Source organism: Microcaecilia unicolor, chromosome 11 (genome assembly GCF_901765095.1).
Source record: "Microcaecilia unicolor chromosome 11, aMicUni1.1, whole genome shotgun sequence".
In the NCBI taxonomy this organism is placed as follows: Eukaryota; Metazoa; Chordata; class Amphibia; order Gymnophiona; family Siphonopidae; genus Microcaecilia; species Microcaecilia unicolor.
Genome location: NC_044041.1, coordinates 8,541,142 through 8,829,499, shown reverse-complemented (window position 1 = coordinate 8,829,499; position 288,358 = coordinate 8,541,142).

The following is a 288,358-nucleotide window of genomic DNA, read 5'->3' as shown; positions in this document are numbered from 1 at the left end:
TACTGCCCTGGTGGTCTAGTGACCTCTTCCGCCTTCGGGGCAGGAAAGAGCCCCCTCTTTCCTGCCCGGAGCGCTGCCCTGCATGCATCCTTCCTGTTGGTGATCTCAGCACCGATTCAAAATGGCCACCGAGAGTTGAAGTGACCTCACGAGACGTGAACTCTCGGCAGTGCTCCGGGCAGGAAAGAGGGGGCTCTTTCCTGCCCCAAAGAGGTCACTAGACCACCAGGGCAGTAGTAAGGTAAGGGGAGGGAGTGACGGAGAGAGGGGGTGACGGTCTGTGTGACAGGGGGGAGGGGAAAATGTGACAGGGGCGGAGCGAGGGCGTGAAAGGGGCGGGTGGGGCGGGCATGTGTCCTCCTTTTTGGGGGACAAAATATGGTAACCCTACGCATAGATTCCATTGCAATAATCTGCATGGCTTAGAACCATTGACAAAATAATACAATTCCAATGCACCTCCCCCCCCCCCCCCCCCAGTAACATCTAAGATCAAAGAGGATGTCCATGTGGGAAGCAGGTTTTGAATGGAATGGAGGAGTAGCCTAGTGGTTAGTACAGTTAGTTCGATTCCCACTGCAGCTCCTTCTGACTCTGGGCAAGTCAGTTAACCCTCCATTGCCCCTGGTACAAAATAAGTACCTGAATATATGTAAACCACCTTTGAATGTAGTTGCAAAAACCTCAGAAAGGCAGTATATCAAGTCCCATTTCCCTCTCCTCCTTATGACATCACAATATCAGAAGTGAGCCAAGTATCGGGCAATCAAGCCATTGTGACATCACTGATGACATTGGCTCTTATTGGTGGAATGAGTGGAGGAGTAGCCTAGTGGTTAGTGCAGCGGACTCTGATTCTGGGGAACTGGGTTCAATTCCCACTGCAGCTCCTTGTGACTCTGGGCAAGTCACTTAACCCTCCATTGCCCCAGGTACAAAATAAGTACCTGTATATAATATGTAAACCGCTTTGCTCGTAACCACAGAAAGGTATATCAAATCCCTTTCCCTTTCGCTGATTCTCAGTTTGCTGCTCCAACCACTAGGCTACCTCCTCACTCTGAATGCAGAGTGTCTATTCTCTCTAGAACATTTACTGTCTTTGAGGTGTTTACCCTGCTACATTGTTATTGCTTTTGAAATGTTTACTCTCTAAGAAGGCAAGTTACCTTTGCAATGTGTATTGTCTGAGACACGTTTGCAGAATGCTGAATGCCGGTAGAATGTTTACTGTCCACAGAAATACAAATTTTGAAACAATACACAATAGTTGCAAAGAATGCATGTAATTTTAACAAGCATACTGTGTACCAGTTTGCAAAAAGAAACTATCCAGATACTATACACCTTAAAGTAACTTGAGCACATTGCACCTGCCGCTTCTAAGCATAGCCAAGTAGAGGGAAAACAGAGTGCATAATTTTGAAAATGCCAAGTATCCATTCTGACTCACTCCCCTAAACAAGTCCCCATGCCTCCTTTTAACCATGCTAAAAATGTGCAACACTGTGGAAGCCGCAGCATACTTTAAGCAGCCTCAATTCCTCAGCTGTAATTTTCAGAAAAAACTAATTGACTTCTGCAAATGGCTTTGAAAATTGCCCTCACGAGGCTCCTTGCCTGAAAAATGTTTACTCTCTGTGTGGAATGTTTAACTATCGCTCTTAATAGACAATAATACCTGAATTTCAAAAGCATCCAAAGTGCATTGTGAGATCTTCAGCACCGGGGTAGTGTATTGATATCTTGTAATGTGTGCGTTAGTGTGTGTTGTAGAAACCCAGAAGCTGTTGACAGAAATGGATCATGTGTTCCCTGAGGCTGTGCACAACACAGAACCTTTTGGTTTGTTTACATTACAGCTCCATTTATATTCTGCATTTCCCTATAAGGTTCAGTGCGGATCACAATAAAATAATCCAGCTGGGAACATAGATAGTCAGAAGTACACATAACTACTTACAGTTTAAAATGTAATCATTTAAATACCACTTAAATATAAAATCTTTTAAACGTTTCTTAGATGTTTAAGTGTAAATTCATTTGGCCTTTTTATCCAATTTTCGGACTTTCTTTTTTGTTTGCTTCACACATTTATTTTAATAAACATGTTCAATCTTTTAAATATGCACTAGTCACCTTAACACACGTTAGTTCATAGCTTAATATGTGTTAGATCAATCTATTGTGCACTAAGGGGATAATTATATATCTGGGCACCCTCCATGAGGCACCCCCAGGCTGAGCAGTAAGAGCCTGCACTATAACAAGACCTGGCACCTAAGTTCCATTATAGAATACCTGTTTAAACCAGTATCAGCATGCCTAACATCTAAACACCCACACTTGTATTTATTTATTTATTTATTTGTGGCATTTATACCCCGCTCAATAGCAGGTTCAGTGCGGCTTATACCAGCCAAAGAGCTGGCATTAAATACAGACACCTAAATGTGGCAGTGAAGTGTATAACATACATTTAATTTGTTAGTGAGAACCCTGCCCAGTGGCGTACTGAGGGTGGGGCAGTGGGGGCAATCCACCCTGGGTGCACTCTACAGAGGGGCGCAGGGAGCAGCCGTGTGGCTGTCAGTTCTGCCAGTTCCCTAGCGCTACTTCCTGTTCCAGGGCAAGGAACCGATAGAGCCAACAGCCGCATGACTGCTCCCAGCGCCCCCCATGTATGCTCTGAAATATGGCCATTTTAGAAATATAACTGTTTATTTTTCTAAGACTGTCACAGAGTCCAATATCTCTGGCTATTCTGATGTAAGTGCTCACTCTTTAATGGCCACACGCTAATGAGATTCTAGAATCTTGCTACTCTATAAAGTTCTGAAATCGTGTTACTCTTCGGGGTTCTGGAATTTTCTGCTCTTTGGGTTTCTGTCAGGTGCTTGTGACATGGACTGGCCACTGTTGGAAGCAGGATACTAGGCTAGATGGGACCATTGGTCTGACCTAGTATAGAACATAGAAACATGATGGCAGATAAGGGCCAAATGGCCCATCCAGTCTGCCCTTCCACAGTAACCACTAACTTCTCCTTTACCTATTCTCATGGTCTTAAAGCAGGATGGACTAGCCACTGTTGCATTGCAAGCAGGAAGCAGGTGACTTGCCCAGAGTCACAAGGAGCTGCCTGTGCCTGAAGTGGGAATCGAACTCAGTTCCTCAGGACCAAAGTCCACCACCCTAACCACTAGGCCACTCCTCCACTGTTGCTACTATTTGAGATTCTACATGGAATGTTGCTATTCCACATTCCATGTAGAAGTCAAAGTCAGTCCTTGCAGATCACCAATGTGGCCACGCAGCTTCTGCTTCTGTGAGTCTGACGTCCTGCACATGCAGGACGTCAGACTCACAGAAACAGAAGCCTACGCAGCCTTCTTCATGGAATGTTGCTAGTGGCATAGCAACATTCCATGTAGAATCTCCAATAGTATCTATTTTATTTTTGTTACATTTGTACCCTGCACTTTCCCACTCGTGGCAGGCTCAATGCGGCTTACATGGGGCAATGGAGGGTTAAGTGACTTGCCCAGAGTCACAAGGAGTTGCCTGTGCCTGAAGTGGGAATCAAACTCAGTTCCTCAGTTCTCCAGGACCAAAGTCCACCACCCTAACCACTAGGCCACTCCTCCACTGTTGCTACTATTTGAGATTCTACATGGAATGTTGCTATTCCACTAGCGAAGTCAGCCCTTGCAGATCACCAATGTGGCTGCGCAGGCTTCTGCGAGTCTGACGTCCTGCACGTATGTGCAGGACGTCAGACTCACAGAAACAGAAGCCTGCGCAGCCTTCTACATGGAATGTTGCTAGTGGAATAGCAACATTCCATGTAGAATGTCCAATAGTAGCAACATTCCATGTAGAATCTCCAATAGTAGCAACAGAATCTCAATAGTAGCAACATTCCATGTAGAATCTCCAATAGTATCTATTTTATTTTTCTTACATTTGTACCCTGCGCGTTCCCACTCATGGCAGGCTCAATGCGGCTTACATGGGGCAATGGAGGGTTAAGTGACTTGCCCAGAGTCACAAGGAGCTGCCAGTGCCTGAAGTGGGAATTGAGCTCAGTTCTTCAGTTCCCCAGGACCAAAGTCCACCACCCTAACCACTAACCACTAGGCCACTCCTCCACTGCTTTAAGACCTATTCTTATGGTCTTAAAGCAGGATGGAGAACAGAACTAAGAATGACATTCTGCTTTCATGTAAGTCCCTTTTTTATTTAGATTTTGCTCACACCTTTTTCAGTAGGAGCTCAAGGTAAGTTGCATTCAGGTATTCTGGATATTTGAGTCCTGTGTGCAGTTCTGACTGCATGAACTACAAAAGGATAGAGTGAACTAGAAAAAGAATGCCTGCCGTACAACTGCCTTGGATTCAGAGAAGGATAGCAAAAAAAGATAGAGGAGGTGGAATACCTTCATTATGAAAAAGCCTAAACAGGTTAGGGCTCTTCAGCTTGGAGAAAATATGACTGAGAAGGGTTAAAATCATGAGTGGGGTGAAACAGGTCTAAAGGGAAAGGTGGGAAAAGTTGTTTAACAAGCCAATCAACACAAAAAAGAAGAGGTCAACAAGTCATATTATTGCAGTTTGACGTATCAGCAGCCTTCGATGCTATAAATCACTCCGTTCTTCTCTCACTCACTCAATCACTCAGTGAAATAGGTATTACTAGGAAAGTGCTGGGTTGGTTTGAATTATTTCTGAAGATTAGGTCGTATTATGTCAAAGGTAAAAGTGGTAAATCTTCTAGTTGGAGCCCTGGATGTGGAGTGCCTCAGGGCTCACCGCTTTCACCTTCTCTGTTTAATATATATTTGAGTTCTTCGGGTAATTGTTAGCTAGTGGAATTTCTCTGTTATCTTATGCAGATGGCATTATTCTTTTATGTCCGGTGTTGGAAAGTTTTGAGGACAGCTTAGATTCTGTTAGACATTATATTTCTGGTTGGGCTACAAAACATTTTTTTAAAGTTAAACAAACAAAAAAACGAAGATACTTTGGTTTGGAGATGTTAGAACAATCCCAGTAATGTTGATAGCTTTGAACACAGAAGAAACTCTAAAAACAGAGGATCATTCGAGGGTATTAGGTAGAATTCTAGACTCCGGTTAAACCTTTTGATAGGCAAATAAATGTTAGCTAGCATTTTTAGTGCATGTGTCTCTAGAATTAGCATACACTCATTTTAGTAAACAGGACCCTTAGCCAATTGAGAACAATAAGATCATATTTACGAGAATTTTAGGATTCTGGCCCAGGCAATTTTATTGCCTCAGTTAGATTACCGTAACTCATTATATTTTCAGATCTCAAGTAAACTGCATAACTGTTTACAGCTCTTGCAAAATACAGCTGTTAGGTTGGTTTGTGGACTGGGCTGTTTTGATAGTGTGTCATCTTCTGTGCGTGATCTCCATTGGTTGCCAATACATCTACGTAGAAACCTTAACGTGATGTCTTTAATTTTTAAATCAGTATTTGGATTGAATTCAGAAGGGTTAGGAGAACTATTGGTTGTTCCGACTTTTAGCAAGAACTGGGGTTTGGTAAGACAATTATTGAAAATTCTTTTCCTTTTTCTGGGACAAGATTATGGAATATGTTACCAACCGAGCTAAGACGCATATCCTCAATTCTCTTTTAGGAAGGTTTTAAAGACTTACTGGTTTGATAAATAGCTGGAATTCTGTTAGTTATTTTTGTTTATGTGGAACAGGTGGATGTGAGGCGTCTGTTCACGCTTTCCAAAAATACTAGGACTAGGGGGCATGCGATGAGACTACAGTGTAATAAATTTGGAACAGGTCGGAGGAAATTTTTCTTCACCCAACGTGTAATTAAACTCTGGAATTCATTGCCGGAAAATGTGGTGAAGGCGGTTAGCTTAGCAGAGTTTAAAAAGGGGTTGGACGGTTTCCTAAAGGACAAGTCCATAAACCGCTACTAAACGGACTTGGAAAACTCCCAAATCCCAGGAATAACCTGTATAGAATGTTTGTACATTTGGGAAGCTTGCCAGGTGCCCTTGGCCTGGATTGACCGCTGTCGTGGACAGGATGTTGGAATCGATGGACCCTTGGTCTTTTCCCAGTGTGGCATTGCTTATGTACTTATGTTTGAATTATTTTTTATTGTTATATATATAATTTTTTAGATGTTATTTCTCTCTATTGTAAACTTCTCTTGATGTGTAAACCATTGTGAATCCTTTTTGGAAGACAGGCAATACATAAGATTCCAATAAAAAAAAGAAAAGAAACACCAGGAAACTAATAACCAACAGGTGGAACGCAAATCACAGAAAGTTCTTTTTCATCAGCGGATAATAAAAAAAACTGTGGAATCTGATGCCCAGGGATGTGGTTGAGATGATTAACATGGCGGGATTACAAAGAGTATTGGACAAGTTCATGGAGGAACATTCCATAAACAAATTATGAGACAGATTGACTTTGAAGAGCCACCACTCATTCCTGGAAATGAATTATCTCAAATGGATCTGCTTTTCGGGATCCTCAGGATACTTGTAACCTGTGCTGGTCTCCTTTTCTCTACTTCTAGATAGTGTGGGCCTGATAATCAGTGGTACTTACCCAGCAGCTCCTATCTAGATAAGTCCTGCTCACTAGTTGATATCCAGATACAGCTGCTGAAAATCCAGTTAGACTGCCTCAGGCCTAAATGTACAATGTTTAATAGTAGTAGTAGTAGTAGTAGTAGTCAACTGGAGTACAAGAATGACAAGTCTGTGGAAGAACTTATCTAATGCAAGATAACGTTTAGAAAGTGACACGTCCTTTATGTATCCTCGTATCATTCCGTTTGTTTATGTAATTTGTTCTATCTTGCTGCACAGGGATGAAACAACTGTAATATTTATAACAGAATATGTAATGCAAAAAAATAAATAATTTAAGTGAGAGGGGGAGCTTCTCAGAGATGTAACTCATCCATTCAGGGACTAATGTATCAGCCTGCCTATCTGATATCACTGCCTGGATGTCTCAACCTCATCTGAAACTTAACATGGCCAAAACCGAGCTTCTCATATTTTCCCCTAAACCCACCTCTTCTCTCCCCCCCTTTCTCTATTTCTGTGGATGGCACTCTCATTCTCCCTGTCTCTTCAGCTCCTAACCTTGGGGTCATCTTCGACTCCTCTCTCTCCTTCTCTGCTCACATTCAGCAGATTGCCAAAACCTGTTGTTTCTTTCTCTATAACATCAGCAAAATCCGTCCCTTCCTCTCTGAGCACTCTACCAGAACCCTTATCCACACTCTTATCACCTCTCGCCTGGATTATTGCAACCTGCTTCTCACTGGCTTCCCACTTAGCCATCTCTCTCCTCTTCAATCAGTCCAAAACTCTGCTGCGCGACTCATTTTCCGCCAGAGTCGCTATGCTCACATTAGCCCCCTCCTGAAGTCACTTCACTGGCTCCCTATCCATTTCCGTATTCAATTCAAACTTCTCTTACTGACCTATAAGTGTATTCACTCTACCGCTCCCCAGTACCTCTCCACCCTTGTCTCTCCCTATGCCCCCCCTCGGGTACTCCGTTCTGTGGATAAATCTCTCTTGTCCGTCCCCTTCTCCTCTACTGCTAATTCCAGACTCCATTCCTTTTATCTCGCTGCACCTCATGCCTGGAATAGACTTCCCGAGCCTGTATGTCTAGCCTCGCCCTTAGCCGTCTTCAAATCCAGGCTAAAAGCCCACCTCTTTAACGCTGCTTTTGACTCCTGACTTCTCACTTGCTTTTGACTCCCAACCACTACTCGCTTGCCCTGTACCTTTTATTCCCACCTCTTTAATTCCCTTACCTCTTAGTTGTTCTGTCTGTGTGCTTGTATTTCGATTGTGAGCTCTTTGAGCAGGGACTGTCTTTTTGTGTATGGTGTACAGCGCTGCGTATGCCTTGTAGCGCTATAGAAGTGATAAGCAGTAGTAGTAATGTAGAAGCCTGCCCTTGCAGATTAGCAACGCGGCCGCGCAGGCTTCTGTTTCTGTGAGTCTGACGTCCTGCACGAATGTGCAGGACGTCAGACTCACAGAAACAGAAGCCTGTGCGACTGCGTTGCTGATCTGCAAGGGCAGGCTTCTACATGGTATGTTGCTAGTGGAGGAGTAGCCTAGTGGTTAGTGCAGTGGAACATGGAATGTTGTTACTATTTGAGATTCTGGAATGTTGCTATTACTTGAGATTCTACATGGAATGTTGCTACTATTGGAGATTCTACATGGAATGTTGCTATTCCACTAGCAACATTCCATATTTAGATTGTGAGCTCTTTGAGCAGGGACTGTCTTTTTTGTGTATGGTGTACAGCGCTGTGTATGCCTTGTAGCGCTTTAGAAGTGATAAGTAGTAGTAATAGGGATATTTATTTATGACATTTATACCCCACATTAGCCAGAAATAGACTCAAGTTCAGTGTGGCTTACAAATTATAAAGGTGTGGTGAAAAATGGCCTGCAGCAGTGTAGACGTGTTTCGGGCATGTGCAGAATCATTTTTCAGCACACCTTTAAAAGTGCCTTTTTTTATTTTTGCTGAAAATGCATGTGCGGCAAAATGAAAATTGCCGCATGTCCATTTTGGGTCCGAGACCTTACCGCCAGCCATTGACCTAGCGGTAAAGTCTCACACGGTAACCAGGCGTTAATGATCTATGTGCATCAAATGCCACTAGGGGCGCATCCAAAAATAAAAATTATTTTTCGGACGCGCGGATTGGACGCTTGCCAAAAATGAAATTACCGCAAGAGTCACGTGGTAGCCGGGTGGTAACTCCATTCTGGCACACGTTGGGCACACGTACACACTTATGCAGCTTAGTAAAAGAGGCCCAAAGTGAATAAAACATAATAATGTACAGAATATAACACAAATTACAGTAAGTTCAAAAAGCAAATTAATACATGCCCACTGTCAACGTAGATTAACACCCTAGAGGATGGACAAGCTTCTCAATCATTGAACATCCCCACTAATTTTAAATTTTGTAATTTTTTAAGCACACCCTGTGCCTCTAAGAATTTTTCTCAATGTGTTTTCCATCCAACAATGCAACAATATAGGACAAAAAAAATTTCAGCCTAATACACGCAGGCAGGGGGGCGGGGAAATGGGCATTTCATAGGTGTTCCGAAATGTACTTGCGTAGTTATGGAATATGGCCAGGATTTTCATTTTCGTTGGTGTAAATGGATCCACATAGTTTTAGGCGATGAGACATCAACTAAGCATATTCTATAATCAGCACCTAAAGTCAGTCGGGTCCCACCAGAAAGGAAATGATGAAAGCGAGGGCGGGACCCGGCCCATGGAAGCCTGCAGGGCCAGCCAGGCAGCAGTAATTGAATCACTGCAGTCCCTGGAGACACCTGTAATGTACACCAGAGAGGAACGGGGTTCAGCAACGGGCGGACAGATACCAGGACGCCACGGAGGAGAGATGTTGATGTGGGGTGCTGCCGCTGGGTGGGCCTGAGCCAAGAATGGGTAGCCTGTGCCCACCCAGGCCCACCCGTAGCTACGCCACTGGTGTTTTGCAGAATACAGGAGAAAATTACATTTCTATTTTTCTTTTATCAGTATTTGCACTGCTTATAGAGTCTGGCGTTCTTGGGGGTCTCCATTTCAGTTTTTATCTGCATGTTTTTTGTGGTTCCCTATTTTGTATCAGGCGGGGAGGGGGTCTGTCCATGTTCTGCATGTGCGACTGAGGTGAAGGATTCTGCTAACATGTGGGGTCTGTGTAGGGATGTGTAACAGTCCAGTTTGTTCTAGTTTCCCAGTAGCAGGTATATCAGTGCTCAAGGACCCAGTGTAATATTTACTGCGCTGTTTTTTCATAAGTGGGTTAGGCTGTTATAGTAGATAAGATTTCTGTATAGGTTTTGAGCGTCGGGGTTTTGTGTTATTTCATAAAGTGTCTGGCCCTATTTGAAAGCAAGCTCTGGGGCAAGGGCCCTCCTTCGGTGGCCCTTGTCAACCAAAATTAAAATGTTCAACACCAGTGGTCTAAACATCTTGCATAGTCATCACGCAAACAAAAACCCATCTGCTTTATATAAAGTGTCTGGCAGTGGAAAGAGCATGTGTGTTCCTGAGGTGATGATCACAATTTGAGTATTTTTGTATGGTGAGTTGTACGAGGGATAAAGCACTTAACCAGCTATGTTTTATCTAGCTGCATATTCACAGATATTCAGTTCCAGCGTGGATGTGATCCAGCATTGAAAATCTGGGAATAAAACCGGCAGAATAGCTCCAGTTCAGCTCTGCACCCATCGTTGCATAAGGAAGACTCCTGCAAATCCAAATTATACGCCTGCATTTTTAACACTGTGACAATGTAGAGTCAGGGGTCAGTATTTTTTATATATTTATTTATTTATTTATTTAGATTTTGCTCACACCTTTTTCAGTAGTAACTCAAGGTGAGTTACAGTCAGGTACACTGGATATTTCTCTGTCCCAGGAGGGCTCACAATCTAAGTTATATATATATTAGAGTTCCAAGAAACATAAATTAACTGAAATAATCTTTATTGGGTATAACTAACGTTATGGGTAGGCTCTCCACCGAAGCGTATGAACACAAAATCCCACGGGGTAAAGATGCAAATGAACCAATGATTCCAGGATGCTGAGACTGTGATAGTGTATAAAAGAGCAAACTTTATTGTAGAATCGACACAGTACTGTGTTTCGGCCACAGGCCTGCCTCAGGAGCCTAAAAAATTATCAAGAAAAAAAACTACAAATTAAAATGCGTAAAACTAAAAGATAAAATAAACAAATTTAAAATTAATGGAGACAAACATGTATATGATTATCCAACACAGAAATCATACAGTCATATACGAATGCATCAAATCATAAAATCTCAGAAAACCATGATTCATACAAAGTTATCTTAAAGATACAGCCAAATATTAATTAAAATATAAAATCTAAAGACCCATGATTCATATACAGTGATATATAAGTGACTTATGTCAAAATACATTATAGAACAAATATATCTGATAGTACAAAATCCACCTTATAATTGAAAGAGAAAAACGCCTAGATTTCGACCCAAATCGGGAGATAGACATTTATCTCACAAAAACGAATAAATCGGTATAAGCCAAAGCCGATTTTGGACGTTTTCAACTGCACTCCATCGCGGAAGCATACAAAGTTGACGGGGGCGTGTCGGAGGTGTGGCGAAGGTGGAACTGGGGCGTGGTTATCGGCCGAGGAGAGATGGGCGCCTTTCGCCGATAATGGAAAAAAAGTATGCGTTTGTAGCTAGAATTTAGGGCACTTTTCCTGGACCCTGTTTTTTCACGAATAAGGCCCCAAAAAGTGCCCTAAATGACCAGATTACCACCAGAGGGAATCGGGGATGACCTCCCCTGACTCCCCCAGTGGTCACTAACCCCCTCCCACCACAAAACATGATGTTTCACAACTTTTTATTTTCACCCTCAAATGTCATACCCACCTCCCTGGCAGCAGTATGCAGGTCCCTGGAGCAGTTGTTAGGGGGTGCAGTGGACTTCAGGCAGGTGGACCCAGGCCCATCCCCCCCTACTTGTTACAATTGTGCTGCTTAATGCTTAGTCGTCCAACCCCCCCCAACCCACTGTACCCACATGTAGGTGCCCCCCTTCACCCCTTAGGGCTATAGTAATGGTGTAGACTTGTGGGCAGTGGGTTTTGAGGGGGATTTGGGGGACTCAACACACAAGGGAAGGGTGCTATGCACCTGGGAGCTCTTTTACCTTTTTTTTGTTTTTGTAAAAGTGCCCCCTAGGGTGCCCGGTTAGTGTCCTGGCATGTGAGGGGGACCAGTGCACTACGATTCCTGGCCCCTCCCACGAATAAATGCCTTGGATTTATTCGTTTTTGAGCTGGGCGCTTTCATTTTCCATTATCACTGAAAAACAAAAATGCCCAGCTCACAAATTGTCGAATAAAACATGGACGTCTATTTTTTTTCGAAAATACGGTTGGGTCCGCCCCTTCACGGACCCGTTCTCAGAGATAAACGCCCATGGAGATAGACGTTTTCGTTCGATTATGCCCCTCAATATGTATTAACATCTTGGGGCAATGTATTGTTTTTATGTAATTTTATCAGCCATATGTAAAATAAACAATGCAGTCTTGAAAATAGATTTATGGTCAAAGTATTATTTATAATGGAAAGAGTCAAAACATAAATGAAAACAAGCATAAAAAATATGAAACTGACATTGATATATATATATATATATATATATATATATATGAACTTATATTTAAAATGGAAAATATATGTATAAAATTAACATTTGAAAATTTATATTTGAAAAGGACAATTCATGCAATTAAGTGGAGACCCAAGAAATATGAATGTATATATATATACGTAATTATACAATAGAGGTAAAAATAATTACTGAAAAAATTGGGATCAATTTCAAGAGGACATATAATATTCAAAGAGTTTGAAACAATTATAAGACAAAATATAATATTTATGTTGTTCAAAGAAAACAAAAAAAATGAAAAATGAAAAAAGTGGATTAAAAAAAAGAAAATTAAAGAAAAGGAAAAAATTACTGAAAGTAACAAATAAAAGAAAAAATAAAAATTATCAATAATAAAGACTATCAATAAACTGATATATGAAAAATAAATGATTGTAATACACCAAATCTAGTTAAATGAAGCAATATGTAAACTACATTGTGTGTCTCAAAATGTATATCATTGTGAGCTAAATTGAATAGATAAAGTTCAAACCTTTGACGACGCGAAAAAATATTTGCAATACTGGTTGGTCTAGAAATGAAAGAAGGAGGTGATTATCGCCGGATCCTACTTCAGCAGGAACAGAGATGGATCCATAAACTCCATTCTCTTGAACCAGCAGGTCTTAACGCGTATTGAATGGAGCCAATTTTTTTGAATTTCAGTTGTCGTGTACTGTGATTGGTGAAAATTGAGTGTAGCGTCTGACGTCACTGTGAGTATTTAAAGGTCAGTGTGACCAGGCAAGAGCTGTCGCAAACGACGCCGTACAGCACTTGTCTACAAGGACGTAGCCAGACAACAGATTTTGGGTGGGCCTAGACAAGAAGTGGGTGGGCACCAAGTGTTCTCCCCTCACCACCACCACCAAAAAATGTCTCAGCTGGCGGGAAAATGCTTCTTTTCACCTTAGAACTCTCCAGCAGGCATGTGCTGAAAACTGAGAATGCGCAGGTGCCGGTATCGTGGAGAGTAGTGTTTTTGTTACCATCAGGGGAAAGACTTCAGCTGTTGGAGCTTGGAATCCCCACCAGCTACTGCTAAAAGTGTGTTACTGTTGGGTGGGCTTGAGCCCTAAGTGAGTGGGCCCTGGCCCACCCAGGCCCACCTGTGGCTACGCCACTGCTTGTCTATGGTCGCCATCTGACAGAGCAGAGGTACATACAATGTGAGTAATACATTGCATTTATACCGTAACGTTTCATCTGTTTGCAGCAGTATCCTTAACCTCCAAGACTCTGATGCAGCAAAAACGAAACGCTGGCCACCGTCGGCTTGGGGTCAGATGATTTAAACTGCCGACAGTGCTCTTGTTGCACACAGACTCGTTCAGCAGACACAGGCACAGGACAAGCCTGGTGGCACTAACTATCTATGTTAAGTGCCGTTTTTGTACTTAAGCACATTCTACCAACTGCTTAGCCTGAAGTGTGTAGCTCAGCTAATTCTGGAGTTTATTCAAGGTCGCATAATTAATGTATACTTAGCCGCATTTTTTTCTGTGGTTTACACTCCATCTATGAAGGGTTTTTTCACCTGCCGATGATGAAGAGGGGATCTGTGTGATCCGATTCAGCTCTGTAGATATATCATATCAGTGAGCTCTTTGAGGCCATTTTTCCTTCTGAGAAATAGTCAGTTCAGGCAGCTTTTGGTCTATTTACACTTCCTATTGAGACAGACATGGGGAAGCTACCGCTTGCCCTGGGATTGGTAGCATGGAATGTTGCCACTATTTGGGTTTCTGCCACGTACTTGTGACCTGTCTTGGCCACTGTTGGAAACAGGATACTGGGCTAGATGGATCATTGGTCTGACTTAGTATGGCTATTTTTATGTTCTTATGCTGCCTATTTAGGGAGGGTGGGGGGGGCTATTTTTTTTTTCAGTTCATGTGGCACGGTGGGGGAAGTACTGATAAGGAGGAAAGAAGGGAGAAAGATCTGGGATTTGGAGGACAGAATGGTGTCAAGCCTAAGGAAGGGGGAGAAGGAAACTCTGCATTCTCCCCTTGCTAATTCACGGGGGTGTAATGAGAGAAATTTCTCATGGTGCTGGCTCATTTAAGTTAAAAAGAAAAAAACAAAGATCTCCATTGTTTTAATATGCTGGCTTCATATTCAGTGTTTTAGTCAGGTGTGCAGGGCCGTGCCGACACGGTAAGCGAGGTAAGCATGGCAGGAGGGCGCCATCCTCTGGGGGGCGCCCGCTGCACCATGCTTACCTCGCCCTCTTCTCCTCAGATCCTTGTCCTTTCTTTTTTTGTTTAAATTTACCTCTCCGGCGCGTGGCAGCGTAGCGTTAGTGAGGAGGCGGCGCTCCCCCGCCTCGACGTGTCAGTCTCTTCCCTTCGCTCGGTTCCGCCTTCTTCTGACATCAGAAATGACATCAGAAGAAGGCGGGACACTGAGCGAAGGGAAGAAGACACGTCGGGGCGGGGGAGCGCCACCTCCTTCTCACTAACGCTACGCTGCCGCGCGCCGGAGAGGTAAATTTAAACAAAAAGGAAAAGGATCTGGGGAGAAGAGGGCGGGTAGTGTAGCGATCATTTTCGGGGGGGGGGGGGGCGTGCCGGCGGGGCCAACTGCAGGGGGGCGCCGGAGACCCTAGGCACGGCCCTGCAGGTGTGTATGTGTGTTTTTGAATAACCATAATGAATATGTATGAGATGTATGTATGAAAAGTGGAGGAGTGGCCTAGTGGTTAGGGTGGTGGATTTGGGGCCTGAGGAACTGAGTTCAATTCTCACTTCAGGCACAGGCAGCTCCTTGTGATTCTGGGCAAGTCACTTAACCCTCTATTGCCTGCCGCATTGAGCCTGCCATGAGTGGGAAAGCACTGGGTACAAATGTAATAAAAAAAATTAATATGGTAATGTGCCACGCCCCATCCTTTCTCCCTCTCCACAAATGAAACAAACCACGTCCCTGGGCAGCATGTTCACTTGCCTTTTGCCTTTGCTTTATGGGAGCAGACACAGGATTTCTTTCCCGTTGTTTTTTTCAGTTCTATTTGTTTCTAGCTTGCTTTGGGATTTTATTTCAGTTTCTTTTGAAATAGAAAAAAAAACAACAACCCATGCCTGCACTGTTGCATTTTTCATTTTATTTCAGAAGGAACTCACAACCCTATCCCTATTGACCTCTCCTCTTCTTGAGCAAGAATATTATTGATATGGACTGTTCTCTTCCGATTGTCCTCTTCTAATCCTGTGCTCCCTTTTAATTATTTGCATTCCCCTCTCCATCTTCCTGGCTTCACTGAAATAGAAAGTTTTATCCCTTGCTTTTATGAAGGACTGTGGAATGTGCTCCTCTGTTTGTGTGCCTTTGTCTGTCTAATTGCATTCCTGCTTCCCTTTACATTTTCTCCCGCTAATTTTAATTTTTCTCCTCTTCCTTCTCTGTGTGTTTGTACTGTCTGAATGCTTTCTTTTTTTTTTTTTTACTTTTCTCTGCTGAACCATGGAGGTCTATTCATTCTTTTCCTCTTGCTAACATGAGTGATATAATAATATGCTGGCCATTTTGGAGGCGTAGTTATTAAGATGCAGTAAAAGTTGGATTCCAATGCCACAAGTTAATCACTTCCATGGGGCAAAAATAACATGGCTTAAAAAAGAGACAGCTGAGGGAGGATATGATTTGAGGTCTACAAAATCCTGACTGATGTAGAATGGGTAAAAGTAAATCATTTTTTTTACTAAAAGTACAAAGATCAGGGGACACTCAATTAAAACTCTCAAGACAAATCCCTCCTTTCAGTACCCTTCTCCACCACCGCCAACTCCAGGTTCCGCCCTTTCTGCCTCGCCTCACCCCATGCATAGAACAAACTCCCTGAGCCCATACGCCAGGCCCCCTCCCTGCCCATCTTCAAATCCTTGCTCAAAGCCCACCTCTTCAATGTCGCCTTCGGCACCTAATCACAACACCTCTACTCAGGAAATCTAGACTGCCCCAACTTGACATTTCGTCTTTTAGATTGTAAGCTCCTTCGAGCAGGGACTATCCTTATTTGTTGATTTGTACAGCGCTGCGTAACCCTAGTAGCGCTCTAGAAATGTTAAGTAGTAGTAGTAGTAAATTACATGGCAATTTTTTTTTTTTAAACAGGAGGAAATATTTTTTTACACAGGGGGTCTTTACAAAAGCGCAATAGCATTTTGAGCGTACACTAAATGCTAGAGGCGCCCATAGGAATATATGGGTGTCTCTACTATTTAGCACACACCTATTTTTTAGTATGTGCTAAAAACACTACAGCACCTTGGTAAAAGGTCCGTGCAAATAGTTAAGCTCTGGAACTCGTTGCCAGAGGATGTGGCAACAGTAGTTAGCATATCTGGGTTTAAAAAAGATTTGGACAGGTTCCTGGAGGAAAGGTCCATAGTCTGTTATTGAGATGGACATAGGGAAGCCACTGCTTGCCCTGGGTTTGGTAGGATGGAATGTTGCTATTCTTTGGGATTTTGTATGGAATCTTGTTACTCTTTAGGATTCCGGAATCTTGCTACTCTTTGGGGTTCCGGAATCTTGCTACTCTTTGGGGTTCTACATGGAATCTTGTTACTCTTTAGGATTCCGGAATCTTGCTACTCTTTAGGGTTCTACATGGAATGTTGCTACTGTTTGGGTTTCTGCCAGGTACTTGTGACCTGGATTGGCCACTGTTGGAAGCAAGATACTGAGCTGGATGGACCATTGGTATGACCCAGTATGGCTATTCTTATTGTTCTTATTCATACTGCCTGGGAGCATCGGGCTGCTAATCTGGTGCAAGAAGCTCCCAGGATGCATCGTAAAGGGGCTGCATAATCAAAGGTAAATCTCTCACTTTTTTCTGAAAGCCTCTCATCATAACCACCCTTCATGAAGCCCCCCTCATTACAATCCCCTTCTCCAGGAGCCCCAGATGGCCTACAAGATGATATCCCTGATGTATAGGAATTATGGGGCAGAAGCGATTCCCAGTCACTCCTGCCCCTGACAGCACTGAGTTCAAAATGGTGCTGGTGACCCCTAGCAGTGGTCTTGAGGTACTACTACTACTACTTATCATTTCTAAAGCGTTACTAGACGTACACAGCACTGTCTAGTTGAACATGAAGAGACAGTCCCTGCTCGACAGAGCTTACAATCTAATTAGGACAGACAAACAGGACAAACAAGAGATAAGGGAATATTAAAGGGAGGATGATAAAATAAGGGTTCTGAACAAGTGAGTAAGGGTTAGGAGTTAAAAGCAGCATCAAAAAGGTGGGCTTTTAGGTTAGATTTGAAGACGGCCAGAGATGGAGCTTGACGTACCAGCTCAGGAAGTCTATTCGAGGCAAATGGTGCAGCAAGATAAAAGGAATGGAGTCTGGTGTTAGCGGTGGAGGAGAAGGGTGCAGATAAGAGAGATTTACCCAATGAACAGAGTTCCCGAGGAGGAATGTAGGGAGAGATGAGAGTGGAGAGGTACTGAGGAGCTGCAGAGTGAATGCACTTATAGGTCAATAAGAGGAGTTTGAACTGTATGCGGAAACGGATAGGGAGCCAGTGAAGTGACTTGAGGAGAGGGCTAATATGAGCGTAACGACCCTGGTGGAATATTAGTCGTGCAGCAGAATTTTGAACAGATTGAAGAAGAGAGAGATGGCTAAGTGGGAGACCTGTGAGAAGCAAGTTGCAATAGTCTAAGCGAGAGGTGATCAAGAGTGTGGATGCAGTCTTTGCCCACTCTGAGAAGAGGCATTCCAGAGCGTAGTGTAGGGGAGGACTTTGCATTAATGTGCATTACTTTTAAAAATATACCACATATATATACAAGATAATCCAGGAAATATGTATGACCCCAAGAGAAGGTGTAAATGTAAATGCACAAATTTCCTCTTTTCTGGAAATCTTTAAACCAGATGTACATGCTAACTTTGTGAACATTTGCCAGTATCGGGAGAGAGAGAGAGACGTTTGTGTGTCGTAATTGCTTATGTACTCAGTTTTAAACCAACCGTGTAAGAAGAAGACTTTCTTGTTTCATTGATTATGATGAAGGCAGCTGTCGAGGGGAGATATGATAGAGGTCTATAAAATAATGAGTGGAGTGGAACGAGTACATGTTAATCAATTGTTTACTCCTTCCAAAAATACTAGGACTTGGGGCACACAGTGAATCTACAAAGTAGTAAATTTAAAACAAATCGTAGAAAATATTTCTCCACTCAACGAGTTGATGGCCGGCGCCGCAAAAGGTGGTCCCGAACCGTATTATCGAAAAAGATGGCCGGCCATCTTTCGTTTCGATAATACGGTTGGGGCCGGCCAAATCTCAGAGATGGCCGGCATCGGTTTTCGCCGATAATGGAAACCAAGGCCGGCCATCTCAACCCGGCCAAATCCAAGGCATTTGGTCATGGGAGGAGCCAGCATTTGTAGTGCACTGGTCCCCCTCACATGCCAGGACACCAACCGGGGCACCCTAGGGGGCACTTAAAAAAATTAAAAAATAAATAAAAATAGCTCCCAGGTGCATAGCTCCCTTACCTTGGGTGCTGAGCCCCCCAAATCCCCCCCCCCAAAACCCACTCCCCACAACTCTACACCATTACCATGGCCCTTATGGGTGAAGGGGGGCACCTACATGTGGGTACAGTTGGTTTTTTTTTGGGGGGGGGGGGTTGGAGGGCTCCCACCACAAGTGTAAGTGTAGATTGTTCTCTTGTCTTTTAGATTGTAAGCTCTTTGAGCAGGGACTGTCCTTCTATGTTTAAATTGTACAGCGCTGCGTAACCCTAGTAGCGCTTTAGAAATGCTAGTTAGTAGTAGTAGTTAATAGTAGTAAGTGTAACAAGTAGGGGGGGATGGGCCTGGGTCTGCCTGCCTGAAGTGCACTGCACCCACTAAAACTGCTCCAGGGACCTGCATAGTGCTGTCAGGGAGCTGGGTATGACATTTCAGGCTAGCAAAAAAGTTTCTTTTTTTCGGGTGGGAAGGGGTTGGTGACCACTGGGGGAGTATGGGGAGGTGATCCCCAATTCCCTCTGGTGGTCATCTAGTCAATTGGGGCACTTTATTGAGACTTGGTCCTAAAACAAAATGGACCAAGTGAAGCCGGTGAAATGCTCCTCAGAGCTGGCCTTCTTTTTTCCATTATCAACGCCCCCGTCCTGCCTCACATACCCTTCCGAAACGCCCTCTTTAACTTTGGCCGGCTCTGCAACAGAAAGTAGTTGGAGCCGGCCAAAATCGGCTTTCCATTATACCGATTTCGCCGGCTTCAGGAGATGGACGGCCATCTCCCGATTTGTGTCGGAAGATGGCTGGCAATCTCCTTCGAAAATAAGCTGGCTAGTTACTAATAACTGTGGTTAACAGTAAAATTACAAATCTTAACAGCAGTTCACGTCAAAAACTTCTCCTCCTTCTTACGAACTGCCACAGCTCTATCCGGATAGTGCCAGGATGACGCAAGAGCAAGTTATCCTGAGAGAGATCCCATTTAGATCCCTCTCTGGATAACTACCCAGATAAATTTAGGGCATCAGCCCCTCTCAATAGGGATCTGTGATCGTTTGAAACATGGGAAATGTCAAGTCTTCATGTTATTTTTAACACAAAATGACAGGAAAAAAATCATAAGTTTCAGGTTTTTTCCTGTGTAGTAAATAGTGAGTGGAGTGTGCACTATTTGTGAAGTAACTAGTGAGTGGAGTGTGCACTGTTTGTGAAATAAATAGTGGAGTGTGCACTATTTGTAAAGTAATAGTGTGTGAAGTGTATGCTATTTGTGAACTAAATAGCGAGTGGAGTGTGTAGTATTTGTGGAATAAATAGTGAGTAGAGTGTGCACTATTTGTGAAGTAACTAGTGAGTGGAGTGTGCACTGTTTATGAAATAAATAGTGGACTGTGCACTATATGTAAAGTAATAGTCAGTGGTGTAAGCTATTTGTGAACTAAATAGTGAGTGGAGTGTGCAGTATTTGTGGAATAGTGAGTGGAGTGTGCACTATTTGTGAAGAGTGCATGCTACTGAAAAAAAGTGTCCAAATAGTGTGCACTTTTCAAAACATTACCCCCTAGCCTAGAACATATTAAAAAAAAAAAAAACAGAACAAAGCAAAAATTTGTATAAATGAAATGGGGAAACTGAACAGATTGACCATTTTCGGTCATGCACCTTTCACTGACGATCCAGATTATGGCGCTGAATATTTCTGATTTATTTAAACACCGTAGCCGGCATTTTAAAAAAGAATGTTGTCCACAGAGTTTAAGTATCAGAATGTTTATATTTTCACACTGCACTAGATCAGCTTCTTAAGCACTTCAGTCAGCAGTTCACCCTCTTTGTTTTCAGCTTCTATAAAACAGAAGATTTTCAGAGCACTTTAGAAAAAGGCTTAGCCATTGTACAGTAAAATACGGTAGGTTTTTTTTCTTTTCTTTTCTTAGGTTTCCCAGCTTAGGCCCTCTGTCTGTCAGTATTTGTTAGATTTTCTTAGGAGGAAAAAATGACTTCCTAAAATGTTCAAAAGCCTTTCCTCAGTTTGTTATTAAAGCAATTATCTAGCATAACACAGTGAGACAGCGCAAAGTATCCTAATGGGAACCAAATGTGCTAAAGAAACGGCCAAACTTGGGAATCTTTATTGAAAAAATGACGGGAAAGTGATTAGTGACCGATGCAGTGGAAAGACGTCCCACCTGGCCCCGGGCAACACATCAAACAGACATTTTAAAGGATACTATTTATAATTATCTGCGTCTGGCTCTGGCGGAATTTGGAATCCCCCGGCTCACTGTCTCTATCTCTGTCCTTTGTGTCTCCCCTTCTGTCTTTCTTGCTGCTTGGCCTTCCATCTGTCTTGGAATTATTCTTGCTCAGCAGATCAGCAGTATAAAGTGTTATAAATGGGAGGGAGGGGGAAGGGGGGGGGGTTCATCACACATTTCTCTAATTCCCGCTGGTTTGATTTCACTGCCAACTTCTGGCCGCATCTATGGAAGCATGAAGTCATTCCAAGCTGTGTCTGAACACACCCCACTAAGTAAGGTGCTATTTCTGACTATGTTCCACAATTTCCATTAGAAACTGGTGGATAAAATGATGCTTTTCATTGGCTGCTGGGATTCTCTCTCAGTAGTTCTCAATACAGTACCAGTCACATATTTCAATTAACACCTGTCTCCTCACACTCAGACCTCCAATTCCTTCTATCTTATGCCCCTCCCCCTCTCTCTGTGTTCCCCCTTCCCCAAATTTCAGGGGCACAGTCTGTGAGCACAGAATGACTTATAGTCTGATAGCACCATCATTGGAGCGGAATCCCCAAGGTCCTTGGGGGAAGAAAGAGATTGTAAACCTGGGACAAGGTGTGTGATCCCTAGGAAGAAGGAAAGGGGCAGACCCATTGCCACTCCATCCTCCAAGTGACGCTGTCCTTGGCACAAGTGTTTCCCGGCACCCAGTCATAAAAGCCCTGACAAAAAAAGCCCTAGAATTCGTTGTCAGAGAATGTGATTAAGGCGGTTAGCTTAACGGAGTTTAAAAAAAGGTTTGGCCGGCTTCCTAAAGGAAAAGTCCATAGACCGTTATTAAATGGACTTGGGGAAAATCCACTTTTTCTGGGATAAGCAGTATAAAATGTTTTGTACATTTTTGGGATCTTGCCGGGTATTTGTGACCTGGATTGGCCACTGTTGGAAACAGGATGCTGGGCTCGATGGACCTTTGGTCTTTCCCAGTATGGCAATACTTATGTACTTACGTAACCCTGACAAAAAAGCCCTTACAAAACAGCCTTGTAACAAAATAACCTTGACAAAATAGCCCCTACACAAAACAGCCCCCTCAGAAAAAAATAACACATCACAAAAAAATATAATAAACTCCAACTGAAATCTTCATTGATGTGGACTCCTACCAGTATTCAATTGCATAAAGCAAATACAAATAAAGAAAATCCTCTAGCTTCAAACTGGTTCATGATCTGTTCTGCTATTTAAAGAAACTATTCTTCCATCAACACGTTAATTTAAAAAATAAAACCCAATATTTTCATAGTCTTACCAACCTTATCCTGTTTGGCAAGGTAATATTAGGAAAAAATGCAATGCCATATTCAGGGCAGCCTGATCGGGCCCTTTTGTCAGGGGGGGGGGGGCTAACTTGTCAAGGGTTATATTGTGGGCAGGCCATTTTGACAGTGGCTGTTATGTCAGGGACTATTATGTCGGGAGCTTTGTTTGTTTGGAGCTTTTTTGTCGGGGTTATTTTTACCGTGTTTCCCTAGTAGGCCTAAAAACTAAGATAAACAGTCCCAAAACCCTAAATATCTTCTCTATCATACACTGCAATATATCAATTTTTTTTTAGCTGAACATCTTAACTAGTATTCTTAGAAACTAATGATCTTTTGAAAAAAAAAAGAAAAGACATTTTTAGGGCCATTGGCGGTGGCAAACCAGACATAACTGTTCATGGCTCACCACAGATCATCGCAGGTCCAGTTCGTTTAAGTTTTTCTTTGTCTTCCATTTAAAATGTATCAAAAAAAATCTTTATAAAAAACTCTGTAATACACTCATTATAGCATTATGGAACACAGAGCACTTATCTTAATAGTCCAGCTGGGACCAAGTACCAACATGATCCAGACTCAGGAAAGATGTCAGGAAGTATTTCTTCACGGAGAGGGTGGTGAACGCTTGGAATGCCCTCCCGCGGGAGGTGGTGGACATGAAAACGGTAACGGAATTCAAACATGCGTGGGATAGGCATAAAGGAATCCTGTGCAGAAGGAATGGATCCACAGAAGCTTAGCTGAAATTGGGTGGCGGGGGGAAGAGGGGTTGGTGGTTGAGAGGCTAGGATAGGGGAGGGCAGACTTATACGGGGTCTGTGCCGGAGCCGGTGATGGGAGGCGGGACTGGTGGTTGGGAGGCGGGAAATACTGCTGGACAGACTTATACGGTCTGTGCCCTGAAAAAGACAGGTACAAATCAAGGTAAGGATTACACATATGAATTTATCGTGGGCAGACTAGATGGACCGTTGAGGTCTTTTTCTGCCGTCATCTACTATGTTACTATGTTTCGCCAAACTGCATCGGGGAGATTGGTCCATAGCTTTAGTGTCCCTTATTATATTACTAATTTAAAGGTTCATAATCTGCCTATCACTAAACTTCTTACATAATCTCAAGGCATAAATCCAGGCCTACTCAGTACTCATGACCAACCTATCCTGTCTTGTTTTCAAACAATATATAAGGGAAATGCATAAGACATGTTTGCTAATAGTGAGTCTAAGAATGAAGTTGATCTATGCAAATATAGCTAATGCATATTCATTATCACCATCCTGAAACCTGGGTCAGTTAGAATGAGGAAATGCTGCTTTATTTATTTATTTATTTTATTGCATTTGTATCCCACATTTTCCCACCTATTTGCAGGCTCAATGTGGCTTACAGAGTCTTGCTATGGCATTAACATTACAGGTTATCAGATACAATTAGTGATGTATTAAGATTAAGTGGGGGTATAGAAAAGAGTTAGATGGGTGAGTATAGAAGGTAGATGGTCTTACCTGGTTGGGTTGGCGAAATAGTTAAGTGGGTTATGGGTTTTCTTTGTAAGCCTTGTTGAAGAGATATGTCTTCAGAGATTTACGAAAGTTGGTTATTTCGTCAATTGTTTTCAAATCGTTAGGTAATTTTGAAACTGTGCATATTTGAATAAAGAGACCTAAGTACTTTTTACCCACATGGTCAGGGGCGGCCCAAGATAACCTACTACCTGAGGCGAGAGGATGGTCTTTCACCTCGTATCTGCTCTGCCCCCTCCCCCTCTTCCCCGGCTTCCTTCTCAGAATTTACCTTCTTTTCTGGCTTTCCAAAAGTTGAGGCGATAAGTTGCCCTGCTGCTTAGGAGGAATCTAAGAAAGTATTCATTTACGAAAGGGTGGTGGAAGCGTGGAATGGCCTCGCGGTGGAAGTTGTGGAGACGAGGACTGTGTCAGAGTTTAAGAAAGCATGGGACAAGCACGTGGGATCCCTTAGGAAAAGGAGGAGTTAAGGGTTACGAGGATGGGCAGACTGGATGGGTCATTTGGCCTTTATCTGCCGTCATATTTCTCTGCTTCTATGTTTCGTGTGATGACACAAAGAGGAGAACTCTCAAACAAAACAAACATTCCCCTAAATGACATGGGAAATGACACAAAACAAAAATGTTCTCCACCCCTCCCAATCCCTAATGTGAGGTGAAATAATAAGGGTTAAAGCTTATTTTTTTTATGAACTCCAGTACATAAGTATTGCCATACTGGGAAAGACCAAAGGTCCATCGAGCCCAGCATCCTGTTTCCAACACTGGCCAATCCAGGTCACAAATACCTGGCAAGATCCCAAAAAAGTACAAAACATTTTATACTGCTTATCCTAGAAATAGGGGATTTTCCCCAAGTCCATTTAATAACAGTCTATGGACTTTTCATTTAGGAAGCCATGCAACTCCGCCATGCTAACTGCCTTTACCGCGTTCTCTGGCAACGAATTCCAGAGTTTAATTACACGTTGAGTGAAGAAAACGTTTCTCATATTCGTATTAAATTTACTACTTTGTAGCTTCATTCCATGCCCCCTAGTCCTAGTATTTTTGGAAAGAGTAAACAGACGCTTCACTTCTTCCGTTCCACTCCACTCATTATTGTATATACCTCTATCATATCTCCCCTCAACTGTCTTTTCTCCAAGCTGAAGAGCCCTAACCTTCTCAGCCTTTCCTCATAGGGAAGTCATCCCATCCCCTTTATCATTTTTGTCGCCCTTCTCTGCACCTTTTCTAATTCCACTATATCTTTTTTGAGATGCGGTGACCAGAATTGAACACATTATTCGAGGTGCAGTCGCACCGTGGAGTGATACAATGCCATTATAACGTCCTCATTTTTGTTTTCCATTCCTTTCCTAACAATACCTAACATTCTATTTGCTTTCTTAGCTGCTGCAGCACATTGGGCAGAAGGTTTCAACGTATCATCAACGATGATACCTAGATCCCTTTCTTGGTCGGTGACTCCTAACGTGGAACCTTGCATTCGAATTCCGCTTTCCCACATTTTCTTGATAACAGGTAATTTACCTGCTTCTGCCTCTACACGTTTCTGTGAAGTTGTTTTTAAGTGATTGGTGGTGGGTTAAAAAGCCCTCTCCCCTGTTTACAAAGCCGCGCTAGTGACTGCCAGTACGCTAATGCTGACACAGCCCATTCATTAGATAAACCGCTCTTCCTTTAGGAAATAACAGAGCAGTGTACAGCGGTTAAAATCATATTTTTTTGTACCCCACACTTTCCCCACTCATGGCAGGCTCAATGTGGCTTACATGGGGCAATGGAGGGGTAAGTGACTTGCCCAGAGTCACAAGGAGCTGCCTGTGCCTGAAGTGGGAATCCAACTCAGTTCCTCAGTTCCCCAGCACCAGAGTCCACCACCCTAACCACTAGGCCACTCCTCCACTGTTGCTACTATTGGAGATTCTACATGGAATGTTGCTATTCCACTAGCAACATTCCATGTAGAAGTCGGCCCTTACAGATCACCAATGTGGCCGAGCAGGCTTCTGCTTCTGTGAGTCTGACGTATGTGCAGGACGTCAGACTCACAGAAACAGAAGCCTGCGCAGCCTTCTACATGGAATGTTGCTAGTGGAATAGCAACATTCCATGTAGAATCTCCAATAGTAGCAACATTCCATGTAGAATCTCCAATAGTATCTATTTTATTTTTGTTACATTTGTACCCTGCGCTTTCCCACTCATGGCAGGCTCAATGCAGCTTACATGGGGCAATGGAGGGTTAAGTGACTTGCCCAGAGTCACAAGGAGCTGCCTGTGCCTGAAGTGGGAATACAACTCAGTTCCCCATTTAAAAAGAAAAGAAAGGAACAGTGCGCCATGATAGGAAAGCCAGACACGGAAGAGAGGAAAAATGTTGCGTATTTCTTTTTGTGGCAGTGTTTTATTCCATCATTAGATTTGTTCTTGAATGTTTATTTTCAAATTCTATAAAGAGAAAGTTAAAAAATAAAAAAAAATTGCCTCTAACTGATACACTACTTCATATCCAGTGCGTTTTCAAGTTAGGTATCAGCATGGCTGCTTTCAGAACTTGTGGTTAATAATCCATCAAGAAAGTTGTGTTTACAAAATGTGCCAACTAGCCAATAAAATCCTCACCAAGTTCAGCAAAATACCTTGCTGGGAAGAGGTCCAGACCACAGGTTCTCAGCTAAATTTCTGACTCAGCAATTTCATCTCTTTATTAGATAACAGAAGGGCCGACGCCAAAATCCTCAAGAAGCAAGAAATGCCCCCAGAGAGCAAGACAAGGTGGCAGAAAGATAGATACATATTGGCCATCATTTTGGCACCATAGGCTTCACTAAAAGCAACTTCCAAGCGATAGGCTGCCTCTACGTATCGCATCCTACAAACTCCAGAGCTCATTGGCATAATGCAAGTACTATGGTGAGCATTAGCACTAAATCTGACAGACTGGTTCGGGAGTGAGATTCATTACTGTCATGGCGTCTCTGACAGAAACCTCTACAAAGCTACTCCGTTCAGTCTGCACAATAGCCAGTGGCTGAATACTTTATCGCTGACCTTTGATATCCCATCATAAGCACGAAAGAATTGCCATACACTGTTCACTTATCCTGTTTACATCAGTGACCAATCCAGGCCAGGGGCGTAGCTAGGTAGGGCCAAGGGGGCATGGGCCCCCACAGATTTAGCCCTGGCCCCCCCTATTTTTGACACCCCCCCCCCTCCCCGCCGCCTGGTACCTTTGCTGGTGAGGGTCCCCAAACCCTGCCAACCAAAGTATTCTTGCTGAAGGATACTTAGACTGGCAGGGATTGGGAACCCCCGCCAGCAAAGGTGGGCAGGTCCTCTGTACTACCCCTGACCTGCCCATTGAATATGGGCAGTAGGGCAGCCTCAGGTGATTTAAGTAGATATGAGTCTCTCCTGCCAGCTGAAATCAATTTGAACATCAGCCAGAGAGGCTGTAGGTAGGGGAGTGGGAAGGCAGTGTGTGGGGGGCGGGGGGGGGGGGGGGGAACAGTAGAAGGCAGCTCTAGTCACACAGAGACTGTGGGTAGGTGCCACGTTTCAAGGCAGAAACAGCTGTGAAAAAGGCAATGAACGCCTGGGCAGCTTCTCAGCTGTTAAAGTCTGCTAGTGGTTTGTATCCATGTAACAGATAAAGTGAGCCAGACTCAGCCCAGTCCCAGGAGAGGGCGTCTACACCCCAAAAGTCAATATTCTGTCAGTCAGTAATTAGAAGTTGTCTTGGTAGTTTCAGTGTGGAAATGAAGGAGGGACAGGCCTGCAGTGATCACTCTTCTGGCCCATCTCCGCACCCCCAGCAAAGAACGGGGGGGTGGGGGGGGGGGCAAGTTGGTGGAGAAGCACTGGGGAAGTTCTGCGGTGCTCATGACTCTCAATCAGGCATTTTTGTTATTATTACATTGAAAAATATACTATTAATTGAGTTTCTGCCAGGTTCTTGTGACCTGGATTGGCCAACTGTTAGATGGACCATTGGTCTGACCCAGTATGGCTATTCTTATGTTCTTAAAATACGACGGATAAAATAGTCGACTATATGGGGTATATTGTCACAAGATCAAATTTTTCCAGCAAAATGATTGGGCTGCCACACTCTTATCAGTGCAAATTACCCCTTCCAGACACAGTGCAGGAATTAACACGCCCGCAGAATCATGAACACGGGCGCGGGAAAAAGCTACAGTTGGTGTCCCGGTCCTTAGTTTACCTCTGCGAACCGCAGCCCCCTTGTGAACACAACACCTCTTTCCTGCACATAATCGGCACATGCGCTGCTATCATGTCGTGTTCGCTCTGTCAAAACAAGTTTTCTTTGCCCCCGCAGGGTCAACCTATCTTTTGAAACCCAAGCCCTGGTCTCCAGGCGTCAGCTCTGGCAGTAGCGAGATCACAGGCTCAGCTCGGCAGAGTTCACATTCCACACTGATGATGGCTGGTGATGAATGAAGCAGCTCAGAGACAGACAGCACCTTCCATTGCTCTGGATGGAAGAAACATGTTTGCTTGAGTAGGAAGTGCAGCAAACATGTCACTAAATAAAAAATGTGGTTAGTTTTTAGTGCTTCAGAGTGAAGAACTAATGTTACTATTTACTGTCAGCTATCACAAAGAAAGGCAGTATATAATTTACTCCATGTAGCTGTCAGTGCCCCTAATTCTTTCCTGTATACCTATCTTACCCCCCCCCCCCCCCCCACTCAGACCCATATGCAGTAAAGCTAGAAAGTAGTACATTTAAAATGAATTGGAGGAAATATTTCTTCACTCAATGTGTAATTAAAGTGTGGAATTCATTGTCAGAGAATGTGGTAAAAGCTGTTAGCTTAGCGGGGTTTAAAAAAGGTTTGGCTGGCTTTCTAAATGAAAAGTCCATAGACCATTATTAAAATGGACGGAGGAAAATCCACTTCTTATTTTTAGAATAAGCAGCATAAAAGAAAACTTGGATGTTGTTGCTATTACGGAGACGTGGTTCAACGATCCCCATGAATGGGATGTGACCGTACCGGGCTATAATCTCTTCAGGAAGGATAGAGGGGGCCAAAGAGGTGGAGGAGTGGCTCTGTATGTGAGAGACAATATCAGAGCGGCTGAAGACGGAACCTGTATCCACACGGGGGTTATCTACAGACCTCCTGCGCAAACGGAGAAGTTAGACAAGGATCTGATAGAAGATATTCAAAAGATTGGTATGAAAGGAGAGGTGCTACTGTTGGGAGATTTCAATTTGTCTGACGTGGATTGGAACGTCCCGTCTGCGGAATTGGAAAGAAGTAGGGAGATTGTGGATGCCTGTCAAAGTGCCTTGCTCAGACAAATGGTGACAGAACCCACGAGGGAGGGGTCAATGCTGAATCTAGTGCTCACTAATGGAGGTAGTGTTTCCAATATCCGGGTGGGTGCCCACCTATGTAATAGTGATTGATCATCACACTGTATGGTCTGATATAAGGGCGAAGGCAGAGTGTGGACACACAAAACTCAAAGTACTGGATTTCAGACGTACTGATTTTGATAAAATGGGGGAATACCTGAAGGAGGAGCTATTGGCATGGGAAAGCATAGGAAAAGTGGAAAAACAGTGGTCCAAGCTAAAGGCTGCTATAAGCGACTGATCGTTTTGTGAGGAAAGTAAACAAAAACAAGAGAATCAGGAAGTCTATATGGTTCTCCAAACAAGTAGCTGAAAAAATAAGAGTAAAAGTGGCTTTGTTCAAGAAATACAAAAGAACGCAACGAGAGGATCGGGGGAAAGATTATTGGATTAAACTCAAAGAAGCGAAGAGGGAAATACGGCTAGCGAAAGTGCAAGCGGAAGAAAAAATGGCTAAAGATGTAAAGAGAGGTGACAAGACCTTTTTCAGATATATTGGAGAAAGGAGAAGAGATAGGAATGGAATTGCGAGACTGAAAGATAATGAGAATGGCTATGTGGAGAGTGAAGAGTGATGAAGATAAAGCGAACGTGCTAAACAATTATTTCTCTTCGGTGTTCACAGAGGAAAATCCTGGAGAAGGACCGCGGTTGGCTGCCGAGGGAACGTCTGGGAAAGGAGTGGATACTGCACCATTTACAGAAGAAAGAGTTTATAAACAGCTGGAGAATCTGAAGGTGGACAAGGCTATGGGGCCGGATGGGATACATCCTAGGATACTGAAGGAGCTCAGACATAAAGATTTATTTAATAGATCTTTAGAGACAAGACAGGTTCCGTGAGATTGGAGACCAGCGGAAGTGGTCCCTCTTTACAAAAGTGGAGAAAGGGAAGAAGTGGGAAACTACAGACTGGTAAGTTTCACGTCAGTGGTAGGAAAAATAATGGAGTCGCTACTGAAAGAAAGGATAGTTAACTTTCTAGAAACCAACGGGTTACAGGACTCGAGGCAACATGGCTTTACCAAAGGAAAATCCTGCCAAACAAATCTTATTGACTTCTTTGACTGGGTGACCAAAGAACTGAATGAGGGATGTGTGCTAGATGTAATCTACTTGGACTTCAGCAAAGCCTTTGATACGGTCCCCCACAGAAGACTCGTGAATAAGCTGAAAGGGCTGAACTTAGGACCAAAAATGGTGAACTGGATAAGAAACTGGTTGACCGACAGGTGGCAGAGGGTGGTGGTAAATGGAATCCGCTCTGAGGAAGGAAAGTGAGCAGTGGAGTTCCTCAGAGGTCGGTGCTGGGGCCTATTCTGTTTAATATATTTGTGGGAGATATTGCTGAAGGGTTGGAAGGAAAAGTGTGCATTTTTGCAGATGACATGAAAATAGCCAATAGAATGGATACCCTGGAGGGAGTAGAAACGATGAGAAGGGACCTCCGAACGTTAGAAGAATGGTCGAGGGTCTGGCAGTTAAAATGTAATGTATATCACAATGATTTTTCTGGGGTACCTGTTCTTTCTGGTTTCACTTTTTACTTCTTGTACTTAATACAAAGAAACCGTTATGCCTATTTTTATATTTTTTATCTTGCTGTGTCTTTTGTGCTGCATCTAATATTATTTTAAACATTAATAACAGTGCTCAGTTGTTACATATTACTCCGGTCATGTTAGTAATATGTTATGACCCACATCATTGCACCATAGCCCTCCCTGCCTCCTTGTGTATTCAGACTTCTATGTCATCTTCGACTCCTCCCTCTCCTTCTCTGCGCATATCCAGCAGATAGCCAAGATCTGTCGCTTCTTTCTCTTTAACATCAGCAAAATTCGCCCTTTCCTCTCTGAGCGCACCACCCGAACTCTCATCCACTCTCTCATTACCTCTCGCCTTGACTACTGCAACCTACTCCTCACTGGCCTCCCACTTAACCATCTATCCCCCCTTCAATCCGTTCAGAATTCTGCTGTACGTCTTATATTCCGCCTGGACCGATATGCTCATATCACCCCTCTCCTCAAGACACTTCACTGGCTTCCGATCAGATACCACATACAGTTCAAGCTTCTCCTTCTTACCTACAAATGCACTCAGTCTGCCGCCCCTCATTACCTCTGTACTCTCATCTCCCCTTACGTTCCCACCCGAAACCTACGCTCACAGGACAAATCCCTCCTCTCAGTACCCTTCTCCACCACCGCCAACTCCAGGCTCCGCCCATTCTGCCTCGCCTCACCCTATGCTTGGATTAAACTTCCTGAGCCCTTACGCCAAGTCCCTCCCTACCCATCTTCAAATCCTTGCTCAAAGTCCCCCTCTTCAATGTTGCCTTCGGCACCTAACCTTTATACCTATTCAGGAAATCTAGACTGCCCCAATTTGACTGCCCCTATTTGACTGACTGTACATTTGTCCTTTAGATTGTAAGCTCCTTGAGCAGGGACTGTCCTTCTATGTTAAACTGTACAGCGCTACGTAACCCTAGTAGCGCTCTAGAAATATTAAGTAGTAGTAGTAGTCTTATTTTTGTGCATTTATATTCAATAATCTGTCCCGTTTATTTCAACGTTATAATTGATGCACTTATCTTGGGGCTGGTTTATTCTTCCGTTGATGTTGATATGGTTGTTGCTCCGGAGTAGATATGTTGAATCGTGCAATTTTTGCTTCGTGACCCTCTTCCCGTGCCGACCGTTTATCTTCAACTCCTACTTTTTTTCTCACGTGCCTTCTGTGCCACTCAGTTTTCATTCCTGCTGGGTTCTCATTCTCAACACAAGCTGTGTTTCGCTTGTCTCAAGCTTCCTCAGGAGAACTGTTCCCTACTAAGACATGAATATGCGTTACTATATCATTACTGCTTCTGATTTTATCTATTGCGCCTTAGTTATATTCTCTGTTGTTCTAATCCTTATTTTCTCTCAAGTTTCATAGTTTCTAATTATCTTTATATATATATATATATATATATATATATATATATATAAACAACATATTTGGCATACATGGTGTGGACCATCTTCCCTATTCAAGATTTTTCAACCAAAAACCGCTCACTCATGTGCGTGGACCATCATCCCTATTCAAGATTTTTCAACCAAAAACCGCTCGCTCATGCGCTCTGATTTTGTAGTCTACCTATTTGACATCACTTCCTATCACTCAACCATTCCACCTCACGATTTAGCCTACGTGGTGATACCGTGCGATCGTGGGTGCTACTGTTGCATCGTTATCCCGTGGGTTTGTATATAATGTTGATCTTCAAATCGAAAATAATTTTTTGTTACTACTCTTTCTGCCATTTGATTGAGTATCTCTGTCTTCCCCGATGACAACTCCATCTGATTCAATTGTGCGTGAATTAAAGCTAAAGCATTTTTATGAGGAATTTTTGTGTATAACGAGACAACGTCCATGGAAATCAGTTGTAGACGATCACAATGGTCTTCTATGGTTTGCAAAGTGTGAATTAAACGAGCCGAATCTCTCACATATGTTTATATCTGTTTGAAGGTGAGGTCTCCAGAGTTGAACACAATATTCTAAATGGGGTCTCACCAGAGTCTTATACAAGGGCATCATCACCTCCTTTTTCCTACTGACCATTCCTGTCCCTATGCACCCAGGCATCCTTCTAGCTTTTGCTGTTTGCCTTTTCTAGCTGTTTGGCCACCTTAAGATCATCACATACGAAGGCAAAGGATGAAGATAGATGAAAAGATAGATGAAATGGTCAAGAGGCTGATGTCGGCAAAAGCGAATCAAGAATAACAAAGACAGAAAATAAATGAGACATAACGGTGAGAAAGAGACAGCAAAATGCAGAAGAAATTTAAGAAAAGATAACGATGAAGAAGCGGACAGAATTCAAGAATCAGAAGAGAAAACACCATTTAAAAATAACAGGGAAAAAAAATAACAGCAAATAAAAAATGAAAAACGGTGGTACAGCGAGGAGGAGCAATCCAAAGAAATGCAAGAGAAAGGGCTGAATATCATCATTTAACTAGTTAAGTGCCAACTTCACCTCCGGACTGCCACTGAATAACTGGTTTCAGCTTAGGCGGTTCATGCTGATCGCTAGAGTACTTAGAGGATGGTCCACCCCAGGTGCTGGCAGTGAGGGAGAGCGTGGGCAGTTCACCCGCTAAGCAGCGCACACCCCCCTCCTCCAAGCATCTGAGGGGGCAGGGGACCGGCAGAGCTGACAGCGCAGACCCGCTCCGTGCACCTCTTTGCTTGGAAGAGAGGGTTGTGCACTGCTCGGGGACTGCACTGCCCCCACTCCGCCCGGGTGCCAAATAAGATAGGTACATCGCTGGTGCTGATATTCCGCTGCGCTGTCTGGTTAAGTGCCAGGGGAATAACAGCGGATATCCTTGCAGAGGCCATTTAAGCCCCTGGCTGCCTGGTTAAATCTCTTTGAATATAGTCCCCTATATTTTCACACATAGCTGCTGCACAAACTTTCCAAAATGAACTGCGTATTTATTTATTTATTGGGATTTATTAACCGCCTTTTATTAAGAGAATCACCCAAGGCGGTGGACAGCAGGTACAGTTTAACATAAAAAACTTACAATTTTGTTAACAGCATAACAATAGTAAAATCACCAAATATAAACAAATACAATTAGGGCCCCTTTTACAAAGGCACACTTGCGTTTTTAGTGCGCATTAAAAATTAGTATGTGCTAAACGCTAAGATGCCCATTATATTCCTACGGGCATCTTAGCATTTAGCACATGTGAGTTTTTAGCACGTGCTAAAAACACTAGCGTGCCTTTGTAAAAGACCCCCTAATTAAAATAAATGAGCAAACTGAAACCTAACAGGACTAACATGAAACAGTATCCAAAATATACGCATTTAACAGTACTGAAGTTCAAATTATTTTAGATTGTAAGCTCTATTGAGCAGGCACTGTCTCTCTGTGTCAGGTGTTCAGCGCTGCTTGCGTCTGGTAGCGCTATACAAATGCTAATAATAATACGATGTCAGCAGCACAGTGGCGTACTGAGGGCGGGGCGGTGGGGGCAGTCCGCCCCGGGTGCACGCTGCTGGGGGGGGGGGGTGCAGAAAGCAGCCGTGCAGCTGTCAGCTCCGCTGATTCCCTGCTCCCTCTGCCCAGGAACAGGTTACTTCCTGTTCCGGGGCAGAGGGAGCAGGCAACCAGCGGAACCGACAGCCACGCAGCTGCTCCCAGCAGGGTGGGGGGTTGATGCACCGAGGGGGGGTGTCATGCTGCACCTAGGGGGGACTCTGCTGCACCTGAGGGGGGGTGCGAAGCGGCGAACCGCCACCAAGGATCGCCACTGTGTCAGCATATTACTACTGAATCATCTGATAGGATTTGAACCACATAAATACTGTGTCACTGATTCCTGTTTCTGCCAGTCTTGTAAGCATGATATTACCTGTAGTTCGTGTCTCTGTGATTCTCTGCTTTCGGATTGGATTTGTTAATTTTACATACCTCTTTGTACAAAGTGTTAAAGCAGTTTACAAAAACTATCAGATAATTTCAAATTTGTGCATTTTCCCTTCCCTTCTTCCTCTGATCCTTCTACCCAGTGGCGTAGGAAGGGGGGGGGGGGGGTGGGGCGGTCCGCCCCGGGTGCACGCCGCTGGGGGGGGGAGTGTCGGCTCCGCTGGTTCCCTGCTCCCTCTGCCCCGGAACAGGTTACTTCCTGTTCCGGGGCAGAGAGAGCAGGGAACCAGCGGAGCCGACGCAGCTCCCAACGATGTGCACTCGGGGCGGTTCGGCTGTCCCTCGCCACTTTTGTATGTAAGTATGCGCTCGGGGGGGTGCACTTCAGAGGAGGGAGGGTGCGCTTCGGAGGGGGGAGGGTGCGCAGCGGCGACCCGCCCAGGGTGTCAGCTGCCCTCGCTACGGCACTGCTTCTACCCTCTCTACTGTCATTGTAATTCTTTCCTCAGTTCATTGTAAGCCGCTTTGAGGCTGCTTTAAGTGGTATAAAGCGGGGTATAAATGTTCTGAATAAATAAATAAATAAATAAATAAATTTGGGTTGGGGGGAGGGCTGTTGGGGAGGGAAGGGGGGTTTATAGTTCTGTAGATTAATGGATATTGCAATGCTTATTGATGGTTGTTGGTTGTTCAATGACTTTAGCGATGAGAGTTATATTATTGCATTGTATGTTGAAGCTTCAATAAAGATTTAATATTGAAAAAAAAACCAAATTCAATATAACGTATCAAACCTATCAACCAAAGATACAAAATCAAAGCAGTACAAATTGCTGAAACAACCACTAAGATAAGAAGCGCTGTGCAATTCATCCAGAGAAGGGCCCACGTTTGAAAATGCCAGCTTTTCTTGAGGCAGTGCAAAACTTAGATCCCTCTAGCTTTCGAGTCCCCCAGACTTTTTGCAGGTTATGGTGTCTTTTTCTCCAGACCACCTAGGTCCATTCACTCCTCCGGAAGCGAGAACTGAGGCTATTTATCTGACTTCATAATGCTTCACATTTCTAAAAGGCACAGTGCAGGAGATAGTGTGATTATATGCCTAACTCTAGACCTCAATGAAATAGTAGCCTTGGAACATCATTTTCCATTCTGGCAACTGCCCTTACCTACAGCAGAGAAACACGTTTCCTATGTTTGTAGCCTTCTGCCCCCGTCTTTTGATCCTGCTCATAATCAGGGCACACAATTCTAGTAGCATTTTCATCTGTTTATTCCTTGTCTACACACAATGAAAGAGAGCAGATGAGCTGGCAGGCGGAAAGCATTCACGTGACAGCATCTCCTGAAGACGCCTGATGACACTGCTTGAAATTACATATCATCACTTTGTGCTTTTGATCACTCATCTTCCTCTGCGTGCTTAGAAATAGCCATGCATTATCCCACACGTATGTCTTCCATAGAATTACTGTGTTTATATCATGCATGAAGACTCGATAAGTATCAGGAGAGAAACCCCGAGCCCACTTTAAATAAACTTAGGAAGCATTTAATGAACAATTCTTTCCACAGGCTTACATGGTGAGACATAAGTTTGGTTATACTTCTGTATACAGTGTACCTCTCCTGTCAGTTTCGGCAGGGAATGAATAACTATGACCTTCTTTTACTAAGCTACAGAAGACGTGGCCCCAGCGTCTTTGCCGTGCGCTAAGACCAGTGGTGTAGCTACGTGAGGCCACGGGGGCCTGGGCCCCCCCCCAAATTTCCTCTGGGCCCCTGGTTTTTTTCTGGCAGGGGTCCCCAAACCCCGCCAGCTGAAGCCTTGTCCAGTGCCGGTCTCTGGTGCCGCCGCATTGTCTGTCATGCCTTCTCTTCCCCCTCACGTCCTGCACGCTCCTTTCAGTGAAATTGAGCATGCTCAGTTTCACTTAAAGGAGCAGGCAGGATGTGAGCAGGAAGAGAGAGCAGGGCAGGCCACGTGGTGGCGCAGGAGACCGGTGCTGGGGAAGGCTTCATCTGGTGGGGGTTGGGGACCCCCCGCCAGCCAAGGTAATTTGCTGCAGCAGTGGGTGGAGAGCGGCAGGACGGCGGGGGAAGAGGCGAGGAGGGGACGGCAGTGGCAGACTAAATTGTGGCCCCCTGCCACTGCAAGGTCTGGCTACGCCCCTGGCTAAGACCACTTTTGACCACAGTTTAGTAAAAGGTTAAAACTAAAATGGATGACTTTCCTTTTTGACCATTAATGGCCATCAGGACACAGCCATTAACAAAAACTAGATCACGGCCCATCTGTGGAAAATATTTACAATTCTTTCAGCATGCAGTTTGCACACGCAGATCTCAAACTTACTGCAAGGCACCCGAGCGTGATAACCTTACGAGACTGGGAATCCAAAAGGCAGACGATTTAAATGTGAGCAAGTGCGAACTGAAGTATGTGGGAAAGAGGAACCCAAACTATATCTATGTGATGTGAGGTTCCGCTTTAGGAGTCACCAATCAGGAAAGGGTTCTAGGAGTCATCATTGACGATACTTTAAAAACCTCTGCTTGGTGTGATGCGGTGGCAAAGAAAGCAAACAAAATGTTGGGTATTATTGGGAAAGGAATGGAAAATAAAAATGAGGATGTTATAATGTCTTTGTATCACTCCGTGGTTCTACCACAACTTGAATACTCTGTGCAATTCTGGTCGCCGCATCTCAAAAAAGATATAGTGGAATTAGAAAAGGTATAGAGAAGGAAGTGAACAAAAATGATAAAAGGGATGGGACCACTTCCCTATGAGGAAAGGCTAAAGCGGCTAGGGCTCTTCAGCTTGGAGAAAAGGCGGCTGAGGGGAGATGTGATAGAGGTCTATAAAATAATGAGTGGAGTTGAACGGGTAGATGTGAAGCGTCTGTTTACTCTTTCCAAAAATACTAGGACTAGGGGGCATTCAATGAAGCTACAAAGTAGTAAATTTAAAACAAATCGGAGAAAATATTTCTTCACTCAACATCTAATTAAACTATAGAATTCGTTGCCAGAGAATGTGGTAAAAGCAGTTAGCTTAGCGGGGTTTAAAAAAGGTTTGGCTAGCTTCGTAAAAGAAAAGTACATAAGCCATTTTTAAGATGGACTTGGGAAAATCCATTGCTTATATCTGGGATAACTAGCATAAAATATATTGAACTTTTCAGAATCTTGCCAGGTATTAGTGACCTGGATTGGCCACTGTTGGGAACATGATACTAGGCTTTATGGACCTTCGGTCTGTCCCAGTATGGCAACACATGTGTTGTGGTAAGCCCTTTTAAGCTATGATAAGCGCACCCTAGCGTTTTCCACAGCTTAGTAACGGATCCCTATGTGTCCTGTGTCAGTGCAGTCTGTATACTAGATAGAATGAATAGCCCGGTCGTTACTGAGCACCACCAAAGCCACAGCTCAAAACCCACTGATACTTGATGATCTTGGGTACATCACGTTAAAAATAAAGGGCCACTTTTACTAAGCTGTGGTAAAAGGGGGTCTGCACTGGCATCAGCACAGTGGATAAAAGGCTATCATTTGTTTTCTCAGAAATGGCCATACGGTAAGTGAACCACTTGCCTTGTGGCCATTTTTTTGGGGGGGAAGCACTTACCGCCACCCACTGAGGTGGTAAGGCTCATCTTAAATTCCAGGATTGACTAAGATCCTTATTTGGGCACTATTGTATCATAAGAGTAGCCATACTGGGTCAGACCAATGGTCCATCTAGCCTAGTATCCTGCTTCCAACAGTAGACAAGCCAGGTCACAAGTACCTGACAGAAACCCAAATCGTGGCAACATTCCATGTAGAACTCCAAATAGCAGCAAGATTCTGGAATCCTAAAGAGCGACAAGATTCCATGCAGAATCTCAAAGAGTAGCAACATTCCATGTAGAACCCCAAAGAATAGCAAGATTCTGGAATCCTAAAGAGCGACAAGATTCCATGCAGAATCTCAAAGAGTAGCAACATTCCATGTAGAACCCTAAAGACTAGCAAGATTCTAGAATTCTAAAGAGTGACAAGATTCCATGCAGAATCTCAAAGAATATCAACATTCCATGTAGAACCCCAAAGAATAGCAAGGTTCTGGAATCCTAAAGTGTGACAAGATTCCATGCAGAATCTCAGAGTAGCAACATTCCATACTACAAATCCCTTGGCAAGCAGTTACTTCCCATGTCTGCCTCAAGAGCAGATATGGACTTTTCCTCCAGGAATTTGTCCAAACCTTTTTTTTTTAACCCAGACATGCTAACCGCTGTTACCACATCCTCCAACACAAAGCTTAACTATTCGTTGACTGAAAAAATATTTCCTCCTATTTGTTTTAAATGTATTTCCCATGTAACTTCCTCAAGTGTTCCCTAGTCTTTGTACTTCTGGAACGAGTAAAAAAATTGATTTACTTCTACTCGTTCTACACCACTCGGCATTTTGTAGACTCGAATCATATCTTCCCTCATCCGTCTCTTTTCCAAGCTGAAGAGCCCTAACCTCTTTAGCTTTTCCTCATACGAGAGGAGTTCCATCCCCTTTATCATTTTGCTCACTCATTTGAAAAGTATCCTTCCTACCCCATGCAGTCCAAACTACATACATAGCCTCACAACCTGCTGGAAAGGGGCAGGACCAAGGACAAGAGAAGGATGGAGAAGAGAAAGCAGGGATGGGCAGTCAGTTTTTTTTTTTTCAGAAACAAAATGTCGTTAACATTCTGGGCACTATTTTCCCCGGATTCTATATATATTGCCACAATTTGCAGGCACTCCCGAGGTGCATGTGCAAATTAATTGAATAATGAGCTCTGACCCATCAATAATTATTTATTTTATTTATTTATTACATTTGTACCCCGCGCTTTCCCACACATGGCAGGCTCAATGCGGCTTACATAGCAACAATATAAATAATTACAAAGTCGTAAGAAAAATATACAGTTTGTGGTAAACGCAAGACTAATGGGGTTAATGGAAAGTAAGTTCAACATAGAAGGAATTAGGTTCAGAAGGAAATGAGCGTTGGGAGGTAGGCGTAGAAAGATGGAAAGGAATGGATATGGGGTAGCAAAAGGCATAATGGGGAACATGGTCAGAATTAGGAACTAGCAAGCAATTATCAAGGATAATTTATTTTATTAGGATTTATTTACCGCCTTTTTGAAGGAATTCACTCAAGGCGGTGGGTGTACAGTAAGAATAAATCAAACATGAGCAATAGGTAATTACAGCAGTAAAAATAATTGGCAGCCATTAGAATTTCAAGCACATCTGGCTGCAGACTATGATATAAGGCAGGGCATCTAATTCCCATAGCACGCATCTGAACAGGGGTGTGGCCATGGGAGGGGCAGGGGTGTTCTAGAACACGGGGTCAGCATTTACACCAGGTTTCAGCAAGCATAAGTCTGGTGCACAAAGCTTGGCCGAGGGAATAGACGTTAAGCTCGATTTTATAAACTGCGCACACTTTTTACAGAATCTCACTTAACACCAGTCTTTTCTGGTGCCCATTTTTGAGTGCGATTTGTAGAACTTCCCCCTATCTCAAAAGCATACATGTTTTATAGAGTGCACACGCTTTACTGATAGCACCCCACCCTCTTTACAAATAATCAAATTAAATCCAATCAAAATGAAAACGAATCTTACATACCGCCAATCTCCCCTTTCCAGGCATCAGTGTGGTATACATGATCCATATATTAGTAAACATACAGCAATTCATAAAACAATTTACATAACATTTTAAATAATCACACATCACTTTTAGGAAACAACAAAGGTTTTTTTAGCTTCCTCGTAAAACTAATATAATCCTATATAATAATTTGCACCTCCAACGTTCCATGTCTGGCTGCCTGGGTTCGTTACATTTCCTGACGTCAACCAGCCTCCAGTGTTCCATTCCTCCTCACTGTCCCGCACTCACGTCAAGACGTAATGAGGTCAGAGGGCGGAACAGTGAGAGGGAAGGGAACGCTGGAGGCGAGGTCATATCAGGAGGGATGTTACGAACGGAACGGAAGCCAGCACCAGCCAGCCAGAGAACGTTCAGGTACAAATCGAGGGGAGGAGAGAATCGCAGGACATCGAGGGGAGGGAGGAAGGGGAGGGGAGGGCAGAGGAGAATTGATGGACATGGACTGGATGGGAGGACGGTAGAGGAGAGAATCACGGGACATGGAGGGAAGGGAAGAATCGCTGGACAAGAGGGGAGGGCAGGGGAGAGAGAAAAAAAATTCTTACATAACAACCTTCCTAGGGCTGGTTTTTTTTTGTTACATTTGTACCCTGCGCTTTCCCACTCATGGCAGGCTCAATGCGGCTTACATGGGGCAATGGAGAGTTAAATGACTTGCCCAGAGTCGCAAGGAGCTGCCTGTGCCAGGAATTGAACTCAGTTCCCCAGGACCAAAGTCCACCACCCTAACCACTAGGCCACTCCTCCACTCCACTAGTATAATTATAATCTATTCTAAAAAAAAAAAAAAAAAAGAGCTAAAGAATTCCATAGGGAAACTCCTAAAACAAAAAGTATAGAACTATTTTCCAAAACCAAGCTTTCTTATAAAAAGACGGACATAAAATCAATTGTTCTCGTAATTGAACAGAACGACCAGTTAATAATAATGCAATGTTAATCAGCAGTTTGGATGTAAATCCATGTAAGATTTCAAAAAGCAGGCACAGATAATGCAGAACACAGCAGTAAGATTGATTTTCAAATTGAATAGATATAGTAGTGTTTCTTCATACTTGGCAAATTACATTGGCTCCCTATAGTTGAGAGAATGTGGATAGGTGATCACCCACCCTTCACCTATCCACACCCATCCTGTTAGAATATCAATGATATGCTTTGATGTCCCCATGCATACCTCCGACCCACCCCCATCCTCCCACCCTGTCAGACTGTCATAGTAATGCTTGAATGTTTTTACTTATATACACTGTCAGCTAGCACATTTGCTTATTTCCGATCTGAGGAAGAAGGGCAACCTTCGAAAGCTAATCAAGAAATGTATTAAGTTATGTCCAATAAAAAAAGGTATCATCTTATTTTCTTTTCCATGTTTTATTTTGTTTGATTTCTATTGATAACCACAGGGACCAAGAAATTCCTGAGAAAGGGGCAGATTTTATGGCCCTTACCACAGCCACAGAATGGCAGAAGACCAGGAGCCCTGTTTACGAGCCAAGGCAAGGGTGAGGATCATTTCTCCAAATCTATGGGCTGCCCCTAAATAAATCACAAACTTACATCAAGCTACATCTGGTGATCTCTGACCTTGTTCAGAAACTCTCTACAGAAACCAGCAGCCTCCTGACCCGCCGAGTACAATCCATGCCACACAGTTCCTCTGCATCCCCATACAAGCCCTTTTTATTTTGCAGCAAAGTATCCGGGTGCAGCTCTTTTGCGGTAATTGTGTCAAACAAATACTGTAACTATTTTAGCTTGGCCTCTCTTCCCCCACCAGCACTCCAGTTTTCTTCCCATCTAACTCATTATGACTAATGGTTTTGACCCTTTCTCAACCTCTATCTGCAGTATCTCACTGGGCTGACACTATTTGCGTCCTGCATAGCTTCAGCCTGCTGGCTCTATGTGCTTGAGATGGGAGGTAGAAGGATACAAAGATAGTGACGAGGGGGAGAGTAAAGTGAAGCAGGCAAGAGGGAAGGAGGAAAAAAGGCATTAAAGGAACGGAGGCAAGATTAAAAGAGAGATGAGAGAGGCATGGAAATGGGGGAAGGGATTTGGGATTTAGTTCACACCTTGTTAGCTCAAGGCAAGTTACCTTCAGGTACATAGGTATTCCCCCAGTCTCCAGAGGGTAAACCTAACTGGCCGAAATTCAGCCCAGTGGGAAGAATTAGCTCTGGATATTCATATCCCACCTCAGCAGACTCTTTTCCAAGCTGAAGAGCCCTAACCTCTTTAGCCCAGTGGCGTTCCTAGGGTGGCTGCAGTGGCGTAGGAAGGGGGTGGGGCGGTCCGCCCCAGGTGCACGCGCTGGGGGGGTGTCGGCTCGCTGGTTCCCTGCTCTTTCTGCCCCGGAACAGGTTACTTCCTGTTCCGGGGCAGAGAAAGCAGGGAAGCAGCAGAGCCGACGCAGCTCCCAGTGTCGTGCACTGGGGGCGGATCGGCCCTCCCGCCTGCCCCCCGCTGAAAGGTAGGGTATGTTTCGGGGGGGGGTGCGCTCCGGGGGGGGCACCGTGCCCTGCACCCGGGCGGGGGGGGGGTGCGCAGCGGCGACCCGCCCCGGGTGTCAGACACCCTCGCTATGGCACTAGGTGGCTGACACCCGGGGCGGATCGCCGATGCGCCCCCCCGGGTGCAGTGCCCCCCCATGCAGCGTGACCCCCCACCCCTGGCGAAAGGACACTCCCCCGGTACATTTTTACCTGCTGGGGGGGGTGCCGCGCGCCTCTCGGCTCTGCTCGTTCCATGCTCCCTCTGCCCCAGAACAGGAAGTAACCTGTTCATGGGCGGAGGGAGCACGGAACGAGCGGAGCCGACAGGACCGCGACACCCCCCCCCCCCCCAGCGGCTTGCACCCGGGGCGGACCTCCCCCACCTTGGTACACCACTGCTTTAGCCTTTCGTCATCCCCTCTATCATTTTTGGTCACTCTTCTTTGAACCTTTTCTAATTCCGCTATATCTTTTTTGAGATACGGTGCATGTAATAAAGACAAAGGAAAGCTAGAGAGGCCCCTGGAGGACCAAATGAAGAGGGGAGATGAATAAAAGTTAATGGTAAGAGAACAAGGAAAAATAATGACATAATCCTAACTCTTTCTGCCTCTCTGAGTTCCCCCAATCTATTTACCATACATGAACCGTATTCTACCACAATATCACCTTGTATTTGTTCATACCGGAAACGGCAGACGCCGTTACGGTACTATCCACCTTATAATAGAAAGAGAAAAACACCTAGATTTTGACCCAAATCGGGAGATAGACGTTTATCTCACAAAAACGAATAAATCGGTATAATGGAAAGCCGATTTTAGACGTTTTCAACTGCACTCCATCGCGGAAGCGTACAAAGTTGACGGGGGCGTGTCGGAGGTGTGGCAAAGGTGGAACTGGGGCGTGGTTATTGGCCAAGGAGAGATGGGCGCCTTTCGCCGATAATGGACAAAAAGTATGCATTTGTAGCTAGAATTTAGGGCACTTTTCCTGGACCCTGTTTTTTTCACGAATAAGGCCCCAAAAAGTGCCCTAAATGACCAGATTACCACCAGAGGGAATCGGGGATGACCCCCCCTGACTCCCCCAGTGGTCACTAACCCCCTCCCACCACAAAAAATGATGTTTCACAACTTTTTATTTTCACCCTCAAATGTCATACCCACCTCCCTGGCAGCAGTATGCAGGTCCCTAGAGCAGTTGTTAGGGGGTGCAGTGGACTTCAGGCAGGTGGACCCAGGCCCATCCCCTCCTACCTGTTACAATTGTGCTGCTTAATGCTTATTAGTCGTCCAACCCCCCAAACCCACTGTACCCACATGTAGGTGCCCCCCTTCACCCCTTAGGGCTATAGTAATGGTGTAGACTTGTGGGCAGTGGGTTTTGAGGGGGATTTGGGGGGCTCAACACAGAAGGGAAGGGTGCTATGCACCTGGGAGCTCTTTTACCTTTTTTTTTTTTTGTAAAAGTGCTCCCTAGGGTGCCCGGTTGGTGTCCTGGCATATGAGGGGGACCAGTGCACTACGACTCCTGGCCCCTCCCACAAACAAATGCCTTGGAGTTATTCGTTTTTGAGCTGGGCGCTTTCATATTGCATTATCACTGAAAAACAAAAAACGCCCAGCTCACAAATTGTCGAATAAAACATGGACGTCTATTTTTTGCGAAAATACGGTTCGGTCCGCCCCTTCACGGACCCGTTCTCGGAGATAAACGCCCATGGAGATAGACGTTTTCGTTCAATTATGCCCCTCTGTAAGCCGCATTGAGCCTGCAAAAAGGTGGGAAAATGTGGGATACAAATGTAACAAATAAAATAAACAAATAAAAAAGTGATGTTCTTCCAGATTCTTGTTTTTTTTTATTTCTTCATTTTTCAAGGTGTTCTGTGGCAGCTACCAGGGTGCCCCCTAGAGGCAGTGAGTTAGCTGAAGAATGCTACAAACGCGAAAACTAAAGAGAAAAAGGTGCCACTGGATCTAGGCTTCCGTCACCGCTACATGTGACCTGCTATAGTAGTACTTGATGTACGCTTCGTAATATGCGAGACTGAAAGAGACAGGGTTTAAGCTGGACTAGAACGTTTCAGTGAAAGGGCTCCAGAAGTCTTGCCTGGTACGTGAGATAGAGGGAAGAGCGGGAGACTGGGATAGGAGAAAATGCCGAATGAAGAGAGACAGAGAGGGAGACTCTGACAGCTGCTGGGGAAGCTACAGACTTGGTGAGAACTTGCCTTGGGTGACAAGATGATTCTGCACGACTGGCAAGGTGACTTTACAGAATTTCAGGCATGACTGTGGCCTAGCTACAGGTGGGCCTAGGTGGGCACAGGCCCGCCCATTCTTGACTCAGGCCCACCCAGCGGCAGCACCCCACATCAACATCTCTCCTCTTCCGCGGCGTCCCGGCATCTGCTTCCCTATTGCTGAACCCCGTCCCTCCCTGGTGTACCTTAAATGCGTCCCCGGCGCCTGCAGTGAATCAATTATTGCGGCCTGTGTCGGCCCTGCAAGCTTCATTCGGCGGTCCTGCCCTCGCTTTCATCATTTCCTGTCTGGCGGGACCCGGCCGATGGAAGCCTGCAGGGAAGGCGCAGGCCGCGATAATTGAATCACTGCAGGCGCCGGGGACGCATTTAAGGTACACCAGGGAGGGACGGGGTTCAGCGATGGGCAGGCAGATGCTGGGATGCCACGGAGAAGGAGAGATGTTGATGTGGGGTAGGTGAAAAAAATCTATAATTTTATAAATATCTTGGGGGGGGGGGGGGGCTATGGAGTGCAATGCCATAGAAGGGCCCAGCTAAGTCAGCTCTGGGCCCATCCAAAATACTGGGTCTGGCTACGCCACTGAGGCACGAAAGAAAGATAACATGAAGAAGGGGCAACAAGGATCAAAAGACAAAAGCAGTTTTATAGGTACTATCTGTCCCAGGGAAGAAAATAGGGGATCTAAGGGGCCCTTTTACCTAGCCACGGTAGGGCTACCATGCAGGTAGGGTGTGCTAAATCGGCCCTACATCCGGAGTAGCGTAGTAGCCCAGCGATAGTTCCGAAGTCGGCACACACAGTTTCCCATGGTAGAAAACAATTTTCTACCGTGGGGAGCATTCCCGTCAGTAATCAAAAGCTCGGCCATATTGCCGTTCACTGCCCGATTATCGCACGAATAGCGCGTGAGCCCTTGCCGCTTATTAAATTGGTGGCGGTAAGCGTAACCTCCGCTCTCAAGACAAATCCCTCCTCTCAGTACCCTTCTCCACCACCGCCAACTCCAGGCTCCGCCCTTTCTGCCTCGCCTCACCCCATGCTTGGCATAAACTCCCTGAGCCCATACGCCAGGCCCCCTCCCTGCCCATCTTCAAATCCTTGCTCAAAGCCCACCTCTTCAATGTCGCCTTCGGCACCCAACCACTACACCTCTATTCAGGAAACCTAGACTGCTCCAACTTGACATTTCGACCTTTAGATTGTAAGCTCCTTCGAGCAGGGACTGTCCTTCTTTGATAAACTGTACAGCGCTGCGTAACCCTAGTAGCGCTCTAGAAATGTTAAGTAGTAGTAGTAGTAAGCGATCAGACAGCAAATAGCCGTGTGCTAATTTTAATATTAGTGCACGGCCGTTTACTGCTCCATTTTAAAAAAAGGACTTTTTCCTTCCGCAATAAAAAAGTGTCCCTAAGCGTGCCAATTTCACACGCCAAAACTAGCGCAGGCCACTTTTTACCCTGGCTTAGTCAAAGGGCCCCTAAGAAAGAAGACAATGGAAACCCCAAATTCTGTATTAGGGGCCCTATGTAGTGTGAAGAGCTAACTGAAAAATAAAAATTAAAGGGCCCACCAGCCAAAATTTGAGGCCCCCCCCAGACCTCTTCCGCCATGGGGGGAGGAGGAACCTCTGATTCTTGGTGGGTCAGTACACCTGATGCCTTTCTCCTCGGCCCCAATATTGGACTAAAATGTTGCAAACACACTCCCTGAACCACCACACCTTCAATAATTAAATCTGAGGGTCGGCCTGTCAGCCCAACCCCCTCTTCCGACCTACCCCAAGGGGTCCGGCTGCAACAGTGGTTACAGAAAACATTGTCCTGAAGTTGGCCAGATATATTTTTTTCCATTAATTTTATCCAGTTGCATTTAGCAGCGCTTTTATCTGAATAAATACAGGTGAATTTTCAGATAAAGGTCTCAGATTAATTTACCTTCCCAGCAGGTCTTTGAATATTTAGCTAAATCAGGCTGACATTCTGTCCGGTTAAATTCACATACAGATCATTTTTCTGTTGGATTTTGTTTAAATGCCCTGTTAATTTACATTGTAGTATCTTAGGACCTCATTTATCAAGCCATGCTAGCGGTTTCCATGTGGCAATGCCAACGAAGCCCATTCACCGGAGACCACTAGCGCGGTTTGATTTAAAAGGCCCATAATTTGGCCCCTTTAGCTCTCCATTGCGCCAGTTTTAACCATGATTTTGGAACCCTACGTTGTTTTGTTTTACAGCAGATTAGGCCACCGGACGAAGAGGAGAGGATAGACGCCGGATCCTTTGGCAGAAGGAACAGAAATGGATTTTTAGACTAAGGACTTTAATCCCCAATGGTCTCAACTCCAAAGTTGAATGGATCCATTTCCTATAGTATATTTACAAGTAACCAAGTGTTAACCTTCTTTACGGTGATATCCGGCCTTGTTATGTTTTTTGAGAGCTTTCAATTGGTTAGTTCAGCAACAGCGTGTGACGTCATCAAAAGCTTTATAAGGAGCCACCATTTTCCAGATAAGTTGTCTCTTAAGCCTCCGTCGGCTTTTTTGAATGGAACCGAAGTAAGCACAGTATTAACGAAATGCCGATGCAAGCAAGAAACTTTATGTGAAGCGTCTGTTCACGCTTTCCAAAAATACTAGGACTAGGGGGCATGCGATGAAACTACAATGTAGTAAATTTAAAACGAATCGTAGAAAATTTTTCTTCACTCAACGTGTAATTAAACTCTGGAATTCGTTGCCAGAGAATGTGGTAAAGGCGGTTAGCTTAGCGGAGTTTTAAAAAGGTTTGGACGGCTTCCTAAAGGAAAAGTCCATAGACCGTTATTAAATGGGCTTGGGGAAAATCCACTATTTCTGGGATAAGCAGTATGAAATGTTTTGTACATTTTGGGGATCTTGCTGGGTATCTGTGACCTGGATTAGCCACTGTTGGAAACAGGATGCTGGGCTCGATGGACTTTTCTTTCTTTAATTAAGAAGGGAAGTTATCAATATGGGCTACCATTAAAGACATGTTATTTTACTGTTAATCCCAGTTATTAGTAACTAGGTCTCACTGCATAAAATGGGACTGTGGTAAAATAGCACAAGTTGATGGTAAAATAACACATATTAACAGTAGCCCACAGTGATGTTACCTCCTTAATGTGAACAGTCTCTGGTAACCAGAGCTGATATTGTGATGTCATAATGCCTCATTCCACCAATGCCTAAGAGCCAACCTCATCAGTGATGTCACAATGGCTTGACTGTCGTATACTTGGCTCACTTTTATTACATATAGCAGTGATTTAACCAGAGCTGATATTGTGATGTCATAATGCCTCAGTCCACCAATGCCTAAGAGCCAACCTCATCAGTGATGTCACAATGGCTTGACTGTTCTATACTTGGCTCACTTTTATTACATATAGCAGTGATTTAACCAGAGCTGATATTGTGATGTCATAATGCCTCAGTCCACCAATGCCTAAGAGCCAACCTCATCAGTGATGTCACAATGGCTTGACTGTTCTATACTTGGCTCACTTTTATACATATAGCAGTGATTTAACCAGAGCTGATATTGTGATGTCATAATGCCTCAGTCCACCAATGCCTAAGAGCCAACCTCATCAGTGATGTCACAATGGCTTGACTGTTCTATACTTGGCTCACTTTTATTACATATAGCAGTGATTTAACCAGAGCTGATATTGTGATGTCATAATGCCTCAGTCCACCAATGCCTAAGAGCCAACCTCATCAGTGATGTCACAATGGCTTGACTGTTCTATACTTGGCTCACTTTTATTACATATAGCGGTGATTTCCATTTCTAGAGATACTTCTTTTTTCTTCAATTAAGTGAGGAAGTTATCAACATGGGCTACTGTGTTATTTTACTGGTAACCCCAGTTATTAGTAATTAGGTCTCACTGCATAAAATGGGACATATGTTTTAAAATAGCACAAGTTGGTGGTAAAATAACACATATTAATGGTAGCCCACAGTGATGTTACCTCCTTAGTGTGAACAGTCTCTGTAACCAGAGCTGATATTGTGATGTCATAATGCCTCAGTCCACCAATGCCTAAGAGCCAACCTCATCAGTGATGTCACAATGGCTTGACTGTCCTATACTTGGCTCACTTTTATTACATATAGCAGTGATTTAACCAGAGCTGATATTGTGATGTCATAATGCCTCAGTCCACCAATGCCTAAGAGCCAACCTCATCAGTGATGTCACAATGGCTTGACTGTTCTATACTTGGCTCACTTTTATTACATATAGCGGTGATTTCCATTTCTAGAGATACTTCTTTTTTCTTCAATTAAGTGAGGAAGTTATCAACATGGGCTACTGTGTTATTTTACTGGTAACCCCAGTTATTAGTAATTAGGTCTCACTGCATAAAATGGGACATATGTTTTAAAATAGCACAAGTTGGTGGTAAAATAACACATATTAATGGTAGCCCACAGTGATGTTACCTCCTTAGTGTGAACAGTCTCTGTAACCAGAGCTGATATTGTGATGTCATAATGCCTCAGTCCACCAATGCCTAAGAGCCAACCTCATCAGTGATGTCACAATGGCTTGACTGTCCTATACTTGTGTAATACCTTTTCTTCTGTCATTGTAGCACTGACGGTTTTGGTGCCAAGGCGTTTTTTTTCTGTTAGCGTTTTTTGGGCTTGTGTAATCCTAATTTACATGATTGGACAAGGATTTTTCCAACTCAAGCACCATTAGTTTTCAGGCTTCTGTAGCAGGTAGTGTAAACCTTGACCTTGGTGGTTCTTCCTTCCAAAACCAAGCCCCGTCTCAGGTCTTTGTTTGATGCAATAAAGGTATTTTGATAGACACTTCCTGGAACAGGAAGTAACCTGTTCCGGGGCAGAGGGTGCACAGAACGAACGGAGCAGACAGGCGCGCAGCACCCCCCCCCCCCCCAGCGGCGTGTACCCGGGGCAGACCGCCCCCACCACCCCCCCTTGGTATGCCACTGCCCACCAGCAGTAGCCTTCCTGTGGCGATACTCGGCACCACACTGCCTGCCCTGCTTTCCCGCCACGGTGTTCGTGCTCAGTTTTAGTGAAATTGACCTTGCACGAAGATAAGTACCGCATTGCCTTGTCTGTCAGTGTACCGCTAGTCACTCTGCACAGTTTCTGTATTTGTTTAAGCAACACTTTGTGCAAAGCATAAGGTTATGGACGGTGGAGAGTTTTGGTTGATGATTATATTTATCACCGAAAGTCTTGAATATTGCTCCTTAAAGTCAAATTAATGGCGAATGGACCAGGTGATTTATGAGACTTTTTCCTCCTTCTTTACCCATACGTAAAATTCCTGTAAAGTTTTTGATTGGTGACCCATTGGTCCTAAAATTGATTGATATCAACTTGTTCTATTTGGACCAGAAATATAAGCCTTTAAACTGTTTCAGTATTAAGTAGCCATACTGGGACAGACAGAAGGTCCATCAAGCCCAGCATCCTGTTTCCAGCAGTGGCCAATCCAGGCCACAAGTACCTGGCAGAATCCCAAAGTGTAGCGGAATTCTGGAACCCCAAATAGTAGCAACATTCCTGAAATCCAAAGAGTAGCAACATTCCAGAATCCCAAAGAGTAGCAACATTCCATGCTACCAATCCCAGGGCAAGCAGTGGCTTTCCTCATTTCTATCGTAAGTACAGAAGTATTGCCATACTGGGACAGAACGAAGGTCCATCAAGCCCAGCATCCTGTTTCCAGCAGTGGCCAATCCAGGTCACAAGTACCCGGCAAGATCCGAAAACAGTACATTTTATGCTGTTTATCCTAGAAATAAGCAGTGGATTTTCCCCAAGTCTATTTTAATAATGGCTTATGGACTTTTCTTTCAGGAAGCTATTCAAACCATTTTTAAACCCCACTAAGCTAACTGCTTTTACTATATTCTCTGGCAACGAATTCCAGAGTTTAATTACACATTGAATGAAGAAATATTTTCTCCGATTCTTTTTAAATTTACTACTATGTAGCTTCATTGCGTGCCCCTAGTCTTAGTATTTTTGGAAGGAGTAAACAAGCGATTCACGTCTACCCATTCCACTCCACTCATTATTTTATAGATTTCTATCATATCTTCCCTCAACTGTCTTTTCTCCAAACTGAATATCCGTAGCCGCTTTAGCCTTTCTTCGTGGGGAGCTTGTCCCCATCTTCTTTATCATTTTTATCACCCTTCTCTGTACCTTTTCTAATTCCACTCTATCTTTTTTGAGATGCGGTGACCAGAATTGAACACAATATTTGAGGTGTGGTCGCACCATGAAGCGATACAAAGGCATTATAATGTCCTCATTTTCCCATTCTTTCCCTAATAAAATCTAACATTCTATGTGCTTTCCTCGCTGCTGCCACACACTGAGCAGAGGGTTTCAACGATCACATAGATCCCTTTCTTTGTTGGTGACTCCTAATGTGGAATCTTGCATTACGTAGCTATAGTTCGGATTTCTCTTTCCCACAAGCATCACTTTGCACTTGCTCACACTAAACGTCATCTGCCATTTAGACGCCCAGTCTCCCAGGGTCTTCTTGTAAATTTTTCACAATCCTCTTGTGATTTAACGACTTTGAATAACTTTGTGTCATCAGCAAATTTAATTACCTCACCAGTTACTCCCATCTCTAGATCATTTATAAATATGTTAAAAAGCAGCAGCCCCAGCATAGACCCCTGGGGAACCCCACTAACTACCCTTCTCCATTGAGAATACTGATCATTTAACCCTACTCTCTGTTTTCTATCTTTTAACCAGTTTTTAATCCACAATAGGACTTTTCCTCCTATACCATGACCCTCCAATTTCCTCTGTAGCCTTTCATGAGGTACCTTGTCAAACGCCTTTTGAAAATCCAGATACACAATATCAACCGGCTCCCCTTTATCCACATGTTTGTTCACCCCTTCAAAGAATTGTAATAGATTGGTGAGGCGAGATTTCCCTTCACTAAATCCACGTTGTCTTTGTCTCATTAATCCATGCTTATATATATGCTCTGTAATTTTGTTCTTCATAATAGTCTCTACCATTTTGCATGGAGCGACATTAGGCTCATTGGTATATGAGTTCCCTGATCACCTGTGGAACCTTTTCTAAAAATCGCCGTTACATTGGCCACCCTTCAATCTTCCGGTACCATGCTTGATTATAAAGACCCACATTGTGGGACTAAAAATGTTATTTGTGTTATAATTTGTCCTGTAATCTATTCTATGTGGGGTTGAGTACCTACCCGTCTTGTTAGAGTCCACTTAACTGACAATAAATCACAAATAGCCACTCAAAATATCCAAGCTCCAATATTTTCCCATTGCCTGGATCACAGTGAAGAAGGGAGGGAGGGCGGTTCAGTCGAAAGTCTTTTAAATGACAAAGAGCAACAAATGATATTTAGACTCAATTCAGTAATTCCCAGCGGCTTGAATATTGACTTGGAGTGGATGTCATTGGTGTGATTCAATCTAAATCACAAAAAAGAGCTGTCTAGGATATCCAAGAAATAATCATTCGTATAGCTATAAATGATATCCCCAAGTGCTTCTGATGCATCCAAGTGATTTTAAATAGGAGGAAAAACCTCAAATTATAAGGGAGCACTCCGTCGTTGATACGACCAACATTAGGGAGGTCCCTTAAATCATCACGGGCAAAAACTTCCTTCTTTATTACAAAAGTATGGCTACTGCTCTAATACTTGGCGTATCAACGACGGAGCATTCCCTTATAATTTGAGGTTTTTCCTCCTACTTAAAATCACTTGGATGCATCAGAAGCACTTGGGGATATCATTTATAGCTATACGAATTGGTGTGATTCAGCCAGGGGGAGTGGCCGGGTGATGACGTTAGAAACAGGAAGTAATATATTAAGAATCACAAAAATATTCTTGCCATCTTAGTGGGAGGAATCCTTTGATAAATGGGCTACTCATTAAGGTATCAAGAAAATTTGGGCTGTCCATAGGATTCCATGCTCATACAGTGTATTTATTTATTTTTGTTACATTTGTACCCCACGCTTTCCCACTCATGGCAGGCTCAATGCGGCTTACATGGGGCAATAGGGGACGGTCCTTGACATAGCCTTTTTTAGATGAAACATGATCATGTCAGACACTGGGTCCCCCGTCTGACAGATATTAAATACAGTCCTAAGATGAGTATATTCAGATATCATTATAAAGATAAAGTTAAGAAAATTGAAGTTATTTGATAAAAAGATATGACCATTGAATTTTAAGATTTGTTTAGACAACTTCTGTTAGCCAATGAGGAGGTTGATGTTATTATTCTTGCAGCATTGAGACTGGGAAGCTGTCAAGTTACACCGTTGAGGTTATCAGATATAGTTATCTATAAAGATCAATTGACTTTGGGACTTCATGGTGTGTTTGATTGTTGCCATTTGCATGTGGACATGTTTCTAAAATTATAGCCCTAATGAACACTAACCTATGACTTCACATGTGGGGTTGATTAGCGCACATTGAAATGCTACGGTTCATGTGAACATAGAGCTATTAGAATTAATGTGAAAAACAAACTGGGGGGAAAAAACACTGGAAATCATGAAAAATCCAGAAAAAAACAAAAGCTTGTGCATCCCTATTAATGTATGGTGCCTCGTACAGTGAGTCACACAGTTTGTACACCCTAAAATCCAGCTTGGAATACATCCACCTCTTAAATTCCTTCTTCATCCATCTCCCCCTATCCATTCCTCTCCTACTTGTCTCCCAAGTTTTGTGCCTTTATCTGAAACTACTGTTCCTCCATAATCTATCCCTTCTCTAAATCCCCCCATGTCTCCCCCAATTCTCATCATCTTTAGCTCTGTCTTTACTTCCTCCCTTCTCATCTCCCCCTCCCCCCCAAAAAAAAATCTGTATCTGAAACACAGGTACCTTACTCGACCACAATATCACCTTGTATTTGTTTCTTTACCGGACTTGGCGCACGCCTTCACGGTATAATGTAAGACACATTGAGCCTGCAAATAGGTGGGGAAATGTGGGATACAAATGTAACAAATAAATAAATAAAATATATATAAGTGAAACGACTATACTACTACTACTACTACTTAACATTTCTAGAGCGCTACTAGGGTTACGCAGTGCTGTACAGAGCAACAAAGAAGGACAGTCCCTGCTCAAAGGAGCTTACAATCTAAAGGACGAAATGTCAAGTTGAGGTAGTCTAGATTTCCTGAGCAGAGGTGTGGTGGTTAGGTGCCGAAGGCGACATTGAAGAGGTGGGCTTTGAGTAAGGATTTGAAGATGGGCAGGGAGGGGGCCTGGTGTATGGGCTCAGGGAGTTTATTCCACGCCTGGGGTGAGGCGAGGCAGAAAGAGCGGAGCCTGGAGTTGGCGGTGGTGGAGAAGGGTACTAAGAGGAGGGACTTGACCTGTGAGCGGAGGTTTCGGGTAGGAACGTAAGGGGAGATGAGGGTAGAGAGGTAAGGAGGGGGCTGCAGATCGAGTGCATTTGTAGGTTAGTAGGAGAAGCTTGAACTGTAAGCGGTACCTGATCGGAAGCCAGTGAAGTGACTTGAGGAGAGGGGTGATATGAGCATATCGGTCGAGGCGGAAGATAAGACATGCAGCAGAGTTCTGAACGGACTGAAGGGGGGATAGATGGCTAAGTGGGAGGCCAGTGAGGAGTAGGTGTAAGACTCTATCACAGTAAAGATTTACAAGTATAGGAAATGCCCCCTTCCTGAAAGAAGAGATTTTCCTCATGCTCCTTGAGTGAGAAAAGCTTGAGGCAACACAAAAATATGGAGCTGAATTGTAAACAGGACAAACTCCATATAACTGTAAGCAGTTAAGGTGTCCATACAACTTGTAGACACAAGTTATACATATGTTCTGCCAGATTAAAGATATACATGAAATGGCTAAATATATACATTTACAGTTTTATTGGTGCAGTTTCTGAAGCCTCCTTAGGAGAGGTAGTCAACAAGAATCCTATATAACAAAACTCACCCTCAACGTTCTGCGGACACTGACGTCAGTGTCACTTCCTGCGGGCACTTCCTTCGGGTTCGAAGGGTTCGTGGTGGTGAAGCCACCGAAATCACTGTGTCTGGGCCCCGCCCTCGCGTCAAACGTGATGACGTCGAGGGCGGAGCAATGGCGTCAAAGATCGAGGGTGGAGCAATGGTGTCAGTGGATGAAGGTGGCGTGCGTTGACGAGGTGCGGAGCAATGGCGGTCAGTGGCTTCACAACGCCAAAGGGGTGGGTGGGTAGGGAGGGGGGGTTCGGGAGGAAAACCTTGCTAGCGCCCGTTTCATTTGCTCCAGAAACGGGCATGTTTTACTAGTGTCAAATAAATACATAAAGACAGAGAGCTTATCCATATAAAATTAAGCCTGCTTTGTATCCCTTTCCCATATACATTTAGGGGGTGGTTATCAAGCTGTCTTAGAGCAGTAACCCACATTAATTTCCTCTTAATGAGTGTTAAAGGGCTGTAATACTGGGTGCAGTGCAAATGTATGTAAAACAGCTCATTACTATGTAAGTACTATAACACATCACAAGACCTGTTATAGCAGGTAAAAGAAGCCCAGCTGGAAATCCGGGGTTATTTTACTGCCCAGCAGTATTGGGCCACATGTGTTCAGAGTGTCCCCCTAAGCCAACTCCCCAAATCAAGGCCCCCTCATAGCAGTGGCGTAGCTACAGGTGGGCCCCACCCAATTTGCACCCAGGCCCACCCAAAATTGTGGCTCTCTTGATGTGTGACAGCTGGTGGGAATCCTCAAACCCCACCAGCTAAAGATTTCCTCCTTGTTAGGCAGCCAGTGCTCTGCCACACACCAGCCCCTCTGCACGTGCTCAGTTTTCACCAGGCGGAAGCACTGAGCATGTACGGAGAGTACTGGCAGCGGTGTCTTGCTTCTACTGTTTGGAAGAGCACTGACTGCCCAAGGTGGAGGAAATCTTCAGCTGGTGCAGTTTGAGAATCCGCACCAGCTCGGGTATTTAATATTTTGTGTTTGAGGGTAGGGGGAGAGCAGAGTTGAGGGGGGCCAGAAGGGGCTGAATTCCGTGCCCGTCCATTTTCGGCTCAGGCCCATCCAAGATTGGCTATCTGGCTATGCCCCTGCCTCATAGTGTCCTCTCCCCCAATTAGGCCCGCTCCCAGGGCCGGTCAAACCCAGTAAGTGGGGTAAGCACCGCAGGAGGGCGCCTGCCTTCAAGGGCGCCGCTGCGGCGCTGCACCGCCATACCGCGCCACCCTTGGGGGTTTAAATCTTTTATTTACCTCCATCCCAGCAGCCGCGTCATTTCAAAGCCCTGCCCATCTCTAGCCTTTCCTCCCTTCATGAATTCGTTCCAGCAGAATCCCACCTTCTGACATCATTTCCTCGAGGGCAGGACTCTGAGGGAACGAACTCATGAAGGGAGGGAAGGCTAGAGACGAGCAGGGCTTTGAAATGACTCAGCCGCTGGGACGGAGGTAAATTAAAAAAGACTTAAACCACGCAGGGTGGCAAGAAGGAAAAGGGAGATGTTGCGGGAAGAAGAGGGCGGGCAGGTGGCCATAAATGGGAGAGGGATGGGGCGAAGGCGAATTGCTGGACAGGGGCAGGGTGGGAGAAGAGAGAAAGGAGATGCTGGGGGCAGGGGAGGCACCGATAGTCTGCAGGGGGGCGCTAGAGACCCTAGGACCGGCCTTACCCCCTCCAAACCTGAAGGGTTCTCGTAACGGCAAATCTCCCACATGGAAGCTTTCCTTCCCTACCAGAATACTCCTCTCCCAGAGGCAACCCTCAGGCCTACCTTAATCAAATCCCTAGTTGTCTGGGCAGCGGTGATCCCCAGTCACTCCTGCCTTTGCCGGAACTGTCATCCGAAATGATTTCAGTGACTCCTAGCAGGAGTCTCGCAGTAGCACTGCTCGGGATCGTGATTCCGTAAAAGGGATGCACTGGTCATGACTGCTTTTTTGAAAAAGGTCACCTGGTGAAGGCTGCATGTTGAGAAGTATGTTGAATTCTAAGCCCTGGGTCTGGTTGACCTTCAGCCATAATTATATGTTTTTTAATGAATTTATCTTCGACTTTTGGTGTGCCACACCTTTTCGTTCATTTGAATGCAAGTTGCCAGGGATGTGCATTGCTTAAAGCATTTTGCTTTGATTAGCATTTTTCTCTGATTCTCAGGTATCGTTTTGGTTCATTTCATTCCTTTGTTTCATGAACTTTTTAAAACCTGCCAGTACCAACCAGGATGTCACCTCTGTGGGGCAGCACTTTACAAAACCAGGACATTGTACCAATGATTTTATAAGACTGACTAAATGATAGCATTGTGTTTATGTAAATATCTTTGACAATGAGAACTGTTCTACTTCCCGTAGTTTAGAAACCACTATATTGACATTTGTTGCACTTAGAATGCAATATGTATTTCTTAATTTTGTTGTTTTAGGGACATGTGTTAACTGTAATGAATAATGTGAAAACAGGGGTAACATTTTTTTTGTTATACTTTTTAAGGTATGTTGTGCCAGAGCCGGTGGTGGGTGGCAGGGATAGTGCTGGGCAGACTTATACGGTCTGTGCCAGAGCTGGTGGTTGGGAGGCGGGGATAGTGCTGGGCAGACTTACACGGTCTGTGCCAGAGCTGGTGGTTGGGAGGCGGGGTTGGTGGTTGGGAGGCGGGGATAGGGCTGGCCAGACTTATACGGTCTGTGCACTGAAGAGGACAGTACAAATAAAAAGTAGCACATATGAATTTATCTTCTTGGGCAGACTGGATGGACCGTGCAGGTCTTATTCTGCCGTCATCTACTATGTTACTATGTTACTATAGTGAGAATACTAAAAGGGAACTTTAAAACAATACAGGAACGTAAGACCTTTGAAGTCAAAATGATTAAATATTTTGACACCCACCAGACAGGACTTAACAAAGATCTGGGTTTTCTAGCCCATTATAAACCATCAAATTCTACTGCCTTGTCACCCTCTTATCACCATGCATATATCCCTGCCCCTCATCCAGCCCCCCACCCCCATCCTGTTAGACTGTCACTGAAATGCTTTGATGTTTCACTTATATATACTGTTATTTATTAACATTTGCTTATTTCTGATCTGAATGAAGAAGGGCAACCTTCGAAAGCTAATCATAAAATGTATTAAGTCCAATAAAAAAGGTATCATCTTATTTTCATTTCTATGTTTTATTTTACTCTATTTCTATTGATTCCCTTTAAAACCTTAGAAATTTTTAGTGTGCTCAAATTATATGTCCATTGATTTGAAGGTTAATGCTTATTAAATCGATTTTGCATGTACTAAAACGTAACCCAAGTTAACAAACCAAATGCATGCGAAAGAATGCATGTCTCTAGTGGACACCTACTCATGGTTTCCCACAGACGGGAAGGAGACCCTCTCTGAATGGCAGAAATAGTTTGCACAGGTCACCATCGCCTGCCTAGCCAGTATTTCAGCAGCCCTTGTCTCTTCGGGTCACGCACAGTGCATCCATCACACCACTGCGAGCAGCACCATAGTTCTCAATACAAATTTCATTTGACAGGAATAATCCAATTTAGTTTATGATGTAAAGCATTCCGAACTCCAATAAGGTTACAGATATTAGCATACGGAATGTGTAGCTAATCCCCTCTGACTTCAGAACAGCTGTGGATGAGGTATCCCATGTCTTATTTTGAATTGTGAGCTGACTGACCTGGTCAGCTATGACAGAGCTTGCATTTCGTCTGACATCTGTATGACAAACGTTTTCATTTGCGCGGAATACTTATATCGTTCAGCATAAAGACAGGCTAAGAGCATCACAAGAACTGGAGCTAACTTCAAATTGAAGGCATTTTATCGCCAAAGTAATATATTTGTCTATAGCTATGTATCTATATCTGTAGATAGATAAACAGACAGATAGATATTTGACACTGCACACAAGAACACAGGTCATTTTTCTCCATTTTTAATGCTAAAACTTTTGCTGGAATTTCTATGCTCCACTGTTTAGCCACACTGTCAAAGAATAAGGGTGGGCAAACGCCCAGTAGTGTACCAAGCGTAGGACGATGGGGGCGGTCCGCCCCGGGTGCAGACAGCAAACGGCTGCGCGGAGCAGGCACGCGGCTGTCGGCTCTGCCGGTCCCCTGCCCCATCTGACGTTACTTCCAGTTCTGGGGCAGGGGACCGGCAGAGCCGACAGCTGTGCACCCCCTTGCTAGAAGGTGGGGGGGGGGTGTGATGTGCTTCGGGCGGTGTGGCACGCCGGGGAGGGTGCAGAGGTGACCTGACCCAGGTGGCCAACAAGCTAGGAACGCCACTTCAAATACCGGAATGGTTAAATACAAAGGGCCGATGTTCAGCCCACAGCGATAAGTGTCTGGCAAGCTGCTTCCAGTCATGTGATGAACTAACCCAAATATTCAACGCCAAGGCATCAGCGGCTCCCAGCACTGAATATCCAGGAATGTCTGCTGACCTGGAAATTAACCAGACACTCCTGTTAGACGTTCAGGGTAGCACTGTTAGAACAACTGTTATGTGGTTAATGGACTCATAATCGCTGCTAACTGGCTAAGTTGACACTTTGCCCTAATTTTGCCCCCAGCCCACCACTAACCTACCTGGTTATGGGATAACCAGATATATTCAGCAGCACTAACTAGTTAAATGCCGCTGGTTATCTACTACTAATCATTTCTATAGCGCTACTAGATGTACACTGAACACGTACAAAACAGTCCCTGCTCAACAGAGCTTACAATCTAATCAAGACAGACAAACAGAACAAATAAGGGAATTACCTAGGGTGAGAAAGATAAAACAGACATGGGTACTGAACAAGTGGATAGGAGGGGAGTTAAAAGCAGCCTCAAGAGGTTGGGCTTTTAGCCTAGATTTGAATATGGTCAGAGAAGGAGCTTGACATACTGACTCAGGAAGTCTCTTCCAGGTATATGGTGCAGCAAGATAAAAGGAACGGAATCTGGAGTAGGCAGTGGAGGAGAAGGATACAGATAAGAGAGATTTACCCAATGAATGGAGTTCCCGGGGAGGAGTGTAGGGAGAGATAAGAGTGGAGAGGTACTGAGGAGCTGCAGAGTGAATGCACTTATAGGTCATTAAGAGGAGTTTGAACTGTATGTGGAAATGGATAGGGAGCCAATGAAGTGACTTGAGGAGAGGGCTAATATGAGCATAGCAACACTGGTGGGATATAAGTCATGCAGCAGAATTTTGAACAGATTGAAGGGAAGAGAGATGTTTTAGTGGGAGACCTGTGAGAAGCAAGTTGCAGTAGTCTAAGCGAGAGGTGATAAAAGTGTGGACAAGGGTTTTGGTAGGTGCTCAGAAAGGAAGGGACAAAGTTTGGTGATGTTATAGAGAGAGAGGAGTCAAAGATGACCCCAAGATTGCAAGCTGATGACATGGGGAGGATGAGCATGTTATCCACAGAAACAGAGAATGGGGGAAGAGGAGAGGTGGGTTTAGGGGGAAAGATACGAAGCTCAGTCTTGGTCATGTTTAGTTTCAGATAGCGTTGAGACATCCAGGCAGCAATGTCAAACAAGCAGGCTGAGACTTTGGCCTGGATTCCTGCTAAAATTTCTAGTGTGAAGAAGTAGATCTGTGAGTCAACAGCACAAAGGTGATACTGAAAACCATTGGAGGAGATCAGAGCACCAAGGGAATAAGTATAGCTAGAGAAAATAAGAGGTCCCAAGAGGGAGTAGTAGTAGCCCTGAGGTACACCAACTGATAGTGGGATAGAAGTAGAGGAGGATTGACCAGATCATACACTAAATGTTCGATGGAAGAGAGAAGAAGACAACCAAGAAAGAATGGAGCTCTGAAATCTAAGTGAGGACAGCATATCAAGGAGTAGGTTGTAATCAACAGCATCAAAAGCAGTAGATAGATTGAGAAGAATAAGGATAGAACAGAGACCTTTGGATCTGACCAAGAACAGGTCATTGGAGACTTTAGCAAGGGCTGTTTTAGTTGATTGTAGAGTGTGAAAGCCAGATTGAAGTGGGTCAAGAATAGCTTCAGATGAAAGAAAATCAAGATAATGGTGATGAACAGCAAATTCAAGTAGCTTGGATAAGAAAGGGAGGAGGGAGTTGGGGCGATAGTTGGAAGGGCAGGTAGGGTCCAATGAAGGTTGCAGTGGAAAGTGAAAGATTGAGGCTATGACAGATAGAAGGGATGACAGTAGGAAAGATAGTGATGAGTAGATGGGTGGTAATAGGATCAGAGGAACAGGTAGTCAGTTTGGAGGAGGAAAGAAAACGTGCAGTTTCATCTACAGTGATTTCTGAAAAGGAAGAAAAGGTGGAAGAGGCTGAATAAGGGTTGACAGAATAGACTGGAGGAAGGACAGGTGGAGGTGACTTGGTTGAGAACTCAAAGTTAATCCTGTAAACCTTGTCATGGAAGTACTCAGCCATAGTCTGGTGAGAAAGTGAAGGGAAAGTTGGAGGTGAAAGCACTTTGAGGAGAGAGTTCAGTGTGACAAAGAGATGTCAAGGGTTTGAGCCAAGGGAGTTTGTCTAATGGATGTAGTAGTCTTGTTTGGCAAGTGAAAGAGCAGACTGGAAGGAGGTCAGCAAGAATCTGAAGTATATGAAGTCAGCATAGGCACGGGATTTCAGCCAAAGGCGTACAGCAGATCGGGCACAGGAATGTAGGTAGCGGATTCTAGAGGGCGACAAAAATGATAAAGGGGATGGGATAACTTCCTATGAGGAAAGGCTAAAGCAGCTAGGGCTCTTCAGCTTAGAAAAGAGATGGCTAAGGGAGAGATATGATAGAGGTCTATAAAATACTGAATGGAGTGGAGCGGGTAGACATTAATTGCTTATTTATTCTTTCCAATAATACGAGGACTAGGGGGCACACAATGAAGCTACTAAGTAGTACATTTAAAAAAACACGGAAAGAATATTTCTTCACTCAATGTGTAATTAAACGCTGGAATTTGTTGCCAGAGAATGTGGTAAAAGCAGTTAACTTAGCAGGGTTTAAAAAAGGTTTGGATAATTTCCTAAAGGAAAAGTCCATAAGCCATTATTTAGATGGGCTTGGGAAAATCCACTGCTTATTTCTAGGGTAAGCTGCATAAAACCTGTTTTACTGTTCTGGGATCTTGCCAAGTACTTGTGACCTGGATTGTCCACTGGTGGGAACAGTATACTGGCTTAAGTTCTTATTTAACTGCGCAGGAACCCTTTTTAATATCAGATCTACAGCTTACTCACCAGATTAAGCTTTGATATCATTAACCCTCTAAACAGATTTTGGTCACATGATCAGGGCATAAGGCAATAAGGTCATGTGAATATATGTCCTGGCTCTTGCAAAGTATGTTTACCTTCGGCCAAGACTTTCTAAATTTTTTCCTTTTAAAATATTATGGCTGCCATAAAATAAGGTAACACTTTTTTATTGGACTAACTCCCTCCTTCACTCCTCCCATCCACCCCTATCTCTCCCTGCAGATTGTCATTAGAATGCTTTCCATGTTCCACTATGTATATTTTAATATTACAATCCCTGTAAAGAAATGCTAAAATCTCCTTTTTTTCACATTTTGAAGTGCATCTATTTGAGCGCATTGCATTTGAAAAGGACTTAGGGAGAGACAGCCTCCAATTGCCACACCATCTGCCTGGAACGCCTGACCCAGGTCATGGCAGAGTGCCAGCACACAGAATGACACGTCCATAATATTGAGGGGATTCCCAAAAACTGCCATTTGAAGCAATCAATTGGACACGGTCTAGTGCGAAACATTTCCCAAATCCTGCATTCTGGCTGAAGGTTACCCACGTGTGAGTGGCTCTGATCTATGCGTGTTTGGGCAGCACAGTCGTTGGGGTCTAACTCTCCCCACAGGAAGGAAGCAATCGTTTAGTGAAAAACAGATAAATGCAGGAAACCAAACAAGCTGGCACAGGAAACCTGCTGTAAGAGCAGACAAGAAAAGGAACAGAAATGGAGTAACCTTCATGACCGTGAGTCTTTTGACATTGAGCAAAATGTCACTGTTTAGTACCAAACATTCCAGACCCTGAGCTTGTTCCACTGGCCTGTGACTCATAATTCATAGCTGCTCAATTTTACCATTAAAGGGGTTTAAGCAAATGTCTCCGAGTGCAGAGGAATTTTTCCACAAGACCGTGTCCAAAGTTTGGACAGCCGAACTCTTCTCTACGATAAAAAAAAGCAACTTAAGGGCTACAGCATAGATGCTTTTCTTTAACAAATATGTGCTTTTGAAAATCACAAGGGGCTCGATATTCAGACCGCGGGAGGTAGCCGCTAAGACTAGATATTCAATTCTGGACCATTTCCGGTGAACGCTCTCATCTTAGGACGCTAAGAACATAGCCGGCCAAGTTGATATTCAGTTCATAGCAGCAAAAAGTAGACCTGCTATGGACGTGGCCAGATTTGGCCGCAAAACTTAGCTGGCGATGAGCTGAAAATCGGCAGATAGCTGGTTCTATCGCATGATATCACCGGCTAACCGCTAAGCACTAACCGGCGATATTCAGTTATCTACTACTACTACTATTACTACTATTTAACATCTCTAAAGCGCTACTAGGGTTACGCAGCGCTGTACAATTCAACATAGGACAGTCCCTTCTCAAAGAGCTTACAATCTAAAGGACAAATGTACAGTTAGTCAAGTAGGAGTCATCAAATTCCCAGTGAATATCGCTGGATAGCCGGCTGAATACCATTTAACTGGCCAGGTGCCGTTTCTGGCCAGTTAAATGGCTTTGAATCAGACGGAGAGGGTTTAACTACTGAGGACTTGATATTCAGAGGATTTATGCTCCTAACCAGAGTTAAGGGGCTGATATTCAAACTGATTTTAAGCAGGCAGGAGAGGCTCCTCCCACTTAAATCGTGCTCAAGGGGCTGGCCAGAGATACGTACTTAACCAGGCAGTGATGCTGAATATTGACACTAACCGGCCAAACTGAGGGAGTCTTTTACCATATGCCAACCATACAAATTCTTTCTGGGGAAAAAAAATCCATCGCAGATCTAAGTCCGTTTTTGGTTGGTCTGTTTTGAGCATACAACAAAGTAAATGTACAAAATTGGAACATGATACGGGGATTGATGGACCTTCGGTCTGTCCCAGTATGGCAACACTTAAGTATTTATGTATGTACTTATGTACACAAGTACATAACATAAGTATTGCCATACTGGGAAGGACCAAAGGTCCATCGAGCCCAGCATCCTGTTTCCAACAGTGGCCAATCCAGGTCACAAATTCCCGGCAAGATCCCAAAAATGCACAAAACATTTTCTACTGCTTATCCCAGAAATAGTGGATTTTCCCCAAGTCCATTTAATAACGGTCTATGGACTTTTCCATCCAAACCTTTTTTAAACTCTGCTAAGCTAACCGCCTTTACCACATTCTTTGGCAACAAATTCCAGAGTTTAATTACATGATTCGTTTTAAGTTTAATACAATGTAGCTTCATCGCATGCCCCCTAGTCCTAGTATTTTTGGAAAGCGTGAACAGACTCTGCACATCTACCCGTTCAACTCCACTCATTATTTTATAGACCTCTATCATTTCTCCCCTCAGCTGCCTTTTCTCCAAGCTGAAGAGCCCTAGCCACTTTAGCCTTTCCTCATAGGGAAGTCATCCCATCCCCTTTATCATTTTCGTCGCCCTTCTCTGCACCTTTTCTAATTCCACTATATCTTTTTTGAGATGCGGCAACCAGAATTGAACACAATATTCGAGGTGCGGTCTCACCATGGAACAATACAAAGGCATTATAACATCATCATTTTTGTTTTCCATTCCTTTCCTAATAATACCTAACATTCTATTTGCTTTCTTAGCCGCAGCAGCCCATTGAGCAGAAGGTTTCAACGTATCATCAACGACGACACCTAGATCCCTTTCTTGGTCCGTGACTCCTAATGTGGAACCTTGCATGACGTAGCTATAATTCAGGTTCCTCTTTCCCACATGCATCACTTTGCACTTGCTCACATTGAACGTCATCTTCCATTTAGACGCCCAGTCTCCCAGTCTCGTAAGGTCCTCTTGTAATTTTTCACAATCCTCCCGCAATTTAACGACTTTGAATAACTTTGTGTCATCAGCAAATTTAATTACCTTACTAGTTACTCCCATCTCTAGGTCATTTATAAATATGTTAAAAAGCAGCAGTCCCAGCACAGAGCCCTGGGGAACCCTACTACAGTAACTGCCCTTCTCCATTGAGGATACTGACCATTTAACTCTACTTTCTGTTTTCTATCTTTTAACCAGTTTTTAATCCACAACAGAACATTACCTCCTATCCCATGACTCTCCAGTTTCCTCTGGAGTCTTTCATGAGGTACTTTGTCAAACGCCTTCTGAAAATCCAGATACACAATATCAACTGGCTCTCCTTTATCCACATGTTTGTTCACCCCTTCAAAGAAATGTAGTAGATTGGTGAGGCAAGATTTGCGTTCACTAAATCCATGTTGACTTGGTCTCATTAATCCTTGCTTTTGAATATGCTCTGTAATTTTGTTCTTAATAATAGTCTCTACCATTTTGTCCAGCACCGACGTCAGACTCACCGGTCTATAATTTCCCAGATCTCCTCTGGAACCTTTTTTAAAAAATCGGCGTTATATTGGCCACCCTCCAATCTTCCGGTACCATGCTTGATTTTAAGGATAAATTACATATTACTAACAATAGCTCCGCCAGATCATTTTTCAGTTCTATCAGTACTCCGGGATGAATACCATCCGGTCCAGGAGATTTGCTACTCTTCAATTTGTAGAACTGCCCCATTACATCCTCCAGGTTTATAGAGAATTCATTCAGTTTCTCCGACTCGTCAGCTTCGAATATTATTTCTCACCCAAATCTTCCTCGGTGAAGACTGAAGCAAAGAATTAATTTAATCTCTCCGCTATGGCTTTGTCTTCCCCGATCGCCCCTTTTACTCCTCGGTCATCTAGCGGTCCAACCGATTCTTTTGCCGGTTTCCTGCTTTTAATATACCTAAAAAAAAGTTTACTATGAGTTTTTGCCTTCAACGCAATCTATTTTTCAAAGTCCCTCTTAGCCTTCCTTATCAGTGCTTTGCATTTAACCTTACATTCCTTATGCTGTTTCCTATTATTTTCAGTCAGTTCCTTCTTCCATTTTCTGAAGGATTTTCGTTTAGCTCTAATAGCTTCCTTCACCTCACTTTTTAACCATGCCGGCTGTCGTTTGGTCTTCCGTCCTCCTTTTTTAATACACGGAATATATTTGACCTGGGCTTCCAGAATGGTGTTTTCAACAGCATCCACGCCTGATATAAATTTTTGACCCTCACAGCCACTCCTCTAAGCTTTTTTTTCACAGGGGTGGAAGAAGAAATTCTGGTAACCCGTGGGGGGTGGTGGGGTGGAATACAAAATACCGGTAACTGCAGGAAGTCTCAAATATAAACTATGATCCCCATTTTGGGGCTTTTTTTTGGAGGGGGGGCAAAAATCTCAGTTTGTATTTGAGTATATACAGTAAAATAGCGAGTGCGGTGCGCCGGAGACCGGCGTCGAAGAAGGCTTCAGCTGGTGGGGGTTGGGGACCCCTGCCAGCAAAACTAAGGGCCCAGACTAAATCTGTTAGTCTGGGCCCTTAGTTTTGCTGGCAGGGGTCCCCAACCCCCACCAGCTGAAGCCTTCTTCGACGCCGGTCTCCGGCGCACCGCACTCGCTGATCTGTGCTTTAAAGGGGATGGAGTCAGTCCTGACAGTGGCTACTGAAATAGTCAGTAGTTTTCATCACATGGGAATAGACTTAAAGATCTCAATAACCAGGGGTGTGCTGGTAAATTTTTAACAACAGGCTCTTTCTCCGACGTAGCCAGCTCTGCAGTTGGAAAGGCCAGGGGTGGCCGGGGTGGGGGGGGGAGAAACACTTGTCTCTCCCTCCTCCCTCCCTTAGTGTGCGCATACCTTTGCTGGCAGCCAATAAATGGACTGCCACCACTCCCAATGTCTTGCTCTGAGCAGCATGCTGGAACTTCTCTCACATGCTCGAGAAGTCCCAGCCTGCTGCCCAGCAGTAGTCTATTTACTTGGCTTGCAGGGCTCAGCATCCTCACCAGCAAAGTAAAAGATAATTCAGCAGGGGGCCCAAGCCCACATTTTGGGAGCCAGTTGTTAAAGTAGCCATGGAGGGCTCTACTTTAACAACCGGCTCCCAAAATTCTTAAAAACTTAACAACCGGCTCTTGCGAGCCTGTGAGAGCCTGCTCCAGCACACCACTGTCAATATATATACTTTGAGGGGAGATATGATGGATTCATTCAAATACTTCTGTGGTATAAATGCACAGAAGCCAAGTCTTTCAACTGAAAACAAGCTCTAGAACCAGAGAGCATAGGATGGAGGTGAAAAGGGACAGACTGAAGACCAAACCCTATCCACTGGTACTGTTACAGATCCCCAGGTCAAGAAATCTCCCGGTAAAGAGTCTAAAGACCCTACTAAAAACAATCTACACTTTAGTAATTTCGACTGAAAAATATGTGCCAACTCTGTAGTAGAAGGCCTTTCCACCTGCACATAACCCAGATAGGCACTGGTGTCAGTCAGATCATGAACCAATCTAAACTAAGCTTTCACAAGTAGTATCATCACCAACCAAACTCTCTTACTCTGCAACGCTAATTTATATTTGTGAACCGCCAACTTCATAAGTACATAAGTATTGCCATGCTGGGAAAGATCAAAGGTCCATCGAGCCCAGCATCCTGTTTCCAACAGTGGCCAATCCAGGTCACAGATACCCGGCAAGATCCCAAAAAAGTACAAAATATTTTATACTGCTTATCCCAGAAATAGTGGATTTTCCCCAACTTCATTTAATAACGGTCTATGGACTTTTCCTTTAGGAAGCCGTCCAAACCTTTTTTTAAACCCCGCTAAGCTAACCGCCTTTACCACATTCTCTGGCAACGAATTCCAGAGTTTAAATACACGTTGAGTGAAGAAAGATTTTCTCCCATTCGTTTTAAATTTACTACATTGTAGCTTCATTGCATGCTCCCTAGTCCTAGTATTTTTGGAAAGCGTAAACAGACGCTTCACGTCTACCCATTCAGCTCCACTCATTATTTTATAGACCTCTATCATATCTCCCCTCAGCCGCCTTTTCTCCAAGCTGAAGAGCCCTAGCCACTTTAGCCTTTCCTCATAGGGAAGTCATCCCATCCCCTTTATCATTTTCATTGCCCTTCTCTGCACCTTTTCTAATTCCACTATATCTTTTTTGAGATGCGGTGACCAGAATTGAACACAATATTTGAGGTGTGGTCGCACAAAGGCATTATAACATCCTCATTTTTGTTTCCCATTCCTTTCCTAATAATACCTAACATTCTATTTGCTTTCTTAGCCGCAGCAGCCCATTGAGCAGAAGGTTTCAACGTATCATCAACGACGACACCTAGATCCCTTTCTTGGTCCGTGACTCCTAACGTGGAACCTTGCATGACGTAGCTATAATTCGGGTTCCTCTTTCCCACATGCATCACTTTGCACTTGCTTCAGTCTCAATGTACTATATCAAGTCCATTCTTATGCCAAAGCCTCTCCTATCGGTGACAGCACTGTTTCAGCTCCAACAATTCTTCATCAAACCTCTTACCCGATAGTCGTAACTGCTTATATCTCCTATATACAGGAGCTATCATATCTAAAACTGCCATACTTGAGTCCTACCAGTGTGCCACAAACTCCGAACGATCAGGACAGGTCCCCAAACTAATATAATAATCAATGGAATGGGTATTACTAGAGTGATAGATTTTTTTTTCCAGAGCCTTCTAGAGGGCTGGAGTGGTAGGATCTCCCTGGGTGGGAGAAGCCCAGCCCATGGAGAGTGGTTTGAAATAGTACCCTGGTACTAAAGAGTGACGGGGGGAATTAGGAAAGAGATCAGGGGACCAGGGAGAGTTCGTCCCAGAACCAGGTGGACCCAGTGGCGTACCGGGGGGGGGGGCGGTCCGCCCCAGGTGCACGCCGCTGGGGGGGGTGCCGCGCGCCTGTTGGCCAAGTCCGCTCGTTCCCTCCCTGCTGCTCCCTCTGCGCAGAACAGGTTACTTCCTGTTCCATGGCAGAGGGAGCAGCAGGGAACGAACGGACTTGGAGCCGACAGGCGCGCGGCACCCCCCCCCCCCCAGCAGGTAAAAATGCACCCGGGGGGGGTCGCACTACACCCAGGGGGGGGGGGAATTTTGCCGGGGGGTCGCACTGCACCCAGGGGGGGTAATTTCACCAGGGTGGGGTCGCGCTGCACCCAGGGGGGGTAATTTCGCTGGGGGGTCACGCTGCACCGGGGAGGGCGCATCGGCGATCTGCCCCGGGTGTCAGCCAGCCTAGGAACGCCACTGGGTGGACCAAAGGAGGGGCCACCGCTGGAGGAGGGTCAGATCAAGGGGGGGGGGGGTCTGAGCCTGCAAAAGTGAATCAGTGTTAGGAAGAGGAGTACTGCCTTTGGGGATAAAATCTCTCTACAGGACGGGAGAAACTGTATATACGTAAATAGCCCTGAATGAAAATTCCCTGTAGATACAACTAAGGGGGATAGTGGCAAAGTTGTTCCCCCTGGGAAAAACAGAAGCTGGAGTTTACCATGTGACTGTACTGAAGTGGAGGTTAACATTAAAGTCTACTTGTTGCAGCAGTTGGTCAAATAAAAGTTAAGTTTCGTTATTAAACTTTTGGAATGCCGTGTGGTTACTGAAGAGAAGAGCTGAGTGGAACCCAGAACTGGGGAGAGAATCTGACCTCCCAAACCCCCGGATCGCTATTCTAGACCACTGACCCACTCCCAAGCTCGACTGCGTGCGTGCTGGAACTGACGAGTGAGGAGAGTTTGACCCTGAATGTGACGCTGAACCGAACTTCGCTTTGTCGCCCGGGGCTGGAGCTAGTGCACGGGTGAGACCCGGGTTACACTATCATAAGTAGACCTGTCCTCTAGTATTAGTAAGTCAGCTTAGGGTATACTGTCCGCTTCTGAATTCGTTTCCAGTTAAGATTAAAAGAATACAAAGAAATGATTATTTTATCCAAACCCAGTCCGAAAGGTAAATGTCAGAAGTGAAACTCGCAGCACTCATGAAAGCTACAACGTCCAACTGATCCCCCTGATCATGACTTGGCCTCTTTTTATTGGAAATCATTACCATGAGCTATTAGGAGGAAAATACAATATATAATCTTTAAGAGAAAATTTAAAACTTATCTGTTTCAGGAATGTATGTAGCTTTTGATCAAGTAGGTTTCATTTTATCTATGTTACACAGAGGAGGCTGTTTTCTGAATTCTAATTTACGATAGCAGTGGAAGATAAGTGTTTTTATTGAACTGTATTGCTCGTATACAGTGCAGCTCTACATTTCATCTTCACTATCCCGCACAGAAATATGAATCTCTCTGGAAGCTGCTGCCTGGGGCTAGAGCTGCAGCTGACAGTAATTCTAATAAATTCTGATTATTTGGATTGCTCATTAAACTAATAAGCCCATCTCCTAATTAGTGTGGCTACCTCATCAAATGAGAATTCAATCAAATCTGTTTCATTATTTCAGGAGGCTTCACTTACTGCAAGAGAGAGGGGTTGGAAACCATCCTCCCCTCCATATACACTCATTCCCCATCCCTATTCTCCTCCTTCCCATCTTCCCACTGCTCCCTGCTGCTCAATTATTTAAGTGTTTAATGGCCACTTAGTTCAGTGTAGTGAGTCTGAGGGTACAGTTGGATGCTGACCTGAGCTCGGACCAAACACAGTTAAGCTGCCAGTATGAAAATGATACCAATCAAGATTCACCAATCAAAGATGTATGGGAAAATAATTATCATTTAAGACTTCTCTGCATAAGAATATAAGAGTAGCCATACTGGGTCAGACCAATGGTCCATCTAGCCCAGTATCCTGTTTTCCAAACAGTGGCCAAGCCAGGTCACAAGTACCTGGCAGAAACTCAAATTGTGGCAAAATTCCATATAGAACCCCAAAGAATATCAAGATTCTGGAATCCTAAAGAGTGACAAGTTCCCATGCAGAATCTCAAAGAGCAGCAACATTCCATGTAGAACCCAAAAGAATAGCAAGATTCTGGAATCCTAAAGAGCGACAAGATTCCATGCAGAATCTCAAAGAGTAGTAACATTCCATGTAGAACCCCAAAGAATAGCAAGATTCTGGAATCCTATAGAGTGACAAGATTCCATGCAGAATCTCAGAGTAGCAACATTCCATATTACAAATCCCAGGGAAGCAGTTACTTCCCATGTCTGCCTCAATAGCAGACTATGGACTTTTCCTCCTTACGTAGTCACAATACAATATTTTGAAGAGGGACATCACCTGGTATTATAAAATACTTTTTTCCAATTGTGTCTTTTTCTCCTTTTGTCTTCAACAAACTCTTGTACATAAATGAAAAATTATCACAAAAAAATCCATGTGTAAGTCAAAATCTGTAGTACTCGAGCCCTCTCTGCTAAAATGGAGTGGAGGAATAGCCTAGTGGTTAGTGCAGCGGACTTTGATCATGGGGAACAGGGATGGATTCCCACTACAGTTTCTTGTGACTCTGAGCAAGTCACTTAACACTCCATTGCACCAGGTATAAATAAGTACCTGTAAATACTAAGTAAACCACTTCGAAAGTAGTTGCAAAAACCACAGAAAGGCAGTATATCAAGTCCCATTTCCCAAGAACAGAGGTCATATAATAGTCCAATCTTTCTTTTACCCTGAAACAGCCAGTGTTTCAAAACGTTCTGCTTCAGGGGGATATCACCTCATGCATCTTAAAAGAATTGATCATATTTGAGGAGTGAGCAGGGCATCAATTTTTTTGATAACTTCAATTACCTCGAGGAACAACAGGTCTTTAGATTACAAGCTAGTGCACCTAGGGGATTGTAATGGTCTAGTGTGCTTCACTGATATTTTAAGTGTGTGATTTTACACCAGCTGATTGGTTATTCCAACACTGATTTCTTATTGGATGTTCTATTATTGACATCATTTTTCTTTCTTCTTCAGCAGCAATGACTGAATGTTGGATGCCTGGAAAGGAAGAAAAAATTAAAACCAATAGTGACTACTCAGACAAGTGTGAATTTATTTATTCTGAATTAGTTTGGAACAATCAGTAATGGGATATATGCAGGACGTCAGACTCACAGAAACAGAACAAAGCCTTGCGCCGGAAGAAGAGAACCTCGCTGGCTGATCTGCAAGGCTTCGTTCTGTTTCTGTGAGTCTGACGTCTTATACGTTGTACGTGCAGGATGTCAGACTCACAGAAACAGAATGAACCTTGCGCCAGAAGAAGAGGACCTCGCTGGCTGATCTGCAAGGCTCCATTCTGTATCTGTGAGTCTGACGTCCTGCACGTACAACGTACAAGACGTCAAACTCACAGAAACAGAACGAAGCCTTGCGCTGGAAGAAGAGGACCTCGCTGGCTGATCTGCAAGGCTCCGTTCTGTTTCTGTGAGTCTGACGTCCTGCACGTACAACGTATAAGACGTCAGACTCACAGAAACAGAATGAAGCCTTGCGCTGGAAGAAGAGGACCTCATTGGCTGATCTGCAAGGCTTCGTTTTGTTTCTGTGAGTCTGACGTCCTGCACGTACAACGTATAAGACGTCAGACTCACAGAAACAGAACGAAGCTTTGCGCTGGAAGAAGAGGACCTCGTTGGCTGATCTGCAAGGCTTCATTTTGTTTCTGTGAGTCTGATGTCCTGCACGTACAACGTATAAGACGTCAGACTCACAGAAACAGAACAAAGCCTTGCGCTGGAAGAAGAGGACCTCGCTGGCTGATCTGCAAGGCTCCATTCTGTATGTGTGAGTCTGACGTCCTGCACGTACAATGTACAAGACGTCAAACTCACAGAAACAGAACGAAGACTTGCGCTGGAAGAAGAGGACCTCGCTGACTGATCTGCAAGGCTCCGTTCTGTATCTGTGAGTCTGACGTCCTGCATGTACAACGTACAAGACGTCAAACTCACAGAAACAGAACGAAGCCTTGCGCTGGAAGAAGAGGACCTCGCTGGCTGATCTGCAAGGCTCCGTTCTGTATCTGTGAGTCTGACGTCCTGCACGTACAACGTACAAGACGTCAAACTCACAGAAACAGAACAAAGCCTTGCGCTGGAAGAAGAGGACCTCGCTGACTGATCTGCAAGGCTCCGTTCTGTATCTGTGAGTCTGACGTCCTGCACGTACAACGTATAAGACGTCAGACTCACAGAAACAGAACGAAGCCTTGCGCTGGAAGAAGAGGACCTCGCTGGCTGATCTGCAAGGCTCTGTTCTGTATCTGTGAGTCTGACGTCCTGCACGTACAACGTATAAGACGTCAGACTCACAAAAACAGAACGAAGCCCTGCACCGGAAGAAGAGGACCTCGCTGGCTGATCTGCAAGGCTCTGTTCTGTTTCTGTGAGTCTGACGTCCTGCACATACAACGTATAAGACGTCAGACTCACAGAAACAGAACGAAGCCTTGCACCGGAAGAAGAAGACCTCACTGGCTGATCTTCAAGGCTTCGTTTTGTTTCTGTGAGTCTGACGTCCTGCACGTACAACGTATAAGACGTCAGACTCACAGAAACAGCATGAACCTTGCACCGGAAGAAGAGGACCTCGCTGGCTGATCTGCAAGGCTTCGTTCTGTTTCTGTGAGTCTGACATCTTATACGTTGTACGTGCAGGTCGTCAGACTCACAGAAACAGAACGAAACTCTGCACCGGAAGAAGAGGACCTCGCTGGCTGATCTGCAAGGCTCCATTCTGTATCTGTGAGTCTGACGTCCTGCACGTACAACGTACAAGACGTCAAACTCACAGAAACAGAACGAAGCCCTGCACCGGAAGAAGAGGACCTCGCTGGCTGATCTGCAAGGCTTCATTCTATTTCTGTGAGTCTGACGAGCAGGACGTCAGACTCAGACTCAGAAAACAAACGAAAGAAGAAGAGTTCGGCTGGCAGGGGTAGGGGTCCCCTGTCAGCAAAGGTAGGTGATGGCATTGGCAGGCGGGGCGGGCGGGCGGGGGGGGGTCAAAGTTATTGGTGGTGGTGCTGGCGGTGGCGGGGGGTGTCGGCGGCACCAGGGGGGGCTAAAATGTGCCCCCTCACCTCGGGCGCTGGACTCCCCTCCCGCCGAAGTCTGGCTACGCCCCTGGTCATAGGATTACCTTCCATGTGTTTTTCCTTCAGCAATGACTTCCTTCTTGTACAGACCCCGTTTGCGGAATAATCTTGGAATTGTTGAACAGTTAACATTTTTACTTAGTCTCAGCCAGAAACCTCTGTTGTTCTTTTACAATAATCTTACAGCTCACAGTGACCCCCCCCCCCCCACCCCCTCAACGTACTGGTTAATTGAGACAGTGTCTTAGTGGAACCAGGTTGCTTCTCCTTTTACAGTGATGGATCTGACAGCGCCCCACGGGCTATTCAAACACATTCAAATTATTGTATAGCTTCCCCTAGTCTTGACTTTCTGCTGGAGATCTTTCAGCAGCTCTGCGTTTGACATGCTTAGACCTTTGCTTTATATTCAAACAGAGCTAATTTGGGTTTACTATGACAAATGGTGTGAAGACTTGGACATTAAAGACTTTTTGGTTTCTTAGCTACATTTTGAATATTTCTATAATTGTCCTTTCATGTTGAATCCGGAGTATGTTCTACAGAGTGACACAATTTCTACTTCTAGGCATTCTGAATTGATTTTTTGAACAGCAAAATGTAACAAATGCACAGGGGTGTGAAGATGTTTATAAACATAAGTACATATGTCGCCATGCTGGGACAGACCAAGGGTCCATCGAGCCCAGCACCCTGTCACCGACAGCGGCCAAAAGAACAAGCAATTTGTCCCGCCCATCCTAGAAACAGTGTATTATTCCCTCGTCCAATTCAATAACATTCTATGGCTTTTTCCTCCAGGAAGCCGTCCAACCCTTTTTTGAAGTCCGCTAAGTTAACCGCCTTAACCACCTTTTCCGGCAGCGAATTCCAGAGTTTAACTACGCGTTGAGTGAAGAAACATTTCCTCCAATTCGTTCTAAATTTACTACACTGCAGCTTCATCGCATGCCCCCTTGTCCTAGTATTTTTGGAAAGCGTAAACAGACGCTCCACATCGACCCGTTCCATTCCACTCATTATCTTATAGACCTCTATCATATCTCCCCTCAGCCGCCTTTTCTCCAAGCTGAAGAGCCCTAGCCTCTTCAGCCTATCCTAATAGGAAAGTCGTCCCATCCCCTGTATCATCTTTGTCACCCTTCTCTGCATCTTTTCCAATTCCACTGTGTCTTTTTTGAGGTGCGGCGACCAGAATTGAACACAACCATTGTATGCATTACTCTCCTCCCTTTTCTTTCTCGGTCACCACGTAGCAGGCCACGACATCGTTGAATTGTGTCTTCTGGTCGCCTGCAACTTTTCTCACCATGGTTGCCCCGCCTTCCATTTCCTCATGGGACTGTCCTATGCTATAGATCACATGACTCTAACAGCCAATTGGAGTAATAAAGGGGATTTGGCCAATTAGAAGCTGGAGAGGACAAAGATGTCAAATATGTCCCACCTTTAAATTCATTTCAAGAGGAGAGAAAGAACTGTTGCTTGTGACTCTTCCCAGTTAGTCCTGCTGTATCCTACAGGAATTTCACGGTAAGGATCCGAGCTAGTCTGGGCCATAGGGGATAAATAGTCAGCCTGGGACTAGACTAGAGTTATGGCATCACTTCTCTGTGGAGCCTTCATTGTTGCAGCGTCCAGGCCCCTGTGATTATGAATCAAGTGCTGTTTGTTGCACGGAGAGGAGCGTAGAACGCTGATTGGGTGAGGCTCGTAGGAGCATGTGTAAACCTTCACATATGCACACAGAGAAAGAGGTCTGTGCCTAACTGTACAAAGTAATAAGTCCTCTGACTTTACATAGTAACATAGAAGATGACGGCAGAAAAAAGACCTGCACGGTCCATCAAGTCTGCCCAGCACCATCCCCGCCTCCCAACCTCCAGCCCCGCCTCCCACTACCGGCTCTGCTATCCAATCTCGGTTAAGCTCCTGAGGATCCATTCCTTCTGAACAGAATTCCTTTATGTTTATCCCACGCATGTTTGAATTCCGTTACCGTTTTCATCTCCACCACCTCCCACGGGAGGGCATTCCAAGCATCCACCACTCTCTCCGTGAAGAAATACTTCCTGACATTTTTCTTGAATCTGCCCCCTTCAATCTCATTTCATGTCCTCTCGTTCTACCACCTTCGTATCTCCGGAACGTCTGTATCATATCACCCCTGTTTCTCCTATCCCCCAGGGTATACATGTTCAGGTCCGCAAGTCTCTCCTCATACGTCTTGTAACGCAAATCCCAAACCATTCTCGTAGCTTTTCTTTGCACCGCTTCGATTCTTTTTATATCCTTAGCAAGATACGATCTCCAAAACTGAACACAATACTCCAGATGGGGCCTCACCAACGACTTATACAGGGGCATCAACACCTCCTTTCTTCTGCTGGTCACACCTCTCTCTACACAGCCTAACAACCTTCTAGATACAGCCACCATCTTGTCACACTGTTTCGTCGCCTTCAAATCCTTTATTCTAGTAAAATCTATCAACTGCATCATTCAGGAGCCTGTGGATTACCGCTAAACCCAGTTCCACCTCCATATCCCAGGAATTAAGAGGCACGTTTCCCATATATGACTTTACTGCTTCATATTGCAAGATCTTTTTGTTTTTCATATGAAGAACCCTGACGAAGGCCTGCATGCCGAAACACGGCCCATGTTGGGTTATTACCTGTATGGTGCAATTGACAAATAGGGTTATTGGTTTGCTGCAATTGAAGAATAAACCTTGTTTTTGGATTATCTATCACTAGCTGGTTTGGGACTTGCTTGTGGTGACGGTTTCTTGTGGGACCTTGTGGCGGTTTCTTGTTTTTCTGTGGAAGGTTTTTCCTTCTTGGGTTTTTTGTTTGTTTGTTTGTTTTCCATGTCTTATTATCACATGTTCCCTCAGAGGGGGTGGCAACAATCATATATGTTCATATGTTAATAAGACGGAGGATATGGTAATGGCGGTTAGCATATCTGGGTTTAAAAAAGGTTTGGACAAGTTCCTGGAGGAAAAGTCCATACTCTGTTATTGAGATGGACATGGGGGAAGCCACTGCTTGCCCTGGGATTGATAGCATAAAATGTTGCTACTAATTGGGTTTCTGCCAGGTACTTGTGACCTGGATTGGCCACTGCTAGAAGCTGGATACTGGGCTAGAAAGACCATTGCTCTGACCCAGTATGGCTGATCTTATGTTCTTATGAACCCTCGAGGGTTATAGCAAGCTCACTGAGGATTTAAAGATCTACCAGTTCTTGGTAACGGTAAATATAAGGTTACATATTATTCAAATTTTATTGTCCCGGGGCAGAATATCACTGAAAGTGGTATGCACTGTGTACAAATGTTCAGACTTGTCTATGAATTAACCCTTTAGGCTCAGCTCTGTTATTGTAACTCTGGTTCTGAAATAAGAATTGTTTCTTTTATCTTGACATGTTCATTGGTTCACAGGTAATGAGGTTGGATGTTGTACCAGAGCAAAGATTTCAGGGACAGATCCTCTTAGACATCTATTCACAGAAGGGGAATCCATCAGTATACAGCCCTCATTCAAGGGTGTGTCTACATTCACACAAAAGAGAGAACAGGCAAAAACATTTATCTGTCAATGTCTGCTCTTTTCAGAGCTACCAAATGACCCAGTTTCTGAAGGAAAATATTGGACTATTCCTGGTTTTTAAATGGAATCCCACACCCGCCCAATCTCAGCTGACAGCATGGTGGGCTCAGCACTTCTCCAGTCTACTCTTTCTCCCACAAGAACGTTCCTGGCCATGTGGTCTACAGCTCAGGTCAGCTGTTTGACTCACATGATACTCCATAGATTTCTATGGTGCACTGTGTGGTTCAAACTGCTTTAAGCAAAGTGGGAGAGGGTCTGGCAGAAGGAGAGGCAGGTTAGAGAATGTCTGAGCTACAGGAAGAAAACCTCCACACTGTACAAATGCTTGTAAACTGGGACTAAGGGTTCTGATCATAATACTCCTAAGTTTCACCATTTGTATTGGCTGCCTGTTGCAGTCATAGGAGCCAACTTCTCAAAATGATTGGGGGTGCTGAATTTTATTTTTTTTACAGGTGGTGCATTCCCCCCTTCCCCTCATCCCCCTCCCTCCCTTTGAGTTCCAGGCCCCCCTCCCTCCCCTTTCTCTCTCTCCTTTCCCTTCCCCCTCCCTCCGAGTTCCAGGGTCCCCCCTCCCTCCCTTCCAGTTCCTGGGTCCCTCCCTCCCAGTTCCAGGGTCCCCATCCCTCCGAGTTCTAGGGTTCCCTCCCTCCGAGTTCCAGGGTCCCCCCTCCCTCCCTCCAAGTTCCACAGGGTTCCCCCCTCCCCCTGAGTTCCACAGGGTCCCCCTCCCTCCCTCCCAGTTCCAAGGTCTCCCCCCTCCCAGTTCCAGGGTCCCCTCCCTCCGAGTTCCACAGGGTCCTCCTCCCTCCGAGTTCCAGGGTCGTTATCCCTCCCTCCGAGTTCCAGGGTCCCCCCTCCCTCCCTCCAAGTTCCACAGGGTTCCCCCCTCCCTCTGAGTTCAACAGGGTCCCCCCTCCCTCCCTCCTTCCCTCTGAGTTCCAGGGTCCCCCTCCCTCCCTCCCAGTTCCAAGGTCTCCCCCTCCCAGTTCCAGGGTCCTCTCCCTCCGAGTTCCACAGGGCCCCCCTCCCTCCGAGTTCCAGGGTCGTTATCCCTCCCTCCGAGCTCCAGGGTTGTCGTCCCTCCCTCCCTTCGAGTTCCAGGCCCCCTCCCTCTGAATTTTAAAAGTCATCTTGACTTACCTTGTCGGGGTTACAGCAGCCGGCAGCAGCGGTAAAAAGTGTGCAGGCTCGGCCCTTAGTTCAGTTTTCCCTTCTCTCTCTCTCAGCTGTGGTCCCACCCTCATTTCCTGTTTCCGCAAGGGCGCCATAACTCTGACGAGGTAAGTCAAGATGACTTTTAAAATTCGGAGGGAGGGGGCCTGGAACTCGAAGGGAGGGACGATGACCCTGGAACTCGGAGGTAGGGAGGGAACAAACTTCCGGTGGGTGAAATATTGGGGGTGCTCGAGCACCCACAGCACCCACGGAGTCGGTGCCTATGGTTGCAGTATGTGTTGTGTTTGGTTTATAAGTCATTTTATTTCAGACGTCCAGCTTATCTTTGCAGCAAGTTGCAGAAATATACTTCTCAGCGGGAACTTTGTTCTGCACTGAAAAATCTCTTGCAATTTGCTAGCAACTACCAGTGTTCACATTTAAATCACCTGTGAAAAGCAGGGATGTGCATTCATTTGATACCACATTGTCTATGTTGTTTTATATCATTTTTGAAACTGCAGGGGGAAAAATTGGGGGGGGGGGGGGTTCAGTGTTATTAATAGTAAGGACTGTATATCATAAGAACACAACTATTGCCATAATGGGACAGACCGATAGTCCATCAAGCCCAGTATCCTGTTTCCAACAGTGGCCAATCCAGGTCACAAGTACCTGGCAGAATCCCAAATAGTAGCAACATTCCGGAATCCCAAAGAGTAGGAACATTCCAGAATCCCAAAGAGTAGCAACATTCCATGCTACCAATCCCAGGGCAAGCAGTGGCTTTCCTCATTTCTGTCATAAGTACGTAAGTATTGCCATACTGGGACAGACTGAAGGTCCATCAAGCCCAGCTTCCTGGCAAGATCCCAAAACAGTAAAACAGATTTTATGCTCCTTATCCTAGAAATAAGCAGTGGATTTTCCCAAGTCCATCTTAATAGTGGACTTTGGACTTTTCTTTTAGGAAGTTATCCAAACCTTTTTTATTTGTTCTAATTGTTTATTTTATTATTTATTTATTTATTTGTAATTCACATAAAAATTTTTTACAAGTTAAACACTTGAACAGGAAACTCGGAAAGGAAATTCAAAATTTAAGGCATAATAAAAAGAAAGAAAAAAAAACAATCATCAATCTTCATTAGATCACTAACGTAGGGTGGTGTGTACAGAATAAGCTCAGAAGATAAACACATAAAGAATCTGTTTTTGGGCTCAAAAATTCGTATTTTTCCTGATCTCTCAAGGCCTACACAGATGAGACGGAGGACCTTTTTGGAACTCCGCCCTAGGGTGGTGGCACTGGGAGCAACTTTTATATTACGTTTTCCTTGTTATTGTAATGTAATGCTTGAGGCTAAACAGTTTCAATTTGTAGACCCAAAACAGTTAAAAGAATTTCTAGATGCTAGAGTGGAATTGAATGTTGTGTGCCCTCCCTAAATGCAGGCTGGGGTCTGAGCCAGAGGTTGCAACCATTAGTTCTTAATTATTGCTATATGTTTTATATGTATATAGGTTCCGCGTTAGGAGTTACGGATCAAGAAAGGGATCTGGGTGTCGTCGTCGATGATACGCTGAAACCTTCTGCTCAGTGTGCTGCTGCGGCTAGGAAAGCGAATAGAATGTTGGGTGTTATTAGGAAGGGTATGGAGTCCAGGTGTGCGGATGTTATAATGCCGTTGTATCGCTCCATGGTGCGACCGCACCTGGAGTATTGTGTTCAGTACTGGTCTCCGTATCTCAAAAAAGATATAGTAGAATTGGAAAAGGTACAGCGAAGGGCGACGAAAATGATAGTGGGGATGGGACGACTTTCCTATGAAGAGAGGCTGAGAAGGCTAGGGCTTTTCAGCTTGGAGAAGAGACGGCTGAGGGGAGATATGATAGAAGTGTATAAAATAATGAGTGGAATGGATCGGGTGGATGTGAAGCGACTGTTCACGCTACCCAAAAATACTAGGACTAGAGGGCATGAGTTGAAGCTACAGTGTGGTAAATTTAAAACGAATCGGAGAAAATTTTTCTTCACCCAACGTGTAATTAGACTCTGGAATTCATTGCCGGAGAACGTGGTACGGGCGGTTAGCTTGACGGAGTTTAAAAAGGGGTTAGATAGATTCCTAAAGGACAAGTCCATAGACCGCTATTAAATGGACTTGGAAAAATTCCGCATTTTTAGGTATAACTTGTCTGGAATGTTTTTACGTTTGGGGAGCGTGCCAGGTGCCCTTGACCTGGATTGGCCACTGTCGGTGACAGGATGCTGGGCTAGATGGACCTTTGGTCTTTCCCAGTATGGCACTACTTATGTACTTATGTACTTATGTACTAAACTCGAAATTCTTGGATCCCAATTTCCTAAATTTGTGGACAGAAAGGCTGTTAATGATATTTCCTTTTCTTTCTTTTTTTGCCTTTTGTATAAATGCCGATTGCATACTCACTTATTGTGATGATAATATTGAAATATATGGATAAAGATATAATTAAAAAAAAAAAAAAAAAGAATACATACAGCCAGAAAGGCTTAACACGACTAACCCCGCCAAGTTATAGAAGAATCTCAACTAAACTAGATGTTACCCGTGGCCACCTTTTTTAGATCTGTAAAGGTTCGCAGCTGTTCTGGTAAGAAAAAAACACATACTTTAATCCTAAGTACTTAATTGCACATTTACACAGGTAAGTTAATAAAAAGGATGCCCCCCCCCCCCCCCCCCCCGCACCACAGTTTCAGTTCTCTCTTGAGTTTGTTTTGTGACACCCAAACTTCCTTGCCATAAAATAAAGATCACAGCATTTAGATCTTGCTCAAGTATAAACGACACTAATAAAGTCGCCCTTTCAGAATCTTCAGATCTCTAACAACTCAGATACATCCCTGTTCACGTCTTGATTCACCACCCCTGGGTTCTCCTCCAAAACAGGTTTAGCTGGAATATAATATATCCGATTTAAAGGGGGAATAGCTTCAGAAGTATAGTTCAGAATTTCAATCAGATAGTTCTTGAAAACCTCCGTAGGATATAGTTCTCAATCTGTTCAATTTGCCTTTTATCGTTGTTGCTGACACCATCTTGCAGCTTCTTAATATCTTCTTTAACCCCCACAATCTCAGAAGTAAGTCCTGCTTTAGTGCCTTCTAAACATTTAGTTAAAAACATCCACTGTACTCACTAAAGCAGAAACTTCAGCCCTAGATTTGGCCACTGTCGCATCCAGGGGAAGAAGATGCACTAAAAAAATCGTTAAAGCCCTTCCCTTAGCGAATCGGTAAGGAACGGGCATGAATCAAGGAAAAGGAATGCAAATGATCTGCTCGTTGTAGCTCACTTGCATTCTCTATTACATCGGAAACCAGTCGGCCGGTCGAGCATGCGCAGAGCAGCTAAGCCTTATGCCAGCTGCTCTGCGCATGCCAAGGACGTCCTTTATGGACGTCCTTCACTAACTTCCCGGGAATCCCTTTGGCCGAGCAGCAAGAAGCAGGAGAGAGACACGGAGCTTAAGGTTGTTTTCAGCTTGCCCCCCCCCCCCCCAGGATCGGGACGTTTGAGGACACAAATCAAAACTTTTTGCACGTCCCTCCCTCCAGGTCTCTCTCAGCCAATCACAGTGCGTTTAGCTGTTACCAGTATCAGCTAAACGCGCTGCGATTGGCTGAGAGAGACCTGGAGGGAGGGACGTCCAAAAAGGTTTGATTTGTGCCCTCGCACGTCCCGATCCTGGGGTGGGGAGGCAAGCTGAAAACTGCTTAAGCATCCCTTGCCTTTGTGCCAGGCTGAAAGAAAATAAAAAGCAGCTTTTCTGGGCTGGAAGGTTCACGTGAGAAAGAGACAGACATGGCAGCGTCCAGCTTGTCAGGCTCCTCCGTATCGTAAGGTTAGTTTTTATTCTCTTGCCTCTGAACTGTAGATTAGCTTGTAGCCTGTAAAAAGACCGTCTTTATAGAGGGGGGGGGATTGAGTGAAGGACATCCAAAAAGGACGTCCCTGACATTTTTTTTCTTCCGATTTGCCCTAGCGAGAGGTGTAGACCTTCCGTTAGGATTTTCACGGTAAGGGGATCGGAAAACCATAGTGCATCTCATTATAATAGCCTTTGGATCATCTGCATTCCGTTTTCGTTAGCTGCTACCGTGATCAGAAAATGGCTCAGGGAAGCCTTTAGTGCATGGCACGGTTTATTACTTGCTCGTTAGTGGCTCGTTAAGTTTAGTGCATCTGGCCCCCAGTCTCTGAAAGGCAACCCACATGCTCTCCAAAGTTACTGCCTCAGGCTTCCATATTTGAGCTCAACGCTCAACTGGAACTCCCGCATCATTCAATCCTCCGTCGGGATCTGCCATCTCTGCTCCTCGAACCAGAAGCCTACTCTCAGCGCCTTCCACTTCAGGAGACCTCTGCTGAGATGTAAGTCCGTCCGGGAGAGTCGGCGGGTTGAGAACAGGGGGAGAAAGAGTGACATCTAGCCCCAAGTCTGCAGGTCTCCTTCCAGTAATTTGCACAGGTGTTCTAGCGGCAAACCTCTCAATTGATTGCTGCTGTGGCGAGGAGGTTTACCGTCCCCTTATGTTTGGTGTGTGGCATATCGAGGTAGGAAAAAGAAGCACAGAGCAACAAAAAAGTAGAGTTCTCAGCCGCAATCGGAAGCATGCTGCCATGTTGACACACCTCTCATCCAAACCTTTTTTTAAACCCCGCTAAGCTAACTTCTTTTAGCATAGCACACAATATCAATCGACAAAGTTCACCAGTGAGTAACAGATTGTGCTATTGTGCCATAGTGTACACGAACAATGAATCTGCACCTTGAAATGAAGAATTAAAAAAAAAAACCATGGGGACAATATTCAGTGGGATTTATCACAATAAAAACAGCCATTGACCGGGACCATTCCTGGATTTTCAGCAGTATTACCTGGGACAGAGTTAAGGAGGAGCTGGGAGTTACCCAGTTAAAGAATGTACACCAGCATATTAGCTTAAAGGGTGGCTTTTTGGATAATAATGTAGATCTTACAATTGTCCTTAGTCATTTTCCTGACCATCCTCTGGGTCTCCAAGGTTGAAACCCAAGGAAAGTGATTCCAAAAGCAATTTGCAAGAATAGGACTTGTAACACCAGGGGGGTGGGGGGGGGGGGGATTACTACTACTACTACTATTTAACATTTCTAGAGCGCTACAAAGTGTACGCAGCGCTGTACAAACACAGAAGAAAGACAGTCTCTGCTCAAAGAGCTTACAATCTAATAGACAAAAAGTAAAGCATTTAAATTTAAAATATTTAAGCAGTCAAGCACAAGAGAACAGTCACAGAAGGACAGAAGATGTTGAAGGGTGGTCAGTGTGATTAGGTGTAACTCTGGTTGGAGTAAGCATGTCATCTGCTCCTCTGACAGTCACCTGCAGCTTTTATTTAACCAGGTCGGAAAAACCTCAGGTAATTATCAAGGACATTAGAATCTGCACCTCTGAATCAAATATGAGCATTGCATTGAAAACAAAGGATTTTGTTCTGTTCCCTCCATACCATTATGAAAAGGGTGAAACACATTATGTGTAAATTATACAGCTCCCCAGTTCCATTCTGAGCCTCAGCTACAATGTTACTATAATAAGCTTCCTTTGTCTCATGGAACTGTTTTCTATAGCCTTTGACTTGCTTCTTCCGACAGCAATCGCCCGATTCTAACCACCGTCATTTAATACAACAGCATTTTTGCTTTTCCTCCAATAATAAATCCGTGAACTAACAGGAAGCCTTTCACTAAAGGAACAAAGTACTCCAAACAAACTATTTCATCTACCAGCCACCTCCTCAGCATGCCCTCACCTGTACATGAACAATATTCAAGGTTACCTCAGCTCATAACTGGTCCTCATCTACACAATTTATCTCTCAAACACAGCCTAAAGTGCAGAGGTTTAAAAGCATCAGCCATAAACTCAGTGGCGTCGCGAGGGCAGCAGACACCCGGGGCGGGTCGCCGCTGCGCACACACACACCCCCCCCCCCGGGTGCAGCGCAGCGCACAATCCCCCCTCCGGAGTGCAACCCCCCCCCCGAGAACATACCTGGAAGGCGGTGAGGGGCGGGCGGGAGAGCCAATCCGCCGAGTGCACGCCGCTGGGGGGTGTCGGCGCCTCACTGGTTCCCTGCTCTCTCTGCCCCAGGGCAGAGAGAGCAAGGAACCAGCGAGGCGCTGACACCCCCCAGCGGCGTGCACCCGGGGCGGACCGCCCCACCGCCCCCCCCCCCCGCTTCCTACGCCACTGCATAAACTCCATCAAATCAAACAAATTATCATACAGCACTGATAAAACTCTGGATGCCAGAAAACCGGATATAGTGGGAAAAGAGAAAAACACCAGAAAAATTACAGAAGGACCTTACCAAACTGGGAGACTGGGCGGCTAGATGGCAGATGGCATTTAATGTGAGCAAGTGCAAAGTGATGCATGTGGGAAAGATGAACCCGAATTATAGCTACGTCATGCAAGGTTCCACGTTAGGAGTTACGGACCAAGAAAGGGATCTGGGTGTCGTAGTCGATAATACACTGACACCTTCTGCTCAGTGTGCTGCTGCGGCTCGGAAAGCGAATAGAATGTTGGGTATTATTAGGAAAGGTATGGAGAACAGGTGTGAGGATGTTATAATGCCGTTGTATCGCTCCATGGTGCGACTGCACCTTGAGTATTGTGTTCAATTCTGGTCGCCGCATCTCAAGAAAGATATAGTAGAATTGGAAAAGGTGCAGCGAAGGGCGACTAAAATGATAGCGGGGATGGGACGACTTCCCTATGAAGAAAGACTAAGGAGGCTAGGGCTTTTCAGCTTGGAGAAGAGAAGGCTGAGGGGAGACATGATAGAGGTATATAAAATAATGAGTGGAGTGGAACAGGTGGATGTGAAGCGTCTGTTCATGCTTTCCAAAAATACTAGGACTAGGGGGCATGCGATGAAACTACAGTGTAGTAAATTTAAAACAAATCGGAGAAAATTTTTCTTCACCCAACGTGTAATTAAACTCTGGAATTCATTGCCGGAAAATGTGGTGAAGGCGGTTAGCTTAGCAGAGTTTAAAAAGGGGTTGGACGGTTTCCTAAAGGACAAGTGCATAAACCGCTACTAAATGGACTTAGGAAAAATCCACAATTCCGGGAATAACACGTATAGAATGTTTGTACGTTGGGAAGCTTGTCAAGTGCCCTTGGCCTGGATTGGCCACTGTCGTGGACAGGATGCTGGGCTCGATGGACCCTTGGTCTTTTCCCAGTGTGGCATTACTTATGTACTTATGGCATCGATTATAGAAGTGTCCCAAGCAATTACTTGGTGAATTCCATGGAGAGAGAGCGAGAACATCCTCAAGTACCAAGAAACGCAGTCCAAGACAAGAAAATGTAGCAGAAAGATACAGAAATATGTCTTGATCAAAAAGAACGTCCAATCACACTTGTTGCATTTTATGAACTTCAGAAAGAAGCTCTCGGCACGATGCAAGTACCACGACGAGCGTTAGCACTAAATTTGAGAGACTGAGTGGAGGAGTTGCCTAGTGGTTAGGGTGGTGGACTTTGGTCCTGAGGAACTGAGGAACTGAGTTTGATTCCCACTTCAGGCACAGGCAGCTCCTTGTGACTCTGGGCAAGTCACTTAACCCTCCATTGCCCCATGTAAGCCGCATTGAGCCTGCCATGAGTGGGAAAGTGCAGGGTACAAATGTAACAAAAAAAAATAGATACTATTGGAGATTCTACATGGAATGTTGCTACTATTGGAGATTCTACATGGAATGTTGTTATTCCACTACCAACATTCCATGTAGAAGGCTGCGCAGGCTTCTGTTTCTGTGAGTCTGACGTCCTGCACATACGTCAGACTCACAGAAGCAGAAGCCTGCTCGGCCACATTGGTGATCTGTAAGGGCCGACTTCTACATGGAATGTTGCTAGTGGAATAGCAACATTCCATGTAGAATCTCCAATAGTAGCAACAGTGGAGGAGTGGCCTAGTGGTTAGGGTGGTGGACTTTGGTCCTGAGGAACTGAGTTCAATTCCCATTTCAGGCACAGGCAGCATCTTGTGACTCTGGGCAAGTCACTTAACCCTCCATTGCCCGCCACATTGAGCCTGCCATGAGTGGGAAAGTGTGGTATACAAATATAACAAAAAAAAAGTTGCAGTGCAACTTTCCACAGTGTTATTACCACATTGATGTAGAGGAAGTGATTCTTTTTTGACCAGTGGTTAAGTTCTTTATGATTAGAAGAAGACCTAAAGAGGACTCTGAGGAAAAGAAAGACACAACAGAAGGATTTACTAAATTATCAAAATGTAAATTAATTTATCTATTTCCCCAAACTTTCTATACCTACACCTCCCTACCCATCTTCAAATCTCTGCTTAAAACTCACCTCTTCAATGCTGCTTTCGGCACCTAACCTTTCGAGAAATATAGTAAGCCCTATCAGATCGACTCTACACTTGTCTTTTAGATTGTACACTTGTCTCTAGATTGTAAGCTCCTTGAGCAGGGACTGTCCTTCCATGTTAAATTGTACAGCGCTGCGTAACCCTAGTAGCGCTTTAGAAATGTTAAGTAGTAGTAGTATACCATTCTAAGGGGCCTTTTTACTAAGGCGTGCTGAAAAATGGCCTGCGCTGGTGTAGGCGCATGCTTTGGACTCGTGCAGGTCCATTTTTCAGCGTGCCTTCAAAAAAAGACCTTTTTTTGTGTCTGAAAATGGACGTACGGCAAAATTAAAACCAGCGCGCATCGATTTTTGGCCTGAGACATTACCGCCACCCATTGACTCAGCGGTGAGGTCTCACAAGTTAACCGGGCAGTAATCGTCAGCGTGCATACACTGCCAATTACTGCCAGGTAAGCACCACATGGTAGAAAATTTCTACCGTTGTTTTGGGCGCACATCATCCGGGCATTAGTTCCAATTTGATGCACGTTGGATGCGCGTAGGCGCCCCTCACCTTAGTAAAAGGGCCCCTAACTGACCAGCAGAGCAGAGCTGTGTACAGGCTAAAATAAAGAGAGAAAAAGAACTGTATTAAGGCATAGGAAAGCATAATAATCGCACTAGGGGACGTTTCAACATGGGAAAGAACAGGGCCGCCAAGAGACTGAGCCAGGCCCGGGGCAAGGCCGCCCCATCCCTCCCCCTCCCCCCCAAGGATCGCTGCCGCCCCGCCTCCGCCTCCCCTGAATCGCTACTGCTGTCGTCTCCCTCTCCTGCTCCCAGGCCGCCGGTGTCACAGTCCCCAATCTCCCTCAGCTCCATTTTGTCTGCCATTCGACCCCCTTCATTTAAAAAAAAAAAATAAAAATCTCGAAATCGGCAGTGCAGCACCTTCCATGTGAAAGCAGCAGATTGCCTCAGGCAGGCCTTCCCTCATTGTGTCCCGCCCTCGCGGAAATAGGAAATTACATCAGAGGAGAGCAGGACACAGTGAAGAAAGGCCTGCCTGAGGCGATCTGACTGCCGCTTTCACACGGAAGGCGCTGCCGATTTCAAGATTTTTTTTTAATGCAGGGGACCGGGTGGCAGACAGAAGGGAGCTGACGGTAGGCAGGTGGAGACTGGGGACTGCGACGCCGGCAGCCTGGGAGCAGGAGAGAGCGAGAGACCCTGGCGCAGGGCCCTCTTGGAGTCCCGGGCCCGGGAAATTTTGCGACCCCCCCCCCCCCCTCTCTCGGCAGCCCTGGTAAAGAATAACAATCACACAAAAATCAACCAAGAGAGAAAGGTAAAGTTGGACAGAGAAGGATCAAACAAGGGTAAAATAAATAAATTCTTATTTATTTAAGAAAGCAATAACAATTCATCCTAAATGCAAATTAACAAAACGTATCTATACAACATGTATTCTCTAGATCTTAACTGTTTTTTGCTAAATTATCTTGTAGTTTAATGTTCCTAATTGTTCAAGTTAATTTTGTCATGATCATGAATGAAGTTTAACCTATTACCTTCAGCTCTTATCATAAGACAAACTTTCCTCCTGTAGCCTAACCCACTCTGTCCCTCTACCTCAACTATGTATTTCTCCTATCCGGAACTGGTAATCACCACTTACGGAACTATGTAAGCCACATTGAGCCTGCAAATAGGTGGGAAAATGTGGGATACAATTATGTTATAAATAAATAAATTCATATCAGCTAAAACAACCAGGTACTGTGGGCCTGATATTCAAAACAAAAAGGCTGAGCTCTGAAATACGGGGCCCTTTTACTAAAGGTGCATAGGCGCCTACGTCTATCCAACGCGCATCAAATTGGCACCACCGCCCAGCTACCGTGTTCCCTGGGCGGTAGTTCCATTTTTGGTGTGTGCCATAAACATAGCTTTTATTGCAAACTGATCAGTATTAAAATAATAATTTAGAATATATAACCCATTCTCTAATTCTGCCAACAGACACTCTGGTTAAAACCAATGGCGACCCTTGCATCCTTATTGATTACTGCTCTTTTCCTAAAACCACCTTAATACCACTCAAACCTCCAGATGGAATGCGGTGGGGGGGAATCAGATTACCAATGTTGTGCTTCTGAACTGAGCAAACACAAGCCTTATCCACCCCCCCCCCCCCCCCCCCCATCACTAAGCCTTTGTCTAAACCTACCAACAGATACTTTGAGGATTACAACTGTTGACTGCCTGCCTGGGAGCCTACCCCCCTACTGCAGCCTTGTGTGTATGTGAAATCTGGGACACACCTTCCAGGATATCCCCCCCCCCCCCTTTCAAGCCAGGACCTGCATGACACCATTCCTCATCCCTGCAGCCACTGATGCTGGGGCTCTTCTGTTTGCCTGCCTGGAAGACCCCCACCACCACCACCACCACATCTGCTGAAAGCCAGGGGCTCTTATGTGTCTGGGATCCCCTCCACCATCACTTCTCTCTATGTGGGCTTGCCGCAGGCAGGTTTGTGTTTGTGTAATGTGTGTTGGTTTAGGATCATGATGGTGACTGATTTTATGTTTGTGGGGATAGAGTCGGAATGTATGGAAGAGTGTGGGTCGTGTGTTTGAGAGAGTGAAGAATGGATGGGGCTCATACGATGGCGTTCTGAGGTCTGACAGTGTGAGCTCTATACTTGACTGTTGTTGACATTTCTAGTTACCTTGTTTCTGATTCCTCAGCTACTATGTCCCATACTAATAGGAAGGGGATAGTGAAGGCATTACCCTGCCACTCAAACAAGCAGACTCTTGAGCATTACTCTGTCAGACGCCCACAATTGTTATAGGAGGAGGTCTCGCTGGAACTGGAACTGTCCTGGGAGGAGCTGCTACTACTACTACTACTTAACATTTCTATAGCGCTGCTAGGGTTACGCAGCGCTGTACAATTTAACATAAAAGGACAGGCCCTGCTCAAAGAGCTTACAATCTAAAGGACAAGTGAGTAGACGATACGATGGGGGCAGTCAATTTGGGGCAGCCCAGATATCCTGAAGGTAAGAGTTAGGTGCCGAAGGCAGCATTGAAGAGGTGGGCTTTAAGCAGAGACTTGAAGATGGGCAGGGAGGGGGCTTGACATAAGGGCTCAGGAAGGTTGTTCCAGGCATAGGGTGAGATGAGGCAGAATGGGCGGAGCCTGGAGTTGGCAGTGGTGGAGAAGGGTACTGAGAGGAGGGATTTGTCCTGTGAACGGAGGTTTCGGGTGGGAACATAAGGGGAGATGAGGGTAGAGAGGTAGTGAGGGGCAGCAGATTGAGTACATTTGTAGGTAAGAAGGAGGAGCTTGAACTGAATGTGGTAACGTATTGGAAGCCAGTGAAGTGACCTGAGAAGAGGGGTGATATGAGTATATCGGTTCTGGCGGAATATAAGACGTGCAGCAGAGTTCTGAACAGATTGAAGGAGGGATAGATGGCTAAGTGGGAGTCTGGTGAGGAGTAAGTTGCAGTAGTCAAGTCGGGAGGTAATGAGAGCGTGGACGAGAGTTCGGGTGGTGTGTTCAGAGAGGAAAGGGCGAATTTTGCTGATGTTGAAGAGGAAGAAGCGACAGGTCTTGGCTATCTGCTGGATGTGTGCCGAGAAGGAGAGGGAGGAGTCGAAGATGACTCCGAGGTTGCGGGCAGATGAGACGGGGAGGATGAGGGTGTTATCCACTGAGATAGAAAGTGGAGGAAGAGGAGAAGTGGGTTTTGGTGGAAAGATGATGAGCTCAGTCTTGGACATGTTCAGTTTCAGGTGGCGGTTGGACATCCATGTAGCAATGTCGGTTAAGCAGGCCGATACCTTTGCCTGGGTCTCCGCGGTGATGTCTGGTGTGGAGAGATACAGCTGGGTGTCGTCTGCATAGAGATGGTACTGGAAGCCATGAGATGAGATGAGGGAACCCAGGGAAGAGGTGTAGATTGAGAAGAGAAGGGGTCCAAGGACAGATCCCTGGGGAATACCAACAGATAGCGGGATGGGGGTGGAGGAGGATCCATGGGAGTGAACTCTGAAGGTGCGGTGGGAGAGATAGGAGGAGAACCAGGAGAGGACAGAGCCCTGGAACCCGAATGAGGACAGTGTGGCAAGGAGTAGATCATGATTGACAGTGTCAAAAGCGGCGGATAGATCGAGGAGGATGAGGATGGAGTAGTGGCCTCTGGATTTGGCAAGGAACAGGTCATTACAGACTTTAGAGAGTGCTGTTTCTGTCGAGTGTAGAGGGCAAAAACCAGATTGAAGTGGATCAAGGATGGCATGAGAGGAGAGAAAATCAAGGCAGCGGCTGTGAACGGCACGCTCAAGTATTTTGGAGAGGAAGGGTAGGAGGGAAATGGGGCGGTAGTTGGAGGGACAGGTAGGGTCAAGTGATGGTTTTTTGAGGAGAGGTGTGACTACGGCGTGCTTGAAGGTGTCAGGGACAGTTGCAGTGGAGAGAGAGAGGTTGAGGATATGACAGATGGACGGGGTGACAGTATGAGAGATGGTGTTAAGTAAGTTGGTGGGGATGGGATCAGAGGAACAGGTGGTACTTTTCGAGCAGAAAAGAAGGCGAGCGGTTTCCTCCTCGGTGATGTCTGGAAAGGAGGAGAAAGAGGCCTGGCTTGGTTGGTCGAGGGTTAAAGGGTGAAAAGGAGGAGATGGTTTGGCAGTGAACTCAAGGTTGATCTTTTGCACCTTGTCGCTGCTGAGTCCTTGGGGCAAGATGTATCACTCTCTCCCCCTGTTACCGAAGCTCCACCATGTCTGGCGTCAGGTCCAAGAAGAGGTTGCTGGCAACAAGTCAATGGAAGGCGCTGAGCTTGTCGCCAGAGGTGACGGAACCACTTCTGCAGGTATGGCGACATCAGGAGGTGTCATTCTATGGGAGAATGGGATGCGTCAATATCAGAAAAGAACTGCAAATGATACAGAACACAGCTGCTAGACTACTAATATACAGATTGAATAGATACAGTGGCATTCCTAGGTCGGCTGCCACCCGGGACGGATCGCCGCTGCGCACCCCCCCCCCCCCCCCCCCCCGGGTGCAGCGGTGTCGGTCCACCCAGGGTGCAGCACAACACACACACACACACACACACCCCCCCGGGTGCATTCCTAGCTGCTGGGAGCAGCCGCGCAGCTGTCGGTTCCGCTGGCTCCCTCTGCCCCGGAACAGGAAGTAACCTGTTCCGGGGCAGAGGGAGCCAGTGGAGCTGACATGCACGCGGCTGCTCTCTGCACCACCCCCCCAGCAGCGTGCACCCGGGGCGGACCGCCCCCACCACCCCGCCCTTGCTACGCCACTGAATAGATATATTAGTGTTTCAACTCATCTTAACAAACTGCACTGGCTTCGCATAGCAGAAAGACTCGGGTTCAAAGCTGCTTGTTTAGTTTTTCAAATCCTACAGGGCTTCACCTCTAAACTGCTAAGACCACTTCGCTATGTTTGGTCCAGTCTAACAGACCGAAAAAACAACTGATGCTAGTGTCACTGTTTCAAAAGACAATTTGAAATCAGAAGATCTTCAGCTCTCTATTCCCTGTACTTGGAGTTAAAATATGGAACTCTCTACCTATTGCCATCAGAACAGAAAACTGCTACCTTAGAGTCAGGAAGAGCCTAAAATATACGCTAACTGCTGTTACCACATCTTCCAGCAAAGTGTTCCAGATATTAGCGGTATACAAGAATTGATTTGATTAATCTGAAAAAGCTATCTGGAACAGGCTAAAAATTTACGGTTGTTTGAACTAATTTGCAGGATCTCCGGTCTAGGCCTTATTTTTTTCTACATGGTTTTTCCTACGTATCTCCTGTGTATATGACTTCACTAACAGTGGTCTAAGTAAGGATAAATGGATACTTTCTTTAAATATGATTTAAATTAATTTCTTTTTTTATATTACTTTTGTGTTTGATTGCCTTGTATTTCCTAAACAAGTGGAGACTTGTGAAATTGTTAATTAAAGCTTAAATGAAAAAAAAAAGTGTGGACGGGGGCAGAGGTATGGAAAGGGTACAGAAGTGCCTGTATGGGGGCTTGGGGTGAGTGAGTGAAGGGGCTATGGAAATATGAGGAGGTTCAATTTGTGCAACGTTATCTTTAGTCCTGCATTTGGTGTACTTTCAGCAAATTGTCAAGTTCAGGAGTACTTACTGCTCATAAGGTTGAGAAAAACTGACTCATGAAAAGAAAGAGCAAGACCATTAATGCAATCAAACCATTCTGACTTCAAGTACTGTGGCAGACAATACAACTGGAAATTCTCGACTCGCAAATCCATGAGCAGCAAAATAACTGGCTATTATTTATAATTGTCTAAGGCCGTGCTTGCTTGCCAGCGCTCAGATAAGTATCCAAAACCAGAAAGGCTTGAACTGCATGGTCTGTAACCCAATTTCAGTTCTGGCCACGTCGGTGTAACTCTACTACAGAAAAGAAATCCTCAGCATCCATTAACCGGGTCTGCCAAGCCCTTGGCTACAGCCTTTAAGCCATCCAAACTCATTTCACTGAGGACTTCAAGCTAAACTTGAACCTGGTCTCAGAGGAAATAGACTTAAGTACTTTACTTGCTAAATCCCAGTTCCTTTGTTGTTGATTTATTTTCAAATATCCTCCCTTGATATCTTTATCAAATTCCTGTTGAAAAACAACACACACAAAGAAAAGCCTACAGTGAGCCCCCTTAACTCAAAACCTCTTGTTCCTCTCAGATTTCTTAACAGCCCAGCCCCAGACAATATGTTTTCAATATCCTTTCCGCTCGCTCTGTTAGTGTTTTACTCTGCTCCATGCTGAGGAGGTCTTGACCTCCAAAGTCTCCAGAGGGTGGAGAAAGCTGGGTTGCTGATCAGGGGAGGGACCAGGGGGTCAGCTCCTGTCAGAAAGCTGCAGGCTTCAGCCTGCCTGATAGTTTGTTTCCTCTGAGCCCCTAATATATTTAACCTGGAAAAGACCATTACTGGCCAAAGATTGGATTACTGATGTTGGCATGTTTGGCCTCAGAAATGGCAAATAGAAGGTTGCACCGAGTGGTGGCTAATCGCTCTTGACAAAGATCTGTTGCATGGCCTTTAGTTGTCTGGATGTAGAATAGGCCAGTTCACGTCTGGGTCCTAGTTTTATTTTGATGAGCTGAGAAGTCGGGCAGAGTATCTGTCTCTCTGCATTTGGGTTCTCTGAAACCTACGTGTCTTTTGTAAAGGTCCTTCCTAGCTCCTCTGTCTGCCGGAAATATAAATGTCTCTGCTTCCTGCAGGCCAGAGATAATGAGCAGGTCAGAACCTTTTTTTTTCTGTTTGGAGGAAGAAGGAAAGGGGGAGAGTTTACATGTGTGTGGTAGAAGATAAAATCTACCACCTATATGTCAACCAATCACTGTCGAGTAAAATAATAGAAAAAGAAATTGTTGCTTTTAGATCTTATGTAATAGGATGGAATAAGGTGATTATATTCTATGAACCTCTGTGTGGGACAGTCTCCTCCACTTCCTCTTGGTCACCCAGTGTTGCCAGGTGGGCGGTTTTACCGCCCAATTGGGCGGTTTTCCGCAACCCGCCGTGGGAAATTTTTGCCCGCGGCGGGTTGCGGTTTTTTGGGCTGCTTTTTGGTCTTTTGGGTGGTTTTTTCGGCCGCGGGGGGTGGGGTTAGTGACGTTTTGGGCGGGGGTTAGTGATGTTTTGGGCGGGGCCGATGACGGGGGAGGCGGGGCCGATGACGGGGGAGGTGGGGCCGATGACGGCGGGGGCGGGTTGATGACAGCGGGGGCGGGGTGATGACGCGGGGGTGGGGGTGTCATGGGCGGGGTTTGAGTTTGGGCGGATTTTGGGCTGGATTTAGGCTGGTTTGGGTGGGAAAAAAATTTTCCACCTGGCAACCCTGGTCACCATTTCAGATATAAGATACGTTTAAGATACGTAACCTGTGTCTCGACCCACCAGCGCAGTTCTCTCAACCCGGAGACCCAGGCCACTAACCAAATGCATAATCCTGGTAACTCCACCTCACTCTTCACTCTCAGTCCAGTCACCTTCCAGGTTAGCCCTCACAGTTACTGCTCTAAGGGGCAGGAGCTCCTGTTTATTTCACCCTTAGGTTACTCTGCCTTTCCGGGATACCCCTTCTCCTCCTGGGGTCCTGGCGTGGGTGAAGGCAACCAAAGACCACGTGCACGAGCAATCGAGAACCTTTAGTTCCTTCAAACGCCACCTCCACCTCCAGTGTCAATCAACCTATAACCACTTCCCTCTGTAACTTACTGCATAACACACTCTCCTTGAGTTGGGCCTCCCTCCTACCTGGGAACATGCCACACACTCCCCCCCCCCCCCCCACCTAGGGTTACCATATGTCCAGATTTAACCGGATATGTCTTCTTTTTGAGGACATGTCCGGGCAACCGGGTGGGTTTTGCCAATCTGCCCATTTGTCCGGATTTCTGGAGAAACGGGCAGGCTGGTGCACACTTAACAACATTGCTCCCATGATGAGAGAATGAACACACTCCTCCTCAAAAGAAAAACAAAAAAATAAAGAACATTCCTGGAAATGACATAAAAGACACATTTTCTGGCTGACACCCATCATCTCCTGAAATTCAGTGGTGCCCAAAATACTTTGGCGACTGCCCCCGGACCGCCCTGGCACTGACTAGATAGTGTTGCAGTGGTGCTATCCGGTTTAGTGCCACTGCAGGATTCAACTGGTAGGAGGCTTCCACTAACAACTTTTTCTCTCTGTGCGTGAAGATTCTTCCAGTCGTGGCCGTGTTGTGCAGACTAAGGATGTGCATTTATTAGTGTGCCTAACCTATAAATTAGCACATGTGTTGCCATCTAGTGCTTTAAAACCCTATAGTACATGTTAAAAATGTGTGAAACAAAAATACTCACAAATCAGAAAATACAAATTAGAAAAATATAAAAACAAACCGATTTTTTTTCCAGAACAAACCCTCATGCAGACCTGGAGGACATATGTATTTATCCATGAGAGGTGAAATATTGAGGCTGGCCTAACAATATGTATGTTCTTGATGTAGAATTAATAATAGCAGAGAGACAGGGGTGTAAGAAACTAAGAGGTGAAGAGAAATAGTGTCACAGAAACTGGGAAAGAGTGGCAGAGAGAGAGAGAGAGACAGAGAACGAGGGAGGGGGACAGAGAGACAGAGGGAGGGAAGGAAGGAGGGAAAGAGACAGAGAGGGAGCGATGGGAGGAGAGAGAGAGATGGAGGGAGGAGGACAGAGAGACAGAGAGGGAGGAAAGGAAGGAGGGAAAAAGACGAGGGAGCGAAGGGGAGAGAGAGGGAGGGAGGGATGGAAGGAGGGAAAGACAAAGAGACAGAGGGAGCGAAGGGGAGAGAGAGGGAGGGGGACAGAGGGAGAAACAGAGAGGAAGGGAAGGAAGGAGGGAATGAAACAGAGGGAGCAAAGGAGAGAGAGAGAGGGAGGGAGGGAGGGGGACAGAGAGGGAAGGAAGGAAGGAGGGATAGAGACAGAGAAGGAGAGAAGGAGGGGGAGGGGATAGAGAGAGAAGGATGGAAGCAGGGCCGTGCCAATGCGGTAAGCCAGGTAAGCAATGCAGGGGGGCGCCTGCCTTCGAGGGGCGCTGCTGCCCTGCGGTCCCTGCCTTCCACTCACTTGCAAAATCTTTTAGCTGAAGTTGCGATCGCCCCTGCCCTAAAACCGGAAGTGAAAGCAACAGCATTATTCACTGAGGCAGGCAGGCTCTTCAAGTTATTTTAAAGAATGCAACCAAATTGCTATATATGCTGTGGTTTGTGGCTAATTCCTCACTCAGGGTGAGCTTCAGAGCTTGAACCGCATTCAAATTAAAGACAACCTGAAATTTTAAAAGTGCTAAAAATAAGTTTTAAAAGTATTTGTATTAAATCTAATTGCAGAATTCAGGTGCTGGGACTCTGTACTTGGTTGTCATATGCTCAGATTTGTTTAAATCGTATGCAAATTAGTCCGTTTTTGGGAGGTTCTCATTTGCATATTTATGAATAAAAAATGATGGAAGTGTTTACAGCCTTAATGTTAGGGCATGGCTCTGATCAAAAGTGTGAAGTTTGGTCCAAAAACGAAGGGTTTATCTAGTGTTTTTCACTAAAAATTCCCATTACAGTGTCTGTATGTTAATCTGCATTCAAATAGAGCTCTCTGATTGGATGATCAGCTTTTGTTAGAAATCTGCCCGGAAGGGAACAGAGTGAGACAGCAACTGACTGTCGGTTTGGCCAAGAGAGACATGCAGCTGTGAGTTCCTGTGTGTGTTGACTGAAATTATAAAAGACTGCCAGATTATGTGGTAAATGAGAAAATATGAATGAAAAGAGGTTGGTGGAGATTGAAGTTTGAGATTTCTCTAGTGAAAAAGGATCTGAATATTTCAGGATTACTTGAAGTTTATGAAGAATAGAAAAGGGTGAATTTCAGTTTGAGTGTTTAAATCCTATAAGCTATATAAAGGCTAGGTAGATTTAAGTGACTGTAAGCAAGGAAACCTTAATATTTAATCTGAAATAAATATTTGATCTGAGATAGTTGATCAGAGACAAATGTTTGATCTGAATTATATCCTTTGGTGCAAAGGAGATTAGAAAAAGAATCTTTGGAAACTAAGAGGACTTTGCTCACATTTTGAATTAGCATTCCTATTTTGAGTTGGAAATCTTTGAAGTGTTATGAAAATACATTTTGCTTTAATGAAATTGCTAAACTTTAGAGTCAGAGCCTTATCAATGAGGGATACATACAGTGCTATTTTTTTCCTGATGTCCAGCTTACTTGCCTGCTCCCTTCTGTTCCTGCTTTGCTAGACGGAGGGGGTGGGGGCGCCAACTGATAGTCTGCAGGGGGGCACCAGAGACCCTAGGCACGGCCCTGGATGGAAGGAGGGAAAGAGACAGGGAGCGAAGGGGAGAGAGAGGGAGGGGCATAGAGAGAGACAGAGTGGGAAGAAAGGAAGGAGGGAAAGAGACAGAGAGGGAGCAAAGGAGGCAGGGAGAGAGAGAGGTAGGTAGGTAAAGATTCGTAGCCCTATACCAAGACCTTGGGCAAGTCACGTAACCCTCCATTGCCTCAGGTACAAAATTAGATTGTGAACCTTCCAAGGATAGGGAAATACCCAATGTACCTGACTGTAACTTACCTTGAGCAAAATCCAAATAAATACATTTACTGAACAGCTGGGAGCTTCTTTCTCACTGCATTTTCCCAAGTACATAACCCTCATGTATAAATACAGGCTATGACAAGTAAGACTCAGATATAGGCGTGTTCAGCAGAGGAGTTTGGCAGGAATGTGGGAGGAATGAAGTATGTATGCAGATTAGAAAATACACACCAATATGCATACTTTAGTCCCATGTATTTAAACCTGCTCCCGAACCGGTGGAAATGTACCTGGCCACATTTTACCTGCAATTTCAGCTGCTTTTATGCTGGTATTTCATACAGACATGTGGGTGCCTATGACATCCTTTTACTAAACCACAAGTCAGCACAAGTTAACCCTTCCTGCACTGGCATGAAAGTGCATGATAATTTGTACATGCTGTGCTAGGGAGCAGGAACTGGGCAGGTTATGGGTGGCAGAGATTGGGTGGCAATGCCGCTATTTGGAGAATAAAACCGGTGCAGGGCAGACTTCTACAGTCTGTGCCCTGATCGTGACTGAATAGATATGGATGGGCTGGAGTGTAAATTTTAAGGGGCTTCAACGTTAGCTTCAGAACTTTTAATACAGGAACAGGGCTGGGCAGACTTTTACGGTCTGTGCCCTGAGAATGGCAAGGACAAATCAAACTTGGTTATACATATAAAGTATCTTGTTGGGCAGACTGGATGGACCATAAGGTCTTTATCTGCCGTCATTTACTATGTTACTACATTACTCTTTGGGGTTCTACATGGAATGTTGCTACTAATTGGGATTCCGGAATCTTGTAACTCTTTAGGATTCCAGAATCTTCAGAACTTTTAGTACAAGAACAGTGCTGGGCAGACTTCTACGGTCTGTGCCCTGAGAAAGGCAGGGACAAATCAAACTCGGGTATAAAGTATCACCTACCATGTAAATTGAGTTTATCTTGTTGGGCAGACTGGATGGACCATAAGGTCTTTATCTGCTGTCATTTACTATGTTACTACATTACTCTTTGGGGTTCTACATGGAATGTTGCTACTAATTGGGATTCCGGAATCTTGTAACTCTTTAGGATTCCAGAATCTTCAGAACTTTTAGTACAAGAACAGTGCTGGGCAGACTTCTACGGTCTGTGCCCTGAGAAAGGCAGGGACAAATCAAACTCGGGTATAAAGTATCACCTACCATGTAAATTGAGTTTATCTTGTTGGGCAGACTGGATGGACCATAAGGTCTTTATCTGCCATCATTTACTATGTTACTACATTACTCTTTGGGGTTCTACATGGAATGTTGCTACTAATTGGGATTCCGGAATCTTGTAACTCTTTAGGATTCCAGAATCTTCAGAACTTTTAGTACAAGAACAGTGCTGGGCAGACTTCTACGGTCTGTGCCCTGAGAAAGGCAGGGACAAATCAAACTCGGGTATAAAGTATCACATACCATGTAAAATGAGTTTATCTTGTTGGGCAGACTGGATGGACCGTTCAGGTCTTTATCTGCCATCATTTACTATGTTACTCTTTGGGGTTCTACATTGAATGTTGCTACTCATTGGGATTCCAGAATCTTCAGAACTTTTAGTACAAGAACAGTGCTGGGCAGACTTCTACGGTCTGTGCCCTGAGAATGGCAAGGACAAATCAAACTTGGTTATACATATAAAGTATCTTGTTGGGCAGACTGGATGGACCATTCAGGTCTTTATCTGCCATCATTTTATATTACTATGTTACTCTTTGGGGTCCTACATGGAATGTTGCTACTAATTGGGATTCCAGAATCTTGTAACTCTTTAGGATTCCAGAATCTTCAGAACTTTTAGTACAAGAACAGTGCTGGGCAGACTTCTACGGTCTGTGCCCTGATCGTGACTGAATAGATATGGATGGGCATGGGCTGGAGTGTAAATTTTAAGGGGCTTCAACGTTAGCTTCAGAACTTTTAGTACAAGAACAGTGCAGGGCAGACTTCTACGGTCTGTGCCCTGATCGTGACTGAATAGATATGGATGGGCATGGGCTGGAGTGTAAATTTTAAGGGGCTTCAACGTTAGCTTCAGAACTTTTAGTACAAGAACAGTGCTGGGCAGACTTTTACAGTCTGTGCCCTGAGAAAGGCAAGGACAAATCAAACTCGGGTATACATATAAAGTATCGCATACCATGTAAAATGAGTATCTTGTTGGGCAGACTGGATGGACCGTTCAGGTCTTTATCTGGCATGATTTACTATGTTACTATCTTTTTATAAAAGGACCCCAAAGTCCCTAATTTAAGGTCCATCAATTCCGACTGTTGGTTTAGGCTCCACTGTTAAGCTGTCTAGATTATTGCAATATCATCTATTTAGGCTGTCTTCAAGTGATAATGCGAAGGTTACAGACGATTCAAAATACAGCACTGAGGTTGGTTTGCTCTTTAAAACGTTCTGATCATTTGTCAACGTTCTGTTCTAAAGTTCATTGGCTGGCCAGTAGCTGCCAGAGTTGTTTTGGAGTTATAATGCTTGATGTATAAGGTGTTTTATGTTTTACCTCCTTTACATTTATCAAAACGTTATGTTCTGTTTATTCTAACACCTGCTACCCGATCAGTACATTTATTTTCTTTTCTATCTCTGAAGGGCAAAGTAAGAAAGAACTTTATAGACTCTCTACTTTCATACCAGGCAGTTAAATAAGGCAAAGATATTTTTCCTCTTTAATAATACAGGCATCACGCTGTGGTCATTTTAGGCGATTACTTATTTGTTTTTGAATTATAGTAGGAAGTGATTGTTAGCTTTTAATTATGATTGTTTGAATTTTAAATCTATGCATTGGGGGTTTTTATTTTGTATTCTTGGATTGTCAAGTTTTCTTTTTCTGTGTAACCCGCATTGAACTGCAAGGTATTGTGGGCTATAAATATAAAATGTCATGTTATGTAATTAGCAGTTAGGTACAATCATAAGAACATAAGAGTAGCCCTACATTCCATGTAGAACCCCAAAGAACAGCAAGATTAGGGAATCCTAAAGAGTGACAAGATTCCATGTAGAATCTCAAACAGTAGCAACATTCCATACAGAACCCCAAAGAATAGCAAGATTCTGGAATCCCAAAGAGTAACAAGATTCTGGAATCCCAAAGAGTAGCAACATTCCATGTAGAACCCCAAAGAATAGCAAGGTTCTGGAATCCTAAAGAGTGACAAGATTCCATGCAAAATCTCAGAGTAGCAACATTCCATGTAGAATCCAAAGAATAGCAAGATTCTGGAACCCCATAGAGTGACAAGATTCTGGAATCCCAAAGAGTAGCAGCATTCCATACTACAAATCATAGGGCAGGCAGTTGCTTCCCATGTCTGTCTCAATAGCAGACGTGGTACATAAGTATTGCCACACTGGGACAGACCAAAAGGTCCATCAAGCCCAGTGTCCTGTTGTCCATTTTGCCCAACACTCCATTTTGCCCAGCACCGATGTCAGGCTTACTGGTCTATAATTTCCTGGATCACCCCTATAGTCAGTATTCTATAAATTCTGTGCAACTGGAAATGGGTTTGGACCTGGTAGGGGTATGGGCAGGTCAGGCGTGTGCCCAGCACTTACATGCACAAGTTACAGAATGCTAGTAGTTACACCAGCCTTCGAGCTAGCGTAGGTGCTTGCGTCTAAAGTTAGGCGTGCGACTATAGAATTAAACTAGTATTGTGTAATGGAAACTGTGTACATAACTGCCGTTATAATATACACACTTAGCATTTATTTATTTATTATTTATTTATTAGGATTTATTTACCGCCTTTTTGAAGGAATTCACTCAAGGCGGTGTACAGTAAGAATAGATCAAACATGAGCAATAGGCAATTGGAGCAGTAAAAATATTCGAACAACAATACAAAGTATGGCATGGTATACTACTTGCAATGACAACACAATAAGTACTAGAACATTATAATTGGTAGTGAAGGATAAGGCAAAGTTGTAACATATAGCTAAGTACGTAAGAAAGTAGGAAGAGTTAGAAAGTAAGGTGATTGATTCGAAGAAAGTTGCACGTGAGGTCAGAGAGATGGTTAAATATTATCTCAGCTAGGGTAGGAGTGGATAAACATGTCTCGCTGCAGTATGTGCAGCCCGAGTCAATCCTTGTGTGTGTGAGTGAGACTAACAAGTTAGTTACTTCTTCCAGTAAAGGCCTGGTTAAGCAGCCAAGCTTTCACCTGCTTCCTGAAGTAGAGATAGTCTTGTGTTAAGCGGAGCCTTTCAGGCAATGCATTCCAGAGTGTGGGGGCTACTCCGGAGAAGGCTCGCTTGCGGGTATCACATCGTGTAATGTCTTTTGGAGAGGGTGTAGTTAGTGAAAGTCCTTTGGAGGACCTTAGTGTCCTTGGCGGTGTGTGGAGGATCATCCTATTCTTCAGGTACTCTGGGCCATTTCCTTTCAGGGCCTTGAAGATCAGACATGTATCATCCTGGCACCTAATTTTAGATCAGTGTTTCCCAAGCCCGGTCCTGGAGTACCCCTTGCCAGTCAGGTTTTCAGGATGTTCACAATGAATATGCATGAAAGAGATTTGCATATAATGGAGGCAGTATATACACATCAAGCTCAAGCATATTCATTATGGATAGCCTGAAAACCTGACTGGCAAGGGGTACTCCAGGACCGGACTTGGGAAACACTGCTGTAGATGACCTATAGAGAATTATCTCTTTACTCCCGGATTCTATATATGGTGCTCAAAATTGGGTGTGGAAATTTGGGCGCACATGCAATTTAATTGAATAACAAACCGATTAGCGCTGATAATTGGGCGCTAAGAATCAATTATTGGTGCTAAATGGCAAGCATTAGAATTTACGCCCGCATCTTGCTAAGTGCTATTCTATAAAGATGCACTATGAAAAATAAACCTAGCAGCACAGAATTCATACCAAAGCTCTACTTCTGTCCAGCCCTCTTTACTGAGATCTCTATTCCCCCCAAACTTCAGCTTTTCTTCCCCAGCCTAAACCTTCTTCTAATCTAGACTGTCTTTCCAGGCTGCACTAACCCTTTACACTTTTCCAAAAACTTTCTGTTCCCAGCCTCCCCTTTCAAGGCTGTAATACAGTGCACTCCATTTAAGTGCACATCGGATAAGCGCATGCTCTGTTTAACTGCATGCCGTACTTCGGTCCCATTTTTGGCGCCATCAATTTCTAGGGGGACAAACTTCGGTTTAGCGCACCACTGATAAGTGCAAGATTCGCTTATATGCATGGTTTAAGACCGCTCCTCTACAAAAAAGACTCCGCATAAGCGTGCACAGAATATGAAAGTCGAATGGCGCGTGACAACCAACGAGATTTCAAATTTACCGCCCCTTTAACTGCCACAGGCTGGGCTTGATGGACCATTGGTCTTTTCCCAGATTGGAAGTGCTTATGTTCTAATGTTGTTAGAGTGTACACTGGAGTCGTCGTCATCGTCGTCGCGGCGGAACTGTAAGACTTTAACACTGTCTGAACGAATAGAAGTTCTTAAAAAATTAGAAAACAAACAAAGTCAAGCATCTATTGCTAAAGAATATGGTGTCAATCCCAGTCAAATTTCACGTGTCTTGAAGCAGAAAGATCAGCTTCTGGAAGACTGTCAAAACAATACAAATCCACACAGGAAACGTAAAAAGGCGGGAAAGGCTGAGGAAGTAGAAGATGCTCTTCGGTGGTTTTCTCGAGTCAGGAGCAGACAGTTTCCTGTCAGTGGTCCACTGCTTATGGAGAAAGCTAACTAGCTAGCTGAAGGTCTTGGACTAACTGAATTCAAAGCCACTGTTGGATGGTTGGAAAGATGGAAGGAGAGGAACAACAAAAAATTCAAGAAACAGCATGGTGAGAAACAAGACGCTGATGACTTTGGTGCTGAAATTTGTGTTGTTTCAGTTCTTCCTACCATCTTGAATGAGTTTGCACCTCGTGTCATTTTCAATGCTGATGAAAACAGTCTCTACTGGCGAGCGATTCCTGATGGAACACTTGCATTCAAACATGCCGAAACTACTGGAGGTAAAACGTCGAAGGACCGACTGATGATCCTCATTTGCTGCAATAGGGATGGGAGTGAGAAGTTGGAACCCCTTGTCATTGGAAAGAGCAAACAGCCCCGTTGTTTCAAGAAAGTTAAGCGCCTTCCTGTGTCATATGAGGCTAACACAAATTCATGGATGACTGGGTTATCAATAGAAATCAAACAAAATAAAACATGGATAAGATGATACCTTTTTTATTGGACATAACTTAATACATTTCTTGATTACCTTTCGAAGGTTGCCCTTCTTCGTCAGATCGGAAATAAGCAAATGTGCTAGCTGACAGTGTATATAAGTGAAAACATTCAAGCATTACTATGACAGTCTGACAGGGTGGGAGGATGGGGGTGGGTCGGAGGTATGCATGGGGACATCAAAGCATATCATTGATATTCTAACAGGATGGGTGTGGGTAGGTGAGGGGAGGGTGATCAACAGAGACATACAGCTTTATGGTTTATAATGGGCTAGGAACCCCAGGTCCTTGTTAAGTCAGTGGATGACTGGGGAAATTTGGAAGCAGTGGCTAAAGAAGTTATACACTAGAATGCGGGCACAAAAGCGTCAGATTTTGTTGCTTTGTGATAATTGTGCTGTACACAGGGATGATGTCAGGCTGTCTAACGTCAAGGTGGTCTTCCTGCCACCAAACACTACCTCTCTGATCCAACCTATGGATCAGGGCATAATAGCCAATTTCAAACAACATTATCGGGCTCTTCTGCTACGTCTTCTGATGAGCGTTATGGATGACCAGACTGGCAAGGATAAACGTGCTGTTGAACTGGCTCGTAATCTATCACTGTTGGATTCCCTACATATACAGAAAGAAGCCTGGAATCATGTTACACAGGCAACCATTGTGAACTGCTACAAGCGTACAAGCTTTGTTAAGGATGTGGAGAGGGACGAAACAGATGCAGCTGTTGCAAACACATCAGATGAACAGGCTATTATCCCAGCCTGTGTTACTGAAGAAGAGTTTCATTGCTATGCTACGTAGCTGTTGATTACGATCTACAAACAGCTGACGACAGCACTGATGTCGAGATATGTGCCTACACGCAGGCAATGGCTGATGATGAAACAGATGATGAAATGAGCAGCGAGGCACATGCTGACGAAATTCAACAACCTCCTCCTGTCACTTTTGCAAGAGCGCTGGAGAGCCTCAACACCATGCGGGCCTATCTGGAGGCCACTGGATGTCAGTGCTATGACAGTTTTTACCGTCTGGCAGACGTAGTCTATGGAACTCACAGACCCAATAGTGTACAGAGGACTATAACTGATTACTTGAAGTAAGCCTATCGTCAGTTAATGGAGATTGTATACTGTACGTATAATAATAAACAGTACTGTACATATGTTTATCAGATGTCAAGTTTCTTTGGGTCACAGTGGTTAAGTGCAGCTCTGGTTAACTGCATGCATTTCTTTGGTCCCAGACCCTAGCACTGAAGAGGATTGCACTGTAATCCTTTAAACTTTCCCAAGGCTTTCCTCTCTCAGCCTCTTTTAACCTTTCTGGTTGACTCCTTGTTTAAGGTCTATTCACTACTCAAGGAACTTCAGCCTGTGGAACACCTTTCTTTAGGGTCCCCAGCGATGACATCCTACGTCAACATCTCTCCTTCTCCATGGCATCCCAGCATCTGCCTGCCTGTCGCTGAACCCCGACCCTCTCTGGTGTACTTTACAGGTGTCCCCGGCGCCTGCAGTGATTCAATTATTTCTGCCTGCGCCAGTCCTGCAGGCTTCCATCGGCCAGGTCCCACCCTCGCTTTCATCATTTCCTGTCTGGCGGGACCCGGCCGATGAAAGCCTGCAGGGACGGCACAGGCAGCGATAATTGAATCACTGCAGGCGCCGGGGACACCTATAAAGTACACCAGAGAGGGTCGGAGTTCAGCGACAGGCAGGCAGACTCTGGGACACCATGAAGGAGGAGAGATGTTGATGTGGGGTAGGTGAAAAAAAAATCTCAATATTTTTTAATATCTCCGGGGGGGGGGGGGGGGGGGGGCTGGCTTTGTAATTTTTGGTTGGAGCACTCCGTCCCCATGCATTTCGCTTTGCCTGATAATTACAGGGAGTTCCCTGGAAGTAGACAGAGAAGCAAGCAGGTAAGGATTTATTCCTGAAAGTTTTACTTTTGACTTTCCTGGGACTAGAGAGTCTCTCAGGTGATAACAAGGCTTAAATCCTAAACTCTTTCTTCCCAGGCGTTTTAACCCAGCTTGATATGTCTGTATCATATCACCCCTGTCTCTCTTTTCCTCCAGGGTATTCATCTTCAGGTCATCAAGACTCTCCCATACCATTTTTGTTGCTTTTCTCTGAACTGCTTCAAATGGTTTTACATCTTTAGCCAGATACAGCCTCCAAAACTGAACACAATACTCCAAGCGGGGCCTCACCAACAACTCGTAGAAGGGCATCAACACCTCCTTTCTTCTGCTGGTTATGCCCCTCTCTATGCAGCCTAGCATCCTTCTGGCTGTGGCCATCGCCTTGTCACATTATTTCATCACCTTGAGATCCTCAGACACTATCACCCCAAGGTCCCTCTCCTGAGATGTGCTTATCTCTCTATCTCTCTCTATCTCTCTCTCTCTCTCTCTCTCTCATGTTTTTTCTGCTCACTTTCATCTGAAAACACATATGTCATTGACATTCCTATATTGTTTCAACAAATGCATATCCCTAATGGTCCATGCTGGTGCCCAGACATGGGCTGCCACTACATAAGAACATAAGAGTAGCCATACTGGGTCAGACAAATGGCCCATCTAGCCCAGCATCCTGTTTTCCAAACAGTGGCCAAGCCAGGTCACAAGTACCTGGCAGAAACCCAAATCGTGGCAACACTCCATACTACCAATCCCAGGGCAAGCAGTTGCTTCCCATAGTCTCAATAGCAGACTATGGACTTTTCCTCCAAACCTTTTTTAAACCCAGATATGCTAACCGCTGTTACCATATCCTTGGCAAAGAGTTTCACAGCTTAACTATTTGTTGAGTGTAAAAATATTTCCTCCTATTTGTTTTAAAAGTATTTCCATGTAACTTCACCGAGTGGCTCCTAGTCTTTGTACCTTTGGAACAAGTAAAAAATCGATTTGGATTTTGTAGACCTCAATCATATCTCCAAGAACAGTTCAGCCACTGCTGACTATCTCCAGTAGAATATTGGGCAGTTAGTTTTTTGCTGAAAACATAATTGAGAATAAATTCATGCCCAATTTTGGAAGCCATTGCTTTCTCCAAAGTAGCCTCAACTAGGGTTAATGACAAAAATCTGTCAGGTAAAACACAAGAAGACACTGGATGAGCCCAGGTCAAGCCCTGGCATACGCAAACAGGAAATGTCAAAGTCAGTCCTGACTCACCTTCTCCTGTCCTGGCAGCAAAGAGAAATCAATTTTATTAGATGGGGACTAAACAGTAAGGGGTGTTTTTACTAAGCCGCGTCAGCGTCTACGCGCGTCCAATGCATGCCAAAATGGAGTTACCGCTCAGCTACCACGCGGATCTTGCGGTAATATCCTTTTTGGCGCACCTCTGATACGCGCATTATTTTCGGATGCGCGTATCAGACGCGCACCAAGTGGCATTTGACGCGCGTAGGTCATTACCGCCCAGTTACCGCTTGAGACTTTACCGTTAGGTCAATGGCTGGAGGTAAGGTCTCAGACCCAAAATGGTTGCATGCCAATTTTGATTTTGCAGCAGGTCCATTTTCGGCAAAAAATTTTTAAAAAGGGCCTTTTTTACAGGCGCGCTGAAAAATAGATTGGCGCGCGCCCAAAACCTGCGCCTACACTACCGCAAGCCATTTTTCAGCGCTCCTTTGTAAAAGGACCCCTAAGGCTTTGCTTACTTTTAAACTGTTGAATATTTAACGTCCAAAACAGCTACTAGAGGGATAATGCTCTCTGTTATTTTTATAATATTTAACAAACATTTCTGAACAAGCTCCAGGTAGAAAAGGAGTCCTATGTGGGAAAATTAATTAGTTTTTATTTTTCACTTTGCTTTCTGAGTTCTCCTTTCTGCGATGTAGCATTTCATGTTTTCTCAAAGCTGCACTTGAGTTCCACATATCAGAAGTACTGTTTTCACCTTCCGTTACCCTCTTCACATCACCAACAAGCATCTTCAGTTTGAGAAGAAAAAGTCAGTTTAATGTCAGAGAGCCATTTGCCTGCAACTTTCGCTCCAGCTACAAAAGTTTCTTCCAAAAGGACGATTGCCATCCACAACGCCTCTGTGTGAATTTCTTTTGAGAATAACCTTCTCTTTCCTCCTCCCCCATAAGGTTATTAATAGAAATCAAACAAAATAAAACATGGAAAAGAAAATAAGATGATACCTTTTTTATTGGACATAACTTAATACATTTCTTGATTAGCTTTCGAAGGTTGCCCTTCTTCCTCAGATCGGAAATAAGCAAATGTGCTAGCTGACAGTGTATATAAGTGAAAACATTCAAGCATTACCAGTCTGACAGGGTGGGAGGATGGGGGTGGGTAGGAGGTATGCATGGGGACATCAAAGCATATCATTGATATTCTAACAGGGTGGGTGTGGATAGGTGAGGGGAGGGTGATCAACAGAGAAATACAGCTTTATGGTTTATAATATAAAGGGCAACCTTCGAAAGCTAATCAAGAAATGTATTAAGTTATGTCCAATAAAAAAGGTATCATCTTATTTTCTTTTCCATGTTTTATTTTGTTTGATTTCTATAGATTCTACATGGAATGTTGCTATTCCACTAGCAAACACGCAAATCACAATACCAAAGATTAGAACTAGGTGTGTGCAAATAATTCACGAGCCCACAATTTAGTTAGAGTTATTATAGGGAGCCCTCGGAAGATACTACTTTTCGGCAATTTCACATTATTTACCTAGTAGCATAGTCTCTCTTCATCGGGTCATCCCTTGATAAACTATTGGTGAATGCTGTGATTGTCGCAAACACACTGCCAAAAGTGCTCAAAAAATGTATCAAATGTGCTCTAAATGTAGAAAATGAAAAAACTTAAACTTAACTTGCATGCCACTGCATGTCTCCCGTTGTTGGAGTCCACTTAGGCTTCCCCTAAATTACGCCCTATTTTCATCAGGGACTCGGGTTAACATGGTCCGCCTTGAATCCACAACAAGCTGTGCACCCAGATTCTCACAGTAATTTAGGGGAAGCCTAAGTGGACTCCAACAACGGGAGACATGCAGTGGCATGCAAGTTAAGTTTAAGTTTTTTCATTTTCTACATTTAGAGCACATTTGATACATTTTTTGAGCACTTTTGGCAGTGTGTTTGCGACAATCACAGCATTCACCAATAGTTTATCAAGGGATGACCCGATGAAGAGAGACTATGCTACTAGGTAAATAATGTGAAATTGCCGAAAAGTAGTATCTTCCGAGGGCTCCCTATAATAACTCTAACTAAATTGTGGGCTCGTGAATTGTTTGCACACACCTAGTTCTAATCTTTGGTATTGTGATTTGCGTGTTTGATTTTTCCAAGGATTTTGTGATTTTGGAGATTTCAAGTGGTTTCAGCTATTCCACTAGCAACATTCCATGTAGAAGTCGGCCCTTGTAGATCACCAATGTGGCCGCGCAGGCTTCTGCTTCTGTGAGTCTGATGTCCTGCAGGACGTCAGACTCACAGAAGCAGAAGCCTGCACAGCCTTCTACATGGAATGTTGCTACTGGAATAGGAACATTCCATGTAGAATCTCCAATAGTATCTATTTTACTGTCATAGTAATGCTTGAATGTTTTCACTTATATACACTGTCAGGTAGCACATTTGCTTATTTCCGATCTGACGAAGAAGGGCAACCTTCGAAAGCTAATCAAGAAATGTATTAAGTTATGTCCAATAAAAAAGGTATCATCTTATTTTCTTTTCCATGTTTTATTTTGTTTGATTTCTATTAATAACCTTAAGAGTGGACTAACACGGCTACCACACTCCTCCCCCATAGAAATACCAGTTCCCCAAGCAAAAAAATATTTCTCTAAGGCAGAAATTGTAGAAATACCTGTATTTATATTCCTGGCAGGATCAAAGAGAGCCACTGCAACCTCCTCTGCTCCATTCCCAGTCTGAATGCTCCCTGATTCTAGCTCCAACTGGAACTCTGCAGCCCATCCAAATTTTGACAATGCCTTCTCAGAGCTACTCAACTTGGGAAGTCTGAAGATCACCCCGGGGGGCCACTGGCAGCCGCGCGCCATTCACCAGGTTCTCCATGGAGTGAGAAGCTGGCATTGACAATCCTGTAGGTAGCTGACTGCCCGAGCTTGTACAGTAAATGAGCAGAGATCCGCAGCCAACATCAAAAGCAGCGTTGAAGTTTTGATGAGGCTCACCCTGCTCCTGCTCGCCACACTCAAAGGTGGCCATGGGGCTAGGCGACACACGTGGGATGGCAGGTTGGTACAGAGTAAAATCAGAGCTAAGATTTTTGCATTCAGAATCACCAAAAGGAGAGGCAAATTTTTAAAGAATTTTATTATTTTTTACTTTGAAGACTGACTTGGGAGGATGAGATTGAGAGTACAGAGATTTCCAAAACGTTCTAAAACTACAGCCCTGGAGCTACTATTTCTATTGCTTCTTGGGTACTTTTGTTTCGACGTGGCCGTCTCTAGGAAAAGGTGACTAAAGCCTCAGATACAAAATGTTGAAATGTTGACTGATTATTTTTATGTTTATTTACTTTTTTACATCATGGGTCCTTATGCTTTACATAGTTGAACTTCTGTAGCTTTTTAATTTTTCTCACATAAAAGGATGGGGTTCGGATTGTTGTATTACAAGTTGTTTCCTCTAACAGAGGGGTCCTTTTACTAAGCCGCAGCAAAAAGTGGCCTGCAAAAAGTGTGAGCGTGTCTTTTGGGCATGCACCGGCCCCGTTTTTGTTGCGTCCTGGAAAAAGGGGCTGGAAAATGGACGTGTGGCAAAATAAAAACCAGCGTGCATCCATTTTCAACCTGAGACCTTACCGCCACCCATTGACTTAAGTACATAAGTAATGCCACACTGGGAAAAGACCAAGGGTCCATCGAGCCCAGCATCCTGTCCACGACAGCGGCCAATCCAGGCCAAGGGCACCTGGCGAGCTTCCCAAACGTACAAAACATTCTATACATGTTATTCCTGGAATTGTGGATTTTTCCCAAGTCCATTTAGTAGCGGTTTAGGGACTTGTCCTTTAGAAAACCGTCTAACCCCTTTTTAAACTCTGCTAAACTAACTTAGCGGTAAGGTCTCACACGCTACCCAGACGGTAGGCATGCCGTGCCTGCCCACCGCCCTTTACTGCCGGGTAAGCACCACGCGATAGAAAATAGAAAAGATTTTCTACCGTGTATTTTCAGCGCACGCCAAATTCAGAATTACCACCCAGGACACGCGGTAGCTGGGCGGTAATGCTGATCTGGCGCATGCTGAATGCGCATAGACCTTTACACGCCCCAGAATTCATTAAAACCTCCTTTTTCGTTTCTGTTGACTTTAGTCGCCTTTTCCCAGAGATGGTCACATATGTTGCCCAATTCAAATACTGGTTATAAAACTAAGGTCAGAAAATACTGGACAAAATTTCAGCAAAAGATCTGAACTGTAACGTCAATAATGAGCTGAACTCACTTCACCACTTAATCAATATACAGTGTGGTATCAATTCTTTTTATCTTTTTTTCTTTCTTTCTTATTTTCAATTCAATTTATTCAAAGTGGAGAAAAGGACCTCAGCAGTCCCCGCATGGCGATACTGTGCTCAATGTGCTCAAACGCCAGCATTCCTTGGACTCCGTTATAATCATTGGTCTTTAAAAAACTCCATTTATATATAATATATAATAAAATATATGTGCAATACTCAATCATGATATTTCATTCTTCTAGTAATAATATTGTTAAGTAACATTAACAATATTATTAAATATTATTAAATTTCGAATTTTCTCCTGCAGATCTAGGACTCACACATAGAAATCTGAATAGTCATAAAACAGACTCCCTGTCTTGTAGGAATAGAAAGGAGACCAAAAGGGTAGATCTTGCCACATCTTCTCTGTTAGCTATATAAGAACATAAGAGTAGCCATACTGGGTCAGACCAATGGTCCATTGAGCCCAGTATCCTGTTTTCCAAACAGTGGCCAAGCCAGGTCACAAGTACCTGGCAGAAACCCAAATTGTGGCAACATTCCATGTAGAACCCCAAAGAATAGCAAGATTCTGGAATCCTGAAGAGTGACAAGATTCCATTCAGAATCTCAAAGAGTAGCAACATTTCATGTAGAACCCCAAAGAATAGCAAGATTCTGGAATCCTAAAGAGTGAGAAGATTCCATGCAGAATCTCAGAGTAGCAACATTCCATGTAAAGAATAGCAAGATTCTGGAATCCTAAAGAGTGACAAGCTTCAATGCAGAATCTCAAAGAGTAGCAACATTCCATGTAGAACCCCAAAGAACAGCAAAATTCTGGAATCCTAAAGAGTGACAAGATTCCATGCAGAATCTCAGAGTAGCAACATTCTATATAGAACCTCAAAGAATAGCAAGATTCTGGAATCCTAAAGAGTGACAAGATTCCATGCAGAATCAGAGTAGCACATTCCATACTACAAATCCTAGGGCAAACAGTTGCTTCTCATGTCTGTCTCAATAGTAGACTATGGACTTTTCCTCCAGGAATTTGTCCAAACCTTTTTTAAACCCAGATATGCCAACCGCTCTTACCAGATCCTCTGGCAAAGAGTTCCAGAGCTTAACTATTTGTTGAGTGTAAAAATATTTCCTCCTATTTGTTTTAAAAGTATTTCCATGTAACTTCTACTTGATCTACACCACTCAGGATTTTGCAGGGGTTGTTGAAAGGTCAGAACTGCTTTTATTCTGGTAGAATGCTGAAGGTTCTGGTACTACAACACAGGCAGAACCTTAGCTATATGTACACCTGTTTAACAGACTCTGCGGCTGATGCAGAAAGCTAGTACCTGTATATACTATGTAAACCTCTGACTATAGTTGCAAAATCCACAGAAAGACAGTAATCAAGTCCCATTTCCATTTCCCTATTTGAGATTCTACATGGAATGTTGCTACTATTGAGATTCTGTTGCTACTATTGGAGATTCTAGATGGAATGTTAATGTTGCTATTCCACTAGCAACATTCCATGTAGAAGCCTGCCCTTGCAGATCAGCAACGCGGCCACGCAGGCTTCTGTTTCTGTGAGTCTGTCAGACTCACAGAAACAGAAGCCTGCGCGGCCGCGTTGCTGATCTGCAAGGGCAGGCTTCTACATAGAATGTTGCTAGTGGAGGAGTAGCCTAGTGGTTAGTGCAGCGGACTCTGATTCTGGGGAACTGGGTTCAATTCCCACTGCAGCTCCTTGTGACTCTGAGCAAGTCACTTAACCCTCCATTGCCCCTGGTACAAAATAAGTACCTGAATATATGTAAACCACTCTGAATGTAGTTGCAAAAACCTCAGAAAGGTGGTATATCAAGTCCCTTTCCCCTTACTAGGGGCCTAACCGCGCAGTAACCAAGGGCTGTACGTGACAAGCAATGCAGAGAGGGATTGAGCGTGTGTGTTAGTCCACGCTGAATACATGGCCGCACATTGAATTAAAACGAATGCTAACAAGGCCATTGAGTATTCCACGGCAATGAAGAGAGGCAAACAGGGGCCTTTGAGGAGCGACTACTGTGAGAACTTTTCGCCAGGTGTGGGATTGCATGCAAGAGTTCACAGAGGGGCTTTCCTGCCAGTTTTTGAGATTTAACTGCAACTTGAAGAAAGCCCCTGCAATGTTCAAAGGCAAACAGGAAGTAGTATGGGCGCCTGAACAAAACCGAAAGTGAAAGCGTACATTGGCGCCTGATCTTCTCCTAGGACAAGCAGGGATGCATCAGCCACATATAGGTGACGTCATCCGACGGCTCCCATTGGACGGAAAAAGCTCTCCAATAGCTCAGAGGGTTTTTTTTTTTAAAAACCCGCTGAGCATGTGTCGAGTGCCCCCCTCCTCTCTAGGTAGGAACGCCCCTGTACCTCCCCTTCCTTCTTCAGTCCAAGTTGAACAAAACCAAAAGTGAAAGCGTACATTGGCGCCAGATCTGCACCTAAATACAAGACTCACATTTATTGCTTAACCTTCTGCACGTGTCTGGCATAGCCGCCCCCCCCCCCCCCCCCATTAGCCTCAAGTTTTCTTAGCATAAAATTAAAATACATTTAACTTTCTGCATGGCACAGTATTACACTCAAGCCTGTTTGCATCGACCCCTCTGATATGAAAGTCACCTGGACCTGCATACTTTTCATTATGAGGAGGGAATAAAATATTGAAAGACAGTATAATTTCTTCCCTCTTTGCCTCCTGTGGTCTAGTTCATAAGAACATAAGCGTTGCCATAGTGGGAAAGGGACTTGATATACTGCCTTTCTGTGGTATTTGCAAATACATTCAGTGCAGTTTACTTAGTATACTGTATACAGGTACTTGTTTGTACCTGGGGCAATGGAGGGGTAAGTGGTTTACACTGAGTCACAAGGTAGGAATTGAACCCAGTTCTGCAGGACCAAAGTCCACTGTACTAACAACTAAGCTACTCCTCAGCCCTTCAAGCTCACTTTCCTGTTTCCAACTGTGGCCAGTCCAGGTCACAAGTACCTGGCAAGATCCACAAAACAGTACAGTACATTTTATGGTGCTTATCCTAGAAATAAGCAGTGAAGTTTCCCAAGTCCATCTTAATAATGGCTTATGGACTTTTTTTAAAGAAAGATATCCAAACCTTTTTAAACCCTGCTGAGCTAACTGCTTTTACCACATTGTCTGGCAACAAATTCCAGAGTTGAATAAAGAAATATGTTCTCTGATTTGTTTTAAATTTACCACTTTGTAGCTTCATTGCATGCCCCCTATTCTTAGCATTTTTGGAAAGAGTAAACAAGAGAGTCACATCTACCCGTTCCACTCCACTCATTATTTTATAGACCTCTGTCATATCTGCCCTCAGCCGTCTTTTCTCCAAGCTGAACAGCCCCAGCCGCTTTAGCCTTTCCTCATCTCGTTTATCATTTTCATCACTCTTCTCTTCACCTTTTCTAATTCCACTATAGCTTTTTTGAGATTCGGTGACTAGAATTGCACATAGTATTCAAGGTGCGGTCACACCATGGAGCGATACAAAGGCACCAGCACGAAATTCACTCTGAAATTACTTGTTACCAGTACTGAGCACACACTAGGAGCTAAATCTAAATCAGGTCTTGAACCTTACAGCAGCAAGAGTTCGATAGTGCAATGGCCAGCTGCTTGTCTGGAACTTGCTCTTCAGCTTAGAGAACAGTCAGCAGCACTTAGCAGCTGGGACAGAGGGTTTTCTTTTAATATTTAATGTTGGTGTTTCCTGCAGAGCAGGACAGACTGGAGGGCAGAGCTGATTTATGACACGAGGGGGCTATTTACCACAGCCGATCATAATGCAAAGTTCAGTGCTTTATAGCTGTGAACATCAGGGATTACTGACCAGGGTATAGAGGTCATCTGAACAGTCTGGTTTCAGGCACACCCTGCATACTGCGGCTGTGATTACAACCCTAAGAGCGGTGCCCTGATAACCTGTCTGGAACAGTCACTGTTGTCCTCTTTGGGCTCAATATTCTGCAGGATTTACCCAGGAAGACGTGGCTTCCACCTGGATAAATCCCACTCACTGATTTTCAGTAGCGTTGTTAATTAATTTGGATTTTGCTCACACCTTTTTCAGTAGTAGCTAAAGGTGAGTTACATTCAGGTACACTGGAGGACTCACAACCTAATTTTCTACCTGAGGCAATGAAGAGCTGAAGGGGTACATAAGTACATAAGTAATGCCACACTGGGAAAGACCAAGGGTCCATCAAGCCCAGCATCCTGTCCATGACAGCGGCCAATCCAGGCCAAGGGCACCTGGCAAGCTTCCCAAACGTACAAACATTCTATACATGTTATTCCTGGAATTGTGGATTTTTCCCGTCCATTTAGTAGCGGTTTATGGACTTGTCCTTTAGGAAACCGTCTAACCCCTTTTAAAACTCTGCCAAGCTAACCGCCTTCACCACCTTCTCCGGCAACGAATTCCAGAATTTAATTATGCGTTGGGTGAAGAAAAATTTTCTCCGATTTGTTTTAAATTTACTACACTATAGTTTCATCGCATGTCCCCTAGTCCTAGTATTTTTGGAAAGCGTGAACAGACGCTTCACATCCACCTGTTCCACTCCACTCATTATTTTATATACCTCTATCATGTCTCCCTTCAGCCGTCTCTTCTCCAAGCTGAATAGCCCTAGCCTCCTTAGTCTTTATTCATAGGGAAGTCGTCACATCCCCGCTATCATTTTAGTCACCCTACGCTGCATCTTCTGCAATTCTACTATCTTGAGATGCGGCGACCAGAATTGAACACAATACTCAAAGTGCGGTCGCACCATGGAGCGATACAACGGCATTATAACATCCTCACACCTGTTTTCCATACCTTTCCTAATAATACCCAACATTCTTGCTAATCCGGAACTATCGCCGGGGTACTGCAGCAGCTCGGCGGTGTTCCCACCCCCAGCGCACTCCACTTCCGGCGCTACAAAAATATTTTTATTTTTCTAATGCCGGTTTTTACCTGGTGGTAATTGGGCAGGTGCCATGCACTATCCGGTTACCGTCAGTTTAGCGCGGGAGCCCTTGCCGCCACCAGTGCTCCCCCTCCCCGAAATGGCCACGCGGCAAGTGGTTCACTTACCGCACGGCCATTTCTTTAAAAAAAAGATAGCCTTATATCCGCTGCGGTAAAAGGGAGCCTCAGCGTGCATCAAAAACACGTGCTGACACCAGCACAGACCCCCCCCCCCCCTTTTAGCGCAGCTGGGTAAAAGGAACCCTAAGTGACTTGGCTATGATTACAAGAAGCCACTGTGGGAGATGAACTGGATACTTCCAACTGGCAAGTCCAGTGCTATAACTAGATGGCTACTCTTTCACTTTACTGACTTTTATTTCTTTATTTAGATTTTGCTCAGATCTTTTTCAGTAGTAACTCAAGGTGAGCTACATTCAGGTACTCTGGATATTTCTCTGTCCCAGGAGGGCTCACAATCTAAGTTTGTACCTGAGGCAATGGAGGGTTAAGTGAGTTGCCCAAGATCACAAGGAGCAGCAGTGGGATTTGAACCACTGTCTCCTCAGCTCGAAACCTTGGGGGTCATCTTTGACTCTTCTCTGCTCCTTCTCTGCTCATATTCAGCAGATTGCCAAGACCTGTCGTTTCTTTCTTTACAACATCCGTAAAATCCGCCCCTTTCTTTCTGAGCACTCTACCAAAAACCCTCATCCACACCCTTGTCACCTCTCGTTTAGACTACTGCAATCTGCTTCTTGCTGGCCTCCCACTTAGTCACCTCTCCCCTCTCCAGTCGGTTCAAAACTCTGCTGCCCGTCTCGTCTTCCGCCAGGGTCGCTTTACTCATACTACCCCTCTCCTCAAGACCCTTCACTGGCTCCCTTTCCGTTTTCGCATCCTTCTTCTACTAACCTATAAATGTACTCATTCTGCTGCTCCCCAGTATCTCTCCACACTCGTCCTTCCCTACACCCCTTCCCGTGCACTCCGTTCCCTGGATAAATCCTTCTTATCTGTTCCCTTCTCCACTACTGCCAACTCCAGACTTCGCACCTTCTGTCTCGCTGCACCCTACGCCTGGAATAAACTTCCTGAGCCCCTACGTCTTGCCCCATCCTTGGCCACCTTTAAATCTAGACTGAAAGCCCACCTCTTTAACATTGCTCTTGACTCGTAACCACTTGCCTCCACCTACCCTCCTCTCTTCCTTCCCATTCACATTAATTGATTTGTTTTGCTTACTTTATTTTTTGTCTATTAGATTGTAAGCTCTTTGAGCAGGGACTGTCTTTCTTCTATGTTTGTGCAGCGCTGCGTACGCCTTGTAGCGCTATAGAAATACTAAATAGTAGTAATAGTAGTAGTAGTAACCAGCCACCTCTGGATTGCAAGACCTGTGCTCTAACCACTAGGCTACTCCTCTACTAGTAACAGTCCATATAGAATCTCCAATAGCAGCAACAGAATCTCAGATAGTAGCAAGACTGAGCTTCTTATCTTTCCCTCTAAACCAACTTCTTTTCTCCCCCCATTCTCTATATCTGTAGAGAACACTCTTATCCTCCCTGTCTCATCAGCGCGTAACCTTCAGGTCATCTTCGACTCCTCCCTCTCCTTCTCTGCACGTATTCAATAGACTGCTAAAACCTGTCCTTTCTTTCTCTATTACATCACCAAAATTTGTCCTTTCCTATCTGAGCACACTACCAGAACCCTTATCCAGACTCTTATCACCTCTCGCTTAGACTATTGCAACTTGCTTCTCAAAGGTCTCCCACTTAGCCATCTCTCTCCTCTTCAATCTGTTCAAAATTCTGCTGCACGACTAATATTCCGCCAGTGTCATTATGCTCATATTAGCCCTCTCCTCAAGTCACTTCGCTGGCTTCCTATCCGTTTCCGCATACAGTTCAAACTCTTCTTATTGACCTATAAGTGCATTCACTCTGCAGCTCCTCAGTACCTCTCCACTATTACCTCTAACTTCACTCCTCCCCAGGAACTCATTGGATAAATCTCTCTTATCTGCACCCTTCTCCTTCACTGCCAACTCCAGCCTCCATTTCCTTTATCTTGCTGCATCATATGCCTGGAATAGACTTCCTCAGCTGGTATGTCAAGCTCCATCTCTGTTCATCTTCAAATCTAGGCTAAAAGCCCACTTTTTTGATGCTGCTTTTAACTCCTAGCTCTTACTCACTTGTTCAGTACCCTTATTTTATCATCCCCACCTTTGTAATTCCCTTATCTCTTATTTGTCCTGTTTGTCTGTCCTAATTAGATTTTAAGCTCTGTCAGCAGGGACTGTCTCTTCATGTTCAAGTGTACAGCGCTGCGTACGTCTAGCAGCGCTATAGAAATGATAAGTAGTAGTAGTATTGTTTGGGATTCTGGAATCTTGCTACTCTTTGGTGTTCCGGAATCTTGCTACTCTTTCGGGGTTCTGGAATCTTGCTACTCTTTGTCCTTATCCCTTATTTGTTCAGTTTGTCTGTCCTAATTAGATTGTAAGCTCTGTCGAGCAGGGACTGTCTCTTCATATTCAAGTGTACAGCGCTGCGTACGTCTAGTAGCACTATAGAAATGATAAGTAGTAGTAGTAGTCTTTGGGATTCCGGAATCTTGCTACTCTTTGGGATTCCACACAGAATCTTGCTGCTCTTTGGGATTCCGGAATCTTGCTACTCTTTGTCCTTATCTCTTATTTGTCCTGTTTGTCTGTCCTAATTAGATTGTAAGCTCTGTCGAGCAGGGACTTTCTCTTCATGTTCAAGTGTACAGCGCTGCGTACATCTAGTAGTGCTATAGAAATGATAAGTAGTAGTAGTAGTCTTTAGAATTCCGGAATCTTGCTACTCTTTGGGATTCTTCACAGAATCTTGCTACTCTTTGACCTTATCCCTTATTTGTTCTGCTTGTCTGTCCTAATTAGATTGTAAGCTGTGTCAAGCAGGGACTGTCTCTTCATGTTCAAGTGTACAGCGCTGCGTACGTCTAGTAGCGCTATAGAAATGATAAGTAGTAGTAGTAGTTATAGCATGCCTTTCTCTCCCCCTCCCCCTCCTGCGAGCCCGCTAGGCATACCTTTGCTGGCCTGGATGCCAAACCCTACCAGCCAATAAATGGACTGCCACCACTCTCCACTGCTTGTTTCTGACTCTGAGTAGCATGCTGGGACTTCTCGCACATGCATGAGGAGTCCCTGCCTGCTGCTCAGCGCTGGAAACAAGGAGTGGGGTGTGGTAGAAGTCTATTTATTTGGCTGGCGGGGCTCAGCATGGGGGGGGGGGGGGGCTAGTTTAACAACCAGCTCCCAAAATTCTTAAAAGCTTAGCTAATGGCTCTTGTGAGCCCATGAGAGCCCGCTCCAGCATACCATTGGATGGGGGAGATATAATACATTTTATTACTTGAACAGTACATAATTATTTTTCATTTTGTGTCCATGGTTCCATGGAAGAGTCTTGTTGATCATGCCACCCTCCCTTTGACATATCTGGTGCACATATTCTTTCCTCCTTCTTGTTGCCATCCTACATTGCCTTTTAAAAATTATGTTTATTTCAGTCTGTGAAGTGCTTTGCTGTGACTGTCGAAAGGCAGTATATTTTTATGTATTTTCTGATGAATTACCTTTCAATTTTCTTTTGTGTTCTTTATATAAAAATACAGAAACATTAAGGCTAGGAAGTTCCAGTAACTTAATCTTGGAGTGGCCGAGTGGTTAGAGCACTGATCTTGTAATCCAGAGGTGGCCGGTTCAAATCCCACTGCTGCGCCTTGTGATGTTGGGCAAATCACTTAACCCCCCATTGCCTCAGGTATAAAAATTAGATTGTGAGCCCTCCTGGGACAGGGAAATATCCAGAGTACCTGAATGTAACTCACCTTGAGCTACTACTGAAAAAGGTGTGAGCAAAATCTAACCCTTGTTCAGAACCCTTATTTTCTCATCCTCACTTTAATATTCCCTTGTCTCTTATTTGTCCTGTTTCTTTGTCCTAATTAGATTATAAGCTCTGTTGAGCAGGGACTGTCTCTTCATGTTCAAGTGTACAGCGCTGCGTACGTCCAGTAGCGCTATAGAAATGATAAGTAGTAGTAGTATATTAAATTTTAATAAGCAAACAAACAGTTAAATTCTACTGCACAATAACAGACTTGGGAAACTGGTGTTGTTAATAGAGATTTCAAAACTCTGGGGTTAAGGGAAACAAAAATAATGGAAGCTGGAGGTCCCCAGCCCCAAATTGTCAAATCAATTCAGTACATTAACACTTGTTTCAATAAAGACCCTCTTTCAAGGCTTTGGAGATTAAAGAAGCCTGCATAAAATTGTGATCCATTTCCCCTGTAAGTGTTTTCAGCCTTAGTCAGTTGACTCAGAAGGTCAGTGAACACACGCCAGGGCAGTCCCAAGCTCCGCATTTCCTCCTGTTCTCCTCTCAGGAAGAGCTAAGAGTAGGTTGAGATGTGGACTACTGTTACCTGACCTCTAACATCTGGCTGGTAATGGGGGAGCAGAACACAAGGAAAAGGTTGTAACAGTGACAAACACATGTGGCGGTGGGGGGGGGGCTTTCTCTCCTCTTCAATTTCACTTGGAAGGGGGAGGGGAAGGGCTTGAGGTAAGGAAGAGAGAAAGGTCACCCTGCTGCAAAACCCTGATCAAGTCTACTCTCAACCATTTGCAGATGGGTTAGGAAATGATAACAGAACATCTGGCTCGCTTGTCACATACCAAGGTTCCGGCTGGATTTAATAAAACTGGAATTACTTCTTCACAAGAACTTAATCACGTGCCTTGTCTAAGCAAGCGGGGATATGTCTGGAGATTTTATTCTTCTTCTTATGATGTCCTGGAGAATTTAGCGTTAACGAAAGGTGCCAGACTGACAGTGCTGGAAAGTGACATTTTATATTAAGAATCGACACAAATACAGAAGGAATGACAGCCCTGGAGAGATTGACTCTTAGGGGAAAAGGAAAAACAGCTTCCAAGCTTGTTCAATTCTTACAATGTCTGTTGGGACTCTCAACTGTCATCTAAAGTTGGGTAAGTTGGGACTTGACCATGCCATGGCCATGATGACAACAGCAGTTATGTCAGTTCGTTAAATCTGAGGAGACTATATTACATTTTACCACCCACAATAAAACAGATTTCCATAGCCAAAAGCAGAAGAACTGCCAGACTGCATTAGACTCTGGTCTCTAATAGTGAAATGCTGATATAAGCAGCCCTGACTGGTACATTCCCCAGGTTTACCCCTACTGGACTACTCACTTAGAAGCCACCAGCTGGAGAGAATGACTAAGCTAGTTGTCAGTTAACCTGGACTGAGATGAGGTTGTAGGAGATGGCTAGTCTGGGGGTTGAATGGACCCAAGATAAATGCTGTTCAGAGACAGAGGAAGCGCAGGGTAGAAGGATCTAAGGGGAAGGGATGGGACTTGATATACCATCTTTCTGCGGTCACAATCAAAGCAGTTTACCTGGGGCAATGAAAGGTTAAGTGACTTGCCCAGAGTCACATGGAGTTGCCATTGGAATCAAACCTGAATCCCCAGGTTCTCAAACCACAGCATTAATCATTAAGCTACTCCTCCACCTTGCTTTAGGGTGAGGTCCACAAGCTGCAAGGGGGGGGGGGGGGGGTAGTGCTTGTTCACAAACCAGACCCGAAATGGAATAGGTAAACTGACTGTAAATGGAAAGAACCCATGGTTTGACCTATATTCCTTCCTATATTGGGTTGAAAATTCTGTTTGATACCAGTGAGGGATGATGGGTGGTTGGATAAATGACAAAGTCGAGATCGGGTGGCAGAACCGGTGGTGGGAGGCAGGGCTGGTGGTTGGGAGGCGGGGATAGTGCTGGGCAGACTTATACGGTCTGTGCCACAGCCGGTGGTGGGAGGCAGGGATAGTGCTGGGCAGACTTATACGGTCTGTGCCAGAGCCGGTGGCGGGAGGCAGGGCTGGTGGTTGGGAGGCGGGGATAGTGCTGGGCAGACTTATACGGTCTGTGCCAGAGCCGGTGGCGGGAGGCGGGGCTGGTGGTTGGGAGGCGGGGGTAGTGCTGGGCAGACTTATACGGTCTGTGCCAGAGCCAGTGGTGGGAGGCAGCGATAGTGCTGGGCAGACTTATACGGTCTGTGCCAGAGCCGGTGGCGGGAGGCGGGGCTGGTGGTTGGGAGGCGGGGGTAGTGCTGGGCAGATTTATATGGTCTGTGCCAGAGCCGGTGGTGGGAGGCGGGGCTGGTTGTTGGGAGGCGGGGATGGTGCTGGGCAGACTTATACGGTCTGTGCCAGAGCCAGTGGTTGGGAGGAGGGGCTGGTGGTTGGGAGGCGGGGATAGTGCTGGGCAGACTTATACGGTCTGTGTCAGAGCCGGTGGTTGGGAGGCGGGGATAGTGCTGGGCAGACTTATACGGTCTGTGCCCAGAAGAGCACAGGTACAAATCAAAGTAGGGTATACACAAAAAGTAGCACATATGAGTTGTGTTGTTGGGCAGACTGGATGGACCGTGCAGGTCTTTTTCTGCCGTCATCTACTATGTTACTATGAAACCACATTCAATATTGTGGAAAAAAAATAAGAAAATATGTTGTTTGCTTCAAATGATTAACAGAAAGTTGCTGCCTTTAAGAAAAAAAGAATTATGTTTGAATACATTTCTGGTTATTTGTTAATAACTTTTGCCCTTTCACTACCAAGGGGTAAGAGAAAACATCATGGGTTGATAATAAAGTATGGGTAGGATAAACTGTGTTCCCTGGGGGGGGGCAAAGAAAAAAAAAGTGTAAAATGCTGAGCAGGTTCCTACCTTTGCTTCATGCAAGATATCCTGAGTCATGATGGAGTAAAATAAATAATGAAGGTGCAAAATAAGATAGTAACATACATAGTAGATGACGGCAGAAAAAGACCTACACGGTCCATCCAGTCTGCCCAACAAAAGGTTTAAGCAGTTTGCCACCCTTGAAATCATCTGGGTGCCCAGACTTAAAGGGTGAAAATGGTAGAATGGGAAGGATCTTAACAAAATAAATGGTAAATGATTTATTTATGTATTTATTTGTTGCATTTGTATCCCACATTTTCCCACCTATTTGCCGGCTCAATGTGGCTGACATAATGCCGGAGTGACAGTCACCACTTCCGGATCTGAGAAATAAAGATTGGTATAGCATGTACATTATACAGTATAGCATTGTTATTCATTGTTGATGGCATAGATTACAAGGTGGTATTGCATTAAAGTTCATAAATGATAGAATAAAGTAAAGGGTGGTTAAATCATCAAATATAGAAAGTTAATTTAGGATGAATCATTGTGGTATGCTTTTTTGAACAGGTTTGTTTTCAGTAGTTTTCGGAAGATTGTTAGGTCGCGCATTGTTTTTATAACATTAGGCAGTGCGTTCCATAGTTGCACGCCTATCCAGCTTATTTTCGAAAGTTAAAGACGCCCATATTTCGACCCAAACTTGGAGATGGGCGTCCGTTTCCCGTGGGTGCCCAAATCGGTATAATCAAAACCCGATTTTTGGTGTCCTCAACTGCAGTCCGTCATGGAGACGAACAAAGATCAACGGGGCGTGTCAGAGGTGTGGCGAAGGCGGGACTGGGGCGTGGTTATCGGCCGAGGAGAGATGGGCATCTTTAGCTGATAATTGAAACAAGAAGGGCGTTTTTGACGAGAATTTGGTCTGCTTTATTTGGAGTCTTTTTTTTCATGAACAAGTCCCAAAAAAGTGCCCCAACTGACCAGATGACCACTGGAGGGAATCGGGGATGGCCTCCCCGGACTCCCCCAGTGGTCACTAACCCCCTCCCACCAAAAAAAAACCCACTTTACAAAGTTTTTTTCCAGCCTGTATGCCAGCCTCAAATGCCGTACCCACCTCCATGACAGCAGAATGTGTTCTATCCTCTGACAGCCTTTCCCTGGTTCTGATGTGGCTCTCGGGTGAGTGTGACACCTTTTCTGTTATGGGCACTGCAGAGTCACATCAGCAATGCATTGTGGTGGGTGTAGGGTATTGGGCTCCGTGATTCCACTAGCTTGTGTTAAATGCTCACGATGTTGGTAGTTGGTAGGCTCTACTCCCATGGTGCTTTTCCCTCTGCTTACTGGATCAGAGTGTGCCCTGTTTTGTTTCCGGTAGTCCATGAGGTAGTGGCCATTTGTGTAAGACACTTTTAGATCCCTTTCATGTGTTAGCCACATTACAGCACTTAGTTCTTACCTTGAATGTTGCTGAAAGAAGGCATTGTACACCATTCTGCCAGCTCGGACCTACTGCTAATCTCATTACCAGGGAGGCTCGTTGCCAGTGGGGCACAACCTCTGATCTGCAGTTAACTGTGAGTAAAGGTGCTTATTCAAATAAAGGACGTTTTCAGCGAGATTAGTCTTCAGGTGTCAACTGCTGTGCCAAGGTTATACAGCAGCAACAAGTCCTGTCCCTGGAGCACTTTTAGTGGGTACCGCAGTGCACTTCAGGCAGGCAGACCCAGGCCCATCCCCCCCCCCCCCCCATCCGTAACACTTGTGGTGGTAAATGGGAGGCCTCTAAAAACCCACTGTACCCACATGTAGTTGCCCCCTTCACCCCTAAGAGCTATGGTAGTGTTGTACATTTGTCCCTCCCACAACCAAATGGCTTGGATTGGGACGTTTCTGAGCTGGGCGCTTGTAGTTTCCATTATCGCAAAAAAAAAAAAAAAAAAAAAAACGCCCATCTCAGAAGGGACCAAATCCATGGCATTTGGTCCGTCCAAACCGTATTTTCGAAACAAAAGATGGACACCCATCTTTTTTGAAAATACAGTCTGTCCCGCTTCTTCACATACCCGTTTTCGGACACAGACGCCCATGGAGATGGGCGTTCGCGTTCGATTATGCCCCTCCACGTATGAGAAACTGGATGCATAGATTGATTTATACTTAAGTCCTTTGCAACTAGGATAATGGAGGTTCAAGAATGTGCGTGCTGACCTTTTTGTGTTCCTGGTTGGAAAATCTACGAGGTCTGACATGTAGTTTGGGGCTTCACCGTGAACAATTTTGTGAACCAAGGTGCAGATTTTGAACGCAATATGCTCCTTTAGTGGGAGCCAGTGTAGTTTTTCTCTTAGGGGTTTGGCGCTTTTGTATTTCGATTTTCCGAATATGAGTCTGGCTGCTTTGTTTTGGGTCGTTTGGAGTTTTTTAATGATTTGTTCTTTGCATCCAGCGAAGATGGAATTGCAATAGTCTAGGTGGCTTAGCACCATTGATTGTACTAGGCTGCGGAATATTTCCCTTGGGAAGAAAGGTTTCACTCTTTTGTTGCAAGGTCTGTGGTATCTCCCTTACGGTAAAGCAGGTCCTGTTCGAGGACTTATTGCTGCTGTTTCTATGGCACTGTGGACGCTCATAGTGAACTGGATGTGCTGTTTCTTCTTACTTGTAGGGCTCATAGGCTTTCTAATTGATGCGTCTGATGTTCCTTTTACTATCCCAGGCATTATCACAAATGGAATTGGAGTCAGAAAGCATGGTTACTGAGCTGGTAGGGATTCTCTCTATGAACGGGCCTGTGGTGTTGGGTTTGGGTCTTCTAGCTCTTCCTCGGTGTACTCTCTTTCTTACAGGGCTGTACTGGGAGCTCCTTCTCATGTTCAATACCATATAGTTAATATAAAGTTCAGTCATGATGCTGTTGTCTCTCACCAATCCCGGTTGGTTGTGTGAATGCCAGATCATTTGTGAATAAAGCTGTACTTAAAAAAGAATGGATAGTGGAGGAACAGCTTGGTCTGGCATTGCTCTCAGAGACTCGGCTGCACTCATTGGGTGATCCATGGCTAACCGATGTCTCTCTAACTGGTTATAAGATTCGTCACAAAACTAGAGTTAGTAAAAAAGGGGGTGGGATGGTTGTCATTTACAAGTCGTTTTTCAGGGTGGAATTAATTTCTAGCCACAATTCTTCCAACCTTGAAATTATTGCATGCAAAATTAGTGATGGCTCATTATCTGCGTCTATATGTCTTGCCCTTGTCTATCATCCACTTGGCAAGCATCTGTGGGGGATTTCTCGGAGTTTATTTCTAGCATCTGCCTCAAGTTTGCAAATGTGTTGCTACTAGGTGACATTAACCTTCATTTAGATAATTTAGGAGAACATCTTCACTTCCTGGCAATTTATCCAGTTCTCTGCTCCTTCGTCACACTCCAGGAGCCATCTGCTGGACCTCTTAGCCTTCCAAGTCTTCAATCTGGGAACTTTTTCTGTTACTAATGCACTCTGGGTCTCTATCCCTTGGTCTGATCATAGCAGGCTAGAATTCACAATAAATTGGATGGAAACTGCTAGACCTGTATAATGTTGTGATGACCTTCTGTCCCATTATACCAGGGTTAAGATTGACATTGTGAAGTTCTGGTCTGTTGTCTCTGATAGACCTCAGTTCCCCCTGGCTGTTTTGAAGGATTTCATGTCCAAGTGGGACAATCTATGCAAGTCTATCCTTGATGATATAGCCTCGTTAAAGATCAAACTTAGCCTAACACGTAGGTTGTCACCTTGGTTTAATCAAGATACTCTTCAACTGAAGCGGAAATGCAAGAGATTTGAGAGGAAATGGTCTAGAGTTTGCTCAGATGAGAGTAGATTACTGTGGAGAAGAGCACTCAGAGACTATACAAATTCTATAAAGGAAGCTAAAACTAACTACTATAACAAATTCATGGGTGGTGACTCCTTGAACACTAGAAAGCTTTTTAATCTGATTGGTCGTCTTTTCAATACCAAAGATCTATCAGCTGTTAATGAAGTAGTTCCCTCTGCAGATCAGCTTGCCACTTACTTCGAGCAGAAAATCTTGAATATCAGATGTGGTGTATGAATCTCAAGAGTAATCATGAGGAGCACTTAAGAGAACCACCTTTCACAGAGGTGTAAACGTTGATATGATTTGGCCATCCTTTCAGTTACCCACATCTGACAGTGTTAAGTCCTTTTTATTACAATACTAGGAAAAAATGCCCGTTTCTGAGCGGAATGAAACGGGCGCTAGCAAGGGGCCCCCTCCCTACGTCCCTCGAAGCTACTTGCCTTGTTCGCTGTGGGCCGTTTCGGCCCTCGAGTGTCAATAGCTCCGCCCTCAACATCATGACGTTTTGACACGTCATGACGTTTTGACGCGAGGGGCGGTGCAGACACTCCAGGGCACACCAGATATCTCGGGCGCCTCAACTTCCGTGGAGGCTTCAGAATGTTGGGGTTGCCTTTTATATATATAGATTATTCCTCATGCTCCTTAGAAGTTTGCCCGAATTATGAACTGCAAGCTGCTCCTAGCCTTTTTATCAATCTCCTTACAATGCACATTTCTTATATGTTGTCACATGATCTTTTTCTTGTGGGGAAGGGTTCTATTATGCTAACTCCCATCCTGAAAAACTCGCTGACTTCAAGAAGCGATGTCACTTACAGACCAGTTGCTTCCATCCCCTTATTGACAAAGGCAATGGATGGTTTAGTTAGGCATCAACTCATGAAATATCATTCCACCTGTAAAATAGCTTGCAATCAGGATTCAGACTATATTACAGTACTGAAACTGTTTTAACCACTCTTGTGGCAAATTTGAGGAAATAAATTAGCTTAGTGAGAAGAGTTGTAGTGTTACAGTTTGAAATATTGAGTGATTTTGATGTAGTTGACCATGTCATACTACTTCATTTGCTAGGTCACTTCGGAATCTGTGGTGATGTCCTTAAGTGGTTCCAAGGTTTCCTAAAGGCTAGGTCCTATCAGATAAAATTGTCTGGTTCTATCTCCTCCCCCTGGACTCCTGACTGTGGTCTCCTATTTTATTTAATGTCATAATGGCACTTTTAGGTAGGCTATTGGAGGCACAAGGGTTCCATTCCTTTATTTATGCAGATAATGTCACAATTTACATTCCTTTTACATGAGACTTTCAAGAAATTCTGTTAGTGGTTAAATCAGGTTTAGTCCTGATGACATCTTGGGCATCTGATTTCAACTTCAAATCGAACAGCGACAACACAAAATTCCTGGTCCTCACTAATCCTTTTGATCATACACATTTAGACAGTTTTACAATCGACCCCACTGCTTATCCACTGGAGTCTACATTAAGAGTACTGGGAGTGGTTCCTGATCGTCACCTAACTTATGAGCCACAAGTATCCAATGCAGAAAAAACCCAATGCCTAATACTTACCTCACAACACAACACGAACAAATTCACCACCACTGACACACCAAAACTGAATCTTCCAATCTCGGACACCCTTAAAATTCTTGGAGTTACCAATGATCGACACCTAATACTTGAGAGTCACGCGAAAATTACAACCAAGAAGATGTTCCACTCAATGTGGAAATTAAAAAGAGTAAGACCTTTCTTCCCAAGAACCGTCTTCCGCAACCTGGTACAATCAATGGTACTCAGCCATCTAGATTATTGCAATGCACTCTACACTGGTTGCAAAGAGCAAATAATTAAGAAACTTCAGACAGCTCAGAACACTGCAGCTAGACTCATATTCGGTAAAACAAAATACGAAAGCGGTAAACCCCTACGAAAAAAGATGCACTGGCTTCCATTTAAAGAACCTATTACGTTCAAAGTATGCACCCTAGTTCATAAAATTATTCATGGAGACGCACCAGCCTACATATCAGATCTGATAGACCTACCACCCAGGAATGCTAAAAAATCATCCCGCACATTCCTTAATCTTCATTTCCCAAATTGTAAAGGTCTCAAATATAAACTAACGCACGCGTCAACCTTTTCCTACCTGAGCACATTAAATTAAAAACGACCTATGAATTAGCTAACTTCCGAGTTCTACTGAAGACTCATCTCTTTAATAAGGCATACAACAATGATCAACAAATATAAACTCCTATACGCACATCCAAAGCTGCCTCTACTATGTCAACCTGCCAAAACACTACCATGTTTTTTCTCTATCATGGTACCCAAGATCCTTTAGCTACTACTAAATGTATATTTCTTATATAATTCTTATATATTTCTTAATATGTTTGATTGTTAAAATACTATCATGTTTTATCATTATCATGCTACCCAAAATCCTTCAGTTTATCACTAAATGTGTACTTTTTCATGTATTTCTGTTACTCATAATGTATTGTAAGCCTCATGATGTATTGAGCCTGCAAAGAGGTGGGAAAATGTGGGATACAAATGCAACAAATAATAATAATAATAATTATGGAAACTGAGGAGAATTAGATCCTTCTTCCCTACTGTGACCTTCAGACTCTTAGTGCAGACGCTCGTCTTGTCATTAGACTACTGCAATGCAGTCTATGCTGGTTGCAGGGAACTGCTGTTAAGAAAACTCCAAACTGCCCAAAACACAGCAGCTTGAATAAAATTATAGCATACTCATGTTTCTTTATCATGCACAACTTCCATATAAAGCATGAAGGTACGTTGCTAAACAGCTAAACTTAGCTTGAGGCAATCTGAGGCAATCGGATGCTCCCAAATAATCCCAACGGGGACCCGTTTCACTGCTTGGCTTCCTCAGGGGATTTAGGGGTATGTTTACTAAGGTGTGTTAGCATTTCTAATGTGCCTTAAAAATTAAGGCACGTTAAACACTAATGCGCCTATACATTTCTATGGGCGCATTAGCATTTAACGTGTGTAAACCATTTATTCACGTTAAAAATGCTAACACACCTATAGTGTACCTTAGAAAACATAGACATAAGTACATAAGTATTGCCACACTGGGACAGACCAAAGGTCCATCAAGCCCAGCATCCTGTTTCCAACAGTGGCCAATCCAGGTCACAAATACCTGGCAGAAACCCAAAGAGTAGCAACATTCCATGTAGAACTGCAAAGAATAGCAAGATTCTAGAATTCTAAAGAATAACAAGATTCCATGCAGAATTTCAAAGTGTAGCAACATTCCATGTAGAACCCCAAAGAGTAGCAAGATTCCATTCAGAATCCCAAGTACATAAGTATATAAGTATTGCCACACTGGGACAGATCAAAGGTCCATCAAGCCCAGCATCCTGTTTCCAACAGTGGCCAATCCAGGTCACAAATACCTGGCAAAATCCCGAAAAAGTTCAATACATTTTATGCTGCTTATCCCAGAAATAAGCAGTGGATTTTCCTCAAGTCAATTTAATAATGGTCTATGTACTTTTCCTTTAGGAAGCCGTCCAGACTTTTTTTAAAACCCCACTAAGCTAACCGCCTTTACCACATTCTCTGGCAACGAATTCCAGAGTTTAATTACTCATTGAGTGAAGAAACGTTTTCTCCAATTTGTATTAAATTTACTACTTTGTAGCTTCAATGTATGCCCCCTAGTCCTAGTATTTTTGGAAAGAGTGAACAAACGATTCACGGTCTACCCGTTCCACCCCACTCATTATTTTATAGACCTGTATCATATCTCCCCTCAGCCATCTTTTCTCCAATTTGAAGAGCCCTAGACGCTTTAGCCTTTCCTCTTAGTGAAGTCGTCCCATCCCCTTTATCATTTTATTTGCCCTTCTCTGCACCTTTTCTAATTCCACTATATCTTTTTTGCAATGCGGTGACCAGAATTGAACACAATATTCGAGGTGCAGTTAGTGTGCTGCCCATGTAGCAACTCAATCCAATCAAAAGTTCAATCTGGATTGAATTTAGTCAGATTTTTGAGTGATATTTTCCCTTTTTGCATTTTGTTCTTTTTGTAGATATTACATTCTGACTATGTGCAAATATGCTATACTACTGCTACAGAATCTTTCCAACTGCACTGCCGGTGTGGCTTATCATCTTTTAACCTAATCAGTCCAGCAATTTCAAATGTACTGTCATTTGTAAATATATTTGAGAAAAGTGTGATGTAGTTATTGGAGGAGTACCCGAAAATGTTTGAATTGCTAGATTTGTGCCAATATGGTTTTCGAAAAAAAAAAAAAGCACAGTTCCGAGACCTTACTAATCTCAGTGCTGGGAGTCAGATGTTCTTAATAATGCTTGGCATCTCTTCGGTCTTTGATTCCATAAACCACCCAATTTTCTTCCTTGTTTATGAGCCTTGGGCACTGGAAGTTGTATTCTAAGTTTGGAAAGAGCATTGTTTTCAAGCAGTTTGTGACGGATCTGCGTCTACCAGGAGATCACTGCAGTACGCAGTTCCTCAAGGCTGTGCTTTACCATGTATGTAGTTTAACATTCGCCTTCAGCAGCTTTCATTGGCGGTCTCTAAATTTAAATTACATGATCTATGCCAGGTATATAGGGCGTCTTTTACTAAGGCGTGCTCACGTGATATCCATAAGCGAGCCATCTCCGGAGTAGTCCCCACGCTCTGGAAAGCAGGTGAAAGCTTGGCTCTTCAACCAAGCCTTTAACGGAAGAAGTAACTAGCTTGTTAGTCTCACTCACGCATACAAGGAGCTACACGGACTGCACATACTGTAACCCGACATGTTTCTCCACTCCTACCCTAGCTGAGATAATATTTAACCATTTCTCTGACCTCATGTGCAACTTTCTTTAAATTAGTCACCTTATTTTCTAACTCCTCTTACTCTCTTACCTATCTATATGTTCCATCTTTGCTTATACCCTACGCTATTAAAATGTTCTATTACATATTGTGTTGACATTGTAAGTAATATACTGCGCAAGGATGACACGCACATTCGTGAAGCATTCCATATTTTTAAAAGTAATATACTATACCATACTTTGTATTGTTATTTGAATATTTTTACCGCTGTAATTGTCTATTACTCACGTTTGATTTATTCTTTCTGTACACCGCCTTGAGTGAATTCCTTCAAAAAGGCGGTAAATAAATCCTAATAAATAAATGATATGTTCCTAACATTCTTCCAGTAGAACAGCTAAAAGATAATGTTAGGTCTGCCTTTTTTATTTTTTATTAAAATTATACAATAAACAGTGAAAAACGAATCTAAGAAAACATTAACACTTCAATATCAATCAACAACAGCAAAAAATTACAACTTTTAACACATTTTCAATACTCATTGTGCCTGCTGGCTTTCATTCAGGAGTCCTTTTACAAAGGCACGCTGAAAAATGGCTTGCGGTAGTTTTGGCACGGGTTTTGGGTTCGCAACCAATCCATTTTTTAGCGTGCCTGTACAGAAGGCTTTTTAAAATTTTTGCTGAAAATGGACGTGCAGCAAAATGAAAATTGCCGTGTGTCCATTTTGGGTCTGAGACGTTACCGCCAGCCATTGACCTAGTGGTAAAGACTCACGTGGTAACCGGGCGGTAATGACCTATGCCAGCCAAATGCCATTTGGCACGTGTCCATTACACGCACCTGAAAAGAAAAGATATTTTTAAGACACGCGTATCGGACGCGCGCCAAAAATGAAATTACTAGAAGAGCCATACGGTAGTCGGGCGGTAACTCCATTTTGGCGCGCGTTGGGCGTGCATAGACGCTTACGCGGCTTAGTAAACGGACCCCTCAGTCCTTCAGTCTGTGGTTTTGAGTATTCTCAATTACTATAATGCTAAATAATTCTGCCTTCCAATCATCTTCATGCCATGTAATGAGCTCAGAATGTTGCAGCCATATTGCTGACTGGTTGCAGTACTTGTGAACACATGATCGCAGCTCTTTCTTCTTCTCATTGGTTACCCGTGGCATGAAAGGTCAAATTTTAAAATGGCTAATCTTTATAGTTCTCAGGGACCCTTTGAATGTCCTGAGTTACCTACAAAATTGTTGGGTGTGCATCACCCTGGGCATGCATTGTGAGTTACCAGATATGGAATGTGCTCCCTTGAGTCTTCGTGGGTTGAGATGTGGCAGGCTGCCAGTAAGGCTGCTTATGGAGCTATTGTTAAGATCAGTGAAATTTACAGTGATGTTGGTCTAAGGCCTTTTCTGATATGTTGCAGAAATTAGAATGTAGGCTGATGATTGACAGGTTATAAAGGGGTTCTTAGGTGCATTTAAACAGGGGCAGCCTGACCATTAGGCCACCTGAGGGGCCTCAGGCACTCTTCGGGAAGCGGCATCTCCCCCTTCGCAGTGTTTTACCTTGTCACGGTGACGTTCCAAACCCGGCAGCGATTCCCATATGCTGCCCTGCCACCATCGGCACCCGCCTCTTCCTTTTACTGCGGCCGCCTCTCTGAAGTAACTTCCTGTTTCATCAGAGGCTCAGGCAGCCACAGTAAAGGGAAGAGGCGGGTGCCAGTGGCGGCAGGGCAGCGTATGGGAATCACTGCCACTGCCAGGTTTGCAATCTCACCATCACAATGTAAAATGCCCTTGGGGGGGGGGGGTAGCATCTCGATCCAGGAAATGGGGGGTGGCATGTCAGCTCTGCCTTAGGCAGCATCTTGTCTTGGGATGGCCCTGGATTTAAAGCACATGAACGATTAGCGTGCGCTAAATAATAGGAATGTAATGGGTATGTTATCATTCACCGCACCTTAGTAAAAGGACCCCCAAAGTGTTTGAAGGCCATTTTGTTTAGTGAAACATTTAATTAAACTGATTCCCAGTGCTTGAGGGAGACTTGTGATTGTCTATCCTTAGGCCAACATTAAATCGTGTTACTTTGTGATATATTGGGTCTGGGGGAGGGGTTGTCACAGGTGCGTAGCCAGACTTCGGCGGGAGGAGGGTCCAAAGCCCAGGTGAGGGGGCACATTTTTGCCCCCCCCAGCACCGCCGACCCTCCGTCATTGTCAACCCCCCCACCATTGCCGGCCGATCCCCCCCCCCCCCCCGCTGCCGCCACCACCAACAACTTTGCCCCCCCCCCCCGCTGCTGACCCTCTCGACCCCCCCTCCTGCCGCCAACCCTCCTCCGCCATCGTCGCCTACCTTTGCTGGCGAGGGACCCCAATCCCTGCCAGCCGAGGTCCTCTTGCTTCCCGCGCAAGGCTTCATTCTTTTTCTGACGTCCTGCACATTGTACGTGCAGGACGTCAGACTCACTGAAACAGATCAAAGCCTTGCACCAGAAGAAGAGGACCTCGCTGGCTGATCTGCAAGGCTTCGTACTGTTTCTGTAAGTCTGATGTCCTGCACATTGTACGTGCAGGATGTCAGACTCACAAAAACAGAACGAAGCCTTGTGCCAGAAGAAGAGGACCTCGCTGGCTGATCTGCAAGGCTTTGTTCTGTTTCTGTGAGTCTGATGTCCTGCATGTACAATGTGCAGGACGTCAGAAACAGAACGAAGCCTTGCATGAGAAGTAAGAGGACCTCGGCTGGCAGGGGTTGGGGTCCCTCGCCAGCAAAGGTAGCCCATGACGACGACGGGGGAGGGTTGGCGGCAGAAGGGGGGATTGAGAAGGTTTAGATTGTAAGCTCCTCTGAGCAGGGACTGTCCTTCTTTGTTGATTTGTACAGCGCTGCGTAACCCTAGTAGCGCTCTAGAAATGTTAAGTAGTAGTCATCGGCAGGGGGGCCCAGGCCCCCGTGGCCCCACTTACAGTGGTGGAAATAAGTATTTGATCCCTTGCTGATTTTGTAAGTTTGCCTACTGACAAAGACATGAGCAGCCCATAATTGAAGGGTAGGTTATTGGTAACAGTGAGAGATAGCACATCACAAATTAAATCCGGAAAATCACATTGTGGAAAGTATATGAATTTATTTGCATTCTGCAGAGGGAAATAAGTATTTGATCCCCCACCAACCAGTAAGAGATCTGGCCCCTACAGACCAGGTAGATGCTCCAAATCAACTCGTTACCTGCATGACAGACAGCTGTCGGCAATGGTCACCTGTATGAAAGACACCTGTCCACAGACTCAGTGAATCAGTCAGACTCTAACCTCTACAAAATGGCCAAGAGCAAGGAGCTGTCTAAGGATGTCAGGGACAAGATCATACACCTGCACAAGGCTGGAATGGGCTACAAACCATCAGTAAGACGCTGGGCGAGAAGGAGACAACTGTTGGTGCCATAGTAAGAAAATGGAAGAAGTACAAAATGACTGTCAATCGACAAAGATCTGGGGCTCCACGCAAAATCTCACCTCGTGGGGTATCCTTGATCATGAGGAAGGTTAGAAATCAGCCTACAACTACAAGGGGGGAACTTGTCAATGATCTCAAGGCAGCTGGGACCACTGTCACCACGAAAACCATTGGTAACACATTACGACATAACGGATTGCAATCCTGCAGTGCCCGCAAGGTCCCCCTGCTCCGGAAGGCACATGTGACGGCCCGTCTGAAGTTTGCCAGTGACACCTGGATGATGCCGAGAGTGATTGGGAGAAGGTGCTGTGGTCAGATGAGACAAAAATTGAGCTCTTTGGCATGAACTCAACTCGCCGTGTTTGGAGGAAGAGAAATGCTGCCTATGACCCAAAGAACACCGTCCCCACTGTCAAGCATGGAGGTGGAAATGTTATGTTTTGGGGGTGTTTCTCTGCTAAGGGCACAGGACTACTTCACCGCATCAATGGGAGAATGGATGGGGCCATGTACCGTACAATTCTGAGTGACAACCTCCTTCCCTCCGCCAGGGCCTTAAAAATGGGTCGTGGCTGGGTCTTCCAGCACGACAATGACCCAAAACATACAGCCAAGGCAACAAAGGAGTGGCTCAGGAAGAAGCACATTAGGGTCATGGAGTGGCCTAGCCAGTCACCAGACCTTAATCCCATTGAAAACTTATGGAGGGAGCTGAAGCTGCGAGTTGCCAAGCGACAGCCCAGAACTCTTAATGATTTAGAGATGATCTGCAAAGAGGAGTGGACCAAAATTCCTCCTGACATGTGTGCAAACCTCATCATCAACTACAGAAGACGTCTGACCGCTGTGCTTGCCAACAAGGGTTTTGCCACCAAGTATTAGGTCTTGTTTGCCAGAGGGATTAAATACTTATTTCCCTCTGCAGAATGCAAATAAATTCATATACTTTCCACAATGTGATTTTCCGGATTTAATTTGTGATGTGCTATCTCTCACTGTTACCAATAACCTACCCTTCAATTATGGGCTGCTCATGTCTTTGTCAGTGGGCAAACTTACAAAATCAGCAAGGGATCAAATACTTATTTCCACCACTGTAGCTATGCCCCTGGGTTGTCAGTGTTCTAGTGTATAAATTTGTTGAAATAAATAAATAAATAAATAGAAATAGGAGTGTGTGATATCCTTGTGATGTCATCAAACAGTAGCCTGTCCTCCCCCAATGAAAGATTCTGATACTTTTCACATGAGTCATATGCTTTGGCATGTGAGGTCTCTGACTAGTTTCTACAGAAGGTTTGGCAGCTCTAAGATGGATCTGTTTGTTTTGTGTTCCTTGGTTATTTGCAGAGCCCAGTTGCATCTTTCTTTCTCCTTCTCTGCTTGTTTGGATATGAGGTACTAAGAACAAGCTGTTGATATTATCTGTACAGGGAACACAGAAGAGCCATGGTGTCTGCTCACATGGGCTAGAAAGGATTTGTTAAAAATTTGCACATCGTAGTCCACAATGTCCACAAACTGAAACAGGGAGGATAGACTCAAAAAATGAAAAACCCGGAATATTAAAGAAAAGCAAAAAAAGCCAAATAAACCACTGAGACAAATCCCATATAACCAATAAAATCCAACTGATTACAATTGGCTGTCGAGCCGTAAAGACATCTCCAGTGTATTGTATTACTTGCATATACTTACCATGCAGACATGGTTAATATCTCTATCTATCTATAGATAGATGCACATGTGTGTTTAACTCTGTTATATCTCAGTATATGTTTACAGGGAAGCTGTAGAGGTATATTCAGGAGGACAAACTCCTAATATATACATTACTACTACTACTACTCAACATTTCTAAAGCGCTACCAGGGTTACGCAGCGCTGTACAATTTTAACACAGAAGGACAATCCCTGCTCAAAGAGCTTACAATCTAATGGACAAATGTAGAGTCAGTCAAGTAGGGGTAGTCAATTTGGGGCATTCTCGGTTACATGAAAGGTATAAAGGTTAGGTGCCGAAAGCAATATTGAAGAGGTGGGCTTTGAGCAATGATTTGAAGATGGGTAAGGAGGGGGCTTGGCATAGGGGTTCAGGAAGTTTATTCCATGCGTAGGGTGATGCGAGGAAGAATGGGCGGAGCCTGGAATTGGCGGTGGTGGAGAAGGGTGTTGAGAGGAGGGATTTGTCCTGTGAGCGGAGGTTTCGGGCGGGAGGATAAGGGGAGATGAGGGTAGAGAGGTAATGAGGTGCTGCAGACTGAGTGCATTTGTAGGTAAGAAGGAGAAGCTTGAACTGTATGCGGTATCTGATCGGAAGCCAGTGAAGTGACTTGAGGAGAGGGGTGATATGAATATATCAGTTCGAGCGGAATATAAGGCGTGCAGCAGAGTTCTGAACTGATTGAAGGGGGGATAGATGGTTAAGAGGGAGGCCAGTGAGGAGTAGGTTGCAATAGTCAAGGCGAGAGGTGATGAGAGCGTGGATGAGAGTTCGGGTGGTGTGCTCAGAGAGGAAAGGGCGAATCTTGCTGATGTTGAAGAGGAAGAAGCGGCAGGTCTTGGCTGTTTGTTGGATATGTGCAGAGAAGGAGAGGGAGGAGTCAAAGATGACTCCGAGGTTGCGGGCAGATGAGACGGGGAGGATAAGGGTGTTATCAACTGAGATCGAGAGCGGAGGAAGAGGAGAAGTGGGTTGAGGTACTTACCTGACAGAACACTACTAAATAGCAATTATTCTGGACTCATGTCTAGGGGAAGCGTACCTCTTTGGCCCAATGGCAAGCTAGCTGTGTTGGAAAAAGGAACAATGCCACAGATGGAATATATTCTGATTTATTAGGAATAGAAAAATAATAGTGATAATCATTAGGATATCAGTATTGTGATTGGTTGTGTAATCACTCATCTAGATAGTCTGTTTGGATAATCATATATCTTTGTATATATTTTGGTGATAATCTATTTTTGTAATCTGGTTTGCAATTTGCCACAGATTATAGTGATATATATATCGTTATCTTGTGCCATGATTCTAGCACTGTTAAGTTCTGAGGAAAGTATTCTGGAACCCTTGTGAAAATGTTTTCTTTGTTGAAATCTTGTTTGTTTGTTTAGTTTAATTATATTTGTACCCCGCGCTTTCTCACTCATGGCAGGCTCAATGCAGCTTACATGGGGCAATGGAGGGTTAAGTGACTTGCCCAGAGTCACAAGGAGCTGCCTGTGCCTGAAGTGGGAATCGAACTCAGTTCCTCAGGACCAAAGTCCACCACCCTAACCACTAGGCCACTCCTCCACTGTTGCTACTATTTGAGATTCTACATGGAATGTTGCTATTCCACTAGCAACATTCCATGTAGAAGTCGGCCCTTGCAGATCACCAATGTGGCCGCGCAGGCTTCTGCTTCTGTGAGTCTGACGTCCTGCACGTACGTGCAGAACGTCAGACTCACAGAAACAGAAGCCTGCACAGCCTTCTACATGGAATGTTGCTAGTGGAATAGCAACATTCCATGTAGAATCTCCAATAGTAGCAACATTCCATGTAGAATCTCCAATAGTATCTATTTTATTTTTGTTACATTTGTACCCTGCGCTTTCCCACTCATGGCAGGATGAATGCGGCTTACATGGGGCAATGGAGGGTTAAGTGACTTGCCCAGAGTCACAAGGAGCTGCCTGTGCCTGAAGTGGGAATCCAACTCAGTTCCTCAGGACCAGAGTCCACCATAAATCTTGGGTTTATAATCCTGAATTCTTGTATTTCTGGCAGTTATCTGAAACAGAGGCAACAGCCCTACAAGCAGTCAAGGGTGTCATAAATACCCCACAGCACCAGAAGAGGGGGCAAACGAAACTAAGTGTGACAGGAACTCTACAAGAATGGCAATTCTACAGGAAGAACAGACTGAACATGCCAAGACAATGGAAGACAGCAAAGCAGTACCAAAATTGGTGGGGACCACCAAGGCACTTTGAGCGGGGTGTAGCACAGCACCAACATTGACAGGAAGACTGCAGACCATTGGCAGAGCGATAAAGCGTAAAAATACTTGCTAGACTACTCTATGAGGGAGTTAAAGCAGCTTGAACATTGGCTGGAAGGTGCTGAAACACTGGAAGCATAGGTGGTCGGTGGCCCAACTGTTTGGGGAGGCTAAAGGGGGTGGGGTTAGGGGTGGGGCCAGGGGTGGAGCTTAAATCCATAATTGTCTGATCACACAGAAAAAAAATAAATAAATGTCACAATTAATACCTTTTATTAAATTTAGATATTAGCTATGTATCATATGTCAAAGAATAAAGTGGTTGCTCAAAGCATATACTAACCACAATCGCTCAACTGCAAAACACTATGCACAACTTTGTGCAAAAACACACTCAGAACCTTACTGTACCATAAATATTACAGTGGGCAGAACCTAATACACCAATATACCACCCATACGGAAAATGCAGACTGTCAACAATATGAGATCATATCATCACAATTCTCATGTAGAGCCACAAAACACCCTAATTCATGTTTAATGTGGGATAAAATGTCATAAATAAGTAAATAAACTTTTAATGTTGAACACCTAATTCTCAAAGTGGACATATTCCAAACACTATAATGAAAATAAAATGATCTTTTCTACCTTCGTTGTCTGGTGACTTTGTTTTTCTGATTGTGCTGGCCCATTATCCGATTCTGCTGCTATCTGTCCTCTTAACTCCGTTTCCAGAGCTTCCTTTCCATTTATTTGTTTACTTTCCGCCTTTCTTCTTCATTTCTTGTCCTACATCCGTAAGTAAAAGCTGGGTCCTCCGCAAACTTGACTGTCCAGTGGATCCAGCTTTTGCCTATTTTCTTCATCCATGTGCAGTTTTTCTACTCTCTTCCTTTTCTGTTATCTCATCTCCTTCCTCACTCCTCCCTCCCCCTCCATGTCCAGCAACCCTCCTCTCCCCCCTACCCTCCCCTCCATCCACCCATGTCCAGCAACTCTCCTCTCCCCTGCCCTCTCCCCTTCTTCCACCATGTCCAGCAAACCTCCTCTCCCCTTCCCTCCATCCAGCAACCCTCCTCTCCCCTGCCCTCTCCTCCATCCACCCATGTCCAGCAACTCTCCTCTCCCCTGCCCTCTCCTCTCCCCTTCATCCACCATGTGCAGCAACCCTCCTCTCCCCTTCCTTCCATCCATCCATGTCCAGCAACCCTCACCATGTCCAGCAACCCACCTCTCCCCTTCTTCCACCATGTGCAGCAACCCTCCTCTCCTCTCCTGTCTGCCCTCGCTCCCCGATAGGCAGCCCTCTTTTCCTTCCTGCCCCCCACCCCCCCGCCGTACCTTTAAATATTATATTTTTGCTGGAGTCGCGGGCAGCGCCGGCATTGAAGGCATCAGCAGGCTCATCTCGGTTCCAGCAGCCTTCCCTCGCAAGTCGTATGATGGCTCCGCCCTCGCAGAAACAGGAAATACGTCAGAAGAGGGCGGAGCCATCATGCGACTTGCGAGGGAAGGCTGCTGGAACCGAGATGAGCCTGCTGATGCCTTCAATGCTGGCGCTGCCCGCGACTCCAGCAAAAATATAATATTTAAAGGTGCGGCGGGCGGCGGCAGGGGGGCGGGGCAGCATCGGTTGGGCTGGGGAGGCTTAGCCTCCCCAAGCCTCTTATACGGGGCGCCTATGACTGGAAGAGTGTCAATATGACACCCAGAATGACTGTAAAACCCTAAAACACTATTATAAACGAATGTGGATGAATGTATACCTGTGTTGGATGTGAGGGTATGTGTGTATGTTGGTTATGGTTATGTCTTTGTGTTATTGTTGCCCTTTGCGTGACAGTGTTGGGGTAAAAATTATAAATGGTTGTTCCGTGAGATGGTAGGGTAGTTGCAGAGGGCGTTTGGGGGGATGGGGTAGTTTGTAGGCTGGTAGAGCAGTTGGGGTAGGTTTCAGGGATAGAGGTTTGGGCATGAAGGCAGTTTACAGAGTGGTCGGACATTTGCAAAGGATATTCTTGGGGGGGTGGCAGTTTGTAGATTGGTGGGGCAGTTGTGGGGGGTAGATTTTGAGGATGGGATAGTTGCAGGAGGTAGTTTTGGGGGTGGGAGTATTTCTGGTTGGTGGGGCAGTTAGAATTTGGATGCAAATTAATGACAATTTGCAAGGCGATGGGTGGGGCAGCTGCTGGAGTAATTTTGGAGAGTGAGGAAGTTTGCCAGGAGTAGGTTTTGGGGGTGGTGGGGCAGTTGCAGGGAGAAGCAGTTTGGGGAGTGGGATTAGCAGTAAACAGGTACAGACAATTTAATGTTATTTATATATTCTAGTTTGCAAGGAGAAATTATTTCACTTTTGTGCTTTACTGTATGCAAATTTGTATCCTGCAGCTGCTGGATCTCCTTTTCCCACAGAAAATTACTGGCCATTTTGGGCCAACTTATTTCTGTGGAACCCCTGGTCCAATTTAGCCCATTTTCAAATTTGTTATGCATTTTTTTACCAGTTTTTCCCGTTCTATTAAATTCTCTATGCTACAAAAGCTAAAACTCCTGTTCCTATAGAAATGCATTAGGCCATTTTCTCTCTTTTTTTTGGTGCGGGGGAAGGGGGTGGTGTATTTCCTGGAACTCCTGGTCCAATTTTGCCCATTTTTGAACTTTTTATGTCTTTTTACTCGTTTTTCAGGTGTAGCATTGAATATCTGGTTTATTTTTGGCCAACTTAAAGATAACCGACCTAGTCAATATTCAGACTTAGAAACATAGAAACATGACGGCAGATAAAAGCCATATGACCCATCCAGTCTGCCCATCCTCTGTAACCCCCAATTCCCCCTGTTCCTAAGCGATCCCACATGTTTATCCCATGCCTTTTTAAATTCTGGAACAGTCCTCGACTCCACCACCTCCACCGGGAGGCAGTGGCGATCCTAGCGGGCATGACACCCGGGGCGGAGCGCCGATGCGCTCCCCCCCCCCCCCCGGTGAAATGACACCCCCCCGGGTGCAAGCCGCTGGGGGGGGTGCTGCAGCGCGCGCCTGTCAGCTGAGTTCGCTGACTTCGCTAACTTCGCTGCAGCTCCCTCTGCCCCGGCCAGAACAGGAAGTAACCTGTTCCGGGGCAGAAGGAGCTGCAGCGAAGTTAACGAAGTCAGCGAACTCAGCTGACAGGCGTGCGCCGCAGCACCCCCGCAGCGGCATGCACCCGGGGCGGACCGCCCCCACCGCCCCCCCTTGGTACACCACTGCTGGACGGCCATTCCATGCCTCCACCACCCTTTCTGTGAAATAGTACTTCCTTACCTTCTCTTTAAACCGACCAAAGATATACCAGGTTTTCATGCAGCCAAATATGGCCGCAAAACCCAGTTTAAAAATTGGCGGATAGCCGGTTATATCAGCCGATATAACCAGCTATCCACTAGCCACTAACTAGGGATATTCATCTGGGAATAACCGGTTTTCCCCTGCTGAATATCGACGGATAGCCAGTTAAGTGCTTTTTTACCGGTCAGCGGCCGTTCTGACCGGTTAAACAGAGCTGAATATCGGGGGGGAGGGGGGGGGGGAAGGGATTGCCTTTTTTTGTTTAATTACTCTACTTATTTAGCAAAGTCAGTTTAGACAATAGTGTCGCCTTTTTAATGTAGAGTCTAATTTAGTATTTTAGATTGCATGAGCACCATAGGCAGGGGTAATATGCACCAAAAGATTAGATCCTGTCAAGATGTGTGCAAGTGTGTTCTGAGCCATTGTGACGCATAAAAGCATTCATGGGAAGACCCAAATGCAAACCACTGCAGTAATGAAGACAAGATGCTCCGTGATGGCTCCAAAACACAATAACATTTATTGAGATCTTATTTACATAAGTGCATAAGTATTGCCATACTGGGAAAGACCAACGGTCCATCGAGCCCAGCATCCTGTTTCCAACAGTGGCCAATCCAGGCCACAAATACCTGGCAAGATCCCAAAAAAGTATAAAACATTTTATACTGTTTATCCCAGAAATAAGCAGTGAATTTTCCCCAAGTCCAATTTAAGTACATAAGTACATAAGTAGTGCCATACTGGGAAAGACCAAAGGTCCATCTAGCCCAGCATCCTGTCACCGACAGTGGCCAATCCAGGTCAAGGGCACCTGGCACGCTCCCCAAACGTAAAAACATTCCAGACAAGTTATACCTAAAAATGCGGAATTTTTCCAAGTCCATTTAATAGCGGTCTATGGACTTGTCCTTTAGGAATCTATCTAACCCCTTTTTAAACTCCGTCAAGCTAACCGCCCGTACCACGTTCTCCGGCAACGAATTCCAGAGTCTAATTACACGTTGGGTGAAGAAAAATTTTCTCCGATTCGTTTTAAATTTACCACACTGTAGCTTCAACTCATGCCCTCTAGTCCTAGTATTTTTGGATAGCGTGAACAGTCGCTTCACATCCACCCGATCCATTCCACTCATTATTTTATACACTTCTATCATATCTCCCCTCAGCCGTCTCTTCTCCAAGCTGAAAAGCCCTAGCCTTCTCAGCCTCTCTTCATAGGAAAGTCGTCCCATCCCCACTATCATTTTCATCGCCCTTCGCTGTACCTTTTCCAATTCTACTATATCTTTTTTGAGATACGGAGACCAGTACTGAACACGATACTCCAGGTGCGGTCGCACCATGGAGCGATACAACGGCATTATAACATCCGCACACCTGGACTCCATACCCTTCCTAATAACACCCAACATTCTATTCGCTTTCCTAGCCGCAGCAGCACACTGAGCAGAAGGTTTCAGCGTATCATCGACGACGACACCCAGATCCCTTTCTTGATCCGTAACTCCTAACGCGGAACCTTGCAAGACGTAGCTATAATTCGGGTTCCTCTTACCCACATGCATCACTTTTAATAATGGTCTATGGACTTTTACTTTAGGAAGCCGGCCAAACCTTTTTTTTTAAACTCTGCTAAGCTAACCACCTTTACCACATTCTCTGTTTTAGTTTCTAGTTCATTGGTCTGCCTCTTGTCTTTTTCAAAATGTTGTTTTTATCCCACAAGTGCAAAGTGGCATTTTATCGATTGCATGCTTCACAAGCCACTTCCTCTCTCTCTCTCTCTCTCTTTAAGAAACCTGACAAATTGTGTCCTTTCTTGCTTTTCCAAAAGGAAATTCTCTCATCAAATTCTACAGCAAATTGCCTGTGCAAATTTGACACCGAATTGGCAAAACTATGCAGGAAGTGAAATCTGGCTTTGTCACACATGCTTAGTAGTTATGCTGTGTGCTGGGGGTGTGCATGTCAAGAGGAGGGAAAAAAATCATCTGATATTAAATACACATTCACATCTTGAAGACATTTCATGTAAGGTGACACTTGGTTTTCTCCTTCTACAGAACATGCCCCAGGATGTAGGCACTGGTGGCTGAAGACAGTCTTATGTGCCAGACATCCTGGAGGGCGAGGAACTAGAATCTGGGAGTCTGTGACACCCTTGCCAGAACCAACAGCAAAGATGATATGCTTTGATAGTCTTTTAAAGGCTATCAAAATAGCCCCTAATTTCTCAGATCTAGCACAGCTATTCAGACTGAAAACAAACCATTTTTATAATGTGTTGACCACGAAAGCCTGGAATAAACATCTGAAAATGGGTTTTATTTACAAAATAGATCACTCATCTGTCTTTTTTTTCCCCAGCTGAGATCAGGTGTAAGGTCTGAATCCTGCACTGCTGAGGTTTCCTTCTTGATCTCTTTGGTGAGACTGGGAAGTGTACCATACTGGGAAGAAGGGAATTTAACACCCTGATCCTACTAGACTGGCAAAATGGTTTGGATCATGGCGAAACAGGGAAGATTAAGGTGCCTGTAAATATGTTTAAAAGATTAATGCCTGGGTCATGAATTTTGGGGACGATAAGAATGGCTTGCTCAAGGTTATATGTACGGTGAGTCCGTTCATGTTCCAGGATTTACCCCGAATCGGAGCCCGAGACACCTCCTCCTCCTACCCATCGGAAGCATGTCAAGACTCCGGAGCCGTATTAAGACCATGTGGCTCTGTTCCTGCAAAATCAATTACAATTAGGAACCATAATTACTTCCTTAGTGTATTTTTTTTTCTCAACAGCCTATGTTTAATAAGACTCAATAAGGTGCACTGTTTTATATTTCTCTGTGAAAGGCTGATCCACGGATTCTGTTACTGAAACTCTTACGATGGTTTCAAAAATAAGATCCTTTTTCATTTTAATCACTTTGGGGCTCGTTTTCGAAAGAGAAAAACATCTAAAAAGTGGCCTAAAGCAGCATTTAGACGTTTTGCTCGTCAAAATATTCGAATCGCTATTGTTGAAATCTATTGTGCAGACGTTTTTCTATGCAGTTTGTCTGCAGTACGTCCAAATCGCAGTGGGGCACGTCAGGGGCATGTTGGGGCGGGATTAGAGAGTTCCTAACACTTGGATATCTTTCTGCCATAATGGAACGAAAGAAAAACATCCAGGAATAAAACCACGACGTTTTGAGCTAGATCTGTTGTAATAACTACTATGTAACATAGTAACATAGTAGATGACGGCAGAAAAAGACCTGCACGGTCCATCCAGTCTGCCCAACAAGACAACTCATGTGTGCACCCTACTTTGATTTGTACCTGTGCTCTTCAGGGCACAGACCGTATAAGTCTGCCCAGCACTAGTCCCGCCTCCCAACCACCGGCTCTGGCATAGACCGTATAAGTCTGCCCAGCACTATCCCTGCCTCCCAACCTCCAGTCCCGCCTCCCACCACTGGCTCTGGCACAGACCGTATAAGTCTGCCCAGCGCTATCCCTGCCTCCCAACCTCCAGTCCCGCCTCCCACCACTGGCTCTGGCACAGACCGTATAAGTCTGCCCCGCACTATCCCCGCCTCCCAACCTCCAGCCCCGCCTCCCACTACCGGCTCTGCTATCCAATCTCGGTTAAGCTCCTGAGGATCCTTTCCTTCTGAACAGGATTCCTTTATGTTTATCCCACGCATGTTTGAATTCCGTTACCGTTTTCCTCTCCACCACCTCCCGCGGGAGGGCATTCCAAGCATCCACCACTCTCTCCGTGAAGAAATACTTCCTGACATTTTTCTTGAGTCATTTTTTGAGTCACAGAAAAGTGCCCTAAATGACCAGATGACCACTGGAAGAATAAAGGAATTATTCCCCCTTTACTTCCCCAGTGGTCACTGACCCCCCCCTCCCAACCCCCAAAGATGTGAAAGAAACAGTACATACCAGTGGCCCCCGTAGATTTGGCCCTGGACCCCCCTGCCGACGACCCGCCGCCAAGCCGCCGTCACCTTCGCCTGCCTTTGCTGGCGGGGGACCCCAACCCCTGCCAGCCGAGGTCCTCTTCTTCTCGCAAAAGGCTTTCTTCTGTTTCTGACGTCCTGCACGTCTTTGCACCCAGCAAAGGTAGGCAAAAGCGGGTTGGCAACGGGAGGGTCGGCGGCAGGGAGGGGGAAAGTCGGCAATGGCGGGGGGGGGGGGGTCGGCGGGGGGGGGCAAAGTCAGCAATGGCGGGGAGGGGGTCGGCGGCGCCGGGGGGGGGAGCTAAAATGTGCCCCCTCACCTCAGGCTCTGGACCCCTCTCCCACCGAAGTCTGGCTACGCCCCTGGTACATACCAGCCTCTATGCCAGCTTCAGATGTTATGGCCAGTCCTGTCGGAGCAGCAAGCAGATCCCTGGAGTAGCCTGGTAGTCAGTGCAGTGCACTGTAGAGAAGGTGACCAAGGCCCATAATCTACTCTAACTATTACACTTGTGGTAAAAAGTATGAGCCCTCCACAACTCACCAAAAACCTACTATATCCACAAATAGAGAATAGGTGACTCCTGCATCCATAAGTACAGCGCTGCGTAACCCTAGTAGCGCTATAGAAATGCTAAGTAGTAGTAGTACTATTGTAGTGGTATACAGTTGTGTACAGTGAGTTTTTGGTGGATTTTGGAGGGCTCACCATACAGTAAAAGGGGGTAGCAGTGAGTTGTGTACCTGGGACCTTTCATGTGAAGTTCGATATAGTAAGCCCACAGCGAATGCCAGCCTCCCCGGGCAAAAAATCCAGACATTCTGTGACAGTATCCGTATAGTGGCTGCTTCTGAGTATTCGACAGAGCGGGTGATTTAGGACCCCTAAGATGCATAGGCGACTACGGGCGCCCAACACGTGTCAATTTTGAGTTACCGTGTGGCCCTTCTGGTAATTTCATTTTTCACGCACATCCACTAGGTGTGCCTGAAAATATATTTTAAAAATTTTTTTTTGTTACATTTGTACCCTGTGCTTTCCCACTCATGGCAGGCTCAATGCGGCTTACATGGGGCAATGGAGGGTTAAGTGTCACAAGGAGCTGCCTGTGCCTGAAGTGGGAATCGAACTCAGTTCCTCAGTTCCCCAAGGCCAAAGTCCACCACCCTAACCACTAGGCCACTCCTCCACTGTTGCTACTATTTGAGATTCCAACATTCCATGTAGAAGTTGGCCCTTGCAGATCACCAATGTGGCCGCGCAGGCTTCTGCTTCTGTGAGTCTGGTGTCCTGCAGGACGTCAGACTCACAGAAACGGAAGCCTGCGCAGCCTTCTACATGGAATATTGCTAGTGGAATACCAACATTCCATGTAGAATCTCCAATAGTAGCAACATTCCATGTAGAATCTCCAATAGTATCTATTTTATTTTTGTTACATTTGTACCCTGCGCTTTCCCACTCATGGCAGGCTCAATGTAGCTTACATGGGGCAATGGAGGGTTAAGTGACTTGCCCAGAGTCACAAGGAGCTGCCTGTTCCTGAAGTGGGAATCGAACTCAGTTCCTCAGTTCCCCAAGGCCAAAGTCCACCACCCTAACCACTAGGCCACTCCTCCACTGTTGCTACTATTTGAGATTCCAACATTCCATGTAGAAGTTGGCCCTTGCAGATCACCAATGTGGCCGCGCAGGCTTCTGCTTCTGTGAGTCTGATGTCCTGCAGGACGTCAGACTCACAGAAACGGAAGCCTGCGCAGCCTTCTACATGGAATATTGCTAGTGGAATACCAACATTCCATGTAGAATCTCCAATAGTAGCAACATTCCATGTAGAATCTCCAATAGTATCTATTTTCTGTTTTGTTACATTTGTACCCCGCGCTTTCCCACTCATGGCAGGCTCAATGCGGCTTACATGGGGCAATGGAGGGTTAAGTGACTTGCCCAGAGTCACATGGAGCTGCCTTTGCCTGAAGTGGGAATCGAACTCAGTTCCTCAGTTCCCCAGGACCAAAGTCCACCACCCTAACCACTAGGCCACTATTTTCTGGTGCACGGGCAGGAATCGTCATTCTATGCGTTTAGACCATTACCGCCCGGTTACCGCGTGAGACCTTACCTCTAGGTCAATGGCTGGTGGTAAGGTCTCAGACCCAAAATGGACGCATGCTCAATTTTCATTTTGCCACACGTCCGTTTTCATCAAAACATTTAATAAGGCTTTTTTTAAAGGTGCGCTGAAAAATGATTCTGCGTGCGCCCAAAAAAACGCGGCTACACTACCGCAGGCCATTTTTCAGCATGCCTTTGTAAAAGGGCCCCTTTGAGCAGCCTTTTTGCTGTCCTAAGTTTATTTATTTATTTGGATTTATTTCCCGCCTTTTTGAAGGAATTCACTCAAGGCCGTGTACAGTAAGAATAGATCAAACATGAGCAATAGGCAATTATATCCGTAAAAATATTCAAATAACAATACAAAGTATGGCATGGTATAATTTAGATGCCATATTGTTAGGGCTCTTCAGCTTGGAGAAAAGGCGGCTGAGGGGTGATATGATAGAAGTCTACAAGATAATGAGCGGAGTAGAGCGGACAGATGTGAAGCGTTTGTTTACACTTTCAAACAACAACAAAACCAGGGGACACAAGATGAAGCTAGAATATGGTAGATTTAAAACAAATAGGAGAAAGTTTTTCTTTACTCAGCGTGTAGTTAGACTCTGGAACTCGTTGCCGGAGAATGTAGTGACAGCAGCTGGTCTTACAGAGTTTAAGGGGGGTTTGGACAGATTACTGAGGGAAAAGTCCATTGAATATTATTTAAAAAATATATATATTTTTTTTTTTTTATGGGTTTTGTTGGGTTCTTGAAGCCTGGATTGGCCACTGTCGGAGACAGGATGCTGGGCTTGATGTACCCTTGGTCTTTTCCAAGTATGGCGGTGCTTATGTTCTTATGAATGTATATATGCCCTGATTATAAGGTATTGGTTTAGCACTTATATCTAAAGTCACTTTTTTCATATAATTATAAATAATGTAGCCTCATAAGCCAAGGGTACCATGTGCTTGGACACCAACTGAAATGGCCATCATTGGCTCAACCACCCTCCGAAAATACCTGCAGAGCAAAACAACTCCAAGAACCTCAAAACAGCAGAAAAAAGGTCTGCAGTAAAAAACGACGGAGGAAGTTTTAATTGTGACAAAATTTTAATCTAAGTGCTTAAACAATAACCCGAAGTTACCTGGATAACTCTGGTCTCTGATCCACCCTGGTATTGTTTGGATAGTGCTGAGGTGTGCTGAAAAGAGATCAGTGGCCCTATCTGGGCAGCAAATGTTTGCGATCCAGATCAGTCCTGTTCGACTTTTTTGTAAATATCTTTGTTAATTGTACACAACCCCAGATTCTATATATGGTACCCAAAATTGTGTGACAGAAATTTGGCATGCATTGGGTGTATTCCATTACTGCACGTGAAATTTAATTGAGAAATGAGCAGTTAATTGGCAGTAATTGCGCATTAATAATCAATTATTATTGAGGTGGTGGAGATGAAAATGGTAACAGAATTCAAACATGCGTGGAATAAACATAAAGGAATCCTGTTCAGAAGGAATGGATCCTCAGAAGCTTAGCGGAGATTGGGTGGCAGAGCCGATGGTGGGAGGCGGGGCTAGTGCTGGGCAGACTTCTACAGTCTGTGCTCTGAAAATGACAGATACAAATCAAGGTCAGGTATACACAAAACGTAGCACATATGACTTTATCTTATTGGGCAGACTGGATGGACCATGCAGGTCTTTTTCTGTCGTCATCTACTATGTTACTATGTAATTATTGCCACTAATTGATACCAATTAAAATTTGCATGCCCATCTTCCCATAAGGATGCACTTGTAAATTTTCCACCTGAATCTGAAAAGAGGACATGGCTTAGAAATTGAATGCAGTGTTATTTGTTACATTTGTATTCCACATTTTCCCACCCCATAGTACCGTAAAGGCGTTCGCCAATTCGGTTGACAACAAATACAAGGTTATATTATGTTCAATGAGGTAGATATGAGCCAAGCGTCATGAGGGTCGAAGGGAATGAGGATTGTAATTGTCCAGTACGGTCATTGTGATCCTGGGTGTGGGGATTTACGTTGGATCATTTAGGCACACATTTAGACCTGCTTCAATAATAACACATCTAACAATTACATCTAATAAAGATGAGCCCAGTACTAGAGAATCTACTCATTGTGACATCACTAATGAGGTCACCTCTTAGATGCTAGTCGAATGAGACACTGTGACATCATAATGCCAGCCCCAGGCCCAGCATCCAAGGAGTGCCGGGCACTAGAATACTTAGTTGGATTTTGCTCACACCTTTTTCAGTAGTAACTCGGGGGTTAGTTATACTGGTTATTTCCCTGGGAGGCTCACAATCTAAGTCTATACCTGAGACAATGTACAATGTCATTGGCCACCACAATATATCAAGACCCTTGGAGCTGTGCCGTTCTCAGAATGTATTATCCAGTAGTCTTTGGGGGTGTGGTAGGTTCCTTCTTCAACTCTTTTGTTTGAGGCATTCTAATCAGAGACTGAAGGGGACAGCCCTAGGGATGAGCTGTCTAGTTTGCAACAACATACCTCACGGGTCACTGTAAACAAACGACAATGAGTAGAAAAAATGTGTAATTATCTAAGGGGCTCTTTTACTAAGGTTTACATGCATTAATAGAATTAGTGCATGCTAAATTATGTGGATCCTATTTTATACCTATGGGCCAACTACTCTCCCTTAGCACTCGCATGGGGGGATGGGAACCTAGGGGTCTAAAATTTGACAGGGGATGTAGGTTTGCAGCCCTGCATCCTTGAAAAGGAGCGAATAGGGTAAATATGCACCTGACCCCACATCCCCTCCCCCCCCCCCCCCCCCCCCCCCATCAAGCTAATTTATAAAGAATTCACAGAGCTGGTTCCTAAAATCTTTACAAAGAGGTGGCTTAATAGTTGTTGTTGTTGTTTTTTTTTTTTTTTTAATATTGTGTTGACTGTGAAAGCCAGGTTAAGACCAAGCCCTGGCATCCAGGCTCAGGCATGGGTTGGCATAAATGGTACAAAGTATGGGGGAGGGGCTAATCTGTGAAAATTGACTTCCTCCTGCAGTGAATTGTAGCCCAGAGGGTTGAGAACTTTGATTTCTACATTGGCCGCCAATTAGTCGGGATCAGCTCTTTTTCCTCTCTGCCCCTATCCCCCCCCCCCCCCCCCCCCTCCCGCAGGCTGGGCTGGAATGTTTTTCTTTCTTTCTCTCATTTCCCCATTTTTATCCATGTTCTTTCTCTTATACCCTGGCTTTTGTTTGCTTTAGGGGGTTGTTAACAATGGCTCTCCAAAATCTGGAACTGAAGCTCTATTGTGAGCTGTCAGTCAGAGCCAAAGGACCCCAGCCTAGCCCTGGAGAGAGAAGGGAGAGGGGGAGGCATTGATAGGGTTACCTGTGGGGCTGGAGAAAGTGAGCAGAGCTTTCAAACCCTCAGCTGCTGATGACTGATAAGAGAAGAGAGAGAGAGTTTGCTGTGTTTTAAGAGGCTCCTTGGTCTGGAGCCCTGCTGTCTGTCCTGCCCAGGAACATTAGGGTCATCGGGATTAGTTTGTCAGCGGAATGGCTTTGCCTTTTGTTCTTCTGTTTATTTCAAACAGCAACAAACAGATTAGGTTAGAGAGGCAAAGTTTGTAAGCCTTCTGCCTTGTTTACAGACAGGCTGAATCAAAAACTGCAACCCCCCCCCCCCCCCCCCAAATACCGTACACATGGCCATGATCACATGGCCATGTTTGAGCTGCTGCTTTGTAAACCACCATGAACTAGGTAGTGGATTGGCTGTTTATGAATAAAATTTAAATGAAATTAAATGACCTTGACCTAGCTGTCACTAAAGCCTGGTGTTAACCTTGGGACTTGCTGGGTGTTGAGGAGAGGTCTGTGCCCTGGAATCTGCATAAGTCCTTATCTATTAATTTTCCATAGAGCATAAGAACAGTCAGACTTGGTCAGACCAATGGTCCATCTAGCCCAGTATCCTGTTTCCAACAGTGGCCAATCCAGGACATAAGTACCTGGCAGGAACCCAATTAGTAGCAACATTCTATGTAGAATCTCAAAGAATAGCAAGATTCCGGAATCCTAAACAGTAACAAGATTCCATGTAGAACCCCAATGAGTAGCAAGATTCCGGAATCCTAAACAGTAACAAGATTCCATGTAGAACCCCAATAACAAGATTCCATACAGAATCCCAAAGAATAGCAACATTCCATGCTACCAAACCCAGGGCAAGCAGTGGCTTCCCCATGTGTGTCTCAATAGCAGACTATGGACTTTTCCTCCAGGAACTTGTCCAAACCTTTGTTAAACTCAGATACACTAACCACTGTTACCACATCCTCCAGCAACAGGTTCCTGAGCTTAACTATTAAAACATATTTCCTCCTATTTGTGTTTAAAGTATTTCCATGTAACTTCATTGAGTGTCCCCTTGTCTTTGTACTTTTTGAAAGAGTATAAAATCTATTCATTTCTACTCATTCTACACCACTCAGTCCAACCTCAGAAGAGGGGCTGGGAGGTAGTTGCTGAGAATATTTAAATCCCTGGTTTTGGAGGGAAAATGTTGAACCCCTGAAAACTAGAAGGAAGCCACTTGGCCTAAAGAATCCAGCCAATCCACCTTGCCTACTCCACTTAGGCAGCAGGGCCTGGGATAAAACTAATCTGAGAGAAGGAAGAGAAAGCTGGCTACTTACCTCTGGAAGCTGAAACTGGCTCTCATAGCCAGTTCTGCAGTCATCCCAGGTACAGTGTGGACACAGGCCATGTGGAAGACACTGGACAGAGAGGGACAGAAACCACTGGGGGATTAAGGAAAGGTCCTGCCTTAATCCCTCCAGTGGTCAGCCATTCAATTAGACCTGGACGTTTCTTCCCATTCGAAAATCCCTGTTGGATGTCCTACCTATGGGCCAGGGGCGTATCTGCGTGGGGCCTCAGGGGCCTGGGCCCCCGCAGATTTTGCCCTGGACCCCCCTACCGCCATCAACCCTCCCCCGCTGCCGTTCTTACTTTTGCTGGCGGGGGACCCCAAACCCCCGCCAGCCGCCCCGCGGTGTTTGAAATTCATCTTCGGCCTCTGTGGCCATACTGCTGTGATAGGCGCTGTTGAAATCCACTTCAGAGTCTGACGTCGTTGTACGTTGTACGTGCTGCGACGTCAGACTCCGAAGTGGATTTCAACAGCGCCCATCACAGCAGCACGGCCACGGAGGCCGAAGATGAATTTTAAACACCGCGGGGCGGCTGGCGGGGGTTTGGGGTCCCCCGCCGGCTGAAGAAGAAGTTTTTACGGCAGCGGCAGGTGGAAGCAGACCTCGGCTGGCGGGGGGTTGGGGTCCCCCGCCAGCAAAAGTAAGAACGGCAGCGGGGGAGGGTTGGCTGCGGGAGGGGGGTAGAGAGAGTCATTGGTGGCGGTGGGGGCTCGGCGGCGGGAGGGGGGGCTAAAATATGCCCCCTCCCTCTGGCTCTGGCCCCCCCTACCGCCGGAGTCCAGATACGCCCCTGCTATGGGCACGTTCTAGTCCCGTCTAAAACACGCTCGCAACTCACCCCTTTTGCTATTTGGATGAACTGCAGTGTGAAACATCTAAATTCTGACTTTCCAAAATCAGGATTTGGATGTTTTCACCACATGGATGTTTTTAGCGGCATTTTAAGAAGTCTATCTGCTTTCAAAATGAGCACCGTAATGTTTTGGGATCATAAAGTTTCTGTATTTCTTGACTTCTATAAGGAAATTCACAACTTAAGAGGAAAGTCCTTTTGGTCCTTAGACCTCAGCTGGTAATACTAAGAGCTTGGTCCAATAAAATGTGAGGCAAAAATTTTAAAAAGGCATTCTTCCCAGGTGCGCTGAAAAATGATTCTGCGTGCGCCTAAAACACGCGTCTACACTACCGCAGGCCATTTTTCAGTGCACCTTAGTAAAAGGACCACTAAGTATGCAAAATATCTCGTTGAAATTCAAAGTGGTTGATGAGAAAACTGCAATGAACTGTAGAGGATTAGTTGGGGGGTTTTTTGGCCTCTCCCTGGGTAGTATCCTTTCTTCTATCAATACATAGTAACATAGTAAGTGACGGCAGAAAAAGACCTGTACGGTCCATCCAGTCTGCACAACAAGATAAACTCATATGTGCTGCTTCATACGTATACCTGACCTTGATTTGTATCTACCATTTTCAGGGCACAGCCAGTAGAAGTCTGCCCAGCACTAGCCCCGCCTCCCAACAACTAGCCCTGCCTCCTAACCACCGGTGCTGCCACCCAATCTCTGCTAAGCTTCTGAGGATCCATTCCTTCTGAACAGGATTCCTTTATCCCACACATTTTTGAATTCCGTTACCGTTTTCATTTCCACCACCTCCCGCGGGAGGGCGTTCTAAGCATCCACCACTCTCTCCGTGAAAAAATACTTCCTGACATTTTTCTTGAGTCTGCCCCCCCCCCCCCATAAACACTCAAATCAGTCTGGAAAATAAACCAGGTCATACTCTTCCTACCCACCCTGTGCTTCGTACTGATTTCATAACTGACTCTCCGTACCTGTGCCTGCTTCATGACTTCAAGTGCGGGAAGGCAAGTTGCTTTCTAGGCTGTACATCTGTGATTTATGCTTTTTAGCATGTTTACAACATGTAAGCAGTCACATTCCTGAACAAGCATGTTGATTCTATCATCTCTATCTGCATATTTTAGAAGCACTGAAATAACAGCATTATTTCTGAATCAACAATGAAGAGCAGTGCGTGAAGATGGTAAGCAAACAGCTGACATGTTTAGCACTGACTGTATAGGTCACGCATAGCTCCCTACGGCAAGATTTCCGTAGACGGGCACAGTGCAAGCCTGTATTATTCAGAGCTCTAGTCCTCGGCTCTCCTATGTGAGATGTATTTGCATTAGGGATGGGCTGTTTGCAATGATATGGGAAACATCCCATGTCATTACATATCATTCGCAAACGAAAACGAGCAGAAACGAACACAGTTTTCATTTGCCAGTGATATTGCACACTCTTTGCAACATCACTGGCAAATTTTCAAAGAGTACAGTTTGCAAATTATCCCTATCGACTTCTAAGCAGGCAGTAGATACAAAGAAAAGAACCAAGGCGTAGTGCCCCTCGGGCGTATGAAACCGCCATTAACATGGCACCGCACACACGATGAGCCTGCGCACAGTGGATCAGCGGGGTAGGTGTTGGGCGGCCGGGGAGGTTTTCCCACTATGCACTGGCACCCCATTGGAGGAGGAGGAGAGAGCGCAAGGGGGTATATAACCCCAACGGAGGTCATGAATACCTTCTTCGGCTGGTGTTCGGGAGAGTGCGAGTCCCTCACCAGCAGTCCCAGATTTCAGCAGCTGATTGGTGGCGCTAAGCTTCCCTCCTGTGCGATATCTCCAGTGGACAGGGGCATCCTTGGCTTCACTCCTTTTCATTCTGCCACTCATTGATTTAAAGGGAGGCTGACTTTCCATTCCCCCTCCCTCCAGTAGCCATGTTGGGGGGGTTCATGTAGGAACGAATATGGTGTTAGGGCAGTGGCCGTATATTATGAAGGTTGTGTTGCTGATCACTTTGAATGGGCTGTGTCAGTTTTGCCGCATGGCAGCCGTTAGTGCGGCATAGTAAATAAGGAGGCTCTTGAATAAACTAGAAGGGCTGAAGATAGGACCCGAAGTGGTGAACTGGATTAGGAACTGGTTGACGGGCAGACGCCAGAGGGTGGTGGTAAATGGAGTTCGCTCGGAGGAGGGAAAGGTGAGTAGTGGAGTGCCTCAGGGATCGGTGCTGGGGCCCATTCTGTTCAATATATTTGTGAGTGACATTGCCGAAGGGTTAGAAGGTAAAGTTTGCCTTTTTGCGGATGACACCAAGATTTGCAACAGAGTGGACACCCCGGAGGGAGTGGAAAACATGAAAAAAGATCAGAAGAAGCTGGAAGAATGGTCTAACGTTTGGCAATTAAAATTCAATGTGAAGAAATGCAAAGTGATGCACTTAGGGAGTAGAAATCCAAGGGAGGCGTATGTGTTAGGTGGGGAGACCCTGATAGACACGGACGGGGAGAGGGATCTTGGGGTGATAGTATCTGAGGACCTGAAGGCGATGAAACAGTGTGACAAGGCGGTGGCCGTAGTGAGAAGGTTGCTAGGCTGTATAGAGAGAGGTGTGACCAGCAGAAGAAAGGAGGTTTTAATGCCCCTGTATAAGACGTTGGTGAGGCCCCACCTGGAGTATTGTGTTCAGTTTTGGAGGCCGTACCTTGCGAAGGATGTTAAAAAAATGGAAGCGGTGCAAAGAAAAGCTACGAGGATGGTATGGGAGTTGCGTTCCAAGACGTATGAAGAGAGACTTGCTGACCTGAACATGTATACTCTGGAGGAAAGGAGGAACAGGGGTGATATGATACAGACGTTCAAATATTTGAAAGGTATTAATCTGCAAACGAACCTTTACCAGAGAGGGGAAGGCGGTAGAACGAGAGGACATGAAATGAGATTGAAGGGGGGCAGACTCAGGAAAGATGTCAGGAAGTATTTCTTCACGGAGAGGGTGGTGAACGCTTGGAATGCCCTCCCGCGGGAGGTGGTGGAGATGAAAATGGTAACGGAATTCAAACATGCGTGGGATAGGCATAAAGGAATCCTGTGCAGAAGGAATGGATCCACAGAAGCTTAGCTGAAATTGGGTGGCGGGGTGAAGAGGGGTTGGTGGTTGAGAGGCTAGGATAGGGGAGGGCAGACTTATACGGGGTCTGTGCCGGAGCCGGTGATGGGAGGCGGGACTGGTGGTTGGGAGGCGGGAAATACTGCTGGACAGACTTATATGGTCTGTGCCCTGAAAAAGACAGGTACAAATCAAGGTAAGGTATACACATATGAGTTTATCGTGGGCAGACTAGATGGACCGTGCTGGTCTTTTTCTGCCGTCATCTACTATGTTACTATGTAAATAAGCTGGTACCAGGGGCGTAGCTACGTGGGGCCATGGGGGCTTGAGCCCCCACAGATTACACCCTGGCCCCCTCTACATTTGACCCCCTGCCCCGCTGCCACATCATCAGTACCTTGTTTGCTGGTGGGGGTCCCCAATCCCCGACAGCCAAAGAGTCTTCTTCAGCGCCGGTTGAGTCCGGCGCCTTCGTTTTGTGATCATCTGTTTCTGACGCCTTACATCCTGCACCGTGCATGTAGCCCCGTGCAGGACGTAAGGCGTCAGAAACAGATGATCACACAACGAAGGTGCCGGAGTCGACCGGCGCTGAAGAAGACTCTTCGGCTGGCGGGGATTGGGGACCCCCACCAGCAAACAAGGTACCTGATGTGGCGGCGGGGCAGGGTGTGGGCGGCGGTGGCGGCGGGAGGAGGGGTTTGGTTGCGGCGGCAGGGGGGTCCAAAGTGGCAGGGGGGAGGCGGCTAAACAGTGCCCCCCCACCTCGGGCTCTGGACCCCCCTCCCACCGAGGTCTGGCTACGCCCCTGGCTGGTACTCTGCTTTTTTTTTTTTTTTCAAATAATGGCAATTTTACAGAACAAACATTTTTGACATAATAAAAATGCTGGGTGATCAGGCTAAAAAGTCTGTAACTTTGCCGTGGGTTTTTTTTTTTTTTTAACTGTCATGTTTATTCAAAATGCAGTCAACAAAACAGTCTCCTTCCACTTAGCACATTAACGTAGATAGAAACAGCAAATAAAACAGTACAATGTCATATTGAAATTCCAAGCAGTTGCTGAGAAAACAGCAAACAAGTCTAAGGGATTACCTTCTTTTGCCTCATCCTGTGTTTTCTAAGGATTTCCTGTTCAATAACATGTGTGATGTATATCCTTGTGCTGAGGACGTCCAGCTTGAACAGCCATTTTACAAACTGGAACGTCCGACACAGGTGGGAGGCGGGGATAGTGCTGGCCAGACTTATACGGTCTGTGCCAGAGCCGGTAGTGGGAGGAGGGGCGGGTGGTTGGGAGGCGGGGATAGTGCTGGGCAGACTTATACAGTCTGTGTCAGAGCCGGTGGTGGGAGGCAGGACTGGTGGTTGGGAGGCGGGGATAGTGCTGGGCAGACTTATACGGTCTGTGCCAGAGCCGGTGGTGGGAGGCGGGACTGGTGGTTGGGAGGAGGGGATAGTGCTGGGCAGACTTATACGTCTGTGCCAGAGCCGGTGGTGGGAGGCAGGGATAGTGCTGAGCAGACTTATACAGTCTGTGCCAGAGCCGGTGGTGGGAGGCGGGGATAGTGCTGGGCAGACTTATACGGTCTGTGCCAGAGCCGGTGGTGGGAGGCGGGACTGGAGGTTGGGAGGCAGGGATAGTGCTGGGCAGACTTATACGGTCTGTGCCAGAGCCGGTGGTGGGAGGCGGGGATAGTGCTGGGCAGACTTATACGGTCTGTGCCAGAGCCGGTAGTGGGAGGAGGGGCGGGTGGTTGGGAGGTGGGGATAGTGCTGGGCAGACTTGTACAGTCTGTGCCCTGAAAATGACAGTTACAAATCAAGGTAGGGTATACACAAAAACTAGCACATAAGAGTTTGTCTTGTTGGGCAGACTGGATGGACCGTGCAGGTCTTTTTCTGCCGTCATCTACTATGTTACTATGTTACATGAACGGCAAAGAAAGCAGGGTCAAGGACATGTGCCTGGCAGCATTCTTAGAAGAATGGCCACGTGGGCATCCCTGCAGAGATGAGAGGCAGTGTACTTTAAACCAAGGGACCCAGGTTCAAATCCCACTTCTGCTCTTTTATTTTGTAACTTTAAAAAAAACCCTCACTTTTTCTCATGATCCTTCTCTGCAAGTCTGGCGGTGGCGTTTTTCCACTGACCTTTAACCACAACATGTGATAGGTCAGCAAGCAAACTGAAAGAACTAATGCAGTCATGTCAAATGTCCACCATTCCGACTCTGCATTTAAACCTGCAAAATATCCATCTTTGGGGCCCTTTTACTAAGTCGTGAAAGCATCTATCAGAATTACTGCCCGGCTACCGCGTGGCTCTTGCAGTAATCTAATTTTTGGCGTGTGTCCGATATACGCATCTGAAAAATAATCTTTATTTTTGGACACGCGTAGGTCTTTACTACCCGGTTACCGGGTGAGACTTTACCGCTAGGTCAGTGGCTGGCGGTAAGGTCTCAGACCCAAAATGGACAGGCCCCAATTTTGATTTTGCCGCACGTCCATTTTTGGAAACAAAATTTAAAAAGTCCTTTTTTACAGGCGCACTGAAAAATGGATCGGTGCGTGCCCAAAACCCGCGCCTACACTACCGCAAGCCATTTTTCAGCGCACCTTAATAAAAGGACCCCTTTGCTCTTTATAATTCAAGAGTTCTTCAGAATTTCCAGCCTCCCATCCCAGATGAATTTGATCAGTGCAGGCCAGCGAATATCTTTCACTGTATGCTTACGATCCAAATAAATGCTGAACCAATGCTTATTTGTAATCCTGGATTTATGCTCATTTAATTGTGTCTTAACTGATCTTGAAGTACGACCAATATAAAGCAGGTCACATGGACACATCAAGTGAAGATACATACCTGTAGCAGGTGTTCTCCGAGGTTATCAGGCCTTATATTCTCACAATTGGGTAACGCGGCGTCACGTTGCCCGATCCAGAGTTTATAACAAGCTTAACAGAACTTTGTGGAGCGTGAGACAAACTCCACCGCATTTGCACGAGTGCTTTTCCGCCTGCCACGGGAGCATGGTTATCGCAGTTAAATACTAGAGAATTACAAAAAAAATGAAAAAAATAGGAGACAAATCCAAGGGGAGGTGGGAGGGTTTGTGAGAATATAAGTCCTGCTGTCCTCAGAGAATACCTGCTGCAGGTAACTATCTTTGCTTTCTCTGAGGACAAGTAGGCCATTAATTCTCACAGTTGGGGTATCCCTAGCATCCAGGCTCACCCAAAACAACAAACATTAGTCAATTGGGCCTCACAACAGCAAGGACATAACTCAGATTAGCCTGAAACTATATACAAACTGAATGAGAGTGCAGCCTGGATCAAAATAAAATGGGTCTGGGGGGGGGGGGGGTACAGTTGGATTCTAGACCCTCCTCCCCAAATGGATTCTGCAACACTGTGTGCCCGAACCGATTGTCGCGTCGAGTATCTTGCGCAAGGCAGTAATGAGATGTGAATGTGTGGACTGAAGACCATGTCACAGCCATTTCTTCAATGGAGGCTCATGGCAAGTGGCCCACCGACGCAGCCATGGCTCTGACATTGTGAGCCTTCACATGGCCCTCCAGGTTCTTGTGCATTTCCCAATGGCAACCCCCCTCCTGTTGGGATCAAAAGAAACAAAACGTTGGGCGGGTGGGCTGTGGGGCCTTGTCCGCTCCACATAATAGGCCAATGCTCGCTTGAAGTCCAAGGTGTGCAAGATACTCTCACCAGGATGGGCATGAGGTTGGGGAAAGTATGTTGGTAGACAATCAACTGGTTCAGATGGAACTCTTGCATGACCTTTGGCAGGAACTTAGGGTGCGTGTGGAGGACTACTCTGTTGTGGTGAAACTGAGGATAAGATGTATCCACCACTAAGACCTGAAGCTCACTGACCCTATGAGCTGAAGTAACAGCCACCAAAAATATGACTTCCAGGTCAAGTACTTCATATTGCAGGAATTCAGGGACTCGAAAGGAGCTTTCCTCAGCTGGATAAAAACGACATTGAGGTCCCATGACACAGGAAGAGGTTTGAAATGGGGCTTTGACAAAAAAAAAAACATATCATGAAACGAACAACTAGAGGCTGTCCAGAGATGGGCTTACCCTCTACACATTGATGATAAGCACTAATTGCACTGAGGTGAACCTTTACGGAGTTGGACTTTAGACCAGACTCAGAGATGTGCAGAAGGTATTCAAGCTGGGTCTGTGTAGGGCAGGAAATAGGATCTAGTGCCTTAGCCTCACACCAGACAGCAAACCTCCTCCATTTAAAAGAATAACAGCCCTTAGTGGAATCTTTTCTGGAAGCCAGCAAGACCCGATTTACACCCTCTGAAACACCCAAGGAAGCAAATTCTAGGCACTCAACATCCAGGCTGTGAGGGCCAGAGACTGAAGGTTGGGATGCAGAAGACATCCCTCGTTCTGCGTGATAAGGGTCAGAAAACAGTCCAATCTCCACGGTTCTTCAGAGGATAATTCCAAAAGAAGAGGGAAGCAGATCTGCCATGGCCAGTAAGATGTGACCAAAATCATGGTCCCGTGGTCTTGCCTGAGTTTCAGCAAAGACTTCCCCACAAAAGGACCTGTCCCCCAATGTAGGAAGAAGGTATCCAACGCTGAGGGACTTTGGGATTTAGTTGAGTGGCAAAGAGTTCCACCAAGAGGGTGCCCCATGCTCAGAAGATCTAGTGGTCAATGCCCGTACTGAGAGACCACCTGTGCGGTTGCATAACCCTACTCAGCCTATTGGCCAGACTGTTGTTTTTGACACCAGATATGTGGCCCGAAGGAACATACTGTGTTGGCGAGCCCAGCGCCGCATCCGGACAGCTTCCTGACATAGGGGGCATGATTCAGTGCCCCCTTGCTTGTTGGTGTAATACATTGCAACCCGGTTTTGAATGAGCACAATTTGGTGAGACAGCTGATCTCGGAACACCTTTAGAGCGTTCCAGATCACTCGAAGCTCCAGAAGGTTGATCTGAAGACATGTTTCCTGGACAGACCATGATCCTTGAGTGTGACATTCCCCAACCCGGGAGAGATGCATCTGTCGTCAGAACCTTTTGAGGCTGAGGAATTTGGAATGGTAGTCCCAAATTCAAATTGGATCGAATGATTCACCATAGCATAGAAACATAAAAACATGACAGCAGATAAAGGCCAAATGGCCCATCCAGTCTACCCATCCTCTGTAACCCCTAATTCTTCCTTTTCCTAAGGGATTCCACATGCTTATCCCATGCCTTTTTGAATTCTTACATAGTCCTCGACTCCACAACCTCCACCGGGAGGCCATTCCACGCCTCCACCACCCTTTCTGTGAAATAATGCTTTCTTAGATTACTCCTAAGCCTATTCCCTCTTAACTTCATCATATGCCCCTTCCTTCCAGATTTTTCCTTCAGGTGAAAAAGGCTCACTTCCTGTACATTAATGCCCTTGAGATATTTTTTCATCCGTTTGGATACAGAAAGTGAAAGTGTCTTGTTGCTTTGTAGCTTTTACTTTATGAGACGTGGGGTAAGGAATAATATATTGTAGAGGAATATATTCGAGTTATTCCCCAAGTTTCCCACGTCATCACTGTGACCCCTGACGCAGGTGCTAGTCACCGAAACACGGCCCGTGTCGGCTCTTTTTGTCAAGGCTCATTCATTAAAGAACTGTGTTCCATTTTTAAAGGCCCGTGGTGCTGTTTTTTTGTTTGGACTTTAGTTTGTACTTCGTTCCCTCTCTTTTGTTATATCCTTAATGTTTAGCCACATTGAGGGAAGGATCTCTTCAGAGAGCTGATTTACATAGGCAAATTGCTTCTTTCCAGCATAAATGATTTTAAAAGTGGCCTCCGTGTATATTAGGTGCACCATCTAACAGTAAAATGATCATCCTGGAAGGGCAGAGACCTGATTGCAAGTGCCAAAGTCCTGATACTTATTATCAGCCTGCAAACCATATGTCTTCCAACGCCAATAAACGTATGATCATGTTTAACAACTTCTGTGCTTTCTCCTAATGAGCAGGTCTTTACTTATCCCTGAAGGAAGCAACAATTTTCTGCCTGAGAACATTTCTTGTAGGGGTGTAGCCAGACCTCGCAGTGGGAGGGGGCCAGAGCCCGAGGTGGAGGGGGCACATTTTGGTCTCGCTGTACCCCCCAACCCCCCCCTGCCGCCTGACCACTCCCGTGCCGCCCTGCCGCTCCCCACCCACTGCCGCAGCAAATACTTTGGCTGGTGGGGGTCCCCAACCCTTGCTAGCTGAAGCGTTGTCCAGCACCAGTCTCCAGCGCCGCCGCATTGCCTGCCCTGCTCTGTCTTCCCCTCGCTTCCGGCACACTCCTTTTAGTGAAACTGAGCAGTGGCGATCCTAGGTCGGCTGCCACCCGGGGCGGATCGCCGCTGCTCACCCCCCCCCCCCCCCTGGGTGCAGCGGTGTCCGTCCCCCCAGGGTGCAGCACGACACACAAACCCCCCGGCACAATGACACCCCCCTCCCCTGCGCATCAAGCCCCCCCCCCCCCCGGGTGCATACTTGGCTGCTGGAGGGTGCAGAGAGCAGCCGCGCTCCTGTCGGCTCCACTGGCTGCTCCGGGGCAGAGGGAGCAGGGAACCAACAGAGCCGACAGGCGCACAGCTGCTCTCTGCACCCTCCAACAGCATGCACCCGGGGCGGACCGCCCGCCTTTGCTACGTCACTGAAACTGAGCATGCTGGACAACGCTTCAGCTGGCAGGGGTTGGGGACCCCTGCCAGCAAAACCATGTGCCCAGAGGGAATTTGGGGGGCCCAGGCCCCCGTGGCCCCACGTAGCTATGCCACTGTTTCTTTATACTTGAGAGAGTGTGTGGATGAATGCATCTTAGAAAGATCTCACACCTTTGCTCAGACCTGGGCCTGCTTATGCTAACAGGGCCTTGCCACACATCATTGTGGGACACCAGCATCAGTCATAACTACTATTTGTTACAACTAATATTTCTGTTTGGTTAATGCAATATTTAGTATCATGGAGGGGCATTTTCGAAAAGATGCCCAAGTCAGAAAAGGGATGTCAAGTATGGACGTCCACAGTGGTATGCTGGTAAATTTTTAACGACAGGCTCTCTCTCTGGGCGTAGCCAGCAGGGGCATAGTCAGACCGAGGGGGTCGGAGCCTGAGGTGGGGGGGCACATTTTGGTCTGCTGCCCCCCCACCTCACTGCCCCCCTCTGCCGCCGCCACCTTGCCGCCCCCCGCTGCCTCACTGCCACAAATACCTTGGCTGGCAGGGGTTCCCAACCCCCACCAGCTGAAGCCTTTGTCCAGCGCCGGTCTCCGACGCCACCTCGTTACCAGCCCTGCTGTCTCTTCCCCTCACGTCCTGCAAGTTCCTTTTAGTGAAAGGAACATGCCGGACATGAGGGGAAGAGAAAGCAGGGCAGGCAATGCGGCGGCTGGACAAAGGGGACCCCCGCTAGCAAATCCAGGGACCCAGAAGAAATTTGGGGGGGGGGGGACCCAGGCTCCCATGGCCCCATGTAGCTACGCCACTGGTAGCCAGCCCTACAATTTGGCGATGGGGCCAGGGGTAGACTGGGGGGCAATGTATTCCTCTCCACCCCCATGTGGGCACACTAACATACCTTTGCTGGCAGGGATGCCAAGCCCCCCTCCCCCCAGCCAAATAAATAGACCGCTGATGCTGTCCGCTGCTTGTCTCTGGCTCTGAGCAGCATGCTGAGACTTCTCGTCCATGCTCATGCGTAGTCTTGGCTGGTGGGGCTTGACATCTCCTCCAGCAAAATAAAAGGGAGTTCAGGAGGGGGCCCGAGGCCAAATCTGGAGCCAGTTGTTAAAGTAGCCATGGGGGGGGGGGGGCTACGTCAAGAACCAGTTCCCAAAATTCTTTAAAACTTAACAAACGGCTCTTGTGAGCCAGCTCCAGCACATCACTGGATGTCCACCTCGCATGAATTTAAGAACAGGATACATATGTTCGAAAATGCGTGAGATGGACACGCCAAAAAGATACCGCAACATACCACACAGAGTGTGGAGGTGCACTTAATCCCCAAGAAGCAAAGTACAAGAAAAACGGAGGGGGGGGGGGGAGATAGGCTCTTTCCAAACAGTGGAGAAGACGTACGATTTTGAATAAAAATTTATGTTTAATACAACAAGTTGACTCAACACAGCCGTGTTTCGGTGCCGTGGCGCCTTCTTCAGGAGTCTATAAACAAATATAAAACATAAATAATGCAAACATAGGCAACCAAAAATAAATGAAACAAATAGCAATCAATAATAAATATACAGAACAACATTTTGTAAAAGGAATGGAAAAATAATGGAAGTCATCATATATAACATATCAAAGATGCAAAAAACAAGATTCTATAAACAAATATAAAAGTTGAGATGGACATGGCACCGGAAACATCCACCATGAACATCCGTTCACAAACTGGAATGTCCAAATTTTGAATGGGGGGAGGGGGCACAAGGAATATGGACAGTGTGTTTTTTCTAGTGAAAAAGGTGCTGATACTCAAATGCCAGGCCACCCTTCAGGGGTGGGGTGATCACCGAGGGACCCATCCCACAATAGCCAGGCCCCTGCAATCAGTCACAGAATTGTTAATATGTGTTCTAGCTTGAGGCCTGTCCACTGGAATGGTGATGGGCCAAGTTACACGGCTTGAACCAGCTGAGAAGCCCTGACTAGGCCTGGTAACCCACTAATGGTCTCATAGATGAGAACCTGCAAAGCAGGCCTACATGATGAGTCTTAACAAAATCTGGTACAACTCTCAAATTGAACATAGCACCTAAGATGTAAAAATAATGGACAAAAATGGATGAAGTTTGGTTTTTAAAATGAAGTCTGTGTTTCTATAAGATGGCACTCAGATCATAAGATGATATGAAAGATGATATGAAACTGAAATGCTAGTATTGAGATATTTTTGTATCAAGAGAGAGAAAAACAAGTGTTAACAAAAGCGGAAATGTCACAATCATGTGCAGATATTTTTGTAACAAGAAAAACATGTTGTTGACAATAACGGAAATCTTGCAATAGCTAAAACGGAAAGAAGAGGGTACAAATGCGCACCTGCCGGAAAGGAAAGTATGATTCAGAGGTTGTGCAATATTAAGAAACAAAAAGGGTCTTGCCATTGACTTGCATGTAGACCTGCGCCTATAAAGGAGATGAGATTTTGGCAGATCCTTGGATCATTCCCCAACTCTTCTCCAAGGGCAACAAGCTCTGTGCAGTTGAACCTAGAATATGTCTGATGATTGTACCAAATTGAAGACTTGATTTTGGTAAGAATAAACACTTTATTTCTGGAAACTATCTCTGTCTTTATTTCTAATTCATTCTTTGCCTGTCATTTGTTCTGCAAGGTAATCCACACACAAGTAACACTCAGTCTCTGAACTAATTTGGGTTGACTTTTAATAGAATATATGTGGGAACATAAATGGCCAAAGATTCATTTAGATCCAAAGAGACAGAAAGTTGTGGTCATGGGAACAAGATTTGAACTGAGCCTTCTGATGCCTCCCCAGCGACGTTACCCATGGGAAGACCCTCTGTACACCTCCGTGTGGAAAGGTCAGACGGGGGTCTACAGAGGGTCAATAAAAACAGAATCTATGTGACTGGTTGCATGGAATGGAAGGGGTGCAAAGAAAAGCTACGAGAATGGTATGGGATTTGCGTTACAAGACATATGATGAGAGACTTGTTGACCTGAACATGTATACCCTGGAGGAAAGGAGAAACAGGGGTGATATGATACAGACGTTCAAATATTTGAAAGGTATTGATCTGCAAACAAACCTTTTCCGGAGAGGGGAAGGCGGTAGAACTAGAGGACATGAATTGAGGTTGAAGGGGGGCAGACAAGAAAAACGTCAGGAAGTATTTTTTCACGGAGAGAGTGGTGGATGCTTGGAATGCCCTCCCGCGGGAGGTGGTGGAGAGGAAAACGGTAACAGAATTCAAACATGCGTGGGATAAACATAAAGGAATCCTCGTCAGAAGGAAGGGATCCCCAGAAGCTTAGCCGGCAGTGGGAGGCAGGGCTGGTGGTTGGGAGGTGGGGATAGTGCTGGGCAGACTTATACGGTCTGTGCCAGAGCCGGTGGTGGGAGGCGGGGCGGGTGGTTGGGGGCGGGGATAGTGCTGGGCAGACTTATACGGTCTGTGCCAGAGCCGGTGGTGGGAGGCGGGGCGGGTGGTTGGGGGCGGGGATAGTGCTGGGCAGACTTATACAGTCTGTGCCAGAGCCGGTGGTGGGAGGCGGGGCTGGTGGTTGGGAGGTGGGGATAGTGCTGGGCAGACTTATACGGTCTGTGCCAGAGCCGGTGGTGGGAGGTGGGGCTGGTGGTTGGAAGGCGGGGATAGTGCTGGGCAGACTTATACGGTCTGTGCCCTGAAAAAGACAGGTACAATGCCCTGAAAAAGACAGGTACAAATCAAGGTAAGGTATACACAAAAAATGGCACATGTGAGTTTATTTTGTTGGGCAGACTGGGTGGACCATGCGGGTCTTTTTCTGCCGTCATCTACTATATTACTATGTTACTATGACAAGGCAGAATTTTTGTATAGAGCCTGAGCTCTTTCATTAAAACTTGGGGACCATGGGTCGATTTTAGCAGACAATGGAAAAGGTGCCGGTACTCAGTACCCCCAAGAACCCCCTCAAAAAAAGCCCTGGATATGGATGTCTGTATAGCAGTATTCGTATAAAATGATCACACAGACATCCATGAAGAGCAGAGGGTCAGTCTAGTGATTAGTGTAGGGAACTGTAAACCAAGGAATCCGGATTCATATCCCACTTCAACTCTTTGTTTTTGCAACTGTGGGTCCTCCAGAAACAGAAAATTGCCTACCGTACATCCTGCTTTCACTTTCAAGGGAGAGGGAGGGGGACAGCAACCACTGGGGGATTAAGGGAGTGTCATGCCTTAATCCCTCCAGTTGATCAATCAGAGCAGCCTTCTGTAACCTAGGCATTCCTGAAACAGGTCTAAATAAAGATGTCCTTTTCAGACATGGATGTTTCTTGCTCTTCAGCTATCGCTTTTGGACATCCAAATTTGAGGTCCTGCCCAAAACATATGCCTTGCTCTTTACACACTCCACAGTGTTGAATGTCCCTTTTCTGCCTTTGCAAAATCGGATTTGGCTGTTTCAAGCACATGGACGTTCGTTTTGGCCTTTTGAGAAGTTGATAAGCTTTGAAGTTAAGCACCATAGTGACATAATAGATGATGGCAGATGAAGACCTGAACGGTCCATCCAGTCTGCCCAAATTTATAATGAGACTACGGTGCTCATTTTCAAACCTATGTAACCTTGTGTAGGGTTACCATATGTCCGGATTTACCCTGACATGTCCTCTTTTTGAGGGCGCCGTCGGGAGTCCGGGCGGGTTTCTGAATTTCTTGAATTTGTCCGTGTTTCTTCAGTTATTATTATTATTATTTATTGCATTTGTACCCCACATTATTTTACCTTTTTGCAGGCTCAATGTGGCTTACAGAGAGTTGTTATGATGCAGTCATTACATGATCTTAAATAAGCTGAAAGTAAATGATTTAGATGCAAGGTCATTATATGATTTTAAATACATAAGCTGGAAGTACTTCAATTCTTTGAAGGAGTGAACAAACATGTGGACAAAGGGGAGTCGGTTGATATTGTGTATCTGGATTTTCAAAAGGCGTTTGACAAGGTACCTCATGAAAGGCTACAGAGGAAATTGGAGGGTCATGGGATAGGAGGAAATGTCCTATTGTGGATTAAAAACTGGTTGAAGGATAGGAAACAGAGAGTGGGGTTAAATGGGCAGTATTCACAATGGAGAAGGGTAGTTAGTGGGGTTCCTCAGGGGTCCGTGCTAGGACCGCTGCTTTTTAATATATTTATAAATGATTTAGAGATGGGAGTAACTAGCGAGGTAATTAAATTTGCTGATGACACAAAGTTATTCAAAGTCGTTAAATCGCGACAGGATTGTGAAAAATTACAAGAGGACCTTACGAGACTGGGAGACTGGGCGGCTAAATGGCAGATGATGTTTAATGTGAGCAAGTGCAAGGTGATGCATGTGGGAAAAAAGAACCCGAATTATAGCTACGTCATGCAAGGTTCCACGTTAGGAGTTACGGACCAAGAAAGGGATCTGGGTGTCGTCGTCGATAACACACTGAAACCTTCTGCTCAGTGTGCTGCTGCGGCTAAGAAAGCGAATAGAATGTTGGGTATTATTAGGAAAGGTATGGAAAACAGGTGTGAGGATGTTATAATGCCGTTGTATCGCTCCATGGTGCGACCGCACCTTGAGTATTGTGTTCAATTCTGGTCGCCGCATCTCAAGAAAGATATAGTAGAATTGGAAAAGGTGCAGCGAAGGGCGACTAAAATGATAGCGGGGATGGGACGACTTCCCTATGAAGAAAGACTAAGGAGGCTAGGGCTATTCAGCTTGGAGAAGAGACGGCTGAGGGGAGACATGATAGAGGTATATAAAATAATGAGTGGAGTGGAACAGGTGGATGTGAAGCGTCTGTTCACGCTTTCCAAAAATACTAGGACTAGGGGGCATGCGATGAAACTACAGTGTAGTAAATTTAAAACAAATCGGAGAAAGTTTTTCTTCACCCAACGTGTAATTAAACTCTGGAATTCGTTGCCGGAAAAAGTGGTGAAGGCGGTTAGCTTAGCAGAGTTTAAAAAGGGGTTGGACGGTTTCCTAAAGGACAAGTCCATAAACCGCTACTAAACGGACTTGGAAAAATCCAAAATTCCAGGAATAACATGTATAGAATGTTTGTACGTTTGGGAAGCTTGCCAGGTGCCCTTGGCCTGGATTGGCTGCTGTCGTGGACAGGATGCTGGGCTCGATGGACCCTTGGTCTTTTCCCAGTATGGCATTACTTATGTATATGTACTTATGAAGTAGATGAATTAGATACAAGGTGCTAGAAAGGTGTTGTGCGAGGCGTTTTTGATGCATCTGAGTGATTTGAGGAATAAATTATTAAGGATGTCTTTCGTAGGCTTTGTTGAAGAGGTGTGTCTTCAAAGATTTGCGAAAACTGGTTAGATTGTCCATATTTTTCAGGGTCATGGGTAGTGCGTTCCAGATCTGTGTGCTTTTATACGCAAAAGTAGTAGCGTATGACTTGTTTGTATTTAATTCCTTTGCAGCAGGGGAAGTTTAGATTGAGGAATTTGCGGGCCGATCTTTTGGCGTTTCCAGGTGGTAGGTCCACTAGGTTTAACATGTAAAGTGGGGCGTCTGCGTGGATGATTTTGTGGACGGTTGTGCAGATCTTGAACTCGATTCGTTCCTTGAGTGGTAGCCAGTGTAGTTTCTCTCTTAGAGGCTTCGCCCTTTCGTATTTAGTTTTTCCAAAGATGAGTCTGGCTGCGGTGTTCTGGGCTGTTTGGAGTTTTTTAATGGTCTGTTCTTTACAGCCTGCGTACAAAGTGTTACAGTAGTCCAGATGACTTATTACTAATGACTGTACTAGGATAGGGAAGATGTTTCAGGTCATCACATGACCTGTCCTGACTCCTCCTGACCTATAGTATGCACGCACGCGACGTGGGCCGATGCAGGCAGCCTGCAGCGTCTGTGTGTGTGCCAGCCTGCCTGCCTACCTGCCTGCTGATCAGCTGATGATGATCCTCCTTCCTCATGCACACTGCACGCAGGCGCAACGCTTTTCACTGCTACTGCCTGCCGCCTTCCACCTGCAGCCGCCACCATAACCCCGACGGAGACGGCTGCAGCGTCTGTGTGTGCCAGTGGCCAGCGCTGCCAGCCAGCCAGCCTTAGAGGTAACCGTCTGTGTCCCGTACCGCGAAGCCAAAGCGCTAAACTATATTTTAGGGATCAGCTGCGAAAACAGCGGTGTCTCAAATTATAATGATATAACAGTTCAAGTGGCAGCCTCGCGAGACTTCCACTGAAGTCTTGCACAGGGGGGCGGAGGTGGGGAAGGGGCGTGACAGGGGGCAAATATGGTAACCCTGGGCGTCTCAGCATTTACCGCCAGCTGATTTCTACCTTGAGCTAAAAATGCTACTGCGGCTTAGTAAAAGGACTCCAAAGTTAGCCGCTGGGATGAACTGCGCTATGGAGGTGTTCTGTTAACGGAGCTCAGTATGGAGTGCCTTTTAAAGAATACTTAGCGTACGTTTCGCACCTAACTTTGGGTGTGGCCATTTACGTTGGCCAAAGGCTGGTAGAAATACTCCCGCCCAACTCATGGAATTTAGGCGCGGAAATGCAGGAATTCTACAGCCTGAGCCAATTTCAATTTTGGTTCTGGCGCCGGAAAACAGGAAATAGAATCAGAGGAGGCGGGACCGACAGAGGGAAGGCCACAGACAGCCCGCTTCCAACGCTAAAGCTGGCCAGGATGGAAAGCAAGGTTAAAGGTCACTGGGCTGAGGGAGTGAGAACTGACAAGTCAGGAGGGAAGTAGGAGAGAGATGCCTAACCGGAGGTGGAGAGGAGAGACGAGCTCCCCCCCCCCCCCCCCCCCCCCCCGCATGTGAACTGGAGAAGACAGGTAAATGTAGGGTTACAATTTGGCAAAAAGACAAATGGGGTTCACACTCTCCACAAAAGCAGAACCCAGCAGTAACAGGGTGGAAAGGAACCAATTCCAAGTGATCACTCACCACACCAAGATAAGATGCTCCAATTAAATTTTATTAAGGCCCAACACGCAGGGCCGTGCCTAGGGTCTCTGGTGCCCCTCTGCAAACTATCAGTTGGTGCCCCCCTCCCCCCGTGTGGCACAAGATGCAAAGGAAATAGGAGCTGAAAGATGGAGTGCATCTTTGTGGGATTGCTGAACAAATAGAGGGTTTACAGCCACTTAGCTTTTCGTGCTTTCATGTTCACAAAATTAGTAATTAAATCTTTGATATCTAACTGGGCACATATATCACTCTCAATAGCAATCATGGCAAGGCTTACAAGCCTTTCTTGTGAAATACTTGATCGCAAATAATTTTTTATGATTTTTAACTGTGAAAATGATCGCTCACCACTTGCAACACTGACAGGAATTGTCAGCAATATTCTTAGAAACAAATTGCTATACATTGCAAAATAAGACAACAGATGTAAATTCTCAAAGTGGACATATTCCAAACACTAAAATGAAAATAAAATGATTTTTTTTCTACCTTTGTTGTCTGGTGACTTTCTTTTTCTGATCATGCTGGCCCAGTATCTGATTCTGCTGCTATCTGTCCTCTTAACTCCGTTTGCAGGGCTTCCTTTCCATTTATTTCTTTACTTTCCTCCTTTCTTCTTCATTTCTTGCTCTATATCCATAAGTAAAAGCTGGGTCCTCCGCAAACTTGACTGTCCAGTGGATCCAGTTGCTGCCTATTTTCTCCATCCATGTGCAGTTTTTCTCCTCTCTTCCTTTTCCCTCATCTCCTTCCTCTCTCTTCCCTCCCCTCCATCCATGCCCAGCATTTCTTCTCTCTCCCTTCCCCTCCATCCATGTGCATCTCCTTCCTCTGTCTTCCCTTCCCTCCCCTTCATCCATGTCCAACAATTCTCCTCTCTCCCCTCCCCTCCATTTCCAGCAATTTCTCCTCTCCCTGGGCCCTGCCCTCCCATCCATGTCCCTCTCTGCCCTTCCCTCCTCCATCCATATCCAGCAATTCTCTCTCTCCTCCCCTCCATTTCCAGCAATTTCTCCTCTCCCTGGGCCCTGCCCTCCCATCCATGTCCTTCCATGTCCCTCTCTACCCTTCCCTTACCTCAGCTCCGCGTCACCCTGGGGGCTTTAAATCTGAGCAGCGTCAGTGAAAGCGCTGCTGACGTCTCCAGCCTTCCCTTCGCGCTCGCTCGTTCGTTCCCTCAGTGTCCCGCCTTCTTCTGACATCATTTCCTTGCGAGGGCAGGACACTGAGGAAACGATCGAGCGCGAAGGGAAGGCTGGAGATGTCGGCAGCGCTTTCACTGAAGCTGCTCAGGTGCTGTGACCGTCGGAGGTAAAAGATTTAAAGCCCCAAGGGCGGCGCAGAGCTGAGGTAAGCGGCGAGGGTAAGCACTGCGGTGGCGCCCTCCAGAGGGCGGTGCCCCCCTGCGGTGCTTACCCCGCTTACTGTGTTGGCACAGCCCTGCCAACACGGCCAGTTTTACCTGTGATGTTTTAGTATAATTACTAAAATTTGTTACGGATGTTCTAATTTTCATATGAGGATTTGAAATTTAAATATTTTTATGGATTATTAAATGTATGGTTTTATTATTTAATTGTTTTTATAAATGTTTTGATATTTGTAATCTTTTTACATCCCTGAGGAAGGCTGGCATAGCCGAAATACTGGCCGTGTTGGGTCTTAATAAAATTTCATTGGAGCATCTTATCCTGGTGTGGTGACTGATCACTTGGAATTGGTTCCTTACTTCTGGGTTACAATTTGGCTCCAGAAAAAGGAGGACACATTGATCCATTCCGGGTTTTGCTTTCATTGAAAGCAATGGAAGTAAAACCCACACTGGCTCAATCTGTCCTCCTTTTTCTGGAGCCATATGGTAACCCTAGGTAAATGCGTGCATTACATGCCGAATCCGTGTGACTTGGCATGTCTGGAACGGAGTGTGTGGCGTGAAGGTGAGAGAAGAAAAAGCTTGTGGAGTTCAGCGTGAGTGGGATTTACAGGACTCCCGTGACACTGCTACTCCCTGGAAATGTGGCATTTTCATAGCCTCGGTCAGGAGTCAGCATCAGGATTCTGATCCTATGGAAGAAAATCAAGTGGAATGAGTGTGATAAAAGCAGAGTTTGTGCTGTCCTGTCTGGAAAGAGAAGGCTTACTGTGCCACCTGCAGGTCCTGACAGTTAAATCCTCTAATGCAGTACATTCCGTAGAGTAATAAGGTATAAAGCAAGGTACTTATGCAAGTTTATATGATGTTTTAAGACAGACGTAGCTTCCCCAGGATTCTCCACCTGTGCGACTGTCTTTCACTCTTCAAGGGACAGTAATAAGGGTAAAATACCTATGATGTGACAAGTTCCAGGGGTTGAAATGAAATGCATGAATGGCCTAATGGCTAGAACAGAGGCCTGAAAATCAGGGAAGCTACATTGACATCCCACTGCCACACAAGTATTTATTGATTGGGATTTATGAAGAGATTCACCCAAGGCGCTGTACAGCAGGTGCAGTTTAACACAGAATTTCGTTAACATGATAACAATAGTAAAATAACCAAGAATAATAAATGAGGTAAACTTGGAAACAGTAAATTGAAACCTAATAATAGAACTACCGAGAAACTGTATTAAAAAGACACATTTAACACAGTGGCATAGCTACGTGGGGCCAGGGGGGCCTGAGCCCCTGTAGATTTGGCCCTGGACCCCCTGCCGATGACCCTCTTGACCCCCCCTCCCGCCGCCAACCCTCCCCCGCCGTGGGCTACATTTGCTGGCGGGGGACCCCAATCCCCGCCAGCCGAGGAGGTCCTCTTGTTCCTCTGAAGGCTTCGTTCTGTTTCTGACATACTGCATGTTGTACGTGCAGGACGTCAGACTCACAGAAACAGAACGAAGCCTTGCAGATCAGCCAGCGAGGTCCTCTTGTTCCGATGCAAGGCTTCGTTCTGTTTCTGTGAGACTGACTTCCTGCACGTACAACGTGCAGGACGTCAGACTCACAGAAACAGAACGAAGCCTTGCAGATCAGCAAGCGAGGTCCTCTTGTTCCGATGCAAGGCTTCGTTCTGTTTCTGTGAGACTGACTTCCTGCACGTTGTACGTGCAGGACGTCAGACTCACAGAAACAGAACGAAGCCTTGCAGATCAGCCAGCGAGGTCCTCTTCTTCCGGCGCAAGGCTTCGTTCTGTTTCTGTGAGTCTGACGTCCTGCACGTTGTACGTGCAGGACGTCAGACTCACAGAAACAGAACGAAGCCTTGCAGATAAGCCAGCGAGTTCCTCTTCTTCCGGCGCAAGGCTTCGTTCTGTTTCTTTGAGACTGACTTCCTGCACGTACAACGTGCAGGATGTCAGACTCACAGAAACAGAACGAAGCCTTGCAGATCAGCCAGCGAGGTCCTCTTCTTCTGGCGCAAGGCTTCGTTCTGTTTCTGTGAGTCTGACGTCCTGCACACAGAAACAGAACGAAGCCTTGCAGATCAGCCAGCGAGGTCCTCTTGTTCCGATGCAAGGCTTCGTTCTGTTTCTGTGAGACTGACTTCCTGCATGTACAACGTGCAGGACGTCAGACTCACAGAAACAGAACGAAGCCTTGCAGATCAGCCAGCGAGGTCCTCTTCTTCCGGCGCAAGGCTTCGTTCTGTTTCTGTGAGTCTGACGTCCTGCACGTTGTACGTGCAGGACGTCAGACTCACAGAAACAGAATGAAGCCTTGCAGATAAGCCAGCGAGGTCCTCTTCTTCCGGCGCAAGGCTTCGTTCTGTTTCTTTGAGACTGACTTCCTGCACGTACAACGTGCAGGATGTCAGACTCACAGAAACAGAACGAAGCCTTGCAGATCAGCCAGCGAGGTCCTCTTCTTCTGGCGCAAGGCTTCGTTCTGTTTCTGTGAGTCTGACGTCCTGCACACAGAAACAGAACGAAGCCTTGCAGATCAGCCAGCGAGGTCCTCTTCTTCCGGCGCAAGGCTTCGTTCTGTTTCTGTGAGTCTGACGTTCTGCACTTACAATGTGCAGGACGTCAGACTCACAGAAACAGAACAACGCCTTGCAGATCAGCCAGCGAGGTCCTCTTCTTCCGGCGCAAGGCTTCGTTCTGTTTCTGTGAGTCTGATGTCCTCCACGTACAACGTGCAGGACGTCAGAAACAGAACGAAGCCTTCGGAGGAAGAAGAGGACCTCCTCAGCTGGCGGGGATTGGGGTCCCCCGCCAGCAAAGGTAGCCCACGGCGACAGCGGGGGAGGGTTGGCGGCGGGAGGGGGGTCGAGAGGGTCGTCGACAGGGGTCATCAAAGTTGGCGGTGGCGGGGGAGGGGGGGTCGGTAATGGCGGGAAGGGTCGGCAATGCCGGGGAGGGCTAAAATGTGCCCCCTCATCTTGGGCTCTGGCCCCCCTCCCGCCGAAGTCTGGTTACGCCCCTGATTTAATGGCACTGGAATTCAAATACCAGAGATGTAAAACAATGTTAGCATAATACTAATGAGCAGAGGACACAAAGATGCACCGAGAGCCTTCAAAATCGGGACACAGTTCCCTTAATGATTCAACTTGAGAAACAATCTTCCAAAGGTGACCCAACGCGGGCAGTGAGGCCCCCCTTTTACAGCAGCGGCTAAAAGGCAGGTCTTTGTTTTTTACAGGACATGGCCGTGCGGCAAGTGAAGCACTTGCTGTGCGGCCATTTTGGGCGGAGGGGAAGCACTTATCACCAGGGATCCCGCGCTAACCTGGTGGCAACCGGACAGCACATGGCACGGCCCGATTACCGCCGGGTACACACCGGTGCTACAACAATATAAATATTTTTTGTAATGCCGGATATGACGCACGCTGGGGGGTGGGAATTCCTGCCGGGCTGCTGCGGTAGCCCAGACGTACTTGTCTTTTAGTGAGAGGTAATCCCGTGTTGGGTTTACCACCGCTTTCTAAAAGGAGCCCCTAAGAGAATTCTGTAAATTACCTATGTCTTGCATATGTTCCACCCTTTGTACACACGTCCCCTTATGAATATACACGATGTAAGTTAAACAGGCAACATAACAGAATAGCACTGATGTAAAAACACAATCCACTTAAAATATAAACTACCTAGACAGATTAAAATCCCACCTTTTTGATGCTGCTTTTAACTCCTAACCCTTACTCACTTGTTCAGAAGCCTAATTTTATCATCTCCACCTTAGTAATTCTCTATCTCTTATTTGTCCTGTTTGTCTGTCCTGATTAGATTGTAAGCTCTGTTGAGCAGGGACTGTCTCTTCATGTTCAAGTGTACAACGCTGCGTACGTCTAGTAGCGCTAAAGAAATGATAAGTAGTAGTAATAGTAGTCTTTAGGATTCTAGAATCTTTCTACTCTTTAGGATTCCGGAATCTTGCTACTCTTTGTCCTTATCCCTTATTTGTCCTGTTTGTCTGTCCTGATTAGATTGTAAGCTCTGTTGAGCAGTACTGTCTCTTCAAGTGTACAGCGCTGCGTACATCTAGTAGCGCTATAAAAATGATAAGTAGTAGTAGTAGTAGTCTTTGGGATTCTAGAATCTTTTTTACTGTTTGGGATTCCGGAATCTTGCTACTCTTTGGGATTCTGCAGAGAATCTTGCTATTCTCTGGGATTCTAGAATCTTGCTACTCTTTGGGGTTCTGGAATCTTGCTACTCTTTGTCCTTATCCCTTATTTGTCCTGTTTGTCTGTCTTGATTAGATTGTAAGCTTTGTCGAGCAGGGACTGTCTCTTCATGTTCAAGTGTACAACGCTGCGTACGTCTAGTAGCGCTATAGAAATGATAAGTAGTAGTAATAGTAGTCTTTAGGATTCTAGAATCTTGCTACTCTTTGGGATTCCGGAATCTTGCTACCCTTTATCCTTATCCCTTATTTGTCCTGTTTGTCTGTCCTGATTAGATTGTAAGCTCTGTTGAGCAGTACTGTCTCTTCAAGTGTACAGCGCTGCGTACGTCTAGTAGCGCTATAAAAATGATAAGTAGTAGTAGTAAAATTAGACTGACTAAGGGGCCCTGTTACCAAGCAGTGGTAAAAAGTGGCTTTAACTTGCTCTTATGTGGGTCTTTTCCACAGGCTAAGGCCATTTTTACTGCTGAGCAGGGGCAGACTGAGTGGCCTGGGCCCCAGGGTACTGAGGGTGGTCTGGGCCCCCCACCCCCGCCGCTGCCCGACACACCCCCAACTGCCGCGCTGCTGCCCCCTACCACTGCAGTCAATGGCCCAACAGCCCCGGTCCTACCTCAACGGCATTGGTGGTCTAGTGGTCTCTGCAGGGGGGGGGGGAGCATGTTCTTTCCTGCGCGCTGCACTGCTGCTATTCCCATCACCATGTTTTCAAAATGGCAGCCGAGACTTCCCATGGTAGTCTCGTGCGTCTTGACAGTCTCGCCAGACTTCCGCAGGGAGTCTCAGCTTCCATTCTTAAAGTGCAGTGGTGCTGGGCAGGAGGAAACAACATGTTCCCCCTCGCAGTGGCCACTAGATGACCAGTGGTGTACCTTTAAAGGTAGGACCAGGGAGGCCTGTGGTGTGCGGCGGGCATCTGAACACAGCCTCTGGGCCCCCTAGAGTCTCTGGTCTAGTGGTCTAGTGGTCTCTGCAGGGGAGGGGGGGAGCATGTTCTTTCCTGCGCGCTGCACTGCTGCTATTCCCATCACCATGTTTTCAAAATGGCAGCCGAGACTTCCCGTGGTAGTCTCGTGCGTCTTGACAGTCTCGCCAGACTTCCGCAGGGAGTCTCAGCTTCCATTCTTAAAGTGCAGTGGTGCTGGGCAGGAGGAAACAACATGTTCCCCCTCGCAGTGGCCACTAGATGACCAGTGGTGTACCTTTAAAGGTAGGACCAGGGAGGCCTGTGGTGTGCGGCGGGCATCTGAACACAGCCTCTGGGCCCCCTAGAGTCTCTGGGCCCTTGGGCACTACCCGGTTGCACAAATAGTCAGTCCGCCCCTGCTGCTGAGGTCAGGGCCGCTGAGAGAATAGGCCGGGCCCGGGGCAAGGCCACCCCGCCTCCGCCCCCACCCCCTGCCGCCCTCCATCGCTCCCCCCGCCGCTGCAGTCTGCGGTCTCACCTGCCTGCCTCCACAGTTCCGAGCCCCCTTCATTCAAAGTGGCAGTCGCAGATCGCGTCTCTTCTGGCCTTCGCTCCCTGTGCCCCGCCCTTGTCTGATGTAACTTCCGGTTTCCGCGAGGGTGGGACACAGGGAGGGAAGGCCAGAAGAGACGCGATCTGCGACTGCCGCTTTGAATGCAGGGGGCCCGGAGCCGAGGAGGCAGGCAGGTGAGACCAGGGACTTCAGCGCTGGCAGCCTGACCCCGGTGCTGGGCCCCCCTTGGAGGCCTGGGCCCGGGGAATTTTGCTCCCCCTGCCCCCCCTCCTCTCGGCGGCCCTGGCTGAGGTAAAACAGTTGAATTTCCTATTTTTTATATTAATGGCCATACGCTAATTTTGCCATTACCCCCACCCATTTTTTTTAGCTGGTAAGGGGCTCACTTGCTTCACATGCGCTAATCGGTTAGCACAAAGCGATGTAGCTGCAGTAACTGATTAGCTCAGACCCGCCTGGCGGTAATTTCAATTTTTTTATGTGCGTCCACTACACGCACTGGAAAATATCCGGTACGCAGCGCTGACTGGGCGCTGACGATTACCACCCGCTTAATGCGTGAGACTTTACCGCTAGATCAATGGGTGGCAGTAAGGTCTCAGGCCCAAAATGGATGCGTGCCAATTTTTATTTTGCCACACGTCCATTTTCGGCCCCCAAAAAGAAGCCTTTTTGAGCAGCTGCGCTGAAAAATGGACCCGTGCGTGTCCAATACACGCGTCTACACCAGCACAGGTCATTTTTCAACGCACCTTAGTAAAAGGACCCTTAAAACTACCAATCCATGCAAATCCTACTCTTTCCTGATAAAGACAAGCTATGATAATTGAAAGTAACGATCAGGTGACCTTCCTGCTTCAGGACAGAAGGATGAACAATAATTTCTAATCCATATGCTTAGGGATCTCATGATGAGCTAAATGACAGCTTAATCCTGTCACTATACATACAAACAGAGACATTTAATACTTTCTGTTCACACCCATCTCTATTCAGCAGTGTACCACAGAGAGCAGGAGCTGCCAGAGAGAAGAGGGATGTCCCAGAAGGGATGGCTAAGGACAGAGGAAATGTCCTGGCAGTGTAAGCAAATAAAATCAGGAATACATTGAAAAGTAGGCTGCATAGCCAGAAAAATGTTTGGTTCTTCTCATGTTAAATAGAATAAAATAAAACATAGAACTAACTTAATACATTTTTTGATTAGTTTTCGAAGGTTGCCCTTCTTCGTCAGATCAGAAATAAGCAAATGTTGATAAATAACAGTATATATAAGTGAAACATCAAAGCATTTCAGTGACAGGATGAGGGTGAGATGGGTTAGGTGAGAGACAGGGGGGCCAGGTGGATGAAGGACAGGGAGATATGCATGATGATAAGAGGGTGACAAAGCAGTAGAATTTTATGGTTTATAATGGGCTAGAAAACCCAGATCTTTGTTAAGTCCTGTCTGGTGGGTGTCAAAATATGTAATCATTCTGACTTCAAAGGTCTTACGTTCCTGTATTGTTTTAAAGTTCCCTTTTAGGATTCTTGCCATAAAATCATTGGTACAGTGTTCTGGTTTCCTAAAGTGCTGCCCCACAGAGATGACATCCTGGTTGGCACTGGCATTTTTCATATGATGTCTATCCAGCTCATTTTCGAAAGAGAAGGGCGCCCATCTTCCGACACAAATCGGGAGGTGGGCGGCCTTCTCTCAGGGCCGGCCAAATCGGCATAATCGAAAGCCGATTTTGGCCAGCCTCAACTGCTTTCCGTTGCAGGGACGGCCAATGTTCAAGGGGACGTGTCGGCAGTGTACCGAAGGCAGGGCGGGGGTGTGGTTAACAGATGGTCGTCCTCAGTCCATAATGGAAAAAAGAATGGCGGCCCTGACGAGCATTTGGCCGACTTTACTTGGTCCCCTTTTGTTCACGACCAAGCCTTGAAAAGGTGCCCGAACTGACCAGATGACCACCGGAGGGAATCGGGGATCACCTCCCCTTACTCCTCCAGTAGTCACCAACCCCATCCCACCCAAAACAAAAATGTCAAAAACATTTTTGCCAGCCTCTATGCCAGCCTCAAATGTCATACCCAGCTCCATGACAGCACTATGCAGGTCCCTGGAGCAGTTTTTAGTGGGTACTGCAGTGCACTTCAGGCAGGCGGACCCAGGCCCATCCCCCCTACCTGTTACATTTGTGGTGGTAAATGGGAGTCCTCCAAAATCCACCAGAAACCCACTGTACCCCCATGTAGGTGCCCTCCGTTACCCTTTAAGGGCTATGGTAGTGTTGTACAGTTGTGGGTAGTGGGTTTTGGGGGGCTCAGCACCCAAGGTAACGGATCTATGCACCTGGGAGCAATTTGTGAAGTCCACTGCAGTGCCCCCTAGGGTGCCCGGTTGATGTTCTGGCACGTGATCTACAAATGCTGGCTCCTCCCACGATCAAATGGCTTGGATTTGGCCGGTTTTGAGATGGCCGTCCTTAGTTTCCATTATCGGCGAAAGCCAATGGTGGCCATCTCTAACTTCGACCCAAATATTGAGATTTGGCCGTCCCCTACCGTATTATCGAAATGAAAGATGGCCGCCCATCTTGTTTCGATAGTACGGTTGGGGACGCCGCTTTACGGGGCCGTCCTTAGAAATGGGCGCCCCCGTTTGATTATGCCCCTCCACGTAAATTAAATCTCTTCTTTAGCATCTGGCTTGTTTCTCTAATATAGCAACCTTCTTCACAGTTTTTACATTGAATAATATATACCACATTGGAAGATAAGCATGTGAAGGATTCCTTTATGTTGAATATTTTTGCTTTGTGAATGACTGTGAGATCCTGTGAAATGTTTTGGCACAGTTTGCAGCTTGGATATATTGCAAGGATGTGTGCCACGCTCTTCTGTTTGAATTTCTACTGGGAGTTTGCTTTGTCGGAAGACCAGCACTGGTGGGGATGAGAATATCTCTTTCAGTAGTTTATCCTCATGGAGTAGAGGCTGTAGATCTTTTATGATTTTTCTCAGTGTTTCCAGCCTGGGTTGTATGTCACTACAAGGGGGATTTTGTCTGTGGCTCTCTTTTCCTTGGACTGTAGCAGATTTTCCCTGGGTGCTTTCAGGGAGGCGGCAACATTCTTGGAGATTATTTTGGGTGTTGTAGCCTTTTTTTTTGAAGGATGCAGTCAGGATTTTGAGGCGTCTATCTCTGTCCTCTGGGTCAGAGCAGATACAGTGGTATCTTGTGGCTTGGCTGTGAATAATAGATTTGTTTTGTATGTGAAGGGTGGAAGCTGGAGTTGTGGAGGGAGGGAGCTACCACATCGCTCTACTCTCATTTCAAATGAAATTTCCTGATTTGTGGGCATGTGTGTGTGTGTGTGTGTGTATGTTTGTTTACACACTAGAACTCTTTTAAGCATGCACACTGTCCTCCTAATTCTGTAAAAGTCGCCAAAAATTGTGCACGCAAATTTGATCATGTGCGTGCACAATTTAATTGAATAATCAGCGAATTACCGCCAATACTTGGTTTTTAACAAGCAATTATTGGCACTAATTAGATTTAATTGGAACTTACACATGTAAAACTGTTATGCACAAGTAAAAAAAAAGGGCGTGGGAATGGGAGGGTCATGGGCAGAACAGGGGGTGCTCCTCGCATTTACGTCAGGAAGTATTTTTTCACGGAGAGGGTGGTGGATACGAAATGGTAATGGAATTCAAACGTGTATGGGATAAACACAAAGGAATTCTGTTTTGAAGGAATGGATCTATGGGTGGCGACGCCGGCATAGGCGTAGTTTGACTGTTTCATTTGGGGGGGCAAAGAATGGGCGGAGCATATTAGCATATCATTTGCATATATACATATGCAAATGAATATGCTAATATGGAGGCAGGAAATGAAATTTACAGGCAAAATATCACAGATGCACATTTCAAAAAGCTGACACATTTCAATTAATAAATTATGAATAAAATACTTTTATTTACCTTTGTTGTCTGATCATTTAGTTTTTCTATTCGCTTTGATCCCAGTGTCTTCTGTTTTATGCAGTGTCTTCTTTCCAGTAGGCTTCCCTCTGCTCCCCACCCTCCCAGTCCCATCCATCTGTTGCTCCTTCCCTCTGCTCCCCACCCCTCCCAGTCCCATCCATCTCTTGCTCCTTCCCTCGGCTCCCCACCCCTCCCAGTCCCATCCATCTCTTGCTCCTTCCCTCTGCTCACCATCCCTCCGTCCCATCCATCTTCCCTCTGCTCTCCTCCTCCCCCCCCCCGCGAGGTCCAAGATGGTGACTCCGTTTACCCCTTCTCTTCCTCCCTCCCTCCGGCGCAGGCAGCAGTCTTTTCCAGCGTTCCTGGCAGCGGTAGCGTTGTAAACGCTGCCTTCGGTCTGCCCCGGAAGCCTTCTCTTCAAGTTCCTGTTCCCACCTATGCGGGAACAGGAACTTAAAGAGAAGGCTTCGGGGCAGAGCCAAAGGCAGCGTTTACAACGCTACCGCTGCCAGGAACGCTGGAAAAGACTGCTGCCTGCGCCGGAGGGAGGGAGGAAGAGAGAGGGGTAGACGGACACGCTCCTCTCCGTCCGCTTGGCTTCCCTGCCCTCTCTATCTGCGTCCCGCCTTCCTCTGATGTCATTTCCTTTCGGGCGGGACGCAGATAGAGAGGGCAGGGAAGCCAAGCGGACGGAGAGGAGCGCGTGCCTGCGTGTGTTTTTTTTTTTTTAACTAATGGCGCGGCGGCGCCTCGCGTCGTTTGGGGGGGCATTGCCCCCCCTCGCCCCCCCCCCCCCCAGTCTACGCCTATGGACGCCGGCAATTGGAAAGCGAAACCGGTACTGGGCAGACTTCTACAGTCTACACTCTGATCGTGACTGAATAGATAGGGGTGGGCTGGAGTGTAAATTTTAAGGGGCTTCGACGTTATCTTCAGAACACTTACTACAAGAAGAGTGCTGGGCAGACCTCTACGGTCTGTGCCCTGAGAATGACAAGGACAAATCAAACTCGGGTATAAAGTATCGCATACCATGTAAAATGAGTTTATCTTGTTGGGCAGACTAGATGGACCATACAGGTCTTTATCTGCCGTCATTTACTATGTTACTCTTTGGGGTTCTACATGGAATGTTGCTACTAATTGGGATTCTGGAATCTTGTAACTCTTTAGGATTCCAGAATGTTCAGAACTTTTAATACAAGAAAAGTGCTGGGCAGACTTCTACGGTCTGTGCCCTGATCGTGACTGAATAGGTAGGGATGGGCTGGAGTGTAAATTTTAAGGGACTTCGATGTTAGCTTCAGAACTCAGTACAAGAACAGTGCTGGGCAGACTTCTACAGTCTGTGCCCTGAGAATGGCAAGGACAAATCAAACTCGGGTATAAAGTATCACCTACCATGTAAAATGAGTTTATCTTGTTGGGCAGACTGGATGGACCGTACAGGTCTTTTTCTGCCATCATTTACTAAGTTACTTGTCTTATGTTCTGCATTTTTCACATTAAATTCACGGGTTTTGGCTTCTTTTGAAAGAAGAAAGAAGCCTGTACTGTTGAGAGTGAGAAAACAAAAACATATCTGAGACTCAATTTACATCCATATGCTTTGGGAATTGGGGGGGGGGGGGGGGGGATATTTTTCAGTGCTGTTCTTACACTATAAGATGTGCAGTCTTGCCTCTAGCGCCAGAGTCTTGAGCATCGGGCCCCATTTTGCTTTATCCCAAAACACTCAACCAGCCAATACAGTTACCTATCATTTTCCAAGTGTTAGAGGTCAAACAAGCCAGACCTGCATTTAGGGCTTGTCAAACACTTTGTCTGGAGTCCTGGGACAAACAGGCTGTACCCGCCACCTCCAGAGCTGCTGATAGGCCTCCAACACACAGTAAGAAGGTCACTGTCAGTAACTGTCAACAGCTTCCTAATGGATCACTAGGTCTACAGGGTGGTGGACCGAGACAGTGGGGGTGGGGATGGTCTCCTGGTTTTTATAGCCTGATAGCCTTCTACTTAATGGGAACACACACAGCTACAGGGGGACGTGTTTATTTTCTCTGGCAAGTAAGTTTGGCGTTTTCCTCAGGGACATTTCCCTTGAAGTTATATTAATTGAGACCTGGGTGGGTAGAGAAAACTCATTTAGACCAATGCAGGGCTCACAGGACAGTGAATACTGTTGCAAAGAACAGTCGCTGTGGTGCAGCACAGGATGAAAGATCACTGTGACTTTATAATGCGCTTAATTCCAAAGACAATTTTATTTATTTGTTGCATTTGTATCCCACATTATCCCACCTCTTTGCAGGCTCAATGTGGCTTACAATAAATCATGGATAGTGGAAATGAGAGGAGAATTGACATACGGAGGGGCATAATCGAACGAAAACGTCTATCTCCATGGGCGTTTATCTCCGAGAACGGGTCCATGAAGGGGCGGACCGAACCGTATTTTCGCAAAAAATAGACGTCCATGTTTTATTCGACAATTTGTGAGCTGGGCGTTTTTGTTTTTCAGCGATAATGGAAAATGAAAGCGCCTAGCTCAAAAACGAATAAATCCAAGGCATTTGTTCGTGGGAGGGGCCAGGATTCGTAGTGCACTGGTCCCCCTCACATGCCAGGACACCAACCGGGCACCCTAGGGGGCACTTTTACAAAAACAAAAAAACAGGTAAAAGAGCTCCCAGGTGCATAGCACCCTTCCCCTGTGTGTTGAGCCCCCCAAATCCCCCTCAAAGCCCACTGCCCACAAGTCTACACCATTACTATAGCCCTAAGGGGTGAAGGGGGGGCACCAACATGTGGGTACAGTGGGTTTGGGGGTGTTGGACGACTAAGCATTAAGCAGCACAATTGTAACAGATAGGGGGGGATGGGCCTGGGTCCACCTGCCTGAAGTCCACTGCACCCCCTAACAACTGCTCCAGGGACCTGCATACTGCTGCCAGGGAGGTGGGTATGACATTTGAGGGTGAAAATAAAAAGTTGTGAAACATCATTTTTTTGTGGTGGTAATCTGGTCATTTAGGGCACTTTTTGGGGCCTTATTCGTGAAGAAACAGGGTCCAGGAAAAGTGCCCTAAATTCTAGCTACAAACGCATACTTTTTTTCCATTATCGGCGAAAGGTGCCCATCTTTATTCGGGTGATAACCATGCCCCAGTCCCGCCTTCCCCACGCCTCCGACATGCCCCCCGTCAATTTTGTATGCTTCCGCGATGGAGTGTAGTTGAAAACGTCCAAGTTCGGCTTTCGATTATACCGCGTTATTCGTTTTTGTGAGATAAACGTCCATCTCCCAATTTAGGTCGGAACTTGGGCGTTTTTCTCGTTCGATTATAAGCAGGATGGTGTTACAGAAGTAGTTTGGGTAGCATGGTAATGGAAAACAAGGTAATAACATGACATAATGCAAGTTCCTCAATTTGAACTTCCCCAGCTGTAAAGGAATTAAATACAAACAGGCATACGCTACTACCTTTGCGTACAAAAGCACACAGTTATGGAACGCACTACCCATGACCCTGAAAACCACGGACAACTTAACCAGCTTTCGCAAATCTATGAAGACATTTCTCTTCAACAAGGCCTACAAAAATAATCCTTGATGAAACAAACTACTCCGTATACCACCCAAACGCTTTAAAACACCTCCAACACGACCTTACCTAATACCGTCTAACTAATTCTTCTTCCACCTCCAGTTTATTTCCGACTGTATCTAAGATTATGTAATGACTATACCATATTAACACCCTGTAAGCCACATTGAGCCTGCAAAAAGGTGGGATAATGTGGGGTACAAATGCAATAAATAAATAAATAAATAAAATAAATAAGGCATTCTTACATTGCTAGATATGTGTGGGGATTTCACAAGTTTTGGTTTTTATGGTATATTTTTTTCGAAGAGATGTGTCTTCAGTTGTTTGCGGAAGTTGGTCAGTTCATAGGTCGCTTTTAGGTTCCGTGGCAATGCATTCCAGAGTTGCGTACTCACATAGGAAAAGGTTGATGCGTGCATTAGTTTATATTTGAGGCCTTTGCAGTTAGGGAAATGAAGATTAAGGAATGTGCGAGACGATTTTCTAGCATTCCTGGGTGGTAGGTCGATCAGGTCCGCCATGTAGGCTGGGGCCTCGCCATGGATGATTTTGTGTACTAGGGTGCATATCTTGAACGTGATGCGTTCTTTGAGTGGTAACCAATGTAGCTTCTCTCGTAGGGGTTTTACGCTTTTGTATTTTGGTTTCCCAAATATGAGTCTGGCTGCTGTGTTCTGGGCTGTCTGGAGTTTTTTGAGAATTTGCTCTTTGCAGCCAGCGTAGAGTGAGTTGCAGTAGTCTAAGTGACTGAGTACCAGTGATTGTACCAAATTCCGGAAAACGGTTCTAGGGAAGTATGGTTTTATTCTTTTTAATTTCCACATTGAGTGGAACATCTTTTTGGTTATGATTTTCGCATGATTCTCTAGTGTCAGGTGTCGGTCGATGGTGACTCCTAGGATTTTGAAGGTTTCCGAAATTGGTAGATTTAGTTTTGGGGTGTTGATGGTGGTAAATTTGCTCGTATTGTGCTGAGAGGTGAGTATTAGGCATTGGGTTTTCTCTGCATTGAGTTTTAATTGAAAGGCGTCTGCCCATGAGTGCATGATATGTAGACTTTGGTTGATTTCATTGGAGATTTCTTTTATGTCCTGTTTGAATGGGATGTAGATCGTCACATCATCAGCGTAAATATATGGGTTGAGGTTTTTTGTCGAGACCTTATTAATGTAAATTAAAGGACGCAGATAGGACCAGTGGTGCAGTCAGAGGAGGAGTTTTCGAAAGTCAGAAGCGTGTGATCTTCTTACAGTTACAGTTATGGAACGCACTACCGCACAACTTAAAAACGATCTACGAACTAACGAACTTCCGCAAACTACTGAAGGCCCATCTCTTTAACAAAGCTTACCACAAAGATCAACCAATATGAATATACACAACTCCCCCACATATATTTAGAACTGTATTATAATATCTGCTTGTTATACTATTATTATGCTTTATCATTATCATGTGTACAAGATCCTTCTATACCACTAAATGCCTTTTATATATTTCCATTACTCATGATTTATTGTAAGCCACATTGAGCCTGCAAAAAGGTGGGAAAATGTGGGATACAAATGCAATAAATAAATGTTAAGTTCTATTTATGGTATATATGAATAATATTACTGTTTAAAATATGTTATAGCAAATCAGCAAAAGTAGAGGCTGACAAACGTGCCAACCAATAGGGAGATAATATCAAGAAACAATTTATTCAGAATATTCATATCAAGGACCCGACAGTCATAAGTACATAAGTGTTGCCATACTGGGACAGACCGAAGGTCAATCAAGCCCAGCATCCTGTTTCCAACTGTGGCCAAACCAGGTTACAAGTACCTGGCAAGATCTCAGAACAGTACAATACATTTTATGCTGCTTATCCTCGAAATAAGCAGTGGATTTTCCCCAAGTCCATTTTAATAATGGCTTATGGACTTTTCTTTTAGGAAGCTATCTAAACCTTCTTTAAACCCCGCCAAGCTAACTGCTTTTACCACATTCTCTAGCAACGGATTTCAGAGTTTAATTACACGACATCGACATTATGACATCACAAGGGATTAGACTGGTTTTTTTTCTATATATTATGGGTCGTTCACTGAGGGTAGACATTGGAAATGATCACTCTGACTAGTTTTCATTGCATTCTGGTGCACCACAATGTGCCATAGTTGTGCTTTTGTTTAATTGTATTTACCCTCCAGTTTGCAAACGTGTGACACCATTAGGGGTGCAGTTCAGAGTATAAAAGAATGACTTTTTGCCTGTGTCTTCCATTTTTCAGGATGTGTTACAAGCAATAGCACAGTGGGTGACATTTCACAGGTCAGCTCTTAATTTTTTTTTTACTTTAATATTTTATACATTAGGAAGGGAACTAGTAGATAGAGGATTTTTTTACTCATAGCTACGCAGATGACGTCACCATCCTTATTCCAATTTTAGACTCACTGGATTCTATATCTCCATCTATTCAGAGTTGTATGTCCATAATTGGTTCTCGGATGTTGACCTATAAGCTGAAACTCCATTCTGAGAAGACTGAGGGCCCTGTTTACTAAGCCGCGCTGTAGGCACGCGTTTTTAGCGCACCCTAAAAAATACCATGCGCTAACACTAGAGACACCCATATATTCCTCAATTTTTGCCTTTGGACAACAATCCCGATCTACTAACCGATAACATCATTGTTGGACAAGTTAAATATTCTCTCTCTCCTTCTATCAAGATATTGGGAATTATTTTGGATCAGTCTTTGTCACTAGGACCACAAGTTAACTCTCTGGGTAAGACCTCTTTTTTATTTATGAGGAATTTGAGAAAAATTACAACATCTTTTTGAAATAGACCAGTTTATAAGTTACTTATTCAAGCTTTTTTTTGTCAAAATTGGGTTATTGTAATCTAATTTTCCCACGAACATCTAGTCTAGGTATAATATTTTACATCTATGAACAATTCAAAATACTGCAGTTAGATTAATTTACTCCTTAAGTAAATATGATAGGATTTCTAAGGGGCCCTTATACAAAGGTGCGCTGAAAAGTGGCCTACGGTAGTCTAGACGCGTGTTTTGGGTGTGTGCAGAATCATTTTGGGGTCAATTCAGGATGCTGCCTCACCCAGTGTTTCATAGACAAAGGTAACCCTTCAAGGAACTGCTCAAGGAGGATGACTCTTGTAATCTCCACACCCGTCTTGCGTTCTGGTTGCAGCCATCTCCAGGCTCAAGGACTACTACTACTTATCATTTCTATAGCGCTACTAGACGTACACAGTGCTGTACACTTGAACATGTAAGAGACAGTCCCTGCTCGACAAAGCTTACAATCTAATCAAGATAGACAAACAGGACAAATAAGGGATAAGGACAAAGAGTAGCAAGATTCCAGAATCCCAAAGAGTAGAAAGATTCTAGAATCCCAAAGAGTAGCAAGATTCCAGAATTCCAAAGAGTAGCAAGATTCTAGAATCCCAAAGACTACTACTACTACTTATCATTTCTACAGCGCTACTAGACGTACACAGTGCTGTACACTTGAACATGAAGAGACAGTCCCTGCTCAACAGAGCTTACAATCTAATTATGACAGACAAACAGGACAAATAAGCGATAAGGGAATTACTAAGGAGGGGTCCTTGAGTCAGTAGAAGAAACTCCAGGGGTTTACTTTAACTTGCAGGGACGCCTTTCGGAAATGCTGCTGGTAGGCCTCTTGGGTGCCGCTCATCCTCTCCAAAATGGCAGCTTTTACTTCCGCATAGGTAGCAGACCCACTGGAATTGACATCTGGCTGCTACAGGTCAGTAAATTCCCTTGCCAACCAGCAAGGTGGTACAGCAAAGAGAGGGAGCAAAGTAGAAACAAAAGTCCAGACAGCAAAGAAAACAGCAGCAAGGACCTTAAAAGAGGGACACAATTCTTTAATTATTTTATTGGAACCTATATAAAAGTCTTTTAAAAAAGACCCGACACGGGCCATGTTTCGGCGCTCCGCGCATACATCTGTATACAGAAGGAGAGCGTTTGTTTTCCATCATATGAGCACTTTTCTACACGTGAAGAGGAATACATATCGCTGCTAGACGTATCGTCTGATAGTTCTGCTGAAGTTATTCCACACAATTTTCCCCGCTACCAACGTGATCCCTGATGTAGGCGTGGAGCGCCGAAACATGGCCCGTGTCAGGTCTTTTTCAAAAAACTGTTTTATACAGGTTCTAATTAAATAGTTCAAGAATTGTGTCCCTCTTTTTAAGGCCCTTCGTGCTGTTTTCTTTGCAACCAGCAAGGTGGTCAGGAAATAGTCTGGGTTGTCCTCTAGTACCATCATCGGTAATACCAGAACCAGAGAGTGCAATCTGGGAGGACTGCAAGGCTTGTGTCACCTGGGTCAGAGAGTTCTGCTGGGCTTCCAGAGATCTTTGGGAAGCTCGTTGGTGGCTTCCATTGCATTGCTTCTGTACTGCTGCTGGATTTACACTAGGGCCTGGAGTAGCCTCTCCATGTTTCTGCCAGAAATGCGTATTATATGAGGAAAATTAAAACAAAACTTATCTGGCACTAACCATACGTCCCTCCCTAACTAAGGCAGGGCTAACCCCTTTTGCCCGATGGCCCAGTGTGGTATCTTCAATAGGCCCAGAGCCCCAGAGTTCAAGAAACCGACTTCCTCGGGCAGGATAAACTCAAAATCCTAATTCTGACACCACATGTGATATAAAGAGTGAGGGTTGAGGATGGGCCTACACAATAACACAGCTGAACAAAGGTGTAAAAAATGAAACAAGAGCTTTATTAACAGAAACCTGAGAACTGTTATATCACAGGCTCAGGAAAAAAGATGAAAAGTCTCTTTAGTTCAGATAATCCAGTCTTAACCAGGGCCTGTGGCTGTCAGGGCCTAAAACACAGCCTGTGGCTGTTGACTGCCACACCCCAAGCATGGCCTGTAAGTTCTGCTCTCTCTCTTTCTCTCTGAGGCTCCGATGATCAAAACTCCGGTGCTACAGGGAACAGCACAGGAATTTTACCACCACAGCAACGCCCTGACCTAACTCCCTCATGATTGAAGCTAATAGTATGCAAATGAAAATTGCCGCATGTCCATTTTGGGTCTGAGACCTTACCGCCAGACATTGACCTAGCGGTAAAGACTCACGTGGTAACCGGGCAATAATGACCTACACGTGCCAAATGCCACTTGGCACGCGTCCATGACGCACACCCGAAAATAAAAAATATTTTTCAGACGTGCGTATCGAACGCGGACCAAAAATGAAATTACCGCAAGAGCCACGCGGTAGTCGAGCGGTAACTCCATCTTGGTGTGTGTTGGGTGCACGTAGATGCTTACGCAGCTTAGTAAAAGGACCCCTAAGTAATTCCCTTATCCCTTATTTGTCCTGTTTGTCTGTCCTAATTAAATTGTAAGCTCTGTCGAGCAGGGACTGTCTACAGAAATGATAAGTAGTAGTAGTCTTTGGGGTTCCGGAATCTTGCTACTCTTTGGGGTTCCGGAATCTTGCTACTTGACTCCTTGTCCCTTATTTGTTCTGTTTGTCTGTCGTAATTAAATTGTAAGCTCTGTCGAGCAGGGACTGTCTCTTCATGTTCAAATGTACAGCGCTGTGTAAATCTAGTAGCGCTATACAAATGATAAGTAGTAGTAGTCTTTGGGATTCTAGAATCTTTTTTACTGTTTGGGATTCCGGAATCTTGCTACTCTTTGGGATTCTGGAATCTTGCTACTCTTTGGGGTTCTGGAATCTTGCTACTCTTTGTCCTTATCCCTTATTTGTCCTGTTTGTCTGTCTTGATTAGATTGTAAGCTTTGTCGAGCAGGGACTGTGTCTTCATGTTCAAGTGTACAGCACTGCTTACGTCTAGTAGCACTATACAAATGATAAGTAGTAGTAGTCATTGGGATTCCGGAATCTTGCTACTCTTTGGGATTCCACACAGAATCTTGCTGCTCTTTGGGATTCCGGAATCTTGCTACTCTTTGTCCTTATCCCTTATTTGTCCTGTTTGTCTGTCCTAATTAGATTGTAAGCTCTGTCGAGCAGGGACTGTCTCTTCATGTTCAAGTGTACAGCGCTGCGTACGTCTAGTAGTGCTATAGAAATGATAAGTAGTAGTAGCAGTCTTTGGGATTCCGGAATCTTTGCTACTCTTTGGGATTCTGATGGAATCTTGCTACTCTTTGTCCTTATCCCTTATTTGTCCTGTTTGTCTGTCCTAATTAGATTGTAAGCTCTGTTGAGCAGGGACTGTCTCTTCATGTTCAAGTGTACAGCGCTGCGTACGTCTAGTAGTGCTATAGAAATGATAAGTAGTAGTAGCAGTCTTTGGGATTCCGGAATCTTTGCTACTCTTTGGGATTCTGATGGAATCTTGCTACTCTTTGGGGTTCCGGAATCTTGCTACTCTTTGTCCTTATCCCTTATTTGTCCTGTTTGTCTGTCCTAATTAGATTGTAAGCTTTGTCGAGCAGGGACTGTCTCTTCATGTTCAAGTGTACAACGCTGCGTACATCTAGTAGCGCTATAGAAATGTAAGTAGTAGTATCTTCAGTTCTTCTTTCCTTGGGCCTCCTTAACCCCACTGTGGTCCTTCCTTTTATACTTCTTCATTCTGACTCCACCCTTCTTTCTCCCTCCCTGTGCAGGACTAGTTGTTTTAAGTTGGCCCAGGCTATCTCAGGGATTATTTTTAACAGTGAGGGGCAGTGTTTTGTATACCCCCTCACAACTTGTTATCAGAAATGTTCATTTCATCAAAGTGTTTTTTCTTTAGGTTATCACGGGAGCAATGTCATTAAGAGTGTACGCTCTTTAGGAAAACTTGAACTCTTTCCCTAACTTCATATGTGCTGTACAGATAGCGATTTGACTATTACCGCTATTCGCAAAGCAGCGGCATTTGCCATTCTTTTCAAATACTGAGCAGCGACTGCAGACCGGATACCAGCATAGAATATCCATGTTTTCTGAGCCATTGTGACCTGCGTTTAAAAACACCGTTGGCCGTGGCAACTGATCTGTTAATAGAGAATGAAGAATTAGGACTGCCTTTAACTTATCTTTTCTATTTTTCGTTTCATCTAAGTACATAAGTATTGCCACAATGGGACAGATCAAAGGTCCATCAAGACCAGCATCCTACTTCCAACAGTGGACAATCCAGGTCACAACTACTACTACTACTACTTATCATTTCTAAAGCGCTACTAGACGTACGCAGCGCTGTACACTTGAACATGAAGAGACAATCCCTGCTCGGCAGAGCTTACAATCTAATCAAGACAGACAAACAGGACCAAAAAGGGATAAGGGAATATTAAAGTGAGGATGATAAAATAAGGGTTCTGAATAAGGGTTAGGAGTTAAAAGCAGCATCAAAAAGGTGGGCTTTTAGCTTAGATTTGAAGACGGCAAGATCCCCCAAAAAAGTTCAATACATTTTATACTGCTGAAGCGCTGCGTACGACTGGTAGCGCTATAGAAATGATTTGTAGTAGTAGTAGCTTATCCCAGAAATAAGCAGTGGATTTTCCACAATTCATTTTAATAATGGATTTTTCCTTTAGGAAGCCGTCCAAACCTTTTTTTTTAAACCCCGCTAACCTAACCGCCTTTACCACATTCTCTGGCAACGAATTCAAGATGTTTTATTAAAAATCCTGTGCTCTGGCCGAAGATTCTTTCTGATATTTTTCCAAGTGTATTGGAATTTTATTGTAGTCAACCAGCGAGGGCTCTGGATCATCTTCCTCTCTCCATCCACAGAGCCCCTTGCACTGCACACGTAAACGAGACGGCCCTGGAGAGGAAGGTCTTCAAAATCATTATAACCAAATTGCATCTGTCAAAAGCTACAGTGTGACAGACATGACCAAAACAAATTATGCTGTTACGTATTTTGATTTCCTGTATAGGTATAACAATATGAACTGCTAATTAAATAAACGACATTCAAAAAGGGTTGCAAATCCAAAGCCACAAGAGTCAGTTTGAAGCTTCCAAATCAATTTGGGGATTAAGAGGCATGAGCAGGAATACTGCTACCTGTAATTACACCACTCAGAAAAAGACGGATCCCTTGAAGATTTAGGACAAGATAGACTCAGACATCTATACTTTGAATCTAAGAATGTTAGTAAAAGTTTATGGCCCATGCCAAGACTTCGCCAGAGGGGACAATGTCATCCTGATCTCTATCAACAGGAAGATTGGTTAGGCTCCACAGCCTATCTCTAGATCAATTACAAAGAGAAGAACAAGGTTTTAAAAGGACCTACCCAAAAAGGAAAGGCTTGGATTTGTGACTTGGGATCTTTAACAAGGCTACAGGGGTGATATAGCACCAGTGACCTCAAGAGCAAGTTCCTTCACTGAGAACTGCTGAACTCCAGAGGCTCAACTGACAACATTCATTCCTAGCCGGAATAAAGAAACGAGCTGTGCACTGCCCCATCTGAAACTATGGACCTACTTGCTCAAGGGAGTGCTAAGTTTGCCACTAGAAAGATGCAAAATGAAAATTTTCATTTGGTCAACATTTTTATGAATACTTACTTTCTAACTCTTCTTACTCTCTTACCTATATATATGTTCTGTCTTTGCTTTACCCTTCACTATCAATTAAAATGTTCTATTACATATTGTGTTGACATTGTAAATAGTATACTATAAGGCTTATTTTCAAAAGAGAAGGGCGCCCATCTTCCGACACAAATCGGGAGATGGGCGTCCTTCTCCCAGGGTCGCCCAAATCGGCATAATCGAAAGCCGATTTTGGGCGTCCTCAACTGCTTTCCGTCGCGAGGACGACCAAGTTCACGGGGGCGTGTCGGCAGCATACAGAAGGCGAGACTGGGGTGTGCTTAAGAGATGGACGTCCTTGGCTGATAATGGAAAAAAAGAAGGGCGTCCCTGACGAGCACTTGGCCGACTTTACTTGGCCCATTTTTTCTTGCGACCAAGCCGTGAAAAGGTGCCCGAACTGACCAGATGACCACCGGAGGGAATCGGGGATGACCTCCCCTTACTCCCCCAGTGGTCACCAACCCCCTCCCACACTAAAAAAAACCAACTTTAAAACATTTTTTTGCCAGCCTCTATGCCAGCCTCAAATGTCATACCCAGCTCCATGACAGCAGTATGCAGGTCCCTGGAGCAGTTTTAGTGGGTGCAGTGCACTTCAGCCAGGCGGACCCAGGTCCATCCCCCCCTCTACCTGTTACACTTGTGGTTGTAAATGTGAGCCCTTCAAAACCCACCACAAACCCACTGTACCCACATGTAGGTGCCTCCTTTCGCCCCTTAGGGCTATGGTAGTGGTGTACAGTTGTGGGGAGTTGGTTTTTTGGGGGGGGGTTGGGGGGCTCAGTACACAAGGTAAGGGAGCTATGCACCCGGGAGCAATTTGTGAAGTCCACTGCAGTGCCCCCTAGGGTGTCAGGTTGGTGTCTTGGCATGTGAGGGGGACCAGTGCACTACGAATGCTGGCTCCTCCCACGACCAAATGGCTTGGATTTGGTCGTTTCTGAGATGGGCGTCCTCGGTTTCCATTATCGCTGAAAACTGGAGATGACCATCTCTAAGGTCAACCTAAATGTTGAGATTTGGGCGTCCCCAACCGTATTATCAAAATGAAAGATGGATGCCCATCTTGTTTCAATAATATGGGTTTCCCCGCCCCTTCACGGAGCCGTCCTGTGAGGACGGCCCCAGGAAAACTTGGGCGCCCTGTTCGATTATGCCCCTCCACGCCATACTTTGTATTGTTATTTGAATGTTTTTACTGCTGTAATTGCCTATTGTTCATGTTTAATCTATTCTTACTGTACACTGCCTTGAGTGAATTCCTTCAAAAAGGCGGTAAATAAATCTTAATAAATAAATTCACCATACACTTTAGCACAACTTGCAAGAAGATATCAGATCCCAGCTGAGCTATTTGTCCTTCAGGAAAATGATATATAGTGATGGGCTGTATTTTGTTAAAAATGAAATTAATTGTAATTTTTATTTTAATCATTTTAGGTTCCTCATTATGAATTTTTATAAAAACATTTTGGAGCATTTTATTTATTTATCATTTTTTTACAATCATGCATTGCTCTGATGTCATCTATTATGTATTAAGATGTGTTTGATTATCAGTTTGGCAGTTATTGCTTTTTATCCTATGCAAGCCATCTTGAACTGGTTTTTCCAATAAGAGCGATATAAAATGCCACAGTAGCTCAAATTTAATTTAATAGAATTCCCACACTGTAAGCAGAAACGGCCTCTTGTCCTAAGACATGTCTTCTCAAGAAACCTAATGACTATTCCATACGCACTAATAGTTATCTCGCCATCCACAGTAGAACACAGCCTCATACAACCTTGTAAATGTAATCGAATCGATGTAATTTCTAAGAACTGTTAATTCTAATTCACAGTGAACCGAAATCGTTTTTGGATAATTGTGGGATACAAGTATGCGTAAATAAAAACAAAAATAAACCGTGCAGCAAATGAAGTGTCCAGTAGAATCCGCAAAAACGGAGAACTCAGACATCCCACGAGAAAACACAAAAGTATGAAGAGAAAAGGTGGGAGGTTGACCACGGATACCAGAGACTGAAAAGATGAAATCTGGAGTAAAAAATCATTTATTGGTAAAAAGACTCAACACAAACGTTGTGTTTCGGCCACTAGGCCTGCATCAGGAGTCCGTTTAAATAGAAAACATCCAATGTCCGAATGTGGTGAAATACAGAATGGTCTGTACACGCGGAGTAACATCCAATGTCCTGATGTGGAAAGATGGATAATGGTCTTAAACAAGACCTTTAGTTAAAAAGAAAAACGTGTCAGTAAAGGTGAATCTTAGCGTTGGGTGTTGAATTTTTTCTGTTTATACAGAATCCTGTTTTGTACTTTTTTGGGATCTTGCCGGGTATTTGTGACCTGGATTGGCCACTGTTGGAAACAGGATGCTGGGCTTGATGGACCTTCTGTCTATCCCAGTATGGCAATACTTATGTAGAATCCTGATTAAGGCCTAGTGGCTGAAAACAACATTTGTGTCGAGTCTTTTTACCAATAAACAATTTTTTACTCCAGATTTCATCTTTCCTGTCTCAGGTATCCATGGTCAACCTCCTATCTTTTCTCTTCACGCAAATGAGAGGAAGCTCATATCTGGCATATTTACTGAATCCCCTGCAGTCACCACATGCCACCGATCCATGATGTGACCAAATTTTGATTATTGTCTGCAGTTATGGTCATCAAATCTTTTTTAAAAAGCTATAATGAGTTATAAAAAGCACACAGAAAGGTGACACAAATGACACAGCGATGACGAAAGGCTAAATAGTTTCTGGTCCATTAGCTTACAGAAAAGATGATTTGAGAGGAGTTACAATAGCGTTGTGCAATGTGGGGAGGGCATCTATAGTTCGTGTGGTTATTCATTGAGTTTTTGAAGAAATAGATTTGAAGAGGAAAAGGCAGTGGAAGCTTTTGTGTTCAGTTGTAGAGTTTTGGTGATGTTTATTCATACAGTTTTTGAAGAGGTAGATTTGAAAGGAAGGCGACGATATCTTTGTGATTAGCTGTAGAATTAGAATTGAAGAGGTAGGTTTTCATTTCTTTTCTGAATTGGAGGATGCCTCTTATGGCTTTTGGTATCGAGCTCCACCATTTGGAACCCTGATAGCTAAATCCTGCTCTATAGATAATTTTGTAGATGGTGTTTTTGCAGTTGGGTAGATGTAGGAGTAGATAGTTTCTGTTTTCTGGGCTGGCATTTCTTGAGGATTGGTTCAATCATTATAAGCACATATTTGGGTATCATTCCGAATAGTATTTTGAAAATTAGGGTGCTTGCTTTGAAAAATATTCTTGCCTTGACTGGTAGCCAATGTAGTGTTTCAAGCGATGGGGTTGCTCTTTCGTATTTCGATTTCTTACTATGAGAACAGTATAAATTTGTGTGTCGTGATTAATAGTGCAACACTATTTATCGATAAGAGCACAACTGAAAAATAGTGTGCACTACTGAGCAAGACAGCACGTTATTTTAGAATCACTGTGCACTATTAATGATGCTGCCCTGAAACAAAAAAATGTTTAAAAATGTAAATTAAGCTAAAAGTCTCATAAACAACATGAGAAACTAAATAAAACAAAAATTTGCGGCCTGTACATCCTCCTGATATAATCCCTTCTTCTGCACCCTATTGAGACAGAAGGAGAAAGTGAGTTATCTGGTGTGCAGAGAAGCATGAAGGGAACCTCACCCTTGAATCCTTCTGGCTCTTCATACTGCTAAACTTAAGAGTAGTCTGAATGTTCAAGCTGGGGTATTCAACCAACAAGTAATAACGTCCCAACGTTGTAAATATTTCAACAGTAGGTCAAACAGAGAAGCATCATGTTCTTTTGTATAATATACATTAACCTACAGAGCCTCAGCTTGTAACTCTTTTCACACGGGGATTTCACCTTTGTGACTCACTCAAATCATCACTGGCTCTTTACGTATTTTATTATTTCCACTTTTAATCTTAATCTGAGTTTTTTGACTTGAATGAAGTGTGTTTATGTTACCCCTGACATGAGTCGGGTTTTGCAGAGATTGCTGCCTCAAGGCTCAGTCCTCTTAACGATTACTCCCATCATGCTTTGATGTTCCCATGCATACCTCCTACCCATCCCCACCCTGTTAGACTGTCAATGAAATGCTTGGATGTTTTACTTATATATACTGTCATCTACCAACATTTGCTTATTTCCGATCTGACGAAGAAGGGCAACCTTCGAAAGCTAATCAAGAAACGTATTAAGTTATGTCCAATAAAAAAGGTATCATCTTATTTTCTTTTTCATGTTTTCTTTTGTTTGATTTCTATTGATTCCCATCATCGGAAAACACTGCTCATCTCCCAAGCTTGGAGATGGAGAAAGTTTGTTACCTGATGCGCAGAGGAACTGAGATTGATGTACCCTGGCATTCTTCTGGCTCTTCACACTGCCCCGATGGTCAGAGAAGCATGAAAGGAACTGAGAGAGATGCTCCCAAGCTTGAGAGATGAGCAACATTTTCCGATGATGGAGGTAATTGTTAAAAGGACTGAGCCTTGAGGCACCAACCTCTGCAAAACCTGGCCCATGTCAGCGGTAACCAATCCTTTGATATAAACACACTTTATTCAAGATAAAAGCTCAGATTAAGATTAAAAGTTGAAATAATAAAATATGTAAAGAGCCAGTGGCGATTTGAGTGAGTCACAAAGGTGAGATCCCCGTACGAAAAGAGTCACCAGTTTATACAAAAGAACATGATGCTTCTCTTTTTGAGCTACTGTTGAAATATTTACAGCGTTGGGACATTATAGACTGTCACACTGTTAGACTACCTTGAGATCATCTAATATAATTGACTTGACCTGCTATATTGCTATTCTCCCTCCCTCCCCAACCATTCACTTCTTCCATTGATTTCTGAACCCCATTGCACATGGCTCTGCACTTTTTTGCAATAAATCTTTGCTGCCAAATTCTTGACCACACCCCAAGTTCTCTAAGATCACACCTTATTTTTCCACATTGCTTAGGAGTGTCTACCCTTGAGCACGCAAACACTCACCTTGTCGCTTGCTGTGTGACCTTGGGATGTCTTTGAACTTCCCGCTGTCTCTGCTATTGCTTCCTCACCACTGTCAGTCTCACATGTTGCATTTCTGGGTCTCTTCTCTGTGTAGATGTCTACATACTCCAGTGCACTATCGTGCAAGCCACTATACCGCATCCTTTCACCAAAAGATTGATGCCATGGCATCTTCATAGATGTAGGAAGTTGCTGACCTGCAATCGAAGTAATATGATTAAATGAATTGGGAGCATCTTTAGATGGAAAATATGATGTAAATCGAAGTTGTCATTATTATTCAAATAATGTGCTACACATGTCATTCCACCACCTCCCTAGGCCTCTTCTCCAGGTCATCTCTCCAAAGCAGACCAGAGACAGAGGCTGAAAAACCTGGTCCCGAATAAAGCATCAGCTTACAGTAAAAGCATTAAAACAGGGGTTCTCACCTCAGTCCTTGGGACACACCCAGCCAATCAACATTTCAGGATATCTACCATGAGTATACATGAGATAAATTTGCATGCACTACCTCCGTGGTATGCAAATGTATCTCATGCATATTCATAGTGGGTATCCTAAAAACCTGATTGGCTTTGCATGTAATGTCTCCTTCCACTCCTGGGTTCTGTGTGGAAGGCAGGGTCTGTGAGCATGTGAGGCTCAGTTCCCCCACCCCAATTACTTACAGTCTAATCCAGAATCAGCACTTACAGTTTTCCCCAAGCCCCTTTAGGAGAGGTGAATTTGGGAGGGAGGGGGAAAAGCCATTGAAAGAGGACTTCAGGGAGGGAGCATTGTATTGGCAGGGCCGGTGGTAGACACAATGGGGCTCAGGGCAGATGCTAGGGAGGGGGCCCCAAAGCTTGCTTGCAAGGCATCTTTCAACTTCAGGCAGGTTTTTTACTTGTTTCAAAAGTACAAAGACTAGGGGACACTCAAGAAAGTTTTAAAACAAATAGGAGGAAATATTTTTTCACTGACCGAGTGGTTGGGTCTCTGGAACCCTTTGCCGGAGGGTGTGGTAACAGCAGTTAGTGTATCTGGTTTTAAAATAGGTTTGGACAAATTCCAGGAGGAAAAGTCCATAGTCTGCTATTGAGACAGGCATGGGGAAGCCACTGCTTGCCCTGGGATTGGTAGCATAGAATGTTGCCGCTAATTGGGTTTCTGCCAGGTACTTGTGACCTGCCTTGGCCACTGTTGGAAACAGGAAACTGGGCTAGATGGACCATTGGTCTGACCCAGTATGGCTACTCTTATGTTCTTAGGTTTGGGCCCCCTTTATCATGGGTCTCAGAGCAATTGCCCTGTTTGCCCACCCCTAACGCCGGCCCTGTATATTGGGATAGAAAAGGAGTGATGGGAGCCCATGGTAGGAGCATAAAAATGTCCACTTGCCATGGTCCACTGTAGTACATGAACGATTGTATAGATTTTCAGTTCCCCAGTACTTGAGAAATGACAACAAGAAAAATAGAAAAAAAAATGTGTGCCTCATGGCCATAAAACAAGAGTGTTGGCAATAGAAAGAGAGACACACACACAGTGTGATCCTCTGAAATCAATTTGCTTGTTTGTTCCTCTCTAATGAGTAGATGACAGGGCCATCTGACTTTAGCACACGCACTCCGATTCCAGTTGATTCCGGGTAGTTATAGCGCAGTACCTGCCTCTCTGGGCTCCAGCCCTGCTATTGCAATGTGCCGGTACAGACAGAGCGGCGCCACGAAACCTGCAGTAACTCGCTTGTTGCCACGATGCTGCTAAGGGCCCATCCCTGCACCTATCTGACTTTCACACTCCCCCCCCCCCCCCCTTAATGCACACCTGATAACAGCTGAGACCTGTCTTAATTACGCTGCCTGGCACAACACTCCCTGGAGAATGAATGACAAATACTTCATTGCACCTCTATCTGTTTATCTTCTCTCCTTCCCACCCACCTCTCATCCCTTCCCGCATTACCCCACTCCAAGGTATAGATAAACATATAAACGTAAAAGTTTACTCAGTGTTTTATGAGATGAAGCAGACAGCTGCCTGGACTGGAAATTGCTGAGCAATTAGGGACATGGGTGCAGGCGGGAGGTAAGGTGTGGCTTTCGCTTATCTTAACATTTCAGTGCCTGTGTAGCAAATATACAAGGTATATGTGGAAAAAGACTGGTGAAGGGGGGGGGGGGGGGAGGACGGTCACGGTTAGGTTTGCATATTTTTTTTCAACAGATGCAGAGATGCCAAATTACCCAGTTCCAAGCTGGAGATTTACTACCCTGCCCATCAAATAGATGCCTAGGCAGCTCACAATCTTAATGTAAGAAGCAGGAGAAGAGAAAGGGAGGATGACGATAACAACAAGAAAGCGAGGGAAGGGAAAGAGCAGAGGGGAAACGCAGAGGGGCAGCGGCACCGTTCAGGCCCACCTCGTGGAAACCTACCTAAGAGTAGGCGTCAGTAAACGGGTAAGTTTTTAAGTTTGCCTTGAAAATTTGGCGGGAAGAGTGGAGCCTAAGGTAATCCAGTAAAGCATTCCAGAGTTTAGGACCTTGGACAGAGAAGATGGAAACATCTAGTAGACTCATGTACAATTTCGCAGAACGAGGAACAATAAGGCTGTTCTGTTGAAGCAAACGCAGTGCCCTGACTGGCCAGCAGGGTGTCCTGGATTTCTGAGCACCCAATCCTGGTGCATTATGGGAATTGCAGCACTGATTTCAATGGGCAGGATCAGGTACTACAAATCCCACGCTCTTTTGGGATGCAAGTTAAATCTATTAAGTTAGTCCAATAAAAAAGGTATCACCTTATTTTCTTTTCTCTGTTTTTCTGTATTTCTATTTATTACCTTTAAAAGTGGAGTAACTCAACTACTACACCACTTTACTCAGGATGTAAGTTCAAAACCACGAGTGTCCCAAAATCTTCAGCCTAGAACTGGGTAACTTGGTTTTTCTGCAGACGTGTGGGAATGAACAGGCTCAACCATGTCAGACGCTTCCCAAGCTTGGCAGGAACAGTGCAAGGGTATTCCTTGCCCTTGACAAAATTTCAACTTTGTACCCCCCCCCCCCCCCCAATCAACCTTCAGCTGCCACCCTCTTCCAAGAATCTGATAATTAAATTGAACCAGCATGATATCTCAAAAGCATCCCTCCCAGAATGATTCTGTAAAAAACCTTGATCAGACTCTACAGTACTAAACTTTCTTTCACTTACGTATTTGCATAATGAGGGAAAGTTGCAAAATTCATTTACCCAGGTATGAGGATATCTGAAAATTGTCCATCCTCACTGCACACACTGATGCTGCTTTGAAATGTTGTGGTTGTCAGAATCTACTGTTTTGTTTTAACTGGTTAATGGATAGAAAACAGAGGGTAGGGTTAAATGGCCATTTCTTTCAGTGGAAGAGGGGGAATAGTAGAGTGCCCCCAGGAAAGATTTACCTAGAGGTCATGGCGGCCATTTTGAACCCACAGCTTGCATGGGCAAGAGTGAGTGGGGATTGATCCTGCCCTCTCTACACTAGATCATCAGGGACCGTTAGGTTAGGCCAGAAGGAGGGGGGGTGAGATGTTCATTGGGGAAAGCTCATTGAGGGGGCTCAGGAGAAGAGAATGCTCCTGGTTTTAGAGGTTGCATTATAAGACAACCTAATATTCAGCCCACTACAGGGTTATTAAACAGGTAGAGGGCCGAATATTGCATTCTGGGCGTGGTCAGAGCCCAGTTATTCATTGGCGGTATCAGGATAGCTGCCAACACTGCCTAATTCAGCCCATGGCACACAGACCACCACCAGTTGAATATTGACTGATGTAGTTCTATGGATGCAATGGGGCAGACCCAAGACAGGATAATCTGTTGGCTAACACCCTTTGTTTACATACACACACATTCCCTGTGGTGCACACCATTTGATGGGTGTATGTCTTTCGTTTCATGGGTGTTCTCTGTCATCAAGTCTCTTATCTATATCATATGATATAACTGTTTTTATTAAGCCAGTTTGTCCATGGACGGTTCATTTGCTGTCTTTTAGTTTCGTAACTTATGCACTACATTTCCCATTAACAACACTCGTGTATTATTTAATGTAATTTTATGGATTTTATATCTCCAGTTGAGTTTATTCGTCAGTCCTTCATATTTATTTTTAACATGTATACAGTATATACATATTTTTTACATATATTTGTTTATGTATGATACATTTATGTATGTCTTTTAGAACACTATTGTGATCTCTGAGGCAAGCGTTCTGTAATGCCGAAACATGGACCATGTTGAGTCCTTCGTGTCCAAGCAACGAAAAAGCATCTTTTAAAGCACCATCTTCTGTGTTGGATTGTCCTTCGACCAGCCTCTACTCCTTCGTTCTCGCCCAGTGGTGACATGGTAACAGCCCCAGCTCGGATTGGTGTTCTTTACAAAGCCCATTGTCTCTTCATTGGGTCTTCTAAAGTAAAACTGTATCTGCAGGACATTCTCTCTTGTGATAATATTATTACCATTTTATCATGCTTTTGTTGACTGTTTTCATTCAAAACACAATATGATAGAGTAGGCCACATTTCAAAGGCAGTTGTGGTTGGAAAGAAGAACACAATTTAAGTGCCTTGGACTGGACGAACTGTTCTGCAGGGCAGAGTAAAGCGTTATCTTATTGAGATACAGGTCATGGAGCAAACTAGATTCTTTGAAGTTTAGGCTAATTTTAATTAGACTGGCATAATAATTAACCACGGATGTTGTAAATAAACTTTCGGTAGCACATGGGTTCTTGAGATATCAGAGTGGAGGACAAAAACAAAATAAGGGACTAACCTTCCCTCCAAAGACAGCTAGCCACACTGTGATTGAGTTAGTTAATTTTTATTTATTTGGATTTTGCTCACACCTTTTCTGTATTAATAAGTGCTATATGTCAGATAAAGGGACAGTGCTATACCATAAGTACATAAGTACATAAGTACATAAGTAGTGCCATACTGGGAAAGACCAAAGGTCCATCTAGCCCAGCATCCTGTCACCGACAGTGGCCAATCCAGGTCAAGGGCACCTGGCACGCTCCCCAAACGTAAAAACATTCCAGACAAGTTATACCTAAAAATGCGGAATTTTTCCAAGTCCATTTAATAGCGGTCTATGGACTTGTCCTTTAGGAATCTATCTAACCCCTTTTTAAACTCCGTCAAGCTAACCGCCCGTACCATGTTCTCCGGCAACGAATTCCAGAGTCTAATTACACGTTGGGTGAAGAAAAATTTTCTCCGATTCGTTTTAAATTTACCACACTGTAGCTTCAACTCATGCCCTCTAGTCCTAGTATTTTTGGATAGCGTGAACAGTCGCTTCACATCCACCCGATCCATTCCACTCATTATTTTATACACTTCTATCATATCTCCCCTCAGCCATCTCTTCTCCAAGCTGAAAAGCCCTAGCCTTCTCAGCCTCTCTTCATAGGAAAGTCGTCCCATCCCCACTATCATTTTCGTCGCCCTTCGCTGTACCTTTTCCAATTCTACTATATCTTTTTTGAGATACGGAGACCAATACTGAACACAATACTCCAGGTGCGGTCGCACCATGGAGCGATACAACGGCATTATAACATCCGCACACCTGGACTCCATACCCTTCCTAATAACACCCAACATTCTATTCGCTTTCCTAGCCGCAGCAGCACACTGAGCAGAAGGTTTCAGCGTATCATCGACGACGACACCCAGATCCCTTTCTTGATCCGTAACTCCTAACGTGGAACCTTGCAAGATGTAGCTATAATTCGGGTTCCTCTTACCCACATGCATCACTTTGCACTTGTCAACATTGAACTTCATCTGCCACTTGCACGCCCATTCTCCCAGTCTCGCAAGGTCCTCCTGTAATCGTTCACATTCCTCCTGCGGCTAATTATTTTATTTCTACAGAGGAAAGTCTGGCAATTCAGATTGTGTAGCCATTGACATCACTGGCCTGCCCCATTTTCCTCTGATTGAATCCCTAGTCAGTAAAGGGATTCAGATTTTTTTTTTTTGTTACATTTGTACCCCGCGCTTTCCCACTCGTGGCAGGCTCAATGCGGCTTACATGGGGCAATGGAGGGTTAAGTGACTTGCCCAGAGTCACAAGGAGCTGCCTGTGCCTTAAGTGGGAATTGAACTCAGTTCCCCAGGACCAAAGTCCACCACCCTAACCACTAGGCCTCCACTGTTGCTACTATTTGAGATATTTGAGATTCTACATAGAATGTTGCTATTCCACTAGCAACATTCCATGTAGAAGCTGGCCCTTGCAGATCACCAATGTGGCCGTGCAGGCTTCTGCTTCTGTGAGTCTGACGTCCTGCACATACGTGCAGGACGTCAGGCTCACAGAAACAGAAGCCTGTGCAGCCGTCTACATGGAATGTTGCTAGTGGAATAGCAACATTCCACATAGAATCTCCAATAGTATCTATTTTATTTTTGTTACATTTGTACCCTGCGCTTTCCCACTCAAGGCAGGCTCAATGCGGCTTACATGGGGCAATGGAGGGTTAAGTGACTTGCCCAGAGTCACAAGGAGCTGCCTGTGCCTGAAGTGGGAATTGAACTCAGTTCCCCAGGACCAAAGTCCACCACCCTAACCACTAGGCCACTCCTCCACTCCATTTCTAGTAGGCAGTTGTTGTAATATATCTAGATTTTAAGAAAGCTTTTGACAAAGTCCCTCATGAGAGACTCCTGAGAAAATTTAAAAGCAAAGGGCTAGGAGGCAGTGTCCTGTTATGAATTGAGAACTAGTTAAAAGATAGAAGAGATTAAATGGCCAATTCTCTCCATGCAGGAATGTGAAAAGTGGAGTGTCCCAGGGGTCCATACTGGGACCATCTATATGAAATGGCAAGAGGACCTTAGGAGGCTGGAAGACTGGGCATCCAAATGGCAGATGAAATTTAATATGGACTAGTGCAAAGTGATGCACATTGAGATGAGCAGGGACTGTCCTTCTTTGTGTATTTTGTACAGCGCTGCGTAACCCTAATAGTGCTCTAGAAATGTTAAGTAGTAGTAGTAGTAGATGAATAACCCAAATTATAGCTACATAACGCCAGGTTCTACGTTAGGACTCACCACTGAGGAAAAAGATGTAAGGGTCATGGTGGACAATGCATTGAAATCTTCTGCTCGGTGTGTGGCAGTAGCTAAAAAAGCAAACAGAATGTTAGGAGTTATTAGGAAAGGAACAGAAAATAAGACAAAGAATATTATAAGTCTTCTGTATAGCTCCATGGTTCAACCTCACCTGTGTGCAATTCTGGTCACTGCATCTCAAAAAAGATATAGTGGAATTAGAAAAGGTACAGAGAAGGGCGACGAAAATGATAAAGGGGATGGGACGACTTCCCTATGAGGAATGGCTGAAGCGTCTAGGGCTCTTCAGCTTGGAGAAAAGGTGGCTGAAGGGAGATATGATAGAGGTCTATAAAATAATGAGTGGAGTGGTATGGATAGATGTGAATCGTTTGTTTACTCTTTCCAAAAATACTAGGACTACAGGGTAATAAATATAATACAAATCAGAGAAAAGTTTTCTTCAGGCGTACTGAGTTATTGGGCTTACTGTTTTTATTTGAATCCACTCGGACGGCAAAAAGCAAGTTCCCGAGGTAATGGAAATAGTGGGGGGGGGGGGGGGGGGAGGGAAATGGGTTGGATGGTGGGGGGAGGGAAGGGGCATATACACGTTGTATGGTTCCAGCATGATATCTTATTGTTTGTATGTTGGGTACATTGAGAACGTTGTGTTGTTTACCTTTGAGTTGTCAATAAAATATATTTAAATTAAAAAACAAAAGTTTTCTTCACTCAATGTGTAATTAAACTCTGGAATTCATTGCTAGAGAATGTGGTAAAGACGGTTAACTTAGTGGGATTTAAAAAAGGTCTGGATGTCTTCCTAAAGGAAAGGTCCATAGACCATTATTAAAATGAACTTGGGGAAAATCCACTATTTCTGGGATAAGCAGTATAAAATGTTTTGTACTTTTTTGGGATCTTGCCAGGTGTTTGTGACCTTGAATGGCCACGGTTGGAGACAGGATGTTGGAGCGCAGTAACATAGTAACATAGTAGATGACGGCAGAAAAAGACCTGCATGGTCCATCCAGTCTGCCCAAGACAAACTCATATGTGTATACCTTACCTTGAATTTGTACCTGTCCTTTTCAGGGCACAGACCATATAAGTCTGCCCAGCAGTATTTCCCGCCTCCCAACAGACCATATAAGTCTGCCCAGCAGTATTTCCCGCCTCCCAACCACCAGTCCCACCTCCCATCATCGGCTCTGGTACAGACCGTATAAGTCTGCCCTCCCCTATCCTCGCCTCCCAACCACCAACCCCTCTTCCCCCCACCTGCTCCGCCACCCAATTTCAGCTAAGCTTCTGAGAATCCATTCCTTATGCACAGGATTCCTTTATGCATATATTTAGTCCTATTTTCTTATAAGTTCCACCAGGGTTTTATGGTCAACACAGCAGAGGCATCTCCATAAGTGGCATCAGACTGATTTCTGCCTAACCTTCTACTAAGCCTTTACAGGGTTGTGGAATCTCCTATAGAAGGAAGCAAGCCAGCTGGGTAATTAACTATTTTTGGAGGGGAAGTTATCAATGAGGGCTACCCTTAAAATGTGTTATTTCTCCACAGCTGGTGCTATTGTAGCACAGATCCCATTTTATGCAAGGACACCTAGTTACTAATAACTGGGGTTAACAGTAAAACAACATTTTATAATGCTGGTCCACGTCGATAACGTCCTCCCTTAATTAAAGAAAAAAGAAATGGTCACGCACTATATGAAGTCCTTGCATCAGGCTTCTTTGAGGGGTCGATTGGGGGACCGGGTCCGAGGTTTTTTTGAAGGGATGAAAACTGCTAGACATTCGGTCTCTGATTTGTTTGGGGCACTGGTTAAGTGTAGGCCTCGGAGAACATATGAGGGTCTTAAGCATAAGTGGGAACAGGATCTGGGGTCCTCACTGACTTCATGGAATGTGGAGACTACTTTAAAAGGCATTCGCCTATTAGTAACGGATGAACGGTTGAGAGAATGCGGGTATAGAATAGTTCTTCGGGGTTACATGTCTAAAGCGCAGTTGGCTCATGTGTTAGAGACGGTTGATGCTGCTTGTTCTAAGTGTGTGGGGGGGGGGGGGTCATAGTTCCTTCTACCACGCGCTGTGGCAGTGTCCAGGGGTGCGAGCATTTTGGCAGTGGGTCCGGAGGTTTCTGATCAAACTTGGGAATAAAATTGAGGGCACGGAGGGACAGTTTTTGCTAGACCATCCACGGGCTTTTGCCTCTTTGAGTACTCCTGCAACTCTGCTATGCAGAAAGCTGAGTTTGGTAGCTCGAAAGTGTATAATGCAATATTGGACCTCTTCGGAAGCGCCCGCTTACTGGCATTGGCGTAATCAGGTGCACCTTTTAGCATCTTGGGAGGCTAGAGATTCCAAGATGTGGCCTAAACGTAGAAAACAATTTCTTCAGATCTGGATGCCTTATCTTCAGATTCTAAGTCCAAGGGGTCGGAGTTTACTTATTAATTCTTGTTGATCTTGATTGTGGAGTGGGTGGGTGGGGAGGAGGGGTTCCACCTCCTCTCTGCTTTGTAATAAGCTGCTTTCCATAGAGTACAGAGGTCACCACATAATCTGTAGCCTGCTAAACAGTTCTGGATTATTGGTACTGTTGTACTTCCTTGAATTTATACGGAGTTTTTGGAATTTGAGTGGTACAGGGGTGGGATGGAGGGGATGGGAAGGGGAGGGGAGAGATGGGGGGGTTATGGGTAGTTTATAAGCTGTATGGTTCATGCATAGTATTTTATTGTTTGTAAGTTGGCATTATTGTGTATGCTTACTTTGAGTTATCAATAAAATTTACTTTAAAAAAAAAAAAAAAAAGAAATGCCTCTAGAAATGGAAATCACTACTAAACAAAAAAGAGCCTAAGGGCAGTCAAGCCATTGTGCCATCACTGATGAGGTTGGCTCTTATTGGTGGAATGAGGCATTATGACATCACAATATCAGCTCTGGTTAAATCACTGCTATATGTAATAAAAGTGAGCCTGTGTAGGACAGTCAAGCCATTGTGACATCACTGATGAGGTTGGCTCTTAGGCATTGGTGGAATGAGGCATTATGACATCACAATATCAGACCAGAGACTGAAACTCTTCACACTAGAGGAGGAAGTTATCAACATGGGCTACCGTTAAGATGTGATATTTTACCACTAACTCGTGCTATTTTAGCACAGATCCCATTTTATGCAGTCAGACCAAGGGGCCCTTTTACTAAGCCACATGCATCTACACACGCCCAACACGCACCAAAATGGAGTTATGGCACGGCTACTGCGTGGCTCTTGCGGTCATTTCAATTTTGACACGTGTCCGATATGCACGGCCAAAAAATACATTTTATTTTTGACACGTGTATACGATGCGTGCAGTGGCATTTGAGACGAGTAGGTCATTACGGCCCAATTACTGCGTGAGACTTTGCTGCACGTCCATTTTGGGTCTGTGACCTTACCGCCTAGTAGTGGTAATTTTGATTTTGTCGTATGTCCATTTTCGGCAAAAATTTTAAAAAGGCCTTTTTTACAGGTGTGCTGAAAAATGGATCGGCGCACACGCGCCTAAAACCTGCGCCTACACTACCGCAAACCATTTTTCAGCACACCTTAGTAAAAGGACCCCCTAGTTACTAAAAACCTGGGGTTAACTGTAAAATAACAGGTCTTAATGTTAGCTCACTCTCCAGCTTATTTTCAAAAGAGAAGGGTAGCCATCTTCCAACACAAATCGGGAGATGGCCAGCTTTCTCCTAAGGCCGGCCAAATCGGTATAATCCAAAGCCGATTTTTGCCGGCATCAACTGCTTTCCGTCGCAGGGCTGGCCAAAGTTCAAGGGGTGTGTCGGCAGTGTACTGAAGGCGGAACGGGGCGTGGTTAAGAGATGGCAGTCCTCGGCCGATAATGGAAAAAAGAAGGGCGGACCTGACGAGCATTTGGCCAACTTTACTTGGTCCCTTTCTGTTCACGACCAAGCCTTGAAAAGGTGCCCGAACTGACAAGATGACTACCGGAAGGAATCGGGGATCACCTCCTCTTACTCCCCCAGTGGTCACCAACTCCCTCCCACCCAAAAAAACAAAATAAAACATTTTTTTGCCAGCCTTAAAAGTCATACCCAGCTCCATCACAGCACTATGCAGGTCCCTGGAGCAGTGTTTAGTGGGTACTACAGTGCACTTCAGGCAGGCGGACCCAGGCCCCCCCCCCCCCCCCCCACCTGTTACACTTGTGGTGGTAAATGGGAGCCCTCCAAAACCCACCTGAAACTCACTGTACCCACATCTAGGTGTCCCCCGTTACATTTTAAGGGCTATGGTAGTGTTGTACAGTTGTGGGTAGTGGGTTTGTGGGGGGGTTTGTGGGGGCTCAGCACACAAGGTAAGGGAGCTATGCACCTGGGATCAATTTGTGAAGTCCACTGCAGTGCCCCCTAGGGTGCCCGGTTGGTGTCCTGGCATGTGAGAGGGGACCAGTGCACTACGAATGCTGGCTCCTCCCACGACCAAATGGCTTGGATTTGGCCGGTTTTGAGATGGCCAACATTAGGTTCCATTATCGGCGAAAACCAATGTTGAGATTTGGCCGGCCCCGACCGTATTATCAAAACGAAAGATGGCCACCCATCTTGTTTCGATAATACGGTTGGGTACGCCGCTTTACGGGGCCGTTATTAGAGATGGGCGCCCCCATTCGATTATGCCCCTCTGTGTTAACTTTTTCCCTTAGATGCCTAATCAAGTAGCAGCTTTTTAAACAAGCTTTCCTAGGCTAGCTCTAAATCCAACCACATCCATTCATAAATACTTTTGATGTTTTCCTTGGGTTTGCTATTTATTACATTTGCAATTCTTTTTCATTCTTTTCCTGGCCACAGTTTTTAGGTTTTGGATATTGTGAGAATATATTTTATTGCCTTGTACAAGTGCCAGGACTAGACAGATTTTATTATTGTTTCTCTCTGTCTCTCTTTATAGTTTTTAGTCTTTGTATTTATTCTATGTTTTACGATATTTTCCTATTTTTGTTCTCTTTTATCACTTCATTTTATTTGTTATTTGTATTGCTTTGCTTTTTATCGGAAGATCTGGGATTTGCACACATTGTACCTCTCCCTGAAATTACAAAATCACACGCTACTAAATCCAGATAAATAAACGATGACGCTAACATTGGTAAGAAGAGTTAACATTATGTCTGAGGGGGCCATTTTTCCCAGACAACAGTATCACACGCATATATCTAGTTGAATTGAAGGTGCGGTCTACAAGTTGTTATGGGGAGAAATGTAAAATAGTATTTTCCTTATAAAACTTAGTGCACAGAAGTGAAATAAGGGATTAGCACTAGAGAATTAAGAGGTGACCTTCCCTAATCCCTGAAGTGGAGCACTGTTCAAAAGGAGCACCTTTTTTAAAGTCTAAATGTTCTAGATAGTAGGTGTAAATTGCAAGATCGACCTGCTAGGCCATAGGCGTTCATTTTCCTTCTGAAATAGATAATAAGCATTCTTTTTTAGACCTGCTCAAAACTTGCCCAGACCTCACCCCCTTGCCATTTGCATGTTCTTCAGTTTTGTACATGTGGACAACCCAAATTTGCAAAATCAGAACTTAGGGGGCCTTTTAGCCATGTAAGCGTCTACCCGTGCTCAACATGTGCCAAAATGGAATTACCATGCGGCTAAGAAAGCAAATACAGTAAAACCCCAGTTTTCGTTGACGTCGGTTTTCGTTGATTTTTTCGACTAGAAATTTGTCTCGGTTTTCGTCAGTTGCCTCGGATTTTGTCGAAAAAGAAGGACGTCCATCTCCCAATTTGTATCAGAAGATGGAGGTCCTTCTCCCGATTTTGGGCGTCCTTGTTAATTGCCTCGGTTTTCGTCGGTTTTGGATTTCGCCGATTGTTTTCAGACGGATTATCGACGAAAACCGAGGCAATTAACGAGGACGAGGTTTCACTGTAGAATGTTAGGTATTATTAGGAAAGGAATGGAAAACAAAAATGAGGATGTTATAATGCCTTTGTATCGCTCCATAGTGCGACTGCACCTCGAATATTGTGTTCAATTCTGGTCGCCGCATCCCAAAAAAGATATAGTGGAATTAGAAAAGATGCAGAGAAGGGCGACGAAAATGATAAAGGGGATGAGACGACTTCCCTATGAGGAAAGGCTAAAGTGGCTAGGGCTCTTCAGCTTGGAGAAAAGGCGGCTGAGGGGAGATATGATAGAGGTCTATAAATTAATGAGTGGAGTTGAACGGGTAGATGTGAAGCATCTGTTCACGCTTTCCAAAAATACTAGGACTTGGGGGCATGCGATGAAGCTACAATGTAGTAAATTTAAAATGAATCAGAGAAAAAGTTTCGTCACTCAACATGTAATTAAACTCTGGAATTCGTTGCCAGAGAATGTGATAAAGGCGGTTAGCTTAGCGGAGTTTAACAAAGATTTGGACGGCTTCCTAAAGGAAAAGTCCATAGACTGTTATTAAATGGGGAAAATCCACTATTTCTGGGATAAGCAGTATAAAATGTTTTGTACATTTTTGGGATCTTGCCAGGTATTTGTGACCTGGATTGACCGATGCTGGGCTTGATGGACCTTTAGTCTTTCCCAGTATGGCAATACTTATGTACTTATGCTATTGTGGTAATTTCATTTTTGGCTTGTGTCCGATGCGTGCGTCTGAAAAATAATTTTTATTTTCGTACGCGTGTATTGGGTGCCCGCCAAGTGGCATTTGACGCGCGTGAGTCATTACCACCCAGTTACTGTGTGAGGCCTTACCGCTAGGTCAATGGATGGCGGTAAGGTCTCACACCCAAAATGGACATGCGGCGATTTTCATTTTGCCACATGTCCATTTTCAGCAAAAATTTTAAAAAGACATTTTTTTTACAGGTGCGCTGAAAAATGGATCTGCGCGCACGCAAAACCCGCAGGCCATTTTTCAGCGCATCTTAGTAAAAGCACCCCTTAGATAAGTACATAAGTATTGCCATACTGGGAAAGACCAAAGGTCCATCAAGCCCAGCATCCTGTCTCCAACAGTGGCCAATCCAGGTCACAGATACCCAAGATCCCAAAAAGTACAAAACATTTTATACTGCTTATCCCAGAAATAGTGGATTTTCCCCATTTAATAACGGTCTATGGACTTTTCCTTCAGGAAGCCATCCAAACCTTTTTTAAACTCCGCTAAGCTAACCGCCTTTACCACATTCTCTGGCAACGAATTCCAGAGTTTAATTACACGTTAAGTGAAGAAAATTTTTCTCCGAGTCATTTTAAATTTACTACATTGTAGCTTCATCGCATGCCCCCTAGTCCTAGTATTTTTGGAAAGCGTGAACAGATGCTTCACAGATATTTATACAAGATAAACTTAAGTGTCAGTTTATGCACATATAAAACTTGAATTGGTCCTTCTAAAATGAGCACCTATATTTGAACATTCAGTAGTGTCAGTTGGATGGGTAGATTTCTGAAAACCCTGTTTATAGTTAAACAGCCACTGCTCAGCTGAATATTAACTTCTGATAAATATTGTTGAAGCATTTATTTCTAAAATTTATAAATTGGTTTATTGAGCCAAGGCAATATATAGCATTAAAAAAATTACAATAACTGCACGTAATACATTTCTAAAGATGTAACTGTAATCAATCTAGAAAATTGATCAACTCCAAAGTGCAGCGTCTAATCACATTTTCAGACCTTTCAAGTCCTCACTGTGCTGCTTGCGTAGAGCAGAGACTGAGAAACAGGGAAGCCTGGTTCAAATCCCACAGCTGTTCCTTCCGAACTTGAACAAGTCCAAATCTCCAAGAGGTCCTTTTATTAAGCCGCGGTAAAAAAGTGGCCTGCGGTAGTGCTAGCGCATCTTTTGGGGGTGCTCTGGGCCATTTTTTTTACCGCACCTAGGAAAAAGGTCCTTTTTTAAGGGGCCGGAAAATGTACACGTGCTAAAATTGAAACCAGTGCACATCCATTTTTGACCTGAGACCTTACCGCCACCCATTGATCTAGCAGTAAGGGCTCACGCACTACACACACAGTGACTGGTCGGTGTGCGCCAACTGCCAATTAACGCCAGAAATGCCGCTCCTGGTAGGAAAAAAATTAATTTTTTTCCTGGCGTTATGGGAAAGGGCCCCAAGTTTATTAATCATTTGATATACCGCCTCTCAGCAATGCCATCTAAGTGGTTTAAGAAACAAAAATAAAGCATTATTTAATATATCTACTATAATAAAACTCACCCTCAACATTCTGAAGACAACGTTCTGAAGTCACTCAGTCACTCACTGAAGGGTTCATGGATTCATGGTGGTGAAGCCACAACACTGACCATGTCTCTCTGCCCCGCCCTCGCATGACGGACCAATCAGAAAAAACACCCTCAACATTCTGAAACACAAAGGACCATCACAACACCGTTCCCAGGCAACACTAGGCAACGTAAGACGGACCAATCAGAGGAAACTACGTGACAATAAGGGAGGAGCATTCCCCAGCAGAATGGCTCATTATCTGTGCAGCACGGAGAGCACAGAACCACCGCTGGAACGAGAGAAAAATATTCCTGTTGTGGGTATGTGCAAAAATAGACCAGGGGGGGAAGAAATTTTTAAATGCCTAATGCCAGTACTGAAGAGTGCCAGAGGGCCTATAGCACACACTATATTTGGGATCGCTTGACATGGAGTCGGAGGAGCCGGAAAACAACGTGCCCGTCACCATCTGGGACGTGGGCGAACAGGACAAGCTGCGGCCCAGCTGGAAGGATTACCCGCGACCCAGCCACATGCTAGCGCCCGTTTCATTGGTTTTGGAAATGGGCCTTTTTTTACTAGTATATATATAAAGAAAGGCAAGAAGATAGCTACAATGTTATAGAACAGGGAGGAGATTAAGAAGAAGGTACAAATAAAAAATAAGAAGTCAGAAATAAAGATCCATGCATGGGCAGAGTGCCCCCCAACCTCCCCCAGCAAAACGACTTGATGAATAGTTGAAAAAGTAAAGAAGAGGAATGATCCAAGATGGCGTCTAGCTGATCGGATGTGTGTTTAGCTCTCTCCTACCTCCACTGAAATTTGCACACCGTTATGGGGAAGCGAAAGGGTAAACCCAGCGCACTTACCTCCACAGGCAGGGTGGAACCTGCTCCGTTGAGGCAGATGACTCTGGCAGAAATGGGATTGCTAACGACGGGAGCCGGCGGTTTCGCTATGGGTGGTCCGGACAATCTTACTGACCTGAGCGCCGAGGGAGTCTCATTGAGTTCTCCCCCAACGGCTGTACCCCCAAGGCCAGGAGAGAGGCAGGATACAGTGGTGGAACAGAGCGAGGAATCCGGAAGTCGGTCCCCTGCGCTCGTTTGTGGAGACCCCGCTGCTTCCTCAACGCCAGAAGGAACACCGTTGCAGGCGAATGTATCGCCTGCAGTGAATCTGAGCGTGCCCTCTGTAGTGCTGGGAGATTTGAAAAGACCTACAGCCGTCACCCTAGAAGCTCTATGGGAAGCGATACACGGCCTAAACTCCAACGTACAACAGATTGCTCGAGTCCTAACGGGAGACTTGGCAGAGGTAAAGCAAACTCAAATAGGTATTTCTCTTAAAGTTGCAGAGCATACAACTAAACTGAATGTTTTGGACAATGACTTTAAAACTGCGAAATCCTCAACAGAAATGTTGATGAAAAGCTCTAATTTTCAGCAGCATAAAATAGATTTCCTTGAAAATCAAATTAGGATTAATAACTTACGTTTTCTTAATTTTCCAAAATCTCCACTCATCCCAGCACTGGAAATGTTGAGGAAATATGTTCATGAGATACTGGGGGTCCCCTTTGAGGGATTCCCACCTATCATTAGAGTGCAATATATTTCTGGTGCAAGAAGGGGTGATATTCCTCAAAACCCTCAAGCTGCTATAAATCTGACTTCCTAGAAAGTTCTATGGAGGTCATAACTGAGAGAACCACATTGCTTGTTACATTTGCTCCACAAACAGACCACAACAATACCCTGAGACTTTATTTTCGCCATATGAACTCCACTTTTCTTGGTTCAAAAATACAGATTTTTCCAGACTTTTCCAAGGACACCCAGAGAAGAAGAAAAGTTTTCCTGTTGTTAAAAGAAAGAGTTCTCTGTTTAGGACCCTGATGGCGAACCTATGACACGCGTGTCAGCACTGACACGCGTAGCCATTTTTGATGACACGCAGCGCCGCCGCAGTGTGGTCCGCCCTCCCTCCTCGCTCCCGGAAACTAACCTTAAAGCCTCCTTTCACGTCGCAGCAAGCAGCAGCAGGGCAGGCCACTCCTTCCTTCCGTGTCCCGCCCTCACCTGACGTAACGTCCGCAAGGGCAGAGCACAGAAGGAAGGAGGAGAGGTCTGCCCTGCTGCTGCTTGCTGCGACGTGAAAGGAGGCTTTAAGGTTAGTTCTGGGCCCGGTAGCAGGTGGAGGGGGGGCCCAGCGACCTCGGGTGGGCAGCGATCTCGGGTAGGGGGGGCCCGGGGGCGGTCCTAGTAGATTTTTCTCGAAGTGACACACCACCCGAGTTATGCTCGGTTTTTTCGCGAATTTTGACACACCAAGCTCAAAAGGTTGCCCATCACTGGTTTAGGAGGAACCTTTCAACTGAGGTTTCCTTGTAAATGTCTTATTAATATTAATTCCATATCATATATTTTTTTTGACCCAGAAAAATTACAAGAATTTATTTCCTCTAAAGAATAATGTCGTAATAGGCACTGTATTAAGGCGCAACTCGGCTGCAAATTACCGTCACCTCTCTCTGTTCACTTAAATTGATTATTCTTTGATTTTACAGTTTTTATTTTCCTAGATCTTGGATCATTACTTGTGGTCGATATAATGCTAGGATAATTTCCACTTTGGATTGAATTTTCTTTACTTTTGTCTGGATCTTTATTTATGTTGTATTGCATAAACGTAAACGTGAATAAAGTATAAAAATAAAATAAATTTAAAAAAAAGAAAAAGTAAAGGAGAAAAACGAGGGAACGGTCTCCACACCTCAAAGTACAGTGATATTTGTTGCTGTGTAATCAATAAAGTTGCTACTTCTGTGATCAGCATCCCAACTATGCCAGGAAAAAGCCTTCGTCTCGTATGGCACCGAGTAAGCCTCTGAAGTAGATTGTAAGCACCAAGAAGTGGGGACTCTGTCTTATTTGTCTCTGCAACATAGTTTCATGGGAGAAAATTTTTTAAATCGGTGCCTTCAGTTACGTGCCACTTACAGGTGTCGCTGCCAAGAAAATTGACAGTTAGGTGCGTAAGTGCACTATGATGCATGATCAAGGCCGCTGAGAGGGGGGGACAGGAGGGACCGCCCGGCCCGCCCTCTGTCGCCGCCTGGCCCGCCCTCCGTCACTCCCAGAACTAACCTTAAGCCTCCTTTCACTTCGCAGCAAGCAGCAGCAGGTCAGGCCACTCCTTCCTTCCAAGTCCCGCCCTCGCCTGATGTAACGTCCGCGAGGGCGGGGCACGGAAGGAAGGAGGAGAGGTCTGCCCTGCCGCTGCTTGCTGCGAAGTGAAAGGAGGCTTAAGGTTAGTTCCGAAGGCCCGGCCCGATAGTGGGTGGAGGGGGGCCCCGGCGATCTCGGGTGGGCGGCGACCTCAGGTGGGGGGGGGCCCGGGGGCGGCCTTGTCCCGGGCCCGGCTCTGGCTCTCGGCGGCCCTGTGCATGATATAAACGCATGAGTAACTGGTTTGGCACGTAAGTACTAACAAGTACAGTGCAATCCGCTTAAGTGCCAGGGTCTGGGACCAAAGAAATGCATGCAGTTAACCGGAGCGTCACCGTGAACAAGAGGAGAAGGAAAGAAGAGCAGGGGGCAGGCAGCGAATGTGGCTGCGCCGGAGACTGGCACTGAAGAAGGCTTCGGTTGGCGGGGGTTGGGGACCCCCGCCAGCCAAACCAGGGGCCCGGACAATATTTGTGGGGGCCCAGGCCCCCGTGGCCCCTCGTAGCTACGCCCCTGCTGGATACATATATCTTTGTCCTGGATCTAAAGTACTGGCAAATATAACTTATATTTATTTGCCAGTACTTTAGACATAGGACAAAATATATCTATAAATATAATACAATACATTTACCAGATATTATAATGTTGTAGGTTTTTATTTTAAACTTGGAGCTGGTACATTTTTACCGACTCCAGCTCCATCCAGAATTGCTTCCGACTCCACGGCCCTGGTTCCAAGCACGTCTGTCGAACTCCAAAACACACCCTGACTGGCATTCAGGCTCTGGTAGCAGGTCGGATACCTCCTTTCTCAGTTACCATGGGAAACGTAGATTATATTTATCCTTGACACCGAAGCAGGGGCAGTGCGGCAGGCTCCCCAGCAGGCCTGGTCACACTCCAAGCACCTCTGCTGACCCCCAGATCATGTCGCGACTGGCTTCCACACAAGACACCAGCATTCAGGTTCCAACAGCAGGTCAGGTATCTCTTCTTTCCCAGCCCTTAACACTTATGACCCAGCAACAAATTCCAGCCCCATCTGCCCGGAAACATTTTCATTTTTTGGCTACATTTCTTTGAGAATTGTCTTGTATCTAATTTTATTTCCAAGCACTCATTTTAAGGAGCTTCACTGTTCGTCAACAACAATTTAGCATATTGTGGGGCCCTGTTAGTACGCCGCGTGCCAAAATGGAGTTACCGCCCGACTACTGCGTGGCTCTTGAGGTAATTTCATTTTTGCCGCACATCCGATATGTGCGAATGAAAAATATTTTTTATTTTCGGGCACGCGTAATGGATGCGTGCCAAGTGGCATTTGGTGCACGTAGGTTATTACCACCCGGTTACCGCCTGAGTCTTTACCGCTAGGTCAACGGCTGGCGGTAAGGTCTCGGACCCAAAATGGACGCGCAGCAATTTTCATTTTGCCGCATATCCATTTTCAGCAAAAATAATAAAGGCCTTTTTTTACAGGCGTGCTAAAATATGGATCGGCGCGCACCCAAAACCCACGCCTAGACTACCGCAAGCCATTTTTCAGTGCGCCTTTGTAAAATTGCCCCTGTATATTTAGCTGTAATAGCAGGACTGCTTACTTTTGGAGATCACAGCAGGCTGCAGTGAATGGTGTAAAGTCGAGCGAGGTTGCACTCTTGCACGATGGTTGGTGCAAGTGACGGAGGGCTGGCAGCTTCTATGCCCTTGATGATAAAATCAGAGCTTGGCTTCAGTCAAGTCAGTCACCTGTAAACTATGAGAATAACATCCAGGTCATGGAATGCAAATGATATTACTTCTTCCTTCCCTTTCAGTTCTCCTGTGGGGCACTGCTGCATTCTGCTGTTCATTAATAGACTGCATTATGGAAGATAGTTCAGCATCTTATCTTTATTAGCTGTGAATTTATCTTCTGTTCTTAGATACAACCCTGGGTGTGGAACAGAAAGACAAGGAGGTGACAGACAGGCTACAGCTCTAATGCCAGGTTTGCACGTATTAAGCAGTCTTTGACACATGAATGCCCTGTTAATTGCTGGGTTTCATACATACAGTGTACACAAGCACAGCCCACAGACATGCAATCCTTGTGAGCTAGTTAATAAAGGAGACTGGATGGAAGCAGGCAGGACACAATCATTGTATTGCTTTTTAAAGCACCATAAATGAATTCTCTGAGCTAATTTGCCTGACAGCAATTAAAGATAATAAATCCCGGGATGGTGAATGTAAAGGGCACTTCCTAGAGAATCCAGTTCACATGTTGTTGCAGTGCTGTGCTATATGATACTAGAGACAAAGTCAGTCTCCCAGGGAAGTGGAAAGCCAAAGACCCGTGTAGTTTGCATTCCCTTGCAGGAAAATGTTAATTTTCACAACAAAAGGGTGGGATTTGGGTGTAGAGGGTTGTCCTCATTTTCCATTGTGGATGGGGTTTCCCCACAACAGTTCATGGTGTGTTCTCTACCGAAGGTTACAACACGGGCATATGCCACAATGAAACTGCCTCCTGGAATGGAGTGATACTTGTCAGCCATGGAAGAAACCGACACTCGCATAGACAGCTAAGGACCTGCCCCAAATTGTCCTCTAGTGCAGCACAAACGAGACAAACAAGATTAATCCAGAATGCTTCTGTATTCTTGATCCTTATCACCACCACCCTACCATGTCACTGGACTTTCAAAAGTGGAGGCGTGGCCTTGTGGTTAGAGCAGCAGGCTTGACATCCAGAGGTGGCCAGTTCAAATCCCACTGCTGCTCCTTGTGATCTTTGGCAAGTCACTTAGCCCTCCATTGCCTCAGGTAAAAACATGCCTAGATGGTCAAAAGCCCCCTTTATATGATGTGAAGACCCACCTAGCACATCCCAGGATGGGCTAAGAGCCACCACTTTTGAGGCAACGCTACTGGAAGAGGAGGGAGTCTACCTCCCTTCTCCAACAAAGGTACGAGGGGGGGGCAGGAAAGAAGACCGCTAAACCACCAGGTCGGGGGAGAGCATTTTTCTGCCCAGTGGACCACCAGGGCTTTTCTTGAGGGGGAGGGTGCTAGCGTGGTTAGGGGGCTGGAGACCCACTGGATCTCCACTTTCCCTTGAACTTGGGTCGGAGAGACTGGAGGTTTGCCGGACTTCCAGCCCCTGTGTCGCTGGCTCAGGGTGAGGGGGGTCAGGGTCCTGCTCTTGCAGGGAGGGGCTGTATTGGGGGGAATGGGGGGGCCTGCTAGAATGCAAATGTATGCTGCACAGGGCTCACCATTCCTCCCCAATGGTCTGCAAACCCTAACGCCAGCTCCGAGCTGGCGTAGGGTTTACCATGGACGCTGTTTCACTATCACATTTTCCAATAGTGAGGCCATGCTCCGCAGGGCTCCAGGGAACCTGCATGTTCTTAGCAATTGAAAACACAATATTGAAGCATCACCTCCCTACAATATGGATATAAAGTCAAGAGGAGGAAAGGGAAATGCTGGTAGGTCCAGAGAAGGAACAGAGGGAGATGCTATCATTGGGCTCCAGTCATCTCAGCAGCCATTGGTGCATGGCTAGAAGTGAAAGCTACAGTAAACAAGCGTTCTTTGAGTTGGGCTAGAGGGAGGGTGTTCCAGAGCGTAGGGCCTGCTACACTGAAAATCTTGGCATGTACTAAGGATAAATGAATAGCACATAGTTACAGTTGAGATGTGCTGGGCAAGAGTTTTTGCCTTGCAAACTGGGAGTCTGTTCTCCACTAGCTCTCTCTCTATGCAAGATAGAAGCTGGGAGTAATTCAACAACACGGCGAGCAATGATGCTGTTTATACTTTTACACTGCTAAAGCCTTGATAGCGTCACAGTAGCTTAAACGGAGTCATACAGCAAAATACAGCATAGACAGTTTTAGTTCACAGAGGAGATATGCTGCAGACTAACTCTTACAGACACGATGAAGAGAGAAAGAGGGGGCAGCATGCCCAGCATGCATAGAGAACAAGGCAAGCCAATAGAAAGAGTCCCAAAAGACACAGGGAACTGGGCATGTGCTCTGAAAAAGCCTTTTACAGGGAACTACAGGATTACAGGGATTTGTAGTCTTATATTATATATATATATATATATATATATATATATATATATATATATATATATATATATATATATATATATATATATATATTTGTTTGTTTGTTACATTTGTACCACTCATTTTCCCACCTATTTGCAGGCTCAATGTGGCTTACATAGCACTGTCAAAGGCATTCGCTAAGTCGGTTGATAACAAATACAAGGTTATATAGTCACTGAATGAGGTAGTTGTAAGGGTCCATAGAATGAAGATTGTATATTGTCCAGTATGATCATTGGTCATGCTGTGTTGCTGGATGAAGGGGTTTCCATTGGATCATTGGGGTAGGCATTTTTGAAGAGGTTGGTTTTTAGTGATTGCCTGAAGTTCAGATGGTCATGGATTGTTTTCACAGCTTTAGAGAGTCCATTCCATAGTTGTGCGCTTATGTAGGAGAAGCCGGATACGTAGGTTGTTTTGTATTTAAGTCCTTTGCAATTTGGGTAATGTAGGTTTAGGTAGGACCGTGATGATCCGATACTGTTTCTTAATGGTAGATCTATAAGGTCTATCATGTATCCTGGGACTACGCCATATATAATTTTGTGGACCAGAGTACAGATTTTGAAGATGATCCGTTCTTTGATTGGGAGCTAATATATCATCTGCCTACATGGCAGACTCATTTCCCAGAAATGTTATTATCAAGTTCATTTCTTGCTCTGGGATGGACTTCATAATTACTATGGCATCCTTAAAGTCAGATTTCCACCCTCTAAACCTTTGGGGGCAGTCATTAAACTGGATAAGGCCCATATTCACCATCTTTTTGCGAGCCATATGTGTTGCTTCTAGAACGATGAAAGTAGGTATCTGTGACAGGCGGTTTGACGCAATTTGTCTGAAGTTAGGTAACTTGGAGGGGCATAATTGAACGAAAACGCCTATCTCCATGGGCGTTTATCTCCGAGAACGGGTCCGTGAAGGGGCGGACCGAACCGTATTTTGGGAAAAAATAGATGCCCATGTTTTATTCAACAATGTGTGAGCTGGGCGTTTTTGTTTTTCAGCGATAATGGAAAATGAAAGCGCCTAGCTCAAAAACGAATAAATCCAAGACATTTATTCATGGGAGGGGCCAGGATTCATAGTGTACTGGTCCCTCTCACATGCCAGGACATCAACCGGGCACCCTAGGGGGCACTTTTACAAAACCAACAAAACAGGTAAAAGAGCTCCCAGGTGCATAGCACCCTTCCCTTGTGTGTTGAGCCCCCCAAATCCCCCTCAAAACCCACTGCCCACAAGTCTACACCATTACTATAGCCCTAAGGGGTGAAGGGGGGCACCTACATCTGGGTACAGTGGGTTTGGGGGGGTTGGACAACTAATAAGCATTAAGCAGCACAATTGTAACAGGTAGGGGGGGGATGGGCCTGGGTCCACCTGCCTGAAGTCCACTGCACCCCCTAACAACTCCTCCAGTGACCTGCATACTGCTGCCAGGGAGCTGGGTATGACATTTGAGGGTGAAAATAAAAATTTGTGAAACATCATTTTTTTGTGGTAGGAGGGGGTTAGTGACCACTGGGGGAGTCAGGGGAGGTCATCCCCGATTCCCTCCAGTGGTCATCTGGTCATTTAGGGCACTTTTTGGGGCCTTATTCGTGAAAAAACAGGGTCCAGAAAAAGTGTCCTAAATTCTAGCTAAAAACGCATACTTTTTTCCCATTATCAGTGAAATGCGCCCATCTTTGTTCGGCAGATAACCACGCCCCAGTTCCGCCTTCGCCACACCTCTGACACGCCCCCATCAACTTTGTCCGCATCCACGACGGAGTGCAGTTGAAAACGTCCAAAAATCGGCTTTCGATTATACCGCTTTATTCGGTTTTGTGAGATAAACATCCATCTCCCGATTTAGGTCGGAACTTGGACGTTTTTCTCGTTCGATTATAAGCAGGATAGTAACATAGTAGATGACGGCAGAAAAAAGACCTGCACAGTCCATCCAGTCTGCCCAACAAGATAAACTCATATGTGCTACTTTTTGTGCATACCTTACCTCGATTTGTATCTGTCCTTTTCAGGGCACAGACCGTATAAGTCTGCCCAGCACTATCCCCGCCTCCAAACCATCAGTCCCGCCTCCCACCACCGGCTCTGGCACAGACCGTATAAGTCTGCCCAGCACCACCTCCGTCTCCCGCCACCGGCTCTGCCACCCAATCTCGTCTAAGCTCTTTAGGATCCATTCCTTCTGAGCAGGATTCCTTTATGTTTATCCCACGCATGTTTGAATTCCGTTACTGTTTTCGTTTCCACCACCTCCCTCGGGAGGGCATTCCAAGCATCCACTACTCTCTCTGTGAAAAAATACTTCCTGACATTTTTCTTGAGTCTGCCCCCCTTCAATCTCATTTCATGTCCTCTCGTTCTACTGCCTTCGCATCTCCGGAAAAGGTTTGTTTGCGGATTAATACCTTTCAAATATTTGAACGTCTGTATCATATCACCCCTGTTTCTCCTTTCTTCCAGGGTATACATGTTCAGGTCAGCAAGTCTCTCCTCATACGTCTTGTAACGCAAATCCCATACCATTCTCGTAGCTTTTCTTTGCACCGCTTCGATTCCTTTTACATTCTTAGCAAGATACGGCCTCCAAAACTGAACACAATACTCCAGGTGGGGCCTCACCAACGACTTATACAGGGGCATCAACACCCCCTTTCTTCTGCTGGTTCTACAAACCTCACGCAAAACTATGCACTAAAGCAGCTCTAACTGCGCAAAGCCTGAGCCCACTTTCTTTGCATCAGCCCTTAAGTAACTTATTTGAAATACAGCTGGACCCGTGACAGTCTTTGCCATTCTACCCTTTAAAAAGCTGTTTTTCCAAAGGGTTTTATAGAGCATCATTTGGCTATTTTTTGATCAGGTTGGGTTGTTTTTTTATTTTCAGGGCTTCAAACAAATCTTTATACCCAGGCAGGGACCAATGGGAAGAGGAATTTCAAAGGACAAAAAGCAATTGAAAAGTGCAGGAGAGTTTAATGGGCAATTTTCCTGCCTAGCAGGAACCTGCATGACACAAGGAGGAATGTGTGAGGGAACCTTCTTAACTAGCTGTGGTGGCCTGGGAACCAAAGACAAGATAAGAGCCCTGACTGATCCTACCCACCCAGAGAGATAAGCATCATTCTGTTAGACATCTCACCCTCTCAGAAGTGTCTCTGGCTCCTCACCTCCATCCTTAATGAGCCAATCAATACTAGAAGGTAGATAAGGAAAGAAAAGTGATTGCAAGGGCAGGGGGAGGGGAGGGGAGTGCAGGAGGATGTGTGAAAGGTTCAAATAGGGCAGCCTTCTTATCAGGCAAGTAAAAACAGAGAAATTGTTCACAACCTCAGAAGGTTCATTGCCCTTTGGCTCATGCCTTATCATTGGAGACAAGTGTGCCAAAGGTCTGAAGTGTTTTATTAGCGCCTCATTCAGGGACCCCCTCCCTTATGACATTTGGCTTAGCCCCCATCAAAGCAGACAGCAGACCTATTTATATTAGGGATGGCTTAAGCTATAGAGAGAGTAGATAGTGTGGGTGATTGAGCCATACAGGAGGTAGAGGCAGGCTCAGAGATACTTTGGTAATCCACCTTTAGGTATGTTGGGAGGACTGGGGAAGGGATCAGGGGTGGGAGGGGGCCACTAGGCACCAGGGATTTCATTTTTATTTATTGGAGTGGAGAGGTGTGGTAGCCGTGTTAGTCCACTCTTAAAGGTTATCAATAGAAATCAAACAAAATAAAACATGGAAAAGAAAATAAGATGATACCTTTTTTTATTGGACATAACTTAATACATTTCTTGATTAGCTTTCGAAGGTTGCCTTTCTTCCTCAGATCGGAAATAAGCAAATGTGCTAGCTGACAGTGTATATAAGTGAAAACATTCAAGCATTACTATGACAGTAAAATAGATACTGTTGGAGATTCTACATGGAATGTTGCTACTATTGGAGATTCTACATGGAATGTTGCTATTCCACTAGCAACATTCCATGTAGAAGGCTGCGCAGGCTTCTGTTTCTGTGAGTCTGACGTCCTGCACGTACGTGCAGGACGTCAGACTCACAGAAGCAGAAGCCTGCGCGGCCACATAGGTGATCCGCAAGGGCCGACTTCTACATGGAATGTTGTTAGTGGAATAGCAACATTCCATGTAGAATCTATAGAAATCAAACAAAATAAAACATGGAAAAGAAAATAAGATGATACCTTTTTTATTGGACATAACTTAATACATTTCTTGATTAGCTTTCGAAGGTTGCCCTTCTTCGTCAGATCGGAAATAGCTTTCGAAGGTTGCCCTTCTTCGTCAGATCGGAAATAATTTGCTTATTTCCGATCTGACGAAGAAGGGCAACCTTCGAAAGCTAATCAAGAAATGTATTAAGTTATGTCCAATAAAAAAAGGTATCATCTTATTTTATTTTCCATGTTTTATTGGAGGAAAGAGGTTTGGGTCTGGGAGGGGGGTGAGAGAAGCGGTGGGCTACTAGACTACCAGGGAAATCTTTTAATTGTGGGGAGTGAGGTCATGTAGGGGAGGGAGGGGGGCGTCTATATAGTTCAGGAGGGAGGGAGAGAGATACTAGTAAGTTTTATTTTTATTTTATTACTGCACATTATTGCAGGAATTTTAACGTGGCACTCATTTGCATGCTCATCGATTACAGCATGCAGCTGTATTTTTTGTGTGCCATTTTGTGCAACTGCAATAGTGTTGGTTGTCATGTTAGTCTATTTTAAAGGTAATAAATAGAAATAAAAATAAAAAAAAAGGAAACTAAGGTGATACTTTTTTATTGGACTAACAATATATTTTTACAAGCTTTCAAAGGTAGATCCTTCTTCTTCAGGTCAAATATGAGCAATAAATGACATTACCAAAACATATGTAGTGAAACATGAAAAGCATTCCGATGACAGTCTTGAGGGAAAAGTAGGATGGGGGAGGGGAGAAGTGGCCTTGAATATTGACACTGCTACATAAGAACATAAGCATTGCCATACCGAGACAAACCGAAGGTCCTTAAAGCGACAGTATCCTGTTTCCAACAGTGGCCAATCCAGGTCACCAGTACCTGGCAAGATCCCAAAACATTTTTTGCTGCTTATCCCAGAAATAAACAGTGGATTATCCCAAGTCCATCTTAATAATGGTTTGGATAAGATGGCTTAGTTCCAAACCTTTTTTAAACCCTGCTAAGCTAACTGCTTTGACCACATTCTCCAGCAATGAATTCCAAAGTTTAATTACTCATTGAGTGAAGAAATATTTTTCTCTGATTCATTTTACATTTACTACAGAGCCGGTGGTGGGAGGCGGGGCTGGTGGTTGGGAGGCGGGGATAGTGCTGGACAGACTTATACGGTCTGTGCCGGGGCTGGTGGTTGGGAGGCGGGGATAATGCTGGGCAGACTTATACGGTCTGTGCCAGAGCTGGTGGTGGGGGGCAGGGCTGGTGGTTGGGAGGCGGGGATACTGCTGGGCAGACTTATACGGTCTGTGCCCTGAAGAGGACAGGTACAAATCAAGGTAGGGTATACACATAAAGTAGCACATATGAGTTTATCTTGTTGGGCAGACTGGATGGACCGTGCAGGACTTTTTCTGCCGTCGTCTACTATGTTACTATGTTACTATCCACCTTATAATTGAAAGAGAAAAACGCCTAGATTTCGACCCAAATCGGGAGATAGACGTTTATCTCACAAAAACGAATAAATCGGTATAATGGAAAGCCGATTTTGGACGTTTTCAACTGCACTCCATCGCGGAAGCGTACAAAGTTGACGGGGGCGTGTCGGAGGCGTGGCGAAGGTGGAACTGGGGCGTGGTTATCGGCCGAGGAGAGATGGGCGCCTTTCGCCGATAATGGAAAAAAAGTATGCGTTTGTAGCTAGAATTTAGGGCACTTTTCCTGGACCCTGTTTTTTCATGAATAAGGCCCCAAATTGTGCCCTAAATGACCAGATTACCCCCAGAGGGAATCGGGGATGACCTCCCCTGACTCCCCCAGTAGTCACTAACCCCCTCCCACCACCAAAAAATGATGTTTCACAACTTTTTATTTTCACCCTCAAATGTCATACCCACCTCCCTGGCAGCAGTATGCAGGTTCCTGGAGCAGTTGTTAGGGGGTGCAGTGGACTTCAGGCAGGTGGACCCAGGCCCATCCCCCCCACCTGTTACAATTGTGCTGCTTAATGCTTAGTCGTCCAACCCCCCCAAACCCACTGTACCCACATGTAGGTGCCCCCCTTCACCCCTTAGAGCTATAGTAATGGTGTAGACTTGTGGGCAGTGGGTTTTGAGGGGGATTTGGGGGGCTCAACACACAAGGAAAGGGTGCTATGCACCTGGGAGCTCTTTTACCTTTTTTTTTGTTTTTGTAAAAGTGCCCCCTAGGGTGCCCGGTTGGTGTCCTGGCATGTGAGGGGGACCAGTGCACTACGACTCCTGGCCCCTCCCACGAACAAATGCCTTGGATTTATTCGTTTTTGAGCTGGGCGCTTTCATTTTTCATTATCACTGAAAAACAAAAACGCCCAGCTCACAAATTGTCGAATAAAACATGGACGTCTATTTTTTTCGAAAATACGGTTCGGTCCGCCCCTTCACGGACCCGTTCTCGGAGATAAACGCCCATGGAGACAGACGTTTTCGTTCAATTATGCCCCTCCATGTTTCATTGCGTGCCCCCTAGTCCTAGTAGTTTTGGAAAGAGTAAACACGTCTACCTGTTTCACTCCACTCAGTATTTTATACCCCTCTATCATATCTCCCCTCAGTCATCTCTTCTCCAAGCTGGAGAGGCCTAGCCGCTTTATCCTTTCCTCGTAGGGAAGTTGTCCCATCCCCTTTATAATTTTTGTTGCCTTTCTCTGTAGCTTTTCTAATTCCATATAGAGGGGAATTCAGTCAAGGTCGCTGAAGTTAGGAGCTGGGATGATGTGCGCTAAGAGTGAATTCTATAATGGTAGTTCTGACTGGAATTACTTTTATAAAATACTAAAGTCCGCATTCTCTCACCTAACTTTAGGCGTGAGCATTTCCGGCTGATGTAAATCCTGGCAGTTAGGTGCAGTAATGACATCATTCTATATCACCACCCCTAATTTCTAGACACTCCCCTAATCTACCCATGCCCCTCCCATGACCACACCCACTTTGGAGTTGAGCACAATGGCAATTAGGCATGGGGGGTTATAGAATGGGGCATAAAACATTTCGGAGCATAACTATTCATTGCCTCCATCTTACGCTTGTTAAAGTCAATTGACTGATCCTTAGGGCCAATGATGAGCCAATTAACCTTTTAAGTTATGCATTGGAATGGAAACCACACTCGGGCCCCATAGTATATTCTGAAAACCCAAGTGGATGGAAGATCTCCAGGCAGGTTTGAGATTTGTACCTGAACTCATAAAATCATTCACGGAGATGCCCCTGCCTAAATGTCCGACCTGGTAGACTTACCACCCAGGAACGCTAAAAGATCATCCTGCACGTTCCTTAATCTTCACTTCCCCAGTTGCAAAGGTCTAAAATACAAACTAATGCATGCGTCAAACTTTTCCTACCTGAGTTCACAGTTATGGAATGCGTTACCGCGCAACTTAAAAACTATCTATGAACTAACTGACTTTCGTAAATCTCTGAAGACCCACCTCTTTAACAAGGCATACCACAAAGATCAACAAGTGTAAAAGTAACGCATCTCCACCTTACCTACATTCAGAACTTTTTTTCATATATCTGCTTGCTTAATTTTCTATTATGTTATTCATGATCTTTATGTAACACTAGCTGTCAACCTTCTAATCTATTATCCACCAAGAATGATACATTGTAAGCCACATCGAGCCTGCAAAAAGGTGGGAAAATGTGGGATACAAATGCAATAAATAAATAAACTACTGCCATAGCCAGAGCACCATAAGTACATAAGTATTGCCACACTGGGACATACCAAAGGTCCATCAAGCCCAGCGTCCTGTTTCCAACAGTGGCCAATCCAGGTCACAAGTACCTGGCAGAAACCCAAAGAGTAGCAACATTCCATGTAGAACCCCAAAGAGTAGCAAGATTCTAGAATTCTAAAGAATAACAAGATTCCATGCAGAATTTCATAGCAACATTCCATGTAGAACCCCAAAGAGTAGCAAGATTCTAGAATTCTAAAGAACAACAAGATTCCATGCAGAATTTCAAAGTGTAGCAACATTCCATGTAGAACCCCAAAGAGTAGCAAGATTCCATTCAGAATCCCAAGTACATAAGTATTGCCACACTGGGACAGACCAAAGGTCCATCAAGCCCAGCGTCCTGTTTCCAACAGTGGCCAATCCAGGTCACAAGTACCTGGCAAGATCCCAAAACTGTACAATATATTTGATGCTGCTTATTCTAAAAATAAGCGGTGGATTTTCCCCATTTTAATAATGGTCTGTGGACATTTCCTTTAGGAACCCATCCAAACCTTTTTTTAAACCCCGCTACGAAACCCACTGTACCCACAAATAGGTGCCCCCTTCATCCCTAAGGGCTATGGTAGTGGTGTACAGTTATGGGGAGTGGGTGTTGGGGTTTTTTGGGGGGCTCAGCACACAAGGTAAGGGAGCTATGTACCTGGGAGCAATTTGTGAAGTCCACTGCAGTGCCCCCTAGGGTGCCCGGTTGGTGTCCTCGCATGCGAGGGGGACCAGTGCACTACAAATGCTGGCTCCTCCCATGACCAAATGGCTTGGATTTGGACGGGTTTGAGATGGCCGCCATTAGTTTCCATTATCGGCGAAAACCAATGGTGGCGATCTCTAATGCCGGCGATCTCTAAGGGCGGCCCAAATGTTGAGATTTGGCCAGCCCCGACCGTATTATCGAAATGAAAGATGCGGTCGGGTATGGCGCTTTACAGGGCCGGCCTTAGAGATGGCCGCCCATATAGATGGCCAGCCCCGTTCAATTATGCCCCTCCATGTTACTCTTTGGGTTTCTACATGGAATGTTGCTACTAATTGGGATTCCGGAATCTTGTAACTCTTTAGGATTCCAGAATCTTCAGAAGTTTTAGTACAAGAACAGTGCTGGGCAGACTGGATGGACCGTTCAGGTCTTTATCTGCCGTCATTTACTGTCACTATGTTACTCTTTTGGTTTCTACGTGGAATGTTGCTACTAATTGGGATTCTGGAATCTTGTAACTCTTTAGGATTCCAGAATCTTCAGAAGTTTTAGTACAAGAACAGTGCTGGGCAGACTTCTACGGTCTGTGCCCCGAGAAAGGCAAGGACAAATCAAACTTGGTTATACATATAAAGTATCTTGTTGGGCAGACTGGATGGACCTTCCAGGTCTTTATCTGCCGTCATTTACTGTTACTGTTACTCTTTTGGGTTCTACGTGGAATGTTGCTACTAATTAGGATTCTGGAATCTTGTAACTCTTTAGGATTCCAGAATCTTCAGAACTTTTAGTACAAGAAGAGTGCTGGGCAGACTTCTACGGTCTGTGCCCTGAGAAAGGCAAGGACAAATCAAACTTGGTTATACATATAAAGTATCTTGTTGGGCAGACTGGATGGACCGTTCAGGTCTTTATCTGCCGTCATTTACTGTTACTATGTTACTCTTTTGGGTTCTACGTGGAATGTTGTTACTAATTGGGATTCCGGAATCTTGTAACTCTTTAGGATTCCAGAATCTTCAGAACTTTTAGTACAATAACAGTGCTGGGCAGACTTCTACAGTCTGTGCCCTGAGAAAGGCAAGGACAATTCAAACTCGGGTATACATATAAAGTACCACATACCATGTAAAATGAGTTTATCTTGTTGGCCAGACTGGATGGACCGTTCAGGTCCTTTATCTGCCGTCATTTACTATGTTACTATGTTAGCAGAAGGAAGTCATAATAGCCCTAGCAGCACTAACAGACTAACCCAGTTATGTAATGTGTGTAATGCATTGCCTTGGAAAGCGAGTGAGCCCTCCAGTGACTGCAGGGCTTCTGCACACCTCCTAAAGTGGAAAGCATCTTCACTGCCAATGATTGAATCATCAATTCACATTTCCCATAGAGACTCTGCTCTGCCACATGATTGCCACTGCTCCTTAGGGCTTCTGGGGAAGGCCACAATCTAATTTATGGCTTGTCCTGTCCCTCCCTTCCCCCCCCCCCTGCCGCCATGCCCTGGCTGTTTTTAATTCCCCAGCTCCTTTTGCTCTGATTGACACACGCTTCTGAATTATGAAAAAGGGAACAAAAAGCTTCAGTCCATTTCCCAAGCATGTTCTATCTCCCATTTTTTTCTCCCCCCTCCCCTCCCCTCCCCACTTTGTATCTTAGAAGAAATGCTTTCAAAAAAAAAAAAATCTATAAAACCCTCGAAGGAACCATTCACAGGCTCTTCTTAGCAGCCATTGCTCAGCTCAGGTCCCCTTTCAATAGGCGGCTGGCTCCTGGCTGTCTGCTGATAGAAAGGATTAGCTGCAGAGGTGGCCCGGGTGGGCAGGGGAAGGCTGAGGAAATGAAGCCCCTCCGTCTTCCTCTCCCAAATGATGTCACCGTAGGCACTGCTATTTCAATTTCAGCTCCTGGTAGTAGCAGAAATTGGTGGAACCTTTTTGCGTATCGTTTATGTTCCATTTATATTCGTTTATATCCCATTCTTAACTACAGGCTTGTTCTGAGATTCAGTCTATTGGCCTTTCTCAGCCTCCTGAAACGCTGTGACTTTCAACAGCTGGGAAGACGAAGTGTTGACATGGGTCAGGCTAAAGCCAGAAGCCTTTGGGAGGAAATGACATGCAAACTGAATGGTGCACTCAAATGCTTTCAGAGGTGTATGGGTTACAGGAGAGATGGGAGGGAGGGGGGGGTGAAGAGGAGGTGGGGGAAGAGTGGAAGTCAGGAGTATCAGAAGGGGTTGATGAGGGTGGTTAAGAAATGGGGTCTCACATGTGAGGAGATCAAAGAAGGGAATAGAAAGGAATGGGTGGAGAGGGTGAGGGAGCAATTGTGGCCAGGGCGGTTGAGTTTGCCAAATTGCACAACGAACAGAATGAGGGAGGGTTTGCAAAATCTGACAACAGGAAGGGTCCCCCGGAAGGTTGAGAACCTGGCGTGGCTGGCCTTTCATCAACGCTTGTTTGTACGGGCAAACATCAAGTGGAGATGTAAAGAGGAGAGAGGTTGCCCGAGGCCGGAGTGCGCAGGGGTGGAAGAAAGGGTGGAACACCTGTTACAGGGGTGTTCATTTGCCAAGAAGGTGGGGAAAGTGGTGGGCCAGGTGTTGGGGGTCAAAGGGTTGGCACAGTGGAAGTATGCGGATTGGGCTTATGGTCTGGAGGGAGGGGGGAGTAGGGCGTTTCGAGGGACAAGGTATGTGATTGGTATGATTTTGTTGGGGGGGTTGTGGGGGGCCAGGTGCCAATATCATTTGTTTCAAGTAGAGGGTACAGAAGAAAAGGTGGCTTGGCAGGTGATCCGAACCGTGAACCAGGTTGCCGGGTGGGAAAGGATGAGGGTGGGCAGGGGAGAGTGGGAGAAGAGGTGGAGAGGAGTACGGTTACGTCCACCATGAAGAGGGGCAGTTAGGAATCATTTGTATTAGTTAAGGGGAGAAAAAGGGGGTATTAGTGATGTAAAGACAGGTTGTGTTTTGTATTTGGTTGCAATCTTATAATAAAAGAGTTATCCAGCCACAGCAAAAAGAAGCCACTAATGGGCCGATGGTCAGAAGCAAACGTAGGCGCTAGATGCTGTTAGCGCCATACTAGCGCCTGCGTTTGCTACTGCCCCATGATAAGAGCCCCAGAGTGCGTGAAACAACGCACTTTCGGGCTCTGAACACAACTAGAATGCAAATGCATGCAAAACCGGGCTCTTAGCGCAAGTAGCATGCAAATGCATGCGAAACCTATTCATCCCCAATGATCAGCAACCAGCATGCCAAAGACTGGCTCGCTGGCCGCAGCAAATCATATGCCAGCTCGGAGCTGGTGTTAGGGTTTGCAGACCATTGGGAAAGAATGGTGACATGCATTTGCATGCTAGCAGGCCCCCATTCCCTCCAGTAGAGCAGCCCCCCCCCCCCCCCCCGTGACAGGGGGCTGGAGGTCTGGCGGACCTCTGGTCACCCCGACCACCCCCGAGGGGTCTCCAGATCCTCTAACCCCCCCCCCCCAAATCCCTCAGATGTCCCTGGTGGCACTGTGGGCCGCGGGTCAATCCCCCCCACCTGATGGTCTAGTGGCCCTTCCCCACCCCACTACCTTCAGTTGGAGGAGGGAGGTGGCATCCCTCCTCTTCCATCGGCGCCACCTGGAAAATGGCAGTGCCCAGCCCTGCCCAATGCATCATGGGATGCGCTGAGCAGGGCTTCATACCATACCTGTCAATCAAGTGCGGGAGGATTGTCAAGTGTGGGAGGATGCTCAGGCACAATCCTCCCGCATTTCTACCCCATGATCAGAGAGAATTGCGTGCTTAAATTTGCATGCAATTATCTCTGCTCATAGGTGCGGTAAAGCCCCACGCTGTTCCAGCGCTATTTTTAGAGCGCTGTTTGGAACAGCGCGGGGCTGTGTTTCAACGCACAGTGCCTGTGTCAGAGGTCAGTGAAATATTCTTGTGCAATTGTGATGTAGATAATCTGAATCTCAAACGAGGATACCTCCCCGCACGATGCACACTATTACACAGGACAGATTAACTCTCGAGGAAGAGAAATGATCGTTACAGACTGTCGAAAACACAGCTGTGAGATTGATATTCAAAAAGTTGAAATATGATAGAGCAACTCCACTACTCTTGAGTGGAGGAGTGGCCTAGTGGTTAGAGCACTGGTCTTGCAATCCAGCAGTGGCTGGTTCAAATCCCACTGCTACTCCTTGTGACCTTGGGCAAGTCACTTAACCCTCCACTGCCTCGGGTACAAACTTAGATTGTGAGCCCTCCTGGGACAGAGAAATATCCAGAGTACCTGAATGTAACTCACCTTGAGCGACTACTGAAAAAGGTGTGAGCAAAATCTAAATAAATATATGGAATGTTGCTACTATTGAAGATTCTACATGGAATGTTGCCACTTTTTGAGATTCTGGAATGTTGCTACTATTGAAGATTCTACATGGAATGTTGCCACTATTTGAGATTCTAGATGGAATGTTGCCAGTGGAGGAGTGGCCTAGCGGTTAGAGCACCAGTCTTGCAATCCAGAGGTGGCTGGTTCAAATCCCACTGCTGCTCCTTGTGATCTTGGGCAAGTCACTTAACCCTCCATTGCCTCAGGTGCAAACTTAGATTGTGAGCCCTCCTGGGACAGAGAAATATCCAGAGTACCTGAATGTAACTCACCTTGAGCTGCTACTGAAAAAGGTGTGAGCAAAATCCCCCCCCCCCCCTCAAAACAAATAATGCTACATTGGCTTCCAATCAAGGTTTTTCAAAACCAGCACAATCGTCTTCAAAATAGTGTTTGGCATGTCACCCGACTACATGCTAGACATGATCAAACCATCACCAAGAAATGCAAACACAGGAACCAGAGGTCACCTACTACTTCACCTGCCGAACTGCAAAAACATAATATTCAAGTCCACCTACACAGCTGGATTTAGCTACCTGGGCTCAAAATGGTGGAACTCAATTCCCATAGTCATAAGAAGCATCACAAACTACCTCCAGAATACATAACATAGTATATGACGGCAGAAAAAGACCTGCACGGTCCATCTAGTCTGCCCAACAATTTAAACTCATATGTGCTACTTTATGTGTTTACCTGACTTTGGTTTGTTTCTGCCATTTTCAGGGCACAGACCGTAGAAGTCGGTCCAGAACCAGGCCCACCTCCCAACCACCAGCCCCGCCTCCCCCCATCAGCTCTGCCACCCAATTTCGGCTAAGCTTCTGAGGATCCATTCCTTCCGAACAGGATTCCTTTATGTTTATCCCATGCATTTTTGAATTCCATTACCGTTTTCATCTCCACCACCTCCTGCAGGAGGGCATTCCAAGCATCCACCACTCTCTCCGTGAAAAAAATACTTCCTGACATTTTTCTTGAGTCTGCCCCCCTTCAATCTCATTTCATGGCCTCTCGTTTTACTGCCTTCCCATCTCCGGAAAAGGGTTCTGTAGCAAAAATATAATTCTTTCAGCAGAACAATTCTTAAAAATCTATTTCAAAACAGAAGCAAAGAGTCAGAGAAACTCCAAGTCATAGTCAGGTGAGCACAGATTGGACTTAAACAGCACAAGAACTGATTGGGTTCAGGGAATCTTATGAAAAACTTCCATTATCCAATTTTACCCTCAAAGTTCCTGCTACTTGGAATGCCCTCAGTCTAAACTAATGCAGATAAACAGTATGTTTGAACAAAACTATAGCACAACTTTTTGGAGTGATTTTTTTTTTTTTTTAAACAGCATTGACATATGTTGCAACTTTGAATGAAATATAACTGATCTTTAGCCCTTATAGCAAAGTGATCTGGTCAAATTGTTTACCCCATATTGCTCTAAGCTAGAAGAAAAATGTTAAGATTCTGAGGATCAACTTTGACAACTGCTCAAATGTTAGATAATGCACCAGTGACATGGCTCTGCTTCTTCATTATGTAAGACCAATGTCCAAGCCTACTCGATTTGTCTGAACAGACAGCACTGCATGTCCCAGATCTTAGGATAGACCTAAAGACCTACCTCTTCAGGAAATTCTAGAGTAAAATATGCACTAATCATTCTGGAACAACAATGTACAACACAACTTCTAACTGTAATGCATCTTTTCATTTAAGAAATGAACTAAGACATATCTTCTCAAGAAACCCCAAAACTATTCCACACGACTAATAGTTATGCAGCCAACCACTGTAAAACACATCATACAACCTTGGAAATGTTATTGAATCAATGTAATCTCTTAACAACTGTTAAATGTAAGCCACATTGAACCAAAACTCATTTTTGGATAATTGTGGAATACAAGTATGAATAAATAAATAAAAATAAATTCCGCCTATTTACTTTCTGTGTGAACATCTGTGCATATTTAATTGGTTTGGTTTATAATGGCTTATTCTCCAAGTTGTCTTCTGTGTGTACTGTTTACGTTTGATGGCTGGGAAACCTGCCAATGTCCAAGGAGAGGTTCATGCCCATGACTTACCAACCTTCTAAATCCCATCTGGCATTCAGACCCTGAACCAAGGCCCTGGTGTACAGATCCTAAGCAGAACCAGGGGCCTGAATGTCTACCAGAGTCCAGCCGTTGCCACTCCGGGGTACTGTTGGCAGGCAGACCAGGGCCCCGGAGCTTGCATTTATTTATTTATTTGTTACATTTGTATCCCACATTTTCCCACCTATTTGCAGGCTCAATGTGGCTTACATAGTGGCGGAAAGGCGTTTGCCATTTCCGGTGTGAACAAATACAATGTCATGTTGTGATAAGATGAAGTTTAAATGGCAAAGTCACAGTAATAGTCGTAAGGCGGGAGAGTAGCGTTGTGTTCATACATGCTTCGGCAGTGGCGTAGGAAGGGGGGGGCAGTGGGGCGGTCCGCCCCGGGTGCACGCCGCTGGGGGGTGTCGGCGCCTCGCTGGTTCCTTCCTCTCTCTGCCCCAGAACAGGTTACTTCCTGTTCCGGGGCAGAGAGAGCAAGGAACCAGCGAGGCGCCTACACCCCCCCAGCGGCGTGCTCTCGGCGGATTGGCCCTCCCACCCGCCCCTCACCGCCTTCCAGGTATGTTCTTGCGAGCGGGCGGGCGGGGGGGTGTTGCGCTACGGAGGGGGGAGGGTGCGTCGCGCTGCCCTCGCGACGCCACTGTGCTTCGGTTTTCTTGTTTAGCCAAGGTCAGTTCTTTAGGTTGGATCGAGAGGGTATGCTTTTTTGAACAGGGTGGTTTTTAGTATTTTCTGGAAGTTTAGGTGGTCGTAGGTCGCTTTTAAGGCTTTTGGTAGTGCGTTCCACAATTGTGTGCTTATGTAGGAAAAGCTGGATGCATAGGTAGATTTGTATTTTAGACCTTTACAGCTTGGGTAGTGTAGGTTTAGATATGATCGTGTTGAATCGGAGGCGTTTCTGGTTGGTAGGTCGATTAAGTCTGTCATGTACCCAGACGCTTCGCCATAGAGAATTTTGTGGACCATGGTGCAGATTTTAAAGGCAATGCGTTCTTTGATTTGGAGACAGTGTAGTTTTTTCACGGTGAGGATTTGCGTTCAAATCGGGTTTTTCCAAATATGAGCCTAGCTGCCTTGTTTTGAGTAATCTGAAGTTTCTTTAAAGTTTGTTCTTTGCATCCTGTATGTTTTTAGACATTAGCCACTCATAGCAGGACCATGCAGGGCATTATAATGCTTGAGACAACTTCGTACTAAGAAACCATTCGTCCAATATTTAAAACCCCCTGGCCAAATAAGTACCTTTCCGTGAATTTTTAGCAGCTCTTCCAGATCGTGCCGCTGAAAATTCTCATAACTCTGCCGATGACTGGGAGCCCTGCGCTGTTCCAAACAGCGCTCGAAAAAGAGCGCCAGAACAGCGCAGGGCTATACCGCCCCTATGATCACAGCTAATAGCATGCAAAGCCCTAGATCGATTTGTATGGTACTAGGATGTACCATCCAATATAAATGCCTGATCTTTGCAACACAACAAAATTAAAGAACGTAATGGACATAGTAACATAGTAGATGACAGCAGAAAAGGACCTGCACGGTCCATCCAGTCTGCCCAACAAGATAACTCATATGTGCTACTTTTGTGCATACCCTACTTTGATTTGTACCTGTGCTCTTCAGGGCACAGACCGTATAAGTCTGCCCAGCACTATCCCTGCCTCCCAACCACCGGCTCTGGCACAGACCGTATAAGTCTGCCCAGCACTATCTCCGCCTCCCAACCACCAGCCCTGCCTCCCGATCTCAACTAAGCTCCTGAGGATCCATTCCTTCTGCACAGGATTCCTTTATGCTTATCCCATGCATGTTTGAATTCCGTTACCGTTTTCATTTCCACCACCTCCCGCGGGAGGGCATTCCAAGCATCCACCACTCTCGCCGTGAAAAAAATACTTCCTGACATTTTTCTTGAGTCTGCCCCCCTTCAATCTCATTTCATGTCCTCTCGTTCTACCACCTTCGTATCTCCGGAAAAGGTTCGTTTGCGGATTTATACCTTTCAAATATTTGAACGTCTGTACATAACATGACTCTTCCGTTGTACGATTCCCTAGTGTGGCTGTGCCACGTGAACTTTATCTTACCAAAACATCACTTTGCATTTGTTCAAACCGGAGTCTGTAATGCCTCTCCGGTACTATGTAAGCTACATTGAGCCTACAAATAGGTGGGAAAATGTGGGATGCAAATGTGACAAATAAATAAAGCAAGTGCAGGCATGGGTATTTCACCCAGCTGTACAGACAGCCCTCATCATTCAACAGCTATCCATATAGCTAAGTGGTTTAAATTAAGCCAGCGCAAAGGCTCTCCTAAATTAAACCACTTAGCTATATGGATAGCAGCCAAATGGTCATATAGACGTCGTGTATTTAACACTGCTGACTGTATGTATAGTGGCACTAAATATACATGAATGATTTAAAAAGTACGTCATGTGTACTTAGAAACCTGTTCTTTTCTCACCCAAAGTTCTCAAGCCATGGCATCAGCTTCCTGTTCTGATTAGTGAAAGCAGAGGGCAGGCCGCCAAAGTACTAATATAGTCCTAGATCTAAATTTAACAACAATAAGCCGGCTCCAGTCTGACCCCACAAAGAATAAGACAACAAGAAAACAGCAATTCTTCAGAAATTAGGAAAAACAATAAAGGTTCCTTTCAAGTGTCAAGAAATATTTTTAGTCAGCCTGCAACACCTAAATCAAGAAAAAGGCCATTAAGGATGCATAATACCAGGAAGCTCGCCTACCGGGTCCACTTCCTCTGTGGAGACTGAGGCCTAGCGTGGAGGAATCAGCCAGTGCTCAGGAGGGGTGGTGGAGGAAGAAGTATGGCTGAACTGGACAGCATCTCCGTTACACTGACATAAGGCTGCGAACAGCTCGACTTGAAAGCTTCAAGACTACAGATAACATGACAAATAGGCCCCTCTCCTAGCAGTAACTCCACAGCCACATCAATAGGACTTTGAAACCTTTCCCATCCGCCATTTCCTGACATCCCCAGAATAACAGAGCTAGCCTACGCACAGAAAGTTAGAAAAAAAAAAAACAAGAAAACTAAAACACCAGAAGGAAGAAACGTAATATTAGCAACTGCTAGCATTGTCAGGCCACCTCTCAGAGGATCAATTAAGAACTGGGAGGTGGGCAGGAAAAAAAAAATAGATTATTGAACTAAGGGCCTGGAACGCTATAGGCCTTCTCATACTGTAAGGTCTCAAAGCTCTGAGTTGTCTTAAGGATAGACTCCTGTTATTTAATTTTACACAAAGAACAAAGAGAATGGCGTGGTGAAGATGTGGATTCCATGGCGGTGGGGTGGAGGCTTCATTAGGGCACTAAATCACCCTAGCCCACTCACACAGTTTTTTTTCTAAAAGTCTTCTTCCACAGCCTTGTACCTTTTTCATATTCTGCTGCCTAAAACAATGAGGGACATAATCGAAAAGTTTTGATGAGAACACCCTCGCAAAATGTCCCGATGCAGGGGCGGGGAAACCCGTATTATCGAAACAAGATGGACGTCCATCTTTCGTTTCGATAATACAGTCAGGGACGTCCAAATCTTGAAATTTTGGTCATCCTTAGACTTGGTCGTTTCTGATTTTCGGCGATAATGGAAACTAAGGACGTCCATCTCGGAAACGACCAAATGCAAGACCTTTGGTCATGGGAGAAGCCAGCATTTCTAGTGCACGGGTCGAAAGATGGGCATCCTTCTCTTTCGAAAATGAGTCCAAATGCCAGTCAAAATGATTAAAGTAGGGAACTAGTTTCACTGACCTATATAACATATTCTGCCCATTCAATGTGATAAAATTACAGAACTACTCAAAAAGTAATGAAGAATAAGATTTTTTTTATTTGTATGAGCGTTTACACCCTAAATCCCATTTTACATAGATTGTTGAGAGGGCAACTGAAAGGTCCCCAGGTCAGCATTTGTTCAGTTCATCCTCCTCTCTATTTTCCAGAAGGCTCTGCTGTATGTAGAGCCTTTTGTAAAATACCAAAGATGCTGGGAAATACACAGATATCTGCTGGCATATCCAATGATACCACACTATTTAGAGCACATCCGTGTGTCTGGCCAATTGAGATGGTTAATCGTTGAACACATTCCTTCCAAGTTTTCTGGTGACAGAATTCAACGAAAGGGCTTCATGTGTGTAATAAATGAACAGAAATTACCCTTGTGCCTTCTCGGGATAGATGCTGAGAAGGTGTACGATACAGTTCGCAGGGGGTTTCTGGATAAGGTAATAGAGACATTTGGCTTAGGTAATTACTTTAGGAGTTGGATTCAAGCCTTTTATACCTCTCCAAAAGCTTGTGTGGACAAGTTCCTGGAGGAAAAGCCCATAATGTGCTCTCAAGATAGACAAGGGAAAAGCCAATGCTTATCCCTGGGATTAGTAAAGACTTACTGCCGAGCGTAAATGACTGGCACTGAATATCTGGGCTTTTCAACACTCAAAGTCATAACACAGTTTTTCTGAGTTTTTCTTTCACTTTGTGCTGGTAAAGGGGAGGCTGGATTTCCTCCTCTTTCGTAGAGAGATGTGGTAGCCATGTTAGTCCACTTTTAAAGGTAATCTCATCTTCCAACGTGGTATACATCATTCAGTGTAAAAAATGTTAGGAAGGGTGCTATATTGGTGAAACAAGCCAAATGCTAAAGAAGAGATTTAATTTACAAAGACGCCAACCAGGATGTCACCTCTGTGGGGCAGCACATTACAAAACCAGAACACTGTATCAATGACTGTAAGAGAATATTAAAAGGAAAGTTTAAGACAATCCAGGAACGCAAGACCTTTGAAGTCAGAATGATTAAATATTTTGACACCCACCAGAGAGGACTTAACAAAGATCTGGGTTTTCTAGCCCATTATAAACCATAAAATTCTACTGCTTTGTCACCCTCTTATCGTCATGAATATCTCCCTGTCCCTCATCCACCCGGCCCTCCCTGTCTCTCACCTAACCCACTCCACCCTTATCCCTTATCAATAGAAATCAAACAAAATAAAACATGGAAAAGAAAATAAGATGATACCTTTTTTATTGGACATAACTTAATACATTTCTTGATTAGCTTTCGAATGTTGCCCTTCTTCGTCAGATCGGAAATAAGCAAATGTGGTAGCAGATAGTATATATAAGAGAAACATCAAAGCATTACTTTGACAGTCTGACAGAATGGGAGGGTGGGGGTATGCATGGGGACGTCAAAGCATTTCATTGATATTCTAACAGAATGGGTATTGGTAGGTGAGAGGAGGGTAATAAACAGAGAAATACAGCTTTATGTTGTATAATGAGTTAGAAAACCCAGACCCTTATTAAGTCCTGTTTGTTGGGTGTCAAAATATTCAATCATTCTTATTTCAAAGGTCTTACGTTCCTGTATTGTTTTAAAATTACCTTTCAGTATTCTTACTGTGAAATCACTGGTGCAGTGTTCTGGTCTTGTAAAGTGTTGGCCCACAGGGGTGGGGGCTTGACTGGCACCGGCTATTTTCATGTGATGTCTGTGCAGATTGAATCTTGTCTTAAGCATCTGGCCTGTTTCTCCAATATAGCATCCTTCGTTACATTTTTTACACTGAATGTTATATACCACATTGGAAGATGAGCAAGTATCCCTTAAAACTGTCACTGGAATGCTTTTATGTTTAACTTATATATACTCTGAATCATCAACAACCAAAAAGTGGAGGAGATGTATATTGAAAATGTCACCAGCTCCTATTACAATAAATATATATGATTAATTAGAGTGTTGTTGCCTCAAGAAGCCCTCGGCTCTAATCAAATTTGAGCTCACGAGGGCTGGGTAGCTTCATCATTGGCAGCAACACCCTGAGTGTAGCGATTTTGTCTAGCTGTTTTTAAATTGCATACTTCTTTTTTTGTTTTTTTTGTCTTTTTCTTATTTTTCGATTTTAGTATATATACAATTTCAACCTGTGGTAAATAGTCTATGAATTGAACATATAACAGCTACTTAGCTTTTTATAGTCCGATCCTTCTTACAACTCGCTGCATAAGTAACACGACCTCGACCAACAGTGGCCAGCGTTTCGTTATCTGCATCAGGGTCTAGCGGTCTGCTTCTTGAGGCAACAACACTCTAATTAATCATATATATTTATTGTAATAGGAGCTGGTGACATTTTCAATATACATCTCCTCCACTTTTTGGTTGTTGATGATTCAGAGAATTAAGAAGGAGATTTTCCTTACGTTTGTTTATAATTAACTTATATATACTGTCATCTATCAACATTTGCCTATTTCTGATCTGCCGAAGAAGGGCTACCTTCGAAAGCTAATCAAAAAAATGTATTGTTAGTCCAATAAAAAGGGTATCATCTTATTTTCTTTTCTATGTTTTATTTTATTCTATGTCTATTGATTACCTCCTCTTTCGGAAATTGCAAGAAATAAAATTCCCGGGCAGAAAAAGATGGGCAGAGTTATGTAAGTAAACTCATCTACAACCCTCTTGCACATTGTTGCCTGAAACTTAAATCAAACGCTCAGTATGATGGTCTACTTATGAAAAAGTCAATCACCGTAATGCTTTCAAGCCAACCTACTCTCCTCTCGTTCTGCTCTTAAAAGTGAGGAGTAAAGTCGATTGTTTGGACACAGCCAACAGATGTACATGCTTGAGATTCAGTTTTTACAGCCCTAATGGAGGCATCCCAGCAAGATACCTGACACCATAAATTTGACCTCCAGGAGCCTCGGAATTAACATCCTAAAATAAATAATTTAGCAGAAAGAGAGACGAGATGCTCAGAGTGAGTTAAAGGTCCTACACCACTTTTGCCCTCCATCCTGGCTCCCTTCTCCATCATCTACACATGTTTATGATGAAGAAAAAAGTAAATGGACATTTCAGAACTGTCGTTTTCTCAAGACTAAAAAGTTTGAAATCCCAGTTTATTTTAGACTGCTTTGAATTTCAGTTTCACATACTTTGGTTTAAGGTTTTACTTTTTATTTTGTTTCACGTTTCTACTTATGCGCATCTCTTCAAAAAGGCGGTTAATAAATCACAATAAATAAATAAATAAATGATCAGGTTATATATTATAACAGCTTTTAAGCAATACCAGGGGCGTAGCTATGGGTGGGCCCAGGCCCACCCAATTTCAGCTCTGGCCCGCCCACCCACTCTTCCTCAAGGCCCGCGCCAGCCCCAGCTCCCATTGCCGGCCACTGCTGCTTTTCCTGATCAGCAGCAGGGCCGGCACTACAAAAGAAGAAGCGCTCAGCTGACTGAGCTGAGCGCCAACGCTAACGCGACGAGAAAAACTGTTTTTAAAAAAACGCGGCACCGCAGGCAGCCTCGAAGCATTCAGGCTCCTCCCATCTCTTACGTCACTGCCCCTGGAGCGAAGCAAAGAAAAAGGAGAGAAAAATGACAAATGGCCAGGAAACCCTGGCAGAAGAGTTAAGCGAAAACAAAGGAAAGCAGAATCTAGAGACTGGGAGCAACACAATGAGAAAAAGTAAATGGCCATACAACAAAGGTAAAGAAAATAATTTTATTTTTAATTTAGGATAAAGTAATATGGTGTTAATAAAGTTTCAGAGACCAATACTTCCTTCCTTAGGTCAGGCGAGGATACCGTAACAGCATTATACTGACCTGAGGCAGGAGGTTTTGGCCTCTGAAAGCTCATTGAAAAGGGTGTTAGGCTATTAAATAAATTGTCTGAAATCTGATGCACTGAAAAGCAGCACTTTACCCTGTGTGACAAATGCATCTGAGTGTGACTACATTTTGCTGGGGGGGGGGGGGGTAGAGAGAAAATTTTGTGCCCACCCACTTTGGGTTCAGGCCCACCCAATGCAGTCTGGCTACGCCACTGAGCAATACACTCAGGAGCCCTTTTACAAATCAATGACAAGCTAAAGGTGGACAAAGCCATGGGACCAGATGGGATCCACCCCAGGATATTGGAGAGCTCAGAGAGGTTCTGGCGAGTCCTCTTAAAGATTTGTTTAATATATCCTTGCAGACGGGAGAGGTTCCAAGGGATTGGAGAATGGCGGATATGGTCCCTTTTCACAAAAGTGGTGATAGGGAAGAAGCTGGAAACTATAGGCCGGTAAGCCTCACTTCGGTTATTGGAAAAGTAATGGAAGTGATGCTGAAGGAAAGGATAGTGAATTTCCTGGAAGCCAATAAGTTGCAAGATCTGAGACAACATGGTTTTACCAAAGGGAAATCGTGCCAAACGAATCTCACTGAATTCTTTGATTGGGTGACAGGAGAATTAAATCAAGGACGTGCTATGGACGTCATCTACTTAGATTTCAGCAAAGCTTTTGACACAGTTCCCCACAGAAGGCTCTTAAATAAACTGGATGGTCTGAACATAGGACCTGAAGTGGTGAACTGGATTAGGAACAGATCAGCCAGCAACGGACGTCAGACTCACAGAAACAGAACAAAGCCTTGCAGATCAGCCAGGCTTTGTTCTGTTTCTGTGAGTCTGTCGTCCTGCATGTACAACGTGCAGGACATCAGAAACAAAACGAAGCCTTGCGCGGGAAGAAGAGGACCTCGGCTGGCGGGGGTTGGGGTCCCCTGCCAGGAAAAGTAGGCGGCGGCAGTGGCGGCGGGAGAGGGTTGGTGGCGGGAGGGGGGGGTCGAGGCTCATCGGCAGGGAGGGTCAAAGTTGGTGGTGGTGCTGGCGGCGAGGGGGGGGTCGGCGCCGCTGGGGGGGGGGCTAAAATATGCCCCCTTACCTCGGGGTCTGGACCCCCTCACACCGAAGTCTGGCTACGCCCCTGTCACAGACAACAAAGGAGCATTAAGTGCCCCCTAAACAGCAGGGGGTAAGTGATCCCATGTTAACATATTTGCAAATCCCATGCACCAATGGAAAATTTGCATGGAACTTGCTAAAAAATATTTTAAAAGTCCTACATACTGGCATGTTAAATCTGGACTTAGTGCACAGGGAACTCCCATGTTAAAACACCATTAAACCCAGATTTCAACACATTTTAGTAACAGTCCCTAAAGCACTTGGGTTCTGCTATTTCCTCTCTTCAAAAATAAGCAACAATTTGGCCCAAGGAAACTATTGGAGGAGAAAGTTTGATAGACAGTGAACGTGAGGCAATGAGAGAAAACAGAGAGAGTGAGGAAAGAATTTTAATTAAAAAAAAGAGATGGGAATTGTTAACATTTTTCTCTCCTTTCTTTGATTTTGTAATGAAAAATATATTCTGTTAACACCCGAAATTGGAGGTCATCGGAAACAAAAAAAAAATCTCAAGGGACTTCTCTACCACCATAAGCTGAGTCATCAAATATTCATTGGCAACAGGACTGGTTCATGTTCAAATGACTTTGTAACAGGAGCTAGCAGAGGAAAATCAATTATGGGAGACATGGAGTGTGCTGTAAATATGATGTATGTTGGTCCAGGTGTGCAGAGATACATAGAAACGCATGTAGATGAACGCAGGTATACATTGCATAACAACAGGCTCTCTCCCCGGTCCACCTCTTCGCCCCCCCCCCCCCATCCACCTCTGCGCCCCTCATCCACCTCTGCCCCCCCCCCCCCCCAAATTGCCAAGACGCCCATAGGAATATAATGGGTGTCTAAGTGTTTATTGCCAGCTGATTTCTACCGAGAGCTAAAAACGCTACCATGACTTAGGGTTTTTTTTTTTTTTTTTTTACTAAAGATTAGTTTGCGTTAACTGCAACAAGGCCCATAGGATAAAATGGGCCCTACTGCAGATAACTCAAGCTAATATTTCTTAAAAGACCCTCTTAAAGCAGAACAGGTATTTAGTAATACTGCTTAAATAACCAGGCTTTAGCTGACTATCAAGAGTTAATTCAATCCTTTCCCAGGTGTATATGCAGTGGTGTGCTGGTAAATGTTTAACAACAGGCTCTCTCCCCGGTCCCCCTCTGCGCCCCCCCCCCCCCCGTCCCCCTCTGCACCCCTCGTCCCCCTCTGCGCCCCCCCCCCCCAGATTGCAGAGCTGGCTATAGCCGGGGAGAGAGCCTGGGGGGGGGGGGGGACAATGCATTACTCCAGGAAAAAATATTAAATGATCCCAGGTTCCAATCTAATTCATGTTTAATGTGGGATAAAATGCCATAAATAAGTAAATAAATATAAACTTTTAATGTTGAGCGCCTGATTCTCAAAGCGGACATATTCCAAACACTATAATGAAAATAAAATTATTTTTTTCTACCTTTGTTGTCTGGTGACTTTCTTTTTCTGATCATGCTGGCCCAGTATCTGATTCTGCTGCTATCTGTCCTCTTAACTCCATTTCCAGGGCTTCCTTTCCATTTATTTCTTTACTTTCCGCCTTTCTTCTTCATTTCTTGCCCTACATCCAGGGCCGTGCCTAGGGTCTCTGGCACCCCCCTCCAGACTATCAGTTGGCGCCCCCCCCCCCTCCCCGTGTGGCATCTCCTTTCTCTCAACGCGGTACGGTACGGTTTATTTTTTAAATTTTGAAATAGAACGCTACCGCCACCGCCATGGCCGGCGCGGCACCCTTGAAGGCAGGTGCCCAGTACTAAAGCCATGAGTCACAACAAATATAATAAACTCAAACAAAATCTAGTTGCACAAAATAATAGTAAAATGAATTGCACATAAACGAACAGCTAGTCCTATCTGTCAAAAATGTCAACTGTATGAGCGCAATGGTTGCTTGAGCATCACCACTATAGCACAAACTTGTTCAAGTGTGTCCAGGAAAGAGTACTGTCAGCAGAGAGTACAAACTTGTTCACTACGTCCAGGGAGACCTACTGTCAGAAGAGAGTCTGACAAGTTGGTTTGTGCTTTGTTTCCCCCCCCCCCGACTCACAACTGCAGGAGCCGGAGTTGCGTGGACACTACAGGCCTTCCTCAGGGCGGACCCTTCCCTCCCCCTCCACCCACCCTCCGTCGCTCCCGGAACTAACCTTAAACGCCTCCTTTCACCTTTGCAGCAAGCAGCAGCAGGGCAGACCTCTCCTTCCTTCCGTGCCCCGCCCTCGCGGACGTTACGTCAGGCGAGGGTGGGACATGGAAGGAAGGAGTGGCCTGCCCTGCTGCGAAGGTGAAAGGAGGCGTTTAAGGTTAGTTCCGGGAGCGACGGAGGGCAGGCGGGCCAACCCAGATCCAACCCCGATGTTTCCCCGAAAAATAAGACCAAGTGCATTTTGGGGGGCAAAAATTAATATAAGAGTGTCTTATTTTCAGGGAAACACGGTAGTAAAATTAATAGCACATAAACGAACAGCTAGTCCTATCTGTCAAAAATGTCAACTGTATGAGCGCAATGGTTGCTTGAGCATCACCATTATAGCACAAACTTGTTCAAGCGTGTCCAGGAAAGAGTACTGTCAGCAGAGAGTACAAACTTGTTCACTACGTCCAGGGAGACCTACTGTCAGAAGAGAGTCTGACAAGTTGGTTTGTGCTTTGTTTCCCCCCCCCCCCCCCGACTCACAACTGCAGGAGCCGGAGTTGCGTGGACACTACAGGCCTTCCTCAGGGCGGACCCTTCCCTCCCCTCCACCCACCCTCCGTCGCTCCCGGAACTAACCTTAAACGCCTCCTTTCACCTTTGCAGCAAGCAGCAGCAGGGCAGACCTCTCCTTCCTTCCGTGCCCCGCCCTCGCGGACGTTACGTCAGGCGAGGGTGGGACATGGAAGGAAGGAGTGGCCTGCCCTGCTGCGAAGGTGAAAGGAGGCGTTTAAGGTTAGTTCCGGGAGCGACGGAGGGCAGGCGGGCCAACCCAGATCCACCCCGATGTTTCCCCGAAAATAAGACCAAGTGCATTTTGGGGGGCAAAAATTAATATAAGAGTGTCTTATTTTCAGGGAAACACGGTAGTAAAATTAATAGCACATAAACGAACAGCTAGTCCTATCTGTCAAAAATGTCAACTGTATGAGCGCAATGGTTGCTTGAGCATCACCATTATAGCACAAACTTGTTCAAGCGTGTCCAGGAAAGAGTACTGTCAGCAGAGAGTACAAACTTGTTCACTACGTCCAGGGAGACCTACTGTCAGAAGAGAGTCTGACAAGTTGGTTTGTGCTTTGTTTCCCCCCCCCCCCGACTCACAACTGCAGGAGCCGGAGTTGCGTGGACACTACAGGCCTTCCTCAGGGCGGACCCTTCCCTCCCCCTCCACCCACCCTCCGTCGCTCCCGGAACTAACCTTAAACGCCTCCTTTCACCTTTGCAGCAAGCAGCAGCAGGGCAGACCTCTCCTTCCTTCCGTGCCCCGCCCTCGCGGACGTTACGTCAGGCGAGGGTGGGACATGGAAGGAAGGAGTGGCCTGCCCTGCTGCGAAGGTGAAAGGAGGCGTTTAAGGTTAGTTCCGGGAGCGACGGAGGGCAGGCGGGCCAACCCAGATCCAACCCCGATGTTTCCCCGAAAAATAAGACCAAGTGCATTTTGGGGGGCAAAAATTAATATAAGAGTGTCTTATTTTCAGGGAAACACGGTAGTAAAATTAATAGCACATAAACGAACAGCTAGTCCTATCTGTCAAAAATGTCAACTGTATGAGCGCAATGGTTGCTTGAGCATCACCATTATAGCACAAACTTGTTCAAGCGTGTCCAGGAAAGAGTACTGTCAGCAGAGAGTACAAACTTGTTCACTACGTCCAGGGAGACCTACTGTCAGAAGAGAGTCTGACAAGTTGGTTTGTGCTTTGTTTCCCCCCCCCCCCCCCGACTCACAACTGCAGGAGCCGGAGTTGCGTGGACACTACAGGCCTTCCTCAGGGCGGACCCTTCCCTCCCCCTCCACCCACCCTCCGTCGCTCCCGGAACTAACCTTAAACGCCTCCTTTCACCTTTGCAGCAAGCAGCAGCAGGGCAGACCTCTCCTTCCTTCCGTGCCCCGCCCTCGCGGACGTTACGTCAGGCGAGGGTGGGACATGGAAGGAAGGAGTGGCCTGCCCTGCTGCGAAGGTGAAAGGAGGCGTTTAAGGTTAGTTCCGGGAGCGACGGAGGGCAGGCGGGCCAACCCAGATCCAACCCCGATGTTTCCCCGAAAAAATAAGACCAAGTGCATTTTGGGGGGCAAAAATTAATATAAGAGTGTCTTATTTTCAGGGAAACACGGTAGTAAAATTAATAGCACATAAACGAACAGCTAGTCCTATCTGTCAAAAATGTCAACTGTATGAGCGCAATGGTTGCTTGAGCATCACCATTATAGCACAAACTTGTTCAAGCGTGTCCAGGAAAGAGTACTGTCAGCAGAGAGTACAAACTTGTTCACTACGTCCAGGGAGACCTACTGTCAGAAGAGAGTCTGACAAGTTGGTTTGTGCTTTGTTTCCCCCCCCCCCCCCCGACTCACAACTGCAGGAGCCGGAGTTGCGTGGACACTACAGGCCTTCCTCAGGGCGGACCCTTCCCTCCCCCTCCACCCACCCTCCGTCGCTCCCGGAACTAACCTTAAACGCCTCCTTTCACCTTTGCAGCAAGCAGCAGCAGGGCAGACCTCTCCTTCCTTCCGTGCCCCGCCCTCGCGGACGTTACGTCAGGCGAGGGTGGGACATGGAAGGAAGGAGTGGCCTGCCCTGCTGCGAAGGTGAAAGGAGGCGTTTAAGGTTAGTTCCGGGAGCGACGGAGGGCAGGCGGGCCAACCCAGATCCAACCCCGATGTTTCCCCGAAAAATAAGACCAAGTGCATTTTGGGGGGCAAAAATTAATATAAGAGTGTCTTATTTTCAGGGAAACACGGTAGTAAAATTAATAGCACATAAACGAACAGCTAGTCCTATCTGTCAAAAATGTCAACTGTATGAGCGCAATGGTTGCTTGAGCATCACCATTATAGCACAAACTTGTTCAAGCGTGTCCAGGAAAGAGTACTGTCAGCAGAGAGTACAAACTTGTTCACTACGTCCAGGGAGACCTACTGTCAGAAGAGAGTCTGACAAGTTGGTTGGTGCTTTGTTTCCCCCCCCCCCCGACTCACAACTGCAGGAGCCGGAGTTGCGTGGACACTACAGGCCTTCCTCAGGGCGGACCCTTCCCTCCCCCTCCACCACCCTCCGTCGCTCCCGGAACTAACCTTAAACGCCTCCTTTCACCTTTGCAGCAAGCAGCAGCAGGGCAGACCTCTCCTTCCTTCCGTGCCCCGCCCTCGCGGACGTTACGTCAGGCGAGGGTGGGACATGGAAGGAAGGAGTGGCCTGCCCTGCTGCGAAGGTGAAAGGAGGCGTTTAAGGTTAGTTCCGGGAGCGACGGAGGGCAGGCGGGCCAACCCAGATCCAACCCCGATGTTTCCCCGAAAAATAAGACCAAGTGCATTTTGGGGGGCAAAAATTAATATAAGAGTGTCTTATTTTCAGGGAAACACGGTAGTAAAATTAATAGCACATAAACGAACAGCTAGTCCTATCTGTCAAAAATGTCAACTGTATGAGCGCAATGGTTGCTTGAGCATCACCATTATAGCACAAACTTGTTCAAGCGTGTCCAGGAAAGAGTACTGTCAGCAGAGAGTACAAACTTGTTCACTACGTCCAGGGAGACCTACTGTCAGAAGAGAGTCTGACAAGTTGGTTTGTGCTTTGTTTCCCCCCCCCCCCCCCGACTCACAACTGCAGGAGCCGGAGTTGCGTGGACACTACAGGCCTTCCTCAGGGCGGACCCTTCCCTCCCCCTCCACCCACCCTCCGTCGCTCCCGGAACTAACCTTAAACGCCTCCTTTCACCTTTGCAGCAAGCAGCAGCAGGGCAGACCTCTCCTTCCTTCCGTGCCCCGCCCTCGCGGACGTTACGTCAGGCGAGGGTGGGACATGGAAGGAAGGAGTGGCCTGCCCTGCTGCGAAGGTGAAAGGAGGCGTTTAAGGTTAGTTCCGGGAGCGACGGAGGGCAGGCGGGCCAACCCAGATCCAACCCCGATGTTTCCCCGAAAAATAAGACCAAGTGCATTTTGGGGGGCAAAAATTAATATAAGAGTGTCTTATTTTCAGGGAAACACGGTAGTAAAATTAATAGCACATAAACGAACAGCTAGTCCTATCTGTCAAAAATGTCAACTGTATGAGCGCAATGGTTGCTTGAGCATCACCATTATAGCACAAACTTGTTCAAGTGTGTCCAGGAAAGAGTACTGTCAGCAGAGAGTACAAACTTGTTCACTACGTCCAGGGAGACCTACTGTCAGAAGAGAGTCTGACAAGTTGGTTTGTGCTTTGTTTCCCCCCCCCCCGACTCACAACTGCAGGAGCCGGAGTTGCGTGGACACTACAGGCCTTCCTCAGGGCGGACCCTTCCCTCCCCCTCCACCCACCCTCCGTCGCTCCCGGAACTAACCTTAAACGCCTCCTTTCACCTTTGCAGCAAGCAGCAGCAGGGCAGACCTCTCCTTCCTTCCGTGCCCCGCCCTCGCGGACGTTACGTCAGGCGAGGGTGGGACATGGAAGGAAGGAGTGGCCTGCCCTGCTGCGAAGGTGAAAGGAGGCGTTTAAGGTTAGTTCCGGGAGCGACGGAGGGCAGGCGGGCCAACCCAGATCCAACCCCGATGTTTCCCCGAAAAATAAGACCAAGTGCATTTTGGGGGGCAAAAATTAATATAAGAGTGTCTTATTTTCAGGGAAACACGGTAGTAAAATTAATAGCACATAAACGAACAGCTAGTCCTATCTGTCAAAAATGTCAACTGTATGAGCGCAATGGTTGCTTGAGCATCACCATTATAGCACAAACTTGTTCAAGCGTGTCCAGGAAAGAGTACTGTCAGCAGGAGAGTACAAACTTGTTCACTACGTCCAGGGAGACCTACTGTCAGAAGAGAGTCTGACAAGTTGGTTTGTGCTTTGTTTCCCCCCCCCCCCCGACTCACAACTGCAGGAGCCGGAGTTGCGTGGACACTACAGGCCTTCCTCAGGGCGGACCCTTCCCTCCCCCGATACCCACCTTGTCACACACGGAGCCCACATTGGCTGCGACAAGCAGCAGCTCCACCCCATGGCCCCCCATCCGCTCCCGGTCTTCCTCGACTCGGTCAGAGTGAGAACTTATCACACCGCAAGCAACACCTGTCCCGGTACTAGTTCAGGAAACAGCAGCAAGGAAGCTAAGGCTGCGCCTTCCCACCCGCTAAGCAAAGCTGAAGAGATAAATTGCGCCCCAACCCCCGCCGCTCAATGAGCAGCTGAAGAGATAGATTCCCCGCTTCACTTACCCGGGTGTAGAGCTCGCAGGCGGACATGTCTAGGCGCTGATGGGGAGGGAGGGAGGGAGGAGAGCAGAGCGCTGCGCGTGGCGAGGCAGCAGCGCATGCGCATAGGCGCCGACGCGCCAACGCGATACGGTACGGTTTATTTTTTCAATTTTGAAATAGAACTCGACCGGCAGTGCTGCGGCCGGCGCGGCGCCCTTGAAGGAAGGCGCCCCCCTGCGGTGCTTACCCCGCTTACTGGGTTGGCACAGCCCTGCCTACATCCGTAAGTAAAAGCTGGGTCCTCCTCAGACTTGACTGTCCAGTGGATCCAGCTTCTGCCTATTTTCTTCATCCATGTACAGTTTTTCTCCTCTCTTCCTTTTCCCTCATCTCATCTCCTTCCTCACTCTTCCCTCCCCTCCATCCATTTGCAGCATTTCTTTTCTCTCCCTTCCCTCTCCTCCATCCATGTCCAGCAACCCTCCTCTCCCCTGCCCTCCCCTCCATCCACCCATGTCCAGCAACTCTCCTCTCCCCTACCCTCCCCTCCATCCACCCATGTCCAGCAACTCTCCTCTCCCCTGCCCTCCCTCCATCCATCACAATCAGCAATTCTCTTCTCTCCCCTGCCCCCCTCTATCCATCCATACCCATCGATTCTCTTCTCTCCCCTGCCCCCTTCCAGCCACCCATATCCAACGATTCTCTTCTCTCCCCTGATTACCTCCATCGAAGCGGCCGCGTTATTGAAAGCCCTGCCCGTCTCTAGCCTTCCTTTCGAGTTCGTTCCCTCAGAGTCCCGCCCTCGCGGAAAGAGGAAATGATGTCAGAAGGCGGGACTCTGAGGGAATGAACTCACAAAGGGAAAGCTAGAGACAGGCAGGGCTTTCAATGACGCGGCTGGACGGAGATAAAAAAAAGATTTATACCTCCTCCCCCCAGGGTGGCGCAGGCAAATGAGGGCAGTGGTGGGAGGTGAGGTAAATGGGGTAAGCATTGCTTATGGCGCCCTCCTGCCATGCTTACCTCTTTTACCGAAGCCGGCTCGCCCTGTAGAACAACCGGCTCACAAGATGTTAAAAAATTTAACAACCGGCTCTTGCGAGCCGGTGCGAGCCGGCTCCAGCACACCACTGCCCGGAGGGAGGGGTGCATTGGGCCGTGGTCAGGAGGTAAATGCTGGGTCTGGGGGTGGACTAAAGAGAGAGAGAGATGCAGGTCAAGAGTAGGGGCAGCAGAGGGGGGAGAATCGAAAGGCCACCTATCTTAACTGTGGGCCCATCCAAAATCACAGGTCTGGCTATGCCACTGGCACTAACCAGTTAAAATGACTGGTTAGCTCCAAGCAGGTAATTTAACCAGTCAGGAGTCATTTCTGGCCAGTTAAACCACTTTGAGTATCGACCAGATAGTGTCACCAAGTTGTTCATACAAGCCAGGCAAGGGCCAATCCATGTAAGATTTATAACAGGGGCGTAGCCAGACACCCAATTTTGGGTGGGCCTGGGCCCAAGATGGGTGGACAGAAGAACTCCGCCCTGTTGCACAAGTGATTTGGCCTCTCCCTCTCTCACCTGCATGCCATATGGTCTCTCAAACATCCCCCTCCCCCGCATACCTTTTAAATAGCAGATTTTCACCAGCAGCAAACAGCAACTAATACACACTGCATGTTGACCCCACAGCCTTCCCTCTGATGCAACTTCCTGATTCTGCATAGGCGGGAATACATCACAGAGAAGGCTTTGGGGCCGGTGCGAGCAGTATGTATCAGTCTCTGCTCTCTGCAGGCGAAGATCTGTTATTTACGCTACTGGGTGGGCCTAAGCTGGGCGCATGCGCATAGGCGCTGACGCGCCAACGTGGTAAGGTTTATTTTTTTAAATTTTGAAATACAACTTGACGGCAACGCCGGGCGCGGCGCCCTTGTAGGTGGGCGCCCCCCTTCAGTGCTTACCCCGCTTACCGGGTTGGCACGGCCCTGCATATGGTAACCCTTCCCCGTTGTGTGTATTTCTGATCATGGTGTTTAGTTATCATCCATTCACTCATCCTTCATATACAATCATGATTCAGCCATCAGAAAAGAAAATGGTTACCTTAGCTTCAGCAAGAGGCTAAAAACATTTCTCTTTCCAAAGACAGCTTCATAACAACAGAACCACCGAGAGGGGGGGGGGGGCAAAAATTCCATGGGCCCAGGCCTCCGAGGGGGGCCTTGCGCCGGGGTCTCTCTTCTTCTTCTGCTCCCAGGCCGCCGGCGCCGCAGTCCCTAGTCTCCACCTCAGTGGCGTTCCTAGAGGGGCTGACACCCAGGGTGGATCACCGATGCGCCCTGCCTCCCGGGTGCAGCGCCCCCACCGGATGCAGCGCCCCCCCCCCCCCCCCCCGGCAAAAGGACACCCGCCTGTGAAAGGAACCCCCCCCTGTTCCGGGGCAGAGGGAGCATGGAACGAAGGAAGGACAGGTGCGCGGCAGCGTGCACCCAGGGCGGACCGCATCCACTGCCCCCCCTAGGAACGTCACTGCTCCACCTGCCTAACCTCAGCTCTGTCGACAGCCCCCTTCTGTCTGCCACCAGGCCCCCCGCATTTAAAAAAAAATCTCTAATTGGCAGTGCAGTGCCTCACCTCTGTTTGGAAGCGGCAGATCGCCTCTCCTTGGGCGTTCCCTCACTGTGTCCCGCCCTTGTCTGATGTAACTTCCTATTTCTGTGAGGGCGGGGCACAGTGAGGGAAGGCCCGAGGAGAGGCGATCTGCCGCTTTCATACAGAGGTGAGGCGCTGCTCGCTAGCGCTGCACTACCGATTTAGAAAATTTTTTTTTTTAATGCAGGAGACTCGGTAGCAGACAGGGGGCTGTCAACGGAGCTGAGGGTAGGCAGGTGGAGACTGGGGACTGTGGTGCCAGCGGCCTGGGAGCAGGAGAGAGAGGCGACAGTAGTAGCGATTGGGGGAACGGCGGGCCCGGCTCAGTCTCTCGGCGGCCGTGCATAACAATCCATTGACTTCTACCCCCTGGTATCATCCATTATCCTTTCCTATAATGTTTTTGATCTCATGCATTATTCCAATGGTCTCTAATTGTTCTCATACTTCACACTATCATTATCGTTTTTGTCTGACCTAAAATGTAAACCGCACTGAACCCTGGAAAGGGGATATCAGTGGTATACAAGAATTGATTTGATTAATTTAGTGCACAGACCTTTCAATGTATTCACTGCAAAAAGATTACATTGGGCATCGTCTTGTCTTCATTTTAAAACATTCGGACCATTCTGTGCAGGAAATTGACAGAAAACGCAGCCCAAGTCTTTTTTTCAACTTAAACCAAAATGGGGCAGTACTGCAAATATACCAAAGGTCCATCAAGCCCAGCATCCTGTTTCCAACAGTGGCCAATCCAGATCACAAATACCTGGCAAGATCCCCCAAAAGTACAAAACATTTTATACTGCTTATCCCAGAAATAGTGGATTTTCCCCAAGTCCATTTAATAACGATCTATGGACTTTTCCTTTAGGAAGCCGGCCAAACCTTTTTTAAACTCCGCTAAGCTAACCGCCTTTACTACATTCTCTGGCAACGAATTCCAGAGTTTAATTACACGTTGAGTGAAGAAACATTTTCTCCGATTAATTTTAAATTTACTACATTGTAGCTTCATCGCATGCCCCCTAGTCCTAGTATTTTTGGAAAGCGTGAACAGATGCTTCACATCTACCCGTTCAACTCCACTCATTAATTTATAGACCTCTATCATATCTCCCCTCAGTATTGTATGTTTCATGTCCAAGTGTATAACCCGCCCATGTCCCACTCATGCTCCGCCCACATGTACACCCCAGCAAGAAAATGTTGATTATTATGTTTAATTTTTTTACTTAAATGTTAGTAATTGTGTTTTGAATTGTTTTCTGAGTTTTATTTTTTTATTTTTTTTATTTTATTATTCAAAAACACTTAGGTTTTATTTTAGGCAGTATATCAAATTTTATTCTAACTTGAAAACGTGGAACTTTGCAAAAGCTCTAACTCATAAAATATCCCCTAGGTGCCTAACTTCATTTGGTCACAGAAATTTAGATGCCTAATGGGCACACTATACAGAATTAGAGGGGATAACAACATGAATTTCCACACAAATAAAAGCACAAACTTTCTGGGTGCCCGTTCCTAATAAATATCACTAGATATCCCAGAGATTTCATTGCATTTATAGTATGTCCCCATCACCTTTTCGTCCACTGTTTCACCCTTCCTCGCCAGCCATGAGTAAACATGGCTTCAGCAACCATACTGACCCAAAACCAATATGAACACCTTCAAACTGCTCCTAGGAATTTACTCCTTTATATCGTTTCCCACAAATCTAACCACTCCACTCACAGAAAACAACATGATACCCATACTACACACACACCAAAGAATAATCAGACATAATACACCTTATCACACAGACAACAACCCTAATAACAGAAAATCACCAAAACACGGGCAACCACAACTGAAGGGAAATAAAGGTCCTGCTAAAATAAAGGAATGCCAGTTAATAAAAATCCACACAACATCAAACACTGATCCCTACCAAAAAATTCAGGTGGGCTATGTAAACGCCAGATCAGTAGTCAACAAAACAATAATTATAACAGACTGGATCACAGCAGACAATCTCGACCTACTAATCATCAACGAAACCTGGATCCATGACCTCAAGGACCCCATAATCTTGGAACTATGCCCCCCAGGATACAAAATTACTCACTGGACAAGGAAAGAAAAAAGAGGAGGATGCTTAGCACTAATCTATAGATCTCACTTCACAGTAACAACTGCCGAGTCTCTAACATCTAAACTCGAAATCGCCTCAGTTAGAATTAACCATACTACCCTACATGACAACCTAAACGTTGTCTTGTTCTATAGACCACCAGGTAGTTGGCAAGAATGCCAAACACACTTCATGGATTTCATATCGAATACCTGTGTAGCTAACTCCAACCTACTCATTATTGGGGACATAGACATACACCTAGAAGACCCTAATGCAACAAATACACGCGAATGCAGGGACTTCCTCCAACTATGGGACCTCAACTGGCCTAAAATGCAAGCTACCCATACCAAAGGGCACACAATTGACCTCATCACTCACAAACTATCCCCAGACCTAAACCTCATACTAACAGATACAAAATGGACAGACATACCATGGTCTGATCACTACAAACTAAACCTAACCCTACAGTGGCGAAAGAAAGACACATACCTAAAGCAAGAACACATAACTTACACCATGAGAGGCCAAATAGACCATGAAACATTCTGGCAACAGATCTACACTAACGAATGGAAAGCACAAACAGACTCCATACACTGTTTACTAAAATGGGACGACAGATGCAGAAGCAAAAATCGCACCACTACAAACAAGAACCACTAAAAGACAAATTTCAACACCTTGGTTCAATGAAGAACTGAAAACACTAAAAACCCAAGTTAGGAGATTCGAATGAGCATGGAAAAAAATGAAAGATGATCATACATTGAACATATGGAAACAATCGCAAAGAAAATACAAATGCACAATAAGACAAACCAAAAGAGCATACTACAAAACCAAAATAGGACCAGACTACAAAGACGCGCATAAACTCTACCAACTAGTGGACAAATTACTAGACACCACACCGGTTACCACACCCAGCACAGACACCCCATCAGCAGATAACCTTGCAAAATACTTTAATGAGAAAATCATAAAATTACGATCAACACTACCACTCAATAACACTGAATACGAAAAATTTATGGACTGCCTGGACCCAACACTCGAGGAATACCCAGCAGATCGAATCTGGACAAACTTCGATCTTTTAACCGTTGAAACCATCACTCAAGCAATCAACAAATTCGCAAAATCCCACAGTAAACTGGACATATGTCACAACAACTTGATGAAATTTGCTTCCCCCCCCCCCCCCAATGCTTCATAACAGACCTTACATCACATCTGAATTACATGCTACAACATGGCCTCTTCCCCAAGGAAAAAGGAAATATACTACTCACCCCTATACCCAAAGATTTAAAGAAAAAATTAAATGGCACAACCAACTACCGCCCAATAGCATCTATCCCTATGGTTGTCAAACTGATGGAAAGTATGGTAACCAAACAACTTACTGATTACTTAAACAAATTCACAATACTACACAAATCACATTCAGGATTTCGATCCAACCACAGCACGGAAACAGTGCTAGTCACTCTCCTAGCCAAATTCAAACAAGCAATAGCAGCCGGAAATAATGTGCTTCTCCTACAGTTTGACATGTCCAGCGCGTTCAACATGGTCAGTCACCAAATACTATTGAACATGCTAGAATACTTCGGGATTGGAGAAAACGTACTCAGATGGGTTAATGGATTGCTAACCACTAGAACATATCAAGTGATATCAAATTCAAAAACATCACCACCATGGAAACCAGAATGCGGTGTTCCACAAGGTTCACCACTCTCACCAACCCTTTTCAACTTAATGATGATACTATTAGCAAAGTCGTTATCCAACCACGGACTTAACCCGTACATCTATGCAGACGATGTCACGATCTACATCCCGTTCAAAAACGATCTAACTGAAATCACAAATGAAATCAACCACAGTCTCCAAATAATGAACTCATGGGGCGAATGCATTCCAGCTAAAACTAAATGCAGAAAAGACACAATGCCTCATACTCTCCTCACAATATAACACGAATAAACCCACCACCATAAACACCCCTGACTATACCCTTCATATTTCAGACAGTCTAAACATTTTTGGAGTTACAATTGACCGGAATCTTACACTTGAAAGTCATGCAAAAAACACAGCAAAGAAAATGTTCCACTCGATGTGGAAACTAAAAAGAATCAAACCTTTCTTCCCAAGGGAAATATTCCGCAGCCTAGTACAATCAATGGTGCTAAGCCACCTAGATTACTGTAACGCCATCTACGCAGGGTGCAAAGAACAAATCATCAAGAAACTTCAAACTGCCCAAAACACAGCAGCCACACTCGTATTTGGAAAAACGAAATACGAAAGCGCTAAACCCCTAAGATAAAAACTACACTGGCTCCCACTAAAAGAACGAATTGTGTTCAAGGTTTGCACCCTGGTCCACAAAATCGTTCATGTTGAAGCCCCGATCTATATGTCAAACCTCATAGATCTACCACCTAGGAACACAAAAAGATCAGCACATACATTCCTGAATCTCCACTACCCTAGCTGTAAAGGACTTAAATATAAATCCACATATGCATCCAGTTTCTCCTCCATATGCACACAACTATGGAACGCACTACCGAAGGCCATAAAAACAACGCACGACCTAACAATGTTCCGGAAACTACTGAAAACTGACCTATTCAAGAAGGCATACCACAACATTCCATCCTAGCAACGAGACAACCAGACTTCACAGGAACTGGACAGAACCATACCTCTACACCTGATTGATAACCAAATGGCTACTAATGAAAGTTACGCAATACGCACTACCACTTTATTTCCCATGCGGGAATGAACTCTTCATAATTGATAATCTAACTTATGCTATAATCTACTCCATCACTCAGGAACCTCTATGCAATACCATATTGTTTTATACTGTACCATGCATGCACCTTAATGTAACACCATCAGTATTTCTGTACCAGGAAATGGCGATCGCCATTACGGCATAATGTAAGCCACATTGAGCCTGCAAATTGGTGGGGAAATGTGGGCTACAAATGCTACAAATAAATAAATAAATCTTTCCCTAATAGGACAAAAAAAAAAATGTTCGGGACAATGACCAGTGCAGAGAGTGAAAAATCGAACTGGAACTGCAGGAGCCACTAACTCCCATAACTGCAGAAAGGGCATTAAAAATTCCCAATTAATTAAACACAGCACCGGGAGGCCTGCCCATTGCCCAGCGCAGGGGTCCTATTCTCCCAGGCTTTTGTGGGTTACCACAAAGTGATAACAGACATAAAGTGTGTACTGTCTCTCTCTGTCTGTGACCTTCCCAGGTGGGAACACATTAAGTCAATAAGGACTTAAAGACATGATGCAAAATTAAAGCCCCCAGCTTCATCTTCTCTGGTCCTTTGGTGTGTGTCTGCCTCTCTCCCTCCTCCCTTCCCCCACCCCATCCTTCGCAGGACTCCCAGTCAGACGGGCTGCATCATTACAATTAGCAGGACCAGTGTGGCGCCAATTAGTAGTCAATAGTGTATATATTCCGAGGAGAGAGGAGGGGGTCCCTATGTCTCAAGGCTGCCTTCACACTCAATTAGATTAAGTGAAGTCTGCTCGTTGCGGTTGGTTGCAGGTTTATTGTACTAACAGTGGCTTCACTATTACTGCAGACAATATCCTCCCAGACTCTCTCTGATATCTTTTTATCGACTCCCTGCCTTGTTCTCTTAGATCAACACATGAGCACATACATGAGGAGAAAAGGGGAGGGGGCTGGAAGGAGCAGAGGACATCTTCAAGGAGTCAAGCAGCAAAAAAATCAAAAAAGGCAAGAAAAAGAAAAATGCCGTAAATAATTCAGTTAGTGGTCGAAACGGGCAAGGTAATGCCAATCTCCGTGTCCGTTCTGGCTGGCTGTTTCATTCCTGAGGCGATATTAGTGTTTAAAGTTTCTCCCTCTTAGCTGCCCTGCGAATCCTGATCAGGGAGGACCACATGCAGGCACCAGTCCTACGGATGCAGATGTACTATTTCACAAACAGAAACAGGGGTGGTCTGCAGGGCTGTAGCCAGACTTCGGCGGGAGGGGGGTCCAGAGCCTGAGGTGAGGGTCACATTTTAGCCCCCCCCCCGCCGCCACGGCCAGCAACTTTGACCCCCCCTCTGCCGACGACCCTATTGACCCCCCCTCCCGCCGTCAACCCTCCCCCGTCGTCGCCTACCTTTGATGGCGGGAGACCCCAACCCCTGCCAGCCGAGGTCCTCTTGTTCCGACGCAAGGGTTCGTTCTGTTTCTGTGAGACTGAAGTACTGCACGTGCACGGCTCTGCGACGGAAAGCAGTTGGAGCCAGCCAAAATCGGCCTTCTATTATACCGCTTTGGCCGGGTTCAGGAGATGGCCAGCCGTCTCCCGATTTGTGTCGGAAAATCGCCGGAGATCTCCTTCGAAACTAAGCAGGATAGTAACACAGTAAATGACGACCGATAAAGACCTTACGGTCCATCCAGTCTGCCCAACAAGATAAACTCATTTTACATGGTATGTGATACTTTATACCCGAGTTTGATTTGTTCTTGCCTTTCGCAGGGCACAGACCGTAGAAGTCTGCCCAGTACTGTTCCTGTACTAAAAGTATTGAAGCTAACGTCGAAGCCCCTTCAAATTTACACTCAAGCCCATCCATATCTATTCAGTCACGATCAGGGCGTAGACTGTAGAAGTCTGCCCAGCTCCCTTTTTGTTTCCCAATTACCAGCATCGCTACCCAATCTCCACTAAGATTCCGTGGAACCATTCCTTCTAAACAGGATTCCTTTGTGTTTATCCCACACATGTTTGAATTCCATCACCGTTTTCATCTCCACCACCTCCCATGGGAGGGCATTCCACATATCCACCACCCTCTCCATGAAAAAATACTTCCTGACATTAGTCCTGAGTCTGCCCCACTTCAACCTCAGTTCATGTCCTCTAGTTCTACCGCCTTCCCGTCTTCGGAAAAGGTTCATTTGCGGATTAATACCTTTCAAATATTTGAACGTCTGTATCATGTCACCCCTGTTTCTCCTTTCCTCCAAGGTATACATGTTCAGGTCAGCAAGTCTCTCCTCATACAGTTTGCAACACAAATCCCATACCATTTTTGTAGCTTTTCTTTGCACCGCTTCCAGTGTTTTTACATCTTTAGCAAGATACGGCCTCCAAAACTGCCGTTATAGTAAATGACAACAGATAAAGACATGAACAGTCCATCCAGTCTCCCCAAACTGTCACACTCATTATCAATTCATGATTAAATCAGCAATGAATGTGATGTAAAATACTAGATCATGATCTTTCTTTGGCATTTCTGGGACATAGGCCGGCCCTGTCCGTACAGTCCAACTACTGGAGTTGCCGTCAAAGCCCGCTTCAGCCTATCTGTCTTGTTGAACGTGGGACACAGACCGTAAAAGGTCTGCCCAACACTGAAGTTGTTGTCAAAGCCCTTTCCCGCCCATCCTAAACCAGATTGCCGTATACGGGAAACAGAGAGGGGCATAATCGAACGGGGGCGCCCATCTATAAGGGTGCCCCCGTAAAGAAGTGTACCCAACTGTATTATCGAAACAAGATGGGCAGCAATCTTTCGTTTGAATAATACGGTAGGGGACGGCCAAATCTCAACATTTGGGTCGACCTTAGAGATGGCCGCCCTTAGAGATGGCCGACATTGGTTTTCGTCGATAATGGAAACTAAGGGCCAAATCCAAGTCATTTGGTCGTGGGAGGAGCCAGCATTTCTAGTGCACTGGTCCCCCTCACATGCCAGGACACCAACCGGGCATCCTAGGGGGCACTTCAGTGGACTTCACAAATTGCTCCCAGGTGCATAGCTCCCTTACCTTGTGTGCTGAGCCCCCCCAAATCTCACTCCCACAACTGTACAACACTACCATAGCCCTTAAAGGGTAACGGGGAGCACCTAGATGTGGGTACAGTGGGTTTCGGGTGGGTTTTGGAGGGCTCCCATTTACCACCACAAGTGTAACAGGTAGGGGGGGATGGACCTGGGTCCGCCTGCCTGAAGTGCACTGCAGTACCCACTAAAAACTGCTCCAGGGACCTGCATAGTGCAGTGATGGAGTTAGGTATAACATTTGAGGCTGGCATACAGGCTGACAAAAAATGTTTTTAATTTTTTTTTTTGGGTGGGAGGGGGTTGTTGACCACTAGGGGAGTAAGGGGAGGTGATCCCCGATTCCCTCCGGTGGTCATCTGGTCAGTTCGGGCACCTTTTCAAGGCTTGGTCGTGAACAAAAAGGGCCCAAGTAAAGTCGGCCAAATGCTCGTCAGGGACGCCCTTCTTTTTTCCATTATCAGCCGAGGACAGCCATCTCTTAACCACGCCCCCGTCCCGCCTTCAGTACACTGCCAACACGCCCCCTTGAACTTTGGCCGTACCTGCGACGGAAAGCAGTTGAAGCCACCCAAAATCGGCTTTCGATTATGCCGATTTGGGCGCCCTTAGGAGAAGGACTCCCATCTCCCGATTTATGTCGGAAGATGGCCGCCCTTCTCCTTCGAAAATAAGCTGGAGAGCGTACAAGTCTGCCTAGACCTAGCTCTAGTTCATCACAGCCACAGTCACCATCCACACATATGTAGCCATTTAAGTTTAGGGGTTTTTTTTAAATGTATTTATGCAATTAGGTTTACAAAGACAAAAATACATCTTTGAGAGAAATATCACCAAGATATATAGTTAGAACATCAAGAAAATATTAACAAAAAAGAAAATTACAAGAATAAACTTACTTAGCTTTAGTAGTCCACAAAAACAGGATCCAAGATAGTATTCCACGGGAAGTTGGATCTCAAAAAGGCCTACCCCAACGACCCCACGTAAACCTCTTCACCCAGCAACACAGCATGACTTTGATCGTACTGGACAACACGCAATCTTCATCCCTCTTAACCTTCCACATATACCTCATACGATCACTCTTCAACCTTGTACTTGTTATCAACTGACTGGGCAAATGCCTTTGACGATACTATGTCCTTCCCCATGTCTAAACTTGTACAGCGCTGCGTAACCCTGGCAGCGCTATAGAAATGCTAAGTAGTAGTAGTAGTAGTAATGTAAGCCACATTGAGCCTGCAAATAGGTGGGAAAATGTGGGGTACAAAAGGAACAAATAAATAAATACTACTACTACTTATCATTTCTATAGCGCTACTAGACATACGCAACGCTGTACACTTGAACATGAAGAGACAGTCCCTGCTCCACAGAGCTTACAATCTAATTAGGACAGACAAACAGAACAAATAAGGCATAAGGACAAAGAGTAGCAAAATTCCGGAACCCCAAAGAGTAGAAAGATTCTAGAATCCCAAACTACTACTACTACTTATCATTTCTATAGCGCTACTAGATGTACACAGCGCTGTACACTTGAACATGAAGAGACGGTCCCTGCTCGACAGAGCTTACAATCTAATTACGACAGACAAACAGGACAAATAAGAGATAAGGGAATATTAAAGTGAGCATGATAAAATAAGGGTTCTGAACAAGTGAATAAGGGTTAGGAGTTAAAAGCAGCATCAAAAAGGTGGGCTTTTAGCTTAGATTTGAAGACGGCCAGAGATGGAGCTTGACGTACTGGCTCAGGAAGTCTATTCCAGGCATATGGTGCAGCAAGATAAAAGGAACGGAGTTAGCAGTGGAGGAGAAGGGTGCAGATAAGAGAGATTTACCCAGTGAACGGAGTTCCCGGGGAGAGATGAGAGTGGAGAGGTACTGAGGAGCTGTAGAGTGAATGCACTTATAGGTCAATAAGAGGAGTCTGAACTGTATGTGGAAACAGATAGGAAGCCAGTGAAGTGACTTGAGGAGAGGGCTAATATGAGCATAACGACCCTGGCGGAATATTAGTCGTGCAGCAGAATTTTGAACAGATTGAAGAGGAGAGAGATGGCTAAGTGGGAGACCTGTGAGAAGCAAGTTGCAATAGTCTAAGCGAGAGGTGATAAAGAGTGTGGATGAGGGTTCTGGTAGTGTGCTCAGAAAGGAAAGGGCAAATTTTGCTGATATTATAGAGAAAGAAACGACAAGTTTTAGCAGTCTGCTGAATATGTGCAGAGAAGGAGAGGGAGGAGTTGAAGATGACCCCCAAGGTTACCAGCTGATGAGACAGGAAGGATGAGAGTGTTATCCACAGAAATAGAGAATGGGGGAGGAGGAGAGGTTGGTTTAGGGGGAAATTGACTGGTTATTGAATTATATTGCATCTGCAAATTGGGCACGCTCCCAAATTTGCACGCGCTATTTTTGGCAACTTTTTTAGAATTAAGGGCTCAGTGGACTTCAAAATTTTACGCGCCCACATTAACCTACAAATTAATGTGTGAAGAACAGGTCTGCACAAGTGAGAAAGTTCTTACACAGCTAAAAGCAAGTGCATGGAAAAACTACCTGAAATCAGGGGAGGGGGGGGGGGGGGGAATCCAAATAAAGTGAAAAAGAATCCTTTTTTTTCCCCTTTCTACACCCATATTGTTCTTGATTAATGATAGGGAAAAAAAATCCACTTATCACACAATATGGATTAACAATGCCTGCAGCTAATTAATGCTATGTTTTACTTTGAATTAGGAACACAACTCTCCCATCATCATCAAAGTGCAATAAGAATAGCCTGGCACCAGAGGGGAAGAAGCAGTGACAGCCTTGGTGGCAGGCTGGATGCAAGCGAGAACCCTCGCCACTCACTTGAAAGTGGCCCACCCCAAGAAAGAGGAAGCCAAGCCCCAGGTAAGGCAGCAAACCTCCCAGGCCGGCTCCGGTCTGACTTTAGAGAACAAAAGGTTCCATGATCAGAGCACTTGTGGTGACCCGCTGTGTTTTCTTCCTCCTAATGAAGTCACCTTTCCTGCTTTATTAAAGCAGACAACTGAAGTGAGAAAACAGTCACTTCTTTGTAGCACTTTGGAAAAAAAAAAAAAAAAACAGGCACACACAATACCATCAGTCTGGCCGGCACTCCGAGAGAGTCTCTGTGTCTGCCACACTGTGTGAGGGCAGTGGGTGAGTCAGCTCCCATCCCTCCTCCTTCACATTAAGCCTGACGCCTAGGCCACCAGCTGTGGAATCACACACTGAAGAGATGAAAATTTGTCAACAAACAAACACCCCTTTCGGAGGCTGGGGTTGCCTTTTTCTCTCTGCTGGTCCTGCCGGCTAATTGCTATCAATGGAAAACACATTCTAACTGCTATCGTCCTCATCAATAATAGAGTATTAGGTGGTCCACACACATCCCATTGATCCACTGCCTAGTCTTAAAAGTGTTTAGCAGGAGTGTGCTTAAGTGCTAATTGTTACACTGCGGATTGATTGGCGACAAGATGGCCTGCCAAGTTTCTCTCTGGAGGGGGAGGCTATCTCCAGGAGGGAGGGATCCTTCGCTTCACAGGCTTCCTCCTTTTTTTTCTCTTCCTGTGTAGAAGATAAAACAGAAAGAAAGTTCAATGTGCCACGTACAACTTATCCCAGGGCTCCCAGTGTAGCTCTGAAAGGAATCCGAGGCGTAAATTTAGCTGCATTGTACAGATTAGAAGGTGACAACTGGCATAAGGTCCCCATGTGATCTTGGATGCCCAGGAGGGATAATCAATTCTTGATGACACTTATGATGTCATTAACGCAGTACCAAAAACAGCATAGGACTACCTAAAGTTCCGGAAAAAAAATCTAAAAATGAACCTGCTCCAAAAGGCATAGCCCACCAACCCAACATAGGAACCAGAAAGCCTGCTACACAACACCACCAAGACTTTAATGGACTCACCCCTATCTCCTTCTTCACACTTAATGTTTCCCAATGCATTTACCGAATGTGAACCATACCCTACCACAATCACAAGAGGCTAAAAACATTTGCTCAGTGTGCTGCGGCAGCTAAGAAAGCGCACAGAATGTTGGGTATTATTAGGAAAGGGATGGAAAACAAACACGAGGATGTTATAATGCCGTTGTATCGTTCCATGGTGCGACCGCACCTCGAGTATTGCGTCCAATTCTGGTCGCCGCATCTCAAAAAAGATATAAAGGAATTAGAAAAGGTGCAGAGAAGGGCGACGAAAATGATAAAGGGAATGGAACGATTTCCCTATGAGGAAAGGCTGAGAAGGTTAGGGCTCTTCAGCTTGGAGAAAAGACGGCTGAGGGGTGATATCATAGAAGTCTACACGATAATGAGTGGAGTAGAGCGGACAGATGTGAAGCGTTTGTTTACACTTTCAAACAACAACAAAACCAGGGGACACAAGATGAAGCTAGAATGTGGTAGATTTAAAACAAATAGGAGAAAGTTTTTCTTTACTCAGCGTGTAGTTAGACTCTGGAACTCGTTGCCGGAGAATGTAGTGACAGCAGCTGGTCTTACGGAGTTTAAGGGGGGTTTGGACAGATTCCTGAAGGAAAAGTCCATTGAACATTATTAAGAATTAAGTTTTTTTTTTTTTTTTTTTTGGGGGGGGGGGGGGTTGCCGGGTTCTTGAAGCCTGGATTGGCCACTGTCGGAGACAGGATGCTGGGCTTGATGGACCCTTGGTCTTTTCCCGGTATGGTGGTGCTTATGTACTTATTGCGTTGGCTACACCATAGATACAGTAGTGACCAGACAAATTTTCAGCAAAATTAAATGTAGAGACACACTTTGCAAGCTGAAATTTCAAATAATGATAACATCACCATGAGCTGTTACCAAATGATATAATTCTAATTTATATTGTGGAGGAAAAGACCTCAATAGTGTATGCTTGGTAGCAGATCAAAAATTTCTAAGTGCCAGCTTTATTTAGACTTCGTTATGATCATTGGTTAAAAAAAAAAAAACTCCACGTTTTTATTCATTTTATACATTTTTTAATATTTTCTAATGATTATGACATTCTGAGGCACATCCTAAGATATATATTTTTATGACACTTTGCTTAAATCTCCACCCAACGGGGTTCTCCGTTTCACTCTACTATTGAGCTTCCTCAGAGGGCTAGGCAAGGGACAAAGCAGCATATATAAAATCATACATAAAATCAAAAAATTTAGAAAACATATCATAGCATAGTAAACATAAACAAAAAGTAATGAAGTCAATAATCTACTATAATAATTTCCACCGCCAACGTTCTGAAGCTGACTCCATGGCTTCACTGAAGTGAAGGGTTCGTTAGGTTCGTCAGTCTGTCACCATCTCTCTCTGTCCCGCCCTCACGTCAAAACGTGATGACGTCAAGGGCGGAACAGTGAGAGGCAAGGCAACCAACCAACGTGTTTCCCTACTCCTCCAAGCGCGGCACCACAGAACCCCCCCCCTCGGCGCATCACCCAAGCCCCCCCCCCCCGGCACATCAAACACCCCCTCTCCCCCCCCCCCGAAGCACATCAAACACCCCCTCCCCCCACCCAAAGCACATCAACACCCCCCCCACCCCGGCGCATCAACACCCCCTCGCCACCCGCAAATGCCAGTAGTAACGCTGTCCGGCCGCTGCTGCTTCTCCTGTTGAGCAGCAGCAGCCGCTACAAAAAGAAAAGAAGCGAAAAATGTTTTTAAACACAGCCTAAATCATTCGCAAATGCCCGAGTCTTAAAACGCAGTCTCTTCAGCCGCTCCTCCTCTCGCCTGGCACGTCACTGCGCTCCTCCGGGGTCTTCCTCCAGGGTCTTCCTCCAGGGGCAGTGACGTGGAGTCTAGAGGAGGAGCGGATGCAGAGACTGCATTTTAAGACTCGGGCATTTGCGAATGATTTGGGCTGGGTTTAAAAACATTTATCGCTTCTTTTCTTTTTGAAGCGGCCGCTGCTGCTCAATAGGAGAAGCAGCAGCGGCCGGACAGCATTACCACTGGCAGCTGTGGGTGGCGTGGGGGGGTTTGAAGCGTAGGGGGGGTGAAGGGGAGGGTTGCTGGACATGGTGGGGGGAAGGGTTGCTGGACATGGGCAGCTGCAGGGGGGGAGGGTCGCTGGACATGGGTAGCTTCAGGGGGGCAGGGGGAGAGGAGGGTTGCTGGACATGGATGGCTGGAGGGGGGCAGGGGACAGGGAGGGGGGCAGGGGGGCCTGAGACCAGAGAGGTGGGAGTGGGGAGGGGGGCCCTGCGAGAGGGGGGTGGGGGCTCACACTCACTCACTCACTGTCTCTCACATACACTCTCTCTGACACACTCCCTGTCTATCACACTCTATCTCTCTGTCTCTCACACACTCTCTCACACGCTGTCTCTGTCTCTCTCTCATTCTCTCTATGACACACACACTCCATCTCTCACACACACACTCTCTCTCAAACATACACACTCCGAGGCAAACCTTGCTAGCGCCCGTTTCATTTGTGTCAGAAGTGGGCCTTTTTTACTAGTAATAAAATATAATGGTTTATGTTTTATTGGATTTAATATACTGCTTTTTGCAGGTAGCGTCAAAGCAGTGTACAATCCTTAAAATAAAACATAGATTAAAAAGTAGGAAAGGAACCTCAATATGGTATAGGAATGTTAAAAAGAAAAAAGCAAAAGGAAAGAAAGATTACATAAAATTCTATTGTTCTAAGGATGGCAAGAGTGTACCGTGGGGAGCAGTTAATGTTGACATGAAAAACAACACAAAAAAAATACAAACTCACCAGAGGAGTGGCCTAGTGGTTAGGGTGGCTGACTTTGGTCCTGGGGAACTAAGTTTGATTCCCACTTCAGGCACAGGCAGCTCCTTGTGACTCTGGGCAAGTCACTTAACCCTCTATTGCCCCATGTAAGCCGCATTGAGCCTGCCATGAGTGGGAAAGCGCAGGGTACAAATGTAACAAAAATAAAATAGATACTTTTGGACATTCTACATGGAATGTTGCTACTATTGGAGATTCTACATGGAATGTTGCTATTCCACTAGCAACATTCCATGTAGAAGGCTGCGCAGGCTTCTGTTTCTGTGAGTCTGACGTCCTGCAGACTCACAGAAGCAGAAGCCTGCGCGGCCACATTGGTGATCTGCAAGGGCCGACTTCCACATGGAATGTTGCGTGGAATAGCAACATTCCATGTAGAATCTCAAATAGTAGCAACAGTGGAGGAGTGGCCTAGTGGTTAGGGTGGTGGACTCTGGTCCTGGGGAACTGGGTTTGATTCCCACTTCAGGCACAGGCAGCTCCTTGTGACTCTGGGCAAGTCACTTAACCCTCCATTGCCCCATGTAAGCCGCATTGAGCCTGCCATGAGTGGGAAAGCGCGGGGTACAAATGTAACAAAAATTAAAAAAAACACTGTACTCACATATAGGTTCACCCTTCACCCATGAGTGCTACTGTAGTGGTGTACTATTGGGGGTAGTGGGTTTTGGAGGGCTCAGTAGACAAGATAAGGGAGGAACAGTGAGATGTGTACTTGGGAGCATTTATTTGAAGTCCACAGCAGTGCCCCCCCCCCCCCCTAGGGTGCCCCATTGCTCTCCTGGGATGTCTGGGGGACCAGTCTACTAAAAATGTTGGCCCCTCCTACATCCCAGTGGCCTGATTTTCTACATTTTTCATTTGTACCTTTTAGTTTTTCAAAAATGGCCTGAAAAGATAAATGTACAGAGCACAAAAACTTGTTAGAAATGGTATTTTTGAAAAAAAATAAAATAAAGATAGACATTTTGCGGTTTCGAAAATGGTCATGTTTTCCATTCAGATTTGGGACATTTAGCGCAAAATGTCCAAAGTCCAGCATGTCTGTCGTGTCATATTATTGATATCGATTTTATAATATTGTAATTTATGTTGATATGTATGTAAACTTCACAGAGCTTAAAGCACAGAAGAACATATAAGTACATAAGTAATGCCACACTGGTAAAAGACGAAGGGTCCATCGAGCCCAGCATCCTGTCCACAACAGTGGCCAATCCAGGCCAAGGGCACCTGGCAAGCTTCCCAAACGTACAAACATTCTATACAATCAAGCCATTGTGACATCACTAATGAGGTTGGCTCTTATTGGTGGAATGAGCCACTATGACATCACAATAGGTTAAATCACTGCTCTATGTAATAAAAGTGAGCCAAGTAGAGGACATAAGTACATAAGTAATGCCACACTGGGAAAAGACCAAGGGTCCATCAAGCCCAGCATCCTGTCCACGACAGTGGCCAATCCAGGCCAAGGGCACCTGGCAAGCTTCCCAAACGTACAAACATTCTATACATGTTATTCCTGAAATTGTGGATTTTTCCCAAGTCCATTTAGTGGCAGTTTATGGACTTGTCCTTTAGGAAATCGTCTAACCCCTTTTTAAACTCTGCCAAGCTAACCGCCTTCACCACGTTCTCCGGCAACGAATTCCAGAGTTTAATTACGCGTTGGGTGAAGAAAAAGTTTCTCCGATTTGTTTTAAATTTACTACACTGTAGTTTCATCGCATGCCCCCTAGTACTAGTATTTTTGGAAAGCGTGAACAGATGCTTCACATCCACCTGTTCCACTCCACTCATTATTTTATATACCTCTATCATGTCTCCCCTCAGCCTTCTCTTCTCCAAGCTGAATAGCCCTAGCCTCCTTAGTCTTTCTTCATAGGGAAGTCGTCCCATCCCCGCTATCATTTTAGTCGCCCTTCGCTGCACCTTTTCCAATTCTACTATATCTTTCTTGAGATGCGGCGACCAGAATTGAACACAATACTCAAGGTGCGGTCGCGGTCTGACCAACCATACCAACTGCTAATTTCTACAATTCCTTCTCGTCAGAGATCTTCTCCGCCTGTCCCATGCTTTCTATTTTAACTTTATTTTTATTAATTTTCTAGTTTAAACAACAAACCCATTTTGTAAATACCTTAATTCCCTATCTTCATGTCACCGTCCCATGCTTTCTTGAATTCTGATACTGCCTTCATCTACACCGCCTGAACCGGGAAGAAGTTTTACATCATCTACCACATCTATCCTTTCCCCAAAGAAATAGTTCCTTGGGTTACTGCTGAGTCTGCCCCCTTTCACGTCTTATCTTCCGCCTGAACCGATACACTCACATCACCCCTCTCCTCAAGTCACTTCATTGGCTTCCGATCAGGTACCGCATTCAATTCAAGCTTCTGCTACTAACCTACAAATGTACTCGATCTGCAGCCCCTCCTTACCTCTCAACCCTCATCTCCCCTTACGTTCCTACCCGTAACCTCCGCTCTCAAGACAAATCCCTCCTTTCAGTACCCTTCTCCACCACCGCCAACTCCAGGCTCCGCCCTTTCTGTCTCGCCTCACCCCATGCCTGGAACAAACTCCCCGAGCCCATACGCCAGGCCCCCTCCCTCCCCATCTTCAAATCTCTGCTTAAAGCCCACCTCTTCAATGTCGCCTTCGGCACCTAACCTCTACACCTCTACCCAGGAAATCTAGACTGCCCAACTTGACATTTTGTTCCTTAGATTGTAAGCTCCTTTGAGCAGGGACCGTCCTTCTTTGTTTATTTTGTACAGCGCTGCGTAACCCTAGTAGCGCTCTAGAAATGTTAAGTAGTAGTAGTAGTTCATCCGATGGTTCCTCATTGCAGAACTTCTTTCATTAAAAGAGACTCGCTTCCTGTGATTTAAGCCATGGAGGTAATTAAACATCTCTATCATATCTTCCCTGTCCCACCTTTCTTCCAATGTATACATATTGAGATCTGTCCCCATATGCTTATGATGAAGTCCACTGACCATTTTAGTAGCCATCCTTTGGGCTGACTCTATCCTGTTTATATGCTTCTGACACTTCTGGGCACATTGGGCACCAAGGGATCTCCAATGTGATTGATGAGCTGCAACAGTTTCCGTCTTGTCCAAGTTGATACTGAAGTACTGAATATATTCTTTGCATGTGCTATGCCATATGGAGGCCATTTTTTTTTTTTTTTGTAGTTGCAAGAGCAGACGATGAATTGCAAACCTCTACCCTGATGAAGAACTACGAAACCTGGCCATGTTGGCAGAGGTTTGACTCGTTTGCAAAATTGCTGCCAAAAGCTAAGTACTTTGTTACTTGTACTTAAAAGCTAAAAGTTTAAGGTCTTTTGAGAATGCTGAGTGAAGATTATTTGTATATAAAAAAAAGAAAGAAAAGAAAAAATTGAAAAAATCGGGTAGATCTATGAAGAGGTACACAGCGCCATAAATGAATGGAACGCCGTGCCCAAATGGGATATGCTGTTGAACATTCTGATGATCCCCGTAAAAAAACTATATGAAGTATATTTGAAGATCGATTGAATATATGAAACTGGACTTTGTAAACTATAAAAGATTGGATGTTTGGGACATAATTAGGTTTTGTATTGAATAGTCCTCGCATCTACATTGATAGGTCTCGTCAACTTGATGCCATATGGGGGGGCATAATTGAAAGGGGCGCCCACGTTTTCCTGAGGACATCCTCGCAGGACGTCCTGGTGAAGGGGCGGGGAAAACCGTATTATCAAAACAAGATGGGCGTCCATCTTTTGTTTCGATAATATGGTCGGGGACGCCAAAATCTTGACATTTAGGTCGTCCTTAGACTTGGTCGTTTCTGATTTTCGGCGATAATGGAAACTAAGGACGCCCATCTCAGAAACGACCAAATTCGAGCCCTTTGGTCGTGGGAGGAGGCAGCATTCGTAATGCACTGGTCCCCCTGACATGCCAGGACACCAACCGGGCACCCTAGGGGGCACTGCAGTGGACTTCAGAAAAAGCTCCCAGGTAAATAGCTCCCTTACCTTGTGTGCTCAGCCCCCCAAAACCCACCACTGTACACCACTACCATAGCCCTTATGGGTGAAGGGGGCACCTAGATGTGAGTACAGTGGGTTTCTGGTGGGTTTTGAAGGGCTCACATTTACCACCACAAGTGTAACAGGTAGAGGGGGGATGGACCTGGGTCTGCCTGGCTGAAGTGCACTGCACCCACTAAAACTGCTCCAGGGACCTGCATACTGCTGTCATGGAGCTGGGTATGATATTTGAGACTGGCATTGAGACTGGCAAAAAAATATTTTTAAAAAATTATTTTAGGGTGGGAGGGGGTTAGTCATACTGGGGGAGTAAGGGGAGGTTATCCCCGATTCCCTTCGGTGGTCATCTGGTCAGTTTGGGCACCTTTTTGTGGCTTGGTCGTAAGAAAAAAAGGACCAGGTAAAGTCGTCCAAGTGTTCGTCAGGGACGTCCTTCTTTTTTCCATTATCGGCCGAGGATGCCCATGTGTTAGGCACGCCCCAGTCCTGCCTTCGCTACGCCTCCGACACGCCCCCGTGAACTTTGGTCGTCCCCGCGACAGAAAGCAGTTGGGGATGCCCAAAATCGGCTTTCGATTATGCCGATTTGGGCGACCCTGTGAGAAGGACGCCCATCTTGCGATTTCTGTCGAAAGATGGGCGTCCTTCTCTTTCAAAAATAAGCCTGATAGTAACATAGTAAATGAAGGCAGATAAAGACCTGTACGGTCCATCCAGTCTGCCCAACAAGATAAACTCATTTTACATGGCCAATGTTACTCCGATTTTTAAGAAGGGTTCCAGAGGAGATCCGGGAAATTATAGACCGGTGAGTCTGACGTCGGTGCCGGGCAAGATGGTGGAGGCTATTATTAAGAATAAAATTGCAGAGCATATACAAAAACATGGACTGATGAGACAAAGTCAGCACGGATTTAGTGAAGGGAAGTCTTGCCTCACCAATCTAATGCATTTTTTTGAGGGGGTAAGCAAACATGTGGACAATGGGGAGCCGGTTGATATTGTATATCTGGATTTTCAGAAGGCGTTTGACAAAGTGCCGCACGAAAGACTCCTGAAGAAATTGCAGAGTCATGGAATCGGAGGTAGGGTATTATTATGGATTAAGAACTGGTTGAAAGATAGGAAGCAGAGAGTAGGATTGCGTGGCCAGTATTCTCAGTGGAGGAGGGTAGTTAGTGGGGTCCCGCAGGGGTCTGTGCTGGGTCCGTTGCTTTTTAATGTATTTATAATGACCTAGAGATGGGAATAACTAGTGAGGTAATTAAATTCGCCGATGACACAAAATTATTCAGGGTCGTCAAGTCGCAGGAGGAATGTGAACGATTACAGGAGGACCTTGCGAGACTGGGAGAATGGGCGTGCAAGTGGCAGATGAAGTTCAATGTTGACAAGTGCAAGTGATGCATGTGGGTAAGAGGAACCCGAATTATAGCTACGTCTTGCAAGGTTCCGCGTTAGGAGTTACGGATCAAGAAAGGGATCTGGGTGTCGTCGTCGATGATACGCTGAAACCTTCTGCTCAGTGTGCTGCTGCGGCTAGGAAAGCGAATAGAATGTTGGGTGTTATTAGGAAGGGTATGGAGTCCAGGTGTGCGGATGTTATAATGCCGTTGTATCGCTCCATGGTGCGACCGCACCTGGAGTATTGTGTTCAGTACTGGTCTCCGTATCTCAAAAAAGATATAGTAGAATTGGAAAAGGTACAGCGAAGGGCGACGAAAATGATAGTGGGGATGGGACGACTTTCCTATGAAGAGAGGCTGAGAAGGCTAGGGCTTTTCAGCTTGGAGAAGAGACGGCTGAGGGGAGATATGATAGAAGTGTATAAAATAATGAGTGGAATGGATCGGGTGGATGTGAAGCGACTGTTCACGCTATCCAAAAATACTAGGACTAGAAGGCATGAGTTGAAGCTACAGTGTGGTAAATTTAAAACGAATCGGAGAAAATTTTTCTTCACCCAACGTGTAATTAGACTCTGGAATTCGTTGCCGGAGAACGTGGTACGGGCGGTTAGCTTGACGGAGTTTAAAAAGGGGTTAGATAGATTCCTAAAGGACAAGTCCATAGACCGCTATTAAATGGACTTGGAAAAATTCCGCATTTTTAGGTATAACTTGTCTGGAATGTTTTTACGTTTGGGGAGCGTGCCAGGTGCCCTTGACCTGGATTGGCCACTGTCGGTGACAGGATGCTGGGCTAGATGGACCTTTGGTCTTTCCCAGTATGGCACTACTTATGTACTTATGTACTTTATAAGTATACCCGAGTTTGATTGGTCCCTGACTTTCTCAAGGCACAGACCGTAGAAGTCTGCCCAGCACTGTTCTTGTACTTAAAGTTCTGAATCTAACGTTGAAGCCCCTTAAAATTTACACTCCAGCCCATCCATACCTATTCAATCATGATCAGGGCACAGACTACAGAAGTCTGCCCAGCACTGGTTTTGCTTCCCAATTACCGGTGTTGCCACCCAATCTCCGCTAAGATTCCGTGGATCCATTCCTTCTAAACATGATTCCTTTATGTTTATCCCACACATGTTTGAATTCCATTGCCATTTTCATCTCCACCACCTCCTGCGTTCAAATTATCCACCACCCTTCTCTGTGAAAAAAAAATACTTCCTGACTTTTTTCCTGAGTCTGCCCCCCTTCAACCTCAATTCATTTCCTCTAGTTCTACCGCCTTCCCGTCTCTAGAAAAGTTTTGTTTGCGGATTAAAAGTTAGTTCAAGGTAATATGTTTTCAAGAGGGATTTAAATCTTGAAAAGGAGAGTTCTGATCTTAATGGGTAGATTATTCCATAGTTTAGGAGCTAAATAAAAGAATGCTCAAAGGGATCTTAAAGGACTGTATAATCTTTTTTCACATGAACTTCAACCTACAAGTGATTTTTAAAGTCCAAAAGCGATCATCTATATAAAGTATATGTTTACCGCCTGCCCTTCATCTTAGTAACATGTGTAACATACTAGATGACGGCAGAAAAAGACCTGCACGGTCCATCCAGTCTGCCCAACAAGATAAACTCATATGTGCTACTTTTTGTGTATACCCTACCTTGATTTGTACCTGTCCTCTTCAGGGCACAGACCGTAGAATTCTGCCCAGCACTATCCCCACCTCCCAAACACCAGCCCCGCCTCCCACCACCGACTCTGCCACCCAATCTCGGCTATGCTCCTGAGGATCCATTCCTTCTGAACAGGATTCCTTTATGTTTATCCCACGCATGTTTGAATTCCGTTACCGTTTTTGTTTCCACCACCTCCCACGCGAGGGCATTCCAAGCATCCACTACTCATCTCTCCACTCTCATCCTTCCCTACACCCCTTCCCGTGCACTCCGCTCCATGGATAAATCCTTCTTATCTGTTCCCTTCTCCACTACTGCCAACTCCAGACTTCGCGCCTTCTGTCTCGCTGCACCCTACGCCTGGAATAAACTTCCTGAGCCCCTACGTCTTGCCCCATCCTTGGCCACCTATAAATCTAGACTGAAAGCCCACCTCTTTAACATTGCTTTTGACTCGTAACCACTTGTAACCACCTACCCTCCTCTCTTCCTTCCTTCCCGTTCACATTAATTGATTTGATTTGCTTACCTTATTTATTTTTTTTCTATTAGATTGTAAGCTCTTTGAGCAAGGACTGTCTTTCTTCTATGTTTGTGCAGCGCTGCGTACACCTTGTAGTGCTATAGAAATGCTAAATAGTAGTAGTAGTAGTAGTAGTAGTACTACTCTCTCCGTGAAAAAATACTTCCTGACATTTTTCTTGAGTCTGCCCCCCTTCAATCTCATTTCATGTCCTCTCGTTCTAACGCCTTCGCATCTCCGGAAAAGGCTCTGCGATTACCTCAATAAAATGACTAACATTTTCATTGCAACTGCAAACAACAAAGGTGTAAGTGAGCCATCCCTGCCTAGTGCCCTATGCCAACTTAAAGGAAGGATGGTTCTTAGTACCCTCATGCTCAAGTGACAGACATAGGTTTTTACACAGCTGAGCCACCCAACAGCAGTGCCGGTTCCTAATAAGATCAACATTCATGTCATTAGAAGGAAGAAAACCCCAAGGAGAGGGAAGGAGACAGGAGCAGGGAATGACTCAATCAGATCTGTGTGTGTGAGAGAGAGAGAAGGAAGAAATGAGTTGACCATATTGTGTGAATTCTCTTTAGTGCTGAAATTCCCATTATTTTCTTTTGTTTCAGAGTGGTTATGGCAAATGGACTAGGGGAAGGAGGAACTGCTCACCCAAAGGATCAATTTTTTTGTGTTTTTTTTTTCCTCTTTAACTAGAATGCGGGCGCCAGGCTCTCAACAGCTCCTCAAAAGCCATCAATCAGGGACATGAAATATTCACAAAGCTTAATCTTCTTAGGGGATCTGTAGAGAACCCCCCAGACGCTGCATGAACACTCTTCCTGAATTTGTAAAGAATGGAAAGACAGGGCAGGAGGAAGAAATAAAGTAAGGGGGGGGGGTAATAAAGTAAAGAGGAAGTGGCAAGGGACCTGTCTCTTTTAATATCCACTTAAAGGGGCAGCTCACCTGCCAGTTCAGCACCTATTAAGAGGATAGAGGAGGTTGCTTTAAAAGCTGCCATTTTTGTCTCCTACATTTATAAATACAAGCTAATATTGGGAAGCATGGGCTGAGGAAAGGGGGCAGCACTTTTGGGGTGTTTTATGACACAAACGTATACTCTAATATGAACTGTGAGTAGATGTTACCTGGGGAAGCGGCTTGGGTGGAGCAGTGTTGGGTTTATCATGGGACTGTATATTTTATAAACTATCCAGTCAATATTCAGCCCGCAGTGGTCAGCATTTTTTTTAAACTCTGATGTCCGCAGGCACAGTTTGCCCCTGATATTCAATTCCAGACCATGTCCGAGCACCAGCACTGGATATCCACGGCCTAGTGGTTAGAGCACCAGTCTTGCAATCCAGAGATGGCAGGTTCAAATCCCACTGCTGCTCCCTGTGATCTTGGGCAAGTCACTTTAACCCTCCATTGCCTCAGGTACAAACCTAGATTGTGAGCCCCCCAGGGCCAGGGAAATACCCAGTGTACCTGAATGTAACTCACCTTGAGCTACTGCTGAAAAAGGTGTGAGCAACATCCAAATAAATAATATGGCCCGAGCTAGCCTCGGGTCTTATGCGGGTCCAGTCGATATTCAGCAAGGAACCATAAAAGAATATCTGCATAGATCCCAAACTCCCTGCCCCAGAATTCAAATCCCCCTTCCTTCTTCCCACTGCCTCCTGATGAACTATCGCCCATTCTGATCCCCCTGCCCAGAACAACTGTTAAGACCTTCTCTCCCTACAACTGCCCCCTGAACAACTGTCAAGCACCTTCTGATCCCCCTGCTTCCCTCCCACTGCTTCTGAACAACTGTTAAGCTCCTCCTCCCCCTCAGGGTTGCCAGCTGGGAAAAATTTTCCCAGCCCGAAACAGCCGTAAACCCACCCAAAAACCACCCGTAGCCAATCCCCGTCTTCCGCGTCACCGAACCCCGCCCCGCGTCACTTATCCTGCCCCCGCATCACCTAACCCTGCCCCCCATGTCACTAGCCACGCCCCCTACATCATCCCTGATGTCACTAGCCCCGCCCCTGAAAGGCTTCTATTGGTCCAATTTGGACCAATAGAAGCCCCGGAAAAGCTTCTATTGGACCGAATTGGACCAATAGAAGCCCCGGAAAAAACCGCCGAACTTGCACAGCGGCGACGGGAAAACCACCCAAAAAACCGCATCCCGTGGCCAGCGAAATTTTCCCGCCGTCGCTGGCGAAAACCTGCCCAATTGGGCGGTAAAACCACCCACCTGGCAACCTTGCTCCTCCCTCCCACTGCTTCCCCTTCTATTGAGACAGACATGGGGAAACACTGCTTGCCCTGGGATTGGTAGCATTGAATGTTGCTACTCTTTGGGGATTTATTTATTTATTTATTATATTTGTATCCCGCACTTTCCCACTAAAAGCAGGCTCAATGCGGCTTACATAGTAATAGGTAACACAGAATTTTGTTATGTAAAGTAGGAAATTAAGTATAACATAATAGAAGGATGGATGGGTAGTAAATGGATGGGTTGGTAGGTAGAGACAGGTGACAGAGAGAGGAGGGTAAAGTGAGAGATAGATTCTGGGTCAATGTCATTTTCTCTTCAGTATATGTAAGGTAGATGGGTTCATGAGATTAATTATTATTATTTATTGCATTTGTACCCCACATTATCCCACCTATTTGCAGGCTCAATGTGGCTTACAGAGTGTTGTTATGACAAAGTCATGACAGGATCTAGATACAATCAATATTAAGCAGAAGATGTAAGAGGGATAAGAGAAGGAAGGGTTATATAGGGTGGTGTAGGGTGTGTTTTAATTCTTAGGTGGGTTGAGTGGTGATAGTGTCATTAAGGGTTCATTTTGTAGGTTTTGTTGAAAAGATATGTCTTCAAGGATTTGCGAAAGTTGGTTAGATTATCCATGGTTTTCAAGGCTGTGGGCAGTGCGTTCCATAGCTGTGTACTCCTGTACAAGAAGGTAGTGGCGTATGCCTGCTTATATTTAATTCCTTTACAGCTGGGGAAGTTCAAATTGAGGAATTTGCGGGCTGATCTTTTGGCGTTTCTGGGTGGTAGGTCCACTAGGTTTAACATGTAGAGTGGGGCATCTGCGTGAATGATTTTGTGTACGGTCGTGCAGATCTTAAACTCAATGCGTTCTTTAAGAGGGAGCCAGTGCAGTTTCTCTCTTAAGGGTCTCGCACTTTCGTATTTTGTTTTTACAAATATGAGTCTGGCTGCGGTATTCTGGGCTGTTTCGAGTTTCTTAATAGTCTGCTCTTTGCAGCCAGCATACAGTGTGTTACAATAGTCCAGATGGCTTATTACCATTGACTGTACTAGGGTACGGAAAATGTTTCTCGGGAAGAAAAGTTTCACTCTTTTGAGTTTTCACATCGAGTAGAACATCTTTTTTGTCATGTTCTTCACATGGGTATCGAGTGTGAGGTTTCGATCAATGGTGGCTCCAAGGTTCTTCAGATTTTCTGAAATAGGAAGAGTGCAGTATGGTGTGGTTATAGTCGAGTATTTGTTTGTGTTGTATTGGGAAGTGAGTACTAGGCATTGAGTTTTTTCTGCATTGAGTTTTAGCTGGAAGGAATCTGCCCATGAGTGCATGATTCGGAGGCTTTGGTTGATCTCGTTGGTGATTTCATTTAGATCATGTTTGAACGGGATGTAGATTGTGACATCGTCTGCATATATGTACGGGTTAAAATTTTTAATCTGGAATCTTACTGCTCTTTGCGATTCTGCCAGGTACTTGTGACCTGGAGTGGCCATTGTTTGAAACAGGATGCTGGGTTAGATGGAACATTGATCTGACCCAGTTTGGCTATTCTTATTCTGATCCCCCTCCCACTCACCCCCAGACAACCACAACCACATATCATCACCATGGAGTACCCCAAGGATCACCGCTATCACCGATCCTCTTCAACCTAATGCTGACCCCACTAGCCAAGTCCTTATCCAACCAAGGCTTTAACCCTTTCATCTATGCAGACGATGTCACAATATACATTCCTTACAAATCTAACGTGACAGAAATCGCCAACGAAATCATGAACAGCTTGAACATCATGGACTCTTGGACTAATGCATTTCAACTAAAACTCAACAAAGAAAAAACACACTGTCTCATCCTCTCGTCCCAACACAGCGCGGACAACCCCACAATCATCAACACCCCAGATTACACCCTCCCTATCTCAGACAGCCTGAAAATCCTCAGCGTTAACACTAGAGAGCCAAGTGACATCCACGACAAAGAAAATGTTTCACTCAATGTGGAAGCTCAAACTCGTGAAGCAATTATTCCCAAGGGAAACATTTCGCAACCTGGTACAATCAATGGTACTAAGCCACGTAGACTACTGCAATGGAATATATGCGGGATGTAAAGAACAAACCTTAAAGAAACTTCAGACCACTCAAAACACGGCAGTTAGGTTTATCTTCGGAAAAACGCGATTTGAAAGCGCAAAACCCCTCTGCGAAAAACTACACTGGCTCCCAATCAAAGAATGCATTGCTTTCAAAATCTGCACTCTGGTTCACAAAATTATCTACATACCCTGCCGATCCAACATAAATGCCTGATATCTGCAACACAACAAAACTAAAGTACGTAATGGAAAGAACACAACTCTTCCGTTATACGATGCCCAATGTGGGCTGTACCACATGAACTTTATCTCACCACAACCTCACTTTGTATTTGTTCACACCGGAGTCTGCAAACGCCTCTCTGGTACTATGTAAGCCACATTGAGCTTACAAATAGGTGGGGAAATGTGGGATACAAATGTAACAAATAAATAAAATAAACCTCCTACCCCCAGCCTGATCCTTGGTTAAGTGCCGCTGACGTTTGGTGGTTAGATGGCTCCAAGCGATTTAAGCGGTCAGGAGCCTTTCCTGACCACTTAAATTGCGTTGAATATTGCGTGATGTGTGAGTCTGCGCTTTGCATCCCTGCACACCTTTACACCTTCCTCAAAAGAGCTATAAAAGTGTGCAAAGGAATCTGAGTGCCACCGGGAGTCATTATGAAGACCGTTAACGAAACCATGTTAAGAGCTTAGGGCTACATTCGGTAAACGGCACCCAAATTTGAGAAATGAGTTGGGCACCGTTCATAGAATAGCGCCTAGTGCTGGGATCTGGGCACAAGAATTTACACCAACTGAAACCTGGTATAAATCCCACGCTGAAATAAGGCACGGATCTCCCGTATTCTATAGAACAATGCACAAATTCTAGGAACGTCCCTGACCCAACCTTGCCCCCTCCCTTTTTCAAATCCACGCTTAAATATTTACACGTGTACCTTTATAGAATACAGACCAGGAAGATGCATGCATAAGTGCAAATTGTTGCCAATTAGAGCTAATAATTTGATTGTTAGCGGCCAATTATCACACTAATTAGCTAATTATTCAATTAAATTGGGCGCATCCACATTAGCGTGCACAATTTTTAGTGCTATTTATAGAATTTCCCTGTTAAAACATAGTTTACCACATGGTAACTGCTAGCGTAGAACTGTCTTAAAGGGCTTTTTGGTAATTTAGCTGTTACTACGTGCATTAAGAGTCGGATTCCGTCTAAGCATATTCTATAAGCAGCGCCTAGATTTAGGTGCAGTGTATAGAATACGCTTGGTTGATATCCCAGCACCTAAAGCTACATAAATACCAGCTTATAGATTTACTTTGCTACCTAAATAAGGGATAAATATTACTTAAAGCAGTCGCCTATATATATCAAGCTAATATTTTATGGGACTCTTAATACCGTTAAACAATTTAGCTCAAAAATGTTTTATGCACCTTTTATCCATAATAATTGTTATCATATTTATTATTTAGTTCTCTCTACCATACCTACTCACAGAGGGGTTAAACACTGAAATTTCTTAATACATAAACCAACTAAACAGTAACAGTGACCATATATCGTATACTGTAATATACTGTCCTGCTTATAATTGAACGAGAAAAACGCCCGTGTTCCGACCTAAATCGGGAGATGGACGTTTATCTCACAAAAACGAATAACGCGGTATAATTGAAAGCCGAACTTGGACGTTTTCAACTGCACTCCATCGCGGAAGCGTACAAAGTTGACGAGGGCGTGTCGGAGGTGTGGTGAAGGCGGGACTAGGGCATGGTTATCACCCGAACAGAGATGGGCGCCTTTCGCCGATAATGGAAAAAAAGTATGCGTTTGTAGCTAGAATTTAGGGCACTTTTCCTGGACCCTGTTTTTTCACGAATAAGGCCCCAAAAAGTGCCCTAAATGACCAAATTACCACCAGAGGGACTCGGGGATGACCTCCCCTGACTCCCCCAGTGGTCAATAACCCCCTCCCACCACAAAAAAAATGATGTTTCACAACTTTTTATTTTCACCCTCAAATGTCATACCCACCTCCCTGGCAGCAGTATGCAGGTCCCTGGAGCAGTTGTTAGGGGGTGCAGTGGTCTTCAGGCAGGTGGACCCAGGCCCATCCCCCCCTTACCTGTTACAATTGTGCTGCTTAATGCTTAGTCGTCCAACCCCCCCAAACCCACTGTACCCACATGTAGGTGCCCCCCTTCACCCCTTAGGGCTATAGTAATGGTGTAGACTTGTGGGCAGTGGGTTTTGAGGGGGATTTGGGGGGCTCAACACACAAGGGAAGGGTGCTATGCACCTGGGAGCTCTTTTACCTTTTTTTTTTGTTTTTGTAAAAGTGCCCCCTAGGGTGCCCGGTTGGTGTCCTGGCATGTGAGAGGGGACCAGTGCACTACAAATCCTGGCCCCTCCCACGAACAAATGCCTTGGATTTATTCGTTTTTGAGCCGGGCGCTTTCATTTTCCATTATCGCTGAAAAGCAAAAACGCCCAGCTTACAAATTGTCGAATAAAACATGGACGTCTATTTTTTTTGAAAATACGGTTCGGTCCGCCCCTTCACGGACCCGTTCTCGGAGATAAACGCCCATGGAGATAGACGTTTTCCTTCGATTATGCCCCTCTTTATTATCCCTACAGTTCTCATTTAGGGATGTTAAATCGTCTTTGTATGGTAGAGAGAACTAAATAATAAATATGATAACAATTATTATTGATAAAAGGTGCATAAAACATTT